General features: G+C 53.8%; 16 protein-coding genes across 34 annotated transcripts; 9 read left to right on the top strand and 7 right to left on the bottom strand.

Moving 5' to 3' along the window:
• Positions 1 to 270: 270 nt before the first annotated feature.
• STX10 (syntaxin 10) lies at positions 271 to 4,066 on the top strand. Of its 3 annotated transcripts, none has more exons than XM_037145776.2 (8): positions 271 to 380; positions 626 to 795; positions 942 to 1,036; positions 1,113 to 1,175; positions 2,098 to 2,205; positions 2,293 to 2,399; positions 2,491 to 2,585; positions 3,341 to 4,066. In XM_037145776.2, the coding sequence occupies exons 1-8, from the start codon at positions 346 to 348 to the stop codon at positions 3,355 to 3,357; spliced, it is 690 nt and encodes a 229-aa protein (XP_037001671.2). In that variant the 5' UTR covers positions 271 to 345; the 3' UTR covers positions 3,358 to 4,066. The 3 variants fall into 3 exon arrangements, with proteins under 3 accessions (XP_037001671.2, XP_037001670.2, XP_053519765.1); XM_037145775.2 differs by lacking the exon at positions 3,341 to 4,066 and adding an exon at positions 2,674 to 3,054; XM_053663790.1 differs by lacking the exon at positions 3,341 to 4,066 and having other exon boundaries at positions 2,293 to 2,395; positions 2,491 to 2,579.
• An 828-nt stretch (positions 4,067 to 4,894) lies between these two features.
• NACC1 (nucleus accumbens associated 1) lies at positions 4,895 to 24,360 on the bottom strand. Its single transcript, XM_037145773.2, has 6 exons — positions 24,140 to 24,360; positions 9,612 to 10,520; positions 9,350 to 9,523; positions 8,489 to 8,594; positions 8,291 to 8,388; positions 4,895 to 7,681 (listed from the first exon to the last, which is right to left on the bottom strand). The coding sequence occupies exons 2-6, from the start codon at positions 10,510 to 10,512 to the stop codon at positions 7,428 to 7,430; spliced, it is 1,533 nt and encodes a 510-aa protein (XP_037001668.1). The 5' UTR covers positions 10,513 to 10,520; positions 24,140 to 24,360; the 3' UTR covers positions 4,895 to 7,427.
• Positions 24,361 to 25,510: 1,150 nt separating this feature from the next.
• On the top strand, positions 25,511 to 33,311 carry TRMT1 (tRNA methyltransferase 1). Of its 5 annotated transcripts, none has more exons than XM_037145767.2 (17): positions 25,511 to 25,600; positions 25,815 to 26,101; positions 26,187 to 26,242; positions 26,488 to 26,630; positions 26,795 to 26,982; positions 28,941 to 29,056; positions 29,137 to 29,249; positions 30,149 to 30,297; positions 30,443 to 30,529; positions 30,608 to 30,677; positions 30,763 to 30,897; positions 30,987 to 31,072; positions 31,395 to 31,503; positions 31,587 to 31,663; positions 32,463 to 32,582; positions 32,668 to 32,797; positions 32,979 to 33,311. In XM_037145767.2, the coding sequence occupies exons 2-17, from the start codon at positions 25,842 to 25,844 to the stop codon at positions 33,126 to 33,128; spliced, it is 1,989 nt and encodes a 662-aa protein (XP_037001662.2). In that variant the 5' UTR covers positions 25,511 to 25,600; positions 25,815 to 25,841; the 3' UTR covers positions 33,129 to 33,311. The 5 variants fall into 5 exon arrangements, with proteins under 5 accessions (XP_037001662.2, XP_037001666.2, XP_037001664.2 ...); XM_037145769.2 differs by having other exon boundaries at positions 25,517 to 25,600; positions 25,907 to 26,101; XM_037145770.2 differs by lacking the exon at positions 25,511 to 25,600 and adding an exon at positions 25,620 to 25,772 and having other exon boundaries at positions 25,907 to 26,101.
• A 482-nt stretch (positions 33,312 to 33,793) lies between these two features.
• On the top strand, positions 33,794 to 38,673 carry LYL1 (LYL1 basic helix-loop-helix family member). Of its 2 annotated transcripts, none has more exons than XM_037145766.2 (5): positions 33,794 to 34,243; positions 35,203 to 35,400; positions 36,353 to 36,699; positions 36,782 to 36,873; positions 37,746 to 38,673. In XM_037145766.2, exons 3-5 carry the CDS (start codon positions 36,374 to 36,376, stop codon positions 38,159 to 38,161), a joined length of 834 nt encoding a protein of 277 aa, XP_037001661.1. In that variant the 5' UTR covers positions 33,794 to 34,243; positions 35,203 to 35,400; positions 36,353 to 36,373; the 3' UTR covers positions 38,162 to 38,673. The 2 variants fall into 2 exon arrangements, with proteins under 2 accessions (XP_037001661.1, XP_037001660.1); XM_037145765.2 differs by lacking the exon at positions 33,794 to 34,243 and adding an exon at positions 34,738 to 35,127.
• Positions 38,674 to 41,617: 2,944 nt separating this feature from the next.
• Positions 41,618 to 134,102, bottom strand: NFIX (nuclear factor I X). Of its 4 annotated transcripts, XM_037145761.2 has the most exons (11): positions 133,738 to 134,102; positions 106,066 to 106,597; positions 61,995 to 62,057; positions 61,619 to 61,693; positions 60,927 to 61,047; positions 59,661 to 59,797; positions 56,947 to 57,069; positions 54,927 to 55,102; positions 49,513 to 49,660; positions 47,339 to 47,430; positions 41,618 to 42,839 (listed from the first exon to the last, which is right to left on the bottom strand). In XM_037145761.2, the coding sequence occupies exons 1-11, from the start codon at positions 133,762 to 133,764 to the stop codon at positions 42,825 to 42,827; spliced, it is 1,509 nt and encodes a 502-aa protein (XP_037001656.1). In that variant the 5' UTR covers positions 133,765 to 134,102; the 3' UTR covers positions 41,618 to 42,824. The 4 variants fall into 4 exon arrangements, with proteins under 4 accessions (XP_037001656.1, XP_037001657.1, XP_037001658.1 ...); XM_037145762.2 differs by lacking the exon at positions 56,947 to 57,069; XM_037145763.2 differs by lacking the exon at positions 49,513 to 49,660 and having other exon boundaries at positions 133,738 to 134,097.
• Positions 134,103 to 145,987: 11,885 nt separating this feature from the next.
• DAND5 (DAN domain BMP antagonist family member 5) lies at positions 145,988 to 148,071 on the bottom strand. The gene is made up of 2 exons (XM_037145522.2): positions 147,745 to 148,071; positions 145,988 to 146,233 (listed from the first exon to the last, which is right to left on the bottom strand). Exons 1-2 carry the CDS (start codon positions 148,069 to 148,071, stop codon positions 145,988 to 145,990), a joined length of 573 nt encoding a protein of 190 aa, XP_037001417.2.
• A 10,464-nt stretch (positions 148,072 to 158,535) lies between these two features.
• On the top strand, positions 158,536 to 160,773 carry GADD45GIP1 (GADD45G interacting protein 1). Its single transcript, XM_037145760.2, has 2 exons — positions 158,536 to 158,912; positions 160,412 to 160,773. The coding sequence occupies exons 1-2, from the start codon at positions 158,563 to 158,565 to the stop codon at positions 160,728 to 160,730; spliced, it is 669 nt and encodes a 222-aa protein (XP_037001655.2). The 5' UTR covers positions 158,536 to 158,562; the 3' UTR covers positions 160,731 to 160,773.
• A 460-nt stretch (positions 160,774 to 161,233) lies between these two features.
• On the bottom strand, positions 161,234 to 167,302 carry RAD23A (RAD23 homolog A, nucleotide excision repair protein). Its single transcript, XM_037145758.2, has 9 exons — positions 167,125 to 167,302; positions 165,126 to 165,287; positions 164,776 to 164,957; positions 164,581 to 164,636; positions 164,309 to 164,436; positions 163,980 to 164,058; positions 163,748 to 163,881; positions 162,075 to 162,239; positions 161,234 to 161,995 (listed from the first exon to the last, which is right to left on the bottom strand). The coding sequence occupies exons 1-9, from the start codon at positions 167,194 to 167,196 to the stop codon at positions 161,882 to 161,884; spliced, it is 1,092 nt and encodes a 363-aa protein (XP_037001653.1). The 5' UTR covers positions 167,197 to 167,302; the 3' UTR covers positions 161,234 to 161,881.
• Positions 167,303 to 168,871: 1,569 nt separating this feature from the next.
• On the bottom strand, positions 168,872 to 173,087 carry CALR (calreticulin). Its single transcript, XM_037145757.2, has 9 exons — positions 172,912 to 173,087; positions 172,438 to 172,539; positions 172,050 to 172,253; positions 171,168 to 171,262; positions 170,869 to 171,078; positions 170,673 to 170,786; positions 170,445 to 170,588; positions 169,735 to 169,827; positions 168,872 to 169,645 (listed from the first exon to the last, which is right to left on the bottom strand). The coding sequence occupies exons 1-9, from the start codon at positions 173,000 to 173,002 to the stop codon at positions 169,442 to 169,444; spliced, it is 1,257 nt and encodes a 418-aa protein (XP_037001652.1). The 5' UTR covers positions 173,003 to 173,087; the 3' UTR covers positions 168,872 to 169,441.
• A 2,802-nt stretch (positions 173,088 to 175,889) lies between these two features.
• Positions 175,890 to 183,887, top strand: FARSA (phenylalanyl-tRNA synthetase subunit alpha). The gene is made up of 14 exons (XM_037145756.2): positions 175,890 to 176,025; positions 176,368 to 176,688; positions 178,540 to 178,677; positions 178,767 to 178,865; positions 178,962 to 179,080; positions 180,369 to 180,461; positions 180,543 to 180,671; positions 180,751 to 180,866; positions 182,154 to 182,238; positions 182,329 to 182,428; positions 182,520 to 182,688; positions 182,769 to 182,846; positions 182,997 to 183,111; positions 183,497 to 183,887. The coding sequence occupies exons 1-14, from the start codon at positions 176,014 to 176,016 to the stop codon at positions 183,633 to 183,635; spliced, it is 1,713 nt and encodes a 570-aa protein (XP_037001651.2). The 5' UTR covers positions 175,890 to 176,013; the 3' UTR covers positions 183,636 to 183,887.
• Positions 183,888 to 187,191: 3,304 nt separating this feature from the next.
• SYCE2 (synaptonemal complex central element protein 2) lies at positions 187,192 to 201,957 on the top strand. Of its 2 annotated transcripts, none has more exons than XM_037145754.2 (5): positions 187,192 to 187,214; positions 187,775 to 187,890; positions 198,930 to 199,140; positions 200,420 to 200,608; positions 201,668 to 201,957. In XM_037145754.2, the coding sequence occupies exons 1-5, from the start codon at positions 187,200 to 187,202 to the stop codon at positions 201,710 to 201,712; spliced, it is 576 nt and encodes a 191-aa protein (XP_037001649.2). In that variant the 5' UTR covers positions 187,192 to 187,199; the 3' UTR covers positions 201,713 to 201,957. The 2 variants fall into 2 exon arrangements, with proteins under 2 accessions (XP_037001649.2, XP_053519758.1); XM_053663783.1 differs by having other exon boundaries at positions 198,966 to 199,140.
• Positions 201,053 to 216,310, bottom strand: GCDH (glutaryl-CoA dehydrogenase). 5 transcript variants are annotated; one of them, XM_053663781.1, is made up of 12 exons: positions 216,279 to 216,310; positions 207,135 to 207,257; positions 207,010 to 207,045; positions 206,588 to 206,731; positions 206,386 to 206,448; positions 205,923 to 206,093; positions 204,840 to 204,969; positions 204,544 to 204,760; positions 203,981 to 204,084; positions 203,563 to 203,688; positions 203,086 to 203,246; positions 201,053 to 201,583 (listed from the first exon to the last, which is right to left on the bottom strand). In XM_053663781.1, the coding sequence occupies exons 2-12, from the start codon at positions 207,223 to 207,225 to the stop codon at positions 201,510 to 201,512; spliced, it is 1,317 nt and encodes a 438-aa protein (XP_053519756.1). In that variant the 5' UTR covers positions 207,226 to 207,257; positions 216,279 to 216,310; the 3' UTR covers positions 201,053 to 201,509. The 5 variants fall into 5 exon arrangements, with proteins under 5 accessions (XP_053519756.1, XP_037001645.2, XP_037001644.2 ...); XM_037145750.2 differs by lacking the exon at positions 216,279 to 216,310 and adding an exon at positions 213,404 to 213,522; XM_037145749.2 differs by lacking the exon at positions 216,279 to 216,310 and adding an exon at positions 207,434 to 207,527.
• On the top strand, positions 211,813 to 216,304 carry KLF1 (KLF transcription factor 1). Its single transcript, XM_037145753.2, has 3 exons — positions 211,813 to 211,995; positions 212,642 to 213,467; positions 215,153 to 216,304. Exons 1-3 carry the CDS (start codon positions 211,909 to 211,911, stop codon positions 215,326 to 215,328), a joined length of 1,089 nt encoding a protein of 362 aa, XP_037001648.1. The 5' UTR covers positions 211,813 to 211,908; the 3' UTR covers positions 215,329 to 216,304.
• A 189-nt stretch (positions 216,311 to 216,499) lies between the features above and the next one.
• On the top strand, positions 216,500 to 219,002 carry DNASE2 (deoxyribonuclease 2, lysosomal). Its single transcript, XM_037145748.2, has 6 exons — positions 216,500 to 216,853; positions 216,963 to 217,140; positions 217,238 to 217,316; positions 217,601 to 217,756; positions 217,845 to 218,042; positions 218,450 to 219,002. The coding sequence occupies exons 1-6, from the start codon at positions 216,759 to 216,761 to the stop codon at positions 218,842 to 218,844; spliced, it is 1,101 nt and encodes a 366-aa protein (XP_037001643.2). The 5' UTR covers positions 216,500 to 216,758; the 3' UTR covers positions 218,845 to 219,002.
• Positions 219,003 to 219,270: 268 nt separating this feature from the next.
• Positions 219,271 to 244,242, bottom strand: MAST1 (microtubule associated serine/threonine kinase 1). Of its 3 annotated transcripts, none has more exons than XM_037145747.2 (26): positions 244,089 to 244,242; positions 242,361 to 242,449; positions 241,835 to 241,910; positions 239,634 to 239,712; positions 237,103 to 237,263; positions 236,914 to 236,989; positions 236,527 to 236,736; positions 233,526 to 233,627; positions 233,314 to 233,446; positions 233,168 to 233,235; positions 228,968 to 229,053; positions 228,670 to 228,878; positions 226,330 to 226,468; positions 226,091 to 226,223; positions 225,789 to 225,954; positions 225,604 to 225,705; positions 225,227 to 225,349; positions 224,642 to 224,751; positions 223,783 to 223,961; positions 223,458 to 223,705; positions 222,950 to 223,153; positions 222,520 to 222,749; positions 222,117 to 222,239; positions 221,867 to 222,003; positions 220,651 to 220,838; positions 219,271 to 220,551 (listed from the first exon to the last, which is right to left on the bottom strand). In XM_037145747.2, exons 1-26 carry the CDS (start codon positions 244,169 to 244,171, stop codon positions 219,311 to 219,313), a joined length of 4,695 nt encoding a protein of 1,564 aa, XP_037001642.2. In that variant the 5' UTR covers positions 244,172 to 244,242; the 3' UTR covers positions 219,271 to 219,310. The 3 variants fall into 3 exon arrangements, with proteins under 3 accessions (XP_037001642.2, XP_053519762.1, XP_053519761.1); XM_053663787.1 differs by having other exon boundaries at positions 223,458 to 223,708; XM_053663786.1 differs by having other exon boundaries at positions 223,458 to 223,708; positions 242,310 to 242,449.
• Positions 244,243 to 251,065: 6,823 nt separating this feature from the next.
• RTBDN (retbindin) lies at positions 251,066 to 254,361 on the top strand. 2 transcript variants are annotated; one of them, XM_037145742.2, is made up of 6 exons: positions 251,066 to 251,328; positions 251,776 to 251,956; positions 252,478 to 252,544; positions 252,678 to 252,788; positions 253,271 to 253,367; positions 253,906 to 254,361. In XM_037145742.2, the coding sequence occupies exons 2-6, from the start codon at positions 251,782 to 251,784 to the stop codon at positions 254,131 to 254,133; spliced, it is 678 nt and encodes a 225-aa protein (XP_037001637.2). In that variant the 5' UTR covers positions 251,066 to 251,328; positions 251,776 to 251,781; the 3' UTR covers positions 254,134 to 254,361. The 2 variants fall into 2 exon arrangements, with proteins under 2 accessions (XP_037001637.2, XP_053519763.1); XM_053663788.1 differs by having other exon boundaries at positions 251,066 to 251,142.
• Positions 254,362 to 255,818: the final 1,457 nt, after the last annotated feature.

Raw genomic sequence — 255,818 nt, forward strand, 5'->3', positions numbered from 1 at the left:
ATTCGAGGGTCTGGGTCTCGAACCCACAGATTCCAAGTTGCAACTCGAACCGGGGCAGACAGAAATAGGGCAAACCTGTGGACGGCGGGATACGCAGACGCAAAGGAATGTGACATGCTTTCAGAAAGCAGTCTCTGCCCACAACCAAGATGGCCGCGGAGGGGCGGGAGTCCCTCACTTCCGGCCTCCAAGGCCTCTCTTTCTCTCCGGGCAGTCCTGCTCTCAATGGTGATACGGGTCACGTGGCGGGGAGGGGGGTGGTGGCCGGTTCTCCACAGCTGGGAGGAAAGCTGCTAGCAAGGCGGAGAGGGGAGGGGGCTTAGCCTCCGACGGGGGGGCGGTGACATGTCTCTCGAAGACCCATTTTTTGTAGTCCGAGGGTGAGTGACAGTGATGGGGGAGGGCAGAGGGTGCTCGGGCCCCTGCCAGCCGGTCCCCGGATGCGGGCCGCAGCGTGCCAACCGGTCCTGGGGTGCGCGGGCGGGATCGCCCGGTGGCCAAGTGAGAGAGGTACGCAGGGGGATGTGGAGGTCCTCTGAACTGCACCCTCCCCTCATTTGGGGGAGCAACAAAGGGCGGGAGGCCCGCCTGCTCCCAGCCGTGCCCGCTGTGCCCCTGCCTGCAGCGAGGTGCAAAAGGCGGTGAACACAGCCCGCGGGCTGTACCAGCGCTGGTGCGAGCTCCTACAAGAGGGCGCCGCGGTCGGACGCGAGGAGCTGGACTGGACAACCAATGAGCTGCGGAATGGCCTGCGCAGCATCGAGTGGGACCTCGAAGACCTGGAGGAGACCATCGATATCCTGGAGGGGGGGGTATTGGAGGGCTCCTTGGGAGAGTCCATTTGCCGGGGAGCTGGGAGGATGGATACCAGGGAGGCGTTGAGGCCTTTGAGGAAGAGGAGGGGGTTGTATCTGGCTCTATCCTTGACTCTTGCGGCCTACGCATAGTAGAAGCCAACCCAGGTAAATTCAAGCTCCCAGCTGGGGATCTGCAGGAAAGAAAGGTGTTCGTGGAGCGGATGCGGGAGGCAGTCCAGGTGAGACGAGGTTCTGATGGGGTGAGGGTGGGGTCCTGGGGGTGTCTTTACTCTCTGATGCTGTCCTCACCCCCAGGAAATGAAGGACCATATGGTCAGTCCAGCGGCGGTAGCCTTCATGGAGAGAAATAAGAGAGAGGTAAAATATCCTGACCCAGCATCCTCACAGGATCTTTCGGGGTGGCCTTCTCCGTGTGTGCGCCTGTCTCCCGGGAAAGTGTATGTCTGTCCCTTATGTGCAACGCCCATCCTTTCTGTATGCAGTTCTCTTGACGCTCTACCTGCCTGCTTTCTGTGTGTTTATACGTGAGCCCTCAGTGATCCTATACTCCCTTCTGCCTTCTCCCAGAAGTCTATACCGGTTGCTCAGGGTGGGTGGGTTGTGTCTGTATATTTATCCCATTTCTTTGTTCTGTGTGTTACTGTTTCCAGCATATATGTCTATGCTTTTGCTCTCTATATGCACTTGACCCATCTGAGTATGTGAACTTGGCTTCTGAGTGTATCCTGTCTGCCTTGGGCATACACACCTTTCCCTCTGTGGGTGTGCCTGTTCATGCCTTTTGTTAGCATGCTCTCTACTGCCTGTGTATGTACCTCTCCCCTTTGTGTTGTGTGCCCATTTTTGTATGTTGTGAAACCACCAGCCTCTTCCCATCCCATCATAAGCCCATATGGGTTCTGAGATGGTAGGGGAACTGAGGCCCACACCAGCTTCGAGTCCTAAGTAGTGCCCAAAAGTGTTCCTGGTGTGCTGCCTTGGGGATTAAAGTACAGATTCTTATAGGCATCTGTTTATGTGGTAATAAGTGTTCTTCATGGATTAATTCATTTCCTCATTCCAACATATGGAAACAGGGATTATAGTTCTCCCCATTTTACAGGTAGGAAGCTGATGCGTAGGGAGGCAAAGTGTTACGGCCTTGGGGTCGGTCACCTTGCTAATAAGTGGGCCTCAGGAACCCAGGTCATCCCACTTCAGAGACTGCCTTACTGACTAACTACTGTCTAAATTTGCCTGTATCTGGCTCTATGGTGAGTGGGCATCTGTGCCCTTCCAGATGCTGACAGGCAAACCAGCCACCCAGAAGTCATCCACTGACTTGCTAGATGCCAGCATGGTTTCAGCCTCCTCTCGCTACATTGAGGAGCAGCAGGCCACGCAGCAGGTTTGTGTGGGTAGTTGGGCTGTGGGCTGAAAGAGCCTGTGGGCAGACAACTCAGGGCTTCCTGATGACAGCAGTTCCAATCTGCAGCTGATCATGGACCAACAGGACCAACAGCTGGAAATGGTGTCCGGGAGCATCCAGGTTCTGAAGCACATGTCCAGCTGTGTTGGAGAGGAGCTGGATGAGCAGGGCATGTGAGGCCAGGACCCCCAGGGTGGGTGGGGAGCCTGAGGCTGGCTGCACTGGGGGACCCTTCAAGGGCTAAAATCATCTTGGTCTTGGCAGCATGCTAGACGCCTTTGCTCATGAAATGGACCACACCCAGTCACGGATGGATGGGGTCCTCAGGAAGATGGCCAAAGTATCCCACATGACAAGTGGTGAGTCTCCTGGGGAAAGCAGTTAGGGGGGTGGGGGACATGGGTTGCTGCTGCCACCCCCGTGACTTCTTGACCCTTTCACCCCCAGACCGCCGACAGTGGTGTGCAATTGTGCTGTTGGGAGTGCTTCTCTTGGTTCTCATCGTGCTCTTCTCTCTCTGACCCTGGGCCTTTCTGGGGACGCTGATCCCTCAGCCTGGGGCAGTTGGTAGGGCCCTGCCCCCTGGGAGAAGGGGGTTGTGCCTGGGGAGCTGTCCCAAGGCTCTCACCCAGAGCCAGTGGGACCCTTGGGGACCTGGGTCCAAGCCTCTGCCACTGGTTCTCTTCCAAGTGCGCTTAAGGGTTGGTGGAGGTAGGAGGACCTCAGATCGCCTTGCCCCATTTCTATTTTCAGTGCCCCAAAGCCATTTATTTGCCCCTGTGCCTTCTATGTGTGCCAATTTGGAAATAAAATCCCAGATTTTTTATACATATTTATATTATATGGCATGTTGACTTGGAACTTGCGGCTGCCTCCTGAAGGGAAACTCTTAATTCTAAGCCTGTTTGTACACACTGTGGCCCAGGTGTGTGTGTGCACTTGTGTGCATGTTAGGGATTTCAGTGGTCAGTATTGGGTGCAGAAAAGACTGTTTTGGTTTATTTCTTGGTTTTCATGATGGATAATTTGATTACCACTGGAAATTTCAAACCATGAATCTTTCTTGAGCTTTTGGAGTTCAACCTGAACATCTTTTGCCTGTTTTGTGTCCAAGGTAGGCAAATGCCTTAGCCATGGAGCTGAGTGGTCACTTCTGAATGGTCATGCAGAGGTAATGCTGGACTCCAACTGCACACCTGGTTTCTTGTTCTCTGTGTGATGGATGTATCACTTCTAACAAGGCAGCTTTTGTAAATTTAAGGGCTTTGCCATAGAACCTTCCTGGGTATGAAATGGTTCCTGTAAGCCAGGTAAACTTGTAAGTACTGTGACCCTTAGATTGTCACTAGTTTGCACCCCCCCACCTTCAGCGATCAGACCCGGGAACCTGCATCTCACCCACATACGTGTTATGTATTACATAAGTGCTGTAATACAAGGCTGTTATTCCACCATGCCAATTTGTTAAAACCTTAAAAAAAAGACCAAAAATGTACAGAATCACTTTTTTGCTATTGTGTGGGTTCTCTTGATCCATTCTATACTTAGAAATATTTCTGTCTTTCTGGGGCTAAAAGTTGTGCTCTGAGAGTCAGGTCGGACAGAGCCACCTATGGATTTTTGTTGGTACTGCTCTCAAAGCCCCTTTCTGGCAACTGAAGCTGGTCTTCAGGACTCCAAAGAGGCTGATCTTACTGAAACATTCAAGTCACCCTGTGAGGTGGAATACAGTTAACTTTGAATAACACAGGTCTGAACTGTGGAGGGCCATTTATACACCAATTTTTAAAATGAATACTGTAAATGTATTATGGTTTTCTTCATCTTTTCTGTAGCCTATTGTAAGAATACAGTATATGATACATATACAAAATATGTGTTCCTTCACTATGGTATCAGTAAGGCTTCTGGCCAATAGTAGACTGTTTTGGGGGAATCAAGTTACACAGTTTTTGACTGCATGGGTAACCTGGGTTGTTCAAGGGTCAACCTCAAGGGTATTAGTCCATGGACACCTGAAGCTCCCTTGTTATCAGGGGGCCAAAGGACTTGGCCTGAGCAGAGATGTAGCTTCCCTGTCCACCTCCCAGCACAGATCTTTTGTTGACTTGATGGGATCTCCCAGATAGGTAAATACCCTTCCCAGCTGCTTAAAACAGCTATGAGCTGATGGGCCCCTAAGGCACCTCAATGTCTTTTTCTTGCTCCATCCAACCTTTTGTCCTTTCATATCTCAGGACCCTACCCCTAGATGTGCCATCTCAACTTTTGGCTATTTAAAAGCTGTGTTGGCTTGGGACGGTAAGGGGTGTGTTCAGGATATGTTCCTGGGGTGGGGGTTTGTCAGACCACAGGGCAGCCAGTGAGTGGGTCGTGTGGCCCATTCAGTGGAGCTTCTAGGGGATGCCCACATGGGATTTGGGGGTCAGGGTGAATCTATAGGCTGGGCAGCCTTAAGGATGTTGTAAGTGGAGGTCTGTTGGCAGCCTAGATCTGTTCCCACCTAAAAACAATGTGCCATCCCTACCCTCACGTTGACTTCCCAGTGCACCCTGAGCCATGATCTTCCTGTATTTGTCAAACCCTGGGCAGTGAAGGCATCGCTCTGCACAATGGGAGACCCATGTGTGGTGAGCATCCCTTCCCAGTGACCAGCGTGCAGCAGGGCTGTTACAAAGGCGTTTAGTTTATTCTCCTCATCAGTGTCACTGATATTCTCATGTTCACATTTCCCAGTGCGCTCCTCTCCTTACAGTAGTTAATGTGCAATCTCACTTACAGGCCAGGGAGGGGGAGGGGGCTTGGCCCAGAGCAGGGCAGGTGTTGGCACTCCACGTGGACACAGCAGGTAGCCTGTCCAGCGGGATGAGGGGCAGCCAGGGGAGGTACCTCCAGTCTTGTGTGTGTTGGTCTGTGATTCTCCATCCCTGCTCCTTCCCGGCTGCCTGGGTGGGACAGGGGTGGGGGCATGCAGCTCAGAGCAGGGCAGGGGAAAAAGGAACAGCAGCAGGCTGCCCTGGGGGGGGGGGCAGAGTGGATGGGCACAGGGGTGGCTCCTGGGGTAAGGCACGACCCTGTCTTTGGCTCTCCTGGTGAGGAAGTTCCTCCCCTGCACCCCTGCCCAGCCCCTCTCCCTACACCACCAGACCAACACACAGTCCCTGGAGCCAGGGGAACCTCCTGGGGGTCCCTGAAACAAGGGGGCTCTGCCACCCAACCCAGTGGTGCAGGGGTGCGGAGGAAGGATGGGGCAAGCCCTGCCTAAGGACAAGGCAGGGAGTGGCTGGGCAGGGGCCTGCCCAGAAAAAAGGGTGGGGAGAGAACCAGTCCCAGGAGCTGGCCCCCAGCTAAGGCCTGGAAGGGGGAGAAACCAGGGACTCATGCTTCCTTCTGGGGGCTGGCTGGAGCCCCAGCCCACCCTTCTGTGGCCCCAAGGGTCCACCAAGTGACCAGGATATTGTGCTTTGGGATGACGCTAGGGTAGGGTGTCAAGGCCAGGATGAAGGGCAGGGAAGGTGTGACTAAGGTGCTTGTGCTTTAGCTTGGGGTGTCGACTCCCTCCCAGATGTCCCCACCCCTCGGACCAGAAAGAAGGGTGCCAGGATCCCAGCCAGACTGGACACCCACCAGAACAAGCAGATGCTTGAGGGACCCCTTTCCCACAGGCTGGTGGGGACTGCTGGGTGGGGGGAGGCCTCCAAGGGTCCACTGGGGAGGCCCCCACTCACCCCTGGCAACCCACTGTCTCTGGAAGCAATGGGCTGTCAGACTTGGGGAAGAGACGAGAGGTGAGGCAGTGAGTAAAAGGACTGGAGACAAAAACTGTCAAATGACACCCAGCACCCAGCATGGGTGGATGGGGAATAGAAATAAACAAGAACCCTCTGGTTCACACATAACTCTCAAAAAAAATCAAACACTCGCACTGTGTGAGGCTAAAAACAGGAATGGTTAGAAAGAAAATTCCGCAAACAACTGCTAACGATGGAGTGGGTCCTGCCCTGTCCCCAGCACTGGAATCTGCCAACAGGCTGAGACCAGGGAGACCCTTCACACGTAGCCCTGTGGGGGAGCTGGCCAGACCCAACAGTCCCAGCAGTGGCTGGGCCTGGGTCCTGCCTCAGAAACCTGCACCCACACTCCACATGCACGCAACACAGTCAGCCTGCCCCCACCCCCCACCCCATCCTGCCTTCCACGGCCCCCCAGGACCAAAGGGGACATCAGACACAGTCCCACTGGTTTGAAAAATAAAAGGAATCTTATACTTCAGTATTTCATTAGCTAAAAAAATGTTTTAAAAAGTATGTACAGGGGATGGGGGCTGGGAGCCCTGCCGTGGGATGGGGTGGGGGAGGGAGGGAAGGGCAGCGGCACACCAGCCTGCCCCCCTGGTTCCAACCCTGGTCCCACTGCCTCTCATACCTTCATTCATTTCAAAGCAAAACTACACACGCACACGCACACGCACCTATGAGCCCCGGAAACCTCTAGTCCTATCGTCAAAGACTCTCCCCGTCTGCACCCCTCACTCAGGACTTGCCCCTCTCAGGCCCCAGGGGACTGAATAGGGGCAAGAGAGGCTGAGCACAGGGTCGGGGAGAAGGGTGCTGAGCCCACCACTGCCTGTCACCTTAGGTCAGTCCTGGGATTTCTCTGAGCCCGTTTTCCTCAGCTGTCACAAGGGCAGTCCCCACAGCCTCGCCTAACCCAGCCCCAGGTGCAGGGACAGACGAGGAAGATAGGAAGGCGCTTTTGGAAACGTGGAAGCACTGGGAGGTGGTGGCAGAAGGGGTCCTGAGCACCCCCGGGCCCCTCTGCAAGTCCCGAGGGGCTGCAGTGATGGGTGGAGCAGAGGACTGCCCCCAGACCAGCCCCTCCCCTGCCTGGCCTGGTTGAGTAGAATGGGGAAACAATTGCTAGGGGTTAGGAGAGGGGAGCAAGTGCTCCCCAACTATGCACAAGTGTGTGCAAGAGAGAGAAGAAAAAGAGAGAAGGCCACGCAGAGCTCGCACCACTGCCATCCTCTCCCAGCCCACTCGGTCTGGGGTTGGGGGTGGGACGGGAGGCCGAGGGGCCGAGAGCATGCAGCACACCCCGAGGGTCCTGGGGAGGGACAAACAGTAGCTCGTGACCAAGATGGCAGGTGGGGGGTGACAGGAGGGGGAGTGTGACAGCCTCGTGGAGGGCCTGGTGGGGGGTTACTGGAGGGCCTCGGCTGAGGGGCCTGCGTCGCCATCATGACTGGCTGTTTCGAAACTGTGCTCCACGCCCATCATGTCCGGCTCCAGCTTGCCCGTGTCACTGATGAAGGTGGTGTAGGTGTCACCCTCAGGCGGCTTCCCCTTGGGAATCCAGCTCTTTCGCACAACGCGGCGGGCATTGGTGCACATGTCAGCCGCGATGGCGTTCATCTCACTCTCCTTGAAGTTCGGGGCAAAGTTCTGGCAGTAGTCTGTGGGGGGAGAAGGGACAGCTCAGGCCCAGTGCAGACCTGCTTCCCATCCCACCAGCAGCCACTTGGCCATGCCTTTCCTGACTCCCTCGACCCCACCCACAGGACACCCAGGAGCCCCTCTCGGAGGGGAGAGAACAGAGGTCTCACAGACAGCAGGCTACACCCCATCACTGGGCCCCATGCCTGACTGAGCTCTGCCATGTGTCTGGGGTATGTGGGCTTCACGGGGCGGCCCAATGCTCCCCGTGAATCATTTGCCAGAATTTAGGAATTAGGGGATTCCGCATGCAAACTTAAAGAGTTCCCTCCTGACCACTGGCTGGGGGCCTGGCTGCTTCAAAACTTCCATGACCACCCTGAGTCTGAGCCCCCTGCCCCCAGTCCCCACATCTGATACAAGCCTTGCCCCACCTTCAGTGCCCTGCCCCATCCCAGGAAGAAATCTCTAACCAGTCATAGCCTTCTACCCCAAAAACCTAGACTGAACCTCAGAATCCTTAACACTGAACCCAACTGACCTATCAGGGCCAACACCAGAGAAAAGGACCATCTGCGCTGCTCTCCCGAGGGCTACCCCAACCCGCCTCCAGAAGGCTGGCCACTCACACTTGACAGCGTGGAGAACTCGACTGTCCAGCGGTTTGCGTCTGGGGTCGTTAGTGGAAGAGCGGATGCCAGTGCCACAGCTGTTGGCCAGTGTGTTCCTGGGGAGAAGGTCATGAGGGAGGGGAATCAGGCCCCCTGTGGTGGTAGGGGCCATGGGGCAACTCCCCTACTTTTCCCAGGTTCTGGCAAGGGCCTCACCGGTCAAAGAAGGAGGCCAGGAGGCGCCGCAGCAGGACCTTGTGCCGCGTGCCCGCGCTGACATGGCAGTTCATGAGCTGTGCCCTTGTGATGTACACGTTGGTGCCTAAAGGGAGAAGATGGAGGGTGGCCAGGCCCATTTCTTAGAGCTCCCAAGACCTCCCTGACAACTTGCCCCAGGGCAGCGCTCAGGAAAGGACAGATGGGGGGGCCACTGTCCACAGGGCACATGCACTGTGCTGGGCCCACCTAGTACACGTGCAGCTTTTGCCAGCACTACCAGCTAGGAGGTAGAAAGAACAACCAGTGGAGACTTGCACTCAGGTACCCTGACTCTGAGGGCCAAACTATTTTTTTAATCTTCACCTGAGGACATGCTTATTGATTTAGATAGAGAGGAAGGAGGGGGACAGGAAGAGAAAGAGAGATAGAGAAACACAGATGTGAGAGAGAGACAGATTGATTCCCTCTTGTGCCCCAACCTGGGACCAAACACATAACCAAGGCATGTGCCCTGACCAAGAATCAAACCCATGACCTTCTGGTTTATGGGGTAATCCTCCAACCAACTGAGCCACACAGGCCAGGACCAAGGGCCAAATTCTTAACTGTAACATAGTTTGCCCTCACACCACCCAAGAAACTACTCATCTGCTCCCTGTGGCCATGATGTCCCCCCAATGCTTATGCCTGCCTCCAGACCAAAAACCTAGAGGCCAGTCTTTGATGTGTATCAACACAGAGGGGCTCAGATGCCTCAGGACAAAGCCAGGGGCTGTGCCATAGGCCAGCAGCCCAGGGGGCACAGAGGTACAGGGTAGAGGGAAAGCGGGATTTGAAGAGCAAGTGAGACCAACCTACCTGTCACCAGCTCTAGCTTCTCAGAGGGGTCGCCCTCATCATAGAGCTTGGGGTGGCAGCGATTACCAATCTGGTTGATGAGCTCAGCCGGGAGAGATGCCAAGTCTTGCCGCACCCGGATGCGATTCCGGGACTCAGGGGTTACCTGCTCAGGGAGGGCCTCCACTTTCTCAGCTGCAGGGGAAAGAGGGCAGGATGTGTTCGGGATGGGGGTAGCAGGGGTGGCGGTGGCAGTGGAGGAGGGGTGGGAAGGGTGCCTCACCGCTCTGGCCAACATTCATCATGCTATACATGGTGTACATGTTGCAGATCTGCCGGTACTGCTCATCTGTGCCCTCCTCGCCCGCATCCTCTTCCTCATCCTCCTCGTTGTGGTAGGAGCCAGGGCTGTCACTGGTATAGGCGCTTGAGGTGCCTGGGCTGGTCCGCTCAGACATGCTGGGCCCACTCACCACGCCTCCTGTTGCTGCCGCTGCTGCCGCCACCGCCAGGGCCTGCTGGGGCGGCCGATTGGTGGCCAGGTCCAATGTGGAGAACCTGGCCATCTTGCGGCTGCCGTTGCCACCACTGCTGCCACCAACCCCGGCCTCCTTCTGGCTGCTGTCCCATAGCCGCTTGGCCACGGGTGTGCATTGCACAGAGTCCGACTCCTGCTGCTCTGTCTTGACACGTGACACAAGGGGCAACGGGGTACTGCAGGCCGTCCAGCTCGATGTCTGAGCCACGGGGCTCTGGGGCTCAGAAGATGGAGCCTCCTCAGCATGTAGGCCCTGGGAGTCACAGCTGGGGGAGCTCACCTTGAGGAAGAATTCAGTGCCCTTTTCCATGATCTCCTGGATCTGCAGGAAGCCAGCCGTGTACATGAGCAGGAACTGGTCCCCCATATTCATGCTCAGCCGGCCTGTGTAGCAGAAGCTGAGAATCTGCTGGAAGGACTGGGGCTGCACGGCTGCCGGCAGCTCCACCACCGCGCTCCGGCTGCTGTTGAACAGGTCCCGGAAGTAGGAGCTGCTGGCAGCCAGTACAGCCCGGTGGGCCTTGAAGGCATGGCCCTTGACCACCACAGACACGTCACAGTATAGGCCCTGAAGCCTCTGCTCATTCAGACACTCCAGAATGCTGTTGCCGAAGTTCGGGATCTCCATCTGCAGGGTCTGGGCCATGGTGGCAGCTGTGCAGGGGACAGGGGAAGAAAAACAGAGGGATGGGGTCAGCTGGCATGCTCACCCCTGCTCCCAGCCACATGATAGATTTGCTGAGGCACTGAGATTCTGAGGGGCCACCCACTCCTTCCATTCCTTTAGGATAGATTGTCAAATCAGCCACACCAGCTATAGGCCAGGGTGGCTACATGATGTCCCTTGCAGACAAGGGGGAAAGGCAAATTTACACATAAGTGCTTAAATATGAGATGAGTTAACACAGTGAACACCCTGTGAGTATAAAGCATCACTAGCACTCCACACATAACCTAACTCTGAAGGACACTGGCATGGAAACTCCCAGAGCATCCACAGTGCTAGGCACATGACCTTCAACCACCGTTTGTTGAATGACTAAATGACCACTCAAGAAATCCTGAAATTGCATGAGGACACCATTAGTCACCAGGGAAATGCAAATCCAAACCACAACAAGACACTGTTTCATTCCCACCAGGAAGGCTAGAAGAAAAAAGACAGATAACAGTGCTGGCAAGGATGAGAAATTGGAACCCTCCTCCTACACTGCTGGTAGAAATGCAAAATGGTGCAGCTGCTGTGGAAAACCATCTGGCAGGTCCTCAAATGGGTTAAGCATGCAGTTGCCATATGGCCCAGCAATTCCATTCCTCACAATTATACCCAAGAGAAGTGAAAACATACATCCACAGGAAAACCTGTACATGAATATTCACTGCAGCCCTCTTCACAATCGCCAACAGGTAGAAATAACCTAAATGTCCACTAAGTGATGAATGGATACAGAAAATGTAGCCTCTCCATACAGTGGAATATTATTCAGCTATAAAAAGGAATGAACCAGTACACACCACAACACAGATGAACCTTGACATGATGCTAAATGCAAGAACCAGAAAAAAAGAGCACATATTATGTGATCCTACTTATATAAAATGTCCACAACAGGCAAATCCACAGAGACAGAGGGCAGATTAGTGATTTCCAGAGGCTGGAAACTTTAGGGAAGGTGTGAGCAAAGGGAGGCAGGATGCCACACTATGATGTGTAAGAAATAGATATTTGGTCATTCAGATGACCCAGATATGTATCTCATACACTGGGTCTTTGTCCGTGATTCCTGGCTCACAGATCTAGGAACCCTTGAGTGAGAACAGTCTTTTGTTATGTTAAGGAGGAGACTTTCTGGAAACACCTAAGGATGGAGCTGGTTGCTAAAGGACCCAACCTTGTGATCAGAGGTGTGGAACTTTCAGCCCCTTGCCCAGCCTGGGGAGGAGAGAGGGGCTGCAGATGGATCGCCAACAGCAAGTGACTTGCTCAGTCTACGTAATGCAGCCTCCATAACAACCCAAGACGGCAGCTTTGGGAGACCTTCCAGGAAAAACATGGAGATGTGGGGAAGTGGCTTGCCAGGAGAGGGCATGAAGCTTGGGGCCCCTTCCCACTTACCTGGCCTGGCGCTGTGCAGCTCTTCCATATGGCCGTTCCTGAGTCACATCCTTTTACAATAAACCAGTGATCTAGTGAGGGGACATGTTCTCTGGGGTCTTTGAGAGGCTCTAGCGAATTAATCGAACCCACAGAGAAGTTTATGGGAACCTCTTGATTCACAGCCCTTCAGTTGCAGTTGGAATTCTGAGTTGAAGGAGGTCATTGGAACCTCCAATCTGTGGCCAGTGAGTACAAGCACAGGTAACCTGGGCTTGCAGCTGGTGTCTGCAGTGTGGGAGGGGCAGTCTTACAGGACAGAGCCTTTAACCTGTGGCCTCTGATGCAATCTCCAGGTAGTGTGAGAATTAAGTTGAATTCTCAAGACACTCTTTTGATGCCTGAGAATTATTTGTTGGTATGGGGGAGGCCCAGCCCCTCAATCCCAAGTGGAATTGAGTCCAGGAACCAAATTTACAGGGTTTCTTCTCAACATGTTGAAAAATGTTCTACGATTGTGGTGATGGAGGCCTAACTGTGACCACACTGAGAATTGCTAACTTGCACACTTTAAGTGGGTCAAGTGCATGGTGCATGCATGGCAACAGCGCTGAACCTGTAAGGTTTTCTCTGGGCAGAACCGGGGATGACACTTGCCAGGCACATTCTACGGGTCTTTTGAATTTTGAACCTGATGAATATATTGCCTATTTTCAAAAATAATATTTAAAAATAAAATGTATAAAACCATACCACACATTTTACCTATGCAAAGTAACCCCAAAGTAGTGAGGATAGGTGGGAAAGAAATGCAAATATAAGGTTCCTGCTCACAGAGGCCAACCCCTATCCTGATCTGTGAGGAGACTACTATTGTGATGGGGGGCCAAGGACCTCTGAAATGTGTGCACTTGGCACCACAGCCTATTATGTCAGTGCACACTCCAACCCAGGAGAGCTGATCAGGTGGGAAGTGCATGTCCCGTACTGTGGGGGCAATCATAAAAGGCCGCTGAAGGATGATGTGGTTTTACAAGTGCCCCCCCATGGGTAAGAGTGTCCCCTGCAATTCTATAGGGTGGAAAAGGTAGTGGTCCTGAATAAGCAGAGTAGGGGTGAAAAGAAAGGCCTGAGCAGAGTTAGGCTAGTGAGAAGAATGAGGAGAAATGACATAAAAAGAGTGCACGCAAAGGCCCTGGGGCAGGAACTAACCAGAGAACCCAGCTAGTGTTCCATCATTCCTTAGTTTGCTTTCCTTAGCGAGTCCGTTCTGACCTGCCTCCATGGGCCGAGAATCGGGCCCTACCTGGTAACACTGGGTTCATTCTCAACAGGCTGCCTGGGGGAACAGAAGCAGCCTCGAGTCTGTAGGCTCAGAGGTGCATTTTGGGGCCAGGGTGAGTACTGACTCCAGAACTGACTCATTCCAGAATCAGAAGCTCCAAATCTCCACTTCTCCAGTTGGAAATAGCTGGTAAGACCAACCTGGTTCTATAAACTCATTCTGGACTCATGGAGTGGCTCCGTCTGGCTCTGCCAGAGGGAGTTGCAGGTCCTGCCCCTCTGAGCACATAGGCTCCTAGAGAAGGAGCTGCCAAGAGACCTGCAGGAGCTCCCTGAATCCTCTTAGTGAACCTCCAGGGCAGATTTCATACTCCCAATATTCATCTGAGAAAACTGAGGCCATGTGGATGTTAAGGACTACCCCCAAGTCATCAGCGAGTAAGTGGTAGGGACACAATTCAAACCAGGGTCTGCCTGGGCACTGAAACCTGTGATTTCCCTCAGCTGTGCTCCTTGTTGTCATCATCAGAATCACTTAGGGCAATTGGAGGAGGGAGACAGAGAAAAGAAATCCCATTAGAAGGAAGCACATACTTTCCAGGGACTCAAACTCAGGGCTGGAGGGGCTGGTAGCTGGCCCTCTGTGTGAGGAGGCAGGGAAAACTGAGGTGAAGGGCAGAGCCCAGAGAGCCTCATTCAGGACCTGGCAGCCCTGACCTACCTTCTCAGGCTGCCACATGGAAACTGCCCTGGGTACTGAGGCCCAAGTGACCAGGGTCAAGGTGATCAAGGGAGAGGGTGGTACTGAACCCCTGGAAGGTGCTTCAGAGAAGGCTCACACCCCAAGAGAGACGACCAAGGCAGAACAGGCCTGCTGTGGAGCCAGAAGCCCCAGACTTGGGTTCTGATATCACCACGCCACTCTCTAGCTATGTGACCTTGGGCCAGCCCCTTGCCTTTCTGCACCTCAGTTTATTCGTCTATAAAATGGGGATGCAAGCACCCAAGCCACCATGATGGACTGCAAGGTGTCGGGCAGACAGCCCCTGTGGAGAATTCTCACAGATCTGTCTAGAGACACAGGGAGAGACTTAATTACAGTTGGGGTGAATGTCATCTAGCAGCCAACCTTGGGGGCACAGCAAAGAGGTGGGGGGATGACAAAGAGCTACCAACAGTCTTGGGCAGGAAGGAGGCCAGTGTGGGTAGAGGGCAGCACAGGGGGACAGGGCTGTTGGGGTATGGAACAGGTGGGGCCTTGGCCTGGTGAGAACAAATGTTTTTGAGAGTGATAAATGGGAAGCTCTGAGCAAGGGAGACTCGGTCCTACACCAGCTCTGGAGAATTCTCAACAGCAGTGTGGAGACCAGCACACAAGACACAGTACTGAAGTGGGAGGAAGTACTGAAGTACTGAGGAAGGAAGGGCAGTCCCTGGTATAGGGAGATGCTATAACATAAGCAGTTGCTTCATGGGGTGGGAGACACAGGATTCTCTCATTCTACACTTCAACGCTCACTGGCCCTGGGCAGCAAGAAGCCACCCATGCTCTCTTCCGATGCCCTGGAATTGGGGGGACAGTGTTTTAAGAGCTGTACATACAGTTTCTCCTTTAAGGAGACTGCCCATGCATGAGGGCAGGCATTATGGCCAGATTTGCTCATGATCAGCAACTCAGAACAAAGGCAGAGGCTCAATATATATTTGCAAATGTGTTCAATAGCCCTGGCTGGTGAGGCTCAGAGGATTGAGTGCCAGCCTGCAAACCAAAGGGTCATCGGTTCAATTCCCAGTCAGGGCATATCCCTGGGTTGCAGCTGGGTCCCCAGTTGGAGGTGTGAGAGGCAACCAAGCAATGTATCTTCAGCACTTCGATGTTTCTCTCCCTCTCTTTCTCTCTCCTTTACCCTCTCTCTAGAAATAAAATAAATAAACCTTAAAAAAAAAAAAAGCATACTAAATAGTGGGGAGGAAGGTGGACACACAGCACCAAGACAGGAACAGATGAGTCCAAACCAGATGAGTCCAGTTTGGGACAGGGCAGCCGGCGCACAGGGGAAGAGAGGGAGGAGGGGATGTGGATGCTTCTGGGGCTGCAGGGGGCACCCCGAGGGACTCCCCCTAACTGAACTCAATGTGCCACACACTACTGCAAGCAGTCTCCAAGGGCTACCTTCTCAGGTAAGAGCTAGGACTCCCCCTTTATGGGCAGATACCGTAGCTCAGCACCACCCAGACCCCTCCATGGGAACTGGTGCAGCTCGGCAATAGAAGCACTAACAGAGATGCAGGGAGGGAGCCTCCAAAATTCAGAACCTGACATTCTGGCTGAACCTGACCCCTAGCCTGAGTGTAGCACCCTGGGCTTTGAAGCTTAGCAAAAGGGGGAGGGGGCACAGGATGACAATTAGTGCAAGTGGCTCAACTAATCAGTACACAGGGCTTGGCAGTGGGGTGGCAGGTCTATAATAAGCTGCAAAGATCTGGTGTGGCCCTGCTGTCCCTACAAAGAACAGGTTGGTGTGTGTGTGGGGGGGGTCCCTTAAAGGGCTGTGAGACCATAGTAAAGGAGCCACAAGGAACCCTAGAGAACTACCCAGGGCTCCCTTCCCCACCCAGTCTGCTGGGCTCAGAAGGAACTATACCTGCATGTGTCACCTGCGTATGTCATCCCTGCGTAGAGCCCTTCACCCACACTAGCCCTGTGAGGGAAGCTCCACAGAGCCCTCAAGAGCTCCCAAAAGAAATGGCTCTAAAGCAGCTGGTGCCTGACTCAACTCACCTGCTTGCTGGACAGTGGTGGGATGGAGACAGGGCTCATGGTCTCCAAACTATCTAACAGTTTTGTTCCCACGGAGATGAGCCCCTCACCCCCACCTATCTGGGGCCTCGGGCTTCGGGTCCCCTGTGTTGGTTCCCTCCATGGGCCAGGCGTTTGGCCAAGCTGTGCAACCTGCTTGGAGTGCTCCTCTCCCACTGCCCACATCTTCCTCCTCTGCCACCTGCTCTCAGAAATCCCGGGTAGGTCACCCTTCTTCTGTATTAAGCTCCTATGGAAACCCCACTAGATGATAAACTCCCCAAGCACAGAAAACTGTATTTGAATCCTCTCTCCACAACGTGGCACATGTTAAAAAGAGCAGACATGGAGGCGGACACACAGCACCAAGGACATCTCCCCCCGAGAGCACAGGTGGAGGAAAGGCCCTGGGAGCACACCAGAACCCGACCCGAACCTGACTGTGAGGGCGCCTTGGACTTCCGGGCCCCAAAACTGTGTAAAATCAACGTCTGTTGTTTAAGCCTCCCATCTATGGCATTTTGTTACGGCAGCCTGAGCTGACTGAGACGGGCGAAGAATACCATCTAACTCGTCACCCACGACTCTGCCAGGGAGCCCCTGGCCTGGACCTCCCCATGGGGGCCAGATTTGCACACAGCTTAGATGCCGACTCAGTGTGCCTACTACGCCCGAGCTCCCATCCCCCCAAAGCCTGCTCTGGCTGTAGGTCTCATCAGAAAGTTCTCCACTCAGGCCAAAACCCTAGACTCCCTTGGAGGGGAAAGGCAGCCCCGAGCCACACACAGAGCCCACAGAGCCCTCCCAGCTCCCATCTGCACCTGAGTAGATCTCCCACTGAGATGTGAGACCACAGCATGCGGTTTCCATGACCTCCCAACAGTCACTCAGCAAATATTTGCTAAGCATCTGCCTGGGCCAGGAAGTGTCTGGGAGCTCAGGGTGGCGAGGGATGTGATAACTCAGAATCACAGTCAAAGTGCTGCAGGCAGGGAACTATCATCTGGCCCGGAAGGGCTGAGCTCTGCAGGCCAGGGAGTGGCTGTGTCTGGGCTGGGGTTTTGCCCTCGGGGCACAGGGAAGGTCTGCAGCGCCTTAAGGGAGAGGTGGGTGTGGTTGTTCCAGAAAGTGAAAGAAGGTGAAGGCTCCCCCTGGGCTCAGTCCTCTGTTGTGGATAGAACTGCTGTCCCCTGACCCTAACCTCCAACATGCCTGTATTTGGAGACATGGTCTATAGGAGAAAATTAAGGTTAACTGGGGTCACGGAAATGGGGCCCCAGTTCTGTAGGACGGGTATCCACATAAGAGAAAGAGGTATGTCTCTCTCCAAGCATGCACAGAGGAAAGGCCCTGGGAGCACACCAGAACCCGACCCGAACCTGACTGTGAGGGCGCCTTGGACTTCCGGGCCCCAGAACTGTGTAAAATCAACGTCTGTTGTTTAAGCCTCCCATCTATGGCATTTTGTTACGGCAGCCTGAGCTGACTGAGACGGGCGAGGAATACCATCTAACTCGTCACCCACGACTCTGCCAGGGAGCCCCTGGCCTGGACCTCCCCATGGGGGCCAGATTTGCACACAGCTTAGATGCCGACTCAGTGTGCCTACTACGCCCGAGCTCCCATCCCCCCAAAGCCTGCTCTGGCTGTAGGTCTCATCAGAAAGCTCCCCACTCAGGCCAAGATCATTAGATTCACCGTGAACTCCTTCAAAACCAGTTTTCACCATCTGGGCCCCACTGGGGCCCTGCCTGTTCTTCAGCCTTCTAGAAGACTGTCCCCAAATGGCCACAGTTCTTCATACCCCAATCACCACCTTGAATTTCTAAAGGCAGAGCCTCTCCCAACCCTGATTCCTTCAATTGCTTCTCCTGCTTTGTTTTTCCTCCTTGGCGCTTCCCACCATCTAGCAAATGAGGTATGTCCTTCTTTGGCTTTGTATCAGCTACACTGGGGCAGGGTGCTGGCCTGTTTCATGCTGCTGTGTCCTTTGCCCAAAGAATTACTTCCATTGCCTCCAACCTAACTCCCTGTCTCATTCCACATTAATGAGACTAAAATAGGAGACTAAAGGAGGAGTAGGACTCAAAGGGGGTCTCTGAAGCTGGGCAGGGGTGTCTGGTGCACCTCAGTGCGAGCTGCTGTGGCCAGCACGGAGGGTGTTGTGCAGACTTGTGCCCTCCTCTAAGAACCGCACCAGGTGGGTGGCCAGCAATCAGGGTTCCAGTTAGGGCGCAGTGTAACTGAATGTGAACGAGTGCTCACTCTGCCGGCAAACGAGGGCCAGGCTGAGGTGCAGCAGGCCTGAAATGAAACAACTTGTATAACCAGCAATTCCTGGAGTAGAAACGAACTGCCACCCCTTTGGGAAGGGAGCTCTGAATTCTCCAGCCAGCACAGGCCGGGGTTACTGATGTATGCCTTATCAGAGACTGTCAAAGGCCTGGATATTCTGGCTGACTTTCCAGGGAAGCTGTGATGGCCCATTGACATGTAAACAAGCTCCGGGAAACCAACCCCAAGTGTAAGTACGACCTAAGGCCCCTGGAAAGCCCCACAATCCTTTACCCAATTCAACAAGAGGTGGCCGGATCCTGCCACAGCAGGGGTGGGGGGTGGGGTGGAGACCCAAAACCACTGGGACCCTCTGCAGGGGCTGAATTAGACAACTCGAGCAACCGTTTGCTAGTGCAGCACAAAATGCTCTGGTTGTACAGATCCTACTATTGGCAACTGTATTTTGTGAAGTCTGTGCACATTTAACTCCCTTTCTTTTTCCCTGAAAAGCAGCCACTAAATCCATAGTGGGGGACAGGATTCACAACAGTAGCAGGCATTCACATGGTCTCTACTGTGCACTGGTTGCCCAGCGAGGGCTTAAGGGGGTTACTTTAGTTTGGGGGAGGAAACGAGTCTTTAGACCATGGAAAGATGAAGTTGAGGGCCAGAATCACACCCAGGCCACCCGACTCGAGTCCAAGAGTTAGGAGGCTTCCTGGCTATGGCTGGAGAGGCAGTCCATGCCGAGCTCGCCCTTAGTATGGGTCTTGTTCTCCACAGCAGGTAGCTGCTGTGACTAGCCCCGATTTCAGGGGTAGGAGAACTGGGGGCTCAGAGAAGCCACAGCAGGGAAAGGGAAGCCGAGAGGCCAAGGCCACAGCCAAAGCCAGGGCTCTTTATCCTTGCTGGGCATGTCCTCTGCAGAAATGAAATCTGCTGCCCACCTGGGGGCCCCCACCCAGGGTCTAGAGTGCTCTCAAGGGCGAGGCAGGGTGCTGGTTCTTTCTGCTCCCCTATGGAGGCCACCTACATTCATCCAACTTTCCCCTGCTCTTCTCTATTCCTTCCTTCACTGCCACCTCCAGGGATGAGCAGTCTAGCCTGCTGCCTCTCCAACCTCCCACTCTCCTAGCAGCCCTGGGCAACCAACCTAGCCTCCGCCTGCAGCAGCTCCAGGAGAAACCCAGCAGCTCAGCCCCCTTTCCATTCTGACCACAAGCCCTCCTTGCTGCTGAGGTACACCCTGCTCCCTCAGTGTAGTCACACCCAAGGGACGCTTGGGCAGCAGCCATGCAAAAACCCCGAAGTATCACTGCTCCAGCTATCACAAAGGAGTCTGGAGGGGCTGAGGATGGGTGGTTGCTGGGATGGGGCTTGCTGAAACGCGCTTGGACATCATGCAGAGCTTGGCAGGGCCTAAGAACTGGAGTCTTACTATTTTACTAGGCTCAAATGTCCCTCACAAAGCTTCCTGCTTAGAATTACACTTCCCTTCCTCTTTGCTCCCAGAAACATTTATCTATTGTAGTGTTTGCCCCCCATCAGTCTACCCAACTATAAAAGGGGCCAATAGCAGCAGCAGCCTGACAAGGCTGTTTCAGAGATTAAACCACCAAGTAACCCACCATGCAGTCAGTGCCCAGGAATGTCAGCTGTTAATATCAGTGGTGCCTCCTTCTGTCCATCCACCTAGCCCTCACTGGACTGCAAACTCTCCAACAGCAATGGAGACAGCTTATGCCTCTTACCATCTCCCAACCCTTATGTGATTTCACGGTAACTGGCAGTGCTTACAGAGGGCTCCTCCAGGGCCTTCGTGGCATCACACCAGGACACTAACTTCTCATGTAACCCTCACTGGTGGCCACCACCCCACTGCTACCCTCGGAGACGGTCGTTCTCTGTGGTGGGTTGCCCAGTATATTACGTGATGTCGCACAGCACCTTCTGCACCCACTAGAGGCCAGGAGCACTGCCAGACCAGCTGTGACACTCCCAAGCATCCCCTGAGGGGACAGAATTGCCCCTGGAGGAGACATGCTGAGGTAGATACAGGTATGTCTGCTTGTCCTCACTCATCAGATGAGGAAACAGAGGTGCGACAGCAAGACCTTTGCTTAAGGGTTGCAAGGCCACAAGCAATGTGGCTGGCACACTGCTTAGCAGTGTGGTGCCAAGGGGCAAATTTTATTCTCTCCACTGCAGCATGTCAGCTCATCGTAGTCCAACCAGCGCTTAAGTCATGAAACAGTCGAGTCTCTCAGGACACTGAGACTTTCACCAAGGAGGAGGTAGGGAAGGCAGGACAGTAACTATAACCAGGCACTACCTGCCTACTCCCATCTCATGGCCTCTGTGGTTCAAAGGGTTTTCTAGGGGGAAACGGAGGGACGACATTCTCAGGCAGGAGGACCCAGGATCACAGAGAAGGAGCAGGGCTCACTTGCTCACAGCAGGCATGGGCTTAAATGAATTCAAAGATGTGAGAGTGCTCAGAGAAGCCAGGCACCCAGGAAAGTGGTCAGGGGCGATGAGGGTGAGGGAGGACCTAACAGGAACAACGTCTGATATAAACACTGCCTCCGTGTCTCCAAGCCCCGGCAGTTCACCTCAGCCTCAAATACAGTGATCCCCTGGGGCTGACAGGCCACCTTCTCCACCTTGAGCTTTGGTAATGACACTGATCAACTCCCAGTCAGACCTCACCAGACCAACCCCCAATCCTCCACTGACCCCAATGACAGATCCTACAAGGCCAACCAAAGCTCTCATCTCCTCACAGTCCTGCTCAAGAATCTCCTGGGGCTCTCCAATGCCTGCCTGGGGCACCAGATTGTAACAGGCCCCAGATGCAGGCCAAGGGGTCTGGACTTGCATCTGGGGTGTCAGGAAGACCCTGAGACCAGCTGCTTCCTTTCTGTGAATAGCACTAAGAATCTGCCTGCACATCAGGGTCACTCCTGGCTCCTTCCCTCATGAAGACAAGATATTTAGAGCACTTGGCAGGAGCCTGGCACAAGCTCAGTAACGGCTCTCAATGGGCTGTCCCCTCTGCCTGGAACATTTGCCCTTCCCTGCCCCAGCCCCCGCCTTCCACCCCCGGGGCTCATAATTTCTTATTATTCAAGGCTCAAATCTCCCAAAAGCCTTCCCTGAGCATCCCATCTAAAGCTCTCTCCCGCCAGCATTCACTGTCATTTTCCCTTATCTCACTAAATTCGTGAACACAGGAATAGCAGAAATTATCTTGATCACTTGTTTGTCTGAGGTTGGTGACCTTCACCAGAATAAAAGCTGCTGAGAGTGGCTCTAGGATTTGTTACTCAGGGCTGCACCCCCTCCCCGCCCCAGCCCCTAGCAGGGGATCAGCACCGTAGTGAAATAAAACTGCCCCGAGGATTCCTTTACTTGTTGTATTACACCTCCAATGCCCTGCCCATTATGGCCTCCTTTGACGCCTTAGGTCTATGCACCCAAAGTCATTACAGAAAAGTAGTTAGTTACTAAATGTGCATTCCACAGCTCCAGGTCCAGGCTCAAACCCACTGCCTTCTTCTCTGCCATCCATATATCACAGCCAACTGCCACTAGCCCCTATCCCTGTTCCAGCTGTGTGAGTAGAGGTAACCACCGCTGTCCTCAGTACCCAGCCCAGAACCCTGCTGGAGCCCAGAGGAGGTCCCAGTCTCAGCCCAACCTGGCATGTCTCTTTACATAGGGCTGCTGGCCCAGTTCCCACACCTTCCAGAACCAGGAGGCCAGCCACAGAAGAAAGGGGGCCAGAGCCAAAGCAGAGGCCAGTTCTAGGAATTATGGGGAGATTGGTGGAATGGAGGGAATGAGAGTGACTACCCATCACTAAACCCAGATCTGGCTGATACACTCAACCCACAGTCTGCGGCTCCTACCTCAGGTGCTAGGCTCCCAAGTCAATGTTCCCAGGACACAGCAGCAACAGCTCTGCAATTAGCTCAAAGAAAAGGAACAAAAGATGGAGTGGGCTGACCTGGAACCCAAGTGGGAAAAAGACAAACCAGGCAAGCAAAGAAAAAATCTAGCTCCTGGGCCCCATTCTCAGGAGTGCCTCCCCCTGCCAGTCCACAGCTGTTACCTTTGACCTCTTGGCTCCAAGAAGGTGAATGGGGGATGAGGAATATAACCAGACATCTGAAAAAGAAGCTTTCACTTCTACCCCCTGGGACACCAGGAAATCTGTCCAAAAAGGCACTGACCCATCTCTTGGAATGGAAAGAGGAAAGAGCATTTCTGCCAAGGAATCTGGAAGACTGGGGAGCTCCTCCAGTCATGGCTCTCAAAGGCCAACTTGGGGGATTATGGGTTTGGGCTGAGGGTCAACCAATCCAAGCCTGCCAGTGTCTGGTCATGTGACCTGGGGACAAGCCACCCCAAGCCTCATCTTCTGTACCACGAAGAAAGCCTAAACTGACCTACTGGTGGTGAGCAATCAATGATCCACTGGCAAACTCAGCACAGTCTGGCCCAGGGCATTATCCTGGAAGCACAGCCTGCCCCAAGGGCCTTGGGCCAGGATGTAGGTGCCTAATTTGATCCCCTTTTTGATGACTGTCCGTTACCCTACAGTAAGCCTCCAAAACAACAAAACTTCAATTCACCTCCCAGTTCACCTCCAGGAAACTGGCCCATGGTATAAGACAACGGCTGTTTAAACCTCAGGCTCCAATCAAAGTAAATGGGGAAAGACTCTAGGACCCTTAGATAGTCAGGTAAGGGCAGCTGGGCTGCCTGTCTACAGATATATGGGGTGGGGGTGTGCAAGGCCACCCCACTGTAAACAAGATGCCGGAGCTAGGTGTTCCCAAGCTTCCCACACAAACACCCACCTGGAAGGCCACAGCCTTGAACAGCCAGCAGAGGCTTGCCCAGAGGGTAGGTCGGGGACCCAGAGCCTTACAGGAATTAAGTATGGGAAAGAAAAAAGAAAGGGGTACACCTTGGCACGTGACATTTGATCAACACTAGTTTCTCACAACTTGCCTTCACATCCCCATTAGCGTAGCCCAAAAGCTCCTCCTTTCCCCATTCCCAAAGCTCCTACAAGTTCCTCAACTTACCTGATCGCCCCAGTATCTGGCCTTTCCCCCTCAACATCTCTTCACCCTTAACCTCGGGTGACCCCTGCAAACATCTCCGGGACCTACTAACCGCCGGCTCCCCCAACTCCCGATTCCGAATTAACTCCGCCCACACCCACCCTGCCCCACTTCCTGGGCTTCTCCTCAGCCACCCCCAAGCATGTAACCTGACCCACCCACCTCCACCGGCGATAATACCTGCAAGTCCCGCCCCGCCCCGACCCCCTCCGAGCCGTTTCCCTCCCGCAGCGCCGCCCTCCCCTCCTCCCCGCACTCCGTCCGCCCAAAGCCGGACTCCTCCTTCCCCTCCCCCTCCGGGCTCCCCGGGGGCCTCCTCATTTTACCCCTCGGGCCCTCCAACTTCCCAGGCCTCCCCGCACCTGCCCCTTCCCAGCTTCGCCCCGCCCCCCTCTCCCCCTCCGCTGGCAATGAGGGGAGGAGGTCTGGGCCAGATCCCGCCGTTTCCCTAGCCCCGCGGCCCGGCCCGGGGCTGGACACTCGAGGCCGCTGGCCGGGGGCAGGCCCCCCCTCACTCGTCGGTCCAGCCACAGTGCAGGCTGTGGACTTGGTCCCTCCTTGCTCGGAGGAGCCCCCCCGCCACCGCAAGCTCTCCCCCTTCAGTCCTTAGCTGGACCTCGGATGCCCTAGGGCAGCCCGGGCGGGAGGAGGCCGGAACCCGGCCTGAGGCGGTCCGCCTCACCTGTGCTGCGGCCGCTTTCCCAGGGCTTCTGGCGTGCTCCGCAGCGGCGGCTGGGGCCGGGCCTGGGCCCGGGGCGCGACCCCCTGCGCCGGGGCCTCGGCCTCCGCCTCCGCGGCCTCCGCGGCCTCCGCCTCAGCAGCAGCGGCAGCCGCGGCGGCCATTCATTGTGGGCCAGGCCGCCCCAGCCGAGCGCCGAGCCAGCAGCGCAAGCCGCACCGCCGCGGTCGCCGGGCTGGGGAGGAACGGCAGTGGCTCTGCCCACACACCACCCTCCGTCCCGCCCCCTAGGCGAGGCCAGTCAAGCACCGAACGCACCCCTTCCCGTCTCCGCCTCCTGCCTCGGCCCCTCGGAGTCTTCCAGTAACTTTTCTGTGCTTGAGAGTTCGAATCCCGACGCCGCCACCTTTCTAGTCCCGCGACCTCAGACACGTCGCTCTGTCTTTCGGAACTTTGGTTTCCTGTAAGACGTAAACAATATTGTCTGCTGTTATCGTGTCAGCCACTGTTTTAGGCTCTTTATGTGAATGATCGCTTTTAAACATCACGGTAACATTTTTACGTGGAAATTATTTCACACACACACAGTAGGAAATAGGGAAGCACAGATAGATAAAGAAACCTGCTAAAGATTACACAGCAAGAAAGTTGGTGGCAGGTGTCTGGATTCAAACCCAGGGTTAGAAGCCACAGTAAATTAACACATTATGCCAGATTATATTATAAACATTTTACCTTCACTAACTCATTTAATTCTCATCGCAACCCAATAACAAACCTTAAAAAGTTCTACCCATTTTGTAAATGGGGAAACGTAAGCACAGAGAGGGTTAACGACAAGTAGTAAGGAGAGCTGGGACTGGAGCTCAAACAGACCAGGCCACTACGCTGTCCTCCTTTCCTACACGGGTTAGAACAGACTGGGGGTTATGTGAAAGGGTGGCTTTGAACACTTTCCAGGCAGTCTGTCTTTTAATCTTTGCTCTGTCTTGGAAGCTAGGGTTGTTATTTAACATGTAAGGAAATTAAGGTCCAGAGAACTTAAGTAACTTTACAAGAGCATATGGTAAATCTGGGAATTCAAACTCAGTAAATCTGACTTTAGAGCCTGCAGGATGCCCTGAAATAATGTGTTTATGGCACCCAGAATTCAGGAGGCGATAAATGGGTCTTGGATTTCTTCGCTTACCACCCCTTTGCTGAACCTCAACTTCCTCATCCATGAAATGGGCTGGTGATGCGTGGCCTTAATTACAGAGCAACCGCTGTGATTAAGGCCACAGTTAAAACAGTTATGTACTTTCCACGGTGCATTTTGATCCCGGCGTCCCACTGTAGGTAGCATCACTGATTGGCTAAATTCTGCCACGTGACCCGCCCCCCCGTGCCAACATGGCGGCGCCCAGGTCCTAATCCGGAAAATGTGCACCAAGACTAACTCGGTTCTCGGTCTCTGGAGCGAAAGTGAGGAGACCCTGGGCGGTGAGGGGAGGGATCCGGAGCAGGGGCGAGGCCACTCGAGGAATTACGGCTTCACAGGGGCCCATCCTCAGAAGATGGGGGATGGTGTCAGTTTACAGAGGCCACAGGGTCCCCTTAGCCTCTATTTTACAGACGTGTAGGACCACCCGGCCCGGTAACGCAGTTTTGTGATTCTCTCTATACCCTCCTTATCCAGGCTTGGCGGGCAGAGAGGCTGCAGTAGATGTCCCATGTGAGAGTCGTTTTGTGGCTAAGCCTGACTCTCCGCTCCGCCCGCGGTCTCTGTAGAGTCCGGTCTATGGAGGGGCAGCCCCAAGGGTCAGTGAATCCAACCGCAATGGTAAACAGCACGGTGTCTTGCGGAGAAAAGCTTCCACCTGAGACCCAGGAGACGACGGTCACCGAGGGGGCCGCCAAGATCGCCTTCCCCAGCGCCAACGAAGTCTTCTACAACCCGGTGCAGGAGTTCAACCGGGATCTGACGTGAGCAGGGGTCCGGGGTCAGCTTGGCAGAGGGCAGTGGGTCTATGAAGTGAGGAGGTGTGAGCCAGGCCTTCGTCTTCTGCAGATGTGCTGTGATCACTGAGTTTGCTCGCATTCAGCTGGGAGCCAGAGGAATCCAGAGTGAGTGGAGGTCCAATCTCCTGGTGGGCAGGGGGTCACACAGCCCTCTCCCTGCCCAGCCCCCTCTCCCCTAAAGTCCGGGAAGGCTCCAGCCAAATATCAGGTCCTGGGCTGTGCTCCTTCAGCCTTTCCTGCACTTTAGGGAGCATTTTTTTTTTCCATGAAGCTCTGTCTTCTTTAGAGTAGAGGAGGTTTCTCAGAGACAGTATTGATAGCCATTGACTTGTGTTTTGGGGTGGCTGCAGTCAAGGTACCAGGTGAAAAGGAGGTGCAAAAGGTGGTGGTGGACTTGTCGGAGCAAGAGGAGGACAAGACTGAACTGAAAGAGGGTGCAGACTTGGCCCCAGAAAACCAACCTCGGACAGCCGCTGTGGGGGAGATCTGTGAGGTGAGGCTCAGGCATAAATAGGTGGCAGCCCCAGAGTTCACTGGGTGATGGAGGAAGAAAGGCTTTTGGAGGAGGAGAGCTATAGGAGGCAGATGGTGGGGGCTCCAGCAGGGAATGGAGGTATTGATGTGAGCCGGGCTCCCTGCTTATGCTTACGCCAACAGGAAGGCCTGCGAGTTCTGGAGGGCCTGGCAGCCTCAGGTCTTCGTTCCATTCGCTTTGCCCGTGAGGTGCCCGGGCTCCGATTGGTGGTTGCCAACGATGCCTCTGCCCGAGCAGTGGATCTCATACGCCATAATGTGCAGCTCAACAAAGTGGCCCACCTGGTACAGCCCAGCCAGGCGGATGCCCGGTAGGTTCTGGGCCGCAGAGCCTGGCTGCTGGAAGGTGCATTCGGGAGCAGGGCTGGCAGGGGTCAAATGCTGGCTGTGTCATATTCTTGCCCTGTGACCTTGGGGTAGTGCCTTAGCCTCTCTGAGTCTGTTTCTTTGTTTGTAAAACTACAGTTTTGCAGAGGTTGCTGTAATGATTAAATGAGAGGTAATACTTGCATAGCCTGTGCTCAGTACCATAAATAAGTACCATTATGGTTCCCACTTAAAATTTCTTGTACATTCTTGAACTTTTATTCATTCAAATGAACCAGCTTATATCCACTGTCTGCTACGTGCTGGACACCATTTTCAGTACAGGGAATGCATCAGTAAACAATACAGACAGACAAAATCCCTGACCTGGTGGAGTTCACATTCAAATGCAGGGATCAGCAAACTATAACCTGCAAGGCCCACAGCCTGGGTTTTTGTGGTCTGACACCTAAGGATGTTTTTTACATTTTTAAAGGTTAAAAAAAAGAAGAATATGTAATAGAGACCGTATATGGCCTACAATGCCTAAAATATTTACTGTCTGACCCTTTGCAGAAAGTAAATAACTAAGTAAAAAATATTTGCTTTCCTGACTATATTAAAATCTAATAGGAAACACAGAGGATAACAAATATTTATGGCAAATAAATAAATTACATAGTAAATTAGAGGTGCTCTAGAAAAAAATAGAAGGTAGAGGGGATGGAAGAATGTGGTGAGGGAGCGTTGCAATTTTGAAAAATGGGATCAGGGTAGGCTGTGTTGAGAAGGTAGCATTTACTTTTCCTTACCTGCAAAGGGGAACCTTATAGTTCCAAATCCCTGGAGTTGTTCTGGAAGGCACCTTCCATCCCCATTGGAAGATTATGTGATTGAATGAATTAATGTGTCTATAAATTGCTTGAAACAGTGTCAGGCGATATGCGCTACATTAGTACAGCAGGTTTTGGAGTAATGTCATGGTTATAATATTGAGGAGAAAAAGAAAATTTGAGTCTCAGCCAGGGCCACTGTATGGATTTGACAGGTTCTCCCCATGTGTATGTGGTTTTCTATGGGGACTGTGTTTTCCTCCCTCTACCTAAAATATTCCCGTGAGGTGAACTGGCAGGTCTACGTTGTCCCTGAGTGAGTCTGGGTAGATGTGACTCAACCTGCAATGGAAGGGCATCCTGTCCAGAGCGGATCCCACCTTGCACCCTGGACAGACTGTATCCTGAGCTGCCTGGATGGACTCGGGCCACCCATGACCCTGAACTGGGTTAAGTGAGGTTGAAAATAATGATGACTTATTCTTATTAGTTTTTCTTAGATATAGAGCTCACATTTATTTCAATGCTTAATATTAGAAGTGTTTTGAGCCTTTATTTAGAAGTTGAGTGATGTGTTTTTGTGAGACTGGAAATATGATATAGGAGCTTAACTCTATTTTTTAAAAACTGATTCTAGAGAGAGAGAGAGAGAGGAAGAGGGAAGAGAGAGACAGACATCGACTTGTTGTTCTACCCACTCATACACTCACTGGTTGATTTTCATACGTGCCCTGACCAGGGATCAAACCTTCAAGTGTTGGGTTAACGTTCTAACCCACTGAGATACCCGGCCAGGTCTAGAACTTAACTCCTGTTTAGACCAATTAATCTATAGTAAAATTGGTTTCGTTACATGTCATTTTGCCTAAAGTCACAGTTTTCAAGAACCTACTATAATGTTAGGTGAGCACTGACTGTATTGGCTATTGTTACTCCCATTGTTACAGCTGGGTAGAATGAGCTCCCGGGGGGAAAGGCCATGAGGTTAGCAAATGGGAAAGCCAGATCTAAGCCTGGGCAGCTGGCCCCAAGCCCAGGCCCAAACCTTCACAATGCTGGATTGGACGTGTGTAGGGAACGGAGCAGGTCCCAGGTGCAGGGGGCTGAGGCCCTGGCCCTCTCACCCCCAGGATGCTGATGTACCAGCACCAGCGGCTGTCGGATCGGTTTGAGGTTATCGACCTGGACCCCTATGGCAGCCCTGCCCCTTTCCTGGATGCAGCTGTGCAGGCTGTGAGTGAAGGAGGTGAGGTCAGGCTGACCCAGGGGTACAGAGCAGGGCTTGGGGTGTTTGAAGGGTCCTCACTGTCCAGTGCTTCCCTGTAGGCCTGCTGTGTGTGACCTGCACGGACATGGCAGTTCTGGCGGGGAACAGCGGGGAGACATGCTACAGCAAGTATGGGGCCATGGCCCTCAAGAGTCGGGCCTGCCACGAGATGGTGAGAGACACACCGCTACCCCCCAGCACCCCTTCCCACCTCTCAGACCTGCTCAGCTTCCTCCAGGCAGCCAGGGCCAGATCCATGCCAGCATGTTAACAATAAGCACATCTTTAATCAGCATAGTCCTTAAGAGCAAGGGCTTCTAGTTATGATTATTCGGGGCAGTGGCTACACCATTCTTTCTAGTGATCTCTATTTTAACAACTTTCCAAAATTGTCTGTTGAAGGCAGTTTTTCCAGGTCTGGATTCAGCTCTGGGTTCAAGTCCCAACTTTGCTGGTAGCTTTGAGCAAGTAACTTCCCCTTTCTGGGCCTCAATTTTGGTGTCTGTCAGATGGGCATGCTGATGATGGCCTGGATACCGTTAGGTTGCTGTGGGAATTCAAGAAGGCAGGGGCAGGCTGCCTCACAGGGCTGGGAAAGGAGGAGCTCTGTCCTTATTTCTTAAGGGCTTTGTCATCAGATCAGTCTGGGAAACGCTTCATCCTTTTCTGTGTTAGCATGTCACAGTGAGCCCTAGCACAGAGAAGGCCCCAGCAGTTCTGTAGCACCCAATGTCCCTACTTTCTGCCAACTAAGCCCCTGGTGGCCGGAGGATAGGTCCTTGGGCCACATTGCGCAGTGTGGGCCATGCCGATGATGCTGATCAGAATACTTCCACTTAATGGGCCTGTGTGTTCCCAGATCACTTAGTGCTCCCAGCAGGACCATGGAGACAGAGACGGTTGTGATTTCACAGATGGGGGAACTACACATTCATTTGCCAAGGGACACACAGCCGGGATGCCCAGGGCTGGGCTTGGAAGTCGTGGAGCACACCCGACCCTGTGCTCATGTGAGCACCTTGTTCAGAGGCAGCGCTGACGGCTGATGTCTACCCCTATCCTCATCCCCAGGCCCTGCGGATCGTCCTACACAGCCTAGACCTCCGCGCCAACTGCTACCAGCGCTTTGTGGTGCCACTGCTCAGCATCAGTGCTGATTTCTATGTGCGTGTTTTTGTTCGTGTCTTCACTGGCCAGGCCAAAGTCAAGGCCTCAGCCAGGTTAGCAGCGGGTTTGGGGCAGGTGCTGGGTGATGAATTGAACAGGGCAACAGAGCCTTTACCTGGGGAAATGGGGTCATACCAGGGATCAAGTCAGCCTGAGGGAGGAATGGTGGTATGGTGGCTACCCCTACTTCCCCCACAGCAAGCAGGCGCTGGTGTTCCAGTGTGTCGGCTGTGGAACCTTCCACCTTCAACACCTTGGCAAAGCATCCGGGGCTTCTGGTGGACGGTAAGCAGGGGTGAGTCAGGAGGGAGGTATAGAGGGTTTCCAAGGATTGTTGCCCCCTAAACACCTCTCTCTGTGCAGGGTCAAGTTCTCTGCAGCTTGTGGTCCCCCCATAGCCCCTGAGTGTGAGCACTGTGGGCAGCGGCACCAGGTAGGGCCAGGCTGGGGTTCAGCAAGGGGGTCACAAAGGTACCAGTGTTTCCCTCCTTGCCCATCTGGCACCTGTGTGTCTGCAGCTCGGTGGCCCCCTGTGGGTAGAGCCAATCCATGACCTGGATTTTGTGAGCCGTGTCCTAGGGGCCGTGAGCACTAACCCCAACCGCTTCCACACTTCAGAGCGGATCCGAGGAGTTCTGAGCGTCATCACCGAGGTGGGGGCAGGGCTGAAACACGATGGGGGCTCACCTGTACCCAGCTTCCTCCATCTGCCCCACCCACATCCTGTTGTCCACTGTGGCAGGAGCTGCCGGATGTGCCTCTGTACTACACACTGGACCAGCTGAGCAGCACCATCCACTGTAATACACCCAGCCTCCTACAGCTGCGGTGAGGCCCTGGCCGAGGAAGAACAGAGCCTGAGTGCTGGGTGCCCTGGGCAACTTGGACCCCTTTCTGGACAAAGTCCCTTGTAAAATGGAGATTAAGTATCACTCACCCCTAGGGCGTCTCATGTACAACAGAGCTCAGAGGCCAGGAGCTCTGGCCAGAGGGACAGTCTCACTGTTACGATCATTGGCATTATACCAGCCACACAGTCACCATAAGACATGCAGCCAGCCTCACAGGTCCATTCAGCATGACTCACCCACACATGTCAGCACTGACTTTGAGGTCTAACCTTCCCCTCAAGGCCCCTCTCGGTCCTCAGGTCGGCCCTCCTCCACGCTGGCTTCCGGGTCTCGCTCTCCCATGCCTGCAAGAACGCCGTGAAGACAGACGCCCCTGCCTCTGCCCTATGGGACATCATGCGCTGCTGGGTGAGGGCCAGCCTGACCAGGTGGCGGAGAGGGCAGGGGTGGACAGGCTGGCCATCCCCTGGCACTTGATCTTTGCTTTCCAGGAGAAGGAGTGCCCGGTGAAACGGGAGAGGCTGTCCGAGACCAGCCCAGCCTTCCGCATCCTTAGTGTGGAGCCCAGGTAAGGACACTTCTGCCACCAGAATGGATTCTCACATGCATACAGATGACACAGACACTTGCCTACACAGACACCTGCTCATTCTTCAAGTGAGATCCAGAATCCACCTTCTCCCCCTCCTCTTCTGCCCCACCTGGGTCTGGCCCCATCGCTGCTCACCGAGACAGTGCAGTCAGCTCTGCCCTAGTTCCCCAGCTCCCACCCTCACCTTCCATAGACTGTTCCCCTCACAGTACCCAAAGTGCCTGTGAGCATCTGAGGGGACACAATCTGCCTGCACTGTGTCCCCCTCGGATGCTCAGAACTCTCTGTGGCTCCCTCCTCACCCAGTGAAACTGAGTTCCACCTGCAAACCCTGCCCCATCCCTCTGTCCCTCTCCTGCCCTCATTCATTCTCCCGCCTTACTCCCACTCGCTCCACACTGGCCTTCTCACTCAAACTCTTCAGACACATCCCCACCTCAGGGCCTTTGCACGGGCTGTCCCCTCACCTCCTTCGCCAGTCTCCCAGTACCCTCCCCTCCTGTGTTCTTGCCAAAACTCTTACCGTATGCCCTAACCCAACATGATTTGCAGGTTTTTGATTTGTCCCATTGCTTGCCCATCTTGTACATTGGAATGTCAGCTTTACCAGCAACAGATTTCAGGCACACAGTAGGCACTCACTAAATGTTTCTGAAATGAAGGAGAGAATCCTGACACAGGATTCCCAAGTTACCAAGGTGGGTAGGCCCCATGGGTAGTTTGTTGTGCCTGTCCAAGTGGTGGCTGGCCCTCAGCCACACCCCACCTGCCCCAGGCTGAAGGCCAACTTCACCATTCGGGATGATGCCAACCCCAGCTCCCGCCAGCAAGGACTCAAGCGCTTCCAGGCCAATCCTGAGGCCAACTGGGGCCCCCGGCCCCGTGCCCGGCCAGGGTGAGTGAGAGGTGGTGGTGGGACTCGGCCAGGGCCTGGAATGCGAAAGCCAGATGGGGTCCCAGCTGCTCATCTCCCTGCACAGGGGTAAGGCAGAGGGCAAAGCTATGGGGGACAGATGCAGGCTGCTCCAGAATAAGCGAAAGGAACTGGCTGAGGACCCAGCCCAGCGGGCTGCCCGGCTTAAGACATTTCCTTGCAAGAGGTTTAAGGAGGTGAGGCACTCCCTACCCCTCACTGCTGCACATGTGGGTGACAACAGGGCAGGGCGAAGGGGCAGGCTGGGAGAACTGGGGGTGGGCAAGAGGGTGGGAGTGAGCTCCCCATCCAGGAAAGGAACCCAGCAGAGGCTGCCAGGCTCTGGGCCAGGCTTCCCACCTACCATCTTTCCACCAGGGCACCTGTCAACGAGGGGACCAGTGCTGTTACTCCCACAGACCCCCAATATCCGAGGCCATTGCTGAAGCTGTCCCCACTGACAGCCCACAGGCCCCAAACCCGAACCCCCCTGGGCCTGAGGTCACCAGTGGTCCCGGTGTAGATTGAGCCAATAAAGAGGTTTCACTGCGAACCAAAAGATCCCGGTTCAATTCCCCGTCAGGGCACATGCCTGGGTTGCAGGCCAATTCCCAGCAGGGGCCAGTTCCCAGCTGGGGATGCACCAGAAGCAACCATACATTGATATTTCTCTCCTTCCCTTCCCTTCTAAAGATAAATAAATAAATAATTTTTAAAAAAAGAGAGAGATTTCATTTTGTCCTGGTTTATTGGTCTTGAGTGTGGAAACTGCCTGTGGTTTGTCTGTCCATCTCTCCAGCATGTTTGGGGTCTGTTTCTCCATCCATCTGAATTAACTCATTGGGGGAGCTCTGGACTTCGAGAGGTTGGTTTGACTCTTCCTGACTGAGTGTGTAATCAGTGCTTCTGTCTGAGGTGTTCTTTCTGGGGGGCGGTCTGCCCCTCTGCAGCTAGAGACACTTAGGCACCTGGTTGCTGGCGCCTGAGGTTCCCCAGGCAGCCACGAGGTGGCAGCCGTGCGCTCATGCCTAGAGGCCTTTTACATCTCCTTCCGTTGGCGTGCTCTCCAGCACAGGCGCGCGCAAGCGGGTGCCACCAAGCTCCCACGTGGCCTCTGGCTGCCACCTCTTTGCTGCCTGGTTTCTCTGGCCCAGCTCCCCGCAGAGCCGCGGTGGCGGAAGCCAGACCGGAACCAGGGGGCCTTGTGCATCCGCTCCAGACCAGGTGCTTCCTGCCCTGTGGCCCCTGGGGTGGGGGTGCTCATCAAGGCACCAGGCTGACTGCTTCATCCTCCCCACATGGGCAAGCCTTAGCAACGTTAACAGACAGGCCTGCGGCAGAGTTCCCACCCTGCCATGTGGTAGCTGTGGGACCCCAGAGGCAGCTTTCACCTTGCTCCATCCCCAGGAGTAAAATAAACCTGATCCTAAAACCAGTCTTTGTGGACACCTACATGTTCACCGAGTGCTTAGAACTGGACCCTTGTTTTGCTGAGAGAGTGGGGTGGTGGGTGGTGGGTTCTAGTATCATCTGGTTCCTGTGATGGTGGCGGCGGCGGCATTGGCGCTGAGTGGAAGCTGAGGGCCTGCCTGGGGGGCTCCTGCAGTCACCTAGATGGACACAGAACAGCACCACTGACCCAGGTGAGAGGGTGCTGGGGGTCAGGAACAGTCTTGTTACTGCCACCTAGCTGTACCCAGGGCCCCCCTCTTCTTAAGGCTCCATCTAGGTCTTGGGTTTCACCACCACCCAGATCACTCACACAACACCTCTTCATCACCATTACCCCTGAAGTGGCCAGGCTGTGGGATGAGGGCCAGGGACCACCCAGTTATGTGACCCTGTGACCTAGAGGACCAGGATTGTGAGGGTGTGCTGGGGGGACCTATAGGAAGGTTCTAGCAGCCCTGGCAACATAGTAAACCTCCCCCAGTTGCAGACCTTCCTGGGCCTGGAAAGGGTATATGGATATCACATTTGGGACCAGGACAAGTGCCCAGACTGGGCACCTGAGATCAGACTGTCAGAACTGCCCTCTTGCCAGTGCCCCACTCTGGGGTGGGAGTGGCAGAAGGGCTGGGAGGGGCTCTGTAAAAAGAGGAACCAGGCAGGGGGAGGAGAGGGCCCCAGTCACGAGCCCCAGCAAGGCCGGAAAGGGCTCTCCACCCCCATCAGCACGGACACAACTGGGGGTGTTCAAAGCCATAGGCCAGGCCCAAGAGACAGGAGGCCGCTGCTTTCCTGCCTCAGTTTCCTGTCTGTGTGCATCTGGGTATCTCATACCCAGCTGTGCACTGGGGCTGGGTCCTTGGAGGGCCAGGGTCCCTCTGGTGACTGGGGGACAGAAGGTGAAGCCCTGGGGTGACAGCCAGTCCTGCCCGCCGGCCTGAGGAGGGGCCAGAAGCCAATCTCAGAGATCCCCGCCCACTGGTTTCCTCCGGGGTCAGCCCGACTCCTTATCAGTCTCGGCCAGGCAGCCAGGCCCTTATCTGCGCTGGCCCAGCATCCTCCAGCCACTGCGCCAGGGGTAAGAGGGAGGAAACTGGCCACCGGGGGCGGGGAGAGGGCGGGCCAGCCCTGGAGCCGCTCACTTTTCCTCTAGGGACCCACGCTGCTGCCATCACCGAGGCCCCAAGGCCCTTGGGAGCCCAGGAAGAGGTGAAGCCCAGACAGGGTGGCCGACTGCCTGGGGCACAGAGTGAAGAGGCTGGAGGAAGCAGGGGCGAGGAGCCCATCCCGAAGCAGGAACCATATCCTTGCCTGACCGACAAAGCCAGGGCACTCAGCAACCAGCGCCGGGGTAAGATGGGAGTAGCCTGAAGGTGGGGGACTCCCTGACCCACCTGCCTTCATTCATTTGTTCCTGCCTGCCTTCATTCATTGATCTGCAGGAACCAACTAAGCAAGAGGCCAGGCCAGCTTCCCCAGGACCCACCTAGGGAAGACAGGGCAGAGGGACCAGGTGTCCCCAATATTGCTGGTACACTCCAGGCCATAGATACGAGAGTGAACAGGGACCTCTAACCAGGGTGCAAAGGGTGAGGGATGCTGATGGGGGGGGGAGGGGAGGGGGGTCACCAGGGCCAGGTGGAGGATTAAGAGATTAAGACATGACTGTACGTACTGGACAATGCCAGCATTTGGGGTCACAGTGTCAGCAGTGGAGTCACAGGATTAGTGAGGGGGACATGTTTGGTAGGGGTGGTTGTCACTAGAGTGACTATGGGGGACTTTCAGGGTCTGACAGAGGCGATGGGTAGACCCTCGGGGTCCTGGATGAGGACCACAGGGTGGGCCTGGGTGGAGTGGGGAGGTCAGTGAAACGTCAGAGTCAATCATGTAGAGATTCCAAGGACACAGTGTCAGTGAAGGGTGTCAGGATCAGATCTAAGGGTCCCAGGGCCCATCGTGAGTCCCCTGCCTTGCCTCTACCTGCAGACTCCAGGTGAGAGGTGATTCTGGAAGAAGGGAGTTTGCTCAGGGGTTGTGCAGATGAGGCCCTTATGGATCCCAGACAACTCAGAGACGGCACTGCTGGGCTCACCGAGTGCACAGCATTTCAGTGGGCACCTCCTGTCCTGGTGTCTGACCCTCGTCCCATGTTCTGGCAGTTTCTGGGCCCACTCTCTCACCTGCCTTTGACCACTGAACTGCCAGTCCTCCCCAGTCTCTTCCATTGGAGGGCTCTTTTGGGCTACGGGGATGTGTGGCATCAGATCCCTCCTCCCCACTGGCTTTCTTCCCTTCCACAGGTGAGCAGCCCCTTGGGGTCCATGTGCCCACCCGAGGCCCAGGCAGAGGTGGGCCCCACCATGACTGAGAAGGCAGAGATGGTGTGTGCCCCCAGCCCGGTGCCTGCCCCGCTCAAGCCTGTTTCGCCTGGGTCTTCAAAGGTGGAAGTGGGCCATGGAGGCACCTCCTCCCCTAGGCTTCCCCCTGGTGTCCCAGTGATCAGCCTGGGCCACACCAGGCCCCCAGGGGCAGCTATGGCCACCACAGAGCTGAGTGCCCTGCAGCCCCCGCTGCTGCAATTCTCTGCCCTGGGAAGTGCCCCAACCCATCTGGCCCTGCATTACCATCCTCACCCCTTCCTCAACAGGTCAGTGCGGGGCTGGGCCTGGGGGCAATCTGGGGCCAGGGTCATTGCACACAAGGCATTAGTGACCCATGAACCCTTACAGCCTCTACATTGGGCCGGCAGGACCTTTTAGCATCTTCCCTAGCAGCCGGCTGAAGCGGAGACCAAGCCACTGTGAGCTGGAGCTGGCTGAGGGTGAGTATGGGCTTGTGTCTGCATGGGACCCAAGTCTGTCCCGTACCTTTCCACAAGGGTAGGTGCTGCCAGTGTGTGTGCGCGCACACACACACACACATCAGTCCACATAGGGCTTGGGGCTCATGTTACAACCATGTCCAAAACCACAGTCCCAACAGCCAGTCCCACAGAACCAGTCACCCAACAAGCCACAGAGTCCTGGCAAACAGCATGACACAGGGGCCACAAAATGACAGCGCCACTCAGATGCACAGCCACCCAGGAAGCAGCCACATGACAACCCCCCTGCAAGAGACAGACAGGGGACCACAACCACACAGGAGACAGCCACACAACCACAGCCACTTAGGACCATGGCCACACAAGAGTCAGCTGCACAACCGCAACCACGCATGACCCAGCCACATGGCAACAATCACACGACCACAGCCATGTAGACAGACCACAAGTCACAGCCACCTGAGATGAGGACAGGCCCACAATGACAATAGGAGTACCTCTCAGACCCACAAACACCTCTGGCCACACACAGGCACACTCAGAACGAGGACTATAGGGACAGCTCCCCAGACTGGCAGCCGGAGGAAACATTTCAGCCACCGATATAAAGGTGCAGCCAGAGGCACAGAGGCCCCAGTGACCGGCAGCCCGGCCTGTCCTCGTCTAGATTCTAGATGGCTGAGGGTGGGGGATGGGCAGGGTTGCTAACTAGCAGGAGAGCCACACGGGGATTCTACACGTGGATCCCTTCGGTGGAGAAAGCCTCAGCTCACCACCTGTGTGGAAGTCTCCACCGGAGCGCCGGGTGCCTGAAGAGAGGAGGGCAGGAGGGGACGCCCCCTCGGTGTCGACCTCTCCTCTGTCTGCAGGGCAACAGCCCCAGAAGGTGGCGCGGCGCGTGTTCACCAACAGCCGAGAACGCTGGCGACAGCAGAACGTGAACGGCGCCTTCGCTGAGCTTAGAAAGCTGCTGCCCACGCACCCGCCCGACCGGAAGCTGAGCAAGAATGAGGTGCTCCGCCTGGCCATGAAGTACATCGGTTTCCTGGTGCGGCTGCTGCGAGATCAGGCGGCTGCTCTGGCAGCAGGTCCCGCCCCGCCCGGGCCCCGCAAACGGCTGGCTCACAGAGGCCCGGACGACGGTGCCCGCCGTAGGCCCTGTCGCCGGGCAGAGGCGGTGACGCGTCTGCCGCCCGCACCCCCGGCCTGCTCCAAGGACAGCCCCGGTGGGGCGGCCCGCCTCATCAAGACGGAACGAGTGGCTGTGAGCCCAGAGGTGCGGTGACCCCGAGGCGTAGCCTCTGAGCCGAAGTGCACTGGGAACTCAGCCCCGGGCCGTGGACCAATGGGAGGATCACGCGCTGCGCTTACTCTGGAGCGAAGTCCCCCGCAGAGGGACCAGTGAGGACGTACCCTACAGGGGAAGGGGCCTGGGGTCTGGAAGGGCGACCATCACCCCCAGGGGCCCCGCAGACCTTTTTATCACCCACTGCCCGCTGGAAGTGGCCTTGCCGGCATCCTCCTTCCGGAGGCGAGATCCAGGAACCAACATGGCAGAGCGGTCATCGGACCCAAGTGGTGCCTCTGTTTTGCAGACTGGGGTGGGGGTTCACCGAGAGGTGGGGAGGAACCAGGGAGCCTTCCTCTTCTCGCCGGCGCCCCCTCCCGGGAACTCAGGGATCCGAGCGCCTCGACGGCGTGGCGGCGAGCCCGGTGCGCTGAGCCCGCGCGGCGCCCCGCCCCACCTGGCCCAGTTGGGCCCCGCACAATCATGTTAGCGAAGGCTCAGTTGCTCTTGCTTTTGTTTTTCTTTATTTCTTTATTTCACATACACATTAGCCATTCAATGGAGAAGCCGGAGAGTCAGGCAAAGATGGTATAACAGAAGCGCAGTGACGGGGGCGGGGCGGGGTGGGGCGGGGCGGAGAGGGGACAGACGGGCTGGCTGCCTACTTGCATTCCGCTAGGACACTGAAAACCCAGAAAACAAAACAGACAGTAAACTACCCTTGTTTCTTATGTATCTCAGTGCAGAGACGGGGTGGAGGGCGGAGAGAGGGGGAGACCAGGCTGAAGGGGGAGAGGGGAGGACAGGGGACGCTAAAGGGAAGCACACCAAATCCATTAGTACTATATATAGAGATACTCGTATATACTGCGTTTCTTAGCCTAAGAAGAAACTTGTTTGACGGGACGGGCGGCCTTTGCGGTCCGCGATGCTGGTGCTGGTCGGGCGCACGGATCTCCCGGGAGGGTCCGAAGTGGGGCTGGCCCAGGCTGGCTTGCGGGGGGAGGGGGGCGCCCCGAGGGTAGGTGGGTGCAGGGAGCAGAGGCGGGGCTGGGGTGCCCCTCGGGCTCTCGATTGGGGGACGAAAGTTCTCGTGACTTTATTGCTCCTTAATTTTCTCTCGTGTGTGGGTGGGTGGGGGGTCGGTTCCGGCACGGTCGGGGTGGGGACGTGATGGGTCGTCTGAGCCACCCGGCCCCTCTAGGACCCAAAGCGCGGCGTCCGCTCCGCCAGCACGGGGGTGAGAACAAGGCACTAGGTCGGCCGGCCAGCGCGGGGGGGCGAGTGTGTAAGGCAGTCGACAGGGCTGGTTGAGGAGTGGGGCGGGGTGGGCTGTGTGCGGGCCGTGTGCGTGCGTGCGTGCGTGCGCAGGCCTGGGCGAATCGACCTGTCAGCTTGGCCGGTCCTGTCCTGGAGCGTCGAGCCGTCCCCGTGCTCCCCGGAGGGTGACGGGGGTGGAGAGGGTAGGAGGAATGATGTTGAGTCGGGGACTCTGGGGCGGGGCGGGGAGGAAACTACCAACTTGCTGAGCGCGCTCCTGATAATGCTGGTGAGGGTCAAGTTGGCGTCTGGCTCAAAGAAGGGCGCTCAGGGAGGAGAGAGGGAGGGAGGGGACATTTGTTCGTTGGCATTGACCTCTGCGGGGGGTAGGGGGCTGGGGACCCCCGCCGCGCCCCAGTGCCTGGATGAGGATGGGGCGAGGAGGGGGCGCCGGCCCCGGGGAGGGGACGCCCGGGAGACCCGCGGCCAGAGCAGCCCCGCCGCTGGGCGCACGCCGCTGTCCCGTTCCGTTAAACTCAACAAGGAAGGGATATGCGTGTTCCTAACAAGTGCAGGATATTTAATTGATCATAAACTTATGTATAATAGTTTGTGGGTTTTTAAAAACGTACTTTATAATGTAAGAAGCACCAGGGTTTTTATGTTGAATTATCTTAAAAATAATTTTCTCTCGTCCTTTTCCTTTTAGATCTTGTGTTGATTTTTTTTTTAATGTTCAGGTATTTTTTTAACTCTAAAATGTGAACGTTTCCTTCAGCCCTCCCACCGAAACTGAGAACGAACGACGAAACAAATAAAAACCCCAGATCATCCTTGTCAACGCAGGAAAACGACTTAAAAAAAAAAAACTGAAAACGAACAAAAAAAAAAAAGAAAAAAAACACTCAGCTTTCGTTATCCCCGCGAAGGGCGGGGCAGGCCCGGTTCTTTTAGCGTCCCCAGAGCCGCGAGGACATTACAACAAAAATAGAATTTTTCTTAACAATCTCTTAACATACAAAGATAGGAAACTCTCTGATGCATTGCACTTGGTTCAATGAAAAAAAAAAGTTCATTTCCCCCATATATATATTTTTTGTTTTTTGTTTTTTCTCTTCTAACACGTCCCCACATCTCCTGTGGCCCTCGTCGCCTCTCGCCTGACCCTCACAGCGACTCTTGGGAGCGGAGCGGCCCCGCCCCCGCCCGCCCGGCAACCCCGCCGGGCGCGCTCTGCCCCGGCCCAGCTGGCCTGCAGCTTCCGACCTCGCCGGGGCGGGCGCCCCGCAGACCCCGGCTCCCGCCGCGCCCGCGGCCCCGATTGTCTTCGAGGGAAGGGGCACGTGCGGCGGGGCAGGGGGTCCCTTCCGCTCCCCTCTCAGCTCTGACCCTGTTTAGCCAACCAAACTGAAAAATCATTGCACTTTGACCGCGCGTCATGCCCGGCCCCCCCGGCCCCCCACCCCCGCCCTACTCCCCATGCCCCCCCAGGCTCCCGCGGGACCCCCTGTCCCCAGCTTCTCAGTCTCCGTCCTCCCCAGGGCTGCAAGCGGATGGGGGAGGGCCTTCCTTCAACTTCCACAAAAGCCACCCCAAGGGCCAGCTACTCTGTGGTTTCCAGCTGGGGCGGAGGCACCGCCCACTGGCCCCCTCGGCCCCAGGTGAGGGCCTCCTCCCTCCCCCTCTTTCCTTTCCTGGGCCTGCTCCACCGCGGCCTCACACACTAGATTCACAATAAATAAAACCCATAACCCACCCCTGCGGTGCAATGTTGGGTTGATTGACTTTCGGAGGATCCTGACCTGTGCTTTGTGTTTTCATACAATTCAGAAGAGAGAGAGAGAGAGAGAGAGAGAGGCACAAGGACTTAGAAGGGGTCCAAGGAGGGTAGATGGAGGGAGGAGGGAGTAAGGCACAGAAAGACAAGCCAGAGGGGCCAAGTCACACCCGGGGTCTGGGCTGGGCATGTTCCTGCTCCCCTCCCTCCCAGGGGGGCTTCTGAAGACCCTCTGGACAGGCCCCCAATCTTCCCTTGGGGGGAGGAGGGGGCTTCAGTGGAGGGGGGAGCTACTTCCTGTGGTGTGTTACTAAATTGTTCCCAAGTTGCTCAACTGGAGGAGTTCCCAACTGCAACAGCAGAAGACCTGAACGATTAATGCCCCACCCCGAAATAATGAGTAAAGACATTACAGCTGAAATCCAGAGAGAAGTGGCCACAGGGGTGGTGTGGTGGGGAAAGTGGGGGGAGGACAGAGAAAGCTCCAAAACACGTTTGAAAAAGGACGACACCCAACACCCTCCAAAGGAACGGAAAGCGGGCCAGCAGGACGCCTACCTAGAGCAGGTGGCCGCTCTAGCCGAGGGCAGCTGCGGCTGCCCTTCCTCCTCGCTCGGCTCCAGGTCCCTTTTCTCCTCCACTCTCCGGCCTGACCACAGCAGGGCTGTCTGCGTGAGGGGCAGGGACCGATGGGGTGGCACAAGGGCACCTGCATGCGGGCTGGGGTGTGGGGGTGACCTGGGGCCCGTCTCCCTTCACTTGGGCCATGGCAACAGGGCAACCTTGCGGGGCCTGCCTGTGGAGGGAGGGAAGAGGGGTCTGTCCGGTGCTGGGACGGACCTCGGAGAGCATTCTTTTTCCTATGGACTGTACAGGGGGGTCTGGGGTCCCAGGAAACGACCCCTGCAGCTCAGGATGGGATGGCAGAACACCCTCCATTCCAAGACCACAAAACCAGCTCCAGGGGAAGCCCCCTGCCCATGGTGGGTGGGGCTTCTAGCCCAAGGGTGGGGCAGGGGGACTCTGAGGCCACCCTGCTTCACCTGGTCCAGACCAATTAATGGAAGAAGCCAGAGGCGAGGCAGTGAGGAAGGGCAGGATGGGGTCTGGAGGGGAGTGCCCTCTGGATCTGCACCCTCATCTTTACGAGCTAGTCCTCTGATCTCCCTGGTGAAGCTCTGGCCCCAGCCGAGGGTGGGGTTCTCCCAGGAAGGACAAGGGTGGGGGACAGGCCCCTTCGGAACGGTGCTGGTTGCTTTGTTTGGGGATTTCGTCCCTTTCCCCAGAAGGCCAGGATGGGATGGGGGAGGACGGAAGTTCTGCTGCATCCTTTCTTTCTGTCCTCTGCTTCGCAGAGTCCGTTTTGCATGTTTCTTTCTGCTTGGCTGCTGGTGCACAGCTCTACCGAGACCTCTTCCGAGGGCTCTCAGAGAACTGGGCTGCTTCGGGGGGCCTGCAGGGGTCCCTGGGCTGAAGGAGAGAAGGGCTGAGTGGCTGACGACGTCTAATTTTTGCTTTTCGGTGGGGCTGGGCTGGGGGATTTTTTTCCGCGTCTCAAAATTTCTTCTCCCCCCGTTTGAGGAACCTCTTCTTTTCATTTTGTCATTTCTTTTGTCGATCTTATCAGAGGAACCAGGACTGAATCGGGACAAAAAAGAGGCGACATTGAGAACAGCAGAGGCAGGCCGCCCCTCACTCCCCCCTGGCCCTGTGACTGCCGTGCCCCGGGCCCCCAAGGGTCCAGCCCCAGCAGAGCCAAGGACACCAACACTCCACCTAGAGGTGCAGCCCCATTCTGTCAGTCCCTCCTCCGGGAATCCTGTCCCCTGAGAGACCCTGCCCCCCAGTGCCAGCGTCCAGCTGGCCTTCCCCCGGGCACCATGCCCATCGGGTAGGACCCCTGTGGCTGACGCTGGCACAAGCAGAGACCTGGGATCTGGCCATGTTTCCAATTGTTTAGGTTTTTGTGTGGGTCCTGGAGGGTGGGGATGATGCCAGGCTGGAGCTTTTGTCCCCAGAGGGGTTTGGGGAGTGGGGCGGGGGTGGCCCAGCTTCTTGCTGAGTTTTCTTTCTGTCTCTTTGGACTAAAAGCAAAAATTCCCATCTGTACACCCCAGCCAAGGTCCCACAGGCTGAAAGGCTGGCAAGAGGGGGACACCACATGGCTTCAGTCCCTTAGCAGAGCTGGTGCTGGGGGAGGAGCCCAGCAGACACACACCGGCCTCCCCCACCCTCTATCACTAAGGCATTGATTTTCAACCTCTGTGCTGTAAGAATGTTTAAAACATGCAATACCTGACTAGTTAAGGGGCACTGACTTCTTTTCTCTTAGATTGTCAAATTAAAAATAAATGACAACAGCCAACACAACAATAGCCATCCAGTGTGAATGAATCAAAATTATACCTATTTTTGTCAGATTGGCAAAAAATATGCTTTTTGGAGTGCCGCAGAATTTCAGTAATTAGTTTATATGTGCCTTGAGATGGAAAAGGTTGAAAATCGCTGCCTTAAAGCTATAGCTCTGGAAAGGACCTCGGGCTCCCTAGGGCAGGTGTTGGTTCCCTCAGGTGACAGCAGGGGGCGCCACTTTCTCACAAACGGGCCTCGGTAGCCAAGAGCACAAAACATACCCAGGATGGACACCCCTTCCCCCCTCCATGGTGGGCTACCTGGCAATGTCCTTCACCTAAGGCTCTGGCCCCACCTTGTGGCCAAAGGGTGAGGTGTAGGGTGTTCTCCCCCGCGGTCTACAGTGCCTAGCTATGCCTGGTGGTACCCTTGGGGCAAAATGGGGGTCCTCGAAAATGCATATGGCCTCTCCCAGACTCTGGGTTACAGACTCGGATCTTCAGGAGCCAAGCAGGACTAACCACAGAGCACACACCAGGACCTGACTCGTTCTACCCTGGCTCCTACCCTGCACAGAGGCCAGGTAAAGACAAGGTGACTGACCTGCCCAAGGCCACACAGCCCGTGGCTGTGCTGGGACTCAGATGCTGGAGGGCAGTTCAGAGTTGATGCTCCCAGCTGCTGCTACCTGGGCTATGCTTGTCCTGCCTCGGGCCACTGCTAACTCGGCACAGAAAGGGCCTCAGGTGGCCAAGTTTTCAAAAGCAGTAAAAAATCCAGACAGAATTTCATGTGAAAATTTCCAGCACCATTGAAAACACTTGCTTTGGTCACACAGATTAGGTCTGCAGGCTAGACCTGCCCCTGAGGCTCTGGCTGGGGAGTGCAGGCTGTCGCCCTGTGAGATGGAGACCTCAAGCTTTACAGTGAGGAAGGGCCTCAGAGATCACCCAGAACTTTCTCTGACAATGGCAGTGTTCTCTACTTGTGCTGTCACTAATCACACATGGCTTCTAAGTACTTGAAATGTGACTAGTGTAACAGAAGGACTAAATTTTTCTCTAGTTAATTTAAATTTAAACAGCCACCCATGGCCAGTGGCTATCTTACTGGATGGTACAGTTGGAGGACATTAAAAAATGTGGGGGGTGAGGGTGTCACAATGACTGGGGTGCTACTGGCATTTACTGGATGGGCAGAGATGCTGAACTTCCTGCCACATGCTGGACAACATTCAGAGGAGACCTGCCCAGAATCTGACCCTATCAACTGACTAAAGGCCAAACGGTAGACTCACAAGACGGCAGGAGGCTGGCAAGGCATGGGGGAAACTCAGGTCTGAGGCATCCCCAGTGTGGGCAGGGGGGCGGGGGGCAGGTCAGCAGCCAGCTTTGGGTGTTTGCCCTGGCCTTTGAAGGTAGGGAACTGCCTGGGTGAGCCATCACCCCCACACTAGCCGCTACCCTACCCCAGCTCAGCCTGTCCTCGTATCAGGGCTCTCTGGGTCTCCCTTCCCGAGGAGAGGCTGCACTGGAACCCTGCACCCCTGCCATAGCTGGGAGCCTGCCCCTTCCCTTCCCTGTGAGGGAAAAGAGGTTCTGGGGATAAGCAGGACATGGAAGTCCTACTTGGTCCCTCTGCCCTTGGCAGACCAAGCCAAAGCCCCAGGCTGGCCCCATTAGGGTCTCCTGAGCTGCAGGGCAGGGCAGTGGGACCACCACCAGCGCTCAGACCGGTTGGTGGGGGGCTCCCTCAGAGGAGGACAACTCCAATTCCAGGCCTGAAGTTAGGGACAAAAGCAGCTCCATCGGGTCCCCAGCACCTCCCCACTGGTCCCAGGAACTAAGATCTGCTGCCAAGCACGGAGTGGCTTTTCTGCTCACCCCTCTCTGCTTCCTGAGCCAGGTCCAAAATTGATTAAAACTAAGTAAAAAGCGCTGCCCAGGGAATGACAAAATTGCAAAAATTCTCTTTTCTTCCCTCATTCTATTGTTCTCTCTCCATCTGGTGCTCCAGAGATCAGCTAAAGTCACTGGTTACTGTGGAAACCCACCCCCACTGTACCCCTGGCGCCCACCCACTGCAGCCTGCCTGTCCCTAGGCCCAAGGGCTCCTGGCTAGACTTGTCCAGCTCTGGTCCCCCCTCCACCCCCCACCGCTGTACACACCTGCCTGCCTGCTCCCGGCCAAGGCCCAGGCCCCCTTCAGGAACAACAGGAAGGAAAACTTTCCCAAACTTGCCTCAAACTCTGACTTGGCCCCAGTGTCCAAGCAAAGTGAGCTGAGAAAGTGCAGAAGGGAAAGCACATGGAGGCAGAAATGAGAAGGGCCCGTGGCTGTGGTCCCCAAGAGCAAGAGAGCACAGAGAGCAAGCAAGGAAATAGAGCTACAGGCAGCCGGCTAGCAGCAGGAAGGAGGGAGGGCGGGAGCTGGTGGGAGCGATGGAGCCTTGCAGCCTGGTGCCAGCCCAGAGCTGAGAGGGGAGGCCCCCAGAGGTCCCTTCCTCTGGCACCCCCTCCCGCCCTCTGCCAGCAGGGCTCTCCCGGGCTCCCTGGCACAGAGAGGAGGGGGCTGGCTCCAGCCCCTGCTCAGAGCCATTGTTTTTCTTCTCAACACCCCCAAGTTCAAGTTCATCTGGGTGTTACATCATGTCTGGTTGCTCTTGGAAACCAGACGGGTCAGACGTGACTCTGGGGAAAGGGGGTGGGAAGCTGGAGGGGGCTGAAGTTCTCCTCCCCTCCCCTCCTTCCCACCAGGGAGCTCTGAAGTTTGTAGTTTGACAAAGTTTTTGGCTTTTTTTTTTTTTTTTTGAGGGAGGGAAAGGAAAAGGAAAAAAACAAAACCTCAAACCACACATACAAAACTTCTATCCACTAACTTTCTCTGGACTCAGGCCTCAGGGCAGAGAGGGAGTGGGAGCTGAAAGAGGCGGCCCAGGGCTCTTAGGCTGAGGTGGATTTCCCCAGGGCTGAAACCAAGGCCCTGGGCTCACAGGGCTGTGTTTTTGTAAAAAGAACTTCCACACTATAAAAGCTGCCTCTGCCCTACCCTGAGGAGGGTGCTCCCTGCGTCCCATGGGCCCTGGGCTCTGGAGGCTATTCCCAGCCTCTTGTGGACAGGCATGGGAAGGGGGGCGGCGTATGTGCTGTGTGTAGAAGCCTGTGCAAAGCAGTGCCCACAAGGAGCTGCAGTTGGCTGGTGTTTCCTTGTGAGAACTAGGGGCTGACGGGGGCGGGACTGGGGGGCTGTAGAAGCTTGGCACCCGTTCTAACAGGATTCAAGGGGAGTTGGGAGAGGGGCTTCCAGGGGGTAACAGGACCTGCCCTGCCCGTGGTGCCAGAGTCTCTGGGCATGTGGCCCACCAGGCCGGCTCTGTCCCTCCTCCACCTTTTGCCCAGCCCACCCAAAACCAGGAAAGAGGGGAGAGCTGGGGACCAGGGCTTCCAGCAGAGCAGGAAAACAGCAACAAGGCAGATGCTGTCCTCCTCCTGACTGAGCTTCCGGCTTCCACTTTTGCTTCTACAAGGCCTGGCCCACAGCACCTCTAGCCTTGGGTCCTTGGCCACCTTCCCCAGGGCCAAGGCTATCAGAGCTAATTAACCAATTAGCTTATTAACCAGGGGGCCTGGGGGCATCAGCCTTGGGAGGCAGGTTCAACTGGGTGTGCAAACTCCTGGGTCCTCCAGCCCTGCCCCAGCCCCTTCTCCCAGATAAACCCCAGAGACCTTGACCTCTTCCCTGACCCCAAGGTGCCTGTTCCCCTGTGCTTGCCTTCACACTCCTACCTGAGACTGCTGTGGGATGTTCAGAAAGTTGCCGTCCCGGGGTCCGATGCTGACAAACCGGTTGGCAGAGGAGGCGCCTGTCGTTGCGAATGCTGTGGGGAGCAGGAAAGAGAGAGGGAAAACCCCCATGAGGCCTTGTGGCCCGCCCTGGCACTGCCCTTTGGGGCTGCTGAGAGAGGGAGACACTGGGTTAGACCATGCTGCCCAGGTTTAGGCTGGCAGTGGGAAGGACAGTCCGCAGGGGCCCCTTCATCCTCTCACTCACCGGGAACACTCATGTCCCCCACCCCCAGCAGTCCGCTTCAGCCAGGTGTCCTCTTTCCTGGCCGGGGGTGAGGGAGGGGCCCTGGAGGCTTCAGCTGAGGTCCCACAGCCCCCGTACTTCCCCTTAACCAGGGACTGGGCAGGCTGGGGACAGTCCTCCTCCCGAAGCACCCAAGGCAATAGTACTCTTGCTTTCCACTGGCCCTCTTAGGTCTGGAGAGAAGGGAGGCTGGAGGGCGAAAGCCCTGGGGGACTGGTCCCACTGTGGTTGGGGAAGACTGTCTCAGATGGGCCACCTCTCCAACCAGAGTAGCTAGCTGGGTGCTGCCCATTTACTACTGTGGACAGTGCCAAGGACTGGGCCGGTGGTTCGGGGAACTTGAAAGGGCCCAAGGGAGGGCAGGTCTGGGTGGGGTAGGGTTGGAGAGGGGTGTAGGAGTTGGTTGCTGGATAGGGCCCAGGGGTGACAAATCTCGGGCCCAGCAGACATTCTCCTCCTCTGACAGATGAGCAAGGTCCTAGGGTCCTGTGGTGCTCAGGGCCTAAGATGGGCCAAGGCACAGGAGGAGGAGGCTGGGGGGCTGGGCAGGGCCCCGGGGCTTGAGTGCCCCCCGGGGGGGCAACTAAGGGGCAAATGGGCCAAACATCCTGCGAAAGCTCCTAGGGGAGAGAATGGGCCCTGCACCTCAAGGAAGGAGCACACCCCCAGAGGGGACGAGGAGGGTCACAGGCAGCCTGGGAGCCCCCCACCCCCTGCCCTGTACCAGATACACCCCAGGGACCCCATGCTCACCAGCTTCTGTCCAGAAGTGCCACCCTGCAGCCTGGTCCCCCTCTCCCACCCTGCCCACCTCCAATGACCATGACCATGACCTGATGTCTTATGGCAGATGTAGATGGGAATGTGGCATGAAAAGGATGGAGAAGGGAAAAGAACTCAAACCATGAGAGAAGGCAAGACAGAGAGTGCAAGACGGAGAAAAGTGGTGAGATGGGCCACCCCTCCCACTGCGGCCCCAGAAGTCCTGGCCTGCGGCCCGCCAGCCCCCGGAGCACCAGAAGCGCTGCCCACGCCCTGCCCGAAGACGGCACGCTGCCCACCCTCCGCCTCTCCTGTCGCTCACGTCGGGTCTACCTTGGGCCTCCCAACTCAGATTTTTCTCTTCCCTTGGACAAAAGTTGCCATTGGTTTAAAAAAAAAAAAAGAGAGAGAGAGAGAGAGAAAGAGATGAAGTAAGTCAAGGTCCAGAGCCCTCCCTTGTCCTTGGAACATCCAACCTGGGGAAGGAATTGAGGGAGGGGAGAGGGATGGGAGGAAAAAAAAAAGAAGAGGAACAACGAGAAACCAAATGTGAGACTGAAGAGGAGGGTCAGGGGCTGGCCTGCTGCACCGTTAGAGGCCTGAATGAAGGGCGGGCGAGGCAAAAAGGGGATGGTGGTGGCGTCGCCTTGTGGTCACATTTAACTTTCTTGGTGTGGGGGGCACGACAAAACAACAACAAAAAAGATCAAAAAAAATAAAAAAAAAAGAAAAAACGAAAAAAACAGCAATCAGGCATGAAGATGACATGGCTGTGCCACCCTGTCCCTTCCCACCCTGGCCAGCACCCTGGCCTGCGCCCCACTGTGCTCCCCCTCCCGCCCCCAAGGGCCTGGGCCAGGGGCCTGGGCTGGGAGCAGCGGGCGGGCAGGGGGGCTTGTGGTGTGCTGGCTGGTGCGACTGAGGCCCGGGGGGGCTGTGTTTGGGGGGATCAGCTTTGCTCTCATCTGGGCAGAAGGCTCCGTGGTGCTCTGGGTTGGGGAGGATTTGGTGATGGGCAGGGCGTGGGGGGCTTTTCTTTTTGCAGTGGAGACTGTTTGGATGAGCCAGGACACTGGGCTTTGTGGTTTCGGTTTCATCGTCCACTTACAAGGTGATGGAGGAGTCAAGGCGGCGCCGTCTGGGGCAGTGCTGGTGGATTTGGAATCAGGCATAGGAAGGGGCACAGGTCTGGCCACTGGAGGCGGCGGCGGTAGCAAAAATGACCCCGGGACTTTGCCCTGGCCGCTACCGTTGGGCTGCGAACAACATAAATAGAGTGACGCATGAAGGCACATCACACACAGACACACGCTCCCCTGCGCGGCCACGCCAGCTTGCTCCTGAGAGCAGGCGCTCCCGGCGGCGGAAGGTGCAGAATAGGGTCCTCTCTTCTGGGGCACAGGGTGGGTGAGGGTGGGAGGCCTCAATTTGGTCTCTCTGGTGTTTCTCTCTCTTTTTTTTTTTTTTTTTTTTGTGGTCCTCCTTTGAAGTTGTGGGAGGAGGAAGGGGAGTGTCCGACAGATGGTTTGTTATTTCTTAGGGAACATGTTTTAGGTACCAGACATGCCACCTAGTCACAGAGCAGCTGCACCTGGAACTTGCACACTCCTGAAGACCTTCTCCTACAGCAGAAAAGATGCATCAGCTTGCCCCTCCCCTGTGTCCTCCCAAAACACACGCATGTCTCCCTCTGCAGGCCCCTGAGGTGGGACTGGCTGACCCAGCTGAGGACTAGCATCCTCTGCCCCACATCATGGCCTGGAGGGGACGCTGAGGGACTTGCCCTCGACTCCAGCAGCCTGAGAACAGTGGGGCGCTGGTCTATGTGCTATAGAAGAGCGTGGTGGGAAAATCCATTTGCTGCCTCTCCAGTTCCCACGAGGTTCTTCGAGCGGACTTCCGCGTACAATGCCCTCAGAAGTCCAGATGCCGGGTCACCAGGTCAACTCCTAGTCTTTTATTCCCTCTCATGCCTCACACTCCTGTGCGTGTCCTTATGTGCATCAGCCTTTGGGCTTCCTGGGATGTAGGCACCACAGTCGAGTCAGAGGTCCTGGCCTCTTGCAGGCACAATTTCCCTGGAGAGACTTCCCTGGAGTTCTAGGCATGTACCTCCCCTTGCTCTGGGCAATGTCTCTGAGAACCACCAGCAGCCTGAGCTCAAGGGGGCTGGGCCAGAGTTCTTCATCCTAAACTGGGTCCTCTCTCATGGGGCAAAGCTCTGCCCGCCCAGCCAGCCAGGGTTCTCCAAGGTGGGAGGCTCCTGTGCTCCTCCTCCTCCTGATAGGCAACCCCCGTGGGACCCGCCCCACTAATGTCTGCAGGTGGCCCATCTTTCTGTCATCACTGGTTCTGCCTGGACTATGACAATGAGATTCACAAGAGGTTTCCCTTGTGCTGACAGCTCCTCTGCTCCACGCCCTTGGCACTCAGCTCTGTACCAGGCACTTTACTCCCATCGTGTCCAATGCAACAACAAATGTATAAATCAGCAGTTCTCACTCCAGGGCCATTCTGCTCCCCAGGGGCACTGCCATGTCTGGAAACATTTTGGTCAGCACAACTTCTGGGGGGATGCGACTGGCAGCTGGTGGGTGGAGGGAGGGGATGCCTCTCAGCACCCTACAATGCCCAGGACGGCCCCCAGGACGAATGCTCGTCTGTCCAAGCGGTATCAGTACCGCAAGTGGTGAACCCTGCTGCAAGGGGAGCTCTATGCCCCCTGTTCACAGCTGAGGAAACAGGCTCTGTGCGCCCCAGTGGTTTGTCCAAAGCTGCACTAACTGGCACGGCCTGAAGGTCACAGCGATGTCTGTCTGACTGCAGGGGTCCTGTGGGTTTTCTCTAGCAGGAGAAACAACCCTCTTCTCCATATCCAAATCCCACCCGATAGTGCTAATCCCAGCTTGATATGGCTGGACACTCAGAGTTCTTCTGTCCCCTGAAACCTCCTGTAGCTCTGACTGCATCTGATATAAAGTAGGATCTCCCCAGTTCGGCATTCAGGGCCCTCACGGCGGAGGCCAAATGGGTCTCCCAGCACTTGTGCCCTTATACCTCCTCTCCACAGGGGCTTCCCCCGGTAAACTGCCTGGGGGTTCCAGATACACAGCCTGAGCAGTTGGGCTACAAATGCTCACTGCAGAACCTGCCTAGAATGCCTTTTCCTATACCCTTCAAGGCCTGCTCACAAAACACTGTCCCCGATGTGGGGACCAGCCAAACTCCCTGGACCACCATCCATCTCTCTCTGCCCTGTTCTTTCAGGATGCTCTTGACCACTACTGGAGCCTTGAAAGTAGATTGCCACCCAGGCTCACCAGTGAGCCACGGAAGGTCACCTTTGTGTGGCTCAAGCCTACAGCACTCAAGTCCCACTGAATGGAATCAACTGATGCACTTTAGAACTACAGAGTCCCACCCCCTGTGAACCCTGACCATTCTGCCCATTGTCCTTCACCTCTAATGACCAGCTCGGGTCTGACCCTGTCCCTCCAGATGGTTCCCTGGACTTGATTCTTCTGGCCCACTCAGAGGCCACTCACAAAAGCAAGCAGTGGCTGCTGGTCCCCATCTGTGTCATGGGCAGGAGACCCTTTATGCCAAGTGTCATTTTAGAAACAGTCCCTTCAGTTCCAGGCACAGGCCAGAGGGGTTCCCAGCTCTGCAGGGTTGATGTTGAAATGTGAGCAGCAACCGCTCTCCCTCCTTTCCATGGACTAACAGGTTGCTATCTCGTCTTTCTATCAGGGCAGGAAACTCCACAGACCACAGCCTCACTCCTCTTCTCTGGGCCATCTTGAGCCTAGGGCCCCAGGAAGCTGAGATGCGGGGGCTTTACAGGCAGCCCTGGCTTCCAGGGAAGCCTCTACCTCCTTCTAGTCCCCAGAGCCAGTCTGCACCCAGGAGGATCTAAATCACTAGTCCCACCCAATAATGCTAATCCCAGCTTGATATGGCTGGACATCAAAACCTGCTGTTTTACATTTGGTTTCTAGAAGCGACTTCCAACCAGGCTGGGTGTCTCTGCTCTGGTTGGGTTATAAGTTGAGGTTTTTAAAATCTCAAGGTGTTGTGACTTTGCAGCAACTTAAAGCCTCTCGAGTTAAAAGCTAGAAGTGCATGCTAGTGGCCGATGAAGACGAGGGCCTGGCTGCTCCAGTGTTGGTGGTAGAGACTGAGCTAGAACCAGGCCTGCTGATGTTCCTTGAGCCCTGCCTTTCCAATGTGTTTGTCTGGTGGTCTCTTCTCTCTGCCAGAAACACAGCTAACGAGGCATCCTCTGTTCTTCGCATCTCTGAGAGGTGGTTCCATTCGGCTGTGGCCTTTACTGATATGGTTCTCCTTAATTAGGGCCTCACACTGGGGTCCGAAGATAGGCCACAAGTGGCACCTGGGAACCCTTCTGCAAATCATCTGTAAAACTTTTGTATGCATGTATTTTTCTGTAAAGATGATCTGTAACTTCGAAATCCCATGGAAGTTATGAATTTACTCCTCTAGGCTCTGGATCAGTGGTTCTCAAAGTGGTTCCCTGACCAGAAGCCACAGCAGCGTCTGGGAACTTGGGGAGGAATACTGATTCTCAGGGCTAGCACAGACCTGCTGAATCAGAATCAGGTGAGACCTAGCCACCTGATTTGCAAGTCCTCCAGGAGACTCTGCATGCTAACTACTGCTCTGAAGGTGGCCATGGAGCAAGTACAGCTCAGTGTGGGCCACCCCCTGCCACCAAGTCAGCTGCAGAGCCAGGGCCTCTGGCTCTCTTCTCCTCTACAGCCTGGGGCTCTCTAGACTCCTCTCTGACGCTGGACCAGCTGGAACAGGTCCCCCCCACCAACACCCCCTCTTCTCTTGGGCACAACAGGTCACAAGAAGAAACTCAAAGAGGCTGCTCCCCAGCCGAGCCAGCCTCCCTGTTAACTGGAATAGCTGTTTCCCCCCACCTGTAGTGTTTTGTCCACAGTCCACTTAGAGCAAGAAACTGTCTGGAGGAGAGAACCTTTCAGTCCAAGTGAGACCCTAATCTTGAGCAGTCAAGGGAGAGTGTCAGGATGCCAAGGGGTTGACTGGCTCTCTGGACTGAACTGCTCCCCCAGGTTGGTCTCACTGATTCCAAACCCCAGCTGCCTCTGTAGGTGAGAAGGAAGACAAGGCAGCGTTCCAGGCCTCTCTGATCCACACTGCACAAGTCCCAAGGGACATGGGCCGGCACTTCCCACAGACTCTGCTGGCATCTCTGGAGAAAGTGCAGTAGCTGTCAGGGGTCACATCCACTTTTCCCTGAATGCCCCTAAAAGCAAACAGAGCTTGTCCAGAGAGGTGGGCAAGGCTCTGAGTGTGCTAAGGAGCTGCAGAGTCAGCAAAGAAACCCTTGAAGGGTACAGAGGGGAAGGAGCTGGAAAGCAGGAGGGAGAGCAGGAGGGAGGGAAGAGGGAGTGAGGAAGCCCCCCTGCCCCACCAAATAATACACCAGCACTCAGCAAACGCCCACACTGTTCGGGGCACCTGAAGGCTGCCCATTGCTTCCCCTAGGTGTGGTTTGGCATTTGTTTCTGATTTGCTTCCCTCATTGTGGCCCTTTGAGCAACGTCCCCACTTAACCTCTGGACAGGCTGAGAGACAGCAGCTGGACATTCTCGTAATGCAGCATGCTGCTAGAACCGGAAGCTTTCCGAAGGTCCAGAGACCATTGTTCCCAACCCAGAGTAGTCCTCCAGGGACTGAGGACCACCTTCCCACTGAAGGGTTGTCTCTGGCCCACCAACGTCTGGGATATTTCCTTTGCTAAGCTACCCTGCAATTCTGCTTGTCAGTGATCCAGGCTCCAGGGCCGACTGACAAAGAAGGGCAGTGCCCCCTGACTCCCCTACCCCTCACTCTCTGCAGAACTCCATGGGAAACCAGTCTCTCCCAGGTTAAGGAGCAGGGCCGCACTACAAAACCATAAGTAACCTGGAAACCCCTTGTTAAGAGTTCTGCCAACAGGAGTCTGAAGTCTGGAGATACTCCTGATCACCGTGACTGGGGAGGGAGTGGTGCTGCCGGCTTCTAGCATATGCGGCCAGGGCTACGGCTCAGCACCCCACAGTGCCCAGGACAGCCTCACACCACGGAGAATGAACAGCCCCAAAGGGTGATAGGGCCATGGCTGGGAAACCTTGCCTAGAACCTACGAGATCCTTGCAGCCCTGAGGTTAAAGAGGGGAGCTAAGGGGCTGGGCCTGGACTGAACAGCTCATGGGTGCACTCAGGGGGCACAGAGACTGAAGACAGGGCAAGCTGCCCGAGCAAGGCGGGCCCGGCTGCTGCCCCCAGCTCTCCGGACCACGACAGAGAGGCCCCGGCACAATACACAGGCCCCTACCCCAGACCAGAAAGCTAAGGTGTTCACACTGCTGGTTCTCTGCTGCTCCAGTCCCAGATGGGCTCCCGGCTCTCAGGCCCTCTCCCTGTGATCCTGACACAGACGGACAAACACAGAGATGAGCTGTGGTGGGGCTCCTGGGCCTCTGGACTCACCTGTCCGGTGGCCTGGCCCGAGCCATCTGAGCACACAAACTGCACGAACTCCTTCAGCGAGTCCTGCCCGTGGTGGTGGTGGTAGCGGATGGTTGGGTGTGTGAAGTACGGGCTCGACTGCTGGATGATGGATGTAGAGGGGAAGTGCAACGCTGACGCCGTGGCCCGGGGGCTCCCTGCATGCAGGAGGGCAGGAAGAGAGGACATCAGCGGACATAAGATGAGGAAAACTGCTGGTCAGGGCACTAAGGGTTCGGAGGAAAAGGGAGAACGGGCAGGAACAGGGCCAGGACCAGGGTAAGTGAGGGTCCATCCTCGGCATGGAAGTTGAGATAGTGCAAAAAATAACAACAACAAAAACCTTAGTCATCAAGGTAAATAACATTTCAATGCAATATTTTTTAAAAATCCAATTGGCAAACTGGGGCCTGTGACCCAACCAGCTGCTCATCTTTACAAACAGAGTTTGATGGGAACCAGGGCCAGGTTCACGGTGAGATGAGCAAGGCAGGCCCTGCAAGCACAGCATTGGCCTGGTCTTTTGTTTAAAATGTCAACATTTGCTCACTGTCTATTTTTGCGAAAATTTTAATTTTTAAAAATAATGCAGTAAAACACCATTAACTGTGACAACTGAGATCCTGGGTGCCCCCTTGCATTCTGCACCTCAGGTGAGGGCCAGGGTGTGGACGGGGGCCTGGGGCAGAGAGGAGAGGCAGGTAACAGGACCCGAGCCTATGCGGGATGGGCTTGCAACGTGCACGCAGAGCCACGCATCTCCCACACGTGGGTGGGCATACACCAGGTCACTGCTGCCTAGACCCCATCATATTCGCACATGCGTCCTTGCACACGCGAGCTCGCACACACAACCTGAGCCCCGGAGCAGGCCCCCGCCTTCCCCAGCCAGCCCTCTCCCGCCCGTCTGTTTCCAATCAGCTCGCTCTTGCTCTCGGTTTCATTAGGGGGCTGAGGAAACTTGGCTTCTCTCTGGAGTTCATAAAAGCTGAGTGGAGCTGGGCCGGCTGCCTCCCGCAGCCGGGGGCCTGGGCTCCCTGCCCCCACCTTGAGGCCGCCACACCCTGCCCCAGCGCAGGCTGCCTCCGGGCTCCCAGCCAGGAGGCCCTGAGGAGGAAGCTGGGAGGGCGAACCTTGCTGTTCTCTGTGTCCTATGGAAGGGTCCAGGAGATGCCGGGTGGACACAGGGCTGTGTCCAGAAAAAGTTCAAGCCTTTTTCTACCAGATGGTGCCAGATGGGTGCCAAGGTGAGGAAGAAGCAAGTGAGGGAGTGGCGAGGCTGAGGACTCAGCTCCCACAACTTCCCGACTCCATCCCCTCGGGAACATGGAGGTGTTCTCCCTGCCCAGTGCCTTCTCTAGAGATTGAAGCAAGGGAGCCCCCATGTCAATAGCCGGCTTTACTCCCGGAACAACAGCCCAGGTGTCACTGGGGAACCCTGGATTACTGCGAGTGCTCTTGTCCATCTGTGCCCCATGCCACACTGGTCTGGTGCTGGGAATCCAGACCTTGAGCGTGGCCAGGAGCTGGGAAAGAACAGCTGAAAGGAGGGCAGAACGAGAATCCTAAGCTTTCCCAACCACAGCTGGAGCAAGGAGAGGAGCACTGGGCAGGACTGAGGTCTCCGCAGTCAGAGGGCAAGTCAGAGGAGGCCTGAGGACAGGCCTGTGCACACGTCCACACACATGTGCACGCACACTCCCCATCACACATGTATGCACCCACGTGCACACACGCAAGTGCACAGCACACCTGCAAGCACGTTCACACACATGCACATGGGGAGTGAGAAGCAAGTGGGAGATGCTTGAGAACAAGGTGAGGAGGCCCAGCAGCTGGCTGGTCCTCCAGCCGGCACTGCTATGGAGGGAGGGCCCATTCCCTGGCCCACCCGACAGCCTGGGGCTGTCACCCTGACGGACTCTGGCCCCTTCACCTGGCCAGCTGCCCCTCAGCGTTTTGCCACCTCCCCCATGTCCCCTTCTGGGCCCCCATTTCTCACCTGGTCTGACTCCAGCAAGCACAGGCAGCGGGTGGTGAGTGAAAGCCATGCGCGGGGAGCTGCCCTGAGAGGAGAGGGCACTGCAGAAGTCCAGCTTTCCTGACTTCTTTAGAGAAGCCGGGCCTGGGGGGAGGAATCAGCAACACAGTGCAGGTTTAGCTGGGCCAGGGCGGGAGCAGGGGAAGGCAGGAAGCCAGCAGCTCACTCATTCTCCTCGGCCCTCCCGGCTGCCCTTCCCCCACAGGGCTCCTCCTGCCTCCTGTGCCCCACGGGGCTGCATCTCAGGCCCTGCTTGCAGACCAGCCAGCCCCAGTGCTTCTGAGAGGACAGGAAAGTGAGGCACTTGGGTCTGCTGGGCAGGGGGTGAGTGGGGTCCACCTTGTCCCCTGACGAGCACACAGCAAGCTCATGGGGCACAGACAAGAGGGTGGGAGGCAGAGTCAGAGGGCCAGGCTGGGCACTGGGGATGGAGCTGGCTGCCAGGGGCCCCAGCAGGATGGGACATTTCAGGGCTTTGTCTTGCTCCTGGTGCCAGACTTGGGTGGCATTCAGCAGGAGACAGGGGCACAGAGAACACCCCTCTAGAACCCTGATGCTGCCCACCAAGGTCATTTCAGTGCCCAGATCCAAACAACACTATGACCACGCAGTGTCCCAGGGCCGGGTCTGCTGAAGGAGCTTGTCTGGTTCCTGGGCTGAGCCTCAGAGGCTATACCCAGGCTGGGAGGGACGGGTAAGGTGGAGTTGGAGCAGATCTCTGCAGCTGCCACCTTTGAGGCACAAATCAAGTCAGTTTTGGGGGGGGGTGCTAGGGGACTTCAGAACAGAGAAATAAAAGCCATTTAAACCACAGAGGGAAGAGGCGGGAGAAGGGCAAACTCCCAGCCTTCCGCCAGAAGAGGTGTTATCTGGCGGCAGCTGTGTGCCACCTGATAGCTGGCATAGTGGGGGGAGCACCCCCACCAGCTGTGCACAGCTGTCCCCTAGGCCGCACAGCACCTCCCCAGCTGTTCCCTGTCCTGCAGCTGGGCTGCTTAATTGGCGATTTGTCTCAGCACAGGGAAGCAACACAGGAAGTGGGTAAGGAGGAAAAGAGGAAAGCGAGGAAGCTGGGGTGCTGCAGCAAGAGGATATTGGGAGCCGTGCATGCATGGCAGGACTGCCAGAAGGAGCAGAAATGGCAGGCTCTACAGCAGACAGCCAAGAAAGGAGAGAGCAGGAGCCTAAAGAGGAGGGCTCCTCGGGAACCACGTCTGGGCAGAGGGGCCTGGAGGCCACCAGCCATGGCGGATGCATCTTTAAGGCACATGAGGCCTTACAGAAGCAGTCGCTTAACTGAAGCCCTGGCAGGGGTGTCCTTCAGAGCCTTCTCAACTGCTTTTATGCCTCCCAAGGTTCCCCAGGGAAGCATATGAGCTGTGCTGGCCCATGTCCCCCACCTGCCTCCAGGAAACCCTGGGAGGGGCACCCAAAGTCCTGTGGAGTGATGTCCCACAGAGGCAAGCCTTAATAGTGGTCTAGAGCCTGTTCCATGAACCCACAGCCTGGAGGAGAACCCTCCTCCCCTCCTCCCTTCCTCCTCTCCTCCTGAGGAGCCAAGAGCAGAAGCAGATTCGGTGTCTGGGACAGCACCTCCCCACCTTTGACCTTGTTTCTCCCCCAGCCCAGCTCCCTGCCCATCCACGTGGCCCTTCCCAGTAGGGTGACATCTGGAAAACCCCAAGAAAAGTGCCACTGGGTCAGACCCTCATCTCCCTGTGTTGGGAAACGAAGCCTCAGCCCCCAGGCTGGAGCACAGCAGAGGTGCCCGGTGCACACCCCGCCCATGCAGGGCTGCACCCCCCAGCCCCAGACGCTCACTCCCTCAAGGACATGACACAGGCTGCACCACCAGTGTGCCAGGCAGAAGTGCCCTGCAGCCAGCCTCCTCACACCTGCACACAAGCGCGTGCACACTTGCACACACATCAGAATTCTACTCCGCCTGGGCTCTTTGGGTCTGCCCATGCGTCCTAGCAAGTCTGGAAGTGACGGTGGCTGGGTTCACCAGGAAGGGGGTGGCTAGAGGTGGCAGGGAGGCCTAGAGACAATTCTGCTCACCCTTTACCAGACTCCGCTCCTTTCTGAAAAGCTGCACCCTTTAAGCCAGCAGTTCTCAGCTCAGTTAGCTAAGGAAGATTCTCTCCGCACCGCACACAATGGACACTCAGTGTCTGGACACATTTTCAGCTATCACACCTGTCGGGGGGGTTGGGCACTGGCATCTAGTGGGTGGAGGCCAGGGCTGCTGCTCAACACCCCATGGTGCCCAGGACACCCCACCACAGAGAATGATCCAGCCCCAGATGTCAGCAGTCTGAGAAGCTGCTTTAAACCATGAAGACCACAAATCTGGGGCAACCTTTCTACAGAAATCCCAAGAGAAAAAGTCCAAGAAGGCTTTGCACAGGAGGCCACAGCTGCCTGCAGGGCACCAGAGGCCTCTGCTTTCCTCCTGCTGTGCCACCGGGCACTGCTGCCCGCTCAGTGACAGCCCAGCTCCTCGCCTCTGCTCCCTTCTTCGGCCTGGACTGCCCTCCTCTGGAAGATCAGGAGGCCAGAAGCCAGGCAGTGCCAACAGTGGGGGCACCAGTGGGAGAACTGCCAGGTAAACTGGGGGGAAGAAGAGGTTCTGGGCTGCCCTTGCGCTGGGCCAGGCCCTGTGACGCCCATACCTGCATCCACATCGTTGGGCCACCCGCTGGACTGGCTGCTGCCAGCTGCTGGGGAGCGGCCTGTCCCCGGATAGAAGACATCGTCAACAGGGCTCTCCATCTCGCTGTCATCGATGGACTTGGGGCGCTTGGTGGTGCTGGAAAAGGAGGAGAGGGAGCAGGTGGGCCAAGGGTAGGCCAAGGTACTGGTGCTCAGGCTGAGGGAGCCTGCACTGAAGGCCTTCCATGTCGGGAGCAGGTGCCTGCTGAGGGCAGCATTTCTGGGCACTCACTGGTTTCCACCTCCAGACCAGCCCCACAGCCCCTCGGGCCCAGCCCACCTGATCCTCCTCCTCCTCCTCCTCCTCCTTGACACCATCATCTACCAAAGCTGCCCAAGTCAAAGAAGTGGGCAAAACCCTCAGCTACTTCCTTGGCCGAACCTTTTATTTCCCATCAGCCCCCAGGGCTGGGTGAGTTGACTGAGGCACTCACCAGGGAAAAGAACACCAGGGAAAAGAATGCCAGGGAGCGCCACAAAACTCCATCATCAAGATATTGTAAGTATGAAAATGGTATATCATTTTACTATAATAGTTAAACAAATCAGAATGAACACCAAAACCTCACAGTAAACCACAATATCCAACTTTTTGAAAAAAGGGATGAGATCCCACCCTGCCCTGTACAACTGGCCCTGACCGGGCCTTCCTGTGTCCACCCCAGGGCATCGCTGAATGACCACACCCTTCCCTCTCAGGCCACTCCCCCACCTCCAGGACTCGGGCCCTCTTCCAGCCAGGCAGAGGGCCTCTGAGCACACATCCCCAGCATCTCCTGCTTGAAACCGTTCAGTGGGTTTTCGGTCTAAACACCTTCCTCTGGCCTCCGGACACCCCCCACGGAGCGGTCCTTCCAGCCCGTGCCGCCTCGGCTGGGGTGGAGGCTGCTCTCTCTGTCTGAAGTGCCCCCCATGCCCTTTCCAGCACGCCGCAGGTCTGGGCCCTAGTGCCACATTCCCAAGGGAAAGGCTTCTTGGATCCCCACTGGGAGCGCCTTCTAGGCAGAGCCCTGCCTTGTTTAGGTTTGTGTTCCCAGAGCTGAGTGCCAGCAGCAGGAAGTTCAGGGGGTGGGGGGCACAGTGGGCCCTGGCTGCCCTGGAGCCAGTGGCTTCAACAAAGCGTGACCTTCTGAAGCACCCAGGGAGCTGTAGTATAGCTGCTCACAATGCCTGGATGACTTGGAGGTAGGGGCAGGGAGGGGGAAGGCCAGGGGTGCTGGGCTTACCTGGTGGAAGGAGGGGAGGTGATGGACCGCCGCCCCAGGGTCACCTGGTTTATGTTGTAGTAGTTGGGACTCTCCAGGTCCGCCAGCGAGAAGTTGGGCCCTGATGCTGTTGCAACGGGAGCTGGGAAGAAGGGAGAAGATGATTGGTGTGGAAGGTGCAGGAGGCCCAGTGGAGTCTGTTTTGTTGCCATGATCAGTGAAGCTCCCCAGAAGCCCCAGGGCGAGATCCCTGTGCAGCCTGCTGAGGAAACCTCCTCCTGGCTGTTGGAGATGAGCCCTTAGCTGTGATTTTTCAAAAAATATTTTGTTTATATATTTATTTTTAGAGAGAGGGGAAGGGAGGGAGAAAGAGAGAGACAGAAACATCAATGTGTGGTTGCCTCTCACGTGCCCCCAACTGGGAACCTGGCCCAGACATGCGCCCTGACTGGGAGTTGAACTGGGAACCCTTTGGTTCGAAGGCCCGTGCTCAATCCACTGAGCCACACCAGCCAGGGCCTAGTTGTGATTCTTTCCCTAAAAAGCACAGATTAGAAAGGTGGCTCTCTGGACACCTCCACTCCACTCAGCCTGGTGCCCGTGAGGCAGATGATGTCCCAGGAAGCCCTGTCTGCCCCCTTCTCCAGTAATACCACCTGCTCACCCCCATCTCTGCTGACTCAGCCTTGTCCAGGAAGAAAGGACTCACTTACTCTGTGATACTCTGACCAGCTCTGTCACGTTCCAGACCCCGGAAGTCACAAAACAGTCCTGGAAACTTAAGTGCCCTGAGGAGGGAAAAGAGCTAGTGAGTGTGAATTGAAGCAAGGCCAGGAAGGGCTGCCTGCTGGTTTCCTCAAAGTTCTCCCCAGCTCCCCACTGCTCCCAGGGAAGAAGGGGTATGCTCCAGGTGAGTCCCCTCCCCTTCAGCTGGCAGCCAAAGCTCAGTTAAGGGACACCTGAGTAAAGGGGAAAGAAATGGTGGAAGGCAGAGGAGGACCTGGAGGGCAGGGCAGGCAGGGATGTTGGAGGCAAGAGGGCAGGCAGGGATGTTGGAGGCAAGAGGGCAGGCAGGCTGGGGGAACTGACCATTGGGCAGTGGTTTGATGTCCGCATCTCCTTGCTGGTTTGAACTATCTGATTGTCCGGATTCTGCAGGAGACACAAAGGGGAGGATGGGTCAAAACCAGAATGCCCACACACAGCTACCTCTCCAGCCCTGTAAACACCTTCTCCCCCCCCCCCCCAGGAGTTGCCCAGGGAGACTCCGGAGACCAGAAGAGGGAGAAGAAACTTCCGTGGTGGGGATTCCTGGGCACCACAGGGTGTTGGGCAGCATCCCTGGCCTCCACCCACTAGATGCCAACAGCACCCCAGTTGTGACAACCCAAACCATCTCCAGACACTGCGCAATGTGCCCTGGCGACAGTTACCAGTGGGTGAACAGCACTGGCTGACAGGGCAAGAAGGGTACCTAGGAGAGAAGCTAGCGACCATTCTGCCCAGCTGGGATGGACCCAAGGGTTCCCCATCTTCCACCCGCCTCAAGTGCCCAGAGAAGCAGCCCTTTCCTTTCCTCACTTCATCGAATGGAGCCATTCCTCTCTTCCTGAGCCACCCCCACCTCACCTTTATGCTTGCACGCAGCGCCTGGCAACACAGGGGGGGAGGTCTGCCCTGACGCTGTTGCCCGCTCCGTGCCAGCCTGTCTGAGCTGTCTCATGCCCCAGTGCCACAGCTGCTCAGAGGGAGCCCCGAAACAAGGGCCCATTGTGCAGTGGGAGCTCACAGAGGGCTGGGGGCAGGGTGGAGTGTGTGTGTGAATATTTTGCTGAGCTTGGGAAAGCCCCCTGCCCCCACCCCCCAGGTCCTCAAAGCTTTGTGTGCTAGGGGCACAACGGGGACCTCCAGAATGCCTGCCTGGGCACGACAGCTGGTGACAGGGCGGCAGAGGGGGGCCTGGGCAGGATGTGGGCATGAGGAAGGCAGGCATTTGGTAAAGAATCAGCTGCTCGTGGAGGAACAACATGAGGGTGGCATTGGAAAACTGGGCAGTGGTGTTGGCCAGGGCTTTGCCGCACTCTTTGGAACCACCCTGCCTCCTGGTCTCACCCACCAGGTGAGATCAGCCTATTGACTAGAAATCTGCCCCCCACTGGCCTCACAGCTGAGATGTTCACACTGGGGCGCGACCAGCAAGGAGATTCCTAAAGGGCAATGGGAGCCCCCACTGGAGCTGGCAGGCAGAACAGCAGCCTTCCCAGAGCAAAGCCCCCACCACGGCTCGAGCCGTTTCCCAGGCACCTACCTCACCGTGGCTGGTGGGAAAGGACAGGCTGCCCCAGGATGGTTTCAGGCCCTGCTTCCCCCATCCTTTACCTTGTTAGGTCTTTTTTTTTTTTTAATGCCAAAAAATAATAACCAATCTTGTCACAAATCAAGAAAAGAGAGGTTTAAAAGGAAATTGCTAATGGGCCCCCCTTAGCCCCTCCAGCCTGGGGTTCTTCCTGGGACACCACCAGGTGCACTCACACATGGGGATGGCTACGCCCAGCCAGGCCACCCTTTGTTAGTGACACTCTCTGCTCTGGAGAGAACTCACTAAACGTCCTTCTAAGTTCTGGGGAGGGCAATCTATCTATGCCATAGCATCTTGTCAGTGTGTATTTTCTGTCACTCTGCCACCTTGGCCCATTCCTAGCTTTTAAGGTCTGATTCAAGCCCCAGACAGGCCAGGAGAGAGCAGAGGAGGGGCCAAGGCAGAGGCGGCTCACCCCAGGGCTTCCTGGGGCTCCTGCTTTGGGCCTGCTGCCTCAGGGCCACCCTTTCCCCAATTACTAACTCAGGAAGGTCAGAGCCTCAGGATGCCCTTGTGGAGCCCAGCAAGGGGCACATGGTCTAGTCCTGCTGCCTCTGCCCCCACAGCCCCTACGAGCCCCACCTGTCCCGGGACCAACTGAGTCCCCACTGAGTGACCAGGCCAGGGTCAGCGAAGTGGGGGAGACGGAGGAGGCCCTGGATCCCCCCCGGCAGGGTTGGTCCAGGCCCCTGAAAATGGCCCAGTGGAGCTGGAAAGCTTTGCGCATGCACATGCCCAGCCCAGGGACACAAAGACGAGAGAGAACCCGACAAAGAGACGGAGGTGAACCAGCGGCCGAGGCAGAGACAAGCGGGGCTGCGGGAGAGCGCCACAAACAGGAAATCCTTCTAAACCAGGCCACTGCCCCACACGTTATTGCTGTTATTCCTATTAGCTCCGTGTAGAGAAGCGAGCAGGAACGCCGAGCAGCCGAGCGAGGCTGCTGCCACGCGCCTCCGGGCGCTGCTGGCAGCCATCTTAGCCCTTGGCAGCCATCTTACGCCCGGCGCCCCGCACCGCCACCACCTCCGGCCGCGGCGGCGGGCTCCGCCGGCTCGGGGACAATGGGCAGAGACACTGGAAACCTGGGCCCGGGCTCCGCGGCACAGAAGCCAGCCCTGCAGCCGGGGCAGCTGTGGCCTGAGCCCCTGCCCTGCTTCTCAGCCAGCACCTCGGAGCAGAAAGGACAGGGAGGGCCGAGGCCACGGGCCTGGGGACACTGCACTCTGCTCAAAGTCCTGAAGCCCCCACGGGCCGTCCCCAGGCGCAAGGGCTCCACTAGTTTGTCAAGAATGGACCCCTGCCCAACATAACCGCAGGTGATGGGAGCAGGCCGCCCCTACCGGGTCGGCTCGGACCGCGTCTTGGACCGCGTCTTGGACAGATGGGGGAGGGGCTGGCAGGAGCTCAGCCAGCAGCGCAGGCTACTGCGCCGGCTCCCGGGGAGGGCGAGGGGACACCCTCCCCGTCCAGAGGTGGGGGCCACCTGGGCCAGTCTTCTTACACAAGGGGCTCTTTGGGAGCCATGCCCTGAAATCACTGCCTGCTTTGGACAGCCACTGGGGAGCACAGGACACCCCAGCACCTGACTCCCTTCTGTCTGGGCTCCCTGGGGGAGGGGATAACCCCAGGCCTCAGGACAGACAGGAGGAAGGCCCCAGGCCCCGCCTCGTGGCTGCTCAGCTTTTATCTGGCAGAATGGGGCTTATCAGAACCACCAGCTGAACAAACACACAAATCCACGGTTAGTGAGAGAAAACCCTCTGCCTGAACTCTTTATCTCCTGTTCGCAGGCCCCACGCACTGCCCCCTGCCAACAGCACAGGAGGAGACCTGGCTGCTACATGGTGGGGCTCCTCTCTCCACTGCCCCCCTTCTCCCCTCGCCCCTGACCCAGCACGGGGTGGCTCTCCTCCGGCAGTCCCTGCCAGGCAGGCGTGCATGAGTGAGCTCCTGCCACATGGGAGCCCCCCTCCAGTGTCTGCTTTCTCACTGGGGACAATGGGCCAGCTGGTGGCCTGCGGGCCAGTGGAGAGGCAGGACGGTGTTGGCTGGCACAAGGCGGGCAGGTGCCCGATTCCGTCTTTTATTCTTTCCCACCCAGCCCACATCCCCAAGACTGTCACTCTGATGCCTCAGCCTTTCAGGGCCACATCCCCTGGCAGCCTTTCCAGCCTCAGCCTTCTTTTCTGGCCTGGTCCTCAGAGCAATGAGAATCCTAAGCACATACCCCCAGTTCAGGGCCACTGTGACAGAGGCCAGCACAGAATCCCAGACCCCTCTGTCTGACGTTACAGCTGCCCTAAATTCCTGGAGAGACTGGAGACAGGACAGAGGGACCAGGGACACTGTTACCTCCCCTCAGCCCTGAGACAACACAACATCTTCCTCCTTGCTATGCTGAAGACCAGAGAGCGCCATCTGTGCTCTAAGCATCCTCCCACAGTCCCCATCCTATGAGGCCTTCTCAAAACCAAGTCCAGCCTTTGTGCTTGAGGATGGATGCCTGGGTGTGCAGGCATCAGGGCCCCTGCCCCTGGGCCAGGTTTTGGGATGGAGAGAATTTTGGAGTCGACAGCTTACTCTGGATGTTGCTGGGGGTCATGCATACTCCGCTGACTGTCCTTCACATGACCTTGGGACCTGGACTACTCAGGCGATCCACACCTCTGAGGCAGAGGCCTCATCTGCCAGTTGTGCCTGGGGACTCTGGCCGCCCAGAAGTCTCCCAGAAGTGAGGACTATGCAGAAGTCTCCCAGAAGTGAGGACTATGATGAATCTGGACTGCCTTGGGGTGGGTCCAAGTGGGCTCCCCAGAGCAAGGCTCTGAAACTAAAGAGATCGTCCCCCATTCACCCGCACATGTCACTGGTCACCCCCTGTTCAACGGCTTGTGGACTGGCAGGCATCCTGGTTCAGACACCCCAACCTGGGTGAGGCTCAGCTGATGGCTGGCAGTGTGGGCCCCTCTCTTCCTCAGGCCCCTCTGTAACCCCTGGAGCAGCAGCGATCCACCCCCACCACCAGTGCTGTCTGTCTCACCCCCTACCAGCTCTACCTTCTTAGCTCTTGAAGCTCCCAACTTCTTTCATTCAACTCTTCGCTTTCCCTCTGGAGTATGTTCTGTCTTGACTCCGCATCTCTCCCTCTATCCTTCCTTCTCCTTCACTTCCCCTCTCTCAAGCCCCATTTTGTATCCTGGTCCTGCCTGTTCACACGCATGTGTGTATATGTGCACACTCGTGTGCATGTTTCCAAGAGGGCTCTGCCTCTTCGTCAGAGTTCTGGAGGGGGGGAAGCTCCAGCTGCCAAGAGGAGCTGAGTGCTACACATGAACCCGACTGACAGCATGTTTTTATATATATATTTCCAGTCACAGGCAGGAAGATATTTATGGCTCCTGCTAGGTGAGGGAGGAATTCCTGTGCACTGCAGCGAAGAACACTCTGCCTCAGCTCCCACCAGAGACAAACTCCGAGAAAAGGTCCTATGTGACTCGCTGGCCGGCCGCCCCAATGTGCATCACTGATGGAGAATGTTCCCCAGGGTTGAGAGGGGCACATAGACCTGGCTCTACCACATCCACACATGTGAACCCAAGCGCCTTTAAACACTCAGGCCAGCACAACTTGGAGATTCTTCCAGCCACTTCCTGCTGTCCTGCAGGGGTGGAGTGAGCGGTACACCCAGAGCTGTGTCCCACTGTGCCCAGTATACTCTGTGCTAAGGACCAGGCCAGACAGGAAACTCTTCCAGCTCTGCCCTGAATGGTGGCCTTTGAAGGCCAGGGAGGAGAGGCATCAGGGCCCACCTGTCCTTCCCCTGGCTCTCCCCAAGCCTGAGATTCAAGAAGGTCGGGTGTGCTCTGTTCTGGAGGCGCTGTCCTGTGAAGGGCCAATGCAATTCAGGAACTGCTCCGCCCTCTCCAGTGTGGCACAGCCCCTCCCCCACTTCTCTGCGATTCCGGAGCGTCCAGGGCACGGGAAACCCAATCTCAAGGGGAGCCAGAGGCCCGGCCTGCAGCAATCAGAGCTGGAGAATATAACTATTGTGCCTCTTGAAACCTAAATCTGAGAATCTGAGACACCCTGAGGAGGGAAGCAGGACGGACGGGGGGCTAGGGGGCCGGGTCACAGAGGGGTTCTCCCCATCTCGGCAAACAGGAGACTGGGGACCAGGAAGTCCTTAAGAATGCAGGGCAGCCAGAGGGCAGAGAGGGGTGGGGCTCAACCTGGGCCAGGCCCAGGGGGCTTCTAGGTTCTTCCCCTTCTTCCTGCCACTCCTCACTCCACCTCCACAAGCCAGCTTGCATTGGCACAGGCCCTGGGGCCAACGTGAGGTTTCTCTCTCCTCTCTCATCCCTAGATCCCAAGATGGTTGGAGACAGAAGCTGGCCTGAACACAGCCCTGAAGCTGTAGGTAGGGGTAGGGCAGGATAGGGAAACATGTCCACCCTTTATTACTCTCATTCCTCCTCTTCTCCTTCTCTACGCATAGATCCGAAAGGGCTTGAGCCTTTGACTTGGGTCACTTGCACAGAGGGGATAAGTGACAGGAAAGAAGAGGCCCAGTCACGCCCGAAGCACACAGGTAGTTTAGACCTGCTTTGTCTGTCCCTGGGGCTGGGGCTCAAAGAAGGCCATTGAGTGTGGGGTGGGTTTAAGACAGAAGATCAGGCCACAGAGACCTGGCAAGCCAGGGCCATGGCCAGCATCTGGATGGGACATTCCACTCTCAGTCGCTGACCCCAACTGTTCTGCCTTCTCTGCCTCAATCCAGTCCTACAGTGAAGTTACAGGAAAGGAGGCGAAGGCAAGTCTGTGGGCTCATCCGGTGCCCAGGAGATCAGCAGAGTGGGTGGGATCAGGCTTCTGGACTCAGGCTAGCAGCCCCAGGGCCCCCAGGGCACTCCCTGGTGTGAGCTGCTCAGCATTCTCTGCCCTGAACCTGCCAGGAGAAGCTTCCTTAGTGCTGCTCTCGGCCCAGGGAGAATTCGAGCTGGCACCTGGGCACTGAAGCCTGGGAGAACTGGATACTCAGTTGCTCGTCCCATTGGGATGAAAGAGTGGCCAGCAAAGGAGAGAGGAGGGACACACAGTACAGAGCAGAGCACCCAGCAGGTGGATGGAGGCCAGGCCAGCATTAACAAATGAGCCCCCCTCTGCCTGCCAAAGCAGCACTGGGAGATGCAGGTCAGTCTGCAGGAGACACAGCTGACCCCCAGCACCTCAGACATCCGTGTTCCATGGCTGTCGGTGGAGTGACTAAGTAGACCCACTGCCTGGCACCAACACCATCACCAGAGGTGCTCAGGGGCTACGGAGTCACCAGAGAAGGACTGACAGTGAAGCAGCCACTGTGGAAGCCCTAGATTATAATTTTTGGTGTCTTGACACCAGAGACCCCGGCCAGTGAGCTGAGGGGCTCCCTCGGGGCCTTGGCCCATTACCATCTGCAAAGAGGGGCAGAGACGTTGCTCTGCAAATAAAAGGCAGAACCGGACACCTTCTACAGGTGCATCCCTCCACAGTGTCAGCAGCTGCAGTTAATGGTCTCAGGATGGTCACCCTATTGAAAATAGTAGAAGAAAAGCAGGGAAAGAGATGGCTGGAGGACGGGCAATGCCAGCATGGAAGGGGAGAAAATGTTTGTGCCTCTGGATTCTGAGGGTGTTGGGCCCGAGGCCCTGCCCATCCTAGCCCAGCCCTGAGGACAGAGAGAGCTAAGGACACCACGAGCACAGGCACTGCCCCACCAGCAGCTGGGCACCTCTCCTGGCAGCACCTGCTGGTGCCACGACTGAGCTGGCAAACGGAGCCAGCAATTCCAGCAGGGCCTGAGGCCAGGAGTCATGTGATGGCTGAGTCCAGAAAAGTGGCTCCAAGCCCCTCAAGCTTCTGTCTCATCTCCAACCTGATGGATACAAAGTGACAGTGGAGAATACCCCCTACACCCCACATGCCAAAAAAAGACGGGAGCCCCGTGAAACAGGGGCCCATATCCAGACTAGGGGCCTGCAGAGCTGCTCCCCCACCCCCAGCCATTCTATTTCCGGCGCTGCCCTTGCTGGCCCTTTGAGCTGCCCAGGCCAGGCCAGGCTAGACGACTGCCCCCACCCCCAGCTGATCTTAGGACTATTAATAGTGTCCCCACCTCCCAGGGCTAGGCGGCACCCACCCCCACCCCATAAATACACTTGCCCTTGGTCTAATTGTTTGTAAAACAGCAGAGGCCTCCAGATGCTAATGTCAGCCCAGGATGAGAAGGGGGAAGGCAGAGGCTCTGGAAGCCACTTAAGTGACATGTCTGGGAGCAGCAGGAGTTTGGAAAAAGGAAAGGAGGCATTAAACCCCAGAGCAAGAGATGGACAAAAAGACAAAATTACAACTATAAGCGAGGCAGAGGGAGGGGCCAAGACAGACAATTAGGACTAAAGCAAAGCAGTTCAAAGAGAGAAGGCTGCAGTAGAAAGAATCAGAAGTAGAAGGTTCGAAGAGAGGCAAGGGGGGGGGAGTGGAGAGAGAAAGAGAAAGCAAAGGAGAAAATGACTGCTTAAAAAAAAACAAAGGGGGGAACTTCCCTAAAAATACTCAGGAGTGGCTTCATGAGCGCAGCTTCTTGGGCTGCATCCAGCTGCCAGCATCTGTCCAGACGGGGCTCAGCAGCTCGAGGGGCTGGGGAGACCCTGACAAGGCTCTGGGGACGAGAGGGCAGGCAGAGCACCAGGACAAGGTGCAGAGCGGGGACAAATGGTTCGGAAAAGAAGGTGGGAGAAAAACTGGCCCGCATGCAGGCAATTCACTCTCAGCCATGTGTGGGGGAAGGCCCCACACTCCTCACCTGTGGAAAGGGCGTCGGGTGGGCCAGAGAATGGCAGAGATAAGGAAGGAGAACCCGCCCACCTCCATTCACCCCACGGGGAAGTGGGAGCAGGCCAAGGCCGCCTGCCTCCCATCGTCACGTGCTCTGACTTCCTCAACCCCCTAAGGAAAGGCACCCAACTCCCAGGCTGGTGACCCTAAAGGAGCATCCTCTACTGGGGACTCGACTTGAAGGGGAAGACAGGTTCTAACTCACAGAACAGTGATGAACACAAGGGCACCACAGTTGAATGCCTAGGTGGGGCCCTTCCCTCCCTGGAGGCTGGGAGCCCAGAACCTCTTCCACCCAGATCCCACGCACACTGAGGGCCTCTAGCCCGGCCAGCGCCAGGGGATTTGGAGACACTATTTCTGCACAGCACAGGAGCCCCAAGGACCTGGCCACCCGGCTTCCCGGGCTGGGGGCATCCTGACCGGGAACCTGACCACCACTTCTTTGGGGTGAAGGCCTGTCTGTGTTTTTCTACTACTGTACCCCTCCCACCTCAAAGCGGTGGAGTGGACAACAAGACTTTGAAGAGACCCTTCTACATCCTTCTTTCGACCATGGCTACACTGACCACCAAGGGGACAAAAGCACCAATCAGCTGAAACCTTTCCCCTCCTGAGGAGAGAACATCTTTTCTGCAGATCCAGCCCTTAACACTCACACCCAGGAAGTGGTGCGGAACCCTCGGTACTGCTAATCCTCCTGCAAAACCCAGCTGAACTGGTGCACAGGACTGGGCATACTGGCCCCCAAGCCTGAGGGCTGGAGTGACCAGAGGAAAGAACCAGAGTCTCCCTGTGAAGGGCAGGGCAGGGCAGCACTCTAGCAGGCCTGCTTCTCTCCTCGCCCTGGAGGCCTTAAGGCAGCCACTGCCCAGAGCTCTCCAGATGAGACACGAGGAATTTGGACCTTTTGACTCCAAATCTCCAACTCTGAGCTCTGAGAACCCAGCCTGAGCCTAATGGGTGGGCCTAATGGGTGGGTGAGCAGGTGGCCTCCCAGGGCACTGAAAAGTTCTGGGTACTGGAAAGAGCCCTGGACACGGAATGGGGAGCCTGGAGTCTGACCTTAGGCCTGCTGCTATTGGGCACCCAGCTTGTCCCCCAGGCCTCATTCCCCCAGCAACACTACTCAGGCTTGCCTCAAACTGCAGGGTGGGACGGTGAGAGGTGAGCAAGAATTTTTACAGAGAATGAGAAGTAACAGTTTTCTACACTGTAAAGCGCCAAACATGCATATGGAAAACATGACGGGGAGCTACCAGGACCCTATATTTCAGCGCAGCTGCGATCCTGAGGAGCAGCCACCGGGCATCTTCCAGAAGCCTGGACGCACGGAATATGGAGCCTGGCACCTGGTAGAAGGCGACTACCCAGACTCGGGACTGGGACAATCCAGGCTGCTGAAGGGACAAAACGATATCCTCCAGGCTGGTAGGCTCCAAATTCCCCACTCACAACGCCCTGAAGGACCAAAGGAGGCTTCTTCCCAGGGAGGTCCGACAGCGGGGCAGCAGGGGCCGCACCCCGAGGGAGCGCGCCCTGCATTCCCGGACGCCGTAGCTAGGTGGCGCAGCGAGTTAACGCTAGCTGCACTCCGTCGGCTGCAGTGGGAGCGGGGGCGGCAGACCCGAATGCCGCCAGCCCGGGTCTCCAGGGGCTTGCGTTCCCTCTGCACACCGACGAGTCGGGAGCAGTGAGGATGAGGACCCCGCCAGGCCCGAGCCACTCGGACCCTAGGTTGTACTGCCCGAGGCAGCGGCTCCCGTTGCTGCCGCTGCCAAGCACATCCCGTGATGTGAGGGCCGAGCTTCCCGTTCTCATTGATTAGGAACAGCTTGCGGTGCGGGGGCCGGATGGAAGGGGGCCGGGGAATGGCAAGCGAGGAGAAGCGGGAGGTGGGGGGCTGCCAGGTGCATGGTTGCGGGTGGGGAGCAATCCAGTGAGCTCGGGCCCACCCTGAGCGGATGTCACCGCAGCTCTGAGTCCCCCGCCTGCCTCCCCCAGGGCGGGGATGCCCTGGATGTGGGCTAGTCCGCCGCCGCTTGACCCTAGGGGTGTTCCCAACACGCCCACGAGTCCCCACCTTTTGGCAGCACAGACCTGCCCTTGCTCTTGATACACGCTTGAAGAGGAAGATTCCCCCTTTCCCCCACCCCCTCATCCTTCTCAAAAAGTGAAAAACGGAGATTAAAAGTCAGAGATCAGGAACCAGAGAGAGGGAGAGAAATGGAGAAAAGTCAGGAAGAAAAAAAACACGAGCGCTCTCTGCAGTGGCGGCAGCAGTCGGGCAGGCACACCCTCCCCGGCGGGCACGGAGAAAGGCCCCTTTGTTCAGCGGTGAGGTTAGCTGAGGTGAGGCCGCCCCCCCACACCCCCTTGACCCTGGCCAGTGCAGATTGCTTCTCAGGGCTCCGGACTGGGCCTGGCAGTTTCGCCGGCCCCCTAATCCTTCTCCTAGTCCTCCTGTCAGCCGGTGGAGGGCTGCTCCCCAACCCTGCCTTGCCCAACGCCAAGGGTGACACACGTGGGGCTGGGCTGGGCTCTTCCAAAGGGCCCCCTGGACTCTCCGCTGCTGGCCATTATCGGTGCTCTTGCCCAGCCTGCTCTTAAGCTGCGGGGTTTGGGGAGCAGAGTCTGCACACAGCAGACAGCCCACAAAGGCATGGCCTGAGAGGGTGGCACGTGCTAGGAAGTGGTGCCCCAGGAGGCTGGCCGGCCACACCCCTCTTGCCCACAGTGAGGCCCTGGGCGGATCCTGTACCCATTCCAGATATGGCCCTTTCCAGTGCCCTTGGACTCTGGGCTAGGGGTGGCTCTACGGGGCTTCCTCAAATAGAGGGCTGGGCTCTGGTGTGGTGGTAGCCCTCGGATGAGAGGCGAGGCCTGACCTCACCTCTTGGCTCCCCGAAGAGGCGCCAGAGTGGGGTCATAAAGGGGGTCTGAGAACAGGTCCATCCCCAGAGCCTGCCAAAACAGAGGACAAAGAGGGGGTGGGCAGGAGTGGGAGGGTAGAGATACTGAAAAGCATCCCCTTTGCTCTGCAGTACACCCCACCCCCATTCACACACCCCACCCCCCTCACTGGCTCAGGTCTAGAGGAGAACTGAGGGATGGCAGTCCCCCAAGCACTGAGTCTGCCTTCTGCTGGCACCTCCACCCCATCCACTAGGGCTGCTGGCCACTCCTGCAGGGATACAATCTCCCTAGAGCCCTTGGACCTTGCAGGCAAAGATTGGCGGCTTTACACTTGGTCAAGAAATGTACCTCACCCCCTACCCCATTGCCATCTCTTTCCAGCTCCCACTCCATGCACTGGGCAGCAGAAAACCTGGAATGCGGGGTTGGGTACCTGCTTCCCAGGACACCCTAGCCTCCCCTAGAATAGAAAGAAAGAAAGAAAGAAAGAAAGAAAGAAAGAAAGAAAGAAAGAAAGAAAGAAAGAAAGAAAGAAAGAAGGAAAGAAGGAAAGAAGGAAAGAAGGAAAGAAGGAAAGAAGGAAAGAAAGAAAGAAAGAAAGAAAGAAAGAAAGAAAGAAAGAAAGAAAGAAAGAAAGAAAGAAAGAAAGAGAGAAAGAGGAGTGTGGTGTCGCCAACCTTGCCCTCCTCCGGCCTGGGAAGTGGAGGGAGGGAAGAAGGGAGAGGAGCGGCAGCAGCTGGAATCACAGGGAGCTTAAATCCGTCCCATCCAACGGCACTGAACCGGCTGCAAGAACCTGCAGCTCAGATACACAATGTCCTGCCAAACCCCAGGCTTTTAATTCAGTTAAGGCAGGACAGACTTCCCAGATTTTTCTGTGTGTGAATGCATGTGAAAATCCTGATGTGTGTGGATCTCAGGAGCTGTGAGCACGTGTGCATGTGTGCATGCGTGTGGATGTGTGAATCCTGACGGTGAGGGAGGAAGAAGAGAAGATGCAGATGCTGGAAGGAGGACAGAGGTGGGGCAGGAAGACTAAGGAGAGTGGGTACCTAAATCTCCTTGGAAGACCAAACTCCAGACCAGTGTTCTCAGCCTCTCCCGCCCCACCACCATGCCCCACCATTCTAGGCAGTGGGGCTGTCCTGTACATGGTAGGATTTGAGCACCTCTGGCCTCAACCCGCTAGATGCCAGTAGTATCATGCCCCCTCAGTGGAAACAACCAAAATTGTCCCTGCCATTGGGAAACATCCCCTGAAGGCAGAACCCATTCGGGTGGCACCCTCTGCTCTGAGGCACCAGAGGAAACTGCCTGTGCATTTACTGCTGGTGCCTCCCCTCACCTCTCCTGTGTTGGGCTTAAACTAAATCCCAGTGTGCTTGGCTTCCCAAGTGTCTCAGGTCTGGCTCTTTTTCCTGAGATATTCTCCCCGCCCTATCCATCTGGCCAGAGGAGAACTAGAGCAACCCCTGTTCAGGGATGGTTTTATAAAGCAGCAGGTGCTAGGAAATGTGTGGCCCCCTTAGACGGGGTGGGGGGGGACAAAAGCTAAAAGCACCTAAAGTCATGAGCCCGAGGTCATGCCCAGGTTCAGACAGAAGCCTGGACTCTGTATTGCTGGGTGCTGATGAAGCCCACAGAGAGGCAGGACTCTCCCCGGGACAGATGCCTGCTCTGCTCAGCCGGAGGCCAGCAGGAGTGCCTGCACAGCTCTCTCCAGCTGACCACCACTTCGGCTTGGGGGCTCCAGGGAAGCAGGAGCTGAGGACAGCTCAGCGCTTATCCCGGCCAAATCCCCTCCCTGTGCCTAGAGTCACCTGCAATTGTTCTGGCAGGGATGGGGGGACCCAGTTCCAACAACCCTTCTCCCCTCAGGCCCATGGAGCAAGGCTCTCTCCCTGGCCCTCCAGGAGCCCTGTGCAGCCCCTTTCTGGGAGCAGAGCCAAAAGATGGGAGAAGGATGTTTATAAGCTGCTAAAGGAAAAAAGAGAAAAGTGGGAGGTGGGGCAGAGAGGCCCAGGCCTCCAGGTAGTGTGGACTGGGGCCTCAGTGGGGAGACAGGGAGGGACACTGTCTTCCCCAGGGAGCCCGACCTCTGGTCTAAAACCAGGCAGGTGGCACCCCCTGCCCGTCCCGCTGGACAACAACCAGGCCTGACCACGCACACGCAGGGGTCTCTTCCCCTCAGTGCCCTCAAACGACAGTTTCTGGACATTCTCATCCCGACCCACACGACTCGGAGACACTACTGGTATCAGCCTGTCTTCCCGCTCAGCCTGGGAAGGGCAGACCAGGGAAGGGCACAGGGCCCTGGAGAGCGACGGCTCGGGGGTGGCGACAGGAGTCAGGCTCGGGAGCGAAAGCTGAGGGCTCGGCACACAGCTAATGGGAGGCTGGCAGCAGCAAATTGTTGTTTACTTTTAATTAAGTAAACAATGTCGGCTTTCTGCCTCCTCCCCTGCCATCCTAGCCAGTAATTTGGAGGATGAGAACAGGGTTGTTTCCTTCCTCCTGCCTCCTTCCCTCCCTCCAAGCACTCCTGCTTGCTCCCTGCTCTGCAGAGCCTCGCAACCGGCAAACGCAGAGCGAGGCCCCGCCCCAGGGATGACCTGCAGCCTGTTGGGCCCAACAGGCAGCAGGTTTCGTGGTCTGGTTTCCCAGGGGGTTGGGGGGGTGGCAAGGACCACCTCGCTCTGGGAATCTCTAGGCACTGAAGATGCAGTCCATTCTCTCTCTGCCGCTACCCACCACAGCCGTCTCAGAAATCCAGAAAACGGCAGTGGAGAATCGGACCAGTGCAGCAGCAGAGCCCAAAGCTCCAGGTGAGGAAGAGATTTTCCCAGGAGTCAGAGAGGTCTCCCTCAGAGGCGCCCAGCAGGCAGAACCTTCTGGTCGGCTTGGTCAGACCTGTGGCCCGTGGCTCCACAGGACGATTGCTTACTGAACCAGCTGGTACTCTCTGAGCCACTGGGCAGTTGGTACCAGCTTTCCCTGGAAGCAGGGTTGACTTCGAGGCCTTTATTTCTGTCATTCCTGTCTTGAAAATTTTAATTTTTTTTTAAACTGAGGGGCCCTGTATTTCCATTCTGCACTGGGCTGCACAAATTCTGTAGGTGGTTCTGCTCGAAGGCCCAAGTGAGAGGCAGGAAGAAACGAGAGCCAGCCTGCCTTTAACTGCCTGGGTCCCCGGCCTGGGTTGCACCACTAGGCTCCCCCGAGTGGGGGGGACTGAACCCTGAGTCTCTGGGAAGCTGAATTTCAAATGACTTCACATAGACAGACAGATGGACTGATTAAAAAATGGGATCTATGTGGATACAAAGTGCTCTTTGGCCCTTTCTCAGTGAGACTCTAACTGGGCCCACCGCTCCAGAAACCTCTGAGCATCGGGTGCTCCACAAGTGCTGCAGAAGTGAGCGGAAGGGCAGGAGGGAGTTCGCTCCATCCCCTCTGCAGCCTCTGCCGCCTCTGCCTCCCAGGGATCCAGCAGTCGGGCCCTGAGCCGACCCTTGCCCTGGCGCTTACTAGAGTCCTGTTCTCCCTGAGAGGCCGAAGAGTCTCTCCAAGGTGTTGGGGCTCAGGGGAGCTGAGATTTTTGCGAGCCCTACCCTCCCTCTGCCCCAGCAGCTCCCCAGCCTGCTTCCTGAAGGGCGGGGACTGCAGCGGCAGAGCTGGCTGGGGCTGGATGCAATTTCAGCCGCAAGCAGGGCTCCCTGGCTGGAAGCAATTTTCTCATTAGGACCCCAGGCCTGCCTGCCTGCCTGTTGGTTCTCAGCCCTCACTCCCCTCCTGCGAAACCACACCCCACAGGCCTCCCCACAGACCACTCACACGCACAGGGAACAGCACGTGTACGAGCTGGAGGGGCGATAGTGGGATCACCAAAGTGGGGCCTGGTGCAGGAGAAATGCTGGTGCAAAAGCCCCCACCCGAGACCCCCCCCCCCACCGTGCAAGATCAGGGCTCCTCGCCCAGCTCCTAGCCCCCCATTTCAGGTTCCTGCACCTTCCTCACGTGTCGCAGGGAGATAGGATCCCAGACCCCGGGGTGGAGAAGGGAGGCTGGGTAACCCAGAACCCAGTGGATTACGACACCCCCGGGAGAAGCCCCAAGTGCTCTGCTGTCTCCAGCCCTTCCCCTCCTGGCTCAGCAGGGTCCCAGGCGAGCAGATGGGCTCTCGGGAGGCAACTCCCCTCCCCCATCCCCAAGGCTGCTCCGAGTGGAGGGTGGTCTCCAGCAAGGGAGGGAGAACCGAGGCCCTGCGAGGGGCGGCTCCACGCTCCACAGACACATGTGGTTGGACTTAAAAAGCTATTAGTGAGCGAAGCGCTGGCGGGAGTGCGGCGGCCCTCGCACCAGGGGCGGAGGGAGGGCAGATGCCGAGGCGGTGAGCTCAGCACCTCCTGCTCCCTCCCTGGCGGGGCCCCCGGACTCCAGGAGGACTCGGGGGACCCTCACTCAGCAGGAGAGTGGGGCAAGCCCTCGGAGGAGGGTAGGCAGGCTTCGGCCTGGGTGCTGGCACCGAGTCGGGGAAGCACTGTCATCTGAGCACTGGCTGAGGACCCTAGGCCAGTGATGGTGACCTCTGTGGGCAGGGAGCAGGGGCTCCCTTGCCCCTTGGCTGGGTCCCCCAGAGGCAGAGACAGGTCCTTGCCTTCCACTCTCTTGGGGTGAAAGCCGGCTGGAGGTCCCCTAAAGGGGGCGCGATTGTTTGACGGGGCTGGGGAGAGGAGATTATTAGGAGAGCGGGAGAGGGAAGAGAAAAGTGGGCCCCACCCATCACGAGGCCAGAAAGACCGACAGAAAGTTTCCTAGAGCCGCCAGCTTGTAAAAAGCTCCTTTTCTTTCCAAATTATGAACTTTTTTTTTTAATGAGAAGGGGAAAAAAAAAAACAAACCCAGAGCAGCAATCTAGGGCTTCATCAGGACTGTGTGACTGTGGGTGACTGGTGACCAGAGGTGACAGGGTGTATCTGCGGATTTTCCAAAGTGCTCTCTACTCCAAAAGCCCAGCCTTCCCTCCCTGGGGCTCCCCGCCCTCGGCCTCCTCAGGTCCCCGTATTTTCAGGGATCCAACCCCCCTACCCCATGCCTAATCCAAAGACAGCCCATCCCTGCTGTTATAGATCTGGGTGGGTGCCAGCACGGGCAGAGGACACAGGGAGCAGGTCCAGCTCAGGGATTGGCAAGCCACTTGCTAAGGACCCTTAGGAGGGGGAAGGACTCACTGAGGTGCTGGCCTCTGTACCCCCAGGAGTAGGCCTTAGGCTCTGGGTCCCCCCAGAACTTCAGGAAAACGCCCCACCCAAAGCTCTTGAGACCCTCTAAGCTCCCTGCCATCCATCCAGATTACCTCTAGTCCGCCCACTCCCTCAGGGCGCAGAGCAGAAGTGGGAGCCAGAGTTACACAGTGCCTCTGCTGTGTGGCAGGCAGGAGCTGGGTGTTTGGGAGACATTTCATCTGCCTGACAGCCCTATAGGGTGGCCATTACTTTCTCCATTTTTGTGGATGAGAATACTGAGGCTTGGTGAAACAGATCAGATCAGCCGGAGCCCTGATGGAAAGACTCCGCTTTCCCCTGATGGCTCCGCAGCCCCAGGGCTGGACTCCTAGGGCTTTCCCTTCTTGGCCCAGGTCCACTGACAGGAGGGATGGGAGCTGTGGGAGGACCCTGGGCAGGGCGGTGAAGCAGGGACAGCTCTGAGCCCCAAGGAGTCTGCCTGTGGGGGAGGAGCTGACCACGGAGCCAGAGCCCCGATTGCGCTCAGGAAACACGCAAAGAATGCAGCTGGCAGCGGGCCAGTGGGCTAGGACCACAAAGAGGCCTTTGTTTTAGGAGGTGTCCAGGGAGTGGATGGACAGAACGGCAGAGGTGGGGGCAGCACCCCTTGGAGTGGGACTGGGGATGGCAGCGGTGTCTGTGCTGTCCCCACGCACTCCCATTTGTCGCCCCACTCCTGGCCTCCAGTGGGTTCTCATGTCAGGCCCCAGACTCCAGGGGAGGAAGCCCTGGGGGACAGGCTTCCCCCTTCTCTGCTCCTGACCTCCCTCAGTTTGGGAGGTTTGCTCTGTCCCAGACCCACCTTTCGTCCAGACCCCAGGAGTCACTTCACTGACAACAGGATGCTGCAGTTCCCAGGAGCCCCACTGGCCTTCTCCTCTGACTTCCCCTCCCCGCACTGGCTGGGGGGTTTCAGAGGGAGGCTGGGGGGCTGGGATGGTAAAGGTGCTCCCTGACCCTGCTCCCCTAGCCGTCCCTCCTTCACACCAAGAAGGAGGGAAAAGCCTTGGAACACATTCCCTCCTCCCTGCTCTGCAGTTTCAGGGTTTCTTCAGCCCCCTCTTGGCATCTGGAAAAGTTTGGGAAACTTAGGGAAAAAAAAAACCTTTTTTTTTAAGAGTGTGTCTCTTGCTCCCCAGCCTTGCCAGGGAGCCACAGCCAAGTGAAAGAAGAAAGGAGGGGTCTGGGAGAGTGGGGCACAGAGTGGGAAGTCAGCAAGGTAGCAGAACAGGCAAAGATGGGGAGTAGCCTGGGGTGCCCCGCCAGGCAGCCGAACCCCCAGCTGGGTTTTCTGGGCCTACTAGTGTCTCCAGCTGGGAAGAGAGACCCCCCCCAGTAAAATGATGGAAAGCCCACTCGGGAACACCTGTCCTTCGGCAGCCGCCCACTTCAGAGTCCATCCAGCACTTCGCTTCCTCCTGAGGTCTCCCCCAGGCCGGACACCGTGCACTGTGGCTGTGGCCCCCACAGGAGGAGGATGGGCCTCATGTCTTAGGATGAGCAACCAGAGGCAGGAACAGTGGCTCCTGGTGGGGACAGAGCAGGAGCAGGGGGGACGTCGGGCCTGTGGGTTTCACCTGGGATTCCATCTCCCTGTGAGCAGGATGAGGGCAACATGGGCCTCCAAGGGGCCAGGCAGGACAGGGACAGGGCTCAGTGTTCCTCCCGTGTGTGTGTGTGTGTGTGTGTGTGTGTGTGTGTGTGTGTGTGTGTGAGAGAGAGAGAGAGAGAGAGAGAGAGAGAGAGCTGCCCCAGGAGCGCAGTGTCCTGAAGGGGGACAAGGCTGAGATGGCCTACCACTTGGGCCACTCAAGGATATATTTTAAGCAGAACTCTGGGTCCATCCCAAGAAAGGGTCCCTGTGACACATGGCTGTTTCTGTAGAGGACCCAGACCATCTTGCCTAAGTCAGGAGGGTGCCCCCCACCCTGACATGGACGCGATCGGGCTGTCCTCAGGTGCCCCACCCCTGTACTGCCGGCTGCATGGCTCAGCGGGGTTCATGCCCCACCTGGAGTGCTCCCCCCTGAGCTCTCCGCCCAGGCAGCCAGCAGTGCTCCTGTCTCCTCAGCAGCACCTGGGAACTGCTTGGAAAAGCAGATGCCTCTGGGGAGGGCGGGGATCTGGGTGGTAACAAGCCCTCCAGGGGACTCTAGTGCGAGCTCCGAGCTCCGGCGTGAGAACCACTGGCCCAGGGGGAGGCCCCCGACTGGGACGGAAAAGGAGAGGAGGGGAGAAAAGGCGGATGTGAAGATGGGGGGCAGTGACAAGGGCAGCGTCACCTGGGCACAAGGGGGCATTTGGTCCTAAATCCTACAGGCAGAATGGAAAGCAAAGGAAAGACTGACAGAGGGAAGCGGGAGAGGAGAGGAGACAGCGGTCAGGAAAGGCTCTGGGGACGGGGCAGGAGGGCTGGTGCAGTGGGGAGGGGGCTCCACGCGGTGCATGGCGCTTCCACAGCCTGGAGCCTGGGAGCCACCCCGCCCCCTCCAGGCACCTGCTGAGGCAGCAGCAGCGGGTTGTGTTTCTTTAACCCCTGGGGCCTGTTGACACAGATTAGTATCGCTGGTCAGGGGTCAATAGGGAAGGCTCTTGAGGTCAAGACCTGAACAACTGGAGTTGTAATGAGCCACGTGGGGAAGAGGCCCAGGGAGGGGAGAGGGCGAAGAGGGCGGAGGAGGAGGGCCCGGCTGCGCCTAGAAGGCGGCTGTCACCAGAAGGGGGGCCACTGGGCCTCCAGCTCGCCCGGGGAAGCTGCCCTGCTTGGAGCGTGGAGAAAACGGGTGTGAGAGAGATTCAGTGCTAAGAGAATGGAGTGGAGGAGGAGACCAACCAGGTAAGGATGGCCCCAACTGACCACTGACCACCTCTCTCCATCCTGTGAGTGAGCACACCCCTGCTCCTCCCTGGGCCGCAATGGGGTGGCCGGGGCGGCACCGCTCCCATGTGAGCTGCTTGCTCTGATCCACCTGGCTGAGCCTGAGCTGGGTGATTCATTTGGAGCACGAGTGGGGCTGGTGCAGGGTAAGGGGTGGGGGAGTGGGCACTGTCCCAAATACCTGGTGGGACTGCTTCAGCCCCACCTTCTGCAACAGGATCTAAGGCATAGCACCCACCCAAGCCTGGGGCGTCCACTCTCCAGCTTTTCCGCTCACCTCCACCCTGGCAGCCGCAAGGTCCGAGAGGTGCACAAGCTGCTCAGGGCCAGCTGGCTCTCCCGGAGAAAAACACTGGGCCCTGGAGGCTGTGCTGGGACTACCTCCAGAGGGGCTGGTCTGGGTAGGGGGACAGAACAACCCCTCTGTGCTTAGTGGAGAGAAGAAGAACAGCAAGAAAGCAGGTGACATGTGACCTGCTCCTCACTGATCTCCGTTAGAGGAGGCTGGATCCCCTCTAGAAGTACCTCCAGAGCGCCTGCAGTCCTGTAACACACGTGTCCTTTAACGGCTCCTGGGGGGCATGGGGAGCAAATGCAGACACCACCACCCTGGGGCCCAGAGGGTGACGGGAGGCGCACTGTACACTATGTCCATTTGTAGGTCTGCATGGGCACCAGGGTAGGCACACACAGATCTGTGACATTCAGGAAAAGCTGGTGCCTTAACGTTAATTGGACACGTTTGGTAAGCACCTATTACCTACCAGATGCCACAAATACAGAACCAGAGAAGCTGCCCTGGGCAGCTCTCCCTGCAGTTGGAAGCAGGGTGCACAACAGACAAACGGTAAGGCCCCCCGAAGAGGGCTGGGCTGTGGAAACGAGAAGTGAGGTGAGAGAAGTCTGCATCAAGTGGGGGGCGACAGCCAGGCTGGGGTGGGAAAGACGGAGGTATTTGGACAAAGGGGGGAAGGGAAAGGCAGACTGGAGACAAATGCGAACGGAAGCCCAGCGTCACAGAACAGCACAGCACACCCGGGGCCCGTGGGGAGTTCTGTGTGCTCAGATACACGGTACTGGGGTGTAAGGGGAGATGCTGCTGGAACAGCTGGCAGAGGCCTGACTGGGAGACAGCAACTCTGGGAGAGGGTGTGGCCAGCTGCCCATTTCAGGGTGGTGACAAAACTTCAGAGAAGGGCAGTTCCTCTCCTAGGTGTTATGCTCAAGAGAATCAAAGACATCCATCTGCACACAAATGTTCCCAGCAGCACCAGTCACAATGGTCAAAAAGTAGAAACAGCTCTGGCTGGCGTAGCTCAGTGGATTGAGAGCTGGCCTGCAAACCAAAGGGTCGCTGGTTTGATTCCCAGTCAGGGCACACGCCTGGGTTGCGGGCCAGGTTCTCAGCGGGGGCATGTGAGAGGCAACCACACATTGATGTTTCTCTCCCTTACTTTCTCCTTCCCTTCCCCTCTCTCTAAAAATAAATAAATAAAATATTTAAAAAAAATTTTTAAAGTGGAAACAACCCAAGTGTCATCAAGAGAGGGATGAATGAACAAAATGTGGCCCATCCACACAGTGGACTATTACTAAGTCATAAAGAGGAAGTTCTCACGTGTGCTATGGTGTGGAGGAACCCTGAAACGTTATGCTCAGAGAAAGAAGCCAGTCACAAAGAGCACGTGGTATGTAATTCCACCGATGTGAAATGTCCAGAACAGGTAAATTCACAGAGACAGCAGATTAGTGGTTGCCAGGAGCTGGGAGGAAGGAGGAATTGGGAAGAACCGCTAAGAGGTATGTGGGGGTTTTTTTTGTGGGGGGGAGGAGGGTTTGATGAAACTCTTCTGGAATTAGTGGTAATGGTTTCACAGCACTGCAAACATACTAAATGCCAGCGAATCGTACACCTTAAAATCGTGAATTTCATTACGTGAATTATATCCCATAAAAATGAATCCAGAAGAGAGGAGAAAAAAGCTGAATTCAGAAAACAAGAGTGATGGTGAAGAGGCAGGGATACTTCGGAGCCACCACAGGGCCGCATTAGTTTGGTCGTGAGGGCTCATGAATTTGGGCAGGTGGTAACTTGTCCAACTGAGACAAGTCATGGAATGGAGAGAAAAGAGGGGAGCTGGGGGTATGGGGAGCTCACTTACGGACACAGGGCAGGGCACGAACTAGATGTCAGCCTAGAAAGAAGGGTTTGGAGGAACCAGACCTGAGATAGGTCAAGGAATCGTCAGTGAGGGGCAGGTGTGCACGGAGGAGAGAGGCCCCTGGGCAGCAGTTCCCTAAGGCATGGCCTCCAGCAAGATTCTTCTGTCCTCCAGGTTTCTACGTATGACCTGAGGGTTATAATAGCACGGAGTTCATTAGACTGTTGTGGGCTCAAGAGAGATGGGGCTCAGACACTCACAAGTAGCATCACCAATTACAGGTGAAAGCACAGGAGGAGGAGAGGAGAGAGCAAATCCTGGCGAAACCAATTTTTACAGGGCAGACGGAGCAAGAGCACTGGGTGAGGCAACCGGAAAGAAAGACAGGCAGAGAGAGTGGCCTTTCTTCCACGGATCCGGAAACCAACCGAACCACAGACAATTGTCGACGGAAAGCCAAGCCTTGGGACAGCAGGCCAAGTGACAAGCTCTTGGGTCCTTGATCAGGGACCGTGGGATGTGGGGAAAGCAAGATTCTCATCCTCAGAGCCTCCTAATCCTACACTTCCACCCTCCTTGCCCCGAGCAGCAGCCCTGCCCACGGTGCTGGGCCCCAGAGCTCAACACATGGCACCACTCAGTGGTTTCTGGCACCGGAGAGGAATTTATTTCCTGGACGAAGCAGCCAAAATTGTTCTGCACCTTTGTTCGCGAGCATGGTGTAGTCGGAGCCGACATTTTCTAACAGGGCCAGGGAAGAGCAACTCAAAATGGATTCAGGGAGGGTGTCGGCTGAGGAGAAGCTGAAAGAAGTATTCCGCCGTCTTGGAAGGCTGATGGCGGGAAAAGGATGGGGCCGAGTTTATAAAGTCCGGTGCACCAGGGTTTATAGTGAGTTTGCTATATGTCAAATCCTGAGATAGGTAAGCCACCTGATGCATAAAAAGGGGCCAATTTAAGACAACAATTCTTACTTTAAAAAAAAGGAAAGAACAGGGAGTGGCTTTGTAGACAGACAGCCTCGCATCCGGGGGAGCACGGGCTCCTGTTCACGGGTAGCGGACCCACAAGGCTCCTAGGAATCCAGGGTGATCAGCCGGTGCTGGGTGGGAGGAACAGTTCCTTCCACAACCCGCCTCTCAGGGTCCTAGCGGGGCAACAGGCCCACCGACCCTTTCCAGCCCTTGTAACAGCCAACCCTGAGCCACTCTGACACTCAGTGTCTCCTTTTCTGATGCTCCCCTTGGCCCCCAAAGGGCCCGAGCCTTGGGCCCTCTCTTCATCAGGGCCTGTGATTTAGGCCAAAACAATGTCCCAGGAGAAAGAGAACCAGCCACCCCAGGGCCCCCAGAAGCCATTCCTCTCCTCTCCCCTCCCTCCTTCTTCTCTTCCCTCTCTCTCTGCTCCTGACATTCATGCGCCGAGACGTGCACAGACACAAAAAGACGCCCTTGTGCACGGGGACCCGTGCAGAATCGCCGCCTTGCAGCCTATTTACAGACATTTTACCAAACAAAACATCAACTCCCAATGTTTGACAGGAGGCCCCTCCCCTCTTGTCAGGAGATCCCTTCTAAAGGGGGTTCCCTGCGACGAGCAGCAAAAACCTCAGGAAGGGGAGAAGGAAGAAAAGGAGCGCGTAAGAGGCGGGAGAAGGTAAAATTATAAGGTTTGAGCTGTCAAGGCAAGAAAAAGGGGGGTAAAGCAAAGTGACTCCACTATTAGGGACTCGGTGTGAAACCTGGAATTCACAACAGCCGAAAATCACTGCACTTTGTCTGTGGAAAACAGAGACACAGCGGCCTGAAGGCTGGGAGGGTAGCAGAGGCCACCCATGCTTGGCCTGCACAGCAGCAGCACACACCCCCTGAGACACGGGACTGACTGCCTGCCCCTACCTCGCCCAGCCCTAGGGTCCACTCCCCACTGTGCCTCCTAAACAGCCACCCAACCTTCTCTCCCAAGGGCACCTAGGATGGGGCGAAAGTTGAACATAAAAGTGGGAAGGGGCAGCAGTGCCGGCCCAGAGCAGAGACGCTTTGGTGGACAGGCAGGAATGGTGGAGCAAGGCTTCCTGGGCCCATCCAGGAAAGCGCATGCCAAGGCTCCCTGCCGAGGCCTCTGCCCTGCTCAGCCCCGTGCCTCTTGGAGGGGAGGCCAGACCAGATGTGCACTCCGGAGAAGCCAGGGCCCTTGCAAGACGGGAATGGGAGGGTGAAAGCCCTTCTCATCCCTGCACACCCTCCTCCTGACTCCAGCACCCAAAGGGGCTTATGACGCTGGAGCTGAGGGGAGAGCCCTCACTCCCCTGAGGGCTCTCTCTTTACTCCCAGATGCCACTTCGGGCAAAGAGGACATGTGCAGGTGGGGGGTTGGTAGGGAAGCAAGGGCCAGCGAGGGGAGGGTCTGCCAGAAAAGGGAGGGGAGTGGAGCACAGTGTCCGTGGCCCCCAGTCCCCCGACACCCATGCTGAGATCAACATGCTGGGGCTGCTGGCCGGGGGTGCCTATTCTTCTGCCTCCCCAGCAACAGGCCTGCTGACCACCCCCGCTGAGATCTCCATGCACAGCCCCAGGGAGTCATCGGGCCCTCCTCGGGCCTGTCCTGCCCTTTCCTTTCTTCTCTTCTGCTGTGGTCAGGGCTCCCTGTGACACCCCAATGCTGTGGCCAGACCATTCTTGGCTGTAGAGGGCCATCCCTTTTGTTGTAGGACAGCAGCGCCCTTGGCCTCAGCACACTAGATACCAACGGTGACCCCCCCAAATCAGTGACAAACAAAAATGTCTCCAGACAGCACTGGAAGTCCCCTGGGGGCAGAATCACCTCCACTGAGAAACCCTGTGCTCTAAGGTCCCCATGCCCTCTGCTCCCAGAGCATGTCACACAGAGCTCTGGGCCAGCGCCAACACAGGCCTCAAGCTCCTGTTCGTCCACACAAACCAGCAGGGACTGGTGGCTACAGAGTCCCATCAGAAGACAGCCACTGCCCCACCCTGATGAGTGCCACCCTGTCTCCTCCATTCTGTGCCCGGAAGGCCTGTCCCTTCAGCATGAGGCCAGAGGGTCAGGGGATCCTGGGCCCCCCTGCCCTCCCATCCTCAGCCCTGCTGACCTTGTGTCATGCCAGAGCCGGTGTGGGATCCCAGCCGGACTCTCCCACCAGGGCCGGCCCAGACCCCGGGGAAGGGTGGTGGTCCCTGCATTATATCAAAACACGGTGCTTTTAATAGCAGCTTCCTGTAGGGCTGGACTCCCCCACTTCTCGCCTCTCACTCAGCCCTGCTCCTGACGGTGCAGCCGCAGTGAGCGCCCTGTAATTAAAGCAATTGTAATCTTTTTTACTAACAGGTAGATTAATAGTGAGGCAGGTTCACAAAGAGCCCCAGGAAGGAGCTCCTCAGCTGCGGAGCGGGCAGGAAGGGCCTGATGCTCTGCAGCAAGTGCACACTCAGCAGACAGCGACACTTGCTTGGGGCCCCAGCGGCCCAGGGTCTGGCATCCGTCTGTGGAGGTGCCCCTGGGTGACCTGAGTGCTCGGCGGGCGACGAGGCCGGGGGGCAGGTAACTGCACTCTCCCTGGGCTTCCACATCCTTGTGGGAGTAATAAGAGTTTGAACCTTGTCAGCCTCAAAGTTTCCTCTGACATCCTCAGGCTGTGATTCGCACTGACGTTTATGCACACACCCAACCCACACTCATACACACACACTCACAGGGTAACACAGGCTGAATGCGCGCAGCGGACAAGAACGGAGCAGGCTTCACAAACACACTTGTCCCACCCATGACGGGCCCTCTAGGGGCTGGAGGCCGGGCTCTGCCACCACAGAGGAGGGGAGAACGGTTCCTATCGTCTCTCCTGACCCACACAACCCCTCCACTGCTGCACCCCACCAGCTTCCCGCTGAGCCTCGGGTCAGGGGTGGCTCCCACGTCACAAGGCCTGAGGACGGTTAATTTCTGGGCAAGATGCAGCACCAAGTAGATGGGGTGGGGGACAAGGGATGCCAGAGATCTAAGACACTGCAGACTTCATGGGCCAAAGAGATGTAGAAAATGAGGTGAGGCCAGTGTCCAAGGTGAACCAGGGCATGTGTGTACAGTGCACCAATGGATGGGTGGGTATAAGGGTACGAGGGAGCCCAGAGAGCATAGTTCGCTCACACACACATGTCTGACGGACTTGGGAGAAGGCAGTCCTGGCTGGCCCTGGGGCAAGCTGTCTGCGGGGCAGTGTGTGTGTGTATAGACAGAGTCTGAAGACCAGAGGGAGAAAGGGAGGGAGGGAGGGAGGGAGGGGGTTGCCCTCCTTTAGTCTCCCCTTCAGTCATATGAGGACATGCACCTCCCCAGGCAGACCTTGGGTCCTGGAGGAATCAGAAGGTCAGCAGGCAGCAGCTGACGGCCTCAGGGGTCGGCCTCAGGGGGTGGCAGAAGCTGCTTCCTCAGGAACTCTCTAGACAAGTGCTGGCAGCCATGGTAGGCTTGCACCTCAGCAATGGTGCTGGGTGCTACAGCCATGAAGATACCATGGCCAGCAGCAACTCATTTCCAGGCACTACCAGGCTCCCCCGCCAGCTCCTGGCCTGAGGGAACCAACACTGCCTTGTGGGGGCATGGGGCCAAGGACGCCTCCCCTTCTAGCAGTGCTCACACAGAGAGGTCTGGGAGGGGGAACCTCAGATTCACATAAAACTTCAGGTGTGGGGATGCAAGTGTGCGAGTGAGTGCAAGATTAGCTCTTATAGAGGACGGCAGCAATGTCCACCAGAGGACACAGGAGCCGATGCAGCGGAGATCCACCTATGGCGCAGATGGGAGGGTGGGCTCCTAAGAAACGCGTCCCTATGTGATACGTACATGACGGGGACGTGATGAGTGCAAATAATAGTACTGTCTTTCTGGGGCTCTGGCATGGACTGGGTACAGCTGGGGATGTGGCAAGACAAGCCCTCGAGTGCTGTCTACAGGCATCACATTTCCAGATGGCAACCTAACAATACGTATGAAGAGTCTTCAGAAGAATCTATACCCTGCCCTGGCCAGTGTGACTCAGTTGGAGTGTCATCCCGTAACTGAAAAATCGCAGGATCCTTCCCTGGTCCAGTGCCTTCACAACCAACTGACACTTCTCTCTTGCATCGATGTTTCTCTCGCTCCCTTCCTGTCTCTCTGGAAGCACGGAAAAATTGTCCTCAGGTGAGGATTAAAAAGAAAAAGAAAATAATAGAAGAGTCTATACCCTTTGCGTGGTAATTCAACTGCTGGAAAGCCTCGTCCGAAGTTCCTACACAGAGCTACAAAGCTTAGTGCCGGCAGGACTGCCTGTGCCGGCAGAGTCTCCACCTCAGAGGCTTCCACAGATGAGGAATGTCTCTGACTCCGGCACGCTGAAGTCTCATGCAACTGTTTAGAAAGCATGTTTGTGTTTTTTAAAAAGAGGTACTATTACCTTTACAATAAAACATAATTTATCATTTCCAAAATGAAAGGGGGTATAAAAGTCATTAGAAATTTTGAGAATTAGGGCCATAGCAGCTAATAGGAAAAGATGTTTAGTAAAAAAAAAAAAATTAGTTTTGCAAAATTATGGTGTGGTAGAATACACAATGGTGTTAAAATTTAAAAGTAGAACCCCAAAGTGTTTATATCATAAAATCCAATATTTTAAAATATAATATGTTCCCTGGCTGCGAGTGGCTCAGTGAGTCGGAGCGCGGTCCTGGGCACCAAAGGGTTTTGGGTCCCGTCCGGGCAGGGCACGTGTAGGAGGCAATCGGTTGATGTTTCTCTCTGTCTCTCTCCCCCCGCTTCCGCCCTCACTAAAAAAAAAAATCAATGAAAACATCCTCAGGTGAGGATGAAATATAGATATGTACAAAAACGCAACAAAAGATTAATAGCGGTGCCCTGGCCCACGAGGCTCGGCGGGAGCACACCAGCCACGCTCCCGTGCCTTCACTTCTGCTTCCCTTCAGCCCCATTTCTGATTTTTTAGTACTGGAGCGTCGTCCTGTAACCCAGAGGTTGTGAACGTGATTCCCAGTCAGGGCACGTGCCGAGGCCCCAGACTCGGTCGGATCCCCAGTTCGGGGCACGTTCGAGAGGCAAGGGGCTGATGCTTCTCTCTCCCATCAGTGTTGCTCTGTCTCCTCGCCTCCATGTCTGAAAGCAATGAAAAATTGTCCTTGGGTGAGGATTAAAAAAATGTTTTTAAATTAATAGTGGTTAAGTGGCAGAATTTTGATGAGTTTTATATATCCCTCTAGATCTTGTGCTTATTTGGTATTTTTATGATGATATAAATGTGCACTAGTCTCATGGTAAAAAAAATACCTTTTTAAAAACAGTGGACAGAGGAGAGACTCCATATGTGACTCCCCAACCGCAGAGGAACGTCTGAAGGCAACGGCAGACGGCAGACCGCAGTCTGCGGGTCCAGCCACGTCCCCGAGAGCCAGGCAGGCCTCAGCCTCCACAACGCTCACGCTCAAGTGGACTCCCAGCCAAATGACAGCGCAGCACGGAAGCCGACACCCCCAAACCACGGTCACGCTGCAGCACATCACACTCCCGAGACTGGGCACCGGGCTGCCCCTCTGCAGGACCAGGGGGACTATGGAGGGGGAAATAGCTTTCCAAGAACGTGCAGGGCAGGCACGGGGCCTGAGGAATGAGGTTCAGGAGCAGAGAGGAAGTGGCTGGCTGGAGTGTCTTAAGGTGGAAAGGAGAGAGCTGGGAATTCATTCAAAAACTAATGAGACCGACTCTAAGGTTTGAGACAAGTGAAGGGGTACCAACAGCAGAACAGACTTTGGGGTTGGTGCAGAGACATGGCTGTGTGGGTGCAAGTGTGTGAGAAACGCACTGCTCGCATTCCTTTAATAATTCATTGTTAAGAACCAAATCCAGCCACCAGAGCTGGGAGAACATGTACCAGCTGGGGGACGGCAGCCATCTTCGACGTGGGAGGCCCAAGCCAGAGGGGTCCCCCAGAGAGAGAGAGCAGGAAGAGCCAGCCACACGTCTGCCGCCTGCATCCACAGGAGGAACCTGAAGGCCAGGGCTTCTGGGAAAAGGGAAGAGGGCCAGGGCAGCCTCAGAGCAAAAGGCAAACAATCCTGACTGCCCCTGGCTGCTCCCTGCCAGCCCACATCTCAGGGCATCTGCTAGGCTAGTGGGGAGGGGAGCATCTGACATGGGAGGAGATCCCTTGAAGAATGAACTCAGGGGACACAGGCTGTGTCTGTAGAGGACGTGGGCTGGAGGGTCCGTGTGCTACGAGGCCAGAAATGGGGACACCCCTTCTGTCTAGCAGGGCCAGCCAAAGAGACAGAGGGAAGGGCTGCATGAGGGTAGGCGGGCTGAGCCATGGCCAGTGCCCCCCCCACAATGGCCCCTTTAACATGGGGCCGGGGAGTAGAGGAGGGGACCAGGAAGGGCGCTGCTCTTTCCCCATTTTCCCGACACCTCATTCACATAAAGGGAAAAAAAGATTTTTTGCAAAACCAAGTCCCTTTCAACCCATTAACCCATAGCTTCTCACTTGCAAGCCACATCCCTCCCAGCCTTCCAGAAGCTTCCACCACTCCTCATCTGTCAGGATTCCCTCTGTGCGATACCCACTCAGAAAGCACACCAGCCACTCTCCCCTGCCTTCACTCCCGCTTTCCTTTAGCCCCATTTCTGATTTTTTATGGCATGTGGTGCCTTTGCGTCCGCTCAAGGATGGGCCCTTTGCTGCTTCCCATCTGAAGGTAATTCAGTATTCAAAATGGATTTATGGGGTTGTATAAAACTATACTCTGGGTGAGAGACAGATGCAAAGGCAGAGAAAACACAGTCCTAGTTACAAGATTCCAGCCTAGTGAGAGAAACCTAGAAAAGCAAACCCAGAGTGTCACCGGGGAGCAAAAGGGCCCCCGCCACGCCCTGGGGCCACCTTGCATTGAAATGGGGCCTCACCCAGCGGACTACTCGCTTCCACCGCAGACTCTCCAAGGGGGCCTGTCTCACGAGGAGACACATCAGGGCAGCACCTGCCACCATGGGCACGCCACCCTGTCCTCGGGAGGGCGCACTGAGGAGGCCAGCACATGCTCTGCCTACCATCCAGAAACCAGAAAGTGGGGGCTCCGGCTCACCAGGGGTGTCCCCGCAGCCAGAGTGCTTTGTTGGAGGGGAACACAATTCAAGAGGCCTTGCCAAGCCAGGCTGGCATCTGAGTAATTATATTAATGAATCTCTAAGTTACAAAATCTAATATTAGACGGTGGCTTCAGGACCATCATCCTCAGTTACTGTCCCACGTGGCTGGGAACACTCCTGGGCAGCAGCACGGCTTGAACAGACTGCGTGTGTGTGTGTGTGTGTGTGTGTGTGTGAGAGAGAGAGAGAGAGAGAGAGCGGGTTGTTTAATTTAAAAGAAATGCATGTTTTTGAAACTGTGCCCGGAGATCTGTGTGCCGGGCCCACTCTATAAACCACAACACCATAAATAAGTGAGAGAAATCTGGCCCGTCCTCGGGGCAGGGGCCTCTCATTTGGCCCTGTCTCTCGGGCTGGCAGTCCCTCGAGGATCACTGCTTCGAGGAGCAGTGGCCTTTGTGTTCGAAGCCAGCGCTGCTCCCCACCGAGTTCCCCTTGGCGCAGCAGCAGAGCCTTGCCTGCAGACCCGTGGGCCTGCCTCCCCATCCATGCTCATTAGCTGTCTCGATCCCAAGTCCAAACTCAAAAGTTGGGCTGACACACACAAGGGGCAGCCCGAGGCCCAGCTGATCCTCCTGCTCTGGCCAGCTACCCAGTGCAGACCAGACCGCTCACCGCCATCTTGGCCATTGTCTGAGGCTCTGTCCCAGGCAGCAGAAACGATGACCCATTTGGCCACACGATGCCTGTGGACAGGTCCAGAGGGTGCCAAGCAAACTGCAGCCATGTAATAAACTAAACAAACACTAAACAAAGGCAAGTAAGGAAGTGTTTGCTATAGGTTCACAACTACATTTCGTGTGTGCCGCACACAATGTAATCTACTACAAATGACATCAGGCAGCTTAGAACCCAGGTTTCTGCACACTCCACATGCCAGAAGAGAATTCAGCTCCTTCATCTGTACCACTTGTGAAGTCGCTTTGGGTGGCAGAGTCCTGCCCTGATCGCCGGGTCTGGGAAATGGGCTTTCATGGACTGGTGCCCCTGGGCCCGGGGGCCAACGCCGTCTGCTCACTACACAGGAGGAGGTGGCCTGAAAGGTGAGAGAAATGGGCAGGTCTTGTCTCTTGGAAATTATCTGGTAGGTAATAAAGGATCGCCATTTAATGATTTTCCCATTATTATTTTTTTAAGATAACAGGCAAAAATCCACACGAGTGCCACACTGCCTGGCAGGGCTCGGCACCGTCTTAAGTTCGAAGGCTTCCAAGCCTTGAAAAGGAGGAAGACGCTCGCAGAAGCCCCATGGTTCCCTAGAAAAGGTCCCTCGGGCCCAGAACTCTACATGCAACCAATCAAAGCACAGAAAAGAGAGCAGCAGGAAACCCCGAGATAAGGCCAGGGGACCACTCTGCTAGCAGGGGAGCATGGCCGTCCGGAGGAGACGTGTGCAGGTTCTGCTTATCCCGCTTTCCAAGGCAGGGACTCTCAATCTCGCCGCTAGTGACATTTGGGGCCAGATGATTCCTTGTGGAGGGACTGTCCTGTGCATTGGCCTGGACTCACTAGATGCCAATAGCACCCTCCCCTGGTTCTGACAATCAGAAGTGTCTGTGGACATTGCCAAACGTTCCCTGGGGAGCCAATAGCTCCTGTTTGAAAACTGCTGTCTGTGGCGACCAGCTGTCTGGTTTGCTGGAGATGGAGGGGTTTTGGGGGAAGAGAGACTTTCAGTGCTGAAACCAGGAAACTCCTGGGCATAATAGGATGAGTTGGTCACCCACCCTCCCTCCTTCCCAACTAACTTCAGCTGCCAACAAACCTCATCTCCTTCTCTCCCTTCACGGATGAGAAGAGTAGCAACTTTACCGTTCTATCTGAAACCACCTCTCACGTACCTACACAGATCACACCCCACCCATAGCTTCTTTGTTTCGTAACCCTCGCCCGAGGAAATGTTTATTGATTTTTTTTAAGAAAGAGAGAAGGGGGCAGTGAGAGAGAGACAGGTTGCCTCTCATATGCACCCTGATCAGAGATCGAACCCTCAACCTAAGGTATGTGCCCTGCCTTTTGGTGTATGGGATGACACCCCAGCCAACTGAGACACCCAGCCAGGGCTCCACCCCATAGCTTCTTTGTCCAAAAAAATTATCCTTGTCTCCTCCCTCTCCCCGGCGCCATTTCCCAGCGCCATGACTTCCATCCACGAGGTTCTCTCTGGCGCGGGCCAGATTGCTCACATATTTCTTATATTACTAAGGCCAAAATTGGCCCGAAACCTCTGGTAGGGGAAGCGGCCCCACCCTGGGGAGGCCATGACTGGGGTGCAGAGCTTTGGTCTTGCCCACGTTCTACTCCCCTTCGGCAAGTGGTCCCAGAGCCGTGGAGAGGCCACCTGGAAGAGGAAAGGGCAGAGAGGTCATTTGTCTCCCCTGTTCCCCCTGACAGAGGGCTGAGTCTCACATGACCTGCTACACGTGGGCAGCGGACCCGAGACCCCCAAAAGAGGAGATGAAAGGAAATGGAATTTTGAGTCCTGGCTCTGGTTGAACACCTGAGAGTAGATGGTCCGTCTTGCCCTCCCTGTCTTCCGCCCAGGAGCCCGACCTGACTCAGCTCCAGGCTCAGCATCTCCCACCCAAGCTTGCTACCCATGTACCTCCTCCCTTTAAAGGCCTCTCTTCACTTGGTCCCCCAGGGAGCATTCTTGTTACTATGGAAATAATGATGCCCTGTGGCCAGGTGAGGCCGCAGGTCCCTCCTGCTACTCCCTAACTAGGTACCCTGCCTATCTACGTCATCACTCAGCAATTTATAGCCCAGCACTTGGTATTTATAAGGTGGCTCTGGTGTGACCACAGATTCAGTGCAGGGCTGGTGGCTATTTATAGCCAGAGGATATATACTTATTATACCCCTTTCTCCCATAATCTGGGCCACATGTTATATAACTGCCATTATGCAATAATGCCCATTATATAATAATTATGCACTAATGGGGATATAATCTGCAGACATAATGAGAACTCACTCCCAAGTGCCGCACTTGGTTGGCCTCCTGCAGGCCGCCTCCAGGGACCTGCTGATCTCTTTGCACACTACACCCCGTCCAGAAGAGTCACCAGGTGTCACCCTACTCTCGCCTGTCATCTGTAGCCTCCCCTAGACCTGCAAACCCAACTGCAAAGCTCTCTCCAGATTCTTTCTCCCTGCTCCTGGCCTAGAGAAAACACTCCTTTCCCTGCCGCAGCTTTAAGCCCAACACAAAGAATTACGGTGGGATAAATCCTGGGAGCCTGAGAGACACTCCACTCCCATTTTAAGAAACAAAACAAGCGCCCCTGGCCAGGTGGCTGCGTTGGTCGGAGTGTTGTCCCACACACCAAACGGTTGCCCGTTCGACCTCTGGTCAGGCACATACCTAGGTTTCGGGTTTGATCCTCCGTCGGGGCGTGTGTGGGAGGGAAGCAGTCAATGTTTTTCTCTCTTGCTCTCCCCCTTCCTCTCTGTCTAAACTCAATAACATATCCTTAGGTGAGGATTTAAAAATAATAATAATAATAAATAAATAAAAAGGAAAGGAAACCAGCAGCAACCATTCCTAGAAGGAACCTGTAAGGTCTAGAAGAACCATGAGCCCTGGCTGGTGTAGCTCAGTGGATTGAGTGCCGGGTGTGAACCAAAGGGTTGCCAGTTCAATTCTCAGTCAGGGCACCTGCCTCGGTTGTGGGCCAGGTTCTCAGTAGGGAGCGTGTGACAGGAACCACACACTGATGTTTCTTTTCTCTCCCTCTCTTTCTCCCTCCCTTCCCCTTTGTCTAAAAATAAAATAAATAAAATCTTTTTTAAAAAAAAGAAAAGACTTGGGACTTCAGGTCAGCTGGTGGAGGGTCAGCCCTATGGAAATAGCTGGGAAACCGGCTCCGGAGGTGAGAGGACGGGGTCAGGCGAGCCGAGCGAAGCCAAGCAGGCTGCTTCTCAGCGCCTCTTCTCCCCTCGACACCGCCTCACCCCACCCCGTGGTGGCCAGACCTTTGGTGGGACCTCAGCACAAGCTGAGGCTCGAGCCCTGACGTCCACTGTCTGAATCACACCCTGATGCTGCCAGCAGGCATTCCCAGAGCAGGATCCCGGCCACTCGGACACCAGCACACATGCTGCTAGTCACCCTGCTCCTAGGAAGGACAAGCAGTAACTGTCGCCTCAGGGGAAAAGAGCACAGGAATGTCGGCTCTGCACCTCGGGTGATGGGGACACAGGTAGAATGGGCAGGGGAAAGTTAAGACCACAGTGGCACTAGATGGAGCCAATTCAATTAGCCCAAACATATCATCTGCTCTTAAAACAGATATCTCTATATTTAAGTCATTCGATATATGAATTGATGGGAAAAGTTAGAAGAACTTACACAGGTTAGGGAAACAAGTTTCTCTCTGGCACAGGAGGGTGTTTTGGGGAGCCTGTGTCTCTTACATTTCTCTATTGTTTGAAGTTTTACAAAAAGTGTGTGGTACTACGGCAACTTAAAAAATATATCATTTAAAAAGAGAAGTGCTGAGGCTTGGACGACACTTCTGGTGTCTGCATCCCAAGCAGAACAAGTACCAGCTTCTCTCTGGGGCCTGGGGTGGGCTTGATAAGGTCACTGCCTCGACAAATAGGCCTGAGTCGGCTGAGTAGCACATCCCCTGTTCCAGTGCCCAGATCAGCAGCCCTGGCGCACAGAGACCACGGAGCCTGTTAGACGGGACGTTCAGTGAAAGACTCGGAGGGGGCTCCTGATTTTCAGGGTGGAAGAGGAGCCCCCAGTGGCTTCGGCCCAGAGTCCTGCTTCCCAGAAAGGGGAAAATAGTATGGGAAATGCAAGGGAACGGCCAGGGCTCAGAGGTTCTGGCTCCGTGTGAAAAAGGTAAATGAGGTCCTAAACTGGAAGAGAAGCAAGATGTGAACACGGGCAACATGCTGTCTGAATCCTTCTGTTTCTTCCAGCCAGAGCGTCTCAGCTGAGGCAGTTCTGTCCCCAGGGACACTTGAAAATGGCTGGAGATATTTTAGTTGTCATACCTGGGGTAGAGGGTTGCAACTGGCATCTCACGAATCGAGACCAGAGAGGTTGCTAAGCATCCTGCAATGCACAGGATGGTCTCCATGACACAGAATAATTGGGCCCGTAAGTCAACAGTGCCATGATTGGGAAGTGCCGCTCTGTGCGAGCTGCTATCAGTGGTTAAGAGGTTAAGTTGCTGTCTCACTGGCCACGGAAACGGGAAAATCTCTAGCCACGAGCTAGCCTCTCCACAGCCCAGCCCCTCGGCGTGTTGGGCAAGTTTATATGCACACAGCCTCAAAGTCTGCAAACTTTAAGAAAGGGGTATGGGTGAGAGTCTATGTGGAGTAGCATATAAGGCAATGAGGAGCAGATTACTGCAAAAGTTCCATCAATCGACTAGTTAATTAGGGTAATTACATGCATTTTTATTTCAAACCAAAATTCTGAGTAGACTCCCAGGAAAAGGGAGTGATAGAGCAAGGATCAGGGATCTCAGGTCCAGCTGAGCCCTCCTGGCCCCACACCTGGACTTCCTGCACACTCTGCCTGCCCTCCCCCATGGCCTGGGGAGGAGGCCAAGAAGCTGAGCTGGCCACAGCATGGTGGGCTTTCAGCTGACCTGCCCTGTCCACACTATTATGCTGCCTCTCAAGTGGGAGGCAGGGAGCTGGTGGTGGTGAGGGAGGCCACTGTCAAGGACGGGCCAGGTGCCCTCTCTCTGTCTCCATCCCAACTGCTCAGCCAGCTGGGGGAGCCCTTGAGCTGAGACCCAGGCTGGGCTCAGCCCCTCCATCAGAGCTCCCATGGAGCAAAGGAGACCATGGGGACCCACAGGGCCTTCTCCTTTAAAACTCGGCCATGGCCAGCAAGCCCAGTGAAGTTCAAAAGCAGAGAGGTCTATGGAGGGAAGCCGAGTTGCTCAGTGACCTGAAATCTGGGGTCCTTCTGCTGGAAACTCATGGTGTGACTCGAGTGCCTTGACATCTGTACCTGGGTTCCCTTTGCTGTACAGTGGAGATGATAAGACCTGCCATGCACATACCACTCAACCATTGTGAGGAAGGACCGAGCTCCCGGCAGGCTGAAGAGGCTCAGCCAGCTAACAAAAATGAGCTAATTCTTCCTGTCCTTCAACGCATGGTTCAAGCAGGTCATCTTCCAGGAAGCCTCCCAGGTCCCTGTGGTGCAGTTCAGCGACTCCTCACTGCACACGGAGACCCCTGTGCATGCCACCTGAGCACACGTACACACGGCTGGGAGCACGGGTTTGAAACTAGAATCGGTTTGAGTATCGGTGTGGTTAACACGTGGACAAGACTTAATACAGTGCCTTTGCCATGCTGGGCCTTCGATGAAAAACTAGAATTAAAACAGGAGATGGAGACCAAGGAAATGCCCCTCCTCTTTTGACAGGGGACAACAAGTTGGTGGGAGCCTGGACAAATGGGAGCCCCTTAAGTTAGTGGATATCCCCAAATAATAACAGCAACAATGGCCCTGACCCTGGAGCGGTGGCATGCCAGATCATCATTCAGACATCAAAAGTGAAACTAGAACACCCCCCACTAGTAAACAGGCCCTGGGGGCTGGTGGGGGAGGATAGTCACCTGGGAGACAGGCTCACAAAAGGCAACCTCAAAATATCCAAGAAAAACAAATCCCCTGAAGGTGAGAAAATCAGATAGTAGACACCCACAGGGACAAAGTAAGGAACCCAGATACTCAGGATGGCGAGGCCCAGCCCAGCTCGACCTCCCCACCACAGCCCCTCTGCCTGCAGGGACCCTCCTGCAATGCCAACAACCCTTCGGCTCGAACATGCTTAAAATGGCGACGGTGGCCTGCGGGACAAGGCGCTTGCCGTGCTGTTTTCCACGGTGCCCTCAGTGCCAAGAAAAACCTATCATCAGAAATGCCATCAGCTATATTTATCTATCTCTCAGCCCCCCCAGCCTCCTCCTCCCGTCTGCCAGCCAGGCCCGGCGGAGCCCCCCTCACCCAGTGGGCACACTTCCCTGTTGTTGACGCCCGTGACCACCTGCCCAAGCCTCGATCTCCAGCGCTCTCTTCCCAAGCCCCTGCAATCAGGCTTCCCTGCGGGCACGACAGCTTTCTCACGGGCACATCAGTGCACATCCACACGTGCCTCAGGTACCCCACCTGACAGGCACTGATCTGGGTGTTTCAGCCCCAAACCACGGGCAGAGCTGGTCTCCCACCTCCTCTCAGCGCATCGGGTCTCTTTCAGCGCATCGGGCGGTACTGGCCTGCTCTCAAAGCCCTCCACAAGCCCCAGGCAGGGTCCTCCGGGAGGGGCGCCCACGCTGCAGTGTCCCACCAACTGGTCACCATGGAGAGACAAGACAGGAGGCACGGGGTGAGAGAGCAAGGCTGGGGGACCGGGGCTCACTCCAGGCCCGTGGGCGCCATTGCGCAGGACACCCAGCTGGCTGCCGGGCAGACCTCTGACCCCTGCACTTTCATTCCCTGGTGGAAAGTGGGGAACCCCAGCCTGTACTTCAAGGCGCTATGAATTTTACAGAAGTGTGCATGCTTCTGCACCCACCCCCTTCCCACCCAATCAAGAGGAAAACTACAGAAACTGGAATGATAAAGAGAAAATGACAAAGTCGAGGTTCAGGTTCGGAACTATTCAATTGCTACAGCTGTGACCAGGCCTCTGCCGGGAGACCGTCCTTCCACATCTCAGACCTTTCCCTACCCAAGCAGCAGGACTCCAACCTGACCCTTCCCACCTTCGGGGCCCAGCATAGAACAACAACAGAACATCTGAAGGTGAATCAATGACTATATTCTAACTATATTCCCACATGTACCTCCTCCTTGCATTTGAGGGGGGTAGCCCTCACTTCCCACTCCAGCCCTGTCCCCGGAAGGCCGCCCCTTGCCTCTGAGCCCCCAAATCAGAAAGGAGTTCCAGGGAGTCGACCCCTCTGAGAATGAAGCAACCCAAATAAAAATTTTAAAACCCAGCAGCTCTTTCTCTCCTGCCCCCTCCCCCTCCACCGGCAAATGAAAACAAACAAGAAATCAAAGAGGCCTTTTGTGCAAGCACCGCGCTGACACGGCTGGGGCCTTTGAAAGGACTTTTGAATCGGACACTGAAGGATAAAATAACTGAAGCGTGGCAGCTCCTGAGACAGGGGGGTGGTGGGACTGATGGGGCAAAGAGAAAAAGGGGTAGGGAGGGAGCCACCTTCCTCCCCGGGCAGAAAGGGGGACGTTCAGCTGTGCCCTCTCCCCAGCTGCTGTGAGACGCCAGAACAGAGGGAGACTATATGGCACAGCCCTCTGCCCCTCTGGCCCACCCTTCCTCCGCACCCCAGGTCTCTGCAGCACTAGAAGGTTGCCCAGATGGGCCCTGCCTCCCTCTTCACAGCCCAGTGGGAGCTCTGTGGGGTCTTCCCTCCCCTCCAGCGTGGATCCGTGCAGGTCAAGCCTGCAGGATGGCGCCTCCTACACTTCATCGTGAGGCCTTCACCCAAACCCTGTGGCCACATGCAGGAGTCTCTCATTCTTAGAAGGGCCTTGCTCATTGTGAGTTCACCAAGTGCATATTTCATGAAAAAGGGAAATCTGACCATCTTTGGCAGTGCTAAAAAGTAAAACCCTCAGGAAGTCCTTCTGCAGGTCTGGCCCCAACCCCCCTGCTGCAGAGAGGCCCATTTCCTCCGGGTCGGCTGCGGAGCAAGGCTGGTCAACATTCCCCAGCTTACAGGTCCCCTCCAGTTTATGTGTGGCCCTCACTCTGCCAGCTTAAGCTCAGACAGGGTGGTTCTTTTCTTCCTTGAACTACAGCTTCCAACTCAGCCAGCTGGGTGAGCACTCCACCAAGACGCCCTGTGCATCGCAGCCAGCGAAGGACCTCTGACCGGGTGGGTGGTGGACATGCAATAGACAAAGGGAGGGGAGCAGATGGCCAAGCCAGTTTCACGATGAGACCAAGCTCAAGGACAGGGTCTGGCATTTCTGATCTCCTCTTTGGGGTCACAATGCCTCTGAGGTCAGCCTGAGCCCCATCACCTTTCCACTCCATTCAGAGCCAGGCACCCCATGACACCTTACCAGAGCAAAGGCAGCCTGGGCCGGCTTCACGGGTGTGCGACCTGGGCAGTTGCACAGGCCCGGTGCTTGGTATAATTAACGCTCTAACTGTTGTCGCATTGCGATTCCTAATCACTTTGAACGAGGAGCCCCACGTTTTCGTTCTGCATGGGGCCCCACAGATTATGTAGCTGGAAGGCCCTGCAAATCTTGCAGCAGCTTCCATTGGGATCTGACTGCGCACCCTGCAGTTTCTGTGTTCAATAAGAAACGCTCCAGTTTAAAGAAGGCCTCCAGGTGACCGAAAAGACGAGGATGAGGGCGCAAGAAGCTGTGTCAAATGCGGGAGGCACGAGAGAATAGCAAGTTTAGCCTGGAGCAGACACAGCTTCCTGGGGAGAGAGGTAGAAAGGAACCTTGAGAGCTAGCTGCCTTCAGCATTTGAAAGGCTGAGTGTCACACCTGGGTTGTCCCTTAAGATAGAGAAATAAGATCTACAGGTGAAGGCAAGAGGAAGACAGCCTTGGGCTCACAACACCGTAACAGTAACTACACTGCGGCAGTCGGTCACAGTCATCCTCTGCTTGCCTGTGCTGCGGCCTCCTCGGAGTTACAGGAACAGAAGAATTTCACAAGCAAAGCTGAACAGTAGTGACATCTCTTCCAGGGTGTTCTACAGGGTTAAGAGTCCTCCGCTTTCTTGCTCACTTTATGAATCTGGTTCCTGGGCCCTCTCGTCTCGGTTGGCCCTGGCACCAGATGGCGCTGCCTCAAAGACGAAGGCCAGTGGCATTTCTGGGCCTTGAAAAAGGAGGCAGTGGGTGAGGTGGCACAGTGACCACAGTGGGGGTTAGCTCCTCCCCCCAGAGGGCAGCTGGTTCTCCTGTGGCCCTTCCCACGCATTCACACTAAAGCCACCAGACTGGCCAAGCGTCCAGCAAAGGCCTGGGGCAGCATGGCTGGCATCAGCCGTATCTTGGCATGGCTGACGTGGCCAAGCAACGGCCTCCACTACCAAGGAAGGAAGAAGACCAGAAGCCCTCCCTTGGTCCCCCAAACTTGTGCTTACAGCAAAGTGCCAAGCCCTGAGGCCGAGAGCAAAAACCAGGGATATGTTATACCTGAGAAGGATGACCTTGCACTTGAAAAAGTTCACTTAGACAAATTCTCAGGTGGTAACCCCTTTGCTTCCACAGGTAAGGCCTGGGGGTGAGGAGGGAGGCAGAATCTCCTCTTGCGGCAGTGCCCTGACTGACCCGGGGGAGCGGAGCCTGAGGGGTCCAGGCAGGAACACCCTCCAGGACAAACGATGGGGCTCCTTCCACAACAACCCACAAACTGCCAGGAAAGAAACAAAGATGAGGGAGGAAGAAGAAGAGGAGGAGGAGGAGGATCACCTAGAGATTATGGGTCCGGAAAGACAGATCAACCCACTGCAATACATACACCTGATTTAGACCCCGATCCAGACAGACAAACTCAGGAGATAATGAGGGAAAAGTGATCGCCGACCATCTGACCACACTAAAGAAATTGCTGGTTATTTTTAGGTGCAATAGTGGTATTATAGTTATTTTTTCAAGAATCCTTTTCTTTAGAGACATGGAGAGAAATATTTACAGATGAAAAGCTACAACACCTGGATTTTCTCCTAAACAACCCAGTGTGGGTCAGCAGTGGGGGGCATGAATAAACAGAGACCGGCCGTAAGTCAGCAACTGTTGGCGCTGGTGTTGTGGGTTCTGTCCACACGTGAACTTCTCTGGGATGACAAAGCTGAGATAAAGAAAGGGGCCACCACCCAAAAAAGGCCTCCACAGTGACCCGCAGGAAGCATCTGATGGGGAGAAGCTGACATTTCCATTCAATAAAGCATTTTACTACTTTCAGATTATTTTTCTTTCCTAGGTCAGAGCCTAGGTTAGGAAAGGTCGAAGATGCTGGTTCGCCTTCAGATCCCTGAAGCTTTGGGACAGTCTACCAGCGCTTCCAGGCCAGCTCAGCCATCCTTCCTCACAGAAGCAGAGGCCTCCTGGCCCCACGTTCCTCTCCACCTCTGGCCACCTGTCCTGGGAGTCCCTCCTTGACGGAAGGACATCATCAGGAATGCACCTCCTCCCCGCGGTGGTACTCTCTGACCCTGCTCTACTGCAGCCTCCCCTCCGAAATGGGGTAGACAAATACATGGCAAGATTGCTTCCCAGCAGGAAGACTGCCCTCATGGAGGCCACGACACACCGATGGTGTTTTGGACCCGTATTCTGGAAGCGGGGCTCCCGGCACCGCACTGTGCCCTTTACTCCCTCTCCACCACGCCACCTCTTTTATTTTATTTTTTTATCCTCACCCGAAGACATGATTATTGATTTCAGAGAGAGAGGAAGGGAGGGAGAGAGAGAGGGGAAAAAAAAAAAAACATCGATGTGAAAGAGAAACATTGATCCGCTGCCTTTGGCACATCCTGACCGGGGAATGAACCCGCCACCCAGGACATGTGGCCTGACTGGGAATCAGACCTGCAGCCTTTTGGTTCACAAGACAATGCTGAACCAACTGAGTCACCAGGCCAGGACAACGATGCCGCCTCTCGAAGCTTCATATGGGGCAGAACCAGGGCTCAAGAAGGCCACAAATGACAGCACCTAGAGGCAAAGCCACCCCCCACCTCCACGCTTTCCACCAAGTCAAGTTGGCTTGTCATCAAACCTGGCACCACTGGCTCAACCCAGATCGGGTTCTTCAGCCCAGTTTTAAGGAAAGAAAACACTTCTTTTAGAGTCCAAAGTAACTCTTGTCTGAGCTCTCGCCACCCTGCCACCCTCCCCCGCCCAGTTTATGGCAGGAGGAAGGAGCACAGCCGCAGGTGTGAGCACGGAGGCCATGCTGTCAGACTGAGTCCTTTGGGGGCTCAGCCCAGAGACATTTCCTAGTGAACTGGGGTGGTTTGGAGAGGCCGTGCCTGCTCCACGCCACTCCGAGACCACCTCCCTGAGTCCCAGTGGCGGCCCGTGCCGCACCAACTCACCCCACTCTCTCAGTAAGGCACACCTGAATTAAAGCAATTCCAGCAAGGAAAGCCTTCCCTGAAATTCTCTGGAGTCCAGGGACCTGAATTACAGACAAATTATGAAAAACACTCAGTTCTCCGCTCAGCTTTTGTCAAGGAACTCAGCCAGGACAGAGGTGGCCACGCTGCTACATGCGGTGGGGCAGGAATTCACTCATATTCCTGCGCTAATGATCTCATTACAGCTGGGGGTAGGCAGGGGCACCTCTCTTCTCACGCACTGCCTGGTCGGTTCCGGAGCCAGAGTGCTGGCCAGGAAACAATCTCTTTCCTCACACAAACTCCATCCTACCTCAGCCCCATCCATGCTGGCAGCAGTCAAGAATCTGGCCTAAAAGAAAAGAGGCCAGGAAAACTGCTCAGCTGCAGGGACCCGCACAGAGAGCCAGGGAGGAGGAAACCAGCTTGGGAGAAAGATGAGTATTGATTTCTGTCTTCGAGAGCCTATTTCTCAACTCGAAAGGCACTGAAGCCCCTTGTGGGGGAGCTACCTGACAGACATATAAGTTCAAGGCTCCAAGCCTTCCCCAAGCCACCGCCAAGATCACCAGTCAGATACACCCACCTGGCTCTGACTTGCTCTGTAGACAGAGAATGGGGGGAGTAACTTTCTAAATTTTCTTTAGTCTCTTTTTCAGAAAGAAAAAGGATGAACAAGGGAAAAGACTGGCAGTTGGTGATTCTTCATGAGGGTTCATGACAGTCTCACAGAAACAGGTACAGGCCTAGAAAGATCCACAGATGGGGGTGGAGTGGGGAGGAGGGTCCACTATCTCCAACCAACCACCGAAGCCGCCTCTCAGAACAAGAGAACATGAGCGAGGAGAGAGGCCTCAAATACCACCTTTTCCTCCCCAGAGTTCTCCAACATACAACTCACAGTCGAGGTTACATTCCTGACACAATGCTAAAAACTCCCCCAAATTTCATCTCTACGTTAAATTACACCGCTCCTCCCAACTTCCCAAACAGGCAAGCGGGTGACCACAGCAGAAAAGTGAGTTGCTTTTCTTTTTTTTTTTTTTTTTTGTGAATGAACAGGAAGAAAGACACACATGCTTGCCTTGCAAGGAAAGAACACTCACTAGAGTTGCAGTTCGGCCACATTCTCTCACATTCCCATAAAGAGAGAAAGAGAGAAAACAAGGGGAAAAAATACTGGAATGGTGGAAAGAAACACACACACACACACACAGAAAGGTTTGGTAGCCCTCTCATTACAAGTTGGTTGGGCATAATGTAAACACACTTCTGCCTTGCCTAATCACAGAGTGCCGCCCATTTAGGTTTCAAAGGCGGCAGTAAATTGGGCGTAGCTGAGTGGAGGCTAAAAATTAACCAGCCATCTCTGTTTCAATTTGTAAGAAAACAAAAGCGGAAAGAAATTATAAAAAGGGAAAGGAAAGGGGGGGGGAGGAACAGGGGAGGGAAACGGAACCACCCTGACCCAAAATGCCGAGTAAAACTGGAAAAGCAGAGAACTGGAACTACTTGGAACACAAAAGGAAAAGGGAATTTTATAAGTTTTTTTTTTTTTACTGTTTGTTTGCTTCTTTAAGACTTCTTCCCCGCTCCCTGCCATGCTTGTGACCCGAGCATGCCACTGTCCCCCAGCAGGGGTGGGTGCCGTGCACGGGCTGTGGGCACCCATCTTGGCACCTCAGCAGAAAAAAAACCCAGTGAAGGGGAAGAGCACATAAGAGACCTCACACTCCTTTTTACTCTCTATGAAATCAAATGACTTTCTTACTTTCTGACAGCCAAACCCCAGCCCCAGTGGTTCCTGCCTGGGCATCTGGGCCCCAGAATCAACCTGCCTCTGCCTTCACTCCTCTCTTCTATTCATTCTGTCTCATATCCGGAGGTTTTACACGCCCCTCTCCACCGAACTGCTGCCCAGCCCGCTTGTGCCAAATCCCCAGAACTTGAGGGAAAACAGTAGGAAAGCCAGCACCTGCCCTCTAATACTTCTTCTGACTTATTTTAAATCAGAGCAATGAGTGATTGGGGGGAGGTGGCAGTGGTGGCATTCATCACAAACTCTCACCATCGTGGGTAGTTTTGGGACGCCGTGGCCCCAGTCCTAAGATCTGCAATGTCTTTTGAGTAAGATGAATCCTCCAAAGATGGAGATGCACAAAAATCGAGAATATGGCACGGGAGCGGAGAAGGAAGAATAGACAGGGTGGAAGGAGGCAGAAGTGAACATCAAAAGTGCCGCAGGCCTCGGCAGGAGGGGCGCCCAGGGTAGGCCCATTAGATGGGTCATTTGGACAGAAGAGGAACAATAAACAGGACAAATGCCAGCAAATGAAATAAAATGGGGGGGGGGGTTGCTGAGAATGACCTACCCGGAGTGTGGACAAAGTAAGCCAGATAAAGATCCAGTTCTTTGATTGTGACTCCAATGTGATGTGGCTGGACGCACAGGCCGGGGTTCGAGCACTGGGGCGACTTGTAGAGTCGCTCCCCATCAGTACTTTCCAGGGGGATCCCCTTAAACAAAATCACCATGACCAGGTCCAGCCGCCACACCTTGTCGGCCTGGCGCAGGCAGTCAATCCGCCGGATCTTGCCCTTCTGGTCGGGGTTGGACAGCACGCAGCAGGGGGGCTTCTTGCCTGTGATGGTCAGCACAAAGTCCTCCCGGAACTCGGGCCGGATGTCTTTGCGCAGCTTGGCCAGCAGCCGGGATGCCCACTTCTGCTTGATCTCGGGTTTCTCTCCCAGCAGCTCGTCCTTCACCGCTCGCTCCTCGTCCTTCGACATCCGCTTCTCGTGCTTCTTGAAGTACTTGCGCTTCCGCGCCTGCAGGTTGAACCAGGTGTAGGAGAAGGCGCGGACGTGAGGCAGCAGCGCCTCGATGAACGGGTGGAACTCATCCTGCAGGCGGCAAGCCGGGAGCATGCGGGGCGCGGGGGACGGGAGGAGGGAGACGGGTTAGAGGGAGAGAGAGAAGGAGAAAGGACGCGTTAGACGGGGACACCGGAGAAACCCCCTTTCCTCCTCCTCCCACCCACGACGATCTCCTCCTGCGATCGTTCTAGGAAAGTGTGGTCTGGAGGCACCGCCAGCCCAGCCGGCCGCCTGCTCCCATCTCAGCCTCGGCAGCCAGACAGAGGCACCCGAAGCCTGAACACACACCTATTCTCTCTCTCTCTCTCTCTCTCTCTCACTCACTCACGCGCGCGCACACACACACACACACACAAGCGCGCACAGACAACGCTGCAGTCCACACACACACGCTGCTGGTATCCCGGCCAGGTTCTGTCGCGCCCATGGCATCTCCATGTTCTATCGCAGCCTCGAACTCGTGTCAGCTCGCCCTGGCGCGGCGTCCGGGCCGCGCGGGCGCGCGGCGCCGCCTGGCTCCCCGGCGCCCGGCGGGGTTGGCCACCCGAGGAGGGCGGGTAGGACGTCCGCCGGCGAGCGAGCGAGGCGCCCGCTTGGACCCCCCTCCCCAGCCTGTTTCCATTCTCTTTTCTCCCGTTCCAGTCGGAAGGTCCACCCCAGCATTTAAAAAAAAAAAATCACATCTAAATCCTAAATATGTGATTCCAGCTTTGTTATCGACACCGACACTAATGTTAATCACAGTCATAAGGAACAAAACACTTCTTGTTAGCACAAATAAGGCGGTCGTCTCTACCACATTAGGGTTAAAAGCCACGCGGGGCGTCCTGCGCCCCGTCCCCACTGACCCCTGCACCCTCTTCCCGCTCAGTCAGGTGACAGAGGGCTGGGCTCTCGCTTTTGGGGTTTTTTGTTTGTTTGTTTGTTTGCTTGTTTGCAGTTTAAATAATAATTGATTTCTGTTTACAAAAATAAAACTGGAAAAAAATAAATAATTACCATTGATCTGAAGCACCCGGCAAAGCCCAACGCCCGATTCTGAGCTTCTGGACTCAACAGAGTTGTGAGTTGGGGGCGGGTGGGGGGAGGGGGGAGAAGGAGGAGCAGGGGAGGAAGGTAAATGTTTTAAAGGGGGTTATTATTGGTGTTCTGGGGAATAGGGGCCGGGCTTGGGTGGATTCTCAAACCCTTCCCCCTCCCCCCCACGCTCCATTGCACAGAAGGGGGAAATTAATATATTTTTTTGAAAAGGAGCAAAAAAAGAAAGAAAGGTCAGGGATAGCAAGCAGAGAGAGGGAGCGAACCGGTTGCCACACACGCCAGGTAAACAAAAGCAAACACAAAATATTTTTTCAATTTCACCCCATGTGCATCCTCCTCCAGTTTAAAATAAAAAGACAGGGAAAATATACGGAAATTTAAAATCTAAACCTACCCCCCAACACCCCCTCCCCAACCCATAACACACCCTCTACCTACCCCACCCCCGTGCAAAACAAAACAAAAACAAAAACCAGGAGAGGGAAAAGCGGCAGCTGAAGAAAAAGGCTTTCGGCTTTGGCAGCCGCACAGGGGTGTAAACTTGGAGCTGCCTCCCTCCGCCTCTGAGCCCGATCGCAGGCAAAGAGGGAGCTCGCGGATTCCCGGGGAAGGGGACGAGTTCGGACCGGCTGCAGACCGTCGCTGGCAGGCGCCTGCGAGAGAGGGAGCGAGGGCGGGAGGGAAGAAGAGAGAGAAAGAGAGAGAGAGAGACGGAGGGAAGATGGAGATGGGATGGGGCTGCGTGTGTGTGCTGGTCGGGTTTTGGATTTTTTTTTCTGCTTCTTTTCTCTTTCTCTCTCAAACTCCCTCTCTCTCTCTCTCCCCTTTCATGCTCAATCCCCATCCATTTGCTCTTGCCAAAGCCAGTAAAAGGGGGGGGATGGAGAGAGAGAGGGAGAGAGAGAGGGAGAGTAGGAGAGAAGGATCCACCTATTTGGCAATGAGACATCCTCCAGCAGCCAATGGCTGTGTCCAAGGGGAGGAGGGAACCGAGTGAGCTGGGAGGGTGGGGAGAGCCCCCGGCAGTTGGAGACCAAAAACAATTTGCCCAATCGACAAGTTCACGTCTAATGAACAAGCAAAGTCCAGCAGTTATGAATTTTTCATTCCGGGCTCCCACTCGGGTCCATTTGGCAGCGGCCACCAGCAAATTTGGAGGGGGTAGGGTGGGGGCTAGGATAGAGGAAGACTCGGAATTTTTTTTTTTTAAGCCAGAAAAATAAATAAATAAAGGCCTGACTCCGGGCAGGCTGGCGGGCGGGAGCCCCAGAAGGCCTTGGAGAAAGCAGCTGCGCCTTCTCTCTGTGTTTTGGTTTCAGTCTCTTTCTCTCGAGCCCCGTATACTCTCTCTTTTTCTGGTTCTATTTCTTTTTTTTTATTTATGGAGCGCACAGGGGCTCATGGAAGTTTTCCTCCCTGGTCATACACACGAGCGGTGCTATGAATAGAAAGAGAAGAAAGAGAGCTCGGGAAGTGTCCCTGCCAGCGGCACTTCCAGGGCAGGGACCTGGCGGCCGGGGTGCGGCCACCCGAGCCAACCCCTCGGTCCCGGGGCTGCCGCTCTCAGGGGCACTCCCAGCCCAGGCTGCCCCACCAGCACCCGCGGTCCTCTTCCCCAGCCCCCAGTGAGCAAGGCTGCCTCCCTGGGCCCACACCCAGCCACGCAAGCTCCATTAGCAAGGACTAGAGATGCCAACGCAACGCAGCTCGGCTGGAGAAACGGCAACAGTTTATGAAAATAGCCTCCTGTCACAGCGCTCCGCTGACGCTGACGAGCACTCCAGCACTCCGTGCAGCCACGAACACAACGGCCAACCCTAAGAAGTGACAAAGGCAGGAAGATGGACACTACTTCCCAACGCAGCCACTGAGTCCTGCTGCCGCCTCCCACCACCACCGAGATGCTTTCTCCAGCTCCGTCCCCTTCACTTGACCCGTGCTTAGTGTTTCTTGGTTGGAGGAGGGGGGACACTGTCACCCGCCCCCAAGTCCATTCATAGGAAAGGGCCCAAATCCTAGGGAGCAAAGTGCAAGAGCGTAAAATGAGAAAACTACACGACAGAAAGAGAGCTAAGAAAGGAAATGACAGAACAGAAAGGAAAGGGCTCCTTCAGGAAAAGTGAAAGGACCTCAGGGAAACCAAGTCACGGTAAAGAGGCTCCTGCGTCTGTGCTTTCCTCCCAGGCAGGGCTGAAGGTCGCCGGTGGCCGGCCGAGGGCCTCCCGGTGCGGTTCTCTCCGGGAGGAGCTGCTGAGCAGCCATGCCTTAGGCCTTGGAAGAGCAGCAAGAGCAGACAGTTATTAAAGAAAGCAGACAGAGAACACACACAGGGAGAGACTGACCCTGCTCTAAACCATCCCTACAGCTGCCCTCTCCCAAGGCGAGTCTCAGCCCTCAGCTGGCAACCGAAAAAAGGTCACTGCTCACTCTACCCTTTCCTCCCCATCTGAAACCCTGTGCTCAGTGGCCTTTATGCTCTGAGGAAAGGTTCCCGGAAGAACTCGGGGAGTGTGCAGAAACAAAACACGCACGCAGTCCCTGGGCTGGCGCTGAACCCGGACCATGGGAAAGGTGCCACCCGGGACCTGGGACCCCAGTCTGAGCCCCGATTGTGTGGTGTGAGCTCAGTGCTGACTCCAACTGACCGACAGTTAGATGTGAGAGAGCTGGAGGCAGGTGTCATTGCGGACAGGCCTCTTGGGTTGGGATTCAATAATTGATGTCATGTTAATAACTGGCTTTGGTCCAACTAGCCAAAGATGTTAGCTGAGTGACATAAGATACTCTCCACCTTGAGAGAAACAATCTTACTTTCTAAAGTCAAGAGGAGACAACAAGTGAGTTTATGTTTGGCGCAGGGTGTTTTTCTGGTATTTTCATTTACACTGAATATTAGACACCAGACAGGAAATGGCCAACGCCAGCCGCCTGGAGAATTCGGCCGTGTTCAGTCTCGTAGACCCCAGTGCTCGGGTGGAAGAGACACGCTGAACATGGTGATTCTGAATCTGGTGGTACCACTGGGTGGGTGGTGGGAAGGTGGCAAATGGAAGTATCCACGTGAAAGTCAGGGAAACAGGAGGAGATCCATGTTTCACTCCTGGATGGAGGGAAGGGTCAAAGGTCGATGGAGAGACAGGACGGAGAAGTGGCTCTGGAGGGCCAGTGGGGTGCCTCAGTGGGGCCTCAGGAACCCAAGCAGAACCCTCCCGTAACAGAAGGAGCAACAGGGACGTAGAACAATCATCAACTGTCCTTCTGCCAGTGGCCTTAACCTCAAAGGTGGGCAGAGAGGATTCGCAGGCAGCGCTATGCCAATGCTTAGGGAGGGAGGGCAGAAGGGCTCCCTCTCTCTCTCCTGTGGGCACACACAGAGAAGAATCTCACTCAGGTTCCATTAGAAACACTAAGCACCCCCCTCCCCCACCCCTGCAGCCCCCCTCTCCTGCATGCCACTGGTGGCTGCTCTGGGCCCTGGACACGCCCCTCAGGAGCACCAGACAAAAGAGGACTGTCCCCCTTTTGTTAAGACAGTGGAGGCTCCTGTTGGAAGATTACCTGTCCCAGACCCAGACTCCTTCCCTGCTGCCCTCCTGCCACCCCTTCCCCCCTGCAAGAAGCTCACACTCTCCATTCCCAGAGTCAAGACAAAAACCCCTTCAATAGTTCCAAGCTCTTCAGGGAGTTCAAGGGTTCAGGGGATGGAGGGAGCAAGGGGACAGCCAGGCACTGGAGGAGCAGGACAGGGGAAGGGGGAATGGAATGAGACAGAAAACAGGCCAAATCTGAGGGAAAGGAAGCCAGTGATTCTGGGTGACAGTAGTGAGGGGGAAAAATTAAAGGGGGCAAGGGGGGAATATAAAGGGAAAACAAAAAAATTGGGGGATATTTTCCCCATTTAAAAGAAAAATCTAAAAGCCAGATATAAGACTTTAAAAATTCACACGGGCTTTACAGAGAGTCATCTTTCTGCCTTTGTAAGAGAAAGGCCTCTCTTGTTATTGTCAAGTATATAGAATTTGATTTTTAAAAGACCAGCAACAGTTTTCACTGAAACATTTCTAAAATACCCATGCTGGTCTTAGCCATCACTCGGAGAAATGTGCCCGGACAAGGAAGGACTGAACAGACCACCGAGAAAGATGACAAGAGAGAGAGGATGAAAACCAGAGAAAGGAACCAAGCCTGGAGAGCGAATACCACGCTGGACCTAAAACTGCAAAGAGAGTCAAGGACAAAGACGGAGGGGAAATGAGCAAGGGGAAAAGACAAGGGCTCTGGGACAGAAGAAAAAAATAGCTGAGGAAAATGACTGCTTCTGTCTCAATAAAGTGAAACATGTGGTTTTCCAAAACTCCACAAAACAAACGAGGCCTTGTAGATTATTTAAGGGAAAATAGAAAAATACATACAGAACCTCACTCACATATATAGCATTCGAAAGTCTTCAAGGAAACAAAGTAATTTGCCCAGCCTGAGATAGGCTTCTTAACTGGCCCATACAGGTCAACAGTGAGACATCTAGAAGCACAAGAAGTTATATCTTTAAAGGCAGGGCCACTGTGTTGAGGTCTCTTTATCTTTTTTAAAAAATCCTATTTATCCACATCCTGCTTGCTTTAAGGCCTAGATTTATTTTTTAGACCCTGGACACTGCTAATTATACATACATCTCCATGCTAATTTGGATAACCATACACAGTGCAGATAACTGACAAAGCCTACACAGAATTACCAGATATTTCAGTATCCATTTTACCACCGCATGTCGGCAGCCTGGGTGAAAAAGGACGCAGGAAATTCTAAAAAGGCCACAAACAGAACCCCGATGAGTCTGCTCTAGTCTGCCCAATTCCTGGCATTTTATAATTCAGCCTTGGCCCGAACCAAAAAAAGCAGACTTTTACTTCGTATCTCTGAGGTCTCCCATCTTGTCCCACAGAAGGAGGGACACCAGAAGGCAGGGGCAGAGATGGAGAGAGAAACTGTAGACAGAAAAAGGAAGGGGCCCCGGGGCTGCTTGTCCTAGAGGTGGGTGGGGCCTCCCCTCTCCCGGGGCCAGGCTGGAAGAGGTTCCTCAGCCAGAGTAAAATCATCCAAGAGTCTGGAAATCCAGGCATGGAAACCAGAAATGCACACTGCGAGGAGGCCCGGGGAATTTGGACAAAGCGGGTTTTTGGCTGCCTTGGGCCTGTTTTTCTCTGCTCAGGAAAGGCAGCCCCAGCACGGGTTTTCAGCGTTCCCATGCGGGCTGAAAGGATTTGCCCCACACCCCAGTGCTGGGTCTAGGACAGGGGCTGCCTCAGAACCAGGCTGCATGCTCCTCTCCCATAAAACTGTCCACCCCCCCCCTTCCTTTTCTCCTCCTGACTACAAACCGGGAGCGGTGGTCTGGGATCTGGCCAACAGGCAGCCTCGTTCTGGCTCTGAACACTACCCTTCTCCAGGCACATCTCCCCGCACCCTCCTGGCATGGAATGAAATAGGGTAGGAACAGGGGACTGGGGGAGACGATCTATTCTCTCTAGCGCAACTGGAAATTGTTTACTTTCATCCTCTACAGGGAATGGGAAACAAAAACCCTAGTCTTTAATTCATTATTTAACTTGAAACTTCCTTGTGTCACCACATAGAAGTAAAAGCTGGGGAGGCCAGAGCCCTCTCCTCCAGCCAAGGGTGGGGGTGGCCACATGGGGATGAGAATCTCCGCAGAATGCACAGGACAGATGACGGCCAAGGGCTTCCAGGGGCAAGGGCAGTACAGAGCCTGAGCCTCGTCTACCTTCTTGGCCAGGAAAGAGTCAGTCCAAGGTGGCCAAGGGCCGGGGATGGGGGGGTGGGGGGGAGGAAGAACTCCACAGGCTAGCTTCACAAGTTTCTCTAAAGAAGAACTACAGAACTGACCAAAGGCCCGGGAAGGGGAGACCAGCACGTGAAGATGAGGTCTGCTCCCAGAACACCATGTAAATATCTTCAGGGCAAGACAGACCAGAGCAAAAGGCAAAACGCTGGAAACTCACCGGAGGCCCAGCTGCCAACTGCCGAACCCAGAACAGGCTTGGGGATTACCCAGGGAAGATGTTCCTCTCCCTCCCCGCCCACCACTCCCCCACCTCTGAGCCTCCTCCCCAGACCTCCCCAAGGCCTTGCCAGAGCTCCACCGAGATCTGCCGTGACACCCCCTTTGCTTTCCTGGGTGTCTTCCCTGGCCATAGGAGAGATCCCTACCGCAGGAGAGTAGGCCCCGGTGAGAAGGGAAAGTTTCTCTCAGCCCTGGTGCCATCGCCCAGGCTGCACTCCCCGCACCCTCGGCCCAGAGAGAGTCTCTTCCTTGCGGTTGTTTCGGCAACCTGCAGCGCCCAGAGCCCTGGGCGGAGAGCTGAGTGGTGGGGATGAGAACAGCCCGGGGTTTCCACAGCTCCGGGATTCCGGGGAGTTGGGCGGGCTCTGGCTGGGCAAATGGCGTCCCCAAAAGGTACAATTTTAAAAGTTGAAAGACATTTTTCAGTCCCTCGAAATGTATTGCTCCCCACAACTACTTTATTATCAGGATCACTGCCAAGGGAACCAGAGAATCCCCACATTCCTGGTGTCCAGCCTTGGAGGAGGCTGGCACCGGGGTGCCCACGGCTCAGGACCGTGCCCACCTCTCCGCCACAATCCGTTCCTCCGGCTCCCTTTCTTTCTCCCCCTCCCTCCCCCGCCGCGTCCTCCAGCTCCAACACAAACTGTTTGCACGGGAAGTCTCCCTCTATGACCCGATTCAGCACACACAAGAGAAAACTGTGGGCGACAGACCCAACGTCCTAACGAACTTGAGTTAATTAATGCTAAGGAAGAAAAGAGGCGCCTTCGCTCTGTTGAATCACGGTTCACTAGCCCTTTCAGTTTGCTGTGGGTGGAGGAAAAAAAAAGAGGCTTTTTGGTTCAAATATTTTTGGGGGGCGAAGGGAAAACAAAAACACCGCAGAAGGGCTGCGGAGGGTGAAGCTGTCAGTACCTGCCTGCCGGGAGGAGCAGAGGCGAGGGCAGCGGGCAGCGGAGTCCTCCCCCAGCTTCTGGCCTGAACTGCTGTGTTCGGAAGGCCCAGAAGGGGGAAAGAAGAGCGAGGCGGTTACCGGTTGACTTCAGGCCTATTCTAATACATTGCTCCAAAAATTAATCTGTCAGACTATTAGATACATACATTTTTTTTAAAGCCCAAACCCAACAACTCGGCTTGAGCAGAGCCGTGAAAATGTTTTAACAGTGCAGAAAACCAAAGTATGGATGGCACGCAGACAAGAAATTTAAGTGTGCAGGAAAAAAAAAAAAAAAGAAGAGGTGGCAATGGGGGGGGCAGGAGAACAGCTGCAATTTTGCTTTCCAGATGTTGACAGCAAAATGTAATTGGCAAGAAACTTCCTCCTTACCACGTTTTATCCTTTGGTCCTAAGATGGTAAAATGCGACAGCCAGACCTTAGCCTGCAGTCGGTCTGCGGGCACTCCGCACAGCTCACGTGGCTGGGCCCGGAGCCTCGTGGGCCACACTCACAGGGCCCACTGATCAGCCCACTGATTGTTACAAGCCCTTCCAACATCCCTTAGCAGGAAGGCCTGAGCAAAGCAAGCCGGAGGACAGTATTATTTAAGCTATTATTATTTATTATTATTTAGTAATGCACAGCCTTTACTTTTGAGGCTGAGCCTCCCCTCTTTTTAAAAATAAGCTTCTTAACCGAAGTGTGGCACATATAAAGAAGAGCACACAGTTCTCGGTCTGCTGCACGACACATTTTCACAAAGCGAACACACCTGGGTAACTCCACCCAGGTTAAGAAATAAAACATTTTCAACACGCTGAGCTGGGCCTTGAGATTTTAAGCTATAAAGTCATCGCAATTTATATGCCTTAGAAATAGCTCCTGCCCGCACCAGTAGTGTGAGATTTGAGCACCTATGTACACACGTATTGTAAAGTGCAGTGAACTACTCCCGCAATCCCCAAAAAGCAGCAGTGAAAAGAAGCCCCTGCTGCAGGGGGGTGACTGCGCCTCTCGCTGTGCCTGCCCAGCTCTGGAGCCGTCAGCGGGCGAACCAGCTACGCTGCGGGGTTAGCAGACCAGCAGGGTCTGTAGGCGGGAAGGACAAACAGGGATCATCGAGCTGAAAACCAGCCGGCCACCGGCAGGACCAGGGGGCCTCGTTATGTGTGATATGTGTGCATCATGAGGGAAAGGGGTCCCTAAAGACTCGGGGGTTCCCGAATGAGAACCCGTCAGGGCAGACTGCTCTCGGCCCTGTCCATAAAAGCCTTGCACCGGAGGACGGGGGTGGCAGCGGCGAGAAGGGGCCAAGCGAGTGAGGGTCCTGGGCTGCGGCTGGGCTGCGGCGAGGAAGGCAGGCCCAGCCCTGTGGCATCTGCCTCCCCCTTCCCTGGCTCCAGCCCCAGCTGGCTCCCCACCTCACTTTCACTGGCACTAAATTTACTTTGTAATTTTAAAATTAAATTTTAAAAAAAGCAGAAAAGAGAAAGCACTTCAAGGCAAAATACCTCCCACAATATCTCTTGGGGGGAGTTGCTTATGTAAAAAGACGAATGCAAAGGATCACTAAAAAGTCTAAGCACCGAATAACAAGGAAAATAAAAGAGAAACACATTTAATTAAAAACACCTGAAGCAAATAAATAACTCCCTTTGCAAGGCAAAGGCACAGCACAGCCAGTGGCACAGTGGGCACCAGCCCCCACCCCCTTTTCTTACCCACTTTCCTGTCTCTCACGTGCAGCGAGGTCTCCCCCAGCACCATGGAAGCCCCTTCCCCTTTGTAGCCGTCCACCCCACCCCGGGGCGGCGGGGAAGGCCAGGGCAGTCTTTTAGCGGCCCACCAGCCCGGAGCAAACCTCTGCGACCCTGACAAAGAGCCCCTTCCTCTAATTCCCAAGCCAGCGAAGGCCCTGGACCCTGTTCTCATGCTCCAAATCTAGGCCCCAAGGTGGTGGCACTGCCCTGGGGCTGGACGCCAGGCCCATCCCAAGTGGGCTCTCTTGAGCCCTGCCAAGGAGGGTCTTGAGGACAGCATTTTCTTTTCCTATGGCATTTGGAATCAAACTGCGTTTGGAATCAAAGTGTTCAGCTTGATTAAAAGTATGACGTGGGATCTGAGCTCTCTGAGCCTGTGATCTTTAGAAACACTTGATTACTTGATCCTTTTTTGGGGGGGCGGGGTGCCAAGTAGGCGTGGAGATCCCCCCACCAGAACGACTCTCCCACCAGCCCACCGCCTGGGAAACGCGCCCTCGGCTGGCACCGGGGTACCAGGACCCAACTCCTTTCTTCCTTTCTTTCTTTTTTAAATCGCTCTAGTGCAAACCAGGCAGTGGGTCAGGGCCCACAGGCGGGGGAGGGGAGAGGAGAGGAGAGGGTTGTCTCTGAAAGAGGGTGAAAAAGGAAAGCAGGGCTCCAGGTCCGGGAGCAGAATGCCGCCGCCGCAAGTTTCCCGGCTTGTGCCAGTTTGGGGATTTGCGAATCAGACCGGAGCGGAGGGGAAGGCTGGTGAGAAAAAAAGCCCGCATTAAAACTAACCCGTTCTGCCTAAAAGCGCACTTTCCATTCCTAAATAAGACAATGCCGAAGGGAGAGGAAAGACAAGTTATTTCTCACTCTTTAATTATTCCAATGCTTAGCATTATTTTTTTTTAAACCACACACATTAGCCAATGATATATTCTAACCCTCAACAAAGCTGGTATTTTTCTCTGATTACAGACTTTGCCGTGGCAAACCCAGGCTCCGACGACAGAGGCAGCGCAGAAACGCGCTTCTAAACGAGACACAATTTTATGAAAATCATAGTAACCCCCGCAATGCTAGCGTGCCTTTCAGCAGCGGAGTCCTAGGCGCCCCAGGCCCGGCTCTCCCGGGGAGCCGGCGACCGAGGGCCCAGGAAAGAGGCAGGAAAGGCTTGCCAGCGCCAACGGAGTGCCACGGGCACGTATTTTTCTTTCTGTTTTTAACAGCCTGTTTCCACCATTCAGCCTCCGTCTCACGCTTTTTTTTTTTTAAGTCACAAAACTCCCTTAAATTTTTAAAATGTTGTTTTAAAGAAGGAAAAGATGACCCGAAATAAAAAGAGGGGAAGGGAGCGCCGTGCGGTCGGGGGAGTCGCCGCTAGCACGGCTGCCTCTGCGTCCAGGCTGCGGAGCACGGGTAAGCCGACTTGGTCACCTCCCCCCACGCAGCTGGGGCAGGGTGAGTCATCTGTACGTGGAAAAGAAAAAGGACCTAACACTACCAACACGAATTTAAGTAATTTGGGTGACAAAACTCAGGTTCATGACCGGTTTCCGAGGGGGCGAGCTTGGAGGCCTCGGGCTGCTTTCTCTGAAAGTCCAGGGATGCGAGAACTCCGGGGGAGCCGCGGAGGACATCGGGGGACACTGGCCTCCTCTCCCAACAGGTTAAGCTGGTGGGTACCCTGGGCGAACACACTTTTCCATCCCCTCCGCGGGCCTGCCCAGGAAGTGCTGCAACATGGCTGTCAGCGACCGGTGGGGAGGCCTTAGTGCCCCCAAAGAAGCCTTCCCTGAGAGGGAAGACTATGTTGGCCAGAAGGGATCTGGGGGAAATTATTATATTTTTTTTTATAAGTTTCTTGGAAGCTGCGCAACTCCTGCGGCCTGAAGGCAGAGGAGAGGGAAAGGGAAAGCGCATTTTCTGCCACTTAGTCACATTTCTTCCCCATGCTCGCTGGAGGCCAAACGCCCCCAAACCCAGCCAACCCTCCAAACAAACAAAAATCTCCCCTGGTAAATTTCCCCGCCCTTATTCCCCAAAATGAGACAGCTTGGGGATAAATGGAGAGGCTCCTTCTGAGCCTGGATCTGGAGGCAGGATGTGCACAGCGCAGGGGGAAGGTGGGACCCTCTCCGGATCAACGGTCCTACGTTGCCCTCAGATTCCGGGGCACTTATACCCTAAGGTCCCTGGAGTAGCCACAGAATAACAGGACTCATCAACATTGATTTCATTTCCAAAGCCCCCTCTCACGTTTTCATCAGGTATCAGGGTGAGCACAGGAGGAGGAAAACTGAGGCAAAGGTGCCCACAGAACTGGGGACTGAACCGACCTACAGGCCAAAGGCCCCGCTCCTTTTGAGCCACTTCCGGTCGCGGCCTTTGACGCGGCAAAAGTTCATCCCCACAGCGTAAGTTGGGGTAGCCCTCAATGCCTACATGGAGTCCCCTGTGGGTGGAGTCCCCTTCAGGTGGTGACGGTGAGGACGAGGCCGGGGTACTGCAGGTTGCGGGTACTGCCAGAACCTGCGAAGTACGTACGGGCTCTGTCAGACGCTAGGAGGGACTAACCCTCCCCCAGGGTCTATGGAGCAGCAATGTCCTGCGGCCTTGCCTGTCCCGAAGTTCTTTCACACGCTTTCCCCACGTCCCCTCACTTGCCTGAGGGGGAAGTGGTCCTCACTCCCGGATCAATGCCGAAGCACCTTTCCACACCAGGGGCCTGGACGCGCCACTTCTCGCCTTTTGCCTCCTTCAACGTACACTCCAGACTTGACGCTGAGCCTGCTTATGGCTTATGGCCCACAGTGCAGCAGAGCCCCAAAGCCCCGCCGTGGGCCCTTCACACCTTCGCTGCTGTGCTGTTCCCTCCCACCCCATGGTGTACAAGTGACTGAGACTCTCAGCACCCATGCTCTGGCGGGGGGGGGGGGGAAGCACGCAGTCCTCCCACTGCCTGAGCCCAGGAGAGGTTTCCCCACAATCCCCACTCACCCATGCCCCCTCCAGGTCTGAGACAATTGCAGCCAGTCTGGGAAATACCATCCACAAAAAAACACTCAGGAGGTGAGAGGAGCCCATAGGCAACAGGCACCTGCCGACGAGCACGCTCGTGGGAGCTAGCATGCAGAGCATGGGCAGCATGTCTCTGCCAGAGTTTGCCCAGACACATGAGGCGATGCACACAGGTGGACTGGAGAAGCTTCCGAGCCTTTAAAGGGGACAAGAAGGGAGGCGGGAGGACCGTCTAACTTTCGTTAGCCGGGCTGGGGCATCAAAGCGCAATGGTTGTTGGGGAATGGGGCCATCTAGGGCATCTGGGAACATCCCCCCCTCCACTCGGTGGTATGCTTCTATTTTAAGATATCTCACACCCCTTCAAAACCCACCCACATTTGCTTCCTGGGGTCCATGGAGCGTACAGGGAACCGGTCTCTACACCCAAGGAGCACCTAAGGGGAAGGCCAGAAGAGCTAGTAGCTCATAGCCTGAGCTGCCAAGCTGTACTCAGGGGGACAAATGGAAGTTTCACCCCAGAAGGGGGGGGACATTAAATGGCCTCTTTGTGGAGAGAATTGTGGACCGTCACTCAGGATTAATTTAAGCAGCAACAGCAAACATACACCAAAAAGCAAGTATCGCTGCCAGCACCCACCCCCGCCATTGTGTCTCGGGGAGGGCTGTGGGACTCCTCAGTGTGGCTCAGCCTCTTGTGGGGGAGGGTCTCCGGCCTTTAAGAACTTGAAGGATCCACGGTTGGAAGGGTAAAGGCTGCTCCCCAGTCGCCCCACGTTCCTGCTGGGTGAAATGGGTTTTGCCGATCTGAGATAAAGCCGAGTGGGGGTGGTAAAAATCCAAGTACAGATGAAGCCGGAATGGGGGGAGGTTCTTACATATGAATATATATATTAAAATATAAATTTCCGATATAAATATAGTACACGCAGCGGCGCTACTGGGCAGCTCTGGAATAGCTCACTTGCACCCCAAGTGCTCTGGAATTGGGTATTCTAAGGGGGGCAGTGGGAATCAGGCCTCAGCTGCCTCTCCTCCCCAACCTGAATATGGCTTTGGAGCCAGGTGCCCAAGGCAGCCTGGCAGGTGTGCAACTCACGTGAATCACACGCATGTGCAGGCTGGAGAGGTGCATGTACACGTGGGCCTGGAGCCACATGCGTGGGCACTGGAAGCTCTTGCAGCCTCACCGACCCACCTGAGCCCGGGACCCCCATGAGGGTATAGGGGCAGTCCATGTGCTGAACCCAGAATGAGTACAAGCAGGAGAGAGGGTGGACGCACGTGCTTATACTTGGATCCGATCTGATGTCAGGCAAGGGCGTGTTTAGGGGCATGTGTGCTCCCTGGCCCTCCCACTGGGTGGTCAGGCCTGGGTGTACATATAAGCTGGCAGTTCCTGGGGTCCCTGTCTGGGGCACCAGCCAGGGGCGTGCTGGAGACCCCTGACCGAGCCACTGCACAAGAGCATGCTTATGTGCTTGCCCATTACCCAGGGCCCCCTGGGGTGTCAGACATGGGTGTGCACGCAGCTGGGCCCAATAGGGCACTTGCGCGTGCCCTAGGAATGGCCACGTGCGCCGAGCCACCACCGTGGCTGGGCCCAGCCCGGATCTAGCTCCTGAGCAGGCCAGAGGGCAGGGCCCGCCGTTCAGCTCCTCAGCGGATAGGCGGGTGTCGTTGGAACCGTGTTGGTTTTGGCCCAGGCGGCTCTAATGGGGGAAGCCCCGGGGGGAGCAGGCGGGGGTGGAACAAAGAAGGAAAAAGTGAGGGAAGGCGGACATCAGAGGAGGAGGAGGAGGAGGAAGCGCCCTGGAATGCGGAGGGCCCTGGGGAGTAGGCTTGGGGCACAGGGGTGCAGGGCCAGGAGGCTCCAGGCTCAGACTCTGGCTTGGGACTTAAGACCTGCCTGGGAGCCCATGGCTACTAGTCCCCCTCCACCCACCCCCACCCCCTGTGGACAGGGACAGAGCTTTTGAAAACCCAGAACCTCTCTGCGTTCCAGGACTCTAGCCCCAGCCAATAGGCTCCGACACATGGAATCTCACAAGACTGCACAGGCTACGGCCACTGTGGGCTGGAAGGAGCCAAGTAACATTTGGGGTGGAGGGCATGGCTCAGATTTCCTCAGCCTAAGGTAGGCGGTTTGAGGCCCCTACCCATATTTCTTGGCTGGGTTGCTTAGAAACTCAGTCTTCCCAATCTGGGGAATGGGAAGGGAATTCCCATGGGGAAGGCCAGGCGAGGGAGCCTCAGGTGGATAGGAGTGGGTTGAAAAGAAGGATGACCTGTTTCAGTCTTGCTTGCCTCAGGGGGCCTGACTGAGTAATTTCTGCCACCCCAGTTCTAGCCCCAAGACCTTGGCACTTGACCCCATGGCCTCTGTTCCTCACCTATAAAACGGGTTACTCATACCTGCCTCACATTGGGACGGATACAGGAGGTCCCGTGCACCCGCCCGCTACCCTGGCATAATTGCTCTGGAGTTGGTAGCTGTTATTTTTATTGTGAGGAGTCTATGGCTCTGACAAGCTGTGACGCTTGGTGTGATCATGTGAGGCTGGCTGTGTGTGCAACTGTGCCGCTGTGTGTGTGCGCGTGTGTGACAGGTTGTGTGTGAGACTGTGCGTGGACGACAGATTGTGCCGGTGTGCGGCAATGCCTGTGACAGGCTGTCACTGTATGACAGACTGCGGGTGGCGGGGTGTTGCGAGTACCGACTGTGAGTGGAGACGAGGCAGAGTGTGGGGCTGGGCAGGGGGACCCCCACAAACCCACTTCGGTGAGGGTCTGGCTGACAGTGAGACAGGGAGGTTCTTGGGGACTGGTGGGGCGCAGTCCAATGTCCTGTGGGGCCTTGGCCTTTCCGTTGTGTTCGGCGGGACCCCACCTGCTTGCAAACCTCGGACAGGGACGTGTCAGGGACCCTATGATAAAGCTTCACCTTCGCCCACTGTGTCAGCTCAGGTGCTCACCCCCAGCTTCAGGCCTGGGTTTGTGGGATCCCAGGAGGGTCATCAGTGACCTCTGGGCATGATGGACCCCAGGGCTGGCCGGCTTCAGGGAGGGGCACGCCGGGAGCCTGTTTCCCACACTGTCCCTGAGCTCCAGGCCTAGGCAGGGCTAGTGAAACCAGGACAAGGAGGGATTTGGGAAAGCAAGAAAAGCCCAGAGAGAGAAGGCGAGGAAACCAGACATTTCCCTGAGTGCTCTGAAGAAGCCAGAGCTGCTCGGGGTCAGGGCCTCCAGTCAGGCGGATGCGCATCAGGGCAGTGGGGTGGGGGCCTGCAGCCAAGTGGGCAGACACTGGGGGCCCTGCGTGTGCAGGCCCCGGGCTCGGCACCCGGAAAAGCTCAGGGACACGCTCCACAAGTCGGTCCTGGCGGAGGGAGGAGAGAACCCACACACTCTCCTAACCCAGCGATTTCAACCGGTGCGCCGCAAGAATTTTCAAAGCATGCGATACCTGGCTATTTAGTCACGGGCGCTGACCTCTTTTCCCTTAGATTATCAACTTTAAAAAATGACAACAGACAATACAACAATAGCTGACTGCTACGAGAATCAAACGTATACCTATTTTTTGTCAGATTGGCAAAAATACATACTTTTTGGTGTGCTGAAGAATTTTAGTAACTTAGTTCGTGTATGCCGCAAGATGGAGAAGGTTGAAGCTGCTGTCCTGATCAGTGTGGAATTCTACTTCGTACACCGCTCGGGCCCACTTCCTCTGCAACTAGAGAAACTAAGGCCGGGAGAGGGAGGGGAGCCCTCTGAGCACCCACTCCTGCCTGGGAGACCTAAGAATGTAGGTCTCCAGGCCCTGAGAAACCTCACCAGCTGGAAAAACCCCAAAGCCCCTGGGCCAGGGGCAGCACCTCCGGAACCCGCCTTTCCCTTGGTGTGCCAACGTGTGTGCTATGTGTGTTGGGGTATGTGCTATGGTCCACAGCTGCCGTGTGCCTGGTGTGCAAGCCACAGCATGATGTGGGTGTCCGTCTGTCGGAGCGGGCTTCTGTGTGTCTGTGTGTCCATTCAGGGCCAGCTCCTGCCCCTGAGAGGGGAGAGGCGTCAAGCACCCCCCCCCCGAAAGTGTGTCTTTGATACTTGCAGCCTCGGCAGCGAAAAGCAAGTTTCCACAGGGCCGTCTTGGGCTGAGGCCAGGCCGTCCTCAAATAACATTTGAAGTTACTTAGCAAACTTTGTTTAGTGCCGAGAGAGGCACAGGCAGTGGGCTGGGGTGGGGGGGGCAGTAAACCGGTTCCTCCAAAGTCCCTTGGCCCTCTGGGGCACAAGTGCCCAACATGGGGCTTGGTTTCCCACCTTAGCTCTAGGGAGGGAAGCAGGAATCTTGAAGCCTTAGAAGGGACTTGAAGGAGAAGGGGTCGGGGCATCCCACCAATGTAGCCTCCCTTTGGAAGGCCCAGACTCTGGGCCAGAGTAGAAATGCCCACCCTGGTCTCCTGGCGGCCCAGGGACTGACACCAGGCCCCCAGAGCCCATCAGAGATGGGAGGGTCCACCCCTTCTCTGCCACCCCTTTTCTGCAGCCCCCCTCTGCCAACCTCAGAGTGGGCAGTACGAACTGGCTTGGAGCATTTGTCCCCCTCCAGACACACACACACACACAAGCACCCAGAAACCCCTGGTGCCCACATGCCTGGCTCCCAAACTCTCACTCCCAGGCAGCAGAGAAGGCTGGAGAGCCAGCAACAGCAATGGCGGAAGGTTTGGAAATGGAGTTGGCACTTATGGGAGGGGGCAGGGGAGGAGATGCCAAAATGGTGAGCCATTACAAAGAAAGAGAGGGAGGGAAGAAGCAAGCAAGAAGATGGGAGCCAGACGGGCACCGTCACCAAGCTCCCGGCTGCAAAGGGGCAGCGGAGAAAGCAGCCTGAACCCTCCCAGGGAACGGGCATGGGGAACAGGCCCCAGGTGGCACAGGACAGGCAGGGGCCAGGAAGCACCCAGCCTCCCAACCCCCACCCAGGCTTCGAAATGGAGACTGGCAGCAGCAGCCGCTCGGCTCTGCCCGGGCACGGGGTGGGGGTGGCAGTCAGGCAGGGCGCCAAACCAAATGCCACCAGCCTGGGCATGGTTGTTGCCAGCCGACAATGCTGACCCCACCAGCCTCAGTCCAGAGCCCTCACGCCTGGAGCTTTGGGGTTAGAGAAAGATGGGGGCCCAGCAGGAATCTGGGGTCCAGAGGACAAAGCCAGGTCTCCTCAAGCTGTGGGCAGGTCCCCAAGACCCTACAAAGATGGCGCTGCCTGGCACTGCCAGGGTGACAGGCTTCAGTAAAAATAAACCAGCCTGCCCCGAGGGAGCTAAATCAAGGGGCCCAGGTGGAAGTGCCACTCTAGGCCGCCAGCTGCCCCTGCCCCACCCCCAAGCTCAGAGTGGCAGGACTGAGAACGCCCGGTACCCATCAAGGCCCAGTTTCTGCACAGGAGAGGCCCCGGCCATCTTGTCCCTAAGTCCTGGGCAGGCAGCGTAGGTCCTATCCACAGTACGGAGAATGGGTGGCCTCACACCACGGCAAAAACAGGCCACGCCTTCTGGACAGATGATGGATTGACTGTGCTAAGCCACATACCCTTCACCTCCAGACTGCCCCTCTGAGAGCAAAAAGGGCCTGCGCTTGAGCCGTGGCAGAGCAACGTCGAATGGAAAGCCAGCCTCACAGACCACCTCTGCTAAAACCGCAACTGCCTAGCACTTCCGCGGGTCCTGTTTTCTTCTCCCCACACATCTATTGCTGTCTCGAGGACTGGACAATCTCTCGTTTATCGGGTTCACTGTCTCCCTTCCCGCCTTGGCTGGTTTTGCTCCCTACTGAGCCCCCGGGGCCCAGAACAGAGCCTGACACCCAGGAGGTGCTCGGTAAATATTTGCTGAAGGAATGCACAGGCCCCCGGCTGCACCCCCGGCACACAGGCTCCGGCTGGGTGCCCGGCAAAGTGTGGGACAGGTTGTCAGGCCCCGCTGGGGTGAGCACAAGCCTGGCCCGTGGGGGTGCAGAGGGGGTGAGATGACCATGCACTCTCACTCTGAGAGCTGGACAGAAGGCCTAAACGTCAGGGCGGTAGGGAGGGTTCCAGGTCTGACAGCTGGGGCAGCTTCAGTGAGGGCACACAGGGCCACTCCGAAATCTGGGAAAGGCTAGAGAGTAAGCTGCGCTTCTTTGTCGTCAGTAGGAGACAGGGTGGTGGTGATCAGAGAAGGGGCCCAGGCTCCACCACCTCCTAGCCCTTGACCCTGGCACTGGATGACTCTTCTCTGACCATCTCTCATCTATAAAATCAAGCACTTATGTCACATAGAGCACCGTTTTTAAGCTCTTTTCTGTAAACCAACTTTTCTAATCCTTACCACAACCCTGTGAGAGAAGAAACCCAGGCCCAGACGGGTTGAGTAACTTGCCCAAGGTCCCACAGCCAGTGAGGAGCAAAGCCAGGTTTCAAACCCAGGAAGCGGGCTCAGGGGTCCCACTCGCCTAACAATGTGCAAATGTCCCAAATGTCAAAAGTGCCGAAGTGGAGAATCCCTGCCCTAACGTACTGTCAGACAACCACAGCAACACCCGCAGGCCCAGCTAACCCTCCCTTGGAAGGAGGCTCTTAGCACATGGGGCGGCAGAGTGGGCACACCGCACCCTTCAATGGTCACTCGGATTTTTAGAATAAACACTCATTTTGTTATTATCCTACAGCTTCCTCCCTGTATAGTTCTGCCAGCCATCTTTCTTCGCTCTTTCTTCAGAGTCAGAGGCCACAGAATCAGTTAGACGGTCAGTTCTGCGGAGTACAAGTCTCAAGTTAGCCTTGCTCCCCTGCCAAACTGTTTCGACAGCTGCCGGGAACAGGACAGTGAGAACCCTCGGCCCCTGGGCTGCTGCTGACCCCACCGCTGAGTCTGGAGGCCAAGCGTCTTGATCAGGGGTGACGTGTGGCCCCCCAGGTTTCGACAAACCAGCACAGGGATTCAGAGCTCCAAATTCCGTCAGGAGAGATCGGGGTGGTTGAATCTGCTGCTCAGAGAGAACCAGGGGGACACAGGCCGACGGGAGCTGTGAGGGGGGCAGGTCTCACCTCTCGGGCACCATTCCCTAGCAAGGCCAGGTGTGGTCCAGGTGTGACCCTGTGAGTGTGACCCTCGTCCCTGTGTGCTGGGGCAACAGAGGGCTGTGTACGCGCCACACCATTTGTGCCTGGACCTGGGTCCTGGTGAGCAAGACTGTGTGAAACACTGCGTCAGCTGACCTCTTTCTTGCGTGTGGGTGAGATGGGTGTCAGGAATTAGCTCTGCCTGCGTGTGCACCACTGTGTGTCTGATGTATATCAGGGCCGACTTTCCCCACTTCGGCACGGCCGACACGTGGGGCTGGACCGCTCTCTGTGGTGGGGCGTCCTGGGCAGCGTGGGGTGTTGAGCAGCAGCCCTGGCCTCCACCCACTAGGTGCCAGTGCGCAAACCCCCCTCCAAGTGTCTGGAGACAACCAAAAATGTCTCCAGACATTGCCAAGTGTGTGCGTCTCACCGCAAGTCTCAGAGTGTGTCGCTGCACGCATGTGTGCGTGGGCTCCCGTGTGTCTGGTGGGGGTGGGGCGGACCGACGCTGCTGTGCTTGTTTCGGGGGTCTAACAGCCTCGCTGCACGCTCGTGCCGTGTGCTCACTGAGTGTGGGGCTGCACACTCCCCTGCGTCTGACAGTGGCAGTGAGTCTGTGCCACGTGTCTCAGGGCAGGTTACTGTGTGGCCATGTGCGCCTGCAGTGCTGCGCCCCTAGGCGTGCTCAGGTGTGGCGGGTGTGTCTAGGTGTCTGTGTGCGAAGACGAACACCTTTGTGTGGGGTGCTTGTGTCTGCGTGTGCCTGATTCAGGGAGGTAGGTGTGCTGTGCCTGTGCGGCAGCGTGGTTCTTTGTGCCCGTGTGTGCCGATGAGAGAGTGTGACTTCGTGTGAGACGGACCTGAAATAAACCCCAAGGAGATCTGGCCAGACCCACATTCAGACAACCCTCCTGGATGATTTGGCCCCCACCCCCAGCTACTGCTGCCTCCCGAGGCCAAGGACCTGGGGTGTGCCTCTGCGCTGCCCCTGCCTCTGGCTCGGCACCCCCTAATCCTGGCGGGGACAGACCCCTGCACCCCTCTGCCTGATCTGCGCTAGGAAGGCTGGCACCAAACTGTCAGCCAAAGGGGCCAGAGTCCTCGGTGGTGGTGGCGGTGGCACTGCCCCCTGCCCGCTTCTGGCCACCACCCCTGGCTCCCTTCAGGGTGAAGCCCAGTGGGGGGAGAGCTCCCCAGTGCAACCCTGCCTTCCGATTGGCTACAAAGCGCCGCAGTGCCCGCCACCCGCCTCCCCCTCCCTGGCTGGCGCAGCCACATCAGTAGTGGTGGCAAACGCAGCTCAGAGTTCTGGGCACAGCTGCGCCTCACAGAGGCCTGCCAGCCCCACCAGAAGCCAGACACCCCAGCTCCATGCCCCCCGACCCCTCCCCACATGCCTGTTCGCCTGTCCAGCCAGGCCGCACAGTCACCCTGGCCGCTGCAGCCTCAGGCTGCCAGGCCTGGTCCCCCCCCAGCCCACTCACCCGCCAGACCTGTGCCCCCTTGACCAAGCCCACTCGGGAGGGCCCGAGCCCCTGCACACGGCCACTCCCACCCTCAGAGGGGCTCTTCAAAAGGGGGAAGCAGCGAGGGGCGGCAGGGAGAGGGGGAGCTAGCCCTTCTTCTTTTAGTGAGCGCGCCCAGAGCTGGAGCCAAAAATCGAGGAGGAGAGATATTCAGACAGAGCCAAGAAGCGTTTGGCAGGAGGAGAGAGAGAGCGGGAGAGAGGGAGCAGGAGGAGGGGAGGAGAGAGGGAGGAAAGAGAGAGGGGGGAAGAAAGGGGGGCCTCAGTTTCCAAATCCATGCTCTTGGAGCCTTGGAGGGACAGCCTGGGGTGTGGGGCCCAGGGCAGACCTGGCTATGGGGGTGGTGGGCTCAGGCCTGCAGGACAGCCGGACACCCCAGCTGGCCAGGCCAGGACGGACACAGGCAGAAGCCAAGATCAATGCACACCAACAGACAGAGGGAGGCCTGTGGGCAGCCAAACACACACCCGCACCTCACCACACAACGGGCTTCTGTCCATGCTGGGCCAGGGGCATGGGCGGGGCCCACAGCAGGGCCACCACGGCTGCCCAACCTCCTGGGAAGCCGTGGAAAGGCCAGCGTGCTCCCAGCTGCTGCCCTGACCACCATAGTGGGCATTTCACACTATGTCAAGAGGCCAAGAAAGGCCAGGGAGCGGCACTCGTGTGGCGAGAACACACTGATGGTCACAGGCACAAGCCCAGGATGCACAGGGCCGTGAGGGCAATACTCGTGAGCGCACACATTGACACGTGTGCTGCACAGGCCGACACACACAGGTCGACATGCCTGGTAAAGCACAGGGAAGCACCCGTTCGCATGGTGGTCAGACACCCAAGGGACATAATGAGCTGTCCAGGGACACACCACACAGTGGCACCCTGATGCAAAGACCACATCGGGCACCCAACACACACAGTGATACACACCTCTGTCACCCAAATATACAGAGACAGAGTTTGGGGTGACCCCAGACAGGCAGCACCCAGTGACAAACACCTGGAGACATGGGGACACTTGGAAAGGGACCTGGACAGACACATAGCCATTCACGAGAAAATGGTGGCTCTCAGGCCCAAGACACTAATGAACACATTCAAATCTGAGAGAACCCAGGTAGCCACTCACAGCCAGCCCCCTGGCCCTCCACAACTGGGCCTTTGTGGGCAGGAAAGGAAAGACACCCGCCTCCCCCCTACCCAGCTGAAGCCCTGCTCCCGGCGCTGTCACAAGGAAGCACAGACGTCCCGGACTCCTTCTGTCCTGGTCTCGTGGGGGGAAAGTGCAAGACCCCCAATTCTTTGTGCTTCAGGAGCAGAGGACAACGGGACCAAGCAGATAAAAGGATGGGCTCCCAGTGGGCCGGACGTGAAGGCCAGCAGTCAGACACGGAGTGCCAGGGGGACGTAGCCGCAGCCATGTCTGTCCGCCCACCCCTGCACACACCTGCGACACCCACTGGACCCTGAGGAGCACTCCCGCATGGCCCCATGATGTATGCCGTTGACAAGACCCTACTGCAGATGCAGACACGGCTCTGGAGCCACGCAGGTGTCCCTGAAGCCACCATCGGGACCCGCCCTCATCTCCGGGCTCTTTGCCCCGTTCACATTTGTGTGCATACACACTCCTGCACAACTCCACACGAGGCCCCAGAAACCAGACCCAAAGTGGGCCTGGGTGCTATCAGGATCTAGATCAGGGAAAGGACCAAGGCTACGAGATCCCACAGGAAAGGCACCTTGTCCCCACAGGCCTTATCCCTCCCCTCCTGCCCACCTGCTGCCCGCCATCCCTGCCTTGTAGCATCCACCTGCTACCCCTGCTGCCCTCTGCTTGGCCTTCAGGACCCCAACCGAGGGAAAACTGCTAGGCCATGAATGGGCCTCTTTCCTTCCAAACTCTTCTCTTGCTTCCTCCTCCAAGGAGTTCACTTGGATTTCTATGTTTGAGAGGTGTTCAACCTTGCCTCAACCCCACTGAAGCAAACTTTCCTCAGTTTGGAAGGCCTGGCATGGTCTAATCATGGTCACCAAATGACCACAAGTCATTCTGTTTCTTGAGCACATGCCACCTACGATCCCGAGCCTAATCACAGCCTGGATGTTAGGCACTATCATTGCCCAGTTTACAGACCAGGAAAATCCTGTGCTTCAGGTCACAGGATTAGAAGATACAGAGCTGGTGCTCAGATCCTGCACTGTCTCACGGTGAAGCCCAGCTCTCAACCTCTGCTCCCACATCTTCCATCCAAGAGCCCTTGAAGCCACAAGAGACATTCCCAGCTGGGCCAGGACCCCTGACTCCAGCCCCCCAGGGAGAGGGGAGCACCCTGCCCCCCACTAACTCAGCAGAGCCCTCAGCTCCAAGTTCGGCCTAGCCTCAAAACATCTAACGGGGCCCAACGCAGGCCCAAGAGTGTCCTGCCACATCCCAGCTCATGATGCAGACACCTCCCACCCCGGCCGTGGGCACGAAGCAGGCAGGGCCAGAGCTGGAGAGAAAATGTGCCATAAAAAGGAGGCTCCGCGTGGGTGCAGCATGGGGAGCAACAGCATCACAGGGACAGAAGGGTGGCCACGGAGACCCAGGGAGAGAGCTGCGAGGGCGCGTCAGGGAGGCCCCAGCCCATAACCCTCCCCTAGAATGACTGTGAGCACGACTTCAGAGAAATGGGGGTACATAAACATTCTGCTGCTCGTGCGACTGTGTGGCAGGAAATGCCGGCGAGCATGTACGTCTGAGGGTACGTGCATGTCTGTGCACACACCTGGGTGAGCCAACAGCATTGCAAAAAGGTGTATGTCCATCCATCCATCCATCCATCCATCCACCCATCTTGAGTCTGTGTCAGCCAGTGTGGGGGTGAGCAAACACTTGAGTCAGCCTGTATCTGAGTGTATCTAGGAGGCATCACCGTGTGTCCGTGAGCCGACATCAATACACATGTCCCATTTTGAGGAATGTGTGTGTTTACATGTGTGTTGGGCAGGCAGGAAACACAGGTCCACAGTCTCCCGTGTCTGTATGTTGCCAATGGCCGTGTGTCTGGACATCAATGTGAGCATGTCATTTATGTCCCCCTCTTGGCGGTAGCGGCAGTGTACATGTGGTGCCTGCATTCTGGTGTGCATCTCGGTTTATTTGGAGGGGGAGCCCCATCCATCCACTTCCCTCCCCCGAGGTCTCAGGTCTGTGGCTCTAGTGGGCTCAAGCAGCTCCAGCGAGTGCCCCGCCCAGCCGCCCTGGATTTCAATGCTTTTTCCAGAAGGAGATTTCCCCCCCATCCTTCCCCCTCGCCCACAGTGCCTTTCCCTGCCAGGGCCCCGCTGCTCCAAGCTCGTTCCTGCTCAATCATTTATTGACTTTAAAATCGAAGCCAATTCTGGTTTGAAAAAAAGGGAGAGAGAGAGAGAGAGAGATGGAGGCCAGAGAGAGGCAGAGAGTCCGAGATGTGGGGTGGAGGGGAGCAGAGATGGGGCCGAATCAGAGACAGACAGGGAGAGATGGGGATGGTCCGAGGTAGAGAAGGACAGAGACAGAGAGAGACAGAGACAGACTGGCAAGGCAAACTATAGAAGCAGAAACATTTATAAAAACAGAGCTCTGAATCCAAGAGATGTAGCTCTCAGGAGGGGCAGACTCTGCTGACCCATGGAGAGCAGCCACCCGCCCAGACTGTGACTGCTGTGCCCCCCAGCCACCCTGGCACGCTCGCAGCCTGGGCCTGTGACGGGGCAGAGCTCTCGCTCACTTCTGGAGTGTCACAGAGTCAAGCCCTGGCCATCACCCTGAGTCTGGGGGCCGTCCCAGCTGTCTTCCTAGACTTGTCCCGGTAGATCTGCTGTCAATTCTTTCCCGAGGTACTGCAAAATCCGAGGGCCCAGACTCTCACCCAGGCCTCAGGGGGCAGGCCAGGCAGCTGGACTGGCAGCAGGTGGGCAAGGAGCTGCTGGTGCGTGGGGTCTTGGTCCCAGTAGTCCCTAGACAACAGCCATGCAGACCATCCGAGCATGGTCCCAAAGGCAGCCACGGCTCAGACCCAGCCAGGCAGGCGGGAGTGTCGTGTGGGAAGCCTAAGATGGGGCGCAGATGTGGGGGTTCCCGGCTGCCAGTGGTCAGAATGCCCACTCACACCTGCATGCACATCGTGATACACACGTGCGATGAATGTGCACCTCACTAACATACTCACACCTGTACAGGAAAACCAGCTCGCTGGGTGCCCCCCCACATGTCCATACCACATGAGTCTGCCTATGGCCAACCCCCAGGAGCCACACGCGGACCCCAAGATCGATGCACACACATACTTGCATCTGCTGATACGAGAGATGGCGTCGCCATGGCTGACACCCACCCCACACAGACCCTCTTGCCCACTGCTACACACCAGGCCCACACAGCGCCATGTTCACGGGGACCCCCACTCCCAACCGTGGGTGCACTTGGCTCACAGGTAGCAAGACTCAGACGGTCACAGGGGACAACTGGGACCCCAGGCCTGGCCTAGAGATACTCCACACAGGCAGGTTCTGCTGGTAGGCACGGCTGAGCAACCCCAGGTGCTGCATCTGCGGAGTCATTGTCATCAGTGTAGTCCTGGCCCTGCAGGCAGCGCTGCCAAGGCTGTTGTGGGACCCTGGTCAGTTCCTGTGCCCTCCGGAGCCTAAGGCCACCGACTGCCGAGGGTGGGGTAGCAGTGCGGGCATCTCCGGAGCCTTTGCCTCCGCGGAGCGCGGCTCAGGGAACTTCGCTGGAGGCGGGATGCGCTCTGCAGCGCGTCAAGGTCGGCGCTGTTCTGCTCGCCGTTGGCCCGACGGCGTGGTCGCAGCACTGCCGGCGGCGTCCAGGGCTGCCTCCCGCCCTCTCGCCTCTGGGCGGCGGGACGGTATTCCCCCGGCCCGCCTGTCCACCGCGCGGCACCCAGGGAATCGGGGACCGGAAAGTTTGTGCCGAGAAAAGTTTGGAGGGGGGCCGGCGGCGGCGTCGTCCAGGGTCGGTGCAGAAGCGCGGCCCCGGCTGGCAGCGGGCCCATCCCTCCCTCTCCTCCCCTCCCCTGCCCCTCCGAAATTTGGGAGCCCCGCCATTTTCTTAGCCCCGCTCCCATGTGAAGCCTGAACAAAGACTTTGGGGAGACGCCCGGACCGCTCGACCCGCCCCGGGCACCCCGGCCCAACACAGGGGCCGCTGCTACGCACGCCGGCTGCTGCCACCCTCGGGAAAGGCTGCGCCCGCCCCTGAGATCGCCACCGGACCCAGTCCCTAATTCGCGCCCGCGGGACCACCCCCTGGCACTCTTTCACCCCTGCAAACACTGCCAGAGGCCACGCTGTTCAGGTGCCGCCACAGCCGCCCACAGGTCGGCGGGACTCCCGTTGCCCACCGCACCCCAGCCGAGCGCGCGCGCACGCACACACACTCACACGCACTCCCGATCCAAGGCAGCGCCACGAACGCAGCTGGCCACCCCCGAAGACCCCAACAGGGAGCTGCCGGTGGCCAGGTTCGCACGCGCACAGTGGCGCCCGCCAGCGTGCCCGGGCTCCCCACAGCACGGCTTGCACCCCTCCGCCGCCCGCGGGCTCACTCCCCCAGCCGCCGCGCACCCCCTCCGCCCGCCCGCCCGCCCGCCTGCGCTGCCGGCCGGCCTCCTGCGCCCGCTTCCCTCCCCGGTCGCGCGGGGCGGCGGCCGGTACCTGGGTGAGGCAGTACGGGGAGTACATAGCTGGGCGCCCGGGCGAGAGCGCGGCGGCCGGCCGCGGCGAGGGGAGGCCCGGCAGGCGGTGGCCGCGCTCGGGCTCCGGCTCGGCTACTCCGGCCTCCGCCGCGCGGCGCCCGCCCGGCCCACGGCCCCGCGCTCGGCCCGGCGCCGCTCCGCACTCGCCGCTCGCAGGCTCGGCCCCGCCGGCTCCGGGCCGCCGCCGCCGTCGCCGCCGCGCTCGCCGCTGCCTCTCGCGTCCGCCGCCGCCGCCGCGCGTCTACTCCATGCCGCCGCCGCTCGGCCGGTCACCCTCGCCCGCCGCCGCCGCCGCCGCTGCGCTGTGAAAGTGAAAGTTTAGACAAAGTTTGGAAGCGGCGCACTCCGGGGAGAGGGAGCTGGCGGGCGGGCGGGAGGAGGGGCGCGGGGAGGGGCGGGCGGGCGGGGAGTAGCGGCCGGCGCGCGCGCGCGCGCACACACACACACACATACACGCACGCACACACAAGCGCACACACATGCACGCACACACACTCGCGGGGGCGCACACCATCACGGCCACCCCACACGTGCTGGCCTGCGTTCCAACGCAGACACACGCCGACACACCACGGGTCTCGGACCCCACCGCACATGTCACGTACAGAACACATTACCACAGGTTCTACGTTCAAACAACAAAGCACACGCAGACACCGAACACACAGCATGCACACATACCCGGGTGCACCATCCACACGCACGCACACACACACACACCAAGATCAGGAATCCAACCCAAGACTCGCACACCGACAGGCACACAGGCCCCCATCACATGATGACACTGGTGCACACGCATCACAACAAGGGGCCATGCTTAGACACCCAGATAGACAGATACACGCCAACACGAGCCTCACACACACACTAATACGTACACACACCAGGGCCTGCTGACACATGGATGCAGGCATGATCACACAGCCGCACCCTGCCATGCCCACACTCACCTCCCATACACAGACACACATAGCACGAACACAAAGCCACACCAAAATAGCTTGGTAGTTGTGAAAATACAGAGGACACACCCAGGCACACAGAATGACGCTGAGAAAAGGGAGGTGCACTAATACACCATCACACAAACACACACTGCCAGACACCTGGATGTGCATGCCAGACAGCACCAGGGCCCCACTGACCCTGTTACGAAGAGAAGAGGTACAAAGTGTCACTGATACACCGTGACATTCACAACAACACACACACAACACACACACCTGATGCCCAGATGTACCCTGAGCCTCTGGCATGCTGACCAACAATCTCGACACCCAGTCACCTGGTGATGCCCCTCAAAGAATCGCCCAACCCTGCACACAGGTGCGATGCCTGCACCCCAGCTCCACACACACACAGCACACACTCAGATCATGGCTCAGGTCATGGACATGCACAGATCTAGCAGGGGCTGCACAGCCCATTCCACAGGGGCAGAAAGGGGTATGGAGGCCTCAGGTACATGCACACACATTCCCTGTGAGGCTCCAGTCCCTCGTGCAGGCCCCTGATCCCCCATTTCCAGAGCAGAAATGGTGGTGGTGCCGAGGGCCCTGGCATGGGGGCAGGGGAAGCCCTTGGGTGACCCCTGTGGTGGGTGGGGAGGTGGTGCCGCAACCCCCAGGCAGCTCCTGCTGAGACAAAGCTCCCTCCCGCTGCCAGGTGCAGCCAGCACCTTCTCACCCTCCCAGGGCCAAGAAGCTGTGGCAATACTCAGCTATGCATTGTCTGTCAGAGGGGTGTTGGTGCCCAGGTGTGGGTATGTGCGTGTATGTGTGCATGTATGTGTGTGCAGGGCCGCCGTGTGGGGGCACAAGAGTGTGTGTGCATGTATGTAAAATGTCCCTTGGAGAATGCTCCCGGTCACATAAGACCATTGAGGCAGGGTGGCTATAGCTGTGTCCTCAGATGTCTGGGTGGGTCTGGTGTCCTCTGGGGAAAAAGAGACGTCAGCTAGTGGACGTCCAGGAGCCCTCTGTGTGGACCAGTGTTGGGTAGTGGTGACGTGGGTCTGTCTGTGTGCTTGGGAGGTGTCTGTGAGTCAGAGAGGGTGAGCATCTGTCAGGCCCTGTGCTGAGCATTGGGGACATAGTGGGGACCGTCATGGTCCCCAGGGAGGCTGGTCCCTGGGAGAGGGAGTCCCAGGGAGGCTGACATTCTAGTGGGAGTTAATTGCTGCGGGGTCTGGGTTTGACAGGAAGTCCTGGTGATGGGGGCACAGGGGCAGCATGTGTGTTTTAATGCACAAAGCTGATTGCTGCGTGTGTGCACTAGCTCTGGGGGTCTTTCTGCCAGAAAGTGTCCGTGTGTGTGACACACCTATGTGCGTGTGGCAGGGAGGTGAGTCTCTGTGTGTCCTGGAGTGTACGTGACCAAGTGGGCAAGCAAGTGTGCCAGGTCCTAGTGGGCCTGTCTGCATTCAGGGACTGCGTGGCAGGAAATGACTATGGATCACTGGGGGGCTTCTCTGCGGGGCGAGCCCCCTGGATCTGGGCAGTGATGAGGGTCTGTGTGTGCATAGGAGTGCGCGTGCTGAGGAGGGCGGCTATCTGTCTGTCAGAGCTGTCAGTCTGAGTCCGACAGGCTGTGCCACGTGTGCGACTAGGGCTGTGTGTTCACGCGTGTGTCAGGAAGGGGGGTCTCTGTGCGCCTGTGGGTGTGTCTGGGCGCTGTGTGCCTGTCACTCTGGGTTTGGGGGGCTCTTTCCTGGGATCCCGAGTTCTGACCCAGCCTTCCCCGCTGCGCCGCTGATGCAAGGCCTTGGCGGATGGAATTGATACGTCCTTAAAAATTCAAGGGCTTCTCGTAAACAGAAACTTTTAACACCGTTTAAAGTTTCAGGGCCGTCGCTGCTGCAGCGCTGCAGGAGGAGGGGGGAGGGGCACGGGGGAGGAGCTGCAGGGGGGCTCCAAGGGGGAAAGGGCGGGGCTACATGGGGGACAGGGGAGGGGTGCAGAGAGGGAACTGGAGACTGTGAGGGGCTTCAGAAAGGGGACAAGGAAAGTGGTTTGGGGATTAAGGGGGGATGGGAACCTGGATGTTTCCGGAAAGGGGCAGTTAGGGGATGTGTTGGGGAACGGGGTGGGAGAGCAGAGAGCAGGAAAAGGCAGCGGATGGGTATAAAAGAGTGGGGGGGGAGGCTCAGGAGAGGCTGGAATGTCTGGGGGAAGGTGCTGAGGATATGTGGGCCCGGAAGAGGTTTGGAGCGCCAAGGGGGAGCTTAGATGGCTAGGGGAAGAGGCTGAGGATCGGTCTGGGGCCGTTGTGGGGCCTGTGTGAAGGGGACACTGGAGCAGTGGGGCCCGTAGGGGGCTTGAGCGGGACTAGAGGGAGAAGTCTGGGGAGTGGGAATGGCAGAGGGGGTTGGAATGTCTGGGACTATAATGTGGCTGGGGGCTTGGGGGAGCCTCAAGCCAGATTGGACCCTCCTTAGCCCTCTGCAAACGGCCATGAGGGGGGCATGTGGCTCCAAAGCCCCCCACCTTGGGCCCCTTCTCACCCCACCTGCCTGCCTGGCCTCGCAGCCCTGTCCATCAGCCTCCACAGACCCGTGGGCTGCTGTCTACCTACCCCCTCACCCTGCCAGTCCCACATCTGGCCCCCAACCTGGGCTCAGCTTGAACCCGAATCCCATTCCCAATTCATATACACACACCACACTCCACTCACACACACACACACACATACACCCAATCCTTCCTTCCTTCCTTCCTTCCTTCCTTCCTTCCTTCCTTCCTTCCTTCCTTCCTTCACACCCCCCACACAATATTCAACCTTCTATTCACAGACACTCAGGACACCCGTCCTGCCATGCAGCACGCACCAACACACATAACATCCACACACACGGGACCTCCATATTGCCATTCGGACACACACAACACCTGTTCTTCCATTCAGACACACAGATGCACACACAAACATATAACATCCAATACACACACAGGACGCCCATTCTCTCTCATACACAGCACCCATCCTTTCTTCCACACACAGCTTCACACTACAACACACACACTCTTCCTCACACGCTCACGCACCACATCCATCCATATTCACATAAACACACACTTGCCCATGTTCACGCACATATCTGCACTCAGAATTCTCTCCATACACTAAGACCCCCTCTACACCCACACACGCTTCCACACACATCGCTCTGCTCCTCCCTCCACAGCCGCCTCAGGGGAGAATATTTACAGGGAGGCTGAGGGGCTGCGCTGCAGGGTACCTGTGCACTTCCATCCCTTCCTCCCCAGAGCCCAGGTCTTCAAGCACACCTGGCCCTTGAGAAATTGTGGGGGAAGGGACCCTGCCAGAGGGCTGGGCACAGCTGGGATGCCACAGCTGGAATCCCCCACATTCCTTCATGCAGGGCTGCCCACCTGGCTGTGACTGGCAGCAGGTGTGTTCTTCCAGTGCAGGTGTGTGAGGAGCGGAAGGGGGAGGAGGAGCGAGAACCAGGCCTATGGTACTGCTTGGCCAGGATGCTGGGGTGGGGGGGTCACTGGAATATCTGGGCTCTGGCAGCCATGTCCTGGGCCACTGAAGGTGGGGGTCAGGCATTGCTGGGCTCCAGGTCAGCTGGGCAGGCCTCTCCGGGAGGCAGCAAACATCTGGCACACGGGATAAGTGAAGAGCCAGGCTGTGGGCACCGCTGGAGGAGGGGGGTGATGGGGAGTTGGGTGTTCCAGAGCCCTCCCGGCAAGACTAGGGACCACCACTCCCAAAGGGGACCTAGTGCCTCTCCTGACCATACTGGGGGTGTGGTCTGTGCCCAGGTCTGGGGTCCTAGCCTTGTTCTCACTGCCCCAACCCTGGGCTGAGAACCCCCAGTGGGGTCTGAGCCTGAGGAGTTCCAGTCCCCACTGGCAAGGCACACGACACACACACAAAAATCACAGAGACACACACACATTTTCCTTCTCCTCTGGGGCATCACATAAAATGCCAGGACCACACAGAGACACTGGATCACTCAACGATGCTGTCGCACACCCTTCCAGAACAGCATGCAGACACACACCACTGCACAGACCTTCCCAGAGAGCGCCACACACACGGAGTGACCCCAATAGCACACAGTCACACAGGAAGAACCCCCCCACACACATAGACCCTCCCAGAGACTCAGATATACACTGACTCGAAAAGACACACCCAGATATGCCCGGACACAGCTACCTGGACTCGTAGAATCCCACACTGAGACTAGTTACACAGATACACACAAGGCCACACACAGCCACGTAGGGACACAAAATCTCACGTAGGACAGACTCGCTGGATCACACTCACAGGTGCCTTCAAAATCCTCCATAGGTGTAGCACACATCAATTCATGCAAGGTTGTATAGGTAATACACATACATGTGGGCACACAAATCACTCACGGTTACAGTCACACACCGTTGGTCACGTGACACACAAAGGCACGGGCAAGCATCCCCGAATCACAGCTGGGGACACATGCCAGCCATCAGCTGCACTCAGGGCCCCACAGGCAGACACCCCCACATGCCCAGGGGCACAGCCTCGCCAGGGTGGAGGGCAGGAGGGCAGCAAGGCTTCTGGTGGCTGGTGCTCATCTGAAGGCAAAGGGAAGAAACTGGGGAAACGTTTCATTTGCAGCAACCGGGAGACCCACCCACCCGCCCTGGAAAACTGGCCCTGGCTCCTGAATGGGGCCTCTGTGCGCTGCCACTGCCCAGACATCCCAGAGAGTGGATTTGGGGGGTGAGCCAGCTCCGCCATGTCCCTGGCCAAGCCTCAGGGGCCACCCAGCCACACGCCAGGGCTCAGGATGGAGTCCCCCAGCCCAAAGCAGCCTTCTGCCACCCCATCCCCACTACACGTGGAGGCCCATCCCTAAACCCAAGCTGCACAGGGAAGACGGAGGGACAAAGCCTTGCCCCCACTGTTGGATCTCCAAGTCTCCCGGTCTCAGACCGAAGTGCACCACCGAGAAAGGCAGCTGCCAATCCCGTGCCACAAGACCTCTCGCTCCAGCAGGAAAGTAGGACAGCATGGCTGCACGGGCGACATGGCCGAGGCTGTGGTCCTGTAGTCAGACTCCCTGTGCGGCCCGGGGTGGGGGTGGGGCAGTTACAGAGCCAAGGCTCACATCAGCACACACACTCACTATCACACACCTAGTGTCGTTGTCACCCTATTGATCACACAGCCATGCACACAGCCACCCTGTCTTATCTACTGTCACACTGTCACATACAGCCACACCGTTATACATGCTGTTAGACACAGCCATGATGTCACACCTTCAACCACACACAGAACCACACTCACACCTTCAACCAGCAACACCGTCACATCCTCGGCCGTGCTGTCATACACAGAAATACTGTCACACCCTCTACAATGCCGGTCACCACACACCTTCAGCCACACAGTCGCACACATCTTCACAGTCCACCTGACACGCTGACCCTCACACTGTATCGGTATCACACTGATCAGCAGAGGCACCCTGACATACTCGGTCCCGGTGTCCCTGCAGCTGGCCGTGCTGGCCATGCTGCCGCACAGAGCCACCGCTCTGCTCAGCCACATGGAGAGGAAGCAGATCTTACTGCTTCATCCCCATGGTGTGGCACACAGCTGTCCCCAGATCAATGTTTGAACCAAACTAGTCCCTCCAATAACCCAACACAACACGCCATGGTGTCACAGAGCAGACAACCAGCAGGTGAGGCCACTACAGAACTGCTCCAAGGTACTCTGATGACACATGCTCAGGGCATCACTGTTACAGGTGACAGGCACACACCTCACACTGCCACAGACCGCCCATAGTCCGGGACAGAGCTACAGAGAAACAATGGGTGACAGCCACACCACCACTCCAAGCACATCGTCACAACAGGCGTTCTCCCGGTGCCTGTCACAACATTGAGACAGCCCTTAGCTGTCCCGACAGGCAGCCAGGCATGCTAACATGGTCCCCACGATAGTCACCAGGACACCCCCAGCCCCCAGTTGTAGAGACGGCGACAGGCCCACGCTGACACCCCCCCTCCCTGCTGCATTTGGTACATGGAGAGCAGCGGGGTTGGGGAAGCGGCTAATGGACGTGCAGCTGTCAGCAGTGGGTGCCAGCCCCCACCTCATGAATATTCATCAGATGGGGCTCTCCTGAACCTGTGGGGAGTTGGAGGTCCCAGGCAGCTGGGCACCCCCTTCTGTGCCAGGAGGCCCTCAAGTGAGGGGGGGCTCAGCCAGACCCCAGCAGTCCTCAGAACCTACTCTGAATCCTACACATAAGCACACCCGAGTTTGTAAGAACTCACACACACAGACAGTAGCTACAAAAATTCACAACTACATATGCACACCCCATGCATACAAACACAAGCACACAATCAAATGAACTCACAATCACAAACACATAAGCACACCCACACCATAGACACCATCTCTCTCTCTGTCTCGCTGACACCCACCCTTCAGCCATGCAAACATGGACACACAGTCACATGAACTCACAAGCACACAATCATACACATACATACCCCAGGCATGCAAACACAGGAGCACACAAACGTTAGGGTACGTGACCACAAACACACATACATCATCATAGCCAAACCACCCACATCATTATACATAGGCATAAAAATATACATACACACACATTTCCAAGCACACAGGCATACGGTCACCCTCAAAATGGAACCAACTACTTAAAGAAATGTACTGATCTGAAAGAAAAAACATCGACTCCTGGTTCCACCCATTCATGCGTTCACTGGTTGGTTTCCACATGTGCCCTGACCCTGACTGGGGATGGAACACGCAACGCTGGCATACGCTGGCATATTGGGAGGAGGCTCCAACCGCCACGGCCAGGGCTAGAACCAACTACTTTCACAAAACACCCACACGTATGCAAACACTGACCCACAAATTCTCACACAGCCCCTCTGACTCTCGAATGTTCTCTCAATCAAACACCCTAAGATGGTTCACTCACCATCTTACACACACACACACACACACACACACACACACACACACACACACACACTGCAGTCTTATTCTGCCCACCCTTGACTTTACCTAAGGGGAAACAGGCCAGGAGTGGCTGAAGGCCCCATGAAGGAGGATGCCCCTTCTGACTCAGGACATAGGCTGCGGCCGGGCGCCCCCTGCCGGCCTGGCCAAGAGGGCGCGGGGAGGCGGCGCGCGGAGCGGGCACGCGCCTGACGTAACCATGGCATCCTCTTGGCACTCGCAGCCCGGGCGGGGCGGGCGGGGCGGGCGCGTTGCCATGGCGCCGAAGGGCCGCGTGAATGGGGCATTGTTTTGTGGCGGCGCCCAGGCCCGGCTGTCCTGGACCCACCCCGACCCACCCAGACCAGCAGAGACTGGGAGAGACAGAGATAGGGAGAGACAAAGATGGAGGGACAAGAGATTCGGGAGTGACAGAGTTGTAGATGGAGAAAGAAAGACACTTAAAAGCCAAGAGGGAGAGACAGAGAAATGAGAGAAACCTGTGAGATGAAGAGAAATGCACCAATGAAGTAGCATGGACAGAGGGACAAAACGGAGGAGAGGCAAAGGTGGGAACTGAAATGGAAGACGAAGGAGTGGAATGGGAGACAGGGCAGGACCAGCCGACCAACAACGACAAAGCCTGCTGTGCCTTGCACTGTCCTTGGCAATGGTACTAGGCAGAGGACCAGGACCCCGAGACAAAGTCAGAGATACTGAGAGATAGGACGAGACCCAGCTGTACAGAGACTCAGCAAGCCAGAGGGTCAGAGATACCAGGTAGGGAATGGAAGAGGTACACTGAGTGTCTCTGGTCCCACCTACCTCCGTCCTTCCTCCACTCTCCTCTGGACAACGTGCAGCCCCGTTTGATGCTCTTGGAAGGCACACTTCTGTCCTACACATTTTCACACACCCACTGACAAGACATAGTCGACACAGGGACCTAGTCTTTGGGGACACTGTCCCAGATACTCTGAGACACCCTTTTGGACCCAGTGACAGATACACCCACAGACACCCAGTGACACAGGCATGTTCAGTAGGACACACCCATATGACAGAGACTTCTACCTTATACCAGAGTGACACAGGTATAGATACAGCCCCATAGATGCATTGTCACATGAGGACCCTGCCAGACATGTGCTCACAGTCACACATGGCCACACACCACACGGGTTCACACTCCACAAAACTGCCATAAGTGGCCACCCCAGACGCACGGTGCACTCTCACACCTGCACACTCATCAACACCGTCCCATGACACACATGCTCTTTCCTGCATTTGACCCAACGACTTGGAGCCCTGGCCTCTGGCCCCTACTGAGTGGTCTGTGGGGATGCCGGGTCCAGTTCTCCATGTTTGACAGACATCAGTCACAAGCCCAGATGAGAAGACAAGGGGCGGGAGGTGAAGTACCGCCTCCTTCCTCCTCAAAGGGCTGGGTCAAACCAGGCCAGGGTGGTCCCCAACTCCTGTCTAGGTCACCTGGGCCCAAATCTGGACTAAGGGTGTCCCCTGGTGGCCACTTGTGGTTTCTGCACCCACCAGGTCAGGGGAAGGCGGGGAGCCCAGTGGCCCAACCTGAATGGAAGGGCAGAGACGACAGGCCCAGGCTCAGCACCCAGAGCCCCAAATACCGGAAGCCAGGGTCGCTCAGCTAGAATCCAAATCCAGAATTCGGAGCCTGGAATCCAAATCCCAAAATCCAGAATCCAGAATCCAAATCTAGATTCCCAGACACCAAGATCTATAATCCAGATACAAGAACTGGGGACCCAGAATCTAAACGTCCAAAATCCAGAACCCTAAAGTTTAGATCCTGTCTTCAGAATCTAGACTTGAGAACCTAGAATCCAGATCCAAGAACTCAGAGTCCAGGATTCCCCCTCAGAGCCAGCCCCTTGCCTTCCCGGAGTCCCCCAGATGATTAGAGCAGGGCAGCAGCGGTTGGTGAGGGCAGGAGCAGACCACAGGGGCAGGAGAGAGGCCCTGCAGTGACCACACAGAGCCTCTCCCAGCTGCTGCCCCTCTGCATTAACACACACGCACGCACGTACACTTCAGCAGAATCTCTCATAGGGCCCCACACACCCAAATATATAGCCTGTGACCATCAGATGCACAGCACTGCACACTCTCAGAAGCACACACACAGCAACACACATATCCCCTGACACTATCATCCAAAGACACCTGGACCTGCCATTGCTCCTCTCCCAGCATGCAGACACACACTCCTCTGTGTCCACATGACCTCAGAGCTGCCCGCCCCCAGCCATCCACCAAATTCGGACACATGGCCACCGTACCCAGAGACACACAAACACCCAGACTCCCAACCCTGCATCCAGATACGCTCACAGAATTGTGCAGGCTGACGGGCATGCACACACACATGCAAACTCCCCTAGGCGGGGAGAAGCCCCACGCCTTGGCAGCCACACAGCCCCTGGGAACAGGACCCCCGGGACAGGGCTCACCGCACACCCCCATGCCCACCCCAGCCCTCCCCATCCTGGCCGGCTGGCGGGCTTTAATACAGATGCCAAACTCATAATTGTAACTGAGGGTGACAGGGTCACCTTGAGCCCCAGATGCTCGCACAGTGACAGATGGCGTTGGCAAACCTGATTAGCAGCCCCTGTGCCAGCGCCTGTGGCACCTGCATCCCCGCCCCTCCCCTGCTCCCCCAGCACTCATTACCCACCCACTAATGGGCCTGGAGAGTGGGGGTGGGGGCCGGTTGGCACTGCCCAGGGGGGGCAGGGACACACGGGGGGCCCCCTGGCACCAAGGTTCCCAGCTGGCTCCCCGGCTGGCAGGAGGTGGGCACAGCTGATGGGGGTAGAAGAAGGTGCCTCATATGCCTGCCAGAGAGAGGGGGGCCCACGGTGCCAAGGCTGAGCTACCCACTCGGACGCTGCCTGAGGTTTGGCACAGCACCCTGGAGGGGGGAGGGAGAGCATACCCCTGCCCCATGGGCCACTCATGACCTCCCCCCACCCCGTCCCAGGCCCTTTGAGCAGGGCCTTGGGAGCTGCCTGCCTGGCCTGTTCCCACCCCTCTGTGCTGGCCTGTGAGGTCAGAGGTCATGGGCTCCCACGCCCCACTGGTCCATCTGTTTCCTCGAGTCCCCTCCTCCTGCTCCCCTCACCTGAGGCCTTCCTTCCTGAGGCAGGAAGAGGGCTGAGGGGGGGCCTTGGCCGCCCCCCGCCCTGCGCTCCGGGGAGCATTTGGAGGCAACCCTGACAGCGCCACATGTCCCTGCGTCTGTGCCAGACGGGCCCATCTGCTAGGGCCCTGGTTCCAGACGCCCAAAGCCAGGCTGTCCTGGTCCGCTGCAGACCCTGCTCCCAACTGAGGAGGGAGCACTGCCCCCTGCCCCCCCCCCCCCCCCGCCCACATTCCGAAGGGCCACCCACTCCCAGGGAACTCCAGTTGGAGGAACAAACACACAAACACACACTATGCACAACTGTGCTCAGCCAGCCTTTATGGTTCCAGCAGAATGCCACACTGGGCATGGGGCTGCGTGGACACTTGGGGGGCAGCTGGAGCACATGGGTCCTGCATCTGACTCAGGGAGCCCAGGTGTCCCCCAGTCTGCCTTCCTGTCTTGGTTTCTTGGAGTCCCTAAGGCAGGGTTGTCACCAGGTCTCCTGGTCTGGGTGGGGCCATCTGTTGTCCCTGCAGTTGGGGGTATGTCTTTGACTCATTCTGTGAGATGAGGTCCAGCCTGGTGGTTAAAAAGGAGTATCACACTGCCTTGGGTTCAAAAGCTCTCTCTTTTGCCACGTACAGCTGTGTGACCCTGAGCTAGAGGCTTTGCCTCCTAGGGCCTCGGTTTTCTTCCCTGTAAAATGGGGTGATGCCTCCATGTCATTGGGCAGCTCTGAGGCTGACACAAGTCAGTACATGTCAAACACTAAGAGCTGGGCCTGGCCAACACCGAGTGCTTAAAAGTGTGCGCTGTGTCTCTAAGTGGTCCACCTCTATGGCTGGACCTACGTCTGGTGTCCCTGGGAGGAGCAGGGTGAGGACTTAGAAGGCCCATCTGGCTTTCCCTGCGTCCTTGGTCTCTTTGACCCAGTGTACGTAACTCAGGTCGGCGTCTTTCTCAGCCTGACTCCCCACATCTCTCTGAGGTGCGTGCACCTGTGTGTCAGTCCATGATGCTCAGCTCATGCCTTCGGGCTGCACTGACATGTCTCGACCAGCAATGTGGTTGTCTTCACCCGCCGACGAGAGAGTGGGCTGCCCACCCAACACCACAGGAACACAGGTGCCCAGCGCCTTTGAGTGAGCACACAGCTGTTGCAGACGACAAGTGGGGCAGAGTCCACGCCAGGGACGTAGAGTGAGGAGCAGTGGCCAAAGCAGAGGTGATTACGGAGGCGCATGGTCCTGCATCCCGGCTGGGAGAGCACCTGGGGCCAGAGGCAGAGAGACAGGTCAAAGGCAGTAGAGTCTGAGGCTAGAGGGATGAGAATAATCTCCCGACCACTTCCACCCCACCTTGCAAAGCATGGTTGCCTGGGCTCAAAGCCTGACTGCCGTCTGCTGGCTGTGTGACTTGGGGTAAGTTACTCAACCTCTCTGGCCCTCAGTTTCTTCACCTGTGAAATTACCAAAGTTCAGTGGGTCAAGGGGTGGGTGGTAGGGAGCAGAACACTCTAGACTTTTCAATGGAGGATTAATACAGAGAAGGGCTGAGGAACAACAGGAAAGGGTAGCATTACAGGAATCTGGGGGTGATTACAGAGAAAGCCTTTAGCCTATTACCTGGCACACAGTCACTGCTCAAAATATGTTATTCCCTCCTATGGCCCCCTCCAACTAAGTGGATCTATCAACTCACCTTCTGGTCCTGGCCCTTCTCTGCTAAAACTGTGCCCTCTGCCCTCTGTCCTCACCTTCCCCCTCACTCTGCCCCAACCACCCCAGCCTCTTGCTCTGAATTACAAAGAAATCAGCAGTTAAGGCAGACCTTGGAACACCTGACTTCAAAGCCCTGGCCATAAACAACACATGACATGAATTCCTATACCCTTTATGGAGCACCAGCGGAATGCATCTGTGAGAGCACTGCCCATACCCCTCTCATTCAGGCTGCCCAGGAGTGCTTAGGACGCATTCCACTATCGTTCATCATTCAACAAACACCGAGCTCCCGCTGTGTGCCTGGCTCTGCTCTAGGGCCTGGGGATGAGGGTACAAAGGCATAAAAATTCCCACCCTGGTGGAATAGACATTCTACTGGGGAAGACATGAAAAGTGCAATTACAGAATCAGTTTCACTTTTTGGGTGATGATGTGTGCTACAGCGAGAAATAAAGCAGAAAAAGGGGCAGCGGGGTGAGAGGTGCTGCATTTTTAAACATTTGAGTAAAAACCTTCAGGAGGTGGAAGAAGCAGCCCTAGAATGTCAGGCAGGTGGAGGTGCTAAAGGCAAAGGAACAGTCAGTGAGATATAATGTTGGTGTGTCTGGGAGAAGGTAAGAAGGCAGGTATGGCAGAAGCAAAGTGAGCAAGGGAAAGATGGGAGGCGGTGAGAGCAGGGGAGGGACAGCCAGGTGGTGCAGGGCCTTGTGGGCTGCAGGAAGAACTTGGGCTTTTGCTCTGGGTGACGTGGGAGCCATGGGAGGTTCTGAGCAAAGGAAGGACCTGACTCAGTAGTTCCCAGTTGTTCTCTGCCACTAAATGGAAAAACAGACTTGGGGGACAGGGTGGTGTTAGCAGAAATCAGGAAACCAGGATAAGGGCAACTGCTTTGGCCACGGGAGGGAGGAACTTAACCCTCTTTTTGTAAGGGAGGAAACTGAGGATCAGAGACAGTTAGGTAAAGAATGCGGGACTTGATTCCAAATCTGGCGTCACAGCCTGAGCTCCCTGCCAATGCTGAGACCCAGCCCTCTCCTTCCCCCACCCATGTACTCACCTGAGTGAAGGGCACAGCCTTGCACATCTCCTGGGCCACTTCCTGTGGGTTCAGTGGGAGAGACATGGTGCTGGCCACCTGCTGCCCACGCCGCAGTCCACCTGTCCCCATACGCCCAGTTTTCTGCAGGTCCAAGAAAGCCTTCCAGCTGCTGAGGGCAGAGGATGGCACCGGGGAGACCTGGGCCCCTTGGCTCAGAGTTTGGGTCTGATTGGCAGCAGCTCCGGGCTGGGGTGGGGGACCCTGGGGCCCAGGCCTCCCCAAGCCTCTGGGTAGCCAGGCTCCACTGAGCAGGCTCAGGAGAGTGGTCAGCTGGCTGAGGAGCATCTGCCTGTCTGTCGGGGACTGGGCTCAGGGTCTCAGGCAGTTGACCCTGCTGTCTGATGAGTGCAATCTGTGCCTACAAGACCCACTTTTAATGGCCTGCCCCCCACCCGGGCAGCCTGGGAGGCACCTCTGCAAACTCCAGAGTAAACCCAGACCTGCTGGTTTCCCACCCCTCCCCCCAGCCTGGCAGGGGATCCAGGGGCTGGGGCTGCTGGCCTGTGGGCTGGGGGACCAGGAAAGGCAGGTCTAGAGACAGGGGCTTGGGACATGATGCCAAAGGCCCTGAGGGATCCGTGCCAGGTTTCCGGGTGGGGGGAGCATTCATCCATTTAGCAAAACCAGGCTTTGCAGTCAAACTACTCAGGTTTCAATCCCAGAATTGCAACTTCCTGGCTGTGCAACGTTGGTCCATTCCCTTAACCACTCTGGGCCTCAGCTTCCTCTTCTGGAATATGGAGATAATACCAGTCCCTACCTGTAGGGTTGTTGTGAGGACTCAAGGAGATAATTTATGTGAGGAGTTTAAAATAGAGGCTGATATACAGTAGCACCATGAGTAAGCTATGATTAACATTATTGCTGCTGGTCTTCCTTTAGCACCTGCTAGAGGCCGAGCGTCTTTCTGAGCCCTGAGGATACAGGTGGACAAAACAGAAAGTGGGTTGTGTTGTAGAGCAGAAAACGGGCAAGATAAATAAGATGATTTCAGGGTCTTAAACGTTAAGAAAATATTAAAAAGGTCTGAAGGTGTTTTGGTGGGGTGCGGGTGTGGGAGGGGTTTCAGCTCCCCGGGTGGTCAGGAAAGGCCTCCCTGAGGAGGTAACATTTTTGCAGAGCCCTGAGAGAGTGTCGCAGGCAAAGCAAACAGCCTCGTGGGGAGTGGGAGGTTGGAGTGCTTAAAGCACACAGGGGTGGGAGTCCCAGGCTTTGGGGTCCCGAAAGCATCGGGGGGGGGGGCCTGCCTGTCTCTGGCACCTCTGTGGCTCACATCTCGCACCCAGGTGAGGCACTGCAGGCCGCGGGGCCGTGGGAAGAGGCAAGGCAGGTTCTTCCCGCGCACCAAGAGCAGCTCAAGGAGGTGGGGCACGCTCGCCCTCTGGCGGCGGCTCTTGGGACTTTGTGCCCGGCTCTCACGACTTGCATCCCAAACGCCCCACCCAGGTGCTGGAGCACCTCTCATTAGTCCCGCTACATCTGAGCTCCTGAGCGTTCCCCAACCTGTCCTATCTCTGTCCTCTAGACTCAGCTAACGGCAATTCCGTCCTACCAGCCACCAGGGCCCCAAACTTTAGAGCATCCTTGACCCTTCAGTTTCTCTGACCCCTCTGCTCCCTAATTTGAAACGACAGCAAGTTCTGTCAGCCTCAAAATCTACCCAGAATCGGCCTACTTCTCACTCCCTCCTTGATCCCCCATCTGGACACAGCCCAGCCTGTATTATCTCCCACTTGAACCACTATAGTCCGTCCGTCCTGGTCCCCCAGCTCCCACCCCAAAATTCTGTTCCCCCCACAGCAGCCAGAGAATGCCCAGAGTCCGGGCACGTCCATCTTCTGCTCAGAACCCTCCAGGGCTCCCACCTTACTCGGGAAAACAGCCAAAGCCCTCACTGCAGCCCACCAGAGCTCTCACTGCCTGCGCACCTCCCCACCCTCGTCTTTCCCCACTCTCGCCCCCTCAAGCCACGTGGGTCTCCTCACTGTTTCCCCCAACTCACCAGGAGTAAGCCCCATAATACCACATGGCTGTACATGGCTGCACATGCTCTTATAGTTTCAAAATGGAAAGATACCCAAGAAAAATGAAGTTTAAAAATTTTCAGAACACGATGTCTTATTATATACCCTGACCTTTTAGGGGAGGGGAATAAGAATTTACAGACACAGTTTATTTAATTTGAATGTTGAAAAAAGCAACAGCATTTTCCTGTTGTAGGGACATGAAAATGGGTGGGCAAAACGGGCGGTGAAAGGGGAAGCTTCACTTTAGAGTTTAAAATTGTTTTAATCATGTATAAAGAAAGAAAAAGGGGGGAAGCACAAATGAAAAGCAATTTATACCTTATTTTTCTGCCCCTTGACCTTTGAGGGAACTATTTTGGGCATTCAAATAAGTGTAGATACTTCTGGCCAAGATGGAGGCACAGGTGGGAAATACTGTACCTCTTCGCACAACCAAATTTAAGAACAACAAAGATTTAGAAAGAAAAACAACCAAAACAGATAGAAACTTGAACTGGAAGTCTGACAACAACGAACCATGCATCCAGACTGGTAAGAGGGGTGGAGTCGGCAGAGAGGGGTCCTGGCAGGAAAAAGTGGTGGCTGCCCAACCAACCCAGGTGTGCAGGCGGAGGTTGGCAGATCCCAGGTGTGGGGTGGTAGCAGGCAGACCCAGTGAGGGCACAAAGTGGCTGGCTGACCTCGGCCACACATTCGCACCTAGATAAACCTGGTGAAAAAATGGACAATGAAATAGACCATGCAACCTAGGGACCCATCTATGAAAAACAAAGCCTAAAAGCACTGATTGGAAAAACTTTCGGGGGTTGAGGTGCCAGGAGAGGTGCCCAGCCTCACAGGAGAGTTCACTGGGGAGACCCACAGGGTCCTAGAATGTACACAAGCCCACCCACCCGGGAACCAGCACCAGAAGGGCCCAATTTGCCTGTGGGAAGCGGCAGAGGGGACTGAAATCCAAGAGAGAGCGGAACAAGTGCCATTGCTCCTCCTCTGATCCCGCCCCCAGTCACAGTCCAGCGACTGGATTGGCCTGCCCCAGCGAACACCTAAGCTTTCACCCCTCATACGAAACAGGCACAAACGGGCCAAAACTTTATGGCTCAAGCAGGAGGACAACTCAAAGCCCCAGAGTCAATACTTCTAAGTGACCAAGAGACAGCCAACCTATCAGATGCACAGTTCAAAACACTGGTGATCAGGATGCTCACAGAACTGGTTGATTTGGGTCACAAATTAGATGAAAAAATGAAGGCTACACCAAGTGAAATGAAGCAAAATGCACAGGGAATCAAAAGTGATGGAAAGGAAACTGGGACTCAAATCAGTGGGGTGGACCAGAAGTAAGAAAGAAGCATCCAATTAGAAAAGAATGAAGAAATAAGAATTCAAAAAAAAATGAGAGGCTTAGAAACCTCTAGGACATCTTTAAATGTTCCAACATCCAAATTATAGGGGTACCAGAAGGGGAAGAGGAACAGCCACAAGTGGAACACTTATTTGAACAAATAATAAAGGAGAATTTCCCCAATCTGGCAAAGGAAATAGACTTCCAGGAAGTCCAGGAAGCTCAGACAGTCCCAAAGAAGGTGGACCCAAGGAGGAACACACCAAGGCACATCATCATTACATTAGCCAAGATTAAAATGAAGGAGAGAATTCTAGAAGCAGCCAGAGATAAGGGGACAGTCACCTGCAAAGGAGTGCCCATCAGACTGTCAGCTGATTTCTCAAAAGAGACCTTGCAGGCAAGAAGGGGCTGGAAAGAAGTATTCCAACTCATGAAATCCAAAGACCTACATCCAAGATTGCTCTATCCAGCAAAGCTTTCATTTAGAATGGAAGGATAGATAAAATGCTTCTCAGATAAGGTCAAATTCAAGGAGTTCATCATCACCAAGCCCTTATTATATGAAATGTAAAAGGGACTTATCTAAGAAAAAGAAGATAAAAATATGAACAGGGAAAGGACAGCAAACTCACAGTTACTAACAACCACCCCTAAAACGAAAGCAAACTAAGAGGACAGCTAGATCAGGAGTGGAGCCACAGAAATGGAGATCACATGGAGGGTTAGCAACAGGGAAGTGGGAGGAGGAGAAGGGGGGAGAAGGTACAGAGAATAAGTAGCATAGATGGTAGGCAGAAAATAGATAGGGCGGAGGGCAAGAATAGTATGGGAAATGTGGAAGCTAAAGAACTTGTGACACATGGACATAAACTAAAGGGGGAATGGGGGGAGGGGTTTGCAGGGGGAGGGGAATGAAAGGGGGAAAATGGGACAACTGTAATGGCATAATCAATAAAATATATTTAAAAAAGAATAACTCAGCATACAAAGGAAAAAACAAAACAAATGAACAAAAACAAATAAGTGTAGATAAAAATATAACAAAACCCGCTGTACCAATTACCCCAACCAGGAAATAAAAGACTACAGATATTTTTAAAGATTTTATTTATCTTTAGAGGGGAAGGGAAGGAGAGAGGGAGAAAAATATCAATGTGCCTCTTGTGCATCCCCTGCTGGGAACTGGCCTGCAACCCAGGCACGTGCCCTGACTGGGAGTGGAACTGCGATCCTTTGGTTCACAGGCCTGCGCGCAATCCACCGACCTACGCCAGCCACGGCTTAGAAAACTACCGATTTGAGAGAAACTCGCTCTATATTTGTCCCTAACCCCCGAATTTGCCATTGTAATCCCCGTGACTGTATCCATTCACGAAAGATACATAGATTGTTTTGTGTATTTTAAATGTAATATGCATGGTATCATACTGTATAGAGTTTAACTTTCACCTATATTCTACTCTGTGTTCCAGCCTTTTCACTGTGGAAGAGTATTCCACTTTACATACATACCCAAAATTTGTTTCCCCATTATACAAATTTTAACTATCACATTCCTGCAAAGAACGTTTTGAAACATGACTCTTTTCCACCTGGATTTTTACATTTACTCCATTTCAGTGGTTCACATTCCTGGCTGTACATTAGCATCACCTCTAAGTGGGGAATTGTCATCCAGACCCTGCTCCAGATCAGTTATGCTGGAATCTCTAGAGATGGGCCAAATGCATCGTGTTTTTGTTTTTTCAATATTTTATTTATTTATTTTTAGAGCAAGGGGAAGGGCAGTGGAAAGAGGGAGAGAAATATCAGTGTGTGGTTGCCTCTCGCGCACCCCCTACTGGGGACCTGGCCTGCATCCCAGGCATGAACCTTAGACTGGGAATCCACCCTGCAACCCTTTGGTTTGCAGGCCAGCACCCAGTCCACTGAGCCACACCAGCCAGGGAAGCGCTAGTGTTTTTAAAAAGCATCCCCCAAGGCCCTGACCAGTGTGACTCAGCCGGGTGCCCTCCCACAAAGTGAAGCATCACCAGTTCAATTCCAGTCAGGGCACATGCCTAGGTTTCAGGTTCTGTCCCCATTCCGGATCCTGGAGCGAGTGACAGGCAACCAATCTGTTTTTCTCTCATCAATATTTCTCCCCCTCTATTTCTCCCTCCCTTCCCCTCTCTCTAATAAAAAATAGTGAAAGTACCCCAGGGTTGCTTTGAACCCCTGGACTATGTTGCTGTACACAGCAGCAGGTCCCAACCCTGAGCCTGCCTCAGTGTCGCCTGGAAGGCTCCCACACAGGGCCCACCCATAACATATCTGAGTCTGCGATGGAGCCTGAGAACCCGCACCTCTGACCAGTTCCCAGGTGGTGGTGGTGCTGCTCCTGGCCGGACACCACTCTTTGAAAATCATGACATAGAGTGCCTTTGTTCCTTTCTCACATCTGTGTACTATTCCCTCCTGTGAATATTCAGTCATTTCTTTAACAAGTCCTCTGTTCTTGGATATTTAGGTTATTTTCCATCTTTGGTTACAAGAAAAACAATCCCCTACAATAGAATATCATTCAGCTAAAAAATCAATGAATTACTACATTGCATTAATTTGCTAGGGCTGCCATGATAAAATAGCTGGGGGACTTTAACTACAGCATTAAGGCCGTGGGACGGGGGCTTTTAGCAACAGAAATTTATTGTCTCGTGGCTCTGGAGCCTAGAAGTCCAAGATTAAGTTGTCAACAAAATTGGTTTCTTCTGAAGCCTCTCTCCTTGGCTTATAGATGGCCATTTTTATTAGTATTTTTTAATTTATTGATGAGAGAGAAAGAGAGAGAAACATCAATGTTGTTCCATTTACTTACACATTCATTGATTGCTTCTTGTATCTGCCCTGACGGGATTGAACACACAACCTTGGTGTATCAGGCTGATGCTCTAACCATCTGAGCCACCCAGAGATGGTCATTTTCTCTTCAGAATACAGCAGAAATGATGTCCTGTGACTTCCAAGACTCAGTCATAAAAAATGCCTGCACTTCAGCCTTGTTTACTTGGGACCCAGCTGCCATGTTGTAAGGAAACTCAAACTGGCCCATTTGAAGAGACCACTGTAGATATTCCATCTGATAGTCCAGCTGAGGCTCCAGCCAGCATCAATCTTGAGACACAAATCAACAAAGATGCCTTCTGATAATTGTGGAGGACAAGTGTCAAGTCACTCAGCTTAGAATTCTTCCGAGCTAGGGTTGCAGGCAGCCTGGAGCAGAGACAAGCCATCTCCACTGTGCCCTGCCCACATTCCTGATCCACACAATCCATGAACATAATAAAAATGGTTGTTTAGGGAAGGTTTGTTTGCATATCATTGCAGCTGGAAGACCAGTATATGCATACATATATACATGGCAGAAATAAAAGTTTTATCAAACAGTACTTAGCCTTACTACATGTGGTACACTCTATTTTTATTCTATTTTTCCCATTAAATAACCACTGCACATGTACGTTCACAGCAGCATTATTCACATTGCCAAAAGGTGAAAGCAGCTCCAATGTCCATCGATGAATGCATGGATCAACATAATATAGTAAATGCATAATGTAATATTATTCACCCTTAAAAAGGAAGGACATTTTGACACATGCTACAATGTGGATGAACTTGAGTACATCATGCAAAGTGAAATAAGCAAGTCACAGATGAGCAAATACTTTAAGATTCCACTTATATGAGGTCCCAAGAGGAGTCAAATTCACAGACTCAGGAAGTAGATGGTGGGTGTCAGGGGGGGGGAGGGGAGAATGGGGAGTTAGGGCTGTGCAGGGACAGAGTTTCTGTTCTGTAAGACAACAAAGGCCCAGAGTCGATGGCGGTGGTGATTACACAACGATGTGAATGTGCTCAATGCCACTGAAGAGGATGCTTAAAAATGGCTACGATGGTAAGTTTTATGTGTGTTTTGTCACAATTTTTAAAAAATAAATACTTTTTAAATAAAATCTTTTCCTGTGAATCATTCTTCCTTTCATTGAAAACCTGGAAATAAATAAGTGCTGGTTGTAACTTACCTCACTGATTTCCTGAATCAATAATGGGTCCCATGACTCACCACGTGAAAAACACAGGGAAAAGCGTACAATAAATCTACAGGGCTCCACATGGAAACGTGGCAAGCATAAGGTTAAGGGAGAAAAGTTGCAAACTAATGCCTTCAGGATACCATTTACGTACAATGTTTAAAAATATATATTGTACATTGTTTCCACAGACTCCAGATAAGTAATGAATGTATAAAGGCTGGTCCTGGAAGAACAGACTAATTTCAAAATAATTGTTAGTCCTTAGGAGGGTGGGGAGGGAAAGGGGCAGCATTTGGAGATGGATGTGTTACCGTCACTGGATGCTTTCACAGTAGGGGGAAAGTTTTATAAAAAAGGAATTTTTTTAAAAGAGATTTGAAGCAATAGAGCCAGAGTGTTGATACAGGGTGGGACAAAGTTGGTTTACAGTTGTGAGTACATGAAAGACTTCATTCTTGTATAATTATTATTTTCCATATTAACTGTAAAACTGCTTTTGCCCCACTCTGTATTTAACTTGAGTGATGACATAAGTGACTGTACTCATCTGTTCTTGTGAAATAATTTATTAACACCATAAATAACAATGTGTAAAGCAACTCTCTAGCATACATAAGAAAGTAAAACAAGTTGAAGGGTACTCAGACAGGAAAGGAGAGGATGGGTGACAGGAGGGAGTAAGACTGGCCACTGTAACCCTTTGTCGCTGGTATCTTCAATTTTAAATTGTGAAATATAATAAGTCTACAGGAAAGTGGACAACCCACACATAGTTTATTACAGCTTAAAGACTAATTATAACTCAAGCATCACTGTAGCCCAGCTCAAGAAATAATATGGAGCCCTGACTTGTTTGGTTCAGTGGGTTAGGCATCACCCAGCAAAGCGAATGGTTGCTAGTTGATTCCATGTCAGGGCACATTTGCACATCAGTGTTTCTCTCCTTCTCGTTCTCCCTCCCTTCCCTTCTAAGAATAAGTAAAACCTTGTATTTTTTTTTAAAGATTTTATTTATTTTTAGAGGGGAAGGGAGAAAGAGAGGGAGAGAAATATCAATATGTGGTTGCCTCTTGCACACCCCTACTGAGGACCTGACCTGCAACCCAGGCATGTGCCCTGACTGGAATCAAACTGGGGACCCTTTGGTTTGCAGGCTGGAACTCAATCCACTAAGCCACACCAGCCAGGGCAAAATCTATTTTTTTTTCTAAATAAGAAATGATATGGAATAAAGTCTACACAGAAAAAAGTAAATAGAATGGGTTGTCCAGCTCAATGGCCTGTTGCAAAGTGACCCTCCTCCATGTGACCACCACCTAGATGCCCTCTCATTCCCACGGAAGGCATCCTATCCTGACTAATAGAATGAAAAGGAACCCTTTGGTCCTGCCTCCTTGTTGTATATGATGTCTATGAGACTCATCCACATCGCTGTAAGCAGTTGTAATTTCTGTTCTTGCATTCCTGGGTGGTATTCTGTTGGCCAAAGCATCAGAATTTAGGTATCTCTTCTATTGCAGAACATGGGTGAAATGACACTGAATTCCCACAGGAGAGAATCCAGCCTGGGACGGATATGTGTGATTTTGCAGTACTGCTGTGACCTGCAAATATTCTCATCCAGGCTTCCTGGGTCACTGAACAAACTGCAATTCCTCCTTCCTTTCTTTTCTTCTTCTTTCTTTTTAGTAATGAAATGTACATATTTACAATTTTAACCATTTTTAAGTGTACTGCTCAGTAGCATTAAGCACACTCATTCACGTTTTGCAACTATCACCACCATTCATCTCCAGAACTGTCTGTCATCTTCCCAAACTGAAACCCCGTCCCTCTTAAACACTAACTCCTCATTCCCCTCCCCCAATCCCTGGCACCCACCATGAATTTGACTGCTCTAGGGACCTCCTATGAATGTAATCATACAACGTAAGTCCTTTTGTGACTGGCTCATTTCATTCAGCATAATGTCTTCCAGGTTCATCCATACTATAGCATAGGTCAGAATTTCCTTCCTTTTTAAGGCTGAAATCCTTTTTTAAAAATAGTGTTTGGGATGGAGGCTTCAGTGGGGTCAGTCCCCTGTGAAAACCCAGGGTATGGCCCACCAAGGGGGACCCACCTACAGGGACCCAAACACCCAGGGGGCCAGTGGCACTAAAAAAAAGGGCCCCAGCTACTGTGGCTCTGTGGATTGAGCACCGACAGGCGAACCACAGCGATGCCAGTTTGATGTGAGAGGCAATCACTTGATGTATCTCTCACAAATAATGTTTCTCTCCCTTTTTCCCCTCCCTTCCCATCTTTCTAAAAATAAATAAATAAATATATATTTTAGATTTTCTTTCTTTTTAGACAGGGAAAGGGAGGGAGAGAGTTAGAGAAACATCAATGTGTGGTTGCCTCCCACATGGACCCCACTGGGACCTGGCCTGCAACCCAGGCATGTGCCCTGACTGGGAATCGAACCAGCGACCTTTGGTTCACAGCCCACGCTCAATCCACTGAGCTACACCAGCCAGGGCAATAAAATCTTTTTTAAAAAAGTTTAATTTCTGCACCATCATCAAACCTTTTTTAAAGATTTTATTCATTTATTTTTAGAGAGAGGGGAAGGGAGGGAGAAGAAAGGGAGAGAAACATCAATGTGTGGTTGCCTCCCTCACACCCTGCACTGGGGACCTGGCCTGGAAACCCAGGCATGTGCCCTGACTGGGAATCGAACCAGCAACTCTTTGGTTCACAGGCCAGCACTCAATCCACTGAGCCACACAAGCCAGGGCATGATCAAACATTTTCAAATATAAGAAATCAAATCAATATCTTAATAATTATATACAATATCCAGTGTTTTAACTAGATATATACTAAAATAAAAATCTAGGTGAGGTTTTAAATAACTTGTTTTAATCATATTAAAAATCAAATTAGAAAACATAAATATTTAATGTTATGAACAATATTTAAATGTTTAAATAAAATTTAAATTACATAGATTGATTTGAAGTTAAAATATTTAAACGTTTTACATAAATATTCAAATTACTGTTTAAATAATTTAAATTATTTAATATTAAAATCAAATGCTATTTTAAATATATGAAATTAAAACGTAAATACCATTTTAATAAATAACTGCTAAAATTAATTTTTAAGTTAGACCTGAAGAAGTATAAAACATTTTTACACCCTTCCTTCTCCCCACTGGCCTGAACTGAGGTACCAGCGACACATTCCTCACCCTGCACGGCCCCCTTGGGACCTCGCGCGCAGGCAGCGCCTTGGCCAGCTCGGCCGGGCCCTCGAGGCCCCCCGCACGGCCAAAATGGCGACGCCCGTGCGGCAGGCTTATAGCCTACTCCGGCTGGCGGCGACCCTGGGACCAGGCTTCCGTGGCTACCGGGCGCCCCCGCCCCCGCGCCGCTCGCCTGGGCCCTGGTGGCCAGACCCAAATGACCCGCTGACTCCGCGCTGGCAGTTGGGGCCGCGCTACGCGGCCAAGCAGTTCGCACGGCACGGCGCAGCCTCCGGGGTGGCCGCTGGTTCGCTGTGGCCATCGCACGAACAGCTGCGCGAGATGGAATCAGAGGAGAGTGAATGGTACCCGAGCCTGGCGGCCATGCAGGAGTCAGTGCGGGTGCAGCAGCTGGCAGAAGAGCAGAAGCGTAAGGCCAGGTACGTGCGTATGGTCAGACAGGTACTGGGCTGTAGGCCGCGCTCTCCGAGGCCGAGTGAGTGAACTGTACTCCAGCGGGGCTTATCACAAAGTTTGCATGTAGATTTATGCGCATGCTCACATAGCTGCCAAACACTTTATCATCAGCCAGTCTTTAGTGAGCGCCTGCTGTTTGCAAGGCTTTGTCCCAGGTGCGGGGAACACAGCAAAATGTTTCAACTGGCGACAGAGAACCATTAGGAAGGTAAAATTTGGTGAAGAGTGCGGAAGAAGCGTCTTTGGTTTGAGACTTAAACTTGATATTTAAGCAGACACCTGAATGCCAGGCATAGCCATGGGAATATCTCAGGGAAAATGTTCCGGTAGGGAGAACGACTAGTGCAAAGAAAGGCCCTGAGGTAGGGACATACTTTAAGGAACAACCAGCCCATCAGTGTGACTGGGTCCAGAGAGTGGAAAGTGACAGGATCTGTAATTAAGGGCAGAAGACAGACTCAGAAGCAGGTCCTAAAGGGTTAGACTTGACCCAAAATATGTAGGCAAGACTAAGGGCATCAGGATGGTGCCACTTCCTGGAGAGAAGAGCCAGCCAAAGCAGACTAGCTGGAGAAGCAGGCCAATTGTGTTCCTGGTGTTTAATTGTTCTTGTTTTCACCGCAGCTCTAAGAGGAAGTAGAGGTCACTCTCATTTTAGAGATAGGGAAACTAAGGCCTAGAAGGTGGAGTCAGGAGTCACTATCCAGTCAGCCAGTGAGTTGTAAAGATGAGAAGTGAACCTCAGTCTCCTGTCTCTGCCCCACCCCAGCTGGATAACCTGGTCTTGGGGCTTTAGTTCTTCCAGCTTCACCTTTCAAATTCTTAAATTGGGGCTGTAACTGGCACCTACAAATCCCTAGATCTAATGAAAAGGTCTAATCCATGCATTGCCTTTACTCCTGTGCCTAGAACTGAGCATGATATATACTAGGTAGTCAATGATGATATCCATGGAAATGGCCTGGCATGGTGTGGGTAAATGGCTCAGTAGACAGCTCAGTGAGTATTAAGTTGGGATCTAATCCTGGGAGTTCATGGGGCTTGGCCCTCTCAAGCTCTAGGTCAGGGGTCCCCAACCCGGGGCTGGCCCCAGACAGGTGCTGATGTGCGGCCTGGGCTTGTTAGGAACTCCTGAGCTCCACCTCCTGTACCCCTCCACCCCCACCATCCACAGCAGGCAAGCTTGAGGGGCCCCCTCCTTTCATAAAACTGTTCCCTGGTGCTGAAAAGGTTGGGGACTGTTGTTGTGTGTCATATATTACTTCATGTCTCCTTCCTGTTTCTTCACTTATTCAGAACTTTTCCTGATTGTTAATGACCAAAAGTCTTCCCAATTTTTCATCTCCATGGAGGAGCTGGGAAGCAAGATGTGGGCAAAAGCTTGATGATGGGATGTGGATAGATAGGTGCTGCTCTGGCGGGGTGTCACTTGCCCTTACCACCCACCCTTCTACCCCTGCAGGGAGCAACTCATTGCAGAGCGCATGGCCAAGATGCCACAGATGATTGAGAACTGGCAGCGGCAGCAGCAGGAGCGCAGGGAGAAGGAGAAGGCAGACAAGGAACGGCGTGCCCGGCTGCAGGCAGAGGCCCAGGAGCGCCTGGGCTACCACGTGGACCCAAGGAGTGCCCGCTTTCAGGAGCTGCTGCAAGACCTGGAGAAGCAGCAGCGCAAGCGCCTCAAAGAGGAAAAACAAAGACAGAAGAAGGAGGCACGAGCTGCTGCACTGGCTGTCACTGCAGTCCAGGACCCAACAGCCTCTGTGGAACCCAGCTCCTGAGTTTTTCTTTTTCAATAAAACCTGCTGTCCAACAGCCCCACCACCCCGAGAGTTCTTCATCCTCTCTCTTACCCCTCCCCAACACCTGGGGCCAGGGAATCCCCCACCCTTCCCTAGTGCTGCCCACTGGGGGACTCTAGGCCATACTGCAGAGTGGGGATGCAATGGGGAAATAATGGAGCAGATGGCAGAGGAGAAGGCTTCTGTTTACCAACATTAATCTCTATTAATTATCAGGGGGGAAGTGTAGCCAAAAAACAGACTGGTGATGATTGTGGGGGGCAGGAAGAAACAGCTCTTCTTCCAAGACCAAGCTGGGGCTGTGGCCCACTGTGGGGAAATGAGACAGCTTTTGAGGGAGGAGGATATATTGTGAACCCCCATCTGCAGAAGCTGACAGACCTCTCTGCCCCTTTTTGGCATTCCCACATAGCCTGTGCCCAACTAGCTCCCAAAGCCAGATGAGCTGGAGTGGGAAGCCCCAGCAGGCACAGACCACAGGATGGGCTTTTAAAACTTTATTCACTTCAAAACCTTTATCAGAGACACGGTTCTGTACTGGGATGGGGGCTGGCCTTGACCTCCACAGCAGCTGTTACCCCTTCCCCAGATAGGAGAAGCCTGGCCGCCTCCCCAGTAAAGGGATGCAGGCTGAAGGCCAAGGCCAGATTGCAGAAGGGGCTTTGGGCCTCTCAGTGCTCACCCCAGAAGGGAGGATTTGGGCCATTCCAGTGGAAGATCAAAAGTTTGGGGATCCAGCTTCCCCTCACCCTCAAAGGGTAAGGAGGTCTTAGGGGCTCTTTGAGGGATGGGGAAGTAAGCAGCCCTCTCCATCTGGCTGCAAGGAGCTGGGACAGAGGCCAAGAAGGGCCCATCTGTCACCTCCAGCCCTGCCAGCTTCTTGGAGCAGGCTAGGCTAGGGTGGGGGATAGGGGGACAGCTGTCTGGCCCAGGTCTTCTCAGGCCAAGATGGGAATGGGAGCCACTTCAGGAGAGTGGGAAGTTGAGGTGTTTGTATTTTTTTTAAGGTTTCTGACTTTCCACTTCTTAAATAAACATGAATATATATATATATATATATCTTTTTCTTTTATAAAACTTTCTTGGATTTGGGGTAGGGTGAGGGCAGTAGGCAGCCTGGCCTCCTGGCATCACTCGTCATCAAAGTTCTGACTCAGGAGGAAGTTGGCAGCCAAGTTCTCGTTTTTTTCACAGGCGAAGTAGGCCTGGATCACCAGGCTCTCTGGGAAGCCCAAGGCTTTCAACTGTGGGAAGATGGGCAAGTATGAGCAGGGCATGGGGGCTTACCCACCAGCAGGGTCACCCCTCAGCCACACCTCTTACCCTCTCTATTGCTTCCTTCTCCTGTGGCGTCACCTGGATGTAGTTCATCTGTGGGGCCTCCTCGCCTATGGCACCCACCTCACCCTCAACATCAGAGATGTCCGCCAGCTCCCCAGGGGGCTCGTTCAGCATCTGGATGAACTGTTCCTGGTGCCGGCTGATTTGCTGTGGGCGACAGAGGGCAAGGGATGGTAACCCACAGCACTTAGCTGACCTCCCCATGTGCCTATCACACCCCTTGCCTTTTCATTCACTCAGTAATTATCTAGAATGTGCTTACTCTGACCAAATAGCAACACAGTGATGAACAGACCCCACTGTGGTGGATCTGACATTCCAGGGTGAGGAAACAGGCCATAAACAAATAAATGGCCAATAGTTTACAATGTAAATACTGGGCCTGGCATACAGTAGAGTGGTCAGTGGGCTAGAAAAAACATATGGTCCAACAGGGAAGGAAGTTTCCTCCAGGTAGGGCAAACCAATTGTAAAGGCTGGGGCATGGGGCACTTGGCAAATGCCAAAAACAAGATCCCTGTGGCAAAACCAGTAAGAAAGAAGAGAAAGAAAAAAACAAAAGATGAGAAGAAAGAGGAGACCAGATCTACTTTCTCCTATTGCCCTCTAGTGTGATGGGACACAGCGGTGATGGGTAAATCTGGGTACCTTTTTGAAAAATCAGTTCGTCTGGATGTTGCCTATCTGGGGGTTCTGATACAACTCTTTTTATGTACACCTGACAATTTTCACATCAATGAAGTGCTTTTTCAGGATGCTGGCTTCTGGTGGAGAATGGACCCTAAGGGCTGTGCAGAAAACAGGCCTGGCTGCCAGGCAACCATGTGGGAGATAAGGTATCAGCCACTGAGATAGAGTTCAGGGTTGGGCTGACTGGAAGTACAGCAGAGGTGACAGGTAACAAGACAACCCTAGCAGGCCCTAAGGGCTTGCAGCTCAAGCAACCCCAGGCTACTCCCTGTGGGGACAGTGGGATAGGAGGAGGGTCTGTTCCGAAACCTTAGACATCTGGAAAACACTTTCTTGGAGGCACAGTCAGCCACAGACGAGCACAGCATCTGGGCTGGTTACATGTATTTTGGTCACCACAGACTAAATGCCCCAGAATGATTCATGGGGAGGATTGAGTGCAAAGAACAGGTGTGCAGCCTGAGAAGATGTGGGGGGAAAGCAGCAGACCCTTAACAGGAGAGGCAGGCCTTCAGGGAGGACCCAGAGCCAACTGGGACACAGCAGTCTTGGGTACTGCAAGGCAACCCTATTGACATGGCAAGTATGAAGCACCCCTGTATGTGGGGCAGAGACACTGTCAGAGCCTCAGACACTGAAGGCAGAGCATAGGACCCAGAAGCTGGAGGCAGACACACATACACTCCACCAGCTGCCAGGCTGCTCCAAGCCTCTGGTGTCTTCTTCCATGAGGGCAAGGATGACAGTACCCACACCCTCACAGAGTGATTGGGAGGAGTACATGAAACAGTGTAGGTCACCAATTCTACAAGAGCTGCAGGGGACCGGTAGTCCCGCTTTCCAAGTACAGAGGAACACCTACTAAGGGTGCTGGGCCAGGCTCACTCTTTCCAGCTGTGGTTACCACAGGGAAGGAGAGAGAGGTGTTGGCTGCACTGACTCCCACCAAGCCCCCAGGTCCACACCTGCAGAAGCTGGGGATTCTCCTGGCCCAGCTGCTGAAGCAGGGCAGGCAGCAGCGCTGGGTTCTGCTGAATCACCTGCCGCATATTCTGGAACTGGGGCTGGTCCCGCAGGAACTCCAGGGGGTTCTCTCCCGCTGGCAAGAGGAAAGCATGTGGTCAGACCCTAGGCTGGGCTTCCAGAAACATATCTTGACAGCAGACACCCCACATGCACACCTCCCAACTCACTCACCTGCTTCTGTGGCCGGCTGCTCAGATACCTGGCTCTCCTGGACAGAACCGTGTTCTGGCTCGGGACTCCCAGGAATTCCCTGTCAGGGGTCCTATTTAGTTCTAAAGCACAGACCACCCGCTGCCTCCCTCCTGTGTGCTCAGCCCTGGCAGAAAACAGGTGAGGCCCACCCCTCCACTCATGTCCAGCCTTCTACAGAAAGCCTTTCCTGGCTAGAACCATGACCCAAAGGCTTTTAGGATGAGGTTTTGCCTCCCTGATGACCCATCAGGGCACTAAGCCCATTTCCTCCCTGGAAGCCTCCCCTGAAGGCAGTAACCCCACCTCACCGTGAGCAGATACTCCACGGCCCGGTGGGGGTTGTTGTAGCTGGCTCTCAGGGCTGCCACAACCCGTTCCCGCTCATAGCCCATGGACATAATCTCCGTCAGCATCGTCTCATATTCAGAGCCAGTCACTATGGAGGGAGCAGCAAGGTCCGGGTCACCAGGGAGAGGGATGGATAGCCCCCAGACCCTCCCAAACCCACACAACAAGGCCCAGCTGATGGCTGGGACTCCTAGTCGCTGCTGCCCCAGGTACCGCTCACCCACTCACCCACCTAGCGTGGACGCTGCGTCTTCCTCTCTCCCGCTGCTACCTGAAGAAGGAACAGAGCTGCAAATTCAAGAGAGAGAAATCGGACCCTGATTTCCAGCATCTTGCCCTCCCCCTGGGTGCAAAGGACCACATATGTGGATGCTGGAATGTGCCGGGAGGACAGGGCCCAAACTGGGGCTGCTGCTCCCTGCCTTACCCTGACACAGACTCCGGGGATGTTGTGGGGACTGATTCCTCCGATGGGCTCTTGTCCTCTCTGACGGTAGGTGGGGGATGGGACATGCCTGAGGCAGGGGCCGGCGGGGAGGATGTGGAGGACTCAGGGGCAGCAGTGGAAGAGGCCTCTGGGGGTACTGAGGTGCCTGGGCTGTTTTTGGCCTGTCACACCCAGAAAAAGGGAGCAGGCATCAGTATCCCTATCAAGCCTTGACATCCAGCCACCTCCTGGCCCCACCCTATTCATGGCTAATCTTTCATGGGCACACAGGCTCTTGCCAGCTCCCTAGGTAATCCATGTAATCCTCACAACCAGCACACTTCACCCACCTTGGTAACCATGACAACCACAAAGTTCTTCTCATCTATGCGATAGTCCCTGATGGGAACGTCATCGCTCAAAATCTTGCCAGCATAGATGAGTTTCTGTCCGGCCACAGGGAAGGCATCTCGACCTTTTTCAGCTTCTATCTTTTCCTTTAGCACCTTTACCTGAAGAGAGTGGTACAAACAGTCATTGCAAACCCCAAGATTCTCTCTTTCCTTCTAGTTTGGCAGGGAGAGGCTGAAAGCCCTGAAGACAGTTAAGCTTCACAGTCAAGCATGGAGATTTGAGTTTATTCAGATCATCCCAATATTCAAGAGTATTTACTGAACACTTCTGATGTGCTATGTACTAAAAACAGCAGAAAACACAAACCTTAGTTCTCATGGAAATGACACTCGTGTGCAGAAAAGAAAAACAAGTACGTATTTCAGATGGTGTAAAGTATGATGAAAAATACAACATAATCTAGGAGAGATTCCCTAGATTCCTAGATTAGGAATCTCTAGGGGAGATTCCTCATTCCATACTGCAGACAGTAATCAGTTTTTACTGAGAGTACCTAAGTTAATAAGGCTATTATTAATAGCCTTAAAAAGGCTATATACTATAACCTTTTATAGCTACATACTATAAATATGTACCACATTTTAAAAAAAGATTTATTTTTAGAGAGAGAGGAAGGAAGAGAGGGAGAGGAACACTGATGTGAGAAACTTCAATTGGTTGCATTTCAAAGGTGGCTAACCCAAAACCAAGGCATGTGTCCCGCCCAGGAATCCAATTGTTGACCTTCTGGTTGGTAGAACAATGCCCAACCAACTGAGCCACACTGGCCAGGGCTGTACCACATCTTTAAGCCTCAAAATAACTGTATGAAATAGATACCATTAGCCTCATTTCGTAAAGAAAATGGAGCAGAGAGATGTTAAGTAACTTTCCCAAAGTCAAACAATTGGACAGTTCACAAAAATCTGTGGGTTTCTCCCCTAGCTCAGTGGAGCCAGCCGTGGCCTGCTAACCATAAGGTCGCCAGTTCTATTCCTGGTCAGGGCACTTGCCTGGGTTGCAGGCTAGATCCCTAATTGGAGACTTTCAAGAGGCAACTGACTGATGTCTGCCATGTTCTCTCCCTTTCTCCCTCTCTTCCCCTCTCTCTAGAGAATAAATAAGTCTTTTTTAAAAAACCTACAAAAAAGAGATGTGAATGTCTCCCTCGTGGGGTACTAGTGCGAAAGTGCTAAGTACATAGTTACACTCCATGTTTGTTAGGTCCTAAACACTCTTTTCAGCTAAAAAAGCAGAACAATGTTTAGACTGTGGGATCTGACATAAGGCAGAACCGAATTCGAACCCTAGCTCTGCCATTCCTCAGAGCTGATGTGACTATGGCAAAGTACCTTAACCCTAAGTTTACACATCTGTAAAGTGAGGAATCAGAGTCTCCAAATGACAGGTCTGTTTCCCATATTTAGTGTGATAATAACAGTAGACTAATCAACTAGCAAGTAACAAACGGCCCACAACCATGGACAACTGAAATTAAGGCCGTTTATTATCATTATCAACGACACTGCCATCATCGGTTGGTATCTCCTGCCCACTACTCCCAGATTCGGCCATCAACGTCGCCGAGGAGACGCCTCCAAAGCTGAGAACTCAGAACCCACGTCCCAGAGAGCGCAGCCCAGACGGGAACCCGAGCACGGCTCCCGTGCCCCGCGAGAGCGCTGACATTAGAGCCGGGACCTGGCAGGCGCCCGGGGGTGGGGCCGTCGGGAGACTAGCTTGTGAGCTCCGACAAAGCCGCCAGGGTCTAGGCAGAAGATCAGCGTGGGGGGGGGGGAGAGGATGGTTCGGAACTGTCAGGCAAGTTGAAAAAGGTGAGCTGGACTCTTGCGGCGCCATCCTCCGTGCCCCTCCTGCCAGAATCTCTGCCTCCCTGCCCCCACCCCACCCCCGTATCCCGTCATTCCCACCCCCGGGATCCAGCCTGGCTCGCACCGTCTCGTCAGGCTCCATGCGGATCTTAAAAGTCTGCTGCTGCAGCGTTTTGAGCGTGATGGTGACGGCCATGGCGGGGACCGAGCAATGCGGCGGCCCCGGGATCTTCACACAACATGCAACTCACGCCGCCGCCATCTTAGCGCCCAGCCGCGCCGCTAGCAGACAGCTTCCGGGGCAGGCGCTGCGCGCGCCGACTATCTAAGCACGGGACTTGCGGACGAACTCTCTCCGCCCCCCCCATTGACTTTTGTGGGCATGCACAAGCATGCGCACACTAAATTCAGCGCCGCAGGACGACGCCGGGCGGGGGTGGGGCGGAGGTGTGGTGCTCTTCCCATTCAGTGCGCACACTGGTCTTGTGGCTTCTTGCGAGTGACGCCTTGCTCTTAGCAGTGACGTCATAAGGCCACAAAATGGCTTCGAAGTCCCTACTTTGACCCTTAGGAGTTTCATTTTTTTATGACATTAAACAAAAACTTTCATGTACTTCTTATAGATACTTGTATTTCTCCATAGAGCCTTTGTTCGTGTTTTTTGCATGTTCCAGTTGAGTTTTATTCTGGCCCCGGGCACACTGACAGGAACCTCATTAGGCTCTGAAAGTAGAACTTAGGACTGGAAAGGATACTTGAAAGGTCACCAATTAAAGAAATAAAAACTCAAAAATGCATTTGGCCACCTCTGCTGCTTCCCCAACCACTTTGCTCACTCCATTATCTCCAAGTCTGACCTCAAAAGTAAGATATTAATTTTCAAGCCACCCCCTACATCAAATACAGGTCTCTCCATTAACTTGCTCTGGATATACCAATCCTGGGAGACTTCTCAAAGGGGTGGGGCTCAGCCACAGGGCCCAGGGGGGAAGCTTGAAGGAGGCCCATCCAAATAACAAAGACTTGAGGGGCTGGTTGGCCAAAGCTAAAGAGGGTGTTTTGGGGTCCCGTTATGGGTGAGGCTGGGCTTATCTCCCAGCTACTGGGTGGAGATGCCCCCATCCTGGACTGTCCATTACCTCTCTCTGAACCTGCTCATTTCACAGGTCACATCCAAACACCCTAGTCTGGAACCAGACAGTCACCAAACACCTCACCTACTGCCCAACTGTAACCAAGGTAACCAAGTCCTGGTGCTTCTCCCTTCACTTAAACCCTGAGCCTAGAAGCTTCCATCAGAGCAGGCTGGGCCCATTTCAGGGTTTCTTACCTCTCTCCTGCAACAAGGTTATCAGCTGCCAGCTACCTGCTGGACTTTAATGGCAGCCTTGTGGACCCAATAGAACAGGCCTAGGCCAGCCTCAGAAGCCCAGAGTCTTCCAGATTGTAAGAGGAATGGCTTTTACCACCGAATGATTGCTCTATGTAGTCTTATTCCATAGGTTAAGAGGTACATATGGTTGTGTAAAACAGTATGAGAAAGTGTCTTAAGGTGTGGGTTTAAAAATCCCTGCCCCACCTCTTACTATATTCTGGACCTATCCTCTCATCAGACTAAACCAGTACTAGAAATTCACCAGTTTGGTGCAAGGACTCAGTGAGTTAATACCTGGAGTATTTGAAATGGCACTTAGTTCCTCTTCTCCCACCCAGTGCTTTGTGGGGGTAAATGAAGGCCCCTGTAACCTTGTGGGACATTCAGCTAATGCTTTAGTGGCTGAGAAATTAGTCTTACCGAAGTCATCCCCCCCCCCCCAAAAGCCACCTTTGGTTTCCTGATGTCTGTCTTCCCCCAGAAGAAGACACAGGAGGAAGACACAAAACTTAATTTAATAGAAATTTTGTTTGTAATTCTTACATTCTCAGTGTGAGCTGAGCTGGAACCCACTGCCCCACCCAGAAGTGGCCCAGTTCTGGAGGCAGAAGAGGAAGGGAGGGGTTGGGGGGGGTGTCAGAGCTCAGGGCCTAGGAGCCCCATTCTTCCTCAGTGCTGGGGGGCTGGGGACACCATCCTTGTCTCCTGTTCCCTCTCTGGGCTCCAGGAAGAACAGATGGAATCTTGGGCCTGGGGCTTCTCTTCCACAACCCCCATACCCCTAGGTTGGATGGGAAATTAAGGGATCAGGGGAAAGCAAGGGACAGAGGAAGGCAAAGATGTCAAGAAAGATGAGGGCCAAAGGAGAATCAGAGACAAAACACCAATGGAGGGGAAAAAAAAAAAAAAGGGTTGGGGGAACAATACCAAAATCCACCCCAAATTGGAACCCGCCTGGAAAAAAAAGGAAAGTTCTCCAGTCTCATAGAGACATTATTTGGCGCAACTGGCTCTGTGGTGGGCACGTTCAGGCCTCAGTCCAGCCCTGGAAGAAGTGGCATGGCCCCTACAGCTCATCCTTGGCCTGGCCAGCAGCAGCATCTTCCTCTTCCTCCTCTTCCTTATCCTCCTCTTCCTCCTCATCTTCATCTTTGTCCTCCTCATCGTCGTCCTTGTCCGCCTCCTCCTCCTCCTTGCGCTTCTTGTCTTCCTCCTCCTCCCTCAGCCTCTGTTCCTCATCCTGCTTGTCCTTCATTTGCTTTTCTGCTGCCTGCACACAGATCACACACTCAGGGCCTGGCCCCCATCTGCCAGCCCTGCCTGCCCCCACCCCAGCCCATGAGTGGACCCTAGTCCCACCTTTGTGGCGCCCCATGTCTCGTTGCCAAACTTTTCAGCATATGCTTCATCGTTGGTGATGAGGAAGTTGTCGAAGATGGTGCCAGACTTAACCTGGGGGTAGAAATGTACTGAAGGTCAGAGATCACCCCATGGCCCCAGCCTTGAATTCCATAACCACTACACAATATCACAGTCCGACACTATGATTTAAAAATCATGATAACACTATGGTTCAAACCTCAGCTCTGCTATATTCTGCCTGTATGACCTTGGAATGGTGACTTCTCTGCACCTCAGTTTCTTCATCTGTATGAGGTCTCACTTCGTTACCTTGTGTAAATGTTTTTCCAGTACCTACTATGTGCCAAATTCTAGGTACTGAAGGTACACTGGTGAACAGAACTGACAAAAATTTGGTGTCCCCCCACCAAAAAAAAGTTTTGGTCCCTAATGGAACTATCTAACCACCTTCTAGGTCATTGGAGGAAGTTAATGAGTTGGTTCAGATAAGGTTCTTGAGGGAGTGCCAAGCATAAAGTATACAGAACCTCAAGGGGGGTGCTGTGAGAATTCCATGATGACAGACCAGGAAATTCTTCTGAAAAAAAAAATCACCATTTTAGGCTCATAACTGCCTAGGATTGACTCCTACTCCTGTCCCTTTCCTACAGGGTGATCCTGAACATTTGCAAACCCCTAGCAATCTTCCCGTTTCCCCCACATCTCACCTGCCAGAGGTCAAGGCCCAGCACTGCAAAGTTTTCATAGGCATAGATATTGCTATCAGGAGAGTACTCAGGGTTGTCGATCTCTGGGTGGATCCAAGTGCCTTTGTAATCCGGGTTGTCGATCTGCCGGGGCTTCCACTCACCCTATAGAAGAAGGGGACTCGAGGTGAGTGGAAGTCAGCACGCTCCCCTCTGTGCACCCCACTCTGCCTGGAACCCCAGGATCACCTTGTATTCTGGATTCTGAATCACTGGTGGTTCCCACTCTCCATCCATCTCTTCATCCCAGTCCTCAGGCTTCTTAGCATCGGGGTCAGGGATGTGCTCAGGCTTGTCCCAGTCCTGAAAGTACAGGAAAAGGTAAGATTTGGCCTAGCTGTCCACCAGCCCCTCTGTGTCAGGAAGCCCCTGTCCAAACACCAACCTCAGGTTTGGAGTCTGTGGGATCATCAATCTTGGCCCGCTCGTCCCAGTCTTCGGGCTTTGAAGCATCAGGATCCTTTATCTTCTTGGGTGGCAGAAAGTCCCAATCATCTTCCAGGGAGCCTGACTCCACCTGGCTATTGTCAATTTTCACCTCATAGGTGTTATCAGGCCGCACAATCAGTGTGTATAGGTGTGTGAATTCATCATCCTGAAGAAGGCAAAAGTGAGTGGCCCCGCCCACTAGACTGGCCACTGAGCCTACCCCAGACAGCCATTTGTCACCAAACCCAGGCACACCTTGCAACGGATGTCCTTGTTGATCAACACGTTTTTGCCCTTATAGTTGAAGATGACATGAACCTTCTTGGTGCCAGGACCACAGATATCAGGGCCTAGGTGAGAAGCAGTTGCAGTTAAGGGCCAGAGGCTGTCCACCACTGCCAGGCACCCCCACAAGCCCTATTTCCAACAGGAAGACTTAATTCTGTTTTAAAACTGAATTGGGCCCTGGCTGGTGTAGCTCAGTGGATTGAGCACGGGCCTGTGAAGCAAAGGGCTGCCAGTTCAATTCCTAGTCAGGGTACATGCCTGGGTTGCGGGCCAGGTCCCCAGTAGGGGATACATGAGAGGCAACCACACGTTGATGTTTCTCTCCCACTCTTTCTTCTTCCCTTCCCCTCTCTAAAAATAAGTAAATAAAATACTTTTTAAAGAAACTGAATTGGGGTGACATTGGTTAATAAAGTTATGTAGATTTCAGGTATACAATTTTATTACAAATCATCTATAAAAACATTGTATTGTGTGTTCACCACTTTAAATTAAAAACACCTGATTCTTAAATTCAGGTCCATTAAGACTCAAAAGACAGGATTCAGACTTCAACTATCTCTAAGGGGTAATGAGAACTGGAAAAAAACATGCACACTGTAGAACTCAGTATCCTAACTTGTAAAGCTGGAAAATACCTACCTAAAGCCACACAAATTAACAGCCTTAGACCAACAATAACAATACAACTATTGCTGCTGTGACTACCCTCTAAGTTTCCCCTTCAAAGGAAAGCCTGACAATGTGTTTCCCAGGCTCTCATGACCACCTTTCATGGGTTATAAGAAACCATGGATGGGTTTCAGTCTCCCTCTAATCAGAGGTCAGCACTAGGGTAAGGCCACTCACCAAACATAATGTTGTATTCAGAGTCGCCGTGCATGTCCGCCTGGTCCAAACTCTTTGGAAATAGCTTCACATAGCCGCCCCCACAGTCGATGTTCTGTTCATGTTTCACAGTAAACTGCACCACTAGCGTCTGGTCCCTGTTGCTGAAAGGCTCGAATCTGGCGGACAGGGCGTAAAAGCGGGCATCCTGGCTCGTCTGCAGCCCTAGCAGAGAATAGTATTGAGGTCACAGATGGCCCCAATCCCCGGGAACCCTAAGGTTCAAAGATTCAGACAACCATTCCCCTTCCTCCTCTTCCGCTGCTCCTGGGGATGCCCAGGCTGTCAGTGACTAGGGCTTCCTCCAGGAAGTCCTCCTGGGCTTCAGCACCCAACCTCAGGTTCTTACCTTTATCTTTCTCCAGATCACCATAGAACTTTCCAGCACTGAGGACAAATTTGCCAAAATCCGACTTGTGCTTGGATTCGACCCAACGGTTGGTCCACCCGTCTGCGGGATGAAAGGGGCAGGTCAGCGCGATTGTGCTGATTCCTCCCCCACCCACCAACTCCGCCGCAGCTCAAATGCATCTTCCAGGAGCCATAAACTGTTGTACTAAAGAAAATCCCTGAGTGCCCCCACCCCAATCTCGTTTGACAACCTCCGGTGGCTTAAGAGATCCTCGGACGAATCGTAAATGCTGCTGCGGGAGGCCGCTGCACCCTCCTAGTTCCCCAGGGACGTGAAAAGGATCGCCTGAGGCTCTAGTCATTGGGGCCACCGTGTTGGCCCTCTGAGCAGTAATTAGAGGCGACAACGCAGATCTGGGCTGGGGGGCCAGTCGTGTTGTCGGGGCGGCCTCGAGGAGGGGCCAGGCGTTACCTCCGTCCAGAAACTGCTCCTTGAAGTAGACGACGGGTTCGGCGGTAGCCTGGATGAGAAGGCCGAGCAGCAGTGACACGGATAGCAGCATGGCGGGCCGAGGGGGCGGCGGCGCGCGGACCCTGCAATTCTTCTCCAACAGCGGCTCTGCAGTAGGGACGGATGTTGGGGCTGGCCGTGACTTTTTATACACGACCGCCCCTCTAACCAACCTGGCCCTCCCTCTTGGCCCGCCCTCCATGCCTTTCATTGGTCAGTGGCCACGACTCTGACTTTCCATTGGGCTTTCCTCAACTCAGCAAGTTAGGCTGTGCCTAGGAACGCTCGGTTCCCAGATGGCCGATTTCTATTGGCCTCACCACTAGCCAATGAGTGTCGACCACGCGTTGTGGGAGACGCCCGCCGGTGAAGTAGGGGCTTCAAGCCCCTCAGGAGAGATCATGTGACCAGCGGTCGGCCCAACCTGTACCTCGCTTGCGCGCGTAGCTCGGGATCTGGAAATTTAAAGAACTCGCGCGAGCGCAGGTGTGGTCGCGACTAGGACCCTGCCCTAGCCCCAGCCTCACCTCCTCGGATCCACTCTGCGGGGAGATATAGGCAAGGTTTTGTACTCGCATTTGGAGAACTCTCACTACGACGCGCTGTCTCTGGCTTTCCCTCTCTCCTACCGCTTGCACCCCAGGATGAGGCAGAGACCACCAGATGCTTGGGCTCTGGTGGTCTCTACCTCACTTCACCATGGCGTCAAAGTCATGCAGGCCAGCAGAGTGTGCCAGCTGTCTCCAAAATGCAGCTCCTATAGTGCCTGGTACCCTGGCAGACTGCTGCTGTGTGACCTGGAGCAAGTCAATTAGCCTCTAATGTCACAGGAGCTCTTGAAAGGCCAGGAGGAGACCCTTGGCAGCTGCTGCCCAGCAAAAGTGCTTTCAAAGCTTTCAAGGACATCCTGGGAAAGAGGGAAGGAAGCCCAGAAGACTCGGAAGATATGACTATAGGCTGTAACTCCTAGGGTCGGGTTAGGGCAATCCTTTAGTTGCAGCCTGCCGCTCCTTTACCACCCCTCCCCCAACCTCTTCCACCCCCGCCAGTAAATGAAAGGGGTCGCTCTTTGTGGTCTCCCACAAACGGCCTGGCTTTTGCAATTAAACGGCTAAAGTCAAGAGGGCAGGGGGTTCCGTTGGGGAGGAAAAAAAGAGACAGATGGTAGAGAAGATAAGGTCTAAGGAGAGGCGTAAGTCCCCTGAGTCTAGAGTCTTCTGAAGTCAGAACCGCGTTAGTGCCAGCATAGGGCAGTCTTGAGGAAGAAGGGCTAGGGGGTTTCCCAAAGAGGGAAAGAACAAAGAGGTCCTGGACTTAGAAACTTGGGAGTGGACCTCGGAAGGGGAGGAGCAGGGGAATCTTCGCAAAAACGGTGAGGAAGTAGTGCTTTCCCACTAGTGGTGGAGACTCAGAAAAGGGAGAAATGAGGGATTTTGCAGAAATTGGGATTCTGCTCCCTCCCCCATGCAGCGTCCAGTATGGCCCAACCTGGCCCCCCCTTAGGAGAAGCCCCAAGTCTGGAGTGTCACTCCAGGCCTGCCACTGACCCTCCTGTCTTCCCTCCCTTTCACCAAGTGCAATGGACACATGGATTTGGTACTTCCTGCGTAAGGGTAGACACTGTGCTTGTCTGGTTGACTTCACCATCCCCCAGTGTTCCCTGCAGCACCTGACAGAACAGGCTTAAAACCTATCTGTGGCAGAAGGAAGGATGCTTGAAGAAATTAAAAATTTAAAACATGGGAAAAGCGCTTTGAAGGAAAGAAGGGACTTTGAGAAATGAATTCTGAATTTTTTAAATCAGGACTTCACTGTAGGGTCAGGATTGGGGAATATTAGTAACCCCATTTTCTAGGTTCAAATAACAATTGTGATGGCTAAATGACTAAAGGAATACTGCTTAGCATAGTGCCTGATATACAGTGCACATTCAATTTAGTATTAACAAATACTACATGAGGTGTGAGCACTTTCACAATTCTCACAATAACCTGGACTGATAATACCTCCATCCACGTGAGGAAACTGAAGCACAGCAAGAGTAAGTGATTTGTATGACATAAATGGCAGACCTGGGATTACAATGTACTTGGGCTGTCTAATAGCATCCACTGGCCACATATAACTGACCATTTGAAATGTGACTGGTACAAACTGAAATGTAGTATAAGTGTGAAATACACACCAGCCCTGGCTCCTGTGACTCAGTGGATTGGGTGCAGGCCTGTAGACCAAAAGGTCACTGGTTTGATTCCAGGTCAGGGCACATGCCTGAGTTGTGAGCCAGGTTCCCAACTGGGGGCATATGAGAGGCAACCAATTGATATTTCTCTTACACATTGATGCTTCTCTCCCTCTCTTTCTCCCTTCCCCTCTTAAAAAAAATAAAATCTTACTAAAATAAAATACACATCATATTGGACTGGATAGGTAGTACATTTATTTGGTTAGAGCATCATACCCATATGCCAAGGGAGTTGGTTCAGTACCCAGTCAGGGCACATGCAAAAGTCAACCAATGAATGAATGAATAAGTGGAACAGTAAATCAATGTTTCTTTCTCTCTAAAATCAATTTTAAGAATAATTAAAAATATTTTAAAAATTAAAATACTCATCAGATTTTTAAGGCTTAGTATGGAAAATTGTAAACTATTTCACTAGTAATGTTATATTAAGTGTTCAAGTCATATAAATGAACATAGCAGTTCTTCAAATTAACTTTACCCATTTTGTTTTTAACGTTGCTACTAGAAAATTTTAAATTGCATTTGTGTCTCTCATTACATATCTTTAAGCCAGTGCTGATTTAGACCACGCATTATTGCCCTGACATTGATTGCAGAGCCTGAGGTAGGGGTTGGGTGGAATCTGGAGTGTTTACAATTTCTGATTTCCATCTCTATCAGCTCCTTGTAGGGCCATGTGCAAACCACAGCACCCTCTGAGCATCAGCTTTTGCATCTGTGAAATGGGGATTATATCAGTATCTACATCATAAAGTTTTGGAAGAAATGGAATAACACACCTGAAGCACTTAACACTGGGTTGGACACACAGCTGGATGTCCACACAGGTTAGCTGCTACCTGGGCTATTATTAGGAGGGTCCTTCTCCCCTCTATAAATGGGGATGGTCCCTACCGAGCTTCCCTTTGAAAATTTAAAAGCAGTTGACAATAGCAGAATGATTAGCTCTATAGTGCAAGACAATACCAGAAGGGTTGGGGGTTCCAAGGCAAAGAGAAGGAGGAAGTCCAAGGTCATATAGCCCGTTGCAGGTGGGATTAAATGAAACTTAAAACAACGCTCTGATCCGCTCCTCGAGGTCAATCAATTTGACCTGTCGAGTCAAGTGGATACCACAAGGCCACCTAAGGCCAAGGTAAGGACTCACCGAGTCTCTTCCCGGCTTTAAGATTCAATTGACACACTCAAGATGGCGAGGCCCTGGACCCTGCAACATGACCAGCCACATTCAAGAAGGCCGCACACACTTCGGCGCTGGTTCCGGTTCCCGTCGTTCCGGAGCCGGTTCCGGTTCCGGTGTTTCTGGCCTTGGGAAGCACACACGGAGCCACCTGGCAACAGCCATGGCGGACGGTCCGGTGGCGGAAGTGTTGCTGAAGCGGCTGGAGGCGGCCGATGGCGGCCTGGATACCGCGAATCTAGCGGCCGAGCTGGGAGTGGAGCACCAGGCCGTGGTGGGAGCGGTGAAGAGCCTGCAGGCGCTGGGCGAGGTGAGCGGGGCCTTCTCACTTTAGCGCCTACCTCCAGGGCAAACTCCCTCAGGCCTGTTCAATTCAGGATGCAGGACAGGGAGTCGGGAACTTCTCAAAGGGGGGATCCGGGTGCACTGACGTTTCTCCAGCAGGAGACGTCTATTGAGAGCACGATTTACATTGGGGCGGGGGCGTTACTATGGTTGACGAGGAAGACACAGTCGCTGCCCTCAGGGAGACTGCTATTTAATGGGGTAGGTACTCACGCGACCTGAATAATGGAGGAGTCACAGGGAACCCAGAGGTAGCAAATGACCCAGCCTGGGGGAAAGGAGAGAATCCCAGACGAGGTGGCAGCTGAGTTGGGTCTCTGCATCGAGGAGGAAAGCCATGGCGCTTTAGAGGTCAGTATGGGGTTAGTGGAGCAGAGGGTGAGAGGTGAGAGAGACCACAGAGCTAGAATTTGCAAAGGCTTTCAGGTCTCTCACAGGATGGTAGGGAACCATTACAGGAGCTGGAGCTAGTCTGATGTGTGTGCTGCCTATATCACTCTTGGGAAGGACTGGTAGGGGCAGGCCAAGACTGGGCAGAAACATGCCCCCTAAACTAGAGGGCATGGTGTCTGTAGGATGGCAGCTGGGAGGGAGAGGTGATTTAGGAGAGGGAATGAAGTGAGATTCACGGCAAGGCAAGGGGAGCATGAATGAAGCCCAGCCTCCCCACTTGGATAAGTGAAGGCTTATGGAGCATTCACAGGAGGAGGACGCTGAGGGGCCTGTGGGCCACGGGTGAGGCTGGACCCATGAATGGAGGACACAGAAAACATATCTGAGCTGTTCATTCATCAAACTTATGTTTTGTGCCCCCCTCTGGTTTCAGCTTTATTTGTCATTCAATCCTTGCCATAACCATAGGTTGATGGTAGCATTGTTATCCATTTTGCAGATATGACCACTCCTAAATACTGGTCAGTAATTGGATCACTGTCACTAGAAGGGACAGTCAAACCTGGATTTGAAATTGCTCAGGCTGCAATGCCCAAGTCTGTCAGTTTGGAGAAGGGATTAAAGCAATGGTGTGTGGGATGACAGTATCTTGACTGATGTGAAATTGACATTTGTGTAGGTCATAGAGGGTTGAATAGTGCGAGATTTAATTGTGATAATAATAGCAATAGAATTTACACAGCATTTGCTGCATGCTAAACACCCTGCATGCTAAGCATCCTTTCTGTATTAGTTCTATTGCTCTTTAGAACAACCCTGTGAGGTGGAGCCCACCACACTCTGCTCTCATGGATAAGAAAACTTGTTCATGGAAGTTGAGCACCTTTCCTGAGGTCAGATAGCAAGTGAGGAGCAGAGCTGGAAATTAGAATGAAGGGGGAGCTAGGACATGTGGGCTCCACACAGCCTTGCCCCTGCCTGTATAACCTGAACCCTGTCCTCATCGTGGAGCCTCAAGCTCCTGTGTGTAATGTGAACCTCTGGGACCTTTCTCTGACTCTTCAGGCCCTGAGATGGGAACACATAAACATAAAGACAAGTCAGTTCATCTGAGACCTTAAAAGTCTTCCCCAGGTTTTTAAGAAATCTGTCCTAGGTTAAAAAGTGATAGAGTTTGTCTTCTGCCAGGCAATACCTTTAGTACTTTACTTCACCCTGGGAAGTGTGAATCATATTTATTGTTATCCCTGTGTCGTAGAAGGGAAACTGAGACTCAGCAAGGGGAGATCACTTGGCTGGGAAGAGGGAAAGCTGAGATGTGAAGCCAGTCTTAGGGGTTATACTTTGACCTTGGCTCCAGTTCTGTAACAAGAGAGCACCTGGCACTAACCCTGCCCCTGCTTCTGCCTTCTTTTTCCTGCAGATCATCGAGGCTGAGCTACGTTCCACCAAGCACTGGGAGCTTACTGCTGAGGGCAAGGAGATTGCCCGAGAGGGCAGCCATGAGGCCCGGGTGTTTTATAGTGTGCCCCCCGAGGGCCTGGCCCAGAGTGAGCTCATGGTAGGGCCATGGGTGGGCGGGCAGAGCCTAGGGAGGTGATGGGGTGAAGGTGGCCCTTGTGCCCCCTCACTGCAGCCTTGCTCCTCCAGCAACTGCCCAGTGGCAAGGTGGGCTTCAGCAAGGCCATGTCCAGCAAATGGATCCGTGTGGACAAGAGTGCAGCTGATGGGCCCCGGGTGTTCCGAGTGGTGAGTCTCTATGGTTGAGCGGGGAGACCTCTGGCCCTCACAGCTACTCACAACCATCATCCCATTATTCCCATTATCCATCTATCATCACGGCAGGTGAACAGTGTGGAAGATGAGGTACAGCGGCGGCTCCAGCTGGTCCAGAGTGGGCAGGTCGAGAAGCTGAGTGAAAAAGAAAAGAGTGAGCTGAAGAAAAGGAAGCTGCTTACTGAAGTGTGAGTGGTGGCCACCCCCAGGCTCAAACCTATGTCACCTGTGTGGCCCTTGGATAGGAGAAGGGAAGGGAGAGCTATTCTGGCCACACTTGGCCATGATTTTGTTAGCCCCTCTTCACATTATAGTTGTCAAGCACACAGGCCAGGCCCATGCCACCTCAGGGCCTTGGCATTTGCTCTGTCTTCTGTCAAGAATGATCTTGTTGATCTTCAAGGCAGGTTCCAGCAGTCAACCTCTATTCATGTGTCACAGGGACTACCTTTTCTCCCACAAGTTCCATAAAAGCCACTCACTCCTAGTCTCTATTTATTTCTTCCACAGTCCTAAACACTGTCTGAAATTGACTGAATGCTGGGACCTGGACGGCTGGGTTCTCCGCTCTTACAGGGTTGTGTCCCCTTTCAGCAGACACTGAATGGAGGTGGGCTGCCCAATCCAAGTCCCAGCTCTGCCACTTACTGGCTCTGTGACCTTGGCTAAGCACTTAATCTTTCTAGGATTCAGTTTTTTCATCTATAAAATGACCCCCTTTCACAAGATTGTGGGGTGACTTCACTGGAACAGAGCTGGAATAGGATAACTTTATCTATCTAAGCTTTACCTGTTATTATCACTCCTAACTGTATGCTTTTCTTTTTTAAAAGATTTTACTTATATATTTACTTTTTAGAGAGAGGGGAAGGGAAGGAGAAAAAGAGGAAGAGAAACAGGTTGGTTGCCCCCTGCACATGCCCAGCCAAGGACCTGGTCCAAATCCAGGCACCTGTCCCGACCAGGAATTGAACCTGTGACCTTTTGGTTTGCAGGACAGTGTCCAGCTCACTGAGCTACACCAGTCAGGTACCAGCTGTGTACCTAGTGCTTTGAACGGGCTCTGGCACACAGTAAGTTCTCAATACGTGCTCGTTGAAAGAATAAGTTAATGAATTCAGGATATAGGTAGAGGCCAAATAAAAGGATTTCCAGGTAACACTAAATATCAGGAAAAAAATAAATCAGCCTTAGCTGATGTGGATTGCTTGGAACATCGTCCCATACACCTAAAGGTCATGGTTCGATTCCCAGTCAGGGTACATACTTAGGATATGGGTTCAGTCCCCAGTCAGGGCACATATGGGAGGCAACCAGTCAATGTTTCTCTCTCACTCCCTTCTCTAAAATCAACAAATAAAAATTGAAAAAGAAGAGAAAGCATAGTGACTTGGTGGGTGGTGCTGGGGTCAGCATCATTTGGGAGATCAGGTGAAGAAGTTGACAGTGATGTTCCCTTCCCTCCTCTGGCCTAAGAACCCTGAAGACCTACTGGGTGAGCAAAGGCAGTGCCTTCAGCACCAGTGTCTCCAAGCAGGAGACGGATCTGAGTCCAGAGATGATCTCCAGGTAGGGGCAGCCCCAGGGCGAAGGGTTGGTGGGGATGGGCAGTCCCCACCAGACCTATGAACCCTGCGTCCCCATCCACAGCGGTTCCTGGCGGGACCGGACCTTCAAGCCCTACAATTTCTCAGCCCATGGCATCCTCCTTGACAGCGGTCACTTGCACCCCCTGCTAAAAGTCCGTACCCAATTCCGGCAGATCTTTCTGGAGATGGGGTGAGCATGGGGCCGGGGCGGGGGGGAGCTGGGCCAGCCCTAGGCACAGGCAGGGTAGTCAGGCCACTTCTCTCACCAGGTTCACTGAGATGCCAACTGACAACTTCATTGAAAGCTCCTTCTGGAATTTTGATGCACTTTTCCAGCCCCAGCAGCACCCAGCACGAGACCAGCATGACACTTTCTTCCTGAGAGGTGGGTGGCCCCGCTATGCCATCAGAGGTGCTGGGCCTGGGCAGAGTCTTTGGGGTGGTGTACCCTTTTACAGAATAAACTCCACCTGCCCTCCTGACCACCTCAGGGCACTGCCTCTGCTGTGCCTTCTGCTGACCACTGTTTTCTCCTGGATCTTCATGGAGGGCTCTGGTGTCAAATGTGCATGTGTTACCTTAGAGAAGTCATTCCTGACACGCCTTGGTCCCCATTCGTTTCTTTTTTAACCATTCTTAGTGCTGTGTGAAACTGAATGGCTTTCCACAGTGGTGGTTTCTCCCACCAGGAGGAGGAGGTCTGGTGAGACCAGTAAATCCCCACTGCCTGGCTGGGATCAACGGCAGCATTGCCATTGTTATTGTCACAGCACCCCAAACTTACTAAGCACTCCGTATACACTAGTTGCTCTTCTAATCTTCCTGCCAACTATAGGAAAGTAATACTCTCAGCCCCTCTTACTTACAAGGACACTAGGGCTCAGAGAGGGAACTATACTGCTCAGGATCCCACAGCTTGTAAGTGGTGGAGCTTTTCTGGCACACCAAAATTGTGTCTCTAAAAGGGGATCTCAAGAGTTTACACCTCCCCACAACAAATGGTTGCTGAGCTCCTCCTGTGTGCCAAGGTTTCTTTTCAACACCTGGGTCACAGCCATGAATGAGACAGAAGTCCTTGCCCTGATGAGACCTGCATTCTGGCAGGGGAGACGTGATAAACCCTAAATAACCTGTGATTGCAGTAATGCAGGATGGCAGTAAATGCAATGGGGGAAATTCGCATGGAAGAGGAGCTGTCAGGGCTTTTTTGTTTTGTTGTTGTTGTTTTTTAAGGTTTTTTTGTTTTGCTTTGTTTTGTTTTAAGTCGTTGCTTAAGCAAAGATCAAAGGAGGCTGAGAATGGCCTATATCTGGAGAAGGGAACTTCCAGGCAGAGGGAATGGCCAGTGCAAAGGCCATGAGGCTAGAACGTGCCTGATGTGCTCACAGATCAGCTGGGAGGCTCTGTGACTGGAGGAAGTGATGAATTAGGATTGGGAGGGATGTGGACAGGGAGTTGACTAGGGACCACAGAGGAGACTTCAGCTTTTTCTAGTAGTAAGGTGGGAGCTGTAGAAGGTTCTCGGCAGACAGGCATATGATTGACTCAGGTATTCCTGGATGCCCTCTGACTGCAACGGCAGGTGAGGTTGGGAGCTGCATCTGTGTCCTCTGTTCAGTGGCTGTTTGAGAAATCCTACATGACTGACTCGGTGATGCTCTGTCCTTCCCAGATCCAGCTGAGGCCCTGCAGCTCCCAATGGACTATGTGCATCGGGTCAAGCGGACCCATTCCCAGGGTGGCTATGGCTCACAGGGGTGAGGCAGGACCAGGACTTCAGGGTGTTGTGGGGAAGGAAGTTGGGGACCTAAGGACATCAGCATGGACTTCCGGGTTTCCTCCTGAAGGTACAAGTACAATTGGAAGCTGGATGAGGCCCGTAAGAATTTGCTGCGCACACATACCACAGCAGCCAGTGCCCGTGCCCTATACCGTCTGGCCCAAAAGGTACAGCTAGGACTGGACAGTGTGGGGATGGGGGGGACTTAATACTTATCTTCTGACCCATGCCTTGGCCTGACCTGCCTGTCACCCCCAGAAACCCTTTACGCCAGCCAAGTACTTCTCCATTGACCGTGTGTTCCGGAATGAGACCCTGGATGCCACACACCTGGCCGAGTTCCACCAGATCGAGGGGGTTGTGGCTGACCATGGCCTTACTCTGGGCCACCTCATGGGCGTCCTTCGGGAGTTTTTCACCAAGCTGGGTGAGCAGGCAGGCCGGGGCAGGTGGTGTTGGTGGGTCTGCAGGAGGATGTCTGGGTCACCAGCCTTGTCTTCCTCCCAGGTATTACCCAGTTGCGCTTCAAGCCAGCCTACAACCCCTACACTGAGCCCAGCATGGAGGTGTTCAGCTACCACCAAGGTCGGGGTGGGACCTGGTACTGTGGTAGGGAGGGATGTCTGAGGCTGCCCCCTCTTAGCCCAGATTCCTTCACTGCCAAGCCCACACCCTGCCTCCCAAACTCACTGCCTCTGGCCCAACATCACCCACATTGTTTTTTTGCCCCTACAGGCTTGAAGAAGTGGGTGGAGGTTGGGAACTCAGGACTCTTCCGTCCTGAAATGCTGCTGCCCATGGGGCTCCCTGAGAATGTGTCAGTCATTGCCTGGGGTCTCTCCCTGGAGCGGTGAGTGCCCAAACCACTTAGCACGTGCTTGGCTGCTTTGCCTAGATGACTCGCCAGGTGTGAAGGCCCGCAGACCTTCAGCACTATCCATTCATTCACTAAGAAACTTAAGTGATCACCTGCTGTGGGCTGTGTTCTCTACTGTGAATAAGTAGCACATACCCTTGCCTCTTCTGGGGTCCTAGTGGAGTAAGAAGCATGCTGTGTTTGGAGGGAGAAAGTGAGGAGGTAGGGAGGTGATAGAGCATGTTGATCAGGGCCCTGTGGACCACAGAGAGGACTTGGGCTTCTACTCTGAGGAAGGTGGGAACTCTCAGAGGTTCTGATCAGAGGAGAACAGGACCTGACCTAGTAGTGTTAAAGCTTGTTCCCTCTCTCCCTTAAGCCCAACGATGATCAAATACGGCATCAACAATATCCGTGAGCTGGTAGGCCACAAGGTGAACCTGCAGATGGTGTATGACAGTCCCCTGTGCCGCCTGGATGCTGAACGGGCGTCCCCACAGACACAGGAGGCTGCATGACATGGGCCACCCTGAACAGGCTGCCTGCCCTGAGCCCTTGCCCAGTCCCTTTGCATCCCTGGCCAGTGGACTCCCTTGTATTTATGAGGCCTCTGTGAGGCTCTCGCCCTATTCCTTGTATCTCCTCTTCCCTACCTGCTTCAGGGTCCCAGGGGCAGGGGAGCGGGTAGCTCATTTGTTCTGATATCCATCTATGGGGGTGGGCCCTAGGGACCCCTGCAGGTTGGCTAATAAAGTGGGCATTTGTCCTCATCTGGCGCCTTTCCTTAGGGGTGGTTGGGTTATGTCGGCTCTCCCCAGTTCAGAGTGCTGCTTGATGGGAGGGAAACCTAGGTACTAGTGGGAGTGATGTTGGAATGGGGTCATGGATCCTCAGAGTCTCCTGGTCAGTTTCATTTACTCTCCCCTGGAAAAGATGAGCTCTTTCAAGCATTTACCAATCAATTAGCCAGAGGACTACTTGGTACCGTGCCCTCTTTTTGGGGAGGGCAAGCAAGCTTAAGCTTTTAAAAGTTGCCCCCACCCTCCTTTTAAACACAATTTTAGACCACTTTTACATTCACAGCAAAATCCAGTGGAAGGTACAGTGATTTACCACATACCCCCTGCCCTCCCACCTGCACAGCTCCCCCATTACCAACATCCCCACCAGAATGGTGCTGTTGTTACAGCTGTTGGACCTGTATTGACACGTGAACAGTGGTTCACTCTGTTGTACCTTGTACGGGTTTAGACAAAGGGATGATGACATGTATGCACCATTATGGTATCAAACAGTATTTTCACCACCCTGACTACCCTGGTCACCTGTGTTCCACCTGTTCATCCCTCTAGCCTCCCCAAAGCTGCTTTAAAAATCTTACAAGCCCAGAAAAGAGAGAAGATACAGTTTTATATCTTTGCTCCCATCATACAGTGTTTAGGATCTCACACTTGAGCTTCTTCTGTATGCTTTTGTGGAAGCAAATCCCAGCTGCCATGTCACTCACCCCACATCTTTAGGGACAGCGCACTTTTGAAAATAAAGTTTCTTGGGTAATCACAAGGCCACTGGCGCACCCAGTGAAGTTGACAAGTCAGCTGAGGCCATGGGCATCAGTGGTCCCAGGGCCCTGTGGGTACCAAGCTCCTGATAGCTCGTCTGTTAAATCTTTATTTCGTATTAAATAATTCACTCATACAGAAAAATACTGATTTGTGGTATAACAGTATACTTACTAAGTGCCAGCACTGTTCATGAGCTGAAACCTTGGCAGTAGGCAAAGTAGACTCAGGTCCCTGTGCTCGGGAGCTGACATGTGGGGAGGGTGCTCTAGAGACGTGATAAGTAAATTCAGAAGTAGTGAGAGAGGTAAGGCCTTACTGAAAAATAGCTGAGGGTGAAGAATATAATATAAACTGTAGTTCAATAACAACCAAGAATCACTCCACCCCACCCTTGCTTCAATCAATCTGATCACTGACTACAGTATTGCTTTGGGCCTATGTGACCAGTGGGTTTGAAGATCCTACGGGTTTGTCCTAGTTCCTTTCATCCCCACCCTGCTGAAGTTATTGCTCCCTCCCGAAACTGGGTGTTTATCATTCTCATATTTGAACCTTTTTCCTATTTTTATGTATTACTTTCTAAGACATGGTCTCATTTCTGCATGTTTTTAAAATTTATACAAATGATGCACCATAAAAATTATCCTGCCCTGGCTGGTGTGGCTCTGGATTGAGTGCCAGCCTGTGAACCAAAGGGTTGCTAGTTGATTCCCAGTCAGGGCACATGCCTGGGTTGCAGGCCATGTCCCCAGAGGGGGCATGTGAGAGGCAACTACACGTTAATGTTTCTCTTTTTTTTTCCTTCATTCCCCTCTCTAAAAATAAGTAAGCTTTTCAAAAAAATTAAATGAAAAATAAATTTTAAAAAGTCATTCTGCATGTTGTGTGTTGCTTTTGTTTGGATTCTGTTTGCTTGTGTTTGTGAGTGCATGTTTAACATAAGCCTTTGAGATTATCCTTGGTAGATTACTCCTCCAATTTTCAAGTAACTCTTGGTATGTTCCGGATGTTTTATCCCTGAAGCCCTTACAGTAGCTGGACATTTTCTTTTTTAAAATTGATCTTAGGGAAAAAGAAGCATCAGTTTGTCGTTCTACTTATTTATGGATTCACTGGTGTGTTCCCTGACCTGGGGTTGAACCCACAACCTTGAGGTATCAGGACGATTTTCTAGCCAATCGAGCTACCCGGCCAGGGCCTAGTACACAGGTGTTTTAGATTTACTACCTTGGTAGTAGAAGACAATGGGTTTTGAGTGAGTGGCAGTTGTATGATCATCGTTGTGGGTAAGAGATAGAACTCAGATTCAAATCCATGTTTTCCGGAATGTGGGTGTCTAAGATGTGTGCTCTAGGTATATGTGGCCTAAAACAGAGATCCCCACAAGGGCTGAGCAGTGTGAACGGCTTCCCACTGCCTCCTCCACATGCTACACTGGCATGTGGAGGTATCCCAGAGAAAACTTTTTCCCAACAAACTGGAACAAAATTCCAACCCTTTACCTTTCCCCAAACCCCACCTCTACCCAACCACAACCTCCCATAATCCTTGCTCTTTCCTACCAACAAGCCTTGTGGCTGCTCTTCAGCCTCACTGAGCTTCCTTCCACCTCAGGGCTTTTGCACACACCTATTCAAATCTTTTGCCCAGTTTCTTGATTTGGGTTTGTTTTATTATTGAGTTGCAAGAGTTCCTTTTAGATGCGAGTACAAGTTATTAGATTTATATTTTGCAAATATTTTCTCCCAGTCTGTGGCTTGTGTGCCAACAATAATATTAGGATTAAGTTATTGTTATTAACTATTATCATCAAAGAACACGGGTACAACTCTTAAGGACCAGATCCACCATACTTTCGAGAAACTTCAAGCTCTGGAGCACACAGGTACCTGATTCAAGGAGGTAACTGCATAAACTTTTTCACTGGAGGCTGTTAAGTCTAAATCAAGGAACAAGGGTCAGAATTTTAAAAAAGATTTTATTTATCTTTAGAGGGTAAGGGAAGGAGAGAGGGAGAGAAAAATCAATGTATGATTGCCTCTTGTGTGTCCCCTGCTGGGAAGTGGCCTGTAACCCAGGCATGTACCCTGACTGGGAATCGAACCCCGATTCTTTGGTTCACAAGCCCGAGCTCAATCCATTGAGCTATGCCAACCAGGCAGAATTTTTTTTTTTATTGAAAAGATTTCTTTGGGTAGAGTAGATGAACTGAAACGTAATGAATGAAGGAAGGGTCCGCTAGATTTCCACTATCCACCTCCGCCCCGCAACCTCTAAAGCCCGCACGCGCGCGCGCCTAAACTCCCCTCCACCCCACGCCCGCTCCCAGCTGGGTAGCGTAACCCTGGGACGGCCCAACGGCTCAACCGCCGTTAGCAGTGCGCGCGGCCGTTAACGTGCGCGTGCACGTTCCCAGAGAGAAACCTTGACAGAGGAGCGCGCCGCAGCGAGTCCAGGGGCCTGGGGCGGGGCCAGCGCGTGCGCAGAAGGATTAGAAGAGAGGCGGGAAAAGACAAGATGGAGCGACAGGCAGTACGCGACGCTTGTTTCCTTCGCGCGGGCGGCGGGCGGACAGGCAGGGAACGGCGGTGATCTCGGCTTTCCACTTCAGACCCGAGTCTGGCCACTTGTCTTCTGCCATCCGGGTTACCTTCGTCCTGCCGGACCCCGATTTCCTGACTGACTGACCAGGCCCTGACTGATGGACTGTGTGACTGACGCGCTGACAGAGGGGTCAGAAAGACAGACCCGGCGAGTGGCAGAAGCAGTTTAGACAGCGGCTCAGACACCCATGTGCCGCACCAGTATTCTTTTTATATTCCCTCTTGTCCTTCGAAGAACTCGACCCAGCCAGTTAGGAGCCCAGGCCTCCTGAAGCCCCTCCAGGTTTCCCTGCCTCTGTCCTCCAGGCGCAGGGTTCCCCCAGCTCAAGCCCTCGACCTCGCGGTGGGCGCCCCAGCTCCGCCCATCTCTTCTGCGGGCCCCCACCTTGTTGCAAGCAGGTGCCCAGGGCCAAAGGGGCAGGAGCAAGGGCTGACCACCACTTGCCACCCTCCCTCCTTCAGCTTCTCAAGTGCTGACTGTGCTCACAGGTGGACATACCACACGCAGAGTGCAAGGACCAGGAGCCACAGCCTTTGGGGGACAGCAAGGAGCAGCAGCAGGCCGAGGAGAGCCAGGAAGAGGAAGCTGGTCAGGAGCCAGCTAGGTGAGGCAGCCCCTGGCCCAGTGGGTCCAAACAGTGCCCTGGGGCCTTCTTCACCCATTTCTACCCCAAGGACCAGTGTCTGCTCTTGGTGCATTTGTTCCACATACTGGTTGCACATCTCTCGTGTGCCTGGCATGGGGCTAATTGCTGGGCACAGAGCAGTGAGCTGACACTGTCTAGAACAGGAGACACACTGTAAACTCAGGAATATACAGTAGTCAGTGATGCCGAGTGCTATGGGGGAAAAAATAGGGAGAGAGTGACAGGTAGCCCATTTAGATCCAAAGAGGGTCAAGGCCCCTCACTGGGGGGGGGGGGTGACAAGTAGACCATCCAGGCAGGGAGAACTATGTTTCAGGCAGGGAAACAACAGCTGCAAGGGCCCGGAAGGACGACTGTGCTGGAGTAGCATAGAGGGAGATAGTATGAGATACAGTCAGACAGGTAATGGGACTTTGGATGTTAATTACCCATGAAAAGTTTTGGAATAGAGGAGTGATGTGAAGTGATGGTAGCAGGGTTCGGACTAATGTTAATGAATTTGTGCTGGAACATATGTGGATGCCTCTGCAGAGTTGAGTTGTTGCAACTGGTACTAAATGGGCACAGAGCTGAAAGATTTACTATCTGGACTTTCATAGAAATTTGCAGGCTTCTGGACTAAAGAATTAAAAGACTCCCTCTGGCTGTCATGCAGAGAATAGATTGTTAGGGCAGGAGTGGAAGCTGGGAGACCAGTAAGGAGGCAATTGGAATAATCTTGGTACAAGATAACTCTGACTTGGCCCATGGTGGATCTATGGAGGTGATGAAAAGTGGTCAGATTCTGGATATATTTAAGAAGCTAGAAAGCCCTGGCTGGGTAACTCAGTTGGTTAGAGCATCATCCTGGTGTGCCAAGGTTGCAGGTTTGATCCCCAGGCAGAGCACATGCCAGATTCAACCAATAAGTGCATAAATGAGTGGAACAACAAGTCAATGTTTCTCTCTCTCAAAAAAATCAATAAAAAATCAATCAGTGAATGTTTAAATAAATGGAACAACAAATTTCTCTGTCTCTCTAAAATCAATAAAAAATAAAAGTCGATTTTAAAAGCTTAAACTGAAAGAAAATGTGAATGAATTAGATGCTGGAGTAAAAGAAAGAGCAGTGTCATGGATGACAAAAAAAGGGTTTTGTCTTGCACATTTATTAATTCATTTATTAATTCACCAAATATTTATTGAAGATTAGCTTTGGCTAGACCAGACTGGGGATACAGCAGTGAACAAATCAGAATCCCTGCTCTCTGGAACCTGCTTTCTTTCACTTAATAATATGTGTGCATTTAACATTCCTCTGTGTCTTTTCATTTCTTTTAAAGACATTTCTTAAAACTGATTTGAGCCCTGGCTGGTATAGCTCAGTGAATTGAGCATGGGCTTGGAACCAGAGGGTTGCCAGTTCAATTCCCAATCAGGGCATATGCCTAGGTTGTGGGCCAGGCCCCAATATGGGGAGCGTGAGGAGCAACCACACACTGATAGTTCTTTCCTCTTCTTTCTTTTTCTCTTCCCCTCTCTCTAAAAAGAAATAAATAAAATCTTTTAAAAAACTGATTTGAGTGAGAGAAACATATATTGGTCACTTCTTGTATGTGCCCTGACTGGGGATTGAACCTGCAATCTTGGTGTATTGGGATGATGCTCTAACCAACTGAGCTACCCTGCTGGGGCCCATTTCTTAATGGCTCATTTCTTTTTAGCACTAAGTAGTATTCTATTGTGTAGATGTACCACAGTTCATTTATCTATTTATCTATTGAAGGACATTTTGGTGGCTTCCAAGTTTTGGCAGTTATGAATAAAGCTGCCATAAACATTCATGTGTATCTAGTTTTCCAACTCCTGTGGGTATTTACCAAGAAGCATGATGGCTAGATCATATGGTAAGAGTATGTTTGTTTTGTAAAAAAACGCCAAACTGTCTTCCAAAGTGGCTGTACCATTTTATATTCCCATCATCAATGAATGAGAGTTCCCGTTGCTCCACATCCTCACCAGCACTTCTCAGTGTTTTGGATTTTCACCATTCTGACTGGGTGTGTAGTAGTATCTCATTTGTTGATTTGCAGTTTCTGGATGAGGTATAAAGTTGAACATATTTCCACATGCTTTTTTTGCCATCTGCATATCTTTTTTGGTGGAGTGTCTGTTAGGTCTCTTGCCCATTTTTTAATAGGGCTGTTTTCTAACTGTTGAGTTTTAAAAGTTCTTTCTATGTTTTATTATTATTTTTTTTAATATTCACCTGAGGACATGCTTATTGATTTTAGAGAGAGGGGAAGGGAGGGATGGAAAAAGAGAGGGAGAGAAACATCAATTGGTTGCCTTCTGAACACACCCCAACCAAGGGATTGAACCCACAACCTTGGCACATGCTCTGCCTGAGAATTGAACCTGTGAGCTTTCAGTTTGCAGGACAATGCCCAACCAAGTGAGTCATACCAGCCAGGGCTGTTAGTATATTTTAGATATAAGTTCTTTATCAGATATGTGTTCTATAAAGACTTGTTCCCAGTCTGTGGCTTGTCTTTTCATTCTCTTAACAGTGTCCTTTGTAGGGCAGAAATGATTAGTTCTAACGAAGTCAAGGTAATCAATTTTGGGGGATGTTGTATCCAGGAAATCACCATCAAACCCAGGGTCACCTAGATTTTCTTCTGTTATCTTCTAGGAGTCTTACAGTTTTGTGTGTTATATTTAGATTTATGATCCATTTTAAAGTTTTTTGCATGTGGATGTTCCAGCACCATTTATTACAAAGATTCTCCTTTGTCCATTGAATTTTATTTGCTCTTTGCAAAAATCAAGTTACTATATATGTGTGGGCTGTCTATTCTGTTCCATTGATTTATAGTTTATTCTTTCACCAGTACCACACTATCTAGACAATTGTAGCTGTATGGCAAATCTATATGAAGCATCAGTCCTTTGACTTTGTTCTTCAGTATTGTGTTGGCTATTCTGAGTCTGTTGGCAAGCTGGCTTTCTAAAAGAGAGATAGGTGATTTTTAAAAAAGAATGTGATTTCAGCTGATGGTAAGTATTTTGAAGAAACAAAGCAGAATAAGAAGTGACTAAAGTAATAGGGCATTAAGAGTAGTTGGAGAAGACCTATAAGGAGGTCACATGAGAAACAGCCAGTCAGGAAGCATCTGGAGACCCAAACATGCCAGCAGAGCACTTAGTCCCTGAGGTAGAAATAAGCTGGGTGTGCTCATAAAAGAGCGAGGAGGCCACCATGTCAGGCTGAATAACATTCCATATTGTGGATCTACCACATTTTATTTATTCATTCATTGGTTGAAGAACATTTGGATTGTTTCCACTCTTTAGCTCTTGTGAATAATGCTGCTGTGAACGTCCATGAACAGGTTTTGGCATGGACATAAGTTTTCATTTCTCTTGGGTAGATATCTAGGAAACGAATTTCTGGGGCAGTAAAGAAACATACTCAGGTTCCTATTAAAAAGACACTGGCAGCTTTGTGGAGGATGGGTGGGCAGGGGTCTGAGGGGATGTGAGAAGATCAGGTGGGAGGCTCCTGTGGGGGTAGCATCTAACAGAGCAGATGGAGAGAAGCTCTGGGTGGCAGGGTCTTTTGTGAGGCATGAGGAAGGGGATGAGCCCAGGATATTTCCCCACTTGTGTGCTCAGAAAACAGTGAGAATGCTGGCATGTCAGGTGTTGTGACTGGCAGCAGAGATACTGGATCCTGGTATGTTGTAGTGTACTGGAGCTGGTTCCTACCAGCTCACAAGATCAGTTCCACTGATCTCTTCCCAACCTGGCATTTAACAACTTCATATTAGTATCTTGAAATTGGCTATAGTGGGAGTTTTTGTAGCATGGAAATTGTCAAACACTACAAATCAGGGCTTTATTCTCCCCTCTGCCCACCCAGAGAGCCAGTTGCTTACCAGCACATCACTGACCCCCCGCTTTCTGGTTTCCACTAGGTGGGGGTTTCACTGACAGAGGCAAAAGCACAAGTTTCATTTGTCCTTGTTGAATTTGAGGTGGCCAGGGACATGTACATGAATGTATCCAGATACAGTTGGGCTTTCTGACCCACAACTCAGGAGGGCCAGGGGCAAGAGATGCCACTGTGGGACTCACTGTTTTAATGGTAGTTGTGGGGAGCATGAGCTCATCACCCAGGGAGAGAGTGAGAGGAAGCCAGGCTCAGGACAGGACCCTGAGGACTCTAGGCTTGAAGCTAGCGTCCCCTACCTCCCAGATTCCAGGTTGTAAAGCCAGCTACAGGGTGGATGGCTTCCAAGTGTGTGCCGTCACATGGAGACCAAGAAAAAGAAGGAAATGACTGAAGTCGTTTGTTTGATAATATCTTCCTGCAAATAACGTGTTCAGTCCTGATCTAAGTGATGAAGAGACACAGATAATTGCAAATCATTGTGAGACTATAAGGAGTTCCACAGGAGCTTTGGGTGGAAAAATGGATGAGAACCAGTGCAAGGTGTTGAATAGGTCCAGCAGCAGACACTCGGCAACATGATTAAAATGTGAATGTATTTTAGGAAACAAAAGCAGGGGAACAGGCTCAGCAGCTTCTATTTAGACCTTACCTCTTCCTGGCTATACTTCAGCAAAACCTCATTTTGCCTGAGATTCTGTTGTGTTCCTCCTTGAATATTTGATTAGGTGACCTCCCCTCCTGGGACTGCCACCTGTGGTGGTCATAACTAGCTGGTGGATTGTTCACTGGTATATATCTGTTAAAGGCCATCAAGGGAACATGCAACCAGCAGGCAGCTCTCGCTCACACGCCAGCCAATCAAGGTTTACTTGTAATGAACAGATGGTCTCTTCTCTTAGACCAGGGGTGTCAAACTCATTTTCATGGGGGGCCACATCAGCCTCGTGGTTGCCTTCAAAGAGCCAAATGTAATTTTAGGACTATATAAATAGAACTACTCCTCAACTAGGGGCAAGGAGCTCAGTGCTGCCGCTGGGTAGAAACAAGGGGCTGGGCTGGATATAACAAGGTGGAGGGCCTGATTCCGCCCTCAGGCCTTCTGTTTGCCACCTGTGTCTTAGACCCATTTCCTGTGCTGTTGTTCCAGTGCCCCCTACCAGACTGGGCCCAGAAGAACAGACCATAATACATGAGCATGGAGGTGTGTTCACAGCCCCCACTTCAATTCCTCACCACTATCCCTGCTGTGTTGGGCCCACTTCCATTCCCTGGCCTCTGTCCAGGGTTTGGCAACAGAAGCAGACCTGGGAAGGGGGAAGCCAACTGAGAGGACACCACGCATTTTGTTTATTAAAGTTAATTGGTGAATGCAGGCCCAGGGAAGACTCTGATTCATTAACACTCTGATTAATATGCAGCTGCTGAGTATTAAGAAAAATGAAATAGAGAGGAATAAATCCCAAAGGAGAGGTTGAAAAAAAGAGGCTTTTTGCAGACATCTGATGCAGGTTTTGTCTCATAGTGAAATTTGAATGAGCCGAATTCAAGTGATTTTTCACATTTGCATAGCACCTAGAAGACTGGTTTCAGCCTCATCATTGGAGTGACTTTGAGCCATTAGCAGCTCAGACAGGTTGTGACCAATTACATAAAAAGAAGCACCTGGTGTTATCATTGATTTTCGTTTCAGGATTCTTACACTGCTGAGTCAACAACTGTAAGGTACAAGGAGACTTTTTCCCACAGGAACGTTACACCAGGCTCCTCTCCTACTGTAGTTCATTCATTTAGGTATTCAGCAATCCTCCCACCCCTAGCCTGCAAAGCACCCTGGAGGGAACCTTTCTGAACAAACTGGGAGTGTTGTGATCCAGAAGCAAAGGTACTGTATGAGTGCACTAGCAGAAGCTCTGAATGTTACCTTGTAAAGTTGGCAGAGAGGGAAAGTCATTTCAGGCGAAGGCTGATAGATTGGTGAAATTGTAGAAAGTTCCAAATTGCTGGGAGTGAAGGGTGGAAAGAAAAAGAGGCCCAGAGCCCAGGAAGGCCTTGGGTGCTGTGCTGGGGAATTTAGACTTGCTCCTGTGGCCGGGGGAGGGGGGGTGGCTCTTATAGGCTGTGGAAGCAGGAATGGGACATCAGGTTGTAGTTATTTTTTTAAGATTTTATTTATTTATTTTTAGAGAGAGGGGAAGGGAGGGAGAAAAAGGGAGAGAAACATCGGTGTGTGAGAGATACATTGCATACCCCCAACTGGGAACCTGGGCCACAACCCAGGCATGTGCCCTGATGCATAATCGAACTGGAGACCCTTTTGGTTAGCAGGCCTGCACTCAACCACTGAACCACACCAGACAGGGCTCAGGTTTCAGTTCTAAGATCCCTGGGGCTCAGGTGAGAAATGATAGGTACAGGGCTGCAAATGATTAGATGAAGAGATGATAGATTTGAGAGAGGTTAAAGAGGTGGAAATGAGAAGGTTTCATGACAGGATATGGAAGGACTGGAAGAAGCCAAGCTCCAGACTCACTGCCAAGTTTCTGGCTTGGGAACTAGGTGGCTTTGGTAAGGGAAGGAAAATTATTTTGGTATGCAATTGTGGAGGAGTTTGAGATGCTTCTGGGGCAGCCAAGTGGAGAGGGCTGGGAGGTAGTTGTTAAGTCATCATTGGGAGCTTAGAAAAGAGGTGTGGGCTGGGGACTATAAGTTAGGGAGATGTGGAAGTGTGGATGGTAATGAAAGCCCCTGATAGTCATTCATTTTATTGGACACACCTTTATTACTCCTACCATGATGAGTAGGTATGGGTTTATAAAGATGAATGAAGCCTGGCTGGGCCCTCCTGAAGGCTAGAAGGAAGACTGAGGTTCAGGCAGTGACACTGTAGGTGCTATGTGTACATAACCCAGCCAGAGATGAGTTTCTAGAAGAGGCAGGACTCAGGGAAAGGGGCTTCTGGCACATTCCCGACTACAAGTGGGCTTTTGAGGAATGACATGTACATTATTAGAGGAGGGGTTGGCAGGAGAGGTCAGCAGGGAGGATATATGGGGCTGGCTATGGAGCAAGGGTGTGCAGGGAGGTGTAAAGGGAAGAGAACGGGACCAAAGACAGAGCCTAGGGAGACCCAGTGTCGGGAATGGCAGGGAGGGTGGTCAACAGCACCAGCTGCTGCCTAAAGTCAAGGGAGGTTTTTGCCAGGTGTCACCAGGGACCTTGGCGGTTGCTGCTTCATTTTAGAACTGATTGCAATGGGCTAAGAAACAAACGGGAGGTAAGAAATTGTGCTCAGAAAAATGTGGGCATCTCTTTCTGGAATCTTGGTGGTGATGGGGAATAGAGGGAGGTGACTGGCAGAAGGGAACTGATGCCGAAGGAAGAGGTCAGGTGTGTGTGGGTGGTATGTTGTATTTTTAAAATGTAAGATGAAAAAAAAATAAAAAAAATAAAATGTAAGATGAACATACCCTGGGGGGGGGGGGGCAACCAGCCAAAGGAAGATGTCAAATACACAAGAGAGTGGAGTACAGGGGATGGATTTGGGAGCCCAGAATACCTCACCCTCCCACCCTGTTGGGAGTTTGGAAGGAGGAAGGGCGGTGTGAATACATTTATGAGGACAGTGGAGGGGGTTATTCACCTGCAAGATTCTGTATTGCTCAGTGGGAGGGAGGCAAGTGTGGGGTCAGGGATGGGAGAATGATGTTTTGAGGTGGCTGATGGGAGCAATGACCAGAGCACAGAGAGGATACTCCGTAGTTCTGAGGCCCCCCTGAGACTGGAGAGCAGGACTCTGTAGTGACCCTGTTTATTGGGTTGTGATTTTCTCCAGTGTTACTCAGGTTCCTGAGTGTGAGAAAAGAGGCAGCACTTGGTTGTAGATAGCCAGGGTAGGGTTTCAGTGGGTGGGTGTGACACAGAATTGAAGGGAAGAGGGGCTGAGGCCACCAGCCAGAGTGAAGTGATGGAGCCTTGGGTTTAGAACGGGAGGGCAGTTAGTGCTTGGGGTTTCAGGGAAGTCAAAAGCCAGGGGTTTCTGAACCTGTGCCCCAGCTCCTCTACCATGGGGCAAAGTACATCTGTCGTTTTGGAAGCACTCTGTCTTCTCCGCATACATCTAGACATTACAAAAGTCTGGATGTTAAAATGCATTGTGTCACTCACAGGTCTGCACTCCTGTCCTGCCTCACTTCCCCTTAAGGAAGAGGAGTAATTATATGCTCAGAGGTCATAAATTCCTTAGCAAACAAGACAAGAATGCTCACAGAACCTTTAATTGGTGTGTTGTTTTCTTAGCTGGTGTAAATGTTTGCTGTAGAAATATCTGCCTCAGCTGGAGATACCTTCCCATCTTAAAATGCAGTGGACACAGCATCTTGTCCTGGAGGCCAGTAAACTTGCATGCTGTGTGGGAAGCCAGAAGAGGAAGGAATAGATGTGACAGAAGAAAGTGTCCTTCATTCATTCAACAGACAGTGGAAGACTTACTGTGTTCTGGACACTGCATAGGAATGCAGAGATAAATGGGACCCAGCCCTCTGGGGAGATAGGGACATGAGCAGAGACAAGTTCACGCAGAGGTAGGCACAGAGGTTCTGGACAGCTTCTCAAAGGAGTTAGTGGTCTGGTTAGGTCTCATGGGTCGAGTCAGAGCAGGTGCAAAGACGCAGAGGCAAGAAGCAACTGGCAAGGAATACACAAGGACTAGGACACAGCGGCATTCTTGGGCCTGAGAAGTTTTGTGTAGATGTATATGACTGTCCATCCAGGCTCTCTTTTACTGCAGTTTCACTATACATCTGTTCTCAGCCAAAAGGAAGAACTCAGAAAAAGCCAAGAAAAATAGTTTTGTGAAGAAAGCATCAGAATATCAAGATGTGTTTTTCTAAGTAAGCAGTGACTGACTGGCTTCCAGTCATGGCCGCCTTTATAGCTGTGTGTGAACTGGTGTGTTCAGGAACTGCTGTGGTGGCTGGCACTTCCAGTCTCAGAGTTGGAAGGCCCGCAGAGGGCAAGAGGGATACTGAAGACCCAAGAGGAAGCAGGACATGAGCTGTGAGACAGGCAACCTGTGTGCCACACCCAGTTCTGCCACAGACTGGCTGGTGACCCAGCGAAAGTAACCAGACTGAGCTTGTGTCCTCAGCTATGTGGTAAAGATGATGAGCAGACAGGCCCCACTGCCTGGTGTCAGAATGCAGTGATATGCTGCCTGGAAGATTGAAAGAGCTGACAAATAAAAAAAGAAAGAAAGCTAACCTTAAACATTTTACCTTAATTTAAAACCAACTTCTAACCCTGGCTGGTGTGGCTCAGTGGATTGAGCATGGGCCTGGAAACCAAAGGGTAGCAGTTCGATTACCAGTCAGGGCACATGCCTGGGTTACAGGACAGGCCCCCAGCAAGAGGGGCATAAGAGGCAACAACACACTGATGTTTCTCTCCCTCTCTTTCTCCTTCCCTTCCCTCTCTCTAAAAAATAAATAAAAACTTTAAAAAAACAGCAATAAGTCTGCAAGTCAGATTGCAACTTTTTCAAAACACTCATTAATAATGCATTGCCTGGGAGAAATAGATAAAAAAAAATGTACTTGAAAAGTAACTAAATAAAATTTAATATTAAAAAAAATAAATAATGCATTGCCTGCAGTTCCCAGTTTTGTTTTTTAAAAAAAAGTAAGCCCTTGCCCGTGTGGCTTAGTGAAATAAGCACTGGCCTGTGAACCAAAATGTTGCCAGTTCAACTCCTAGTCAGGGCTCATGCCCAGTTGGGGCATGTGAGAGGCAGTAGAGCAATATTTCTCTCCTAGTCCTTCTACCTCCCTTCCCCTCTCTCCTTTTTTTTTTAGATTTTTAAAATTTTATTTATCTTTAGCAGAGGAAGGGAAGGAGAGAGGGAGAGAAATATCAATGTATGGTTGCCTCTTGCGCATTCCTTGCTGGGAACTGGCCTGCAACCCAGGCATGTACCCTGACTGGGAATCAAACTGCAATCCTTAGGTTCACAAGCCCTTAGATTCACAAATCCACTAAGTTACACTAGCCAGGGCTAATTTTTTTTTAAGTGGAAACTTACAGGTCATGACAAAATTATCTTTACACGGTGTCCTTTTAGATTTTTATGATCTTTGTGCCGATCTAAAATGGTCTCCTCCACCCATTTTAATAGTTTTTTAATTAGATTTATTAGTTTTATTCATTTAATTTAGCTGTATTAGACAGCTGTCACTTTTTTACCATTTCACTGGCTAACAATACTTAATTGAATTACATTATCATAGTCATGTGTACAGTATGGGACAAACATTACTAACTCTTTTTTTGTGCATTTAAAAAATATTTTGCCCTGGCTGGATGGTGTGGTTGGAGCATTTTCCCAAAATTTCACCAAAAGTCGTGGCTTCACTTCCTGGTCTAGGCACATACCTAGGTTGCACATTTGATCCCTGGTCGGGGCACATTTGGGAGGCAAGTGATTGATGTTTCTCTCACATCGATGTTTCTTTTCTCTCTCTGCCATCCTCTCTCCCTAAAATCAATACATGCATCCTCAGGTGAAGATATTTTTTAAAACTTTTAATATAATTAACTCTTGACTGGCTGCCTTATCTAGTGGGAGCAAAGTCATGCAGGTACACTAGACCAAGGTGGAATACAGGCTGCGACATCTCCCAAAATGTTTAGAAGAGGATGTAGCAGGTTGGTGACAGGAAGAGCCATCTAAGAAAGCATCTATACTATTTATAAATAGAATTATTTATAAGTATAATGCTCATTTCAAACTGGCAAATTGATGTCATAAGATGACCATGTGCTTCAGAGTCAGGCATATTTCCTTGTTCTGGAAACTTGGGTGGATTTGATGTGTGCCTTTGGGTGTGTTTTCTCAGTTACAGAATAGGGATGCTGTCCCTGCCTCTTAGGGCAGGTGTGTGCATGAAATAACCAAGTGTTACCCATGGGAGACACACAACACTGGTTCTCTTCCCACTGTCGAGCTAATTCAGATCAGCCATTCTGGGAAAAGTTTGGTGCTGACCTTGTTTTCCTATACTTTCAGAAGTCAGGTTTCTAGCCCCTCTATTGCCACCTCCAGTGCCAGTCGCCAGTTGATGATGCTGGAAGGGAAGTCCGGACCCTACTTTTCCTCTCTGGACTCGAGCATCGAGATCCTGAAGAAGAGGGCCCAGGAGCTGATCGAAAATATTAACGAGAGCAGGCAGAAGGACCATGCACTCATGACCAACTTCAGGGACAGCCTCAAGATCAAGGTGACAGATTTCTGCATACACATTGCAAAGCCTCAGTGGTTGGGGTGGGGAAAGGCCTTATGTTAAAGGTGAAGGGCATAGGGAATGAACCATTGTTGAGCATCTTTTGTTCCTAGCATGGCAATTTGCATGTAGTACCTCATTTCACCTTTCCAACAGTACTGCAAAGAACGGACCCATTTTACAGATGGGAAAAGTAGGGTTTAGAAATAATTTGCCCTGGCCAGGTAGCCCAAATGGTTAGAGCATCATCCCAATAACCAAGGTTGGGGTTCAGTCTCCAGTCAGGGCAATAAAAGAAGCACCAGTGACTACATAAATAAGTGGGAAAAAAATCAATGTTTCTCTCTCTCCCTAAAAATCAATTAAAAAAATAATAATTTGCCAACCCTGGTTAGTGTGGCTCAGTGGATTGAGTGCCGGCCTGCAAACCAAAGGGTTGCCAGTTCAATTCCCAGTCTAGGGCATATGCCTGGGTTGTGGGCCAGGTCCCCAGTAGGGGGCACACGAGAGGCAACTACACAGGGATGTTTCTCTCCCTCTCTTTCTCCCTTCCCCTCTCTAAAAATAAATAAATAAAATATTTTAAAAAATATATTGCCTGAATGAGAGAGGCAGAATGAGGGACCAAGGTCCATCTGCATCCACAGCCCAGCCTCCTAATTACACACCAGGACTAATGGCTATGGGAGTAGGGGGTTGAAGCATAGTCCACATTAATACAGCCATTTATCCTCCAGAAGCTGAATGGTTTGTGGTGGGAGATTAGGGGTCCCTTGACATGACCGGGACTTTTGTCTAGCAAAGCCTGATGTTATGTTCATGTCCAGTGTTAATGATTGTCCCTAACGCTTCATCAGAATACACAAGAGATCCCATGAGTGGGACATCTCTTGAAAATAGGCTGACTTGCCCCTTCTTTCTCTCTCTCCCATCCCTACCAGTACACACAGCATAGAAAGTCAAATAAAGTATAACAGCACAAAAAAATATAAAAACATTCCTATGATCCCACCACCCAGAGGCTACTTTGTTGCATGTTTTATTCTAATCTCTGTTATGTACTTACTTCCTAACCTGGTGGAGCATATAATGTATATATAATTTTGCAATCTTGCTTAAAAAATTTTTTTTAATGTAGGCAATTTCACTCCCAGTCATTGGAGTTGTTTTTACCATTTTTGTATGATAAACTGCAGAAATCTTAGGGAGCCACTTAAAACATGTCTTGTGATGCCTCTAGTTTGATTTTCCAAGAACATGTCTTATTGTTTAAAAGGTTTCGGACCTGACGGAGAAACTAGAAGAGAGGATGTATCAGCTTTATAATCACCACAACAAGATTATTCAGGAAAAGCTCCAAGAGTTCACTCAGAAAATGGCAAAGATCAGCCATTTGGAAACAGAGCTCAAACAAGTGTGCCACACTGTGGAGACTGTGTACAAAGATCTATGTGTCCAGCCAGAGGTATGACTGAACCCACGCAGAGGGCACTGTGTGAGGAGAGCTGTAGGGGCTAAGATGAAAGTAAATGTTAACAGAAACCAAGGGTGTTAGTGCCCCGCAGGGGCTACTATCACCACGAAGCCCTGGGTGCTCCCACCATCTCGCTTGTGGCTCCATGCTCCCCTGTAACACGGTATATTGGAGCTGAGAATCCAGCCCACTGTGTGGCCAGCTCTGTGGTGACAGAAAGGACAAAGTCCCCTCTGTCCACAACCCTGGGCAATGCCTAACCAGGTTTATTTATTACAGCAGAGTCAAAGACTCAGACGTGGGCTAGATCACTGAGGGGAGGGGGAAGAATCCTCACCACGTCTCAGCACCTCACAGCCCCTACATGTGTTGTTTTCCCTGTGACTCAAAGGACTACACAAGTGATCCCAAGTAAATGTGGCACAACACTGAGGGTCAGACATGCAGGCTCTTTATTATTCTCTTTCTCCTCTTCATTCTGCCACAACGTCCAGCATAAGGCACTTATCCCCCAGATGGGAGGGTCAGAGGGCACCCAGGGAACTCAAGGCGGGTGGCTTGGTCAGACACCAGATCAGGTCTCACAGAGGTTGCTTCTGTATTACTCTCTTTCCTCTCCCTGCTCCCTGTGAAGAGAAGCGTCTGTTCCAAGGTAAGTGGAGTCCGTTCCCATTCATGGTTAAAAGTAGATTGAGAAACTTGGTATGGAGTCCAGTCTTTTTAAGGAGCACATTTCAGTAATTTTAAAAGGGAAATTTTGAAATTCAAAAATCAGTGTCTCTCCTCCTACCATAAAAATTGGCTCCATCTGCCACCTCCCTGAGTAAGCTCAGAGCAGCACAGCTCCCTGGGAAGGGATTCAGCGCCATCCAGGCTCCCAGGGGAAGTGTGTTCACTTGCTGACTGTAAATGCCTGGATTCCTGTGATTGCCCTTCCAAGGATTAGAGCGTGAATGTCATGAGTACCTGGACAAGAGAAATGCAGAGTCAGTTTGGAGTCTTAACAGCTCACAACTTCCCTTTAAAGTCAATCTTCATGTCTCTCCTCAGGCTATTACTTTGGAAGAACATACCCATAAAGATGGTGAATGCTGACAGCTTTCTGAGACAGTCACCTCTTAGTGACAGCCACCAAGAGAAGGCTCAGAGGCCACTGTTCTGGCCACACTGAGAAAATTGTTTTTCACAGTTCTGTAATGCATCTTGGCAAAAACAAACTTGGGCCATACCCAAAGGCAGCAGGTCCAGCCACCATCATGGGTCCAGCTTTGGTGTCCCCAGCATGTGGCAAATTTACTCTACCCGAGCCCTGCATAGTTCATTAAACGTTTGATTTTCAACCCAGCCATGCTTCCTTCCCACAGTGGTGGAGGGCCCTGGTGGGCTCTGGAAACACATCAGGCCCTTTCTCATCGATAGGAGGGATGGGTAGGCAAACACCACTTACTGGCTTGCACACCTGAGCCACCCTGTCCTGACACCTACCCACACCCCACACCTTTGAGTCTAGGTAACACTATATGCCACAGTGTTCTCACTTGCTCTTCCTCATCTTCTAGGGGCATGAGGCAGAGATCACTGCCTCCCTTTTATATAGAGCAAAATACTTGTTTACTTTCTTTCTAAAAAGATTTTATTTATTTTTAGAGAGAGGGGAAGTGAAGGAGAGGAGGGGAATGTCAATGTGTGGTTGCCTCTCAGGGGACCTAGCCTGAAATCCAGGCATGTGCCCTGACTGGGAATGGAACTAGCGACCCTTTGGTTCGCAGGCCGGCACTCAGTCCACCGAGCCACATCAGCCATGGTTGTTTACTTTCTAAAGTGCACACCTGACCCCTTCTTTCTCCATAAAACCATCTGAAGGCCCCCTCCTCTTACCTTCGAGGTCCCACATCTTTAGGATTCCTCCCTCCCCTCCTCTCTTGCAGCTTCTGGAATGTCCCATCCAGAACAGCACACAGCAGCTATTTCACTGTCACTGCCTAGGGAGCTTCTAGAACTGCAAAGGACTTGGTCCCACTTTTTCCACATCTATTTTCCCACAAGGCCATGGATTCTGGGCCCCTTTTGCATCACAGCCAGTTGCCAGCTGCAAGTACCACAATCTGCAAATGATGTTTTCCTTTTTTGTCCCCCTCAACATGGGGTGGCCTATGTGGCATCACCAGCTCACTGGGCATCATGCCCCACTCTAGGGCTTTCTGAGGAAACCAGCAGCAGGCTTGGGAACACCCCCCCCCACCCCAGGCATCATGAAGGAAAGGCCACAGAGTGCCTCACCTTCTAGGCCCAGTGTGAGCCACTCCAGATGAGGGATGCAGGGTGGAACCTGCCTCTGGCTGTGCTGTCAGTGGCAACAGCTGGGAGTAGGACTCAGGTCTGCTGTCCCCACCCTCCTCCCTGCCCCACTTCTCCAGATAGTAAGGCTGTTGTAACCATCCCCATTCCCTGAAGGACCCAGCCTCCACCTTCGTAGGTGTTCACGGACTCCAGGTTCATAGCGTGTCGGATCACATGATACTCATCAGAAATCCCATTTCCCCCAAGCATGTCTCGGGCCTGGCGGGCGATGTCCAGAGCTTTCCCACAGTTATTCCTCTTCAGCAGTGAGACCATTTCTGGGGTGACCCTGAAGCAGCACAGACATGTATCAAATGTTGATTACAAAGAACTCACCCCATCCAGGCATCCCTGCACCCTAAGCAAACCAGCCACGGGGAGGATTTCCCATGTTACAGTCAAAGCAGCAGATACCAGGTTCCAAATGAAGGACTAGCAGGGTGGGTCCTGGCCCACTGAGGCCAAGAGAAAGAAAAGGGACTGGGACCCCAAGGGCCACGAGGCAGAAAGGGCCTTTCTTCTCAGGGCCAGCAACCATCATGCCCAAAAGCACAGCGTCCTGCTGCAGCTGTTCCCCTCTACCTCCCCCTACAAGTGGCCCCTACTTGTCTTGATCCTTCAAGCGGCCAAGCTGCAGGCAAGCATGAAGGCCCAGCGTGATCTCAGTGAGCATGTCCGCCAGCTTCTTCTGGATCAGCTGGTTCCTGGCCAGTGGGACACCAAACTGCATCCTAGGCAGGTAGAATCAGGATAAGTTAAAGTATGTGTGTGAGGGGGGCTCAACCCCCAGTCCTCTCCAGGGCCTTATGGGCCCAGGAAGCCTTTCCAGGCTGCCTCAATCCCCGCATAGCACACCCTGGCTTGTCACTGACTCAGCCCATCACTGCTCAGGACTTCCCTGCTATTTCACAGAGCAGGGAGCTTAGGTTTGGTGGGTGGGGGCTGGGGAGTCACCGATGGGTTAAAGGGTGGAACCTGAGCCTCACCATGCCCCCAGGGGCTCTCAGGGCAGCCCCCACTCACCTGTCCAGAGTGTACTGCCTGGCCGTGTGAAAACAGAACTCAGCAGCTCCAAGAACGCCCCAGGAGATGCCATACCGGGCATTGTTTAGGCAGCCAAAGGGACCCTATAGGATTGACAGGGGGGCCTTAGCCCCATCCAGAAGGAGCTGAGAGGGTCTGCAGTAGGGGGATTCTCCTCCTCAGACACCCAGACACAGAGTCAGTGTAAAAGGGGGGACTCAGGGAGGCCACTGAAATCACACATGGCTCATGCAAGGCAGGCTTTGCTCAGTGCCTGCTCACTCTTGGTTTGCATACAGTTCCACGCAGCTGGGGATCTGGCTTGACAGACAGGTCTAGGGGCTGACATAAGAAGACAGGAAGTGGTGTGTGCACCAAATGATTAAGGTGGTTCAGTACCATGAGTCCTGAGCAGAGCCAGTATGAGTGATAGTCACTAGAAAGGGACAGTGCACAGGGACCTTGTCTGTCTTGTCCCAGCTGGGTCCCCAGCACAGAGACTGCCCAAGAAAGGTGAATCAGCATATGACCCAGCACCAGTTCCCAAAGTGGCTTCTGCTCACCGCCAGCCCGGAGGCATTGGGCAGCACATTCTCCTCTGGTACCTCCACACCATCCATGATAATCATGCCGGTGGCTGAGGCCCGCAGGGAGAACTTGCCCTCAATCTTGGGGGCTGAGAGGCCCTGCATCTCCTTCTCCAGCAGGAAGCCCCGAATGCAGTTATCTTCACACCGAGCCCACACTACAAATAGGTCGGCCACAGGCGAGTTGGTGATCCTGGGGGCGGGACAGGCAGTGAGGGTCTAGCTACCGCCCTCTGCCCCTGCCCACCCACCTGAGGCAACAGGCTCCTCACCAAGTCTTGGCCCCACTGAGAGTGTAACTCCTGCTGGACCGGTTATGGCGGGCTCTGGTCTCCATGCTGCCAGGGTCACTCCCATGGTTGGGCTCTGTGAGCCCGAAGCAGCCCAGGAGCTCCCCTTTGGCTGTAAGCATGAGACAGGGTCATGAGTCTACCTGTCACTCATTTATACCCTCAACTGAAAAGTGTCACCCTCTCCACTGAGCCGGGCTAAGGCAGATCTGGCCCTCCCCTCACGGCACTTGCAGGTGATGAAGGGACAGTGCCCCCCACCCACAGTCACAATGCCATGACAGGGAAAGGGCCCCACAGGAGTCACCTAAACTGCCTCGAAGAGCAGTGAAAGCTAAACAAGAGGAGGTGTAGGGAAGAGCAGTCCTGGCAGTGGGGAAGTATGTACAAAGGCTCAGTGGTACATTTAGAGAATTCCAAGTAGCTGAGTCTGACTAGAGCAGAGCAGTCAAGAGAGTGACCATAGATGAGGTTGAAAGGTCACCAGAGGCCTCTGGGACCCAACCAGGAAGTTAAGACTTTAAACTCTGGGTTGGGATGGAAGAGACAGAAAGCAAATCAAGAGGGAGATAGGGAGGTGACGGTGTTGAGAAAGAGCCAGAGATGCCCTGGCTGGTGTGGCTCAGTGGACTGAGCACCAGCCTGTGAACCAGAGGATCTCTAGTTCCATTCCCAGTCAGGACACATGCCTGGGACGAGGGCCAGGTACCCAGTACAGGGCACATGAGAGACAACAACACATTGATGTTTCTCTCCCTCCCTTCCTCTCTCTCTGAAAATAAATGAAATAAAGAAAGAAAGAAAGAAAGAAAGAAAGAAAGAAAGAAAGAAAGAAAGAAAGAAAGAAAGAAAGAAAGAAAGAAAGAAAGAAAGAAAGAGGGCCAGAGAGATCTTGTCAAGGGTGAGTTAGGAGGGGATGAAAACCAGACTCTGACAGGGGGTCCAGGTGGCCATTGGTGCTCTTCTTGAAGTGGGGGACAGAAGGGAGGCTCAGGGGACAGCCCCATCCCTAAGTTTCACACCACTGTGACTATCTTCCACCAGGCTCCTCTGGTAGTTGCTCACCCAGCCGGGGCAGGTACTTCTGCTTCTGCTCCTCACTGCCATATGCATAGATGGGGTGCATGACAAGGGAAGACTGGACACTCATCGCTGACCTATAGCCACTGTCCACTCGCTCCAGCTCCCGGGCCAGGAGCCCATAAGCCACAGATGAGACTCCAGCACAGCCATACCCTGGTGGAGGAGTGGGGGTGGGAAGATAGGGCAATGGAGGACAAAGCCTGCCCAGGGGACCAGTGACTCCTGAGGCCCAAGAGACAGAGATACATAGGGGCTACCCAAGGAGGGGGCACCAAGCTAACCCTAGCTTAAGGGTTTATTCATTTCATTCCTATAATGGGACAGAGGGGTAACAGCCTCACTTTACAGACTGGAAACCCAGGCTCAGGGAAATGGAGGGGCTTTCCAGCACATAACTGGGGCTGCAGAGAATGGCTGCAGAGAATGGAGATAAACTTGTCCCTACCTTTGATAGTGGGGCCCAGAACACCAAGCTCCCCCATCTCCGAGATGATCTCCCGGTGAAAAACTGCAAAGACAGATGCCCAAGTTCAGGCCCAGTCCTAGCCCATTGGAGCCCCCTACCCCAGGGACAGAGAGGTCCAGAGGCCAGAGCAGGCAGAGGCGGTGTGTATGGTTGGAGGGTGCCCACTAGCACGCCTGAGCACCTTCGTTGCGATTGGCCAGCAGGATGCGGGGCATGAGGCGCTCCTGGCAGTAGGTGTGAAAAGTGTCCCTGATGAGGATCTCATCAGCTGTCAGCTGCTCCTCCAGCACCAGCGGATCCCTCCAGTCAAACTCTGGACGCAAGGCTGGGACAAGGAGCAGGGCTCAACTCAGCGCGGCCCACACCTCCCTCAGCCCACCGCGCCCTCCTCTCCCAGAATCCTCCACCCACATCTGGCTCAGGGTTGAATGTGGTTGCAAACAGGACTGGTAAAGAGGCCTTTCTCCGGGAAAGTCTCTGTTGACTCCGCTTCCGGCCCTGCTCGTTCCCCCGGCAGCCCTCGGACTCAGGGAGCAAGCCCACCCAGGGCCGGCAGACAGCAGGCCAAGGGCCTCAGACGCACGCGTGACGAGGGGTCCTTACATTTGGCGGGTCGGTTCTGTGTCTTCCCGCCCTTTTCTGCAAACACAGGAAGAGAAAATCACCTAGGAAAAGTCCCCGAGGCTCCACTTCCACCCTCCTCACCCTACCCCCGCCCCAACACTGACCAGTCTGCGCCGCCGCCGAGCCCCAAGTGCGCAGGAAGACCTGGAGGGGTCCGCGACTTAGCAGCCGCAAGGAGATGCCTCTCAGGGCCATGTGGGCGGGCGAACGCAGCAACCGCGGCCGACCTGGAGGAGTGGGGACCTCAAAGTGGAGTGGCTCCTCCCCACACGCAGTCCAAGCCCCTCGCTCCCCTCTCGCCGGATCCCACTAAGTGCCTTCCCGCTTCCCTCAAGGCTACGACGCGACAGACACAGGCTTTTGACCAATGACCTGGGTGGGAGGGGCGGGGGCCAAACAAAACCTCTCATTGGTTCGTCCTAAACCCGGCTCCTTCTCAGGTTTGCATTTTAAAAGGCCGATGGCAGGCTTGGGGAAGGAAGCTGGAGGACCTGGGCGGAGAAATGTTCGCCCCTTAAAGGAGCAGAACAGGGAAAAGCGGAAGCGGGGCAGTGGAACTGGGGGCGGGGCGGAGGGCGGGGCGGCAGAGAGAGACAGAGACGGAGGGATCTGTATTGCTGCTCTGGTTGGCCCTAGAGGGGGCTCGGCCCACTTTTGGTTGGTCAGTTGCAGGAGGCGTGTGCGAAGGGATTCTGGAGTTAAATGAGAAAACTGAGGCAGGCGAAAAATGAGTCCAGACCTGGAAGTCTCCTCTAATGGGGTGCTGTGTGTTTGAGGAGGAGGAGGTGGGCTCTGGTGGACCATCTCAGCCCAGCCTGTCTGCTAGCCTGTCTCAAGAAGCACGGGTAGCGGCATGTGACAGTGTGAATTGGTGTGATTCCTGGTCCTATGTGATTCTGTGCATCTATGTGTGCTATTGTGCCTGAGTGACTGTGTATCTGTATGCGAGTGGGACTGACTACACCTGTGACTACACCTGACATTTGGGACTGTTGACTGTGGGTGGTTGTGTAACTGTCTCCGTCATGTCTGTGTGGCTGAATGTTTTTGTAGTTTCTTGTCTGTGTAATTGTAAGCCTGTATAATGGTATTTTGTGTGATTGTGTGTTCGTATAGTACTGTATGACTGTCTTGGTGGTTTTCTCTCTAGGCATGTGTGTTATCATTGTGGTATGACTAAATACATATTTATGTCTGTGATTGTGTATATATGTGTCAGTGTCTTTTGCTCTGTGAGCAGTTTTAATTATGTACCTAATTTGACATGTGCCTGAGAGAGTGGCTTACTTAGCTGGGTCACTTTTAAAAACATTTGTGGCCCTGGATGGTGTGGCTCAGTTGGTTGAAACATTGTCCTGTAGACCAAAAGGTCTCAGGTTCGATTCCCCATCAGATCACATACCTAGATTGTGGGTTTGATCCCCAGTTGGGGCACACATTAGAAGACAACCAATCAGTGTTTCTCATATCTTTCTCTCTCTCTGCCCTGCTTCCTCTCTCTACAAGCAATGAGAAATTGTTCTCGGATGAGGATAAAGAAAAAAAACATCTGTGTAATTTTCATTTATCTGGGCGCATCATGCTTAACCATGTATCTTGAGTCCTGCCCATTGCTGCCATTTGGGGAAAGTAAGGTGCAGAAAACACAACCAATCTGGTCACAGTAGGCTAGGTGCAGAGCGGGGGCCTGGACTGGGGTCCAGGCCTCCCAGTTCCCAGGCCAGGTCCTTGCCCACCTAGGAACACTTCTTCCCAGAGAGACACTCTGGGTAGCGTAGTGTGTCACATGCTCCGCCTCTGGGTGTGATGGTAGTAACTGTGGGATTGTGTCTGAATGTGATCACAGGCCTGCAGGTCCCTGGGTACCTGGGGCCTGGGTGTCCCTGGACTCTCCCATTTTCTGGGCCCTTAATGTCCTTAATATCAAAATAAAATGGTTCGAATCTTCTTCCTCACATAGCAGGCAGTCCATCACCACTCTGAAACATTTGGGATTTTGAATAGCTCTTATCCTTCATCTCTCTCTCCCAGGAGCCAGGAAAGGAGAGAAGGAGCCAGGACCTTCTCTCCTTTCCTCCAAAGCTCCCTGCCCTAGAGCTGTTATAAGTGCTGAAGTTCTCTAGGCCCAGGGAGCAACCCAAATATAGGCTCCAGCCTTGCTGTCCTTCAGTTCATAATTCCTACTGGCCACATCAGGTAAGAGGCCTTATCTCCCAGCCAAATGCCTCTTTTTCTCTAGACCTACTCTCTTGCCTCATCTTTCAGAGCCAAATATGCCTGTTTAGTGCTTTGTCCTAAACCAAAGAGATCTCACCCTAAAGGAGACTTTGCTTTCCTCTCCAGAAAAACCACTTTAATTCCAGCCATTTTGTTTTATTGAAGTAAAATTCATAATATGAAATGAGCCATTTAAAGTGTACTGCTGAGTGGCATTGGGCACACTCACAATGTTATGCAACCACCACCTCTCTCTAGTTCCAGAATATTCCCTCATCCCAAAAGGAGACCTTGTACCCATCGGCAGTCAGTCCCCATTCCCCTCTCCTCCTAACCCCTGCTAATCACTAATTCTCTATATATAGATTTTCCCATTCTGGATATTTCATATAAATAGAATCATGTAATATGTAACTTTTTGCCTTTTGTGACTGGCTTCTTTCACTTGTTTTGGAGGTTCAACTACATTGTAACATGGATTATAACTTCATCCCTTCTATGGCTGAATAATATATCCTTTGTATGAACTGACCACATTTTGTTTATCCACTCATCTGAGAACAGACATTTCGGCTGTTCCCACCTTTTGGCAATTGTGAATAATGCTGCCGTAAACATTGGTGCACAAGTGTTTGTTTGAGCCCCTGTTTTCAGATCTTGAGCATATACCCAGAAGTGGTACTGGTGGGTCATATGGTCTAAGAATTTGAAGAATCATCAAACTGCTCTCCACAGTAGCTACACCATTTTATATTCTGACCAGCAGTATACTAGAGTTCCAACTTCTCCACATCCTTGACAACAATTGTTATATTCCATTTTCCCCCCTTATTGTCATCCTTGGTTTGAAGAGCTTTTTTTTTAATATAATCTTTGGCTTTTACATTCCTTTTCGTCCCCACCCCTCATGTTGTAAAGGATAATTTTGTCTTTTTTTGTGATGCATTTCTGGCATACTAATTTCCATTGTGTCCATGGTGATGTGTCTGTGTCTGGGCGAGGTTGTGTCTTTCCCTAACAGGGTGTTTAATTTTCCACGTTGCTGTGGTTGTCTGCGTTTGGATGAGTGCGCCCCCTATGGTTGGACATTGGTATTTGTGCAATTGTGTGACAGAACAAACAGACGGTGACAGGTGATGTGACCACAAAACGGTATAGAATTCATATGGCACTGTGCATGATTGTGTCTGTGTTTGATGTTAGCTGTGTGCGTGACTACATCGTGTGTTTGTGAATGGTTGTGTGCACCTGGGTTTTATGCCTTTGTGTCTGAGGCTGCCTGCATTTGACAAGATTGTGTGACTACATCTCCTATAGTTTTGTGACAACAAATCCAGGAACCTCCATGTATATGTTTAGTTGTAGCTGAATCATGTCCGTGTGACTGTATGATTGCATGTGACTGGGTAACTGTGATTGTGTCAGCACCTATGTGATTATGGATTCTATGTCTAAGGAATCGTGTGACTACAACATTGTGTAACCAAATAGGATATGGTTGTGTCTTCCTGGCCGCATGGTTTACGTGATGCACAGAGACAACTGTGTGCAGGGGCGGCATGGTCGGTGTGGCTGAGGTGACCAGGATTTAGTCACTGTGTAGTTGCATACAGTATATGTATGTGTGAACTATATGTGTGTGATCTGTGTCCATGTTGCCCCCACCCTGGCTCTCAGGGCACCACAGTGGAGGTCCCTGGGGCAGCAACTTGGATCCCGCCCCCATGTGGGTCAGGAGTCAGGCAGCAGCAGGGTCCAGGGAGGGCTAGTGTGGGTCTCCTGCAGTTCGGGTACTTCCTCTAGTTCGTTCCAATGGTTCCACTCCATCCAGGTGACGGGGCCAACTTCTCCCAAAACCCAGCTGCAGTGGCAACTGGCCTCAACCTTCACAAAGCCCCACTCTCTGCAATCCCCCTGGGGGGTCCAAGGTAGACAGTGGAGGCTGATTAACAGGAGTTCTTCCTGCCACTGGGGTCAGACCCTGAGAGTTCATAACCCTGGTAATTTCAAGCCAAGCTAAAGTGAAGCCCCAGCTTCTAGCCCTGCCACTCACCAGAGACAGAACTTTAGCTGCTCTGGGCCCCCACCTGATAGCAGCCTCCAATGTCTGGGGCCTCTGATAATGCTTGGCCTGGCAGGGAGCTTGTGCCAAGTCCCGCCATCAGCATGGTTGTTTCTGGGTTTTTTTTCCTTGTTTTTTGGGGGAAGGGGAGGGGGATTGTTTCCGTTCTGGGGGGTAAGGTCCCCAGTTGAGGGAGAAGGAGATCTAGAAGCCCCTTCTCAGAATCCCCATTCTGTCTGTTGCCCCTTCTCCAGGTGGGTAATTTAGAGAAGGCCCAAGTCTCTCCTTCTTTGGGAAGCCAGTGCTTCACTTTATCCAACACCTGAACCCCCAAATCACTGAGCCCCCAGCCCCCAAACAATTGACTGGCTTTTGGATACAGGGTCAGTCTTCAAGGCTCTACCCCAAACAGGCCAAGGCAAGGTCTGTTCCCCAGAAATGGTGACCCCCCCTCCCTGAGTTGCCTGACCCTTATCAGGGGCTGCAGCCAATCAGCCGAGGACAAAGAGGAGCCCTCCACAGGGCCATTGGAGCCTCAGAACCCACGAGGCCACAGAGGGAGAGGAGGCCTGAGGCCCTTGAGTGGGCACCAGCCAGCCATGGCCACAGCTGACACCACCTTGCCGTCCATCAGTACGCTGACCGCCCTAGGCCCCTTTCCAGACACACCAGAAGACTTCCTCAAGGTGAGGCCAGGCAGGGTCTAGGTGGCTGGCTGGGGTCTGTGGCTGCAGTCACAGAGCTTTAGGGATCAGGTCTGCACCTAGCCCAGGAATCCAAAGACCTGACCAGACCTGGGGGTCCTCAGCCTGGTCCAGGGGTCTGAACATGATCTAAAGGCCCATTTCTGTCACAGAAAACTGAGGCTCAAAGCTGAACACCGTGTGTATGTGTGTGTGTGTGGGGGGGGGGTCTAGGCTGAGTGAGACAACCCCAGAAAGGTTGAGGAAGAACAAATGTTTCTAGGGGACTCCCAAGAATTCATCTTGGGAGTTAATCTTGTTGGGGGACTGGGAAGGAATTGGAGTTTCTGGGGAGAAATTGAGGCAAGATTGCCCACCCACACCCCCTGCCTTCCATTCTTGGCTTTGCCACCCCTTCCCCCATGCCTGAGTTCGGCTCAAGATAATGTACGTCTTATCTTCTGTTGCCAGCCAGACCCTATCAACCTCTGTCCCTGAAGCTGTGGAGGGGAGGCGGGGGGACAGAGGGCAGTGTAAGGGACTGGAACAGGCAGACATCACACACAAGCAAAAAGACCCCTTTCGGGAGCCTCTGTGCCGGGTACCCTGGTGACCACGGAAGCCTCACGCTCCCGGCTCTCTCCCGCAGTGGTGGCGCTTTGAGGAGGTGCAGGGCTTGGGCCCGGGTCCCCCGGACCCCACCCGGCCGCTCCTCCATGTGAGGCCCAAGTTGGAGGACGCGCCTGGGGAGAAAGAGGACGACCATAGGGACGCGGCCCCTGCCTGGGACTTGGATCTCTTCTTCACCAACCTGCCAGGCCCAGAGCTGAGCGGTGTGCTTCAGACCTGCGCTCTGGCACCGGGCGAAGGTCCCGGGACGCAATTCCCACCTCAGCCTGAGACCCTGGGCGCGCACGGGGGCGGCCCGGGGCTGGTGCCTGGGCTCTTAAGTCCCGAGGAGCACCCGGGCTGGGCGCGCCCAGCTCCAAGAGCCCCAGCCCCTGACTCCTTCGTGAGCCCAGCCCTGGTCCCGACCCCTGAGCCCAAGGCGCTGCCTCTGCAGCCGGTGTACTCGGGGCCGGGTGTGAGCTCCTCCGGCAGCTACTTTCCGCGGACCGGGCTTTCAGTGCCTGCGGCGCCTGGCTCCCCCTACGGGCTGCTGTCCGGGTACCCAACGCTGTACCCGGCCCAGCAGTACCAAGGTCACTTCCAGCTCTTCCGCGGGCTCCCAACGCCTGCATCCAGCCCCGCCGCTTCCCCCTCGTTCCTGGATTGTCTGGGACCCGGAACATCGGGTGCAGGACTCGGGGTAACCGCAGGAGATTCAAGAGAAACCGCGGAGACCGCGTCATCCAAGCGCAGCCGGCGCTCCTGGACCCGAAGGAGGCAGGCGGCGCACACGTGCACTCACCCGGGCTGCGGAAAGAGCTACACCAAGAGCTCACACCTGAAGGCGCATCTACGGACGCACACGGGTGAGGCAGAGGGGCTCGGCTCGGAGGCGGGACCTCAGGAGGACAGAGGGATCCGGGAGCCAGAAAGGAGAGCAAGGGGAGGGGCTAGAGGCTAAGGCCGCCCCCCCCACACACACGGACCTGTAGTGACGGAGGGGTGGGGCTAAAGCTGAATATCAGAGAAAGGGGCGGGACAGAAGCAGCTAGGAGCGGACCTGGACCCAGAAGCGGGGGCTAGGGAACAGGTACCAATGTGGGAGGCGAGTGAGAGCAGCGAGGAACTGGGAAATCTGACGGGTAAGACCTAGGCCTGGGCTAAGCAGCAGAAAGCCGAGCAATCTGTGTAGGGGCGGGGCTAGAGGAGGGACTGCAGGAAGGGGCCAAACTAGGCAAGCCCGGGACCTGGCCAAAGACACAGGGTTCGGGTTTGCAGCAAGCAGGAAGCAGAGTTAGGGGCTCAGGGACCGGAGCCAGGAATGTATAGAGTAGGTTGTTTGCATAGAGGCGGAGCCAGACTGTAAGGGCCAAGTCTGGAGTGCAGGAGGGAAGATATGAGGACAGAACCAGTTTCATGTGGTGAATACAGAGTTGGTTCCAGGAGGGTAAGGGGAAATAGCTTGAAAAGAGAGAAGACTGGCCACAAGAAAAGCCGGGTCTCAAGGACAGGAAGACCGAGGCGGGGCGTGGAATGGAGCTGGGGAGAAGGAAGACTGAGGCCTATGATTTAGGGCAGCAATTTTCAAGCTTTTTCATCTCATGGAGGAAAGACTAGAATTACTAAAATTCTGTGGCACACCAAAAAAATATATATATTTTTGCGGATCTGACAAAAATATGTATAATTCGGATTGATTTACACAATAATAATAACCCACCCTTTTTGCTTCAAAATGACTTTTTAAAAGTCAGGTACCCGTACTTTTAAGGTTTTCTGGTACCAGGAATTAACGTGTCAGACATGAGCTTACTATGCCACCAATAGGATGCAACTCCATTATATAACCTACATATTTATGGTTCAAGACAGGGTATTCACCCCGAACGGCTATTGCTGTCTTGGTGGTTGTCTTTTTTTTTTTTTTCTTTTGTATTTGACAGTCTAAGGGAAAAGAAGTCAGTGTCCCTAACTAAAATAGTCAGGTATTGCATCTTTTAAAAATTCTTGTAGCACACCGGTTGAAAATCGCTGCTTTAGGGGTCCGCATGAAGGTGGGGTCAGGTGTAGCAGGAGGAGAGCATAATCACAGCAGGCAGGGCCTGGGACACCAGGTGGATTTGGGGGCTGTAAAGATCAAGGCGAGGGGCAGGGTTGGGCAGCAGCTGGAGGGTCCCCCGGAGCAAGGGCGGGGCTGAACCATAGGGAACAGGGCCAAGGGATGAGGGTCGGACGCTTTAGGATGCAGGGGCATGGTACCAGGGCACAGAGAGCGGGTCAGTGGTGTAGGGGGTGTGACTTGGGCCCAGGAAACGAAAACAAGGATGGCGTCAAATGCCAAGTGCAGAACCAGAAGGGTGGAGGCCACGTTGGGCGGGACCTGGGTGCATTCCCCTGAGAGTGAGTGCCTCCTTAAACTTCACACTTGAGGCGCCTCACTTGCCTCACCCTAGTGCAGGTCAAGGCTGAGCAAGGGAGTGCAACCGATGCAGAGGCGGCCTGGGAGCGGGGTGGGACGGCCAATGGCACTCACAGCTTCCTCGCCTCCCAGGGGAGAAGCCTTACGCCTGCACGTGGGACGGCTGCGGCTGGCGGTTCGCGCGCTCGGACGAGCTGACCCGCCACTACCGGAAACACACCGGACAGCGCCCCTTCCGCTGCCAGCTCTGTCCGCGCGCTTTTTCACGCTCCGATCACCTGGCCTTGCACATGAAGCGTCACCTTTGAGCTACCCCACGCCCCCTGCCCCTGCCAATTTGTACCTTCTCAGAAACTGGGGACGGAACAACAGAGGGTCCACACAGGGTGGTTTTCCCTCGGATGGACTCTCATCTGACACGCGGCCCTACAGACCTCCTGAAAGACCAAGGGCTGGCCCACAGACAAACCTGGGGCAGCCTCCGACGGAAGCTCCCACAAGTCCCCAGCCACAGGGGCCACACAGAGACTTCCTTAGGGTCATGCAGACCCAGAGAGACAGACCTCCAAATAAATGGACTCAGCTGGACACTCAGATACTGCGGACAGGGACGCACCCTTAAAAAGCTGGACCCTCAGACCAGCTCACGGGAGGCCCTGGACAGTGGGAAGGGGTTATGCAGCGGGGCTTCTCAGAGACACTGGGTCGAGAAGGGGGGCTTGACACCCAAACTTCTGAAGCTCCGCAGAGTGGCTGTGAATGGTTATGGGTCCTGTAACAATAACAATGCCCCTCCTGGATAAAGCTTCAACTGTGGCATGACTTTTGTGAATTTTGGGTGTGAAAGATGGGAGGAAGCTGTAAGTCCAGAGGTGATTTGAAGGGTGGGTGGCATGTACCCTCACACTCATCTCCTAAACTTCATTGAGCCCCCCTCGGGTATTACAGGCCTTGCTGCCCCTTCTCCCTTACTCCAAAATCAGGCTACACCCTCCTTGCCTTCTACCTTGAAACTCAGGGACATTCACAGGTGTCGTCTCCCTCCATTTAAGAGCCCTCAGCCCAACCCCAGAAACACAGCACCCTCCTCTGTGCCATGATCCAAAGTGACCCCTTGGCTAGCTCAGGGGGCGACCCGGGAAACATGCAGAATGAAAAGGGAGAGGACAAGGAGCACAAACACCCCTTAAGAGAGCAAAAGTCCCGAGCTGGACCTCGGGGAAAGCTGGAGAGAAAAAAATCCAAATTTGCGTCTCACCTAGAGGCGGGTGGAGGAGCAGGGTCGGGCGGGAAAGTGGATTAAGAATAGCCGGGATCTGAAGGGACAGAGGCGGAGCCTAGTGGAGAGGCAGAGCGGTGATTGGAGAAGAGACGGAGGCGGGACAAGGGGGTGGGGTGGAGAAACTGCTTGGGTATAAAAGGGAGTGGTCTGGGTCAAGTCAGAGGGTGGAGCTTATCAAGGGTCAAATCCACTGGAAGTAGGAAGCAACCCTAGGCGAGCCGGGTGGGGGCGGTACCTACGGGGAGTGACAACCCAAAAGGAAGCCCCGCGCTCGGAGGATCCGCGATCTTTTCAAATCACTGCTTCTTACCTCGGGGGTGGAGTTTCCATCCGATGGGGTTCCGCCTTAGGGTCCTAGAAGGGTTTGGGGAAATGAAAGTCACCACGGAACCAGCCTGACTCAACTCGTGACCTAGCTCTCCGCGGTCCCAACACTGATTCCTTTCCTCCAGCCCCATGGCCGCATTGAGCCCGCTGCTCCTGGCAGCACTTCTATGGGTTCCTGCAGGGACTCTGAGCTGCTACGGTGACTCGGGGCTGCCTGTGGACTGGTGAGTGCGCAGGCGCCGCATCCCCCGGAGCCGGACTGGGGATTGCTTTGCTCCTGGGAAAAGCTGTAACTTCCCCTTGCTCCATTTCTGTCCATTCCCCAACCTCCAGGTTCGTCGTCTACAAGCTGCCGGCCCACAGCGGGCCGGTGGATGGGGCTCAAACGGGGTTGCAGTACAATTACTTGGATGAGGGCTCAGGAGGCTGGCGCGAAGGCGCGAGGTCCATCGACAGCTCGGAGGGAGCCGTAGGCCGCACCTTGCTGCCGCTGTACAGGAACACCAGCCAGGTGAAGGGGTCGAGGTGCCGGCAGAACCGGGGCTGGGACTCTGGGGAGGGCCGGGCCTGGGGGAACGACTTCACATTGCCCTGTCCATCCTCCCCAGTTAGCCTATCTACTTTACAATGACCAACCGCCTGCTGACTACAGGACCAAGAACTCTTCTAGCCGGGGGCACACGAAGGGTGAGTCTGGAATTGGAGGCTGAGGAAGAGCCCTGGTTTCCTTTTGCATTTTCCCCAGCTAACTAACTCCTGACCTGCAGGGGTGGGAAGGGAACTCCTCACCTTTTATAAATATTATCCTTTCTCTGGACTGTGATGATGGAGGGCTGTAGAAAGAATTAAGCAGTTGTCCAGACACTGCCCACACCCTCTCCAAGCTCCCTGCAAAATGAGGATGTTTGTGGTTGCACGTGTGTTTGTTGGGGATGCCCTGAGCAGCTCCCTGATCCAGGCTTTGGATTCAGGTGTGCTGCTTCTGGATGAAGAAGGGGGCTTCTGGCTGGTCCACAGTGTTCCTGGTTTTCCAACAAGTGCTGCATACAGTTGGCCTTTTGAGGCCCAAAAATATGGGCAGACCCTGCTCTGCATGTCTTTTTCCTTCGACCAGTTCTCAAAGATTGGTAAGTGGGGACAAGGAGGCAGGGTGATTCTGATTCCCAGACCAGACTGTGGAACTGTCCTTCATTTTCTCCTCCTCTTGCCCTCCAGGCAGACAGCTGAGCTACACCTACCCCCAGGTGTATGACCACAAGCTGGAAGGGGTCTTCATCAAGAAATTACCCAACCTGAAGGAAGTGGTCGAGGGCTACCATGTTCACCAGGAACCCTGGAACAGCAGTGTAACACTCACATCGAAGGCAGGGGCCGCCTTCCAGAGCTTTGCCAAATTTGGAAAGTTTGGAGATGGTGAGCCCTGAGGTCGTGGGTTAAAGAAGTCTTTCTCTGCAGAGGTAGTGTCAGGTGCGCCCATGGCTGAAGGCAGGTCAGAGATAGGAACTTGAACACTTTCAGAGCCATAAACACATGAGAGGTAGACAGAGAACCAAAAGACCTGGGTTTAGCTGGTTTCTGGTCATATGGTGCATAATTTAACTGGACTTTCAGTTTACCCCACCTGAAGCAGTGGATGTACTCTTATCTCCCGTACAGGGCTGTTGCGAGTGAGGTGATGCATATAAAGTATTTAGTGAAGGCTGTCGGTGCTAAATCTGGTGTTCCTCAGGAGGTTGAGCTCAGAGCAGGGCAGCAGCCTGGGGATTCCTCAGCACTGACCCTGACCCTGTCCATGCCTCCCCTCTTTCTATCCTCTGCAGACCTGTACTCTGGCTGGCTGGCAGAAGCCCTTGGCAGCAACCTGCAGGTCCAGTTCTGGCAACACTCTGGTGGCATCCTGCCCTCCAACTGCTCCGGAGCCCAGCAAGTGCTTGACGTGACCCAGATAGCCTTCCCTGGGCCAGCTGGGTGCAACTTCAGTACCACACAAGACCACTCCAAGTGGTGTGTAGCCCCAGAAGGGCCCTGGGCCTGTGTGGGTGACATGAATCGAAACTCTGGAGAGATGCATCGAGGTGGGGGCACAGTGTGTACCCAGCTGCCTGCCTTCTGGAAGGCCTTCCAGCCTCTGGTGAAGGCCTGGGAACCCTGTGGGGAGGAGAGCAGTACCCTGTCTCCGGGCAGCCCAGCAGAACATGTAGGAATTAAGGTTTAGGAGCCAACTTGGACATCCGTTTAAATACCAGTTTAGTCTGTTCCTAATTGTGTGGCCTTAATTATGTGCCTTAACCCGTGACTCAGTCTACTTATTTGCAAAATAGGAACCACAACACTTAACTCAGGATTTGTGAGGAATAAAAGGAAACTGGTAGATGGAGCTGTTAACCTTTTTTTCAGGCAGGCACTGGGCCTCAGGGCAGCATTGTAGCTTGAGGGTCTGGGGGCTGCTGGCTCATGAGGGGACCACAAGGAAAGGTCCACGTAAGACTCACCTCCCCTCTCTATGGTAACTTAAGATGAGATCCACCACCCCACAAGCAGACAGACAGGGGGGCTGAAACCTTGCCTTGCCAGGGGAGGAGAGGCAAGCCCCAGAAAGCTCACGAAGTATGGACGCACTTTATTTATATGTGTACATATGTATAGTTGGCTGTACAGTGCAGGGCCAGTGGCCCCCTCCGCTATGGGCCAGGGGGCGTGGGACAGGACGCCCTTTTGGTCAGGTCTGCTGCAGGCACAGCTTCAGCAGTGTACCTGGGAGTCAGCCCCACCTCGGGTTTGGTAGCCGGGACAAGAAGGGGAGCAGGTGAGGCTGGGGGCCCTGTGCTGCTTGGTGCACTCTTCACAGGGGCTAGAGAAGAAATCTGGGGGTCCGGGCTGAGCTTGGGGGAGGTGTGCTTGGAGCAAGGCCTGCTCAGCGTGGTCTGCTCCTGGACCACCTCCAGCACCCAGCGTTCTGGGTCTCGGGGGGCCTCTGGTGGGGGAGGTGCTAGGGATGTGGGTCCCTGCAACCCTTTAGAGTCCGAGACTGAAGGCTGAGGCACCTGCACCTTGGCCCCAGGCCGCTCAGGCTCTACAACGATGGGCACTGGGGGCGTGCCCACCTCACCCGAGCTGCTGCGCCGGCCGGTTTCATGTTCTTGTACCGGGCTCAGTGTGGCCTTGGCGACGGTCCTGGCTGCCCCACCCACGCCATCCTCGGTCTGCACACTCTGGTGCCGAGTGCCGCTGGGGTCCCGTTCCAGGGTCCGGCCCCCTGGAGTCATTGTACGGGCCTGGGTAGAGCCTTCTGCACCACCAGGGGATTCCTCTTTACTGGGGAGGGCGCCCTCAGGAAGCAGCGGGTCCACACCCAGGCTGAGGGGCGATTCCTGGCGGCCCAGGCGACGGACTGCGACCTGCCGGGTCACACCAGGCCCCTCGATAGGGGGCGTCTCGCCATCAGACTCTGCCAAGCTATGCAACGCCAGCTCACCATGGAATTCCTTACGGAAATCAGGGTGGCCCACCTCGAGGCTATGTTTGCGCAGCGCGCCCTTCTTGTCGGCCCCAAGCGAGGCTCCCAGCTTCTCTGCGGACTGCACGCGCTTGAGAAGTGGCGAACGCGGGGGTTCCGCACTCTTGGGGCGCGGGCGCACCACCGGTGGCGAGGAGTGCAGCTTGGCCGGGAAGCTCTGCGTTGTGTGCGAGCTGCCCACCGTGTGGCCAGGCAGCGGCGGCGGGGATGCCTGCGTGGGGGATGGAGTGTGTGCCAGCGGCGACAGCGGGATGTTGCCAGCTGACTTGCATCGCGCGGAGCGGTACTGGCGGTGCAGTTTCGGTGACAGGCCGTGCAGCGTGCTGGGCCGGATGTGGTGCGATGCAGACGATGCCGGCGAGTTAGGCGTGCTCGAGGCTGGCGAGCTGCTTTGGGATGAGGCACCTGTGGATGGGGCAGAGGGGGTGTTGCACACAGCAAAAACCTCCAGGGGACCCGTCCCCTGCCACCCAGTGCTTGGCCCAGCCTGGGCAGAAAGCTTACCTAGGTAGGCGGAGTCGGGTGTGGAGCGGTAGCTGTGGGTGGGTGAGCGTGCTGGTAGCCCGTGGGTGGGCGAGCCTGGGAGGCTGTCACTGGACGACAGCGAGCGGTTCAGCGAAGACAAGGAGCGGCTAGTATGCAGCAAATTCGACTGCTTCGTGATCTTGCGGAAGAGGGAGCTGCGCTTCTTGCTGGAGGACAAGGAGAGGGCCATCTACCTGAGACCGGACTCCAACTCTCAGGCTCCTCCCACTTCAGCCCCTGGGACCACCCACTCCTCTGGCCTCTCCCTCTCCAGCTATAGCTATATCCTACCAATCAAAACCAAAAGAGCCTTGACTGGCTTGGCTCAGTGGATTGAGTACCGGACTGGAAACTAAAGGATAGCCCGTTCGATTCCTAGCCAGGGCACATGCCTGGATTGTGTGCCAGCTCCCCGGTCTGGGGCACACCAGAGGCAACCACACATTGATTTTTCTCCCTTCCCCTGTCTACACAGTGAACCAACTCTGGTTCACTTGGCTCCTCCCACCTTAAGCCCCATCCCAGAGACACCACTCAAAGCAAAACTCACCATTTTCTGGCCCCACCTGAGAGGCGCCCAAGACACCTCTCTGACCCCACCATCCAGCTACATCCCACCTGTCAGGGGTGGGAGGGGGTTGAAGTTCACTGACTCAGTTCAGTCTGGCTCCTCTCACTTAAATCCCCACTCACAATTTGTTCAGGCCAAACCCGATGATCAAAACACAACACTCTCCCGGCCCCATCTACCTCTCCTAGCTTCTCCTACCTATAAGAAAAGAAATCATTTCAATTTGCACGGTGTTGCCTGGCTTGCTCATTCCAGATAGTAATCCCCTCTCCTGGCCTTTTCTAGTCATCTAAACACATCCAACAGGACAAGACCACCTCTTGAACTGTGCCATCTCTAATCCATATCTCCTGGCCCTGACCACCTGCCCAAGACACTCCCACAATGCTTTTCTTCCAGCCCAGGAACCTGGCACAGCTTCCTTTCCTAGTTCCTTCCATTTTCCAAGCTCCTCCTTCTTTGACCTCTTGTTTTCACTCTTTACTCAGTGGCCCCCCCACTTCCTTCTCCTGTTCTCACCTGTGGCCCTCCTATCTTGACGCTTGCACTGTTCAAAGATAGGTCAGGAGCATGATCAGGTGCCCGCAGTGTAGAGTCCCACCCACCGCACTTGGCCCCACCCACCTCTCCTGGCCTTCCTTAGCTGAGGGTCTCCTGTTCCTCCGAGCCATTTTGGCCTTGTAGCTGCTGCGCCTTGCAGGGCCAATGCGAATGGAGGTATTTTCGAAGGGTGTTGTGGTCACTGCCACCTTGTTGCCACTCTGGGGGAAGAAGGGAGGCAAATGCTCTGTTGGAGGCTGTTCAGAAAGCTCCAGCTCTCAGGACCTCCCCTCCCTTCCCCCTCTCCCCAGTGTGCTCCCTCCCTTGCACTCACCTTAAGGATCAGCTCTACCACCTCAGGATGTACCATACCATGCACAGGCTCCCCGTTCACGTGGGTGATGAGGTCTCCGGCACAGAGCCCTGCCTCCTGGGCTGGGCCCCCCTCCTCCACGTGCTGGGGACCGGGCACCACACAGGCGGGGTTAACAGGATCAGTAATGAGGAAGCTCTCTATGCTTCTGTGCCAGGCACCTAACACTAGTAATTATTCTTCCCAGTTTACAACTAAACAAACTGAAGCTCAGAGCAGGAAAGGACCCTGCAGGTCACAGGAGTCCTGTCTAGGCTGCCTGGATCCAGAGACTGAGCTGTCGCTCACCCCTGGGGGTTAGGGGGGAGGGGCTTCTTTCCCCTACCCCTCAGCTTGGAACACAGACCCACCCATGAGCGCTCACCCAGACAATGTGGTGGACACTGTAGACATCCGAGTCACCCATGTAGACGCGAATGGCTCGCAGTGTGAAGCCATACTTCTTGCCAGAGCGTTGGATGGTAATAGGGGAGCGGAGCCCACTGACAGCTGGTGAGTAGTCCCGGCTGGGTGAGGAGTCCCTCGAGGATGGGTTGGAAGAGAGTGATCGTGGGGACATGGGGCTGGCCAGGGGTGAGCTTCCATGGGGGTCCACTGCAGACACAGAACCATGGCCAGAGGTCAGTCACAGGTCTCCCATTACTGCTCCTCCCTCTTTCCTAGTCAAGTCCCAGGTCTCTCATTGGTCCACCTCAGTGCCAATCACTATGGACAGTAAAAATGTAGTGTTTTCACTGGCCTGTCTTGGCACAAATGAGGACAGCCCTTCCCCTGCCAAGTGGAGCCGGCCTCACCTGCAGGAATCATGACAGACAAGGCAGTGGCCGAGGCTGACTTGATGACTTTGCCCCCGGTTCGAGGTCGCTTCTCTACCGCGGGGTCCCCTGATAGCTGCTGATGCCGTGCCCGACGCAGAACCAGGTCATTAGTGGCCCTTGGACCTGATGAGTCCCCATCCTTCGAAGGTGCGCACAGGTCGCCTGGGCGTGGTCGATCAGCTGCAACAGAGCAGGTGGGTTAGGAGTCAGTCCGAGATCACAGACTTTTTGCATATGTTCACTCTGCCTGGAACGCTTTTCCCACTTCTCACTCTTGTTCGAATATGAGTTTCCTGAGAGCAAGTGACATGCATCTGGTACAGCTCCTGGTACAGAGAAGTGCTCACACACGTTTGCTGACTGACTGAGCAGAGACTAGAGTGTATAAAATATGTGCAATCTTGCATAAACAGTACCAGTCTCACGGAATGCTCAATATATGGCCACTGGGGAACTAAGGAAGACGGTGGGAGGGGGCACTCACTGGCTTCGGGGTCGCCGGCACTGGCGGTGCCATCTTCTTGAGCTGCCTCTTTGGGGACCCGCGCATCCAGCGAGCCTGGGGGGTCCGAGCTGGGCCGCGGAGGCCTGCGAAGCCGGCCCTCATCCTCATCCTCTTGGGGGGCACTGAAGCGGCTGGGCTCCAGAAGCGCCGAGAAACGGCGACGGGCACCCAACGGAGGACTGGCCTCCCCCTCCAGGAAGCTGGCCTCTGAGGCTGAGAAGCGCTTGCTGCTGAAAGGGGACGTGGTCAGAGGCGACACGCTCCTTCATCCCCGCTCCCCAAATATAGCCTTGCCCCTGCTCACATCTCTGGGGAGCCCCCTCTCCAGCTCTTCTCGCGCAGGGTCAGGCTACCCAGGCCCTCCCGCTTGCCGGCCACCTTCTCCTCTAGACCCTTGGCGCTCGGCTCCCGCTTGCTGCCCCCCGCTGCCGCCACGGGGGTCTTGGGCTCATGCTGAGACAGCTGCTCCATACTGCTATAAACCTGAAAGGGAGAGTGAGTGGTGATGGGAGGCAAGTCCGGCCCCCAGGTCTGCCTTCGCTCCAGAACAAATCGGCTTCTCCCTACGGAACACGCTCCGCCCACCCAGGGCTGGGCTCCGCCCAACTCTGAATTGTCCTGCAACCAATTACATTTCTTCAGCTCAGAAGCCACCCCACACAATTAGGCCTTGCCCCACTCTAACCCTATCCATATCTTGAATTTGCCCTTTCCTGACCACCTTCCCAGGCTCCACGCAATCACACGAACCCCAAGCTGGGCTTTGAACCCCACTACATACTGCTCCTCAAAGAGAGACTTGGTGCACACTCGCCCCGTGCCCACTTCTCATCCTCTCCACCCCAAGGTCCTGACCCCGCCTCATCTAGACCTGGATGTGAGTCCGCAGTACCACAACTGTCCAGATTCTTAGATCCCACCCACGCCCAAGGCCCTCCCATACACCCTCAGGCCCTATCACTCCCGGAATCCTGCTCCCCAGTAACTTCCCCAGCCTGAGACTTCGGGCCCGGATCCTGATCCCCGCAGCCTCTTTAGCCTCTCCCCATTCCGGCCCGCCTCCATCCCCCTCTGGTAGACAAAGATCCTCCCCCGCCCAGGCCCCGCCTCCCGACCTTGCCCAGCCGGCCTGGGTCTAGCCCCACGCCCGCGCCTCGGCTCACTTTGCTGAAGCGCGGGGAGCAGGAGGAAAACTGGCGGATCTCCACAGGCTCCTCCTCCGTCGTGTCGTCCTCATCATAGGAGTTCACGTGGTGATACCTATCTGAGCGGGCTGGGGGATTGGGGGGCCGTGACCAAGGACAAGGGTCCACTCCTCAGATCACACCTCACAGGAATCGAGTCCTAGTTCATGCCAGGGCTGCAGGGCCTGCCATGCCCCTGTCCCAATCTAGGATCTGATTCAGGCCCCTGTGGCCAGGCTGGGTTCCGGCCCAGCTCCCAGAGGCCCCATTGCTATGGCACTCTCCACCTTGGGCCAGCCCATGCCTCTGCCTTAGTCTTGGGTCCTAGCACCCTAGCACCCTAACCTAAGCCCAACTCCAGAACTCACTGCTGTCCCGGCCCCACCTCTACCCCAACCTCCTTTTATCTACCAACTTCTCAGACTGAGTCCTGCTACTATGCCAGGCCACTCTCCCTCCATCTCTCTCCTTTGTCTGAGAGGCTGGTCTCTGAGCCAGTTGGGCTCCAGCCCAGGACTTGCCCAGTGCCCCTGTCACCAGAATCCACCCCCTCTCCCAGCTCACTGTCGAAATAGCTGGTGTCATCCTCAGACTCCAGGTGGGGGATGAACTCTGCCTTCTGCCTCAGCAGCCCTGTCCAGTCCAGGTCTCGGAAGAAACTGTGCTGCTTTACCTCAAAGGCACCCCCTGTGGAACAAAGGGTGGGTGGGGGCTGGGAGGGAATTCCACCGGCAGCTGATAGCCAGCTCAGGAACCCAGGCACCCACCCCTCTCTTCCAACCCTGGGGCCACAGAACCCAGAGTCCAGCCGTCAGCTTCTCCTATCCAAGTACTAACCAGGCTCGACCCTGCTTAGTTTCTGAGATCAGGTGAGATCGGGTGGGTTCATGGAGGTATGGCTGTGGACTGCCCTCAGCTTCTCTATACAGCAGACCCCTTACCTGCCCCAAGCCGGACCAGGGGGTTGGTCTGCAGGAGGCTGGATATCAGGAGCTGGGCATCCGTGGGCAGGGCCTCGTCTCCTTCCGGCCACAGGATGTCATCTGCAGAGCTGGGGGTCACTTTTGGAGTCCAGAGGCCCTGGGTTGGCCCATGTCCCCCTCCTGCCCACCGAGGAGGCACGCACCACTGATGACCTGTCCGAATAGCTCTTCGGGTGTGTCTCCAAAGAAGGGCACACAGCCCACCAGGAACTCGTAGAGAATGATGCCCATGGCCCACCAGTCCACCGGCTTGCCGTAGCCCTGGCGCAGGATGACCTCGGGTGCGATGTACTCTGGGGTCCCACACACCTGGGGGCAGGCCGTCAGCCTGCACCCTGGCCACAGGAGGGGCCTCAAGGGGGAATTGCACCCTTCACCACACCCTGGGCCCCACGGCCCTGCTGGATAACTCTCCCCGCTGTGCCCTCCACACCTGCACACATACCTGTTTGTCCAAGAATTCCCGGGCGTCCTTCTCAATGTGGCCTTCATACAGGTTAGTGGTGAGGCTCATAAGCCCCATTTTGGAGAGGCCAAAATCTGTGAGCTTGATGTGGCCCATGGAAGTGATGAGGAGGCTGCAGACACAAGCACTGATCTCAGAGGCAAGGCCTGCCCGCTTCCCTCCTGGCCCTTCGACATCCGTGCCTCATGGAGGGAGTGATCGGAAAGGTCAGGACTCACTTGTCAGGCTTGAGATCACGGTGCACAATGCCGTAGTTGTGCAAGTACTCGAGCGCCAGCACTGTCTCGGCAAAGTACATGCGGGCCATCTCCACAGGCAGCGCCCCAATGTTCTTCAGCAGGGTGGCACAGTCCCCTCCTGTGTGTGAAGGAGTAGGCCCATGTAAAGGGGGAGGCGCCGTGCCCGAGTTGAGACCTCACCATGCACTACAGCACCAAGTCCTCGCCTCACATTGCCCGTATTTTATAGCTAAGGAAAGCTGAGGCACAGACAGGGGCCTCCCTCTCCTCAGGTCGCACAGGGAATGCCCTCTACCAGGCTCCTAACCTCCCTCCAAAGTTGGTTTGATCTGAGACTCAGAGGTTTGCATCATGCAGGGAGTTGATGGTGGAGATGAGGTTTGGTGGGTACCAAAGGCTGCCTGCTGATCAAATGAGTCTGGAAGGCACTGGCTGGTGTAGCTCAGTGGATTAAGTGCGGGCCTGAGAACTAAAGGGTTCCTGGTTCGATTACGTCAGGGCACATGCCTGGATTGCAGGCCAGGTCCCCGGTGGGGGCAGCATGTGAAAGGCAAGCATACACTGATGTTCCTCTCCCTCTCTTTCACCCTCCCTTCCCGTCTATAAAAATAAGAAAAAATCTTTTAAAATTCTAATTTAAAAAATTAGTCTGGAAGTACTGCCCTTGGTCTCCTGGAATCTGAATCTTGAGAGTCTGGGCCTTAAAATGTAGCTTTCTGGCTCCCACCAGGTTCGCTGTGATTGCTAGGCTCCCCCAATATGCATTCCTCCTTTTTCTTACAAGGGCCAGATTTACTTCCTAGGGCAGCAGCTAACCCCAGTTGCTCAGCCCTCTGACTTACCACTTACTTTTTCACATAGATTGCTGAGCTAGCAGGATGCCAGTTTGGACCTGCTGGATGTAACGCCACTATTATCAAGGCCTGTTTAAGTATAATTTTGATTCATTCACACTGGATGGCTACTATTGTGTTGGCTGTCATTTTTTAATTCAACAATCTAAGGAAAAAGAGGTCAGTGCCCTTGACTAAATAGTCAAGTGTTATATATGTTTTAAAAGTTCTTGCAGCACGCCGGTTGAAAATCGCTTCCTCAAAATCCAGATGCCTTCTCACTTAAGAGACTTTGTGCTTGGGTTCCCTCTTCCAGGTGCAGTGCAGGCCTCAGAGCGACCCGCTGACCCTCTATATCCCGATGGTCTCCTTGAGCCTTAAGGTCCTCATTACCATTCTCACTAATACGAAACAACCTGATCACCTTTGGCTTACTTTGCTTGTTTATTGTCTGTCTACCCAGAATATAACCTCCATAAGGGAGAGGTGTGCCTGCTTAGTCCCCACTGTGCAACCAGCGCCTAGCACAGCCTGTGGCGTGAGGGAGGCAATGGGGAGATATCTGTTGAGTAACTGGATGGTTGACTAAGGCTTGGGGGTAGCATAGCTGTAGCCCCACGAGATCATGTGTGTGTCCTAATAACCACAGTATGCTTGTGTTTGGGTGATGATGTGTTAAATTTGGATCAATAGAAGTGTGGATGTATGGATAAACAGATGGAAAATTTATGCATTGGTGGTCGGATGGATGGGTAGATGGATGGTAAATAGATAAACTGATAGATGAGTTGTGGATGAGTGGACAGAGATAGCTAGATGAGATGGCTGCTAGAACGGAAGTTCAGATGAATGAATAAAAATACAGATAGTAAATGGATGAATGGATGGATAATAGATTAATACATAGATGTCGGTATTGGTAGATGGACAGATAAATTGATGAGTGAATGAATGGTTAGATGTATAAAGGGATGGATGAGTGAAAAATAGATGTGCAATGCAGAGTGAACTCTAATATGAACTATGGACTTCACTTAACAACGTATCAATACTGGTTCAAAAATTATAACAAATGTACTACATTAATGCAAGATGTAAATAATAGGGAAGACCTGGGGGGGAGGAGTAGGTATGTGGGAACTAAATGTACTTTCCAATCAATCTTTCTATAAACCTAGAACTACTCTAAAAATGAAGTATATTAATTTTTTATAATAGATGCATACTGGATAAACGGATGGAAGGATGGAAAAACGGATTAACAAATGAATAGAATAGGTGGAAGGGTGGATGTATCTATATTGGATGAAAGGAAAACAGACAGATAAACTAATAGATGGCTGGGTAGAAATAAGCAGATGAAATGGATGACCAATGACTGGATGGGTAAATAGGCGGATAGTCAATCCGGTGACTGGGGTCGGGCAGGCTGCCCTGACCAGCATGCATCCCCCCATCTTCTCTGTAGCCCCGCAGGCAGCCACACCTTCCACGTACTCCATGACCATGCAGAGGTGGCGCCGGGTCTCAAAAGAGCAGAACATGCTGACCACAAAGGGGTTCTCGGCGAAGGTGAGTATGTCACGCTCCACAAAGGCCTGCTGGATCTGGTTGCGCAGGATCAGGTTCTGCTTGTTGATCTTTTTCATTGCGAAGCGCTGCCGAGTGTCCCGGTGCCGCACCAGGTAGACTGCGCTGCAGGGGGAGGGAGCGAGGACCGGCCATCACCTCCGAGACACCCGGCCTCCGCTACCCTCCCCCCGCCAGAGCCCCGGGTGGCTCACCCGTAAGCACCATTGCTTATGAGTTTGATGGTATCGAAGTCATTCTCTCCAGGTGGTTTCTTAGCCTTTGTGGTGCTGCTGCGGCCCTGCAGAGGAAAGACGGAGACCACCACCATCACGATGATGAGATCGGGACTCTTGGTGTTCCATTTTACCCATGGGGAAACTGAGGCACAGAGCGGGTGTGTCCTTCATCCAAATGCCTCACCGAGGAAGTAACAAAATCAGGACTTGAACCCAACATTGTCTGACTCCTAAGCCATATTCCTAACTTCTTTACATTAGGAATGACGCCTATGGAATAATGACCCTCATATATAAAGAACTCTCAGAAATCAATAATAAAAAGCCTAACAACAAAAATAGGCCATATATGTGGAGTAAGATTAGAGCTCTTAAACACATGAAAAGATGCTCAACGTCACATATCATGATGGAAGGGCAAATTAAAACAACCCAAGATACCATATTTAACTTAGCAGATTGGGGGGAAAAAAACCCACAGAGTAAAGTTGTGGGAAAACAGGTACTTTTATACCTTTCCGTGGGGAGTATAAATTGGTACAAGCCCCATGGAAGATCCTTTGATGTATTATCACAAATACAAGTGCACATTCCCTTTGACCCAGCAACTTCACTTTTGAACTGACTCTACAGATAGGACGGCACATGTGAAAATGATGTATGTGCTATGTGCTCTGACTGGTGTGGCTCGGTGGGTTGAGCATCATCACTCGAACTGAAAGGTCACAGGTCTGATTCCTGGTCAGGGCAGGCGCCCAGGTTGCAGGCCAGAGCCCCGGTCGGGGGCTGGGCTTGTGCGAGAGGCAACAGATCTGTTTCTCTCACACAATGATGTTTCTCTCCTTCTCTTTCTCCCTCCCTTCCCCTCTCTCTAAAAATAAAAAAGTAAAATCTTAAAAAAAAGATATATGTACTCTCACTTATTGCAAATCTTCAAAACAACAACATGTGAATCTATGAGAAATCAGTTAAATAAACATGTGAGGGGTGTCTGGAGGAAGGTATATTGTGCCCTTGTTAAAAAGAATGAGGACCCTATCAGTACAGTGATTCAGAAAGTTCTCCCAAGTACTTTATTAAGTGGGGGACGAAAGCAGTAACATGTACTATAGGCTTTTATGTAAAAAAAAGGTGACGAAACAGAACTAGGAAATCTTACCCGGTGTTGCTCAGCAGCACATGCACTAACAATATTTGGGGGTTAGACATAGGGCAGTAAAGGACACGGTTGATTCTTCACTGTGTAACTTCTTTGAAAATTATTTTTATCTTTTTTAGGGACAAAGATATTATTCACAAAAATAGTATACAAAAAGATCAATGAGATTTTTTTAATCTGTTATGTTTCTTAGAATGTGGCCTATACCTTCCTTTGGGCGGTCGCACAGGCAGCGGCTATGAATAGCCAGACACGGCACCACGTCCTACAGGTTTAGTGGCTTCGCACTGAGAGCGTATGAGCCTCCTTCCACTGCCTGTAGCCCAAGGGTTGAAGCCTGTGGTTTCCACAGAAGCACCACCTATTGTATTTGCCACACCAACTAGACTGACTTCTGGTTCTACTGCGGATGATTGTGCTGGGAAGCACAAAGTTCCCAGCATGGGAATGGCAGACATTTTCCCAGAAGTCGGATGTTGTGCTAGCCACCTGAAATTGGGGCCTGCTTGACCAAGTGCTTTACTGGACCACCATGGCATGACAGTGAAAGGGGGGGCCTTCTACTGCCTGATCGCCCCCTTCATAGCCCGGAAACAAATGAGTTAGGTTGTAAAGGACTGGTTTGCTTTTTTACATAAATGCTTTGAATTTTTATCATTTCAGTAAAAAAAAAAGAATTAAACTTGAATGGCCTACTTAACATTTTGCAAGAACAAAATAATAAAGTAACATTTTGGTTTGTTTATGAAACGCACGTGGCCTGTCAGAGCTGATTTGACAGTGAAAACTAATGTTCAAAGACATGCGGCTGCTCTTCGAGTTTGGGATTTTTTATTAAGCTGGATGGATTGTTATGATCAGTTGTGGATGTTTACACTTATTAATTCAGCACATATTTATTATGTCTTGAGAACTACTTTATTTTTTAAGGTTTTATTTATTCACTTTTTAGAAAGAGGAGGGGAGAGGGAAAAAGAGAGGTAGAGAAACATCAATGTGAAAGATACATCAATCAGTTGCCTCTCATACACCCCAACTGAGGACCTGGCCTGCAACCCAGGCATGTGCCCTGACTGGGAATCGAACCTGTGACCTTTCGGTTCACAGGCCGGCACTCCATCCACTGAACCACACCAGGGCCAAGCTTGGGATCTTGATTTCCCTGACGGTTCTAGACGAAGGTTGCATACAGGCTCATCAATGGCAGTCTGCACTGAGGTTCTGGGGGCTTACAGTGGCGTTTTTGAGCATGGGGTACCAAACCTTTCTGATTTGTGTCTGAGGAAGGAAGACAAGAGCCAAGGCCAGGTGCATGAAACGAGGGGCTTGAGTGTGTAGTTACCTTGCAGATTTTTCCTTTTTGAAGTAAAATGTTAATAGTATTTGTAGCACGCCTCCATTCGTTGGGCAGAATGATTCAGAGCATTATTTGCCTCATCTCAGGTCTTTAGTGAAATTTTCTGTCTCATTATTATGTATTTATCGCACCACGGGAACAGAACACCTGCTTAGTGTTGCATTGTAGACCGATGCCTGTTTTATTAAAAAGGCTGTGGCACAGAATCTCTTTTGCCTTTTAAAAATGTTATAGCATTTAGATTATGATTTATTTTGATTATGGAATAAATACATGAATGAAAAATTTAAAAAATGAACATAGCCTAAAAATATCTGACACAAAAATTGACAGAATTACAGGGAGAAATAGCTCAAAACAATGATTTAATGCATATCTTTCAGAAACCATGAGATCAATCGGGCAAGGTAAATTAATAAAGGAATAGGGAGATGGAAGATTTGAATCACTCAGTTAACAAGTTTGATTGAATGGAATTATGTAGAATCCTACAAACAACAATTAAAGATAAATACCTTTTTAGAGTTTTAGACTTTTGAATGATGTCATTCCATTACCTATTCAAAAAATTAAACAAATGGCATGTATAGTGAGATTCTTTTAAATATATATATGTGTGTGTATATATATAAATATATATGTGTGTATATATATATATATATATATGAAAGATGTGTGTGTGCGATTTTTTCAAAAGAAGGCCCAACCCCAGATTTGAGGCAAAATCTTCTGATTTCTTTATTTTGCTTCAAATTTTTGAATAACACTAGACACTTCAGAGAAAACACACACATGGCTGTTATGGCGGTGGTTTCTACTAGACAGGTGAAACACCTTCCAAAGTGTGGTTGGCCTGGCGGTGGCACCGTGGCAATTCTTACCACGCTGAGCTCTCAGCAGAAAAGACACCCAGCTCACTCAAAACTCCATGCATCGCTCCTTCATAAATTAGACATAGAATTACCGTATCACCCAGCAATTCCACTGCTAGGTATATACCCAAAAGAACCGAAATAGTTGTTCAAACAAATACCTGTGCACAAATGTTCACAGTAGCAGTATTCACACAACAGCCAAAAGACAGAAACAACCCAAATGTCCACCAGTGGACAATGGATAAACCAGTATGATATATCCATGCAATGAATTATTATTTGTTCACAAAAAGGAGTGAAGCACTGATTCATGCTACACCATGAATGAACCTTGAAAACGTTTTGCCAGACACAACACACCACAGAGTCAATGATTCCATGTATATGAAACGTTCAGAAAAAGCAAATCCATAGAGACAGAAAGCAGGTCAGTGATTGCCGGGGGCCAGCCGTGGAGAGTGACTGCCTACGGGGTACAGTTTCCTTTTGGGTAATGCAAATGTTCCAGACTAGAAGAGGTGATGGCTGCACAACCTTGTAAATGTACTAAATACGCGGAATTGCTCATTTTAAAATAATACATTTTGTGGTATGTGTATTTTACTAGGAAAAGAAAAAGGCCCATGGAAGAAGAACCCATTATTAACCCAACTGACAGATGAGGAAACTGAGGCTCAGAGCAGAGACCAAGAGACCTACCCAGCCTGATGGCAGAGAGCCAGGAGGTGAGCCCTTGCCTATCCAGCCAAAACCGGAGTACTGACCGCTGAGCCACCTGGCCTTACCTCAGATAGGTCATCCTGCTCTGGCGTGTTGGAGCCACCGCTGTCCTGTTCCTCCAGGTGCACCACGTCTAGGAAGCGACTGAGAGTGAGTGGAGGCTAGGATCCCAGTGGCTCGCCTCCAGCCCCCTGTGCCCACCAGCTGTCACCTGGAAAAGGGTCCCGGGTGAGGCCCAGCTGGCGGATGATGTAACGAGGGATGTCTGTCTTGACCAGATGACCCTCCTTGGCATGGCCCTCGGCTGCCTCTAGCAAGTGGTAGAACTCCTCGGGGTTGAATTCCTGAGGCAGGGCAGGGGCGGGCTTGCGGTGGGCTCTGAGGGGCCTCCGCCAGCCCCCCACCCCCTCCCAGCCCCCTCACCAGGCACTCCAGCAGCCTTGCAGGGCGAGAGATGATAATGAGCAGTTTCTTCACCAGCTGGGTGACGAAGGCCACCTCTAAGCTCTCAGAACGTTCATAGGCCTAGGAAGGAGGACACGTGGGGTGAGGGGGTTTACAGGTGCCCTGCCTCAGCCTGGCCCTTCTTCCAACCCCACCGTCTACACACCGCTACTACTGTGGCATTTTATTTTTATTTTTTAACCTCACTCAAGGACATGCTTATTGATTTTTTAGAGAGAGGGGAAGGGAGAGAAACATCGATGTGAGAGAGAAACAGCAATCTGTTGCCTCTTGTGTGCACCCTGACTGGGGACCAAACCCGCAACCTAGATGTGTGCCCTGGCCAGGAATCAAAACCACAACCTTTTGGTTTAGGAAGTGATGCTCCAACCAACTAAGCCACCCCAGCCAGGGCTTTGTCTCATTTTTTAGGTGAGAAAACTGAGGCCTGGGCCACATGGTAAAAATAATGACCACTATTATTATAGCAGACACTATCCTAAAACCTTCACTCTTGCCATTCATGTTCCCTCTGATTGACAGGATCTCCCCTCGGATCCCTGAGTGACTCCCTCCCTCTCTATCAGGTTACCGCTAAGCGGTCACCTCTTCACAGGGGCCTGACTTATTCTCCCCACCCCAGTCTGAAACTGCAGGTCACCTCCTGGTAGCAAACTCAGTCACAGTGACCTTCACTTGCTTCTTTTTTCTAACACATGATACCCTTCGAACATGTCATATATTAATTTACCTATCATGCCCATCAGGGTGAGGCAAAGAGGCACCCACCTGGGGACCAAAAACCTCCCTCCTCAAGATCACTGATATTTTAATCAATGTTTGAAAAGTCAAAATGAATGCCAAAAACCCATGACAAGCAAGGCAGCAGACTTTAAACAAAGACAGGATCCAGCCAGTGCTGTGTGCAGGCATGTTGGAGCTTAAAGCAAAAGGAAATGCGAGTGACAATCTATATGTGCTTTTTAGACATGAATGGTTTTAATAAAAATGTTATTGCCCTGGCTGTGCTCAGGTGACTGGAGCACCATCCCATACACCAAAAGTTGCAGTCAGAACACACACTTCAGTTTCGGGTTCGATTCCTGGTGGGGATGCTTACAGCAGGCAACCAATTGATATTTCTCTCCTATTGTTTCTCTGTCTTCCCCCTCCCCCTCCTCTCCCTAAAATCAACCACTGAATATATCTTTGGGTGACCGTTAAAAAACAAAAATATATAGTTTGTTGGAGCATCCTCCCATGGAACAAAGTGCCCTAGGTTCAAGCCCTGGGTGGGGAGCATACGAAAAAGGAAAGGGTAACTGATAGATGCTTTAATGTTCTCTCTCTCTCTCTCCCTAAGAGCAATGAAAAAATGTCCTAGGGTGAGGATAAAAAAATAAAAATAAATACATAAATAACAATATATATTATTGTTGATATGTTTGCTTTTCTTAAAACCAGAAAAGTAAAACATTCTGGTTTAATTACAAATAAAATATTGAACTTAAAATAATGTTAAGTTTCAACATACTTACTTTTCTACTTTTTCAGTAATCAGTGTAATGTTCCGGGGGGAAAAAGTGGATCACTTGTTGAATCCTCGTCCTAACTCTAGTGCCCGTTGTTTACTCTACTTCCTGTTTCTTCTGGTTAAAATGTCAGCTCCCCTAGGGTAGGGACTTTTATTTCCAGCTGATTTTCCAACTTCTAAGCCAGTGCTGGCCCCAGAATAGGTTCTTAATCAATATTTCTGGCACTAAAGAACGAGTGAATCCCATTTTTATAGCAGAAGGCACAGAGAGGTTAAGTGACTTGACAAAGGCTGCACAGTAAGTCAGTCAGGAGCTAGATGTGAATCTAGGCTGGTTGGAATCTGTACTTTTGACTCCTATGGACTTAGTGGCAGAATCCAAACTCAAACCAGATCTTATGGCAAAGTATGTAATCATACCAACATGCTGTCCTTTGGGGCAGAGGGCTGGGAGCAAAGAGCTCCATATTCTGGTCCTTCTGACCTTATCTAACCTCATCACCTCAAGACAGTGCAGTAACATGGCTTCTGTGCTCCCGGAATTTTCCAGCCTGCCTGCTCACCTCAGGGCCCTTGCATGTACTGTTCATCCTGCTCAACACACATGCCCTCCAGCTTTTCTCATAACTGCTACCCAATTTCAATGCCACCTCCTCCAGGGAGGCCTCCTGGACTTAACAAGAGAGGCCCTAACACTCCAATCAGTTGCTCTTTCTAATTTTCTTTGTACCCTTAAGCATCAACTGAAAAAACTGACTCCTTGATTTGCTCATTTTCATGCTCCTGTCCATCTCCTATAGTAGTAGGATATCAACCCCAGGAGGGCAAGAATATTTTTTTGGTTTGTTCACTGCTGTGTTCCCAGTGCCCCAGTATACAATGCCCAACACATGCTAAGCATTCAATACATGCTATCCATTATCATTGAATGTGGGCATCATTTTATTTACTTTAATTTATTCATCCATTCACCCATCTATTTAATCAACACTTATTGACCACCTACTGTGTGCTGGACACTGTGCTGGGCACTCAGAGTACAACAGTGTACAAATACACAACATTACCTCAACCTGTGGGACTGACAAGAAATAAGATAAGAAAAAACGTACATTATGACAGATGGTGCCAAGTGCTAAGGTAAAACCTGAAGAGGCAGTGGGTGGTGATAGTGTAAGCAGGGTTTGACATTTTCATAGAAGGGTCTAAGAGGCCAAACTGAGAAGGTGATATTTGAGTAAAGACCTGAAAGAGGTTAAATACCTGCCTCCCCCATCAGATCTAGAGCTGGCACTGCGTCCTTTTCTTCCACCCCTGAATTCTCAGCTCCACACCAGCGCCTAGAATGTGGTAGGAGCCCCCTGAGTGGATGTGGGGCAAAGGAAGGCATTGGCCTGATTTGGGGGTGCAGAGTCTGGGATGTGGACGGCCTGCACGTGCACTCACATCCTGAAGCAGCTTCTCTAGGTTCTCCTGCAATTCGTAGAAGTAGACAGTGGTTATGAGGCCGTCTTGGGACTTAGTCAGGCAGTCCCGGGCCAGCTCGATGATCTGGTGGTGAATGAAGCTGAGCACCCCGTCGGCCAGCGGCAGCACGCTGTCAGGTTCGTAGGCGCGGGTGAATTCGCGCAGCTTTTCCTCCATCTGTGCGGTGGCCTGCAGGAGGCATAGAGGCAGGGAAGGGGTGATTGCCCGCTGGGCTCAGCCCAGAGGCTGTGGCCATCAGGAGCCTGCGCTGCGCACGAGGGCCACCAGTGGGCGCGCGGAGCTAAGGCGAGCAAGGAGGGCTGTGGCCGCCCAGCTTGCCAGCGGCGTCCCAGCCCGGACCCTCACCTTTGGGAACCTCTCCTTGTAGACATGGTTCATCATCACGATTTCGTTGTCATAGGAGGAGGGGGAGCGCCCGGGGCTGTGGGAAGAGAAGCCCATACTGTCCAGTCTCCTGCCTACTCGCGGGGACTGGAATCTTGCAGCGCACAAGCGCGCAAACTACTGGCTTGGAGTTGGCGGATGCCGACTCACCTGAGGCTCCGCGAGCGGGGCCGCACGGCTGGGGAACGGCGGCCGCCATCCTCGTCCGTGATGCTCTCAGTGCTGCCAAAGTGTTTGGAGAGGAAGTGGAGCTCGTCCACGGTCGGCTGGTAGGGCAGCTGGTGCAGGCGCTCCTGAGAGGAGCAGGAAGACTGCGGGGGTGGGGGTGGGGGGGAGGCAGTACCAGGTCAGGGCTACTGCGGTCCCCCCACAGTTGGGGACCCAGGGCTCAGAATGGACCGCTGGCAAGGCTGGTATTAGGACCTGATTGTGATCCTGGAGTCCGAGGGCCCAGGTAGGTACTCTTGGCAACAGAGGGATGAGACAGACATATAAGAACAGACATAGATATGACTAGAGGGAATTTTAAAATGTATGTCAAACCCTGACTGGTGTGGCTCAGTGGATCAGCCTCGTTCTGCAAACCAAATAAAATGTGGCCGGTTTGATTCTGAATCTAGACACATGCCTGGGTTGTGGCCCAGGTCCCGGGTTGGGGGTTGGGGGTTGGGCCCGGACAAAGGCAAAATTGAAATTTATCCGTGGTTCTCTCACACATTGATGTTTCTCTCTCTCTCTTTCTCCCTCTCTTCCCCTCTCTCTAAAAATAAATAAATAAAATATTTTAAAAAATTAAAAAACAAACCTGAGTCAAGTCGCATCCCTCCTCTGTTCAGAACACTTCATGGCTCTCACCTTACTCAGGGTGAACACCAAAGTCCTCCCCACAGCCCACAAGGTTCTGCATGAACATCTGGCCCTATCTCTCTAGCCTCACCTCTGCCCAGTTTCCCCTCTCACTTGCTCTACTCCACCGGCAGAGCTGTGGCCTTCTGGGTAGACCTTAAACAAGGCAGGCACACTCCTGCCTCAGGGTTTGTGCACTGGCTGTTCCCTCTGCTTGGAGCACATCTACTATGGATTACTCCTCCTCTCAAATTTTTGCTTACGTGTCACCCTTCAGGGAGGTTTCCTCTGAACACACACCTATCAGTTCCCAATATTGCCCTATCTTGTTTCCTCTTGCTGTATTTATCTCTTGACTTACTATATCTTTATCATTTATTTGTCATGACTGTCTGTTTGAGGGCAGGGATTGGCTCTGCTTGGTCTCTAATCAGGGCCTGGCATGCAGCCAGGCCAAACACAGAGCCACAGACATCAGTGAAGGGACACAAGGACATCCACTTGATGCTGTAGGCAGAATGCTCTTTCTAAACAGCACATCACTAACTCCCCTGCTTAAAACTCCCTACCCCATCAGTAGCTACGAAAATAATTCTTCAATGCACACAGTCTATGACCTTCAAAAGTATAATTTCAAAGAGTTCAGGCAGAAATTGTAATGCAATTTAATATAAAGCAAAAAACACTTTCTAGGGCTTCCCCCTGCATTTAGAATAAAACCCACCCTGGCTGGAGTGGCTTGGTGGATTGAGTGCTGGCCTGTGAACCAGAAGGTTGCTGGTTCAATTCCCAGTCAGGGCACATGCCTTGGCTGTGGGCCAGGTCACCAGTTGGGCCATGTGAGAGGCAGCTGATTGATGTATCTCTGGCACACTGGCATTTCTCTCCCTCTCTTTCTCCCTCCTTTTCCCTCTCTCTAAAAAAAGTAAATAAAATCTTTTTAAAAAGAAAAGAAAGTCCACCTCTGCCCCCCCTCTGACCAACAGGCCCCAGCATAGTCAGGGTCACTGCTTGCCTCACCTCCACTCTTCTACTTCCAACTCAAAGTCCAGCCACACAAGGCTATTTCCAGTTTTCCCAGTGTAGCCAAGCTCTGTGTTGCCTCTGTGAGCTTGCACATAATGTTCCTCATTTCTTGAACACCCTTCCCTCCCTTCTTCCACTTGCCAGACTACTGCTGATTCTTCGTCTTGGCTTCAGCGCCAACCCTTCCGTGAAGGCTCATTTGACTCTCACTCAGCTAAGTCAGTTGCCTCCTCTCTGCTGTCACCTCCCCCTATATTACTACCACACAGTTCCAATCCCCTCTGCTGTGAATGCGTTCTTACTGGTCTGTCTCCCTCCATGAGGGCTTTGTAAATTCTTGGACCCTCCTCAGCTTAGAGAGCCCACCCATCACATGACAGTCATGTGATTAATGTCTGCTGAACATCATACCAATGGATGGATGAGCAAATCAGAGACACAGGTAGAAAAGGGGGCAGATGGAGAGAGAGACACTTTGAATATTGCAGTGGGTGAGCAAATGGGCTCTGGGTAAAGGTTGGGGACTGGCCTTGGCCAGCTGCAGACACTTGGCAAGTTGCTTAATGTCATTATCTGTAAAATAAGTTGGTGATGAATAGGATCCCCAAGAAGATATGTTGAGGGTGGAGAACAGGGCTGGGGCGAGGGGCAGGTTGAGGCCTGCAGTCCACTAACAGATGGATAGGTGACAACCTTGGAGGACAAGGAAAATCCGAAGCACTCATTAATGCAAGCCCAGCTGCTGGCCTGTATGTGGGCCTTGGGGTTAGAGGATCCCCTGCCCACCCATCCACCCCCCTGACACTCACCGAGACAGTGGAGCTGGGTGTGTTGGTGCCATAGCCAGATGAAGGGAGCGAAGCCAGAGACCAACGACGTCCGTCCGCCCTGGAACCCAGCCAAGGTGCTCAGAGGACACCAGGTCCCATCAGTACCCCCCACTTCTCAGGTTGTGAGAGAAGCCAGGACAGGATTTGGGAGAGTATATCTATGTGCTCTGAGATAACTGAAGGCCCTCTAAATCAAGGAGGTAAGGAGGAAGTCTTTCCAGTCAGGTATGAGTCTCCTCTGCTCCTTCCCATGAACCTCCTCTCTTGCCATACTCAGCTCACACTAGCCCCCAGCATGGACCCTCCCCAAGGGAGACCAGAAAAGCCCACTCAAGGAAATCATCCCAGAGGACCCCAAAAATCGGCCCCTAGAGGACCCCCCCATGAAAAAGCTCGCACAGACAGACCCCTGGAATCCTTTCAGACATGCACACACTGACACATACTCTCACATCAGTACACTCAGGTTCATACACACAGTCGCTTTCCCGGCCACACCCACTAGTGTTAAAGTGACCGGTGTGGTCAAGTTCATGCACTCACAGTCACACATGACCGGTACATGGACCTAAGTATCACAGTTTCCCACACTAGCACACAATGCACTTGCAAAACCAGGCATCCAGTGACGTATAGAAACAGACACTTGTAAAGACCCAGCACCCACACTCTAAAACACACAGCCGACACTTCCTCACATACACTCCACACTTTCACTTCCCGCTTATACTCAAGACGCCCTCGTGTTCTCAGTCACACATTCAAACCCTCACACAGCCACGCATTCATTCACACTCCCACATATAGTATACACATGAGACACACTGGGTGGTGCATACTCCCTCACATACTCACATACATTTACAAGCCTACGGTTACACACTCGCACATTCATATCACATGCTGCTGCATACACATCCCCACAGACACATGTGCAGGCACAAGCTGCTTCATATATTCACAATCTCACAAACTTATACCCCCACACACTGTGGCACAGATTGCACAGTGGCATGGACACACTCCCACGCACTGGACTCCTCCTTCATTCCTCCCTGCAGGCACTGCCACTGTTCAGCCAGCCTGCCTCCCAACCCACCCTCCATGCAGGTGACCACATCATCAGCCATTTTTCTGGCTCTCTATTTCTCTCAGATGAATTCCATGGACAAGAGGAGTGCCTTCCTGCCCTGGCTGGTGTAGCTCGGTGGACTGAGTGCCTGCCTGCGAACCAAAGGGTCCCTGGTTTGATTCCCAGTCAGGGCACATGCCTGGGTTGCTGGCAGAGACCCCAGTGGGGGGCGTATGAAAGGCAAACACACAATGATGCTTCTCTCCCTCTCTGTCTCTTTCCCCTCTCTCTAAAAATAAATAAATAAATAAAATCTTAAAAAAAAACAAACTGACAGGAGCCTTCCACCGCTCTCCTCAGGGAGCTGTCCCCACAGTCCCCCGTGACCCTCACAACATGGCCTTCACCGGTCTTTGCAGGGATCCTGGGTCTCTGGCCTGCCACTCCAGTTCAATTCTGGGTATACAGGGGTGTCATTCTCCCCTACGCTCAACTCCCAGAACACAGCATGTGTGCTTTTAGAATAAGTTCAAAGAAAAAGAGACCTGACCAAACATGCTGGTGACTCCCAGAAGTTTCTCCCCCAAATATTCAAGGGCCCTCTTTGCTTCGTCCAATTTCTCCGAAGTCCCCAGAAAATAAATTTAGATATACTCCAGAAACACGCAGACATCCTCACCCTAGAGGGAAACCTGGGATTCCTTCTTTTTGGCCCGTGAGAAAGCCCTAGGTGCCCTCCCCCACATCGGGGATCGAGAGTCCCTCCACCAGCGACACGCACTCTGCGCTTGCGCACTTCATCTCCACTTCGGTCCTGTTGCTATGGAAACGCCTGGCCAGGAGTGCGAGGCAGGAGATGGACCCAAAGCTTTGAGGCTCTGGGAAGAAGTCCCGCCCCTTCCCCCGCCCGCCCCCCCCCCCCCCCCACTCAGCAATGGCTTTGGCACCGCCTTCTTATAAGCCCGCCCCACCGGGACATTGGGGCACTCTGCGGAACCCTCAGGCCCTGGCTCAGGTCCAATTAGGAGGGGAACAGACGGCAGCCCAGACGGTGGGTGGGAAGAGTCCGACCAGGGAGGGTTCTGGGGCCCTGCAGACAAGAACTCACCTTCGGGAAGAGGCAAACGAGAAGTGGGCGGGGGTGTTGGGAGAGAAGTTGCGGGGGCTATCCAGGGGACTGCTACCTGTGGCGGAAAGAGGGGGATCTTTAGGCCTGGGCTGGGTGGCCATCCCAACAGATTTCCTGATCCCCAAAACGGGTTGCAGGTAGCAGCCATTCTCTCTTGAGTCCCAAAGCGTGAGTTGGCCACGCCCCCTTCGCTGTGGCCCCGCCTTTCAAAGATGTTTAGGTCACCTAGTTATACCAGCCCCTTCAGGAGGATTCTGACTTACTTTAACATAGCCAATGCCCCTCAGGTATGGATCTTTCTTTCTGACCCACCCCCTTACCAATCTAGCTCCGCCCATCAGTAAGTAACCATCTGCTGTCTGACCTCGCCCAAGTAGCTATAGCCTCGTCCCTTGTCCAATCTGGGCTCTCCACTATCCAGACTTGGCCCACCCCTCCTGCAGCATGGACACACCCCTCTCCTGTGGCGACACCTCCTCTGGTCCACACCCATCACCTGTCTCACCCAGGTGTCCAGGCAGTGGGGAGTGGGGTCGCGGCAGCGTGGGCGAAGTGCTGGTCAGGATGAGGCTTTTCCGGTTACTAGTGCGGCAGCTGCAGGAAAGGGGAGGCAAAGGGGCCGGGCCGCAGCCCAGGCAGGGAGTTTGTGAGCCCAAACAGCCACACTCCTTTTCTGGGAAATGTCCCTAGAAAACCACTACTCAGAGGAAGAGGCAGTAAAGGACGAGGCAGTGGAGGCCTCGGCAGGATTGTGTATGGGAGGGAATGCAGGTGCGATGTGTACGTGAGAGACTTCTGATATGAACCATGTGTGGCCATGTGGGGCATAGTGTCAGTCACAGAGTGACAGTCATGTTGTTTATGTGACACTATCGGAGGTACTGAGTGTCCGTGTGTGTCTAGGTCTATGTGTGACATTTGCTGGTGCATGTATCCATGTGTGGCAGTAACCCAGTGTGTGAGTTCAGCACTGGGCATGGACTAGTGTGATGTCATGTGTGACAGTCCGTGTGTTTATCTTGTGTGATGCAACCTGTGTGTGCCTATGTGAAACAATATTTAATGTCACTGGTGCATGACTAGATGTGTCAGTGTGTGCTGTAACATCTGCATGATATATGATTTCTGCTCCATGTGTGTCTTCATGTGGCACTCTTAAGTCTGTATGAGAGACTGTCACTGTGTCTGTGTGTGACATTCACCATGAGTGTCCACAACTGGCATCTACTGTGTGTAGGTTTAACACCCTGTGACACTGGCCATGTCTGAACATTCCATTGCGTGTGACATTCCCTGTATGAGTCTTGCATATGGTAATATGTGATACTGTGTGTCTCATTCTCTGCAAGATTCCCAGTGTTTATTTCGGCACCCATGTGATGCAGCATGTGACATGCTTAGGATGATATTGTGTTATAACACCACATGCATGGATGTCATTGCTGCATATATGTCTTGTGCATATCCGGTTTCATAATCCTGTGTGTCACCATACAGGTAACATCTTATTGGGTGTACACAATAGTGTACCTGTGGGTTTACTTGTTACCGTAAGGCTGGGGGTGCCCCTGTGTGTCTCTGCAGCTGCCTGACATATGGCCACTGTATCACTATTTGTGGTGCCTCCTGGGTGTATCTGGGCCACTAGGGCTGTCGTGTGTGTGTGTGTGTGTGTGTGTGTGTGTGTGATCATGTCCTACGTGAAACTGTGTGTCACTATTTTCCGTATGAGGCTGTGTTGGGGGGAAGCTTGTGCCATGACAAAATACCCCTCTTCTTTTTGCCCTTCAGGAGCCAATCTTTCCAGGAAAGAGACCCCAGCCCTTCAATCCCCTCACCCCACCCCCGCCGCAGTGACTGAGCATATTAGTGCGGCCAGAATATGCGGCATGGGGGTGGGGGGAAGCCAGGCTGCGGCTATTGTTCTGAAAGTGCCAAGCCCCTACCCTCCCCGTTCTTCCTTTACCCTTTCTGAGCTGCCAGAGCCCACAGGGCCAGCAGACAAAGGCACTGCACCCCCTCCCCTGCAGCAGCCCCCTCCCCCTGCAACGGTTCTTTCCAGCCTGCCCCCCAGTATCGACCCTACACTGCCCCCATTCAGTCCCATCCCGGGCAGAAAGGCTCGCGCGGGCACCTCTGGCGCAGCTGGGCCGGGTGCAGCATCCCCGGCCCCGCCCTGCGGTAGCGGCTGGTGGGGCGGCTTGGGTCAGGGTCTGAGGGATCGGGGGTCTACCTCTTGGTGCGGCGGAACATACTGCTGCCAGGGAAGGAGGGCATCGAGAAATTGGAAAGCGCAGTCCAGAGAGAGTCAGACATGACCCGGCGGCGGCGACATGGTGGCAGGTGCGGCAGCAGCGGCGGCGCGAGGAGGGAGAGCGTGGGGTGGAGGCTGGAGCCGCAGCGGGCAGAGAAGGGCGGGGGAGGGGAGGGGAGGGCCGTGCGGCTGCCGCCTGCCAGGAGGGGGCGCAGCGGGGCTCCAGCGCGCCAGTACCCGCCCTCGAACGCGCTTAAAAGAGGCCCCAACCCCCGGCGGGAGAAGGGGCATCCAGCTCAGAGCATCTCTCCCCAAGTCTCACCTGCTGCTTTTCCGAGGCAGGGGCAAATCCTTCTGGAAGGCAAAGGAGCAAAAGGATAGAAGTAAAAAATAAATAAAATCTTAAAAAAAAAAAGGGGGGGAGCACGGAGGGGGGGCTGGGATGGGAGTAAAAGACAGAAAACTCTACTTGAAAAATAATTAAACTAAAAAAAAAAGCATAGGGTCAGCATTGGCTAGCAGCCACTGCCCTCACGTCCTCTCAGGAGAAGTTGGATGGCACAGGCCCCTCATCAGTATTATCACCTGCACCCCTGGCCATGAGCTGAGGACTGGGAGGTGGCAGTGGGGTGTAGCAGGTTGATTCCCCCCACCCTCAAAGGCCAGCACAGGGTCCCACAGAGAATTCCTAAGTTGGAATCTCAATGTATGTATGTGCAAATGAAATAGGAGTCCATTTTTTTAAATATTTCTTGAGTACCTACTGCATGCCAGGCACTGTGCTAGGCACTGGGGACACAGCAGTAAATAAGACAAATAAAAAATTCCTGTCCTTTTGTGACTAGCATTTAGAGGAAGGAAGGAGACAAGAACAATGTAGGCATTAACACATTACTTTAGACAGTAATAACTTGTCGTGAATAAAATTAAGCAAAGTCATGTGACAAAAAATGGCTAGGAGGGGTCACAGTGGTCTGAGAGGGCTGCTGGGGGAGATGCCTTTTAAGATGCTTGATGTAAAGAAGCAGCAGCCTTGGGAGGACCTGCTTAGAAAGCAATCAAGGTAGAGGAAACTGCAAAGGCTTGGAGGCAGGAATAAACTTGGCATGCTCAAACATGAAAGGATGAATGAATGAATGACTCCTCCACACTCTGAGTGTTCTAACCCACTCTCCATCAGATCCACAGAGTTTGGAGTGGGAATAGATAGGGTGGCTCAAAACTGAGGTTTGAATTGGGAATCAGGCAGTGGCTCGGTGGTCTTCTTTTGATAATGGCAGTGATAATTGGCAGCCACTAACTTTATGTGTACACATCAGAAGATGGTTGTGTTCTGCTTGTCAAGCATACAGGAGGTCACTAAATGGACCAGAAATTACACAGGTCTGAACCTTTTTCCAAGAGCAATGGGGAGAGGGTACCGCCTCCCAGCCAGTTCTGAGTCAACAGGCTGATGTGAATAAAGGGGATTGGGTAGGGCTTCAAGATTTGGGTGAGGGTTTCCTAAGCCCTTTTGTTGAGGACTCCAACCAGGAGAAAATTAATCCTCTTAGGGATCTCTGAAAGTAGAAAGCCGTGGATTCAAATCCCAGCTTTGCCTCTTATATCCTTGGCAAATGACCTTGTAATAGTTGTGCCTCCTAGAGATTTCTCTGAGATGATATAGATGGCTAGCACCTCAGCGTGATGCCTAGTACATAGTTAGCATTCAATATTAGGTCATGGGAACAGGAGTTATTGTGGATGGACAGATTTTGACAGAAGATGGGCCAGAGGGACTTTCCACTCTCATGTACGAAGGACACATGTATATGATCGGGGTCAAAGGGCATACTGTACACTTCTGCAGACCTGCCATCCCGAGCCATTGGGTGACCTAAAATCCATACCGGGTTTTTCCCCTATCTTTGCAGGATCAGCTTGAATGAGCAGCCTCTTGGATCAGCCCAGCCTGTCTCGAGACTGCAATGGCCCATGCGAAATCAAGACCTGGATTTTTCTGGCCACGGAGCCCAGGACTTCAGACAGGGGTACACTTGGCCTTTGAGGGTGAGCCCCTGGGGAACATTTAAGCCCGTCTCGAAGAAGTCCTCAAACCTGGCCCCATCCGCTAGCGCCTCTAAACATGCTAAAGTCAAACAAAGGGGCGAACTAGAGCGGTAGAGGATTTGGATCCTTGGCATCAGTGTAAAAAAGACTCTACATCCATCCCCAGCTGCACAGCGGCTGTGCCAAGTGGATGCTACTTCTCCCTAGGATTAATGGACAGCTCTGCAGACAGGGCATTGAAATTCAGGACACTAACTATATATGTGTGTGTGTGTGTGTGTGTGTGTGTGTGTATATATATATATATATATATACAACTATATATATATACAACTATATATATATATATATATATATATATATATATATATATATATATATATATATATAGTTGTGCCTCACAGGGAGCCCTCGGGTGCACAGCGGTTGTGGGACACTTCCTAAACGGTTGCACTGGTGTGAGGGTGTGTCTAGAAAGCAAACTGATTAACCCTCCCAGAGGGAAGAGGTAGAGGTAGAGGTAAGACTCCAGCACCAATACCTAGGACTGGAGGTAGCCTCAGGACCGACTCTAGGGTGAGTGGGAGGATCCCAGGCTGGGGGTGGGGTCTTGCGAGAGAGACATTAGTCCTGCGTAGTGCTGAGCCAATGGAAATCGGTGCTCGCCTGGAGGGCGGGGACACACCGTGCAGGCACCGCCCCTTCCTTCCTTTATTCTAGAGACCCGAGGACGAGTACCCCGTCTGGCTCCTTCAGCATCTGCTCTGGCTTTTCCACAGCTCCTTCCCTCCCTTTTCTCAAAACCCTTCCTCCTAAATCAGTCCTGGAATGAGGAGGGAATCCAGGGAATACCTGAGAATCCCAAGGCTCCTAGATGGGGCCATCTAGGCTCTGAAAGCAAAATAGCTTTCCAACACAGGTCTAGCTCCAGCATCATCCAGACGCCTGGAAAGTCCTTCCTGCCATCTCGCTCCGATTTTTTCCTGCTGCAGTGACTGATCAGCTTGGTGTCCAACCTCAGGGACCATGGATTAGAGGAATCCAGAAAAGGACTAGCCTCTGGATGGGGGGTTGAATCTTCCCCTTCTTTTCCCAAGCTTCAGGCAAGAGATGTAGCCTGAGTCTGGGTCCACGTAAGGCTTTATGTAAACTACTCCAGATTATCTAGCATGGGGCTGAGCTGCAACGAGGCTCAGAAGTGTCAGATCCCAGGTAGGCCGTGGGGTGAAGCTTTGATCCGTTTTCCCTCTGGGGTCAGTTTGGGAGCAACACCAAACCCCTGTATTAACCCTTAGAAGCTCACAGCGAAGACAGGAGAAGACCGTTCTCAGCTTCAGAATCCCTACCCATGCTGGAAGTGGGAGTTGCTGACGTCTGGATTTGTCCCTGCCTTCCTATACTCCACAACAATCCTCAGTGTCCCACTCCGTGCAGTGGACTCACACCTCCCGCGGCTGCGCAGCCTGGAGACCAGCATCTTCTAAGGCTGCAAGGAGCTAAAAATCGCTCCCGCCCACCCACAAGCTGCCCTGGACTTGAGGATGGGGGAGGTGTAGTAAAGCGGGGTGGAAACAGAGTGAGGAGGAAGGCTGTCTAGGTGCCTGTCCAATTAGGTCAGTAGAAAGAGTCCTGGATGTCGGGCAGGAGCATGGAGTCGCAGGGGGGTCCCCACACCTCCAAAAGCGTCTCCTGAGGTGGTAAGGGGCGAAGCTGCCACACAAACATGTTTATGGCTGTGGCGGCGCCAGCAGCCCCGAAGGGCTAGAGCCCTTGGGCAATAACTTTGCTCAACACGCCCTCACCCCCAGCCTGGCGGAGTGCCAGGGCGATGACTTCGGTCCTGGCCCCCTTCCCCTCGGGTGGGCCAGGCGCTCCCGAGGCGGAGTCCCCTCCTTCAGCTTCCCGGATCCCGGGCGGCCCCTGAGGGGCGGGGTTCCCAGCGCGGCGGGACGCGCGGCCAGCGAGCTCCCCGCGGTAGCACCCCCAGCCCGGCCGGCGAGGGGGCGCGGGGGCCGCACCTGGCGCAAGTTCTCCGGGTCCCAGCCGGGCTCCGCCCCGGGGCGCCGACCCCTTCCCCTCTACCCCGGCCGGGGCTACCACCTACCTGCATCCTCCGGCGGCGGATCAGGCCGGAGTCGTCCATTGCAGCGGTGGCGGCTGCGGCCCGGGGGAGGGAGGAGGGAGGCGGGAGGCGACAGCGGCCGCGGGAGGAGGGAAGAGGGAGGGAGGGAGAAGCCGCGGGGATCGCAAGGCGGCGGCCGGGGGGACGAGGGGGGCGGAGCGAAGTGGGGCGCGTCCGGCACCGTCACTGCGTCTGGGCGCCCGAGCCGGCCTCGGCCTCGGTTCCCGGCGCTGGGAGGTGGGGGAGGTAGGCGAGGAAGGGAGGGGCCTTTAGACACCACGGGAGTGCCCAGCCTCGGAGAGACCCCTGTGAGGGGGGAGACACCCCGGGGACAGATATGCCCCACGACACCTCGAGAGAGACATTCTCGCTGAGATGCATTCCCCATGCGACGCCCCCAGTGACCCTCTCAGGGAGACACGTTCCCCCAGGGACAGTCTCCACGCGAGGCCTTCTCCAACCAGACCCTCCTTCAGCCTGAAAATGATTCCTAAGACAGATGGTCTGTGCGAGGCGACACCTCCTCTAAAAGCCCCCTCCCCCAGAAAGGAACATCTCTGCATTGAAAAATCTTCACGGGCGACTTTTCACGTGGAGAGCCTAGCGCGGATACCCCCACTAAGAGACCCCCTACATGCTATATTCTCTCTGTGATAAATTGTTCCCACCCACAAGACCCCCACCTCCCAAGGAGAGACATTTAGAATGACATGTTCACCGAAAGGTCCGTCCTCATGGGAGATGCGCCCTCAGAAAAACATTCACATCCATGTGCCGCCCTCTTTACCAAGCAGAGCCCTGCCGCCCCTCTGCTGACCCCTCCCCCATCGCCAGGATTAAGGAGCCGGGCCAGACTCGGCTATATTTATAGGGGCGATTAGCAGGTCTCTGGGGAGGGGGGCAGCTGAAGCGATTTTCAGTCCGCCCTCCACAGTGTTCCCACAGTTGAGGCCAAACCGACCGGAGTTAGAGAGCAAAGTGTTGGAGGGCTCCCCACCCTAACATTGGAAGACAGGGTATAGGAAGGGGCTGCCCAGAAGGTCCGCCCCTTAACTGGGCGTAAAGCTGTGGAAGGCGTGTCAGGAGATGGGAGCGACCCCTGCCTGTCAACGAAGGCAACAGCGAGATCTAGGTCTGCGTGTTCCCCGCACGCCTGACTCCTCATCTCTACGTCTTCGCCTAAGTTATTGTTTCTCTCTGTCGGCGTGTTTGTGTTGCCGTCTCCTGGACTCCGTGTCTCATGCTTCGGTGTCCAAGGGCAGATTCTGCCCCTGTCGCCCCTTTTCACTCCTGCTGTCACGAGAGCTCTCCGTGGTGCTGATCTCACGAGATCCTGTCCACGGTGCTGAAATATATGCTCAGGGAAGGGGGCTGGTCAGGGGAGGGGAATGGCTGGCGGGAGGCAGACCACAGGCTGGACAGATATGACATACGGGCACCCTGGGTTACCCCAAGATGGGCCGAGGGAAGGTTAAGTACGTCAGGTCTTGGTTGCTGACGCCTCCAGGACATCAATGGGTGCCCAGGAGGGGCCCTGAGACAGTACCTGCAATCAGTTCATTTACTTGACTCATATTGAGCACCTACTGTGGACAAATTAATGCTTTGGGACCTAGGACTACAGCAGTAAAACAGACAAAAACTCTGCATTATCCTGAGAAGAAAGGGAAGGATTTTTGGTAGTGGTCATTACCCACAAAAACGCAGATGCACAAAAATATATCTATGAGGACAGGCACACACATGTATACATACACTCTGCAAACACACACAAAATACCAATACATGCTCAGCAGACAGACTCATGTACTTATATCTACACACTTGGCAAACATATTTCACAACCACACACACTGTAAATACACACACCCATACTCAGCAGATAAACACAAACTCACATTCTGCAAAGACATACTTAGAAAATGTAAACATACATATACACAGCAAGTACACATGCAAACAACATATACACTCAACAAAGCACACACACACAGCCCCAAAACCAAAGGAAGCTCAGCTACACACAAACTCTCATCAAGCACGCAGACACATCGTCCTCCCAAAACAAGACATGGACACACACACACACACACACATATTCACCGCAGGGCTGTTTTTCTTATCAGGATCTACTAAAATGTCAGGTCTACAAAGAATGAGATGTTCACATGTTGGTCGCTACTGCATCCCCGGAATCTGACACACAGCAGGTGTTCAATAAATGTTTGCTGGATGAATAGAGGAAATGGTTTCAAGGGACACACACTCACAGAAACTATGAAGGGACACACACATATTTCAGATAGAGACGCACCCTTTCTACACATGACAACACCCCCTTGATCACTCATAGTAAACATTTATGGTCAACGGCTCTTGTAGACTGACTTTATCCACTCACTGATCTGACATTTTCACAGTACACATGCTCTAACACAATCCTCCCCCCCTCCATTTATTACCTGATTCTTACTCAACTGGACGTACTTGGCTTGGGACATGTACAGTCCTCCTTGTCCAGATTTTGAACACACACATACACTCACACAAGAGATGCATATAAACTGCACACAACAAACACATTCAACATACTGCCACACAAACGCATTTCATTCAACACACACACACACTGCCCACACATATAGATCCAGAGTTTTAGCCACAACCTCAACAGAAAAGCAAACACAAGGATGTATGTATACACACTGTCCAGGTTCTCCAGCCTTTAGTCAGCTGAACAGGGGGCGGGGTGGTGGGAAACGCCTCCCCTACATCAAACCACGCCCCTTTCTTCAGCCCCAGTTTCCTGGACTTAACCTTGAAGTGTCTCAGCAGCGCCCTCGACCCCAGTTCGGCTAAGCGGTGAGAGGTGGCCCCAAGGGGGCAGAGGAGGGTAGGGAATCGTTTTGTCTCCACAGACTCCCAGTTTCCTCCGGCCTGGGGTTTTTGGACCCCAGCGGCATAACCCGACTCCCGCCCCAGCCGAGCTTGGCTCCGAAGGCCCAGCCCTGGTCTGCAGCCCCTAAGCTGATTGTGGGCTGAGAGAAGGTGACCATGAGAGGGCCCCGCGGGGACTGGGGGATTGAGGAGGGAGGCTGGACAGAAGATTTGGAGAAATTACTGGACAAAACAGGGACATTGGAAGAGCTGAAATTGCGCCTCTAATTTTGAGGACAGAGGGGGTCACCTGCAGGCTGAAAAGGTTCAGAGGTCCTGCTGGATGTGAGGGAGGAGGGGCAGCATAGTCAAACTGGGAGGCACATGGACCTGAAGAGATGGAGGGGACACCATTCTTTGGGGGGGGGGATCCTGGGTCAGAGACGGGCCTTGGTGGCACCCTGGGATTTTAAGGTCTTTGGCCAGTGCCTCCTCCTCAACTGCTCATTCTCTGTTCTGCCTGGCACCATCTCCTGGGTGTGCATCAAGAGTACCACCCCGAGTTCCCAGAAGAGGATGGCCCAACTCATCCCATAACCCAGTTGACTCTTATCTCAGGTGGACATGGCCTACAAGGGCTGTACTCAACCCAGGCGCCTGGTCTGGGCCCTGCAACTGACCCTGGCATGGATCCTGCTAAAGGCCTGTGGAGGGAGCCATTCACTCCCCACTAGGTCCCAGAGATACCATAGGCTGGTGGCTGATCTGGTGGCTGGCACAGGCCAGCTGCACCTAGCAGGTGAGCACTTCAGACCCAATCTAACCCCAAAACCCAAGAACTCACACTCCAACCTAGCAATGCCAGAATTTTCTTGTAACAGGGGCTTAGGGTGACCAGGATGGGCAGCTTGGGCTAGTGCTGAAGACTGATGATTAGAAAGCACAGGCTCTGTAGTGAGGCTGCCTGGGTTCAAATCCCAGCTCTGCCACTGTGTAGCTGGGTGCCGCTGGGCAAGTCACTTAACCTCTATCAGCTTCATGCAGGACATTAATAAGGAGAAGTAATACTTCTTCTTCTTAAGGAGGTGTTGTAAAGGGGTTTATGCAAGCATTTGAGAACTTAAACACTATCAGCCACATAAAAATAACTACCTGATTAAGATAAATGCTTATTATTGCTTGAAGATGCATTGCCCCTCAAGCCGTCTGTAAGTTTTATGATTGGGAGGAATTACATTAATCGGGTCAACCGTTCCTGAGGATCCGAGACCCTAAGTAAAAGGAGTTCCCTTTTCCACTGCCCTGTTTGTTGTTCCTCAGAGGCAGACACACCAGAGGCCCTGCACCCTGGAATCTTCTTGGAGGGCTGCGGGGAGCCCAGCCCTGGGTGAGTACGGCCCCCCCCCCCCCCCCCCCTTGTGTATTTCCTTGCGCTTTTTGCTCATTTCCCAAGCTACGGGTCAGGGCGTCAGAGGCTCCTCGCATCTTAACCCTCCGGGCCTGTCTCTCCCGATGTCCAGGTGTGAATCCTTCCTGGGACACCTCCAAATTGCCCTTCTCAGTCGTTTCCGTTTCCAGCTACTGGGGATGCACCAGACACAGTCGCTCTGCGCGGAGCTCTGTCACGCCTGGTAGGAGAGGCGGGACAGGGCCGAAGATGGCATCTGCAGCTTGCAGGTCCCGGTGTTTAGAGGTTCGACAGAAAGGGGCAGAGCTTATAGAGCTCCTGGCTTTGCAAATTGGCAGCCCCTTGGCGTGGCCTCCCTTGGACACGGTTCTTAAAGAAAGGGGCGGGGCCTCTTTCTTGAAAAGGGAAGTTGAGAGTCCAGTCTTTTAAGGGGCTGGCCCAGAACGGATGGTCTGTGTGGGCAGGGAGGCGGCCAGTGGTGACAGAGCCCTGGGTATGTGTGGAGAATATGGGGTGAGAATGGGTATGTGTGGAGAATGTGTGGTGAACTCTGGAGGGTGGTGTTCGCACCGATGTGGGCCTGAGCGCTGGTGCCTGGATACGGGGAGAAGCATATACTGCACGGATCCTTGGAGAGGAGGAATCCCACTGGAACAAAACTGCAGAGCCTTTACCCACATTCTTCTCTCCACACACCGACCCCAGGTTTGCCACCTGTAAAAGTGATATCACCTGTGGCCCGACTTGGCTGCCACTTCTAGAAAAGAGAGACTGCAACCTTGAGTGCAGAACCTACGGCCAGGTGAGCATGGGACAGAGCACCAGGAAGAGGCTGAAACCTCCCCTTAGCATGTGCTGTCTTAAACCGCTAGGCCCCAGAGTTTGGCCTGGCATTCTGAAGTCCCCACCCTTCCCCCTTCTACAGCCCAACCTCCCACAGTGAAATACACACGCACGTATGCCTGCAGCCTCCCTAATGTCCACGGAGTCCAATTTTGTCCTTCCCAAGGGACTGTCTGCTCTAGGCCCACCCGCAGTCTAAAGACCCAGAGACCCAAGTCACCTTCCCCAAAGCCCCAGACCCTTGGGAACCAGTAAGAACTGTTCGCCTTCCCCAAGAGCCCCACCCCCCATGGCCCCTCCCCTAGACTCCTAGGAGGACCCAGAGGCTGGCATTGCCTGCCCCAAGACCACCCCTCTGGCCCCTACTGTCCATGGAACTCTGGGGCCTTTCTTTTCCAAAGGCCAAGGTTTTGAAAAATCACTCTCTGCCTGCACCAGAGAGCCACATCCCCAAGGTATCTGCACTCCCCCCCCACTAACTCCACCTCTTCTCCCAGACCTTCACTGATGGAGTGGACCTTTGCCGCTCGGTTCTTGGCCATGCGCTGCCGGTGGCTGTTCCTGGCGCTGGTCACTGCCTCAACATTTCCATGTCGGTGCTTCGGCATCCCAGACAGAGACGGAGGGCCGGGGAATCCACCTTCCTGCCCTCCCGCCACCCTCGCACCTGGATCGGGGAGGCTGCAGGCAGCGGGAGTGGCAGTGGAAGCGGCAGTGGCCCCTAGGGGACACTGTCCTTAGATGGGAGACGCATCCCTGTGCCCCCACCTGCTGCCCGGCCCCTCTAGACACTCAGAACTCTCCCCCCTCTTCCTCTCAGCCTGGTAGTTTCTAGAGCCCTGTCACTCCTCCCTGGAGCCCCAGACTCCAGATCATTACAAAAACAACCCAGCTCTAGCTCATGTCCCCCTTCCCCCCACCCCAGAAAGAATAAAGTCACCAACTAGAGCAAATGATGTGGTAGCTTCTTGGGGAAACAGGTGGGAAAGATAGTTGCCAGAGTGATAGGTATCTCACTTCTAATCCTCAGGTCCTAGAGTCGGCACCTGCTTCACTAGTGGAGGTGTAAATGCCGGTGGCCTGTAACCTGGAGGATTTGTCTCAGAAACTTGGAATATTCAGGTGTCAGAAATGGGGGGGAGGTCCGAAGGGCTGACCAGGGCACGTGTGCTCCCACTGTGTGCCACCAAGAAGAAGCTCCCTGACACGGGAGATGCCCCCTTCCTTCCTCCCCATTCCCCCAAATCTCTAAGGCAAAGGGCTGGACTGCAACTCAGGATTTGGGTTGTAAACACTGCTCCTACTCCTTCTCCTCATCTGGAAAAGAGGGGTTTGTTTGTTTAAGATTTTTATTTATTTTTTTAGAGAGAGGGGTAGGGAGGGAGAAAGAGAGGGAGAGAAACATCGATCAGTTCTCTGGGGACCTGGCCTGCAACCCAGGCATGTGCCCTGACCGGGAATTAAGCCAGCAACCCTTCAGTTCGCAGGCTGCATTCAATCCACTGAGCCACACCAGCCAGGGCAGGGCAAGGTTTCTTTTAGTTCAACAGAGCAAGATTGATGGATGCCTCCTGTGTCCAGGCACTATTGAAATGCACCAGGTTCATTCCCTGCCTTCAGTACTCACTTAGTTACTGATGGGTGTGGCCATCGGGTATAAGCCTTCAAGGAGGGGAATTTGAAAATATCTCTTCTCTAAATTATAAACACACAAATTCTCTAACCTAGCAACCCCACCTCTCGGAATTTATCCTACAAAACTGTAAACAAGAAATAGCGAACTATCACCGTCATTCCCTGTTACACAGATTTAACAGCAAGCTGAGCAGTTACTCAGTGTTTATAAAGAGGCATTAAACTACAGAACGGTCGTGTCATGCAGGGCTCTTCAGCTATAAAGCAAGTAAAGTCTTTAGATACCCATTGGAAATTACCTCCAAGATATATGTGGTGCAAAGAGTAATGCGTGCTATCTAGAGTATGGTTTGTTTCCATTTGTGTAAAAATGAAACTGTAGCCCTGGCTGGCGTGGCTCAGTTGGTTGAATGTTATCCAATAAAGCAAAAGGTCGCCAGTTCAATTCCTGGTCAGAGTACATGCCTAGGTTGTGGGCCAGTCCCCAGTTGGGGGCATGATTGATGTTTTTTCTTGCAAATCAATGTTTCTCCCCCTCTTTCTCCCTCCTTTCCCCTCTCTCTAAATTAAAAAAAAGGGAGAGAGAAATTTTGGGAGACAATGTGTCTATTCACACACGTTTGTAACATGGTTATCTCTGGAAGGAGATAACCCCTGCAGTTACCTCTATAGGAGGCACCTGCTATGGTGTGAATGTTGGTGCCCGTCCAGGTTCCCATGTTGAAATCCTGACCCCAAAGACGACGGTATTAGGAGGCAGAACATTCAGTATGTG

Source organism: Artibeus jamaicensis, unplaced genomic scaffold (assembly GCF_021234435.1).
Source record: "Artibeus jamaicensis isolate MK-2021 breed Jamaican fruit bat unplaced genomic scaffold, CSHL_Jam_final contig_3290, whole genome shotgun sequence".
In the NCBI taxonomy this organism is placed as follows: Eukaryota; Metazoa; Chordata; class Mammalia; order Chiroptera; family Phyllostomidae; genus Artibeus; species Artibeus jamaicensis.

What these genes read in the sequence shown, in the direction of transcription:
- STX10 (XM_037145775.2), top strand. Translation starts at nt 346, where the DNA reads ATGTCTCTCGAAGACCCATTTTTTGTAGTCCGAGG. An exon ending in TGGAGAGAAATAAGAGAGAG is followed by an intron (nt 1,176 to 2,097) that starts GTAAAATATCCT and finishes GTGCCCTTCCAG; the next exon opens with ATGCTGACAGGCAAACCAGC. An exon ending in AGCAGCAGGCCACGCAGCAG is followed by an intron (nt 2,206 to 2,292) that starts GTTTGTGTGGGT and finishes TCCAATCTGCAG; the next exon opens with CTGATCATGGACCAACAGGA.
- NACC1 (XM_037145773.2), bottom strand. Translation starts at nt 10,512, where the DNA reads ATGGCCCAGACCCTGCAGATGGAGATCCCGAACTTCGGCAACAGCATT. An exon ending in GATGAATGTTGGCCAGAGCG is followed by an intron (nt 9,524 to 9,611) that starts GTGAGGCACCCT and finishes TTTCCCCTGCAG; the next exon opens with CTGAGAAAGTGGAGGCCCTC. An exon ending in CTGGCCTCCTTCTTTGACCG is followed by an intron (nt 8,389 to 8,488) that starts GTGAGGCCCTTG and finishes CCTTCTCCCCAG; the next exon opens with GAACACACTGGCCAACAGCT.
- TRMT1 (XM_037145767.2), top strand. Translation starts at nt 25,842, where the DNA reads ATGTCCCATGTGAGAGTCGTTTTGTGGCTAAGCCTGACTCTCCGCTCC. An exon ending in GAGTTCAACCGGGATCTGAC is followed by an intron (nt 26,102 to 26,186) that starts GTGAGCAGGGGT and finishes CGTCTTCTGCAG; the next exon opens with ATGTGCTGTGATCACTGAGT. An exon ending in CCCAGCCAGGCGGATGCCCG is followed by an intron (nt 26,983 to 28,940) that starts GTAGGTTCTGGG and finishes TCTCACCCCCAG; the next exon opens with GATGCTGATGTACCAGCACC.
- LYL1 (XM_037145766.2), top strand. Translation starts at nt 36,374, where the DNA reads ATGTGCCCACCCGAGGCCCAGGCAGAGGTGGGCCCCACCATGACTGAG. An exon ending in CCTCACCCCTTCCTCAACAG is followed by an intron (nt 36,700 to 36,781) that starts GTCAGTGCGGGG and finishes GAACCCTTACAG; the next exon opens with CCTCTACATTGGGCCGGCAG. An exon ending in TGAGCTGGAGCTGGCTGAGG is followed by an intron (nt 36,874 to 37,745) that starts GTGAGTATGGGC and finishes CTCTGTCTGCAG; the next exon opens with GGCAACAGCCCCAGAAGGTG.
- NFIX (XM_037145761.2), bottom strand. Translation starts at nt 133,764, where the DNA reads ATGTACTCCCCGTACTGCCTCACCCAG. An exon ending in ACCTCCCCTCCTTCCACCAG is followed by an intron (nt 59,798 to 60,926) that starts GTAAGCCCAGCA and finishes CTCCTTTTCCAG; the next exon opens with CACCACCAAGCGCCCCAAGT. An exon ending in GCTTGCTGGAGTCAGACCAG is followed by an intron (nt 55,103 to 56,946) that starts GTGAGAAATGGG and finishes TCCTGCATGCAG; the next exon opens with GGAGCCCCCGGGCCACGGCG.
- DAND5 (XM_037145522.2), bottom strand. Translation starts at nt 148,071, where the DNA reads ATGCTCCTCAGCCAGCTGACCACTCTCCTGAGCCTGCTCAGTGGAGCC. An exon ending in AGGCTGTGCCCTTCACTCAG is followed by an intron (nt 146,234 to 147,744) that starts GTGAGTACATGG and finishes CTCTGGCCCCAG; the next exon opens with GTGCTCTCCCAGCCGGGATG.
- GADD45GIP1 (XM_037145760.2), top strand. Translation starts at nt 158,563, where the DNA reads ATGGCGACGCCCGTGCGGCAGGCTTATAGCCTACTCCGGCTGGCGGCG. An exon ending in GAGCAGAAGCGTAAGGCCAG is followed by an intron (nt 158,913 to 160,411) that starts GTACGTGCGTAT and finishes CTACCCCTGCAG; the next exon opens with GGAGCAACTCATTGCAGAGC.
- RAD23A (XM_037145758.2), bottom strand. Translation starts at nt 167,196, where the DNA reads ATGGCCGTCACCATCACGCTCAAAACGCTGCAGCAGCAGACTTTTAAG. An exon ending in TGGTTGTCATGGTTACCAAG is followed by an intron (nt 164,958 to 165,125) that starts GTGGGTGAAGTG and finishes TGGGTGTGACAG; the next exon opens with GCCAAAAACAGCCCAGGCAC. An exon ending in AGAATCCCCAGCTTCTGCAG is followed by an intron (nt 162,240 to 163,747) that starts GTGTGGACCTGG and finishes TGTCGCCCACAG; the next exon opens with CAAATCAGCCGGCACCAGGA.
- CALR (XM_037145757.2), bottom strand. Translation starts at nt 173,002, where the DNA reads ATGCTGCTATCCGTGTCACTGCTGCTCGGCCTTCTCATCCAGGCTACC. An exon ending in GGAGCAGTTTCTGGACGGAG is followed by an intron (nt 172,540 to 172,911) that starts GTAACGCCTGGC and finishes TTCATCCCGCAG; the next exon opens with ACGGGTGGACCAACCGTTGG. An exon ending in TGATCTGGAGAAAGATAAAG is followed by an intron (nt 172,254 to 172,437) that starts GTAAGAACCTGA and finishes ATTCTCTGCTAG; the next exon opens with GGCTGCAGACGAGCCAGGAT.
- FARSA (XM_037145756.2), top strand. An exon ending in GGAGTTTTTCACCAAGCTGG is followed by an intron (nt 182,689 to 182,768) that starts GTGAGCAGGCAG and finishes TCTTCCTCCCAG; the next exon opens with GTATTACCCAGTTGCGCTTC. An exon ending in GGTGTTCAGCTACCACCAAG is followed by an intron (nt 182,847 to 182,996) that starts GTCGGGGTGGGA and finishes TTGCCCCTACAG; the next exon opens with GCTTGAAGAAGTGGGTGGAG.
- SYCE2 (XM_037145754.2), top strand. An exon ending in GCTGGTCAGGAGCCAGCTAG is followed by an intron (nt 187,891 to 198,929) that starts GTGAGGCAGCCC and finishes CTATACTTTCAG; the next exon opens with AAGTCAGGTTTCTAGCCCCT. An exon ending in GGGACAGCCTCAAGATCAAG is followed by an intron (nt 199,141 to 200,419) that starts GTGACAGATTTC and finishes ATTGTTTAAAAG; the next exon opens with GTTTCGGACCTGACGGAGAA.
- GCDH (XM_037145749.2), bottom strand. An exon ending in GAAGTACCTGCCCCGGCTGG is followed by an intron (nt 204,970 to 205,922) that starts GTGAGCAACTAC and finishes TCATGCTTACAG; the next exon opens with CCAAAGGGGAGCTCCTGGGC. An exon ending in GTCCGTGAACACCTACGAAG is followed by an intron (nt 201,584 to 203,085) that starts GTGGAGGCTGGG and finishes TCTCTTGTCCAG; the next exon opens with GTACTCATGACATTCACGCT.
- KLF1 (XM_037145753.2), top strand. Translation starts at nt 211,909, where the DNA reads ATGGCCACAGCTGACACCACCTTGCCGTCCATCAGTACGCTGACCGCC. An exon ending in CACCAGAAGACTTCCTCAAG is followed by an intron (nt 211,996 to 212,641) that starts GTGAGGCCAGGC and finishes TCTCTCCCGCAG; the next exon opens with TGGTGGCGCTTTGAGGAGGT. An exon ending in GCATCTACGGACGCACACGG is followed by an intron (nt 213,468 to 215,152) that starts GTGAGGCAGAGG and finishes CTCGCCTCCCAG; the next exon opens with GGGAGAAGCCTTACGCCTGC.
- DNASE2 (XM_037145748.2), top strand. Translation starts at nt 216,759, where the DNA reads ATGGCCGCATTGAGCCCGCTGCTCCTGGCAGCACTTCTATGGGTTCCT. An exon ending in TCGGGGCTGCCTGTGGACTG is followed by an intron (nt 216,854 to 216,962) that starts GTGAGTGCGCAG and finishes CCCAACCTCCAG; the next exon opens with GTTCGTCGTCTACAAGCTGC. An exon ending in TAGCCGGGGGCACACGAAGG is followed by an intron (nt 217,317 to 217,600) that starts GTGAGTCTGGAA and finishes CTTTGGATTCAG; the next exon opens with GTGTGCTGCTTCTGGATGAA.
- MAST1 (XM_053663786.1), bottom strand. Translation starts at nt 244,171, where the DNA reads ATGTCTGACTCTCTCTGGACTGCGCTTTCCAATTTCTCGATGCCCTCC. An exon ending in ACAAGGAGAGGTTCCCAAAG is followed by an intron (nt 236,737 to 236,913) that starts GTGAGGGTCCGG and finishes TGCCTCCTGCAG; the next exon opens with GCCACCGCACAGATGGAGGA. An exon ending in GTCTGTCATGATTCCTGCAG is followed by an intron (nt 222,750 to 222,949) that starts GTGAGGCCGGCT and finishes CTGTGTCTGCAG; the next exon opens with TGGACCCCCATGGAAGCTCA.
- RTBDN (XM_037145742.2), top strand. Translation starts at nt 251,782, where the DNA reads ATGGCCTACAAGGGCTGTACTCAACCCAGGCGCCTGGTCTGGGCCCTG. An exon ending in TGCGGGGAGCCCAGCCCTGG is followed by an intron (nt 252,545 to 252,677) that starts GTGAGTACGGCC and finishes CCCGATGTCCAG; the next exon opens with GTGTGAATCCTTCCTGGGAC. An exon ending in GCGGAGCTCTGTCACGCCTG is followed by an intron (nt 252,789 to 253,270) that starts GTAGGAGAGGCG and finishes CACCGACCCCAG; the next exon opens with GTTTGCCACCTGTAAAAGTG.